Raw genomic sequence first — 253,705 nt, 5'->3', positions numbered from 1 at the left:
CTTGTTGGTTCTAATACGGGATTCTTGTGCAATCATTTCCCCTATAATTACCGCCTTGTGTGCTTCCCACACTGCTTGGTTAGATACCTCACCAGGTGTATTTATTTTGAAATATAATGCCAATTTATGAGATAGAGACTCCAAGATGGATTTGTTCAATCGCCATGTCCACTACATACTACCAACAGTGATCAAACAAAAAATCAAAACTATTGACGCATGATCAGATATGGTAATTGATCCAATTGCAAAAGATTGAACATAATGCAAATAGAACTTGTCCACCATAAATAAATAAATCTGTGAATATGTATTATGAATTTTAGAATAATAACTATAATCTCTTTCCCGATTATGTAACACCTGCCAGCTGTCCACCAAGTGAAGAGATCGTAAACCTTGTTTAACCCTCCTGGCGGTATTCCTGAGTCTGACTCGGGGTGAGAATTTCATACCAAAAGCGGTAACCCCGAGTCAGACTCGGGCTTGCCTCGCTGCAGCAGCAGACAAAGTTACTTACCTTGTCCCTGGATCCAGCGATGCCACCGCACTATGTGAGCGAGCGGGACCTCGCTCGATTCACACAGTGTCCTCCTGTGCTGCCGATCTCCGTTCCCTGCGACGTTTCGATGCACGGGAGCGGAGAACAGCGCCAAATTCAAAAACGTAAACAAACACATTACATACAGTATACTGTAATCTTATAGATTACAGTACTGTATGTAAAAATACACCCCCCCCCCCTTGTCCCTAGTGGTCTGCCCAGTGTCCTACGTGTTCTTTTATATAATAAAAACTGTTCTTTCTGCCTGCAAACTGTAGATTGTCCATAGCAACCAAAAGTGTCCCTTTATGTCAAAAAGTAATGACAGCGACAATTCTGCAACTGAGCAAATTTCAGTGATTTTGAGTTGATTACATTATTGAATAATGTTTATTATAATTATATTATTACTTGTTATAATTATTTATAATTATTTATTATATTATAATTTATAATTTTTTTTTTTTTTTAAATGTCATACCCAGGATGCCTACTAGACTCTTGTTTGGTCAGATTGAGTTATTCCTAAAAATTACAGACCTACAGTATAAAATGCCAAATTTCCTTGCAAATAATGGTACCGCTTTCAGCACCTTTTTTCTGAAATAATCATACCGCCAGGGAGGTTAATATGCCTTTGGGCTCTAAACAGCAACAGTGTTTTACCCGATGAGATGTCCAAACCAGGGTCAAGCGTAAGATTGAAATCTCCAGCTAATACCAAGAAACCCTCCCTAAACCTCCCCAACATTTTCAGGGTGCTGGTAAGGAAGTTAGCGGTACAATTATTAGGGGCATAGATTGAGGCAAATGTATACCACTGACCGTGTATTCTACCCTTCACGAAGAGAAAGCGGCCTTCAGGGTCCGCATTCACTTATATGGGTGCGAAAGGGCATGATCTATGAAAATCTATTGTAACTCCCTTGGCTCTTGGAATGGGAGATATTGCATGAAACCACTGACTGAATAGAAAAAGGGGAATGCGAGGGGTCGACCCTGCTGTGAAGTGCGTCTCCTGTAGAAACACAATCTCTGCTCCCAGGATGTGCAGTTCACACCAGTGACGGCCCCTCTTGCAAATTAACTTAACCCCCTTACATTGTATGACACAGTCTTTATATCCACCATTTTCTGTTTCTACTAGGTATATATGATTTATTAAGCATATTACTGCACCACTCCATCTTATCGCTATCTATCCTCTCATCTTGAATTGTACATGTATCCGGTGTGTCTCCCATGGATGCATGTGGCAAAAAAGAAAAATAGAAAAAGAAAAAAAAAAACAACAACAAAACCAAACAACAAACATAAAATAAACAAAATACCATTAAAACTCAAACATATAACAAAATACCCACGATATGTGATATTTCCACTAAGAGGAAGACTAATCCGTGAAAGGGTATACCACCCGTCCTCTAAGTTGTCTTCCATTCTGCCAATACTCAGAATACAAATAGCTAGATTCATAAAAAATTACGCCGGCGTATCAGTAGATACGCCGTCGTAACTCTGAATCTACGCCGTCGTAAATTTAAGCGTATTCTGGAAATAGATACGCTTAAATTAGGCTAAGATACGAGCGGCGTAAGTCTCCTACGCCGTCGTATCTTAGGGTGCATATTTATGCTGGCCGCTAGGTGGCGCTTCCGTCGATTTCAGCGTAGAATATGCAAATGAGCAAGATACGCCGATTCACGAAAGTACGTGCGCCCATCGCAATTAGTTACGCCGTTTACGTAAGAGATACGCCGGCGTAAAGATAAAGCTGCTCCCTAGGTAGCGCAGCCCATGCAAGGTATGGACCTCGGAACAGGCCTATCTTTTTACGTCGTTTGCGTAAGTCGTACGCGAATAGGGCTGTGCGTAAGTTACATCACGTCGTAGGCAGTGTTCGACGTATCTTAGGCATTCTATCCGACGCATGCGCACAGGGATTCTTTCACGAACAGCGCATGCGCCGTTCGTAAAAAACGTCAATCACGTCGGGTCACCAGTCTTTAACATAAAACACGCCCCCCTGTTCCACATTTGAATTAGGCGCTCCTAGGCCGGCCCATTTACGCTGCCGTAACTTAGGAGGCAAGTGCTTTGTGAATGCAGCACTTGCCTCTCTGACTTACGGCGGCGTATCGTATATGCGATACGCTACGCCGCCACAACATTAAGCCGGTCTATATGAATCTGGCTATAAGTCCGTCTTCTTGGGACCGACCTATTGGGGAAAAGATGATTAGTGGCATGAATAGAGTACCTATAACTCCCCGGGCATCCCAAAACAAAAACAAAAAAAAAACAGTGACTTCACATCTTCATCTTATAAAAACGATTTTTAGATAAATCCTTTCCAGGGGAAGATAGGTGGGAGAAAAAAGGAAAATAATAAATTAAATTAATTAAACCAAAAATTGAGCTAAAGAGCAAAAATCTAAAAAAATAAAAAAATAAAAACCCTTTCTAAATATATATGTGCTCATTCTCATCTAATGACCTCCCACCCCCCTATCGCCTTCTCTGCAACAGATTCTCTTTCTATTAGACCTAAATCAATATTCAGATAGGCATATCAACAATTGGACTTTGTCCACGTTTATTTGCATTGATCTTCTCTCGATCTCTAACTGGGACTTGGTTCCATTGCTACAGACGTTGTAAAAGAGGTTTGGTGTTGCTCAGTCTCCAATCTGGAAAGTCAACTAAGGGAAGGTCCAATATTTCAGATTTTTTTTTTTAATTGTCCTTAGATTTAAGAACCACCGTTTTTCCATTCCGAGTGGCTATTATGCGAAAGGGGAAACCCCAACGATATTTCACATTGATGGTCCGCATGGCTTCTAATAAAGGTCGAATAGTCTGGCATTGCATAAGTGTGCGGTATGTTAAGTCCGGAAATAAAGATATCTAAACTCCATCGAATTCTATCGTAGGTCTATTGCGGGCTGCGTTCATAATGGCTTCTTGAGTATCTATGAAATTTGCATATAACATCTCTCGGTTTGTCTGCATTCTGGGGGACATAAGATAAGTGCACTCTATCTATTTTGATCGTATCTGGTGTAAATGTCCCCAAAATTTGGCAAAATAAACCATTCACGGTTGGAAGTAGTTTGGGGGCCCGTTTTGCTTCAGGCAACCCCCGTATGCGAATGTTCTGCCGGCGGTTTCTGTTTTCATGATCGTCCATTTGATCCATTAGGGGGTTTAAAACTTCTTCATGATATTTGGCCATTTCTTGAGTATCAGCCACGGCTTGCTTAATGTCATCTCGACCTGTCTCTGCTTCCTCTACTCTATGCCCCAAGGCCACTATGTCCCCCCTAAACCCTTCCACCATCTGCTTACATGATAATTCAACAGAGGCAATAAGTGATTGGATATCTGTTTTGGTAGGAAGGGCTCTCAGGTGTTCTCTAAGATCTCTGTCCATATCCATCATTAAAACTTCAGTTTCAGATATCACCTGGTCAATGAGAGGAACCTGGGTCAAGGGAATAGAATGCTGTGTCTGCGTTACAGGTATTGTTCCTATGGCACCAACTTTATATGAGGGAGATACTTTGCTGGCAGATGACAAATCACCACTAGGCATTTTAGTGCCACAATCGTCTTCCCATGGGCTCCCACCAGGGAGCTCTTTGGGCTCCAGTGGCCCCCCTTCTATCACAGAAAAGTTCTGATCTGGATCGAGCCCCTGTGGATTTATATCAGGCTCGCAGCCAGAAGGTTGAAGGTCCTTTCCAGCAATTGGGGGGCTGCTGCCAGGTGTTAAGGTAATCATTGATATGGGATTCTCTAGAAGTCTCATTTCAAAAAATACACAAAACTTTCTCAAAGTTCAACACCCGATTATCCCTACCTTTTTTATGCCCTACCTAAAACCCACAAATCTGTATCTCAACCACCTGGCAGACCTATCATCTGGGGATCGATAGGCTGTCTTAATCAACAAGCCAGCTCTTTGATAGACGACTATTTACGTCCTCATGTGGAAAGATTACCTACATATTTAAAAGACACCATCCACGTCCTCACGGTCTTGGATGGTCTATCTGTCCCCATTGATACCATCTTAGCCTCTATAGATGTAGAACCTTTATATTCTAGCATTCCCCATAATAAAGGAGTTGCAACAACTTCAATCTTTCTGAATGAAAGGGACCTTGATGCTATTCCTTACAATGAATTTATCACTGAAATGTTGCATTTCATTCTGACTCACAACGCTTTCACCTTCGATGGCTCCCACTACCTCCAGGTGCAGGGAGTAGCGATGGGAATCAAGTGTGTTTTCATCGGATGACTCCCCGATATACCTGAGCCACACTTTGTTGTGGTGCAGGTATATCGATGACATCTTAATTCTGTGGACAGGTACACCCAAACTCCTCAGTCCCAACCAAATTCAATCCCCTAATAAAGAAACAAAAAAGAAGCAAGAGACTTTTCATTGACTAAAGGAGTGTGTCTAATGGATGTCTGGCAGCAGGGTTAAATGTGTGGATGTTGTAACTAGTAGCAACCAACCTCTACACACTTTTTTTTGCCACACTGGAATCGGATCACATGGGTGTTCATATCCATGCGATCTGATTCTAGCAAACGCACTGCATTTTGCAACCTGCTTTTGTCAGTAACTTTTAATTGACAACTGCAGCAGATTGCAAGAACATTGTGAGATTGTGAGAGTGCTATGCGGTCCGATGCGGGAAACACAGCCATTCCTGTGCATTTCCCACATCGCATCAGTGTGAACTGAGCCTCAGCCACAGTGTTACAGAGGGTGTGGCATTGCTGGGAAGATCGTTGACATCTGGAGTCAGGGGACCCGAACATCAGTTGCTACTTCGGGAGGAAGGCTGTTTTTACACAAATCCACTTTTTTCTTCCGCTTTTAAGTTAAGAAAAGTAAAAGAGAAACATGTGACCATGTAATCATATGGAACTCTTCACACTGATCTGTTGTGGGTCTGCTGCGTTTTGTAAAATCCTGCTTGCTCATCAAAGATGCACCAGCAGTTGCATTTTTGATGCAGTTTTTGAGTCACTTGTCCTGTAAAAAATGCATCGCAGATGCGTTTTTGCTGCAGATCAGTGTCTAAGCATGTAAGATCTCTATAGCATTTGAAAAGCTGGTTTGGAAGATCAAGAAGCTGCAATTTCTTTTAACAACCACCGGAGGGAAGCCATACAGAAAAGCTTATACCCGTATATGCTAGTATAGAAGATAGAAGCAGTCCAAAATCAGAACTGTATGAACTTCCAAAGGGTCAAATCTCCCAGACTCCAAACCAACCAAATCTCTAGGCTGCAGATGTCACTGTGGGGCTCCTGGGTGAACGCATGGCGGATGAAAAGTAATCTGATTTTGGACTGCTTTTATCTTCTATGCTGTGAACAGTTATATGCTTTTCTTTTTGGCTGCATCCGGTGGTTGTTAAAAGTAATTGCAGCTTCTTGATCTTCCAAACCAGCTTTTTACATGCTATAGATCCATATATGGGCACTTTGGTTCTCCTATGACACACTGATATCCTCAATAACTGGCAGTCCGGTGGCCCTGGTGTGTTCGCATGCTGACTTTAAATTAGTTTTGGGTGAATACGCTGTACACAGACAATTACGAATCTCCTGAAGAAGCCATATATTCTAGCGAAACGTGTCGAGAATTACGTTTTTGTACGGTAGTTATGTTTAATTTTTTAATGTATTGGCCTGATCATGCAATTTTAAGTAGAGGATTGTTATCTGTTGTATTCTACCTTTTCATGTGACAACACTGAAGAAATTACACTTTGCTACAATGTAAAGTAGTGAGTGTACAGCTTATATAACAGTGTAAATTTGCTGCCCCCTCAAAATAACACACAACCATTAATGTCTAATTAGAAGAGGCTTCCTTGGTGGGACGACAGCCATGCAGACCAATTTTATGCAGTGTGTGGCGTATGGTCTGGACACTGACAGGCTGACCCTCCACCCCTTCAACCTCTGCAGCAATGCTGGCAGCACTCATATGTCTATTTTCCAAAGACAACCTCTGGATATGATGCTGAGCATGTGCCCTCAACTTCTTTGGTCGATCATGGTGGGGGGCCTATTCTGAGTGGAACCTGTCCTGTTAAGCCACTGTATGTTGTTAGACACTGTGTTGCAGCTCAGTTTCAGGGTCTTGGCAATCTTCTTATAGCCTAGGCCATCTTTATGTAGAGCAACAATTTTTTTTTTCAGATCTTTAGAGAGTTCTTTGCCATGAGGCGCCATGTTGAACTTCCAGTGACCAGTATGAGAGAGTGAGAGAGTGATAACACAAAAGTTAACACACCTGCTCCCCATTCACACCTGAGACCTTGTAACACTACTAAGTCACATGACACCAGGGAGGGAAAATGGCTAATTGGGCCCAATTTGGACATTTTCAATTAGTGGCCTAGATTCAAGAAGCAATTGCGTCTGCGTAACCATAGTTACGCAGCGCAATTGCTTACTTGCACCGGCATTACGAATGCTCCTGATTCAGGAACCTCGTTACGCCGACGGCAGCCTAAGATATGACTAGCATAAGGCTCTTATGCCAGTCATATCGTAGGCTGCATTCTTACGTTGGCCGCTAGGGGGCGTTCCCGTTGTGGTCAGCGTATAGTATGCAAATTGCATACTAACGCCGATTCACAACCCTACGCGAGCCCTGCGTACGCAGTTTACGTCGTTTGCGTACATCGGGTTTCGCGTAAGGCTGCTCCTGCTAATAGCAGGGGCAGCCAATGCTACGTATACCCGTCGTTCCCGCGTCGCGAAATTTGAAATTTACGTTGTTTGCGTACGTGAATCGTGAATGGCGCTGGACGCCATTCATGTTCACTTTGAAGCAAATGACGTCCTTGCGACGTCATTTGCCGCAATGCACGTCTGGAAAGTTTCCCGACGGAGCATGCGCGCTACGCTCGGCGCGGGAACGCGCCTAATTTAAATGATTCCCGCCCCCTACGGTATCATTTACATTAGGTGCCCTTACGCCGGGCATTTTTGAGGAGCGCCCACGCAAATTACGTGGCTACTGCTTCGTGAATGAAGCGTAGCGCAGTTAATTTGCGGGGGCGCAGGGCAAAAACGGGACGCTGCGCCTCCGTAAGGAGTGCGCAGCGGTACCTGAATCTACCCCAGTGTGTACTCAGTGGTTTAGACATTAATGGCTGTGTGTTGAGTTATTTTGAGGGGACAGCAAATTTACACTGTTATACAAGCTGTACATCCACTACTTTACATTGTAGCAAAGTGTCATTTCTTCAGTGTTTTCACATGAAAAGATATAATAAAATATTTACAAAAATGTGAGGGGTCACTTTTGTGAGATACTGTATATGTTACAGTATGTGAGTACAACAATATTTATTTCTCTTTGAATGATTTCATTAAAATTCTATACTATGCCAGTGCACTCTTTGTTCTTCGTTAGGTCTTACTGGCTTTGTATTGTTCTTGATGATGTGCACCATGTGCAACCACCGGTTGTGGCATCTTATAGAAGAGGCTTCAAGTTTTTTTGGCCATACTTGTAAGTCACAGGAGTGTCGTTACTTGATCTCTCCTGTGACCCAAAATCAGTTGACAGTGGGCTAAAGCCTGCTGTCAGGTGACATCACAGAGCCTCTCTAGGCTCTGGTAGGATCCTGACCATATTGTCGGGATCCACCCAGCTGCCTGATTGACAGCAGGCTCCAGCTATCAGCACTCAAAACTCCCTGACAGACAGGGTTTTTATTACAGAAGAGACGCTAGAGATCTCTTCTGTCATAAACCTCCCCCTGCCTGTCAGCGAGTAATGTAATCTGAGCCGCACATGCACAGCTCTGACCACATTTACGGCCTGCTCTGTGTGCTGCAGTACATACTAGTATATTATGGTTTAAAACTGCTGGGGGACCCATTTTTAATAAAAGAGTATAGACTTTACTACCGCTTTAAAGGTAGGTTTGCCTGGAGAGAGTCCACTCCTCCTTAAAGGCACAGGGACGCATTGGGTGCCCATCAACAGCACAATGGCAGCTGAATGCATTCAATGTGTCTTCATGCACAATTCAGCCGACAAGCTGTGCAGATAAATGGAAAATACCCCAATCTTTACCTTTACAGTAAGGTGTACAAGAATTATATGGCGCCAACAGTTATACAGTATTAGGTAAGCCACAGTGCCCTGTCAAGGCTCTTCTGTATACTGTGGTCCTAACACTATTGTTTTTAGAGTCTCCAAGTTGGAACATACACTGGGCCAGATTCACGTACGATCGCGTATCTTTGTGGGGCGTAACGTATCTGATTTACGTTACGCCTCCGCAACTTAGACGGGCAAGTGCTGTATTCTCAAAGCACTTGCTCCGTAAGTTGCGGCGGTGTAGCGTAAATCGGCCGGCGTAAGCCCGCCTAATTCAAATTTGGAACAGGGGGGCGTGTTTTATGTAAATGTTGTGTGACCCGACGTGATTGATGTTTTTCACGAACGGCGAATGCGCCGTCCGTGGAAATCTCCCAGTGTGCATTGCTCCTAATACGCCGCAAGGACGTATTGGTTTTGACGTGAACGTAAATTACGTCCAGCCCCATTCACGGACGAGTTACGCAAACAATGTAAAATTTTCAAATTTTGTCGCGGGAACGTCGGCCATACTTAACATTGGTACGCCGCACTTACGCCACCATATAGCAGGGGTAACTATACGCCGGGAAAAGCCTAACATAAACGGCGTAAATGTACTGCGTCGGCCGGGCGTACGTTCGAGAATTTGCGTATCTAGCTAATTTGCATACTCAACGTGGAATTCGACGGAAGTGCCACCTAGCGGCCAGCGTAAATATGCATTTACGATACGACGGTGTAACACAGTTACGCCAGTCGGATCTACGTAAAATCTATGCGTAACTGATTCAAAGAATCAGGCGCATAGATACGACCACGCAACTCAGAGATACGACGGCATATCTGGAAATACGCCGTCGTATCTCGTTTAAGAATCTGGCCCACTGTATACAACAGTGGATAAATTAAGGGCAGGTTTGCCTGGAGGGAGCCCACTCCACCTTAAAGGTACAGGGACACATTGGACGCCCAATAAAAGCACAATGGCAGCTGAAGGCATCCAAGGTGTCCCCACACACAAGAATTTTTAAAATGATTTCAAACTTCTCCTTTAAGAGGATCAGTCACACAGACGGAGGGAGCCTGCTGGAGCGAGGAATAATAAAGAAAACATACCAGCTTATTCCTCTACCCCTAGATTTAATAAGCAATTCACCCTTGCAGTGCTGGGGGAAGGGGGGCACTGCAAGGGTCATTTTTTTAGTAAAGCGCAGAGTCAGGGCCAGATTCCTGACAAGGCCACCGAGGCCAGGCCTCGGGGCGGCAGTGGGTGCAGGGGCGGCGCCGCGGCAACAAGGGGGTGGAAGAATCCTGTCATTCTGGTGACCGGTCGGTGTCCTGCTGAAAAAGATCCCCGGTGGATAATGACCCCCTGTACTGCGCAGGCAGCGCTTGCACAGTACGAACCACAACGGAGCCTTCAAAGTTAGCCGAAGATGAATAACTGTGACCACCTCCTGCACATATACGTCGGCAGAATAGAACCGCTGGGCACAAGCACGTACAGGTACGTCCTATTTAAGTGCCCAGCCGTGGGTGGCAGGCGCGCGCCCTGCGGGGCGCTCCCGCAACCCGGTCCGAAGCTCCGTGACCGCGGGACCCGCGGACCCGATCGCCGCTGGAGTCCCGTGAACGGTCCCCGGAGCTGAAGAACGGGGAGAGCTGTGTGTAAACACAGCTTCCCCAATCTTCACTGTGGCGCTGTCATTGATCGTGTGTTCCCTTATATAGGGAACCACAATCAATGATGTCACACCTACAGCCACACCCCCCTACAGTTAGAAACACAGATGAGGTCATACATAACCCCATTCAGCGCCTCCTTGTGGTTAACTCCCAAATTGCAATTGTCATTTTCACAGCAAAAAAAATGCATTTTTTGCTGTGAAAATGACAATGGTCCCAAAAATGTGTCAAAATTGTCCGAAGTGTCCGCCATAATGTCGCAGTCACGAAAAAAATCGCTGATCGCCGCCATTAGTAGTTAAAATTTTTTTTTTTTATAAAAATGCAATAAAACTATCCCCTATTTTGTAAACGCTATAAATTTTGCGCAAACCAACCGATAAACGCGTATTGCGATTTTTTTTACCAAAAATAGGTAGAAGAATACGTATCGGCCTAAACTGAGGAAAAAAAATATTTTTTTATATATTTTTGAGGGATATTTATTATAGCAAAAAGTAGAAAATATAGATTTTTTTTCAAAATTGTTGCTCTATTTTTGTTTATAGCGCAAAAAATAAAACCGCAGAGGTGATCAAATACCGCCAAAAGAAAGCTCTATTTGTGGGGGAAAAAAAGGACGCCAATTTTGTTTGGGAGCCACGTTGCACGACCGCGCAATTGTCTGTTATAGCGACGCAGCACCGAATCGCAAAAACTGGCCGGGTCCTTTAGCTTCCTAAAGGTCCGGGTCTTAAGTGGTTAAGGGGACAATTTGTCCTACCAACATATAACTTTGAACGGGCACCACCTGGCTTGGAGTAGGTAAAAAAATAAAATTGTATTATTTTTATTTAATTTTTCAGGTAAGAACACGGCAACATTTTGAAATACCTTGGATGGAGCATAATGAGGTAGAATTGTGGGTGCTGCCTATTGCAATCAGTCATATTCCTTGTATTTCATTAACCACTTCCGCTCCGGAAGGTTTTACCCCCTTCATGACCAAACAATTTTTTTGCAATATGGCACTGCGTTACTTTTACTGACAAATGCGAGGTTGTGCAACACTGTACCAAAATACAATTTTTGTCCTTTTTTTCCCACAAATAAATCTTTCTTCTGATTGTATTTGATCGCCTCTGCAGTTTTTATTTTTTGCGCTATAAACAAAAAAACATAGACAATTTAAAAATATATATATATATTTCTTACTTTCTGCTATAAAACATACCCAATAAAAATAAAAAATAAAAATCAAATTTCTTTATCAATTTAGGCCAATATGTATTCTGCTACATATTTTTGATAAAAAACCCAATAAGTGTATATTGATTGGTTTGGGCAAAAGTTACAGGGCCGGATTCAGGTAGATCCGTGCATTGTTACGGCGGCGCAGCGTATCGTATTTACGCTACGCCGCCGTAAGTCAGAGAGGCAAGTGCTGTATTCACAAAGCACTTGCCTCCTAAGTTACGGCGGCGTAGCATAAATGGGGCCGGCGTAAGCGCGCCTAATTCAAATGAGGATGAGGGGGCGTGTTTTATGTTAATTATTGGTGACCCGACGTGATTGCCTTTTTTACCGAACGGCGCATGCGCCGTCCGTGGAATTTCTCAGTGTGCATTGCTCCGAAGTACGCTGCAAGGACGTCATTGGTTTCGACGTGAACGTAAATTACGTCCAGCCCCGTAACGGACGAGTTACGCAAACGACGTAAAATGTTTAAATTTCGACGCGGGAACGACGGCCATACTTAACATTGGCTACGCCACCTAGGGGGCAGGTTTATCTTTACGCGGCGTATCTCTTACGGAAACTGCGTATCTTTACTGCGACGGGCAAGCGTACGTTCGTGAATCGGCGTATGTAATCATTTACATATTCTACGCCGAAAACAACGGAATCGCCACCTAGCGGCCAGCGGAAAAATTACACCCTAAGATACGACGGCGCAGGCCGTCGTATCTTAGCTAGGTTTAAGTGTATCTCAGTTTGAGCATACACTTAAACTTACGACGGGCTTAGATTCCGAGTTACGTCGGCGTATCTACTGATACGCCGACGTAACTCTTTATGAATCCGGCCCATAGTGTCTACAAACTATGGTATTTTTTTTGATTATTATTATTTATTTTTTTACTAGTAATCAGCGATTTGTAGCGGGACTGTGATATTGCGGTGGACAAATCGGACCTCTACCTGACACTTTTAGGGGACCAATGACACCAATACGGTGATCAGTGCTAAAAAAAATGCACTGTCACTGTGGGCTGTATAAGGTATTTACTGGCATAAAAACATTTTTTACTATCCAAAGTTAAAACAACAAGGGCAGAAGATTTAATAGATGGAAAGTTGAAAAAATTGCTGAAGTTCCGCGACCCACGGCTGGGCACTTAAAGAGGACGTACAGGTACGTGCTTGTGCCCAGCCGTGCCATTCTGTCGACGTACTGTACATGTGCAGGAGGCGGTCATTAAGTGGTTAAACATCCCTTTCAATGGAAGGTCTCCCCTTCCCTAAGTTTAATGGAATATATTCAAAATGAACCAGAGTCTTTTAAAATTGGTACTATTGTGGCCACCATTGGGGGGTGGGGACTGGGCCAACAATTATGGCAATCTGTAGGTTCAGCTGAAGAACAGTGCCTGCTCAATACCAGTTTTATTTTATAACCTAACGAAAACCTTTTTTTATAAAAAAAATTATTTCGATGTAGTGAGGGTGTAAGAGAACCATGTCAGGCTTTTATTGCTGTGCCCATATTAGGGAGATTCACTCTGTCTTGTTGTCCAGATTGCCAATTTTACAAAAGGTTTAGCACTGGAAAACACGTTTTGATAGATAAAAAGTGCATTTTATATACATCTACAGTATATAGATCAGAACAAAGGGCCAGATTCATAGAGAACTGCGGCGGCGTAACGTATCGTCTTTAAGTTACACCGCCGCAAGTTTTCAGCGCAAATGCCTGATTCACCAAGCACTTGCGTGTAAACTTACGGCGGTGTAATGTAAAGCCGTCCGGCGCAAGCCCGCCTAATTCAAATGGGGCGTGTACCATTTAAATTAGGCGTGCTCCCGCGCCGAACGTTCTGCGCATGCTCCGTTCGGAATTTTCCCGCCGTACTTTGCGCGAAATTACGGCGCCCCAACGTGTTTTTTGAACGGTGACGTGTGTAACGTAATTTCGTATTCCCAGACGTCTTACGCAAAAAAAAAAAAAAATTTAAATTCGACGCGGGAACGACAGCCATACTTTAACATGTAGGAGTAATTTTACCCCATGTAAATAGCACTCTCAACTTTACAACGCGAAAAACCGACGTAAGAGAATGCGACGAACGCGCGTACCTTCGTGGATCTCCGTAATCAGCTAATTTGCATACCCGACGCTGGAAAACGACGCAAACTCCACCCAGCGGCCGCCGGAGAATTACACCTAAGATCCGAAGGGGTACGAAGCCGTACGCCTGTCGGATCTTAGCCAAAAGCCGTTGTATCTTTGTTTGTGAATGACAAATAAAGATACGACGCGGCAAATTTGAAAGTACGCCGGAGTATCAGCAGATACTCCGGCGTACTTTTTCTGTGAATCTGGCCCAAAATGAGGGACAAATGAGGAGGAATGAGGGACAGAGGGACATTGCTCAAAATCAGGGACAGTCCCTCAAAATCAGGGACAGTCCCTCAAAATCAGGGACAGTTGTCCGCTATGCAGTTGTCACTGAATCAAATTAGATTGTACAATCAGATTGCAATGTGTACAGTTAAGCCCTGTACACACGGGCCGAATGTTAAGAGGCAATGGCCGGTTAAAAAAAAAAAACGGCCGACATTCAGCCTGTGTGTATGTCGGTCTGTCCATCAGAAGCTGACCATTTGACCGGCTTCTGTCAAACTTTCATGCTGAAAAACCAGCAGCCTACCAACTCTCAATCAGCGCTCTAAGCCAATGGTAGAGAGCGCTGACCGTAGTGTTCTGGCGTGAGGCCGTCCCCTGTCAGAAGACAGCAGCTCAGCAGGGGGAAATTGCTGAACTAACCTTGAATGGTTAGTACACTGGCTCCAACCGGAGCTGTCAGTCAAAAAAAAAAACTGTGTACCCGGCTTTAGGCAGGCCATAGACGGTGTCGTCTATGGCCTGCCTTAGCTTAGATTACAGTGGAACCTTGGTTAACGAGTAACGCGGTTAACGAGCATTTGGAAAGACAAGCAACTTTTTTTTTTTAAGTTCTGACTCGATTCGCGAGTGATGTCTCGCAAAATAAGCAGGATTCAAGCCAATGGGGTGTGCAGTACCGCATTTGGCCAGAGGTGCAGGGGCGCCGGTGACACTCGGAACAGTTCAGAGCCATTTGGAATTACTCGGAATCACTCAAAAATACTCCGTTCCTGAGTGTTTTCAAGTCTTTCCGAGGGTTTCCGAGTTCAGCCGAACTGTCCCCGAGTATTACCGAGGCTCTCTGACAGCCCCCCACCTCTGGCCATACGCGGTATTGCATGCCATAGAAGTCAATGCAGAACAAATTATCTTTGTTTCCATTGACTTCTATGGGGAAACTCGCTTTGATATGTGAGTGCTTTGGATTACAAGCACTCCCCTGGAAGGGATTATGCTTGTAATCCAAGATTCCACTGTATTTAGCTTACAACTGGACTTATTTAATCAGTGCCGGTGTTGGGGGACGAGAAAGGTTGAATAATGCCCGGCCTGTACGGAGCATAACGGAGCCGTCGAAAGTTTCGGAACACGAACAGCTGTTGATCAGCTGTACACGGCGCCAGCGCAATGAAGACGACATTGTGCCACACGCTCCCGATGCTTGTGTAAGTCCGCAAGGGGCGAGTGTATTATTCATTGAACTCCGCAAGGGGCGGATGCCTACAAAAGAGGCCGTATTGTATCATGATGGGCAGAGCTCATTCGATGGGGGTGGATTTCTCAAAGGGGCGGATATATTATTGAGAAGCCTGTGTAGTTTATTGAGAAATCCACCCCCAATTTATCAGCTCAATCCATCATTATTAACCACTTAACGACCGCCGCATGTACATATACGTCCACAGAATGGCACGTACAGGCAGATGGGCGTACCCGTTTGTCCCTGCCTAGACGTGGGTCGGGGGTCCAATCGGGACCCCCCCCCCCCCCGGTACATGCGGCGGTCGGAAATGACCTGGGATGAGCCACCCCCTCGCGATCGCTCCCCGGAGCTGAAGAACAGGGAGAGCCGTATGTAAACACGGCTTCCCCGTGCTTCACTGTGGCGGGGCATCGATCGAGTGATCCCTTTTATAGGGAGACACAATCGATGACATCAGACGTACAGCCACACCCCCCTACTGTTGTAAACACACACTAGGTGAAACATAACTCCTTCAGCGCCCCCATGTGGTTAACTCCCAAACTGCAACTGTCATTTTCACAATAAACAATGCAATTTAAATGCATTTTTTGCTGTGAAAATGACAATGGTCCCAAAAATGTGACAAAATTGTTCGAAGTGTCCGCAATAATGTCACAGTCACGAAAAAATTAGTTACGCCATTAGTAGTAAAAAAAAAATAATTAATAAAAATGCAATAAAACTATCCCCTATTTTGTAAACGCTATAAATTTTGCGCAAACCAACCGATAAACGCTTATTGCGATTTTTTTTACCAAAAATATGTAGAAGAATACGTATCGGCCTAAACTGAGGAAAAAAAATGTTTTTTTATATATTTTTGGGGGATATTTATTATAGAAAAAAGTAAAAAATATTGCATTTTTTTCACAACTGTCGCTCTATTTTTGTTTATAGTGCAAAAAATAAAAACCGCAGAGGTGATCAAATACCACCAAAAGAAAGCTCTATTTGTGGGAAAAAAAGGACGTCAATTTTGTTTGGGAGCCACGTCGCAAGACCGCGCAATTGTCTGTTAAAGCGACGCAGTACCGAATCGCAAAACCTGGCCTGGGCCTTTAGCTGCATTTTGGTCCGGGGCTTAAGTGGTTAAATATGGCCTATTCTGTAGGCATCAGCCCCTCACACGCTTTAATCAACATTATATCCGCCCCTTGCAGAGTTGCAAGAGCATCGTGAGCGTGCGGGAGAGATTGGCACAAAGTCGTCTGCTACAGCTGTTCATGTTCGGAGGCTTTCGGCGGCTCCGTACTGTGCAAGCGCTGCGCCTGCGCAGTACACAGCGGGCATTTTTCGACAGGGGACCTTTCTCGTCAGAACGCCGGCATGAATCATGTTCAAAGTTTAATAATTCTTTACAGTCACCCATATTTTATTTTTTGAAGTCCAGTCAGTGATCACTGTTGGTTTCTCCACCTTGTAACATCATAAGTTGTTGTTTGCACAGCTTAGCTGGGTCAGCCCATTACCGCCTACCTGTATGATCAAGCTCTTAAGTTGTGTAAAAATGGGTTTATCACTCAACACAATTTCTCTGTTAAGATTATAGATATCTTGGTTTAATACAAAATTAAATAATGTAAACATGGTAAGTCAAACATCAGTGAAACATTAACAGCAAGGACAACAGCAGCAACACATCCTACACGGGTTTTTCTTTTTGTATTTAACAGCCAATTTGAACTTCTCGGTGGTCTTTTGGACATAGTCTTCTGTATTTTTTGTGGCTATTTCAATATTGTTCAAGAGTTCCCCTTGTTCCTCCACTAAGATATAAATTTGGAGAAAGAGATCCCTTAGGTCCTTCATTTGATGTTCTAGGCTAACCAGCTCTTTGTGTCTTTGCTCAATTTCATTTAATTGTCCTTTCGTGATGTTTGCTTCGGTGAGAAGGTTCTCGTTGAAGACGTCCCATTTGCCTTGCTCCACCATTTTGTTTACTTCCTCCTCGCTCACTTCCCTCCCTGCTACCTCCAGTTGTCTTATGATAAAAGTTTTACATTTTCCTTGCTTTTTAGCAATTGTGTCGTTGTAGTGAAACATTGCTGTTTGAAAACTTCTAAACAGTGCAGCATGGTGGGTCTTCAGAATCCTGGCAGCACTGGAGGACTGGCCAAAGTCCGCTTCTGCTTTTTTCACCTGTAGTAATAAAGTGTCCAGGCGCTTCTTAATGTGTTCCGCTTGGACTTTGATGTCCTTTGTAATATTGCTCTCTTTCTTCAGAACACTGAATCTTCTCATGGAGGAGACCAGGACCTGCTGCTGCTTCTCAAATTTGACCACATTCTGGGAAAGCTCATTAATGTCATTTTGGAGTTTTTTAATGTCATGTAAGTAGCCCTCGATGACAGGCTCCCGTTCAAAGATGACAGCTTGCTGATGTAGGTCTGTAGGTTCTTCTCTGGAATTCTCGGTTTCCTGGGACGCCTTAAGGTCTTTTGCCCTTTGCATTAGCTCCTGAAGGCGATCCTTCATTTTGAATTTGATGTGGCGAAGCAATTGTATGTCTAGATAGCCTCCAAAGCCTAGAAATTAAAAAAGAAAAAAAAAGGTTTAAAAATGTGCCTGCAAGAGGAGATACTCATGTAATTTGAATCCCTGCTAGTTACAGAATAGTAGAATATTTAAGAGGAAGCAGTGTTGCCAACCTACCAGATTGAAATTTACTGACAGCACACACAAAATCTACTGGCACAGCCAAGTTTTTACTGACATTTCCAAAAGTTACAAAATTATAGTTTTAAGTACACATTTCAGTACAGTAAAACCCAGGGGAGGGCTGGGCCAGGGGGCAGGGTGGCAATTGCCTCCCAGGCCACTCTAACTTATGTTCAAAATGGCCGGCAGCCGCTGCCCGCTACCATTTTTGTTTTTTATTCTGCACTTGGAAGTAGGGCCGGGGGCACGGCCACAGTGGTGGACCACTAGCTGTTGCATTCCAGGAGTTGTAGAGGAAACTACAACTCCCTGGGACCGGATTCTTGGAAGCAGGCAGAGGCAGCGAGGGAGTCGGGACGCAGGGCTGCGGGGCTGCGGGGCTGGGCGCTGGCTGCAACTTGACTCCAGGACCAGGAGCATTACTCCCCCAGGAGGCTGCGGCGTGCAAGGATCTGCTGAGCTGAGAGACCCTGACACGCCTAGCTGACCCCCCCATACACCCCATGTAACCTACCCCAGTGATCAGGGTGCATTGATGGGCGCTGGAGTTGGCTGCACTGATGGGCACTGGTGAGGCTGCATTAAAAAAACAGATGGGCCATGGATGGTGAGCTCATTTGGCAGTTCAATGGGCCACTTGACTGGACTTGCCCCCCAGGCCTAAGGCTGCCAGCCCCCCCCCCCCCCGGTTAAACCTTGGCTTGAGAGCATAATTCGTGCCAGAAACATGCTTGTAGTCCAAAGCACTTGTATATCAAAGCATTTTTTTACAGGGTATAAAAGAGAAGAGAGGCACCTCTAAGTGTAGCAATAAGTTGCTAAATGTTGTACCTTCATTAAATGTAACCATATTGCTACACTTAGAGGCTCTTCTCTTCTTTTTTATACTCAGTTGTGACATGATGCTACTCTTATATCAAGACATCGCTTGTATATCAAGACAAAATTTATTAAAACATTTTTCTTGTCTTGCAAAACGCTCTCAAACCAAGTTACTCTCAAACCAAGGTTTTACTGTATTTAGTACAATTTGCAATTAGCAATGTGATTTAAAGGGGTTGTAAAGGTAATTATTTTTTTTCCTAAATAGCTTCCTTTACCTTAGTGCAGTCCTCCTTCACTTACCTCATCCTTCCATTTTGTTTTAAATGTCCTTATTTCTTCTATGAAATCCTCACTTCCTGTTCTTCTGTCTGTAACTCCACACGGTAATGCAAGGCTTTCTCCCTGGTGTGGAGAAAGCCTCTTGAGGGGGGAGGGGGCGAGCAGGCAGGTCAGGACACTCTCTACTTTGCAGATAGAGAAAGGAGCTGTGTGTTAGTGGGCATCCTGACACTCCTGCTCGCCCCCTCCCGCCTCAAGAGGCTTTCTCCACACCAGGGAGAAAGTGTTGCATTACTGTGTGGAGTTACAGACAGAAGAACAGGAAGTGAGGATTTCTCGGAAGAAATAAGGACGTTTAAAAGCAAAATGGAAGGATGAGGTAAGTGAAGGAGGACTGCACTAAGGTAAAGGAAGCTATTTAGGGAAAAAATGTTTTGCCTTTACGCATAGGATTCTGAGTACTTCAGATTTAGTGAATCTCCCCCTCTGTATTTAAGGAACTCCCTTCCACCCCTGATCTATTGATATTCACCTTTTTCAGTGATTATCACAGCCATCAACAAAAGACATGGTGTTGGCTGATGCCGGATTCTAGAGAAACCAGTCCTTTCACCCCTCTGTCATGTGACATTTATCAGACTAACGCTTCGCTTCTAGACCTGAGAACTAGATAGGAGAATAAGGTCACATGCCCTCAATACCACTCCCTCAAAATATTTTCCTAGGGAGTGGGATAAAAAATGGCAGTGTAAAATAGTAATGGAAAACTTGCTCACATGTTTATAAAATCTTCATTTTTTTTTTTTCATTTTGTGAATAGTACAATATCAAGAAAGATCCACAACTCATATTTCAATTGCTCTTGCAATTTTCAGCACAAATACATAATTAACAAATATATCTAGACACATAATTATATGTGCTTACAACAAAACAAACGGAAAAAAACCTAGGGCCAGATTCACAAAAGAGATACGACGGCGTATCTCCTGATACGCCGTCGTATCTCTGAGATACGATTGTCGTATCTATGCGCCTGATTCATAGAATCAGTTACGCATAGATCTCCCTAAGATCCAACAGGTGTAAGTGACTTACGCCGTCGGATCTTAGGCTGCAATTCTAGGCCGGCCGCTAGGTGGCGATTCCATTGCGGTCGGCGTAGAATATGCAAATGACTAGTTACGCCGATTCACGAACGTCCGCTTTGCCCGTCGCTCTAAATTTACGTTTCCGTAGAGATACGTCGCGTAAAACTAAGCATGCCCTCTAGGTGGCCTAACCAATGTCACGTATGGCCGTCGTTCCCGCGTAGAATTTTTAAATTTCACGTCGTTTGCATAAGTCGTCCGTGAATGGCGCTGGATGCCATTTACGTTAACGTCGAAACCAATGACGTCCAATCATCGATCCGATGCTGCATCTGTCCCCTGCTAGCTCTGCAATGAGAACTGAGTGATCAAACATTGATGATCGCTCAGGTCTCTCCCTCCACTCTGAGCAGAGATCCGTGACTGTGAGTCACCGACTCTCTGCTCTCCCCTCCAGCACTCACTGGAGCGCTGGGCTGTGAAGGGGCGGGGGGGCTGGCTCAGGTTCTCAGCAACTTGCTGAGAGGCTGAGTCAGGTGCTGATCCAGGCTTCTGAGCAGATATTGTTGAAAAAATTCCAATTTCGTAGCCTGGACCTACTGCTTGAACTGTCAAACAGTATATGTTCATGTAATAAATTATCTCAACCAATCACCACATAGGCATTGCATATATGGTGCAGTCCATGTGACCAAACTATGCATAAACCAAAGGAGGATAGTCTACCAAGAAAGTCACTTCAGTGGCACACCACAGTTGAATAAAAATATTTTATTATAGAAAAATACACCATTAATATGTTTGTTTTTTTTTTTTGCTGTTTTGTGATATTGATTTTGCGTTTTTCTATAATAAAATATTTTTATTGAACCGTTATGTGCCACTGAAGTGACCTTCTTGGTAAGCTATTCTCCTTTTGTTTCTGAGCAGATACTGACCATATGGTCGGGATCTTTTCAGAGCCTTGACTGGCTCTGTGACTCAGCCCACTGTCATCTAAAAATGGATCACAGGAGTGCTGAATGAACTGCACTCCTACAGTATAGGAGAAATATGGCCAAAAACCTAAAGACTGACCCTAAAGCCTCATACACACGATCGGACTTCCAACTGACTTTTCCGTGGATTTTGCTCCGAAGGGCGTTGTCCGTGAACTTGGTATGCATACACACGGTAGGTTTGTTGTCAAAACGTCTGATCGTGTGTACGGGCCTTATAGACCCATACAAACAATCAGGCTTTTTAAAAACAAACCTCCAACGGACCTGTTTTTGCAGACAATCCAACCGTGTGTGCGCTCCATGGGACAAACTTTTTCACTTTTTCATCGGACAAATGTTCACTGTGAGAACAGACAAACTTTCCGGCAACAAATGTCCTACGACGGCTATTTCGATCGTGTTTACTGTGCTGTTCTCCTTATAGTTATTTGTACATTACATTATTAATCTTTATTTCTACATGTTTGTTTTCATGCATTTCTTTCACTGCTGCCATCTGCTGGCCAGAATTTGCATGCCACACGTCCCTGTTCTTGTTAGTAAAGTTTTTTCTAAATTGGAGGCGTGGACTCTTGCTGGGCAGGTCTCTTCACTGGGAGCAGCCATTTTCAGTATCTCCTCATGGCTGTGTGACTAGACACTCCACATTTTTGGGCTCGTGAGAAGGCATCAGTTTTTGACCACGCAGAAGTCAGCAGAAGTCAGCTGTAGTTAGCAGCAGCTCAGCAGCAGCTCTGCAGCCACAGCAGCTAGCCTCAGGACATATTCTAACAAGTCAGCATTGATACCACTACTACAGAACAGTATTGTATCACCGTTTGTTGTCTTATCTGGATTGAATAAACCCACGCTGATTTCATCTTCATGTCTGAGTCTGGATCCATCTAACCTGAACATCTGCAGGTCCTGTCTGCCCCACTGCTTGGATACGAAGGTAAGAAGTCACACAGCTATTATCAGTTATACCTTCATTCGCCTTCATGTGGGAACAGAACAGTCAAAAACTGCCTTAATGTCCACACCCCAGTCACAGATTCCCTCAGAGTTACCACACTAAGGAATCGCCCTGCAACAGGCCTATCTGCAGCGAATCTGCCCGGCTACACCGCATGTCCACAGTATCTTTACTATTGCCTGAAAGCCCTCCACAACTCATCAAGCCGTTTCCTATATCCCATATCAACCTTTGCTCGCATAGCAGAACTGTTAACGCACACGGGGTCCCTCTCTAACCTAAACCCCCGCAAATCACTTAAAACACCTGAGGAACCTTGCCAGAGTGCCCCAGCGCAGCCACACTGCAATTTTCAGCCCCCAATTCAAAAGTTTATTTTCTTAAAGAGACAGCGCACCTTAAATCAAAATGGACAAAAAGGACCTTGCACAGTTCCCCAGTGATGAAACAGAGCTAATGCAGCCTGATACTGATCACCAAGAAGTACAGGAAGCAGAACCCACACTTCCAGCAGACCAAGTCGTGCGACCAAGACGCTCCCTCAAACCAACAATAAAGGTCAGGGAAAACTATCAAACCACAAAAGATGAGTTATGCGATAACCTGGAAGAGCTATGGGAGCGAGTTTCCTCCCTCATGTCAGGACTTAAATCCTCTGGTGATACCTCAAGCTTACAAGTTGGCATCAGGCGGCTGAACACAGCTCATGAAGGATACAAGAGACTGTTCACAAGGTATATAACCTTTCTAAAAAACGTTAATAATGATGAAGCCCTTTCAGAACTGAGCAAGGCAGAATCTATAGACATTCAAAGAGACACCATGGTGCTGCTTGCTAAAGATAAAGCGGAACTCCGCATCTCCCATTTGCAAGAAACTAGATCACACAGATCAAATTCATCCAAACATTCCTCTCGGTCATACAGATCATCGTGCTCAAGAAGCTCAACCCTAAGCGACAGACTACTAGAGGCCCGCATAAACGCAGAGCAATCCAAAGCCAGACGTTCCTTCACTGAAAAAGAAGCTCTGGCAAAAGCAGAAGCAGAGGCCAAGAGGGCAGACGCAGAAGCAGAGGCCAAGAGGGCAGACGCAGAGGCAGAGGCCAAGAGGGCAGAAGCAGAGGCCAAGAGGGCAGACGCAGAAGCAGAGGCCAAGAGGGCAGAAGCAGAAGCAGAGGCTCGAATAAAGATTCTTGAATCAGAGATGGAAGAGGAAGTTGCATTAGCTAAAGTAAGACTACTTGAGCAAGCATTAAGCCAAGGTCTTGATCCAGTCTGCTCGCTACCACAGGAGGTAGAAGATTCAGCTTACCGCACCAGCGACTATGTGCTGAAACAATTATCTGCATTACCCCCAGTATGCAGTACCATCCAAGCTGACAAGGCCGAAACCTCAAAGTCATGTCCACCTACAGTGCCAGTGTCACTTACAGCACCCGAGAAATCTGATGGTGTTCACCCAGATGTGCCTTCTCAAGGACAGTTATTACGAAACTACAAAAAGGGCCATCAGGCGTTTCCTGGCCTACCTCAACAGCTCAAGCAGCAGTCCTCACGATCTACAGAGACTAGATCACAGCTCAATCCTGCAGCAGCATCATTCTACCTGGATGCATCTCACCCTTTCACGCCGCAAAGCCTACACGCCCCGGCGGCACCACAGGTTGTCGTGGCAACAAGCAGTGAGAAATCAGATATGTCTGAGTTGGCCAGGATTATGGCGAGCAGAGAGCTAATTAACACAAGTCTCTCAAAATTTGATGACCGTGCAGAGAGCTATAGAGCTTGGAAGGCAACTTTCAAGGCCACCATTGCCAACCTCAAACTAGACGCAGAGAAGGAGCTCAACCTCATGATCTCATGGCTGGGTCCAAGCTCCACAAATCGCATCAAGAGCCTCAGAACTGTCTATGTGGGACAAGCAGAAGCAGGTCTCGCTGCCGCCTGGCAGAGACTCGAACGTACCTTTGGCAGTGCAGAAGCTATAGAGAAGGCCCTATTTAAGAGATTGCAGAACATTCCAAAGATCAATCTTAAGGACGTCCATAAGCTTCAGGATTTGAGTGACCTGCTCATGGAACTAGAGCTTGCCAAAAGAGACCCTCGTCTGATCGGGCTATGCTACCTGGATACAGCCCATGGAGTGAACCCAATTGTCGTGAAATTACCATACAGTCTGCAAGAAAAGTGGGCGGCATCAGTCTCAAGGTACAAAAGGGTGCATGACATCACCTTTCCATTTATTCATTTCTGCAGATTCATTGAAGAACAGTCCCAGATGAGGAATGACCCCAGCCTCGATTTCCTGGAGTTCAACACTACAGCTCCAGCGACACCATCACCAAGGTATGAGAGTGCCATGCATAAACACAGAGACTTCAAGAGCAGCGTGAGTGTTAGAAAGACTAACCTACCATCTTATGCAGCACCCATGGGTAAACAGTACAATACCTCATCAGGAGACAAGTCCTTCAATCGTGAATGTCCCATTCATAAAAAACCACACTCACTGAACAAATGCAGAGGGTTTAGATCCAAACCCATACAGGAGCGCAAGAAGTTCCTCAGCGAGCTTGGGGTATGTTTCAGATGCTGCGCTTCATTGGAGCACATGGCTAAGGACTGTAAATCCATCATCAAGTGTGAGGAGTGTCATAGTGAAAGACATGCCTCGGCTATGCACCCAGTTCCACTGCACAGAGACTCACCAGCTGCCGTCGCCACCAGTCCCGCTCCAAGTCATGGCGGGGAGCCCCAGAACCACGCTAACGCAGCCGCCGATGTTTCCTGCTCATGTTTGGAAGTATGTGGCGAGGGCCAGGGTGAGAAATGTTGTGCCCGAATATGCCTAATCAAGGTCTATCCAGAGGGACTACCAGAAAAGGCAGTAAAAATGTATGCCATCATCGATGACCAAAGCAACCGGTCCCTAGCAGGACCTAAATTCTTTGAAGCCTTCGGGATAAAGGGACCATCAGAACCCTACATCTTAAACACCTGCTCAGGCCGCATTGAGACTAGCGGCAGGAGGGCGCAAGGATTCATTGCTTCCCCCATCCGTGGGAATACTGAAATACCCCTACCAACACTGATTGAATGCGATCAAATACCCAACCATAGGGATGAGATTCCTACCCCAGAAGCTGCGTTTCACCAACCGCACCTAAGGCACCTAGCCAACGTTATCCCACCTATGGACGACGATGCTGAGATTCTACTCCTGCTTGGCAGAGACAATCTAAGGGTGCACAAGGTGCGCCAACAGTGTAATGGTCCTGACTACGCGCCATTTGCCCAGAGGCTGGACCTGGGATGGGTAGTCATAGGAAACGTATGTCTGGATCAACCAGAAATCGACTCCTTCAAAACGTACGTGCATGGAGATGGACGCACAACTTGCATTAAGCCGTGTCCTCATCACTATGAAGTGAAAGAGAAGTCTCCAGACCTCGTACAACCACCTGACATCATTTCTCCCCTCTTTGCTGACGACTTGGGGAGATCAGTCTTTCGCACAACCAAGGATGATGATAAGGTAGCCTTATCAATAGAAGACAGAGAGTTCATTAAGATAATGGACAGCGAGTTCTTTAAAGATGAAACCAATCACTGGGTTTCTCAATTACCCTTCCGAACCTCCAGGGTAAGACTCCCAGACAATCAGGAGCAAGCGCTATCCAGATCTAACTATCTTCAGCGTACCATGAACAGCAAGCCTGAGACGAGAGAACACATCGTTGTACCATTCGAACTTAATCCAGCGGACCACGCAACCAGGCCTACGTCTGTGGGTACCTTTGCTAAATCTACTTGGCTTACAGGCCCAGAGTTTCTGCTAGGACGGGCAGACAAATGTGAACAGGAAGTTTACAGCATCCAGGATCCGGATAATGATCCAGAAATCCGCGCCGAAGTTAGCGCACTAGTCACTGAAACAAAGCAGACCTCCAGGCTTGACTGTCATCGTTTTGAACATTTCTCCAGTTGGATGAGACTCGTCAGAACCATTGCAAGGTCAGTGCACATCGCCAGATGTTATCACAACACTCAAGAAGATAAAGATTGTCACGGTTGGCACATCTGTCATAAACCATTCTCTGCTGAGGACATTTCTCATAGCGAGTCTCTCATAATACGTCATGTCCAGCAGCAGGAATTTAACGTAGAATGGAAGTGCTTGAACAACAGACAGCAGATTCCTATAAAAAGACCTCTTGCTAACTTAAATCCAATTATGGACACTTTTGGCCTGCTCAGAGTTGGTGGTCGTTTGAATCAAGCCCACCTAGGAGTTGCGGAGCAAAATCCTGTCATTATTCCCAGCAAACATCATATCACCACGTTGCTGATCCGACATTACCACAAAAAGACTGAACACCAGGGCAGACAAATCACTGAGGGCAAGTTAAGGTCTGCGGGTCTTTGGATTATAGGTATGAAGAAACGTGTAGCCCAACTACTGCATGACTGTGTGCACTGTCGTAAAGCCAGAGGAAAACAGCTACACCAACAAATGGCCGACTTGCCCGCGGATAGACTATGCACAGAGCCGCCCTTCACCTACACTGGCCTAGACGTCTTTGGACCATGGATGGTGTCCGCACGTAGAACCCGTGGTGGTCACGCAAACAGTAAACGTTGGGCCGTGCTATTTACTTGCATGAGTGTGCGAGCCGTTCATATAGAGGTGATAGAATCTATGGACACATCCAGCCTCATTAATGCCTTAAGACAGTTCTTCGCCATCAGAGGACCAGTGAAACAGTTGAGGTCAGACCAGGGAAGTAACTTCATCGGCGCCTGTAGAGAACTGAACATCGACACTAAGCCTATCCAAGATCAGTTGGCGGAGAAAGGTTGCACCTGGATTTTTAATCCTCCTCATAGTTCCCACATGGGGGGTTCCTGGGAGAGAATGATCGGGATCTCACGCAACATCTTAAATTCTATGTTGATGGATGTAAACTCTTCAAGACTTACGCACGAGACTCTCGTCACTCTTCTCGCTGAAGTTTCAGCTATCATCAATTCAAGACCCCTTGTGCCAGTATCTATGGATCCTGAAACACCAGCCATACTGTCTCCGGCTATTCTACTTACCCAAAAAACGGACAATATGCTCACGCCTAGTGGAGAATTTACCCATGGGAATATCTACCAAAAACACTGGAAACGTGTACAACACCTGGCAGATTACTTCTGGAACAGATGGCGTAAAGAGTATCTCAATATTCTTCAAGGAAGGAGGAAATGGCAACATCAAAGGACCGAAAGGATCACCTGGCCTATGGGACTAATTACAAAGGTTCTTCCTAGCAAGGATGGCAAGGTCCGAAAGGTGGAGCTGAAGATCTTCAGGAAGGGTGAGCTTAAAACTTTTGCAAGGCCGATTAACGAACTCATTCTAATATTACCCATCGAGAACGTTCCTGAAGGATGAAAAAGGACTGAACTCGAACTTCACAGTTTTACCCGCTATGGGTCAGCCAACCCACTATGTCATGTTTATTGCATTTCACATGTTCTTTGTTACAGGTTGTATTATATTTTATGGACATTCATCCTAGTGAAATCTCCTTACGTAAATTTCAGACGGGGAGTGTGCTGTTCTCCTTATAGTTATTTGTACATTACATTATTAATCTTTATTTCTACATGTTTGTTTTCATGCATTTCTTTCACTGCTGCCATCTGCTGGCCAGAATTTGCATGCCACACGTCCCTGTTCTTGTTAGTAAAGTTTTTTCTAAATTGGAGGCGTGGACTCTTGCTGGGCAGGTCTCTTCACTGGGAGCAGCCATTTTCAGTATCTCCTCATGGCTGTGTGACTAGACACTCCACATTTTTGGGCTCGTGAGAAGGCATCAGTTTTTGACCACGCAGAAGTCAGCAGAAGTCAGCAGTAGTTAGCAGCAGCTCAGCAGCAGCTCTGCAGCCACAGCAGCTAGCCTCAGGACATATTCTAACAAGTCAGCATTGATACCACTACTACAGAACAGTATTGTATCACCGTTTGTTGTCTTATCTGGATTGAATAAACCCACGCTGATTTCATCTTCATGTCTGAGTCTGGATCCATCTAACCTGAACATCTGCAGGTCCTGTCTGCCCCACTGCTTGGATACGAAGGTAAGAAGTCACACAGCTATTATCAGTTATACCTTCATTCGCCTTCATGTGGGAACAGAACATTTACACAGTCCAAAATACAAACACGCATGCTCAGAACCAATGCTAAAGATCAGACAACAATAGCAGATGTTGCCCAAAGAGTGGCGGTAAAGAGCAGAACAAACACGTAGTACGTCTATTACGTCACTACGTTCATGTTTGTTGGCTGAAACAAACGTGAACGTGTATGCATACCAAGTTCACGGACAACGCCCTTCGGAGCAAAATCCACGGAAAAGTCTGTTGGAAGTCCGATCGTGTGTATGAGGCGTTAGAGAGACCTTAGAAGTCGCCATTGCTAACTTGTTTTTGAAGATAAAGGCTCAAGAACTGTCATCCTGATTTTGGTAAACTTCCTAAATGACTCACTAAGACCCCTTTCACACTGAGGAGTTTTTCAGGCGGTACAGCGCTAAAAATAGCGCTGCTATAGCGCCTGAAAAACTCCTGCACTGCATACTCAATGTGAAAGCCCGAGGGCTTTCACACTGAGGTGATGCGCTGGCAGGAGAGAAAAAAATCTCCTGCCAGCAGCATCTTTGGAGCGGTGAGAGGAGCGGCGTGTATACCGCTCCTTCACCGCTCCTTCCCATTTAAAACAATGGGAAACCGCGGCAATACCGCCAGAAATGCGCCTCTGCAGAGGCGCATTGCGGGTGGTATTAACCCTTTATCGGCCGCTAGCAGGGGTTAATACCGCACTGCTAGCCACCGAATCCCACGGCAAATCCGACGGTATCGCGGCGCTATTTTTTGCGGCGCTATACCGCCACCGCGCCTCCCGCCCCAGTGTGAAAGGAGCCTAACTTGGACCAAGCATTTAGCCAGTACATTCTGAGCCGGATTCAGCAAGAATTTACGCCGGCGCATCTATAGATACGCCGCGTAAATTCAAAGCTGCGCCGGCGTATCTTCTTTCTGTATTCAGAAAGCAAGATACGCCGAAATTAGGCTAAGATCCGACTGGCGTAAGTCTCTTACGCCGTCGTATCTTAGGGTGCATATTTACGCTGGCCACTAGGTGGCGCTTTCGTCGTTTTCGGCGTAGACTATGCAAATTACCTAGATACACCGATTCACAAACGTACGTGTGCCCAGCAGAATTTTTTTACGTTCTTTGTGTAAGGCTTTTCCGGCGTAACGTTGCTCCTGCTTCTATGAGGCGTACGCAATGTTAAGTATGGACGTTGTTCCCGCGTCAAATTTTTAATTGTTTACGTTGTTTGCGTAAGTCGTTCGCGAATAGGGCTGGACGTAATTTACATTCACGTCGAAAGCAATGACGATTTGCCGACGTCATTTGGAGCATGCGCACTGGGATACGTCCACGGACGGCGCATGCGCCGTTCGTTAAAAACGTCAAAAACGTGGGGTCACTACTATTTTACATAGTACACGCCCCCAACTAGCCTATTTTGAATTAGGCGGGCTTACGCCGGCCCAGTTACACTGCGCCGCCGTAAGTTTCAGCGCAAGTTCTATGTGAATACACAACTTGCTGCTCAAACTTACGGTGGCGTAGTGTATCTGGGATACGCTACGCCCGCCTAAAAATAGGCGATTCTCTCTGAATCTACCCCTCTGTGTTTAGCTCTGAACTGTCTGTGAGCATTGACACTTGTGTTCACCAGGCTGCAGGAAAAGCTTGTGAACACACAATTGGGTTCAACCCTTCCCATTCCACTCAAATTCATAAAATAACAGCAACACAATTACTTATCCTGCCACTAAGTTTGTAATTTCCCTGAAAAGTTCTTTAAAAGGTCATGTGAATGTGAACTTCAGATAATGCTATGAAATGTCTGGGAGAAGCTCATTTCATGACATTAAAGATTGAACTCATTCTTTTTCGGGTTTTTTTTTTTTTTTAGTTACGGCTCACTCACACGGGTGTAGTGGTCTGTATGGTTCACAACCAGGGTTCCTCTAGAAGTCGTTAGGGGTTCCTTGAGCTGTGGCATATTGATCTCTTACCTACACCCATGACAAATATTATGGGCAGAGTTTTCCACTTACATATTACTTGTACAGTGACCACCAATGCAAGGGTCTACTACACTGTGACCACTAATGTAACGGGCTACTTATCCACCAACTGCAAATTTAAGGGGTACATCTACACTGACTAGGCCGAAGTATAGTAGATATTATAGTAGATACTGGCCACCATTCAGCCCATGTGTACGGGGCCTTGTTTGACAGAAGACATTCTCACAGAAGGCTTTTGTAGTGCTCACCCCCGAAGGAGCCGCTGGTTATAGATTGGGTGGCATGTTACCTCTGTGATCTCTGCCACAGACCCTCCCTAGAACTTAGATCATGGAGACAATATGCCGTGGTAGAATTTAAGCTAGAATCGCCTTCAGGTAGTATTTTCAATCAGGTTACCGACTGACAGGTTGCTGGCATCCAACCTTTCAGTGTCCGGTTACCTTGATCCCGATGGATTGTCTAGGCCCTGTTGGATCGCCAGCCTCTCTTGGCTCTCCTCAGGCGGACTCCCCACCGAACAGCTATCTTGCTTGGGATCTTCTTAGAACTGGGGACCCAGTCGAATACTGGGGCCCCGCCACAGCTTTAAATATTCCGTGCCAACATGGTCCCGGAACCAGGAACACCGCGTGGCACGCGCACCCCGGCCCGGTAGGCCATCTCGCCGGGGGGGCCGTGATGTGTGGTCACCCTAAAGGTGGGTGCCACATCAGGAAAAGACCCCGCCTCAATGGCGTCTGCTCCAGAAGTACCCTCTCCCAGCATGCCCCGCGACAGAAACTCCCTCCTGATTGGCTGCTGGCAAGAGGCACCCCAGCCTGGACTCCACTGGCGCCACCCGTCGCCCCGGGGTGGTATAACACCCCGGCAACAACAGAATGAGCCCACAGCACAGCCCAGCTGAAACAGAGACCCTTTGTAGAATTGAAATCAGAATCAAAGTCTGTATACTCTGATTACCCCCTAAATTTTGTCAGCACCGGTACTTAGAAGTAACCCGGCGCTACACTTTTGTCAAACAAGCTTGCTGGAAAACCAGCAGCCAATCAGCATCCGATCAGTGCTCTCAGCCAATAGCTGCGAGTGCTAACTAATGTGTTCTAGCTCAGGGCGGGGTCCCCTGTCAGAACACAATAGCCCTGTAGGGAGATCGCTGTACTAACATTGCATCGTTAGTATAATGACCTCTTATGGAGCTCCACTGATTTGTAACTGCTTTGAGACCTACCGTGTGTACCAGGCTTTAGGGGCTCATCTACTGCTGGCCTCCAATGGCAAAGGTGAGTTCCCTATTGAGCACCACTGTAAGGGGACATTTTTCTACTGATCTCCAATGTAAGGGGACATTTCTCTATATTATATACAGTACATACACCATATTCTATTCCCTCTAAACCTTACCGATCACACTAAAATACCTTACCTGCAAATACACTATTTTTAGCAGGGGTTCCCTAGGCCCAAAGGTTATTTCAAGGGTTCCTCAATGTTATTTTTTATAAATACTGTCATAGGCTAACAGCCAAATTTCATGTCACAGACCCTGGACTGATGGTCACAGCATGGCCCCTTTCACACCAGCGGATTGATTGGGTCCGCCTGTCCGTTTTTCAGGTAGACCCAATCGGACCACACATTGTTCTTAATGGGTCTGCTGTCACCCTGCCGGCATCTGATCCAATCCAGGCCACTAAAAAGCAGACAGATGGGGATACGTTCGCCTATACGTTCGACATCCGTCCGGCAGTCCTTTTCCATCCGACCACCCCATAGAGAACAGCAGGCTGTGTCCTTGTTTGCTCTGCATAGCGGAGTGCACACGGACCTGTCATCTGCCTGCTCAACGGGGATCAGTGGAGAGATCCCCCGCTCAGCAGGCAGATCCACTTGAACGGATTCCACCCTGTGTAAAAGGGGCCTTACACACACATTTTTAAAACAGAATTTAAGGCAGGCCATACACAGTTTAAATCTCAAGCCATATATGGTTAGGCTGAATGTACCATCTTGATTGATCAACTAGGGCACAACCAGCCTGACGGATTTTACATGTGATTGTGGCTAGAGGCTGCTATAGCCATACCTCTCAACTTTCCAGATTTCCACCACGGGACATTCTTCCTGCAAACAAAGTTGTTGAGCGGGACGCAGATTTTTTTTTTAAACTTCCTGCAGTTGTTGTTGAGCGGGGGGGGGGGGGGGTCGGGTGGTATTACAAGGAGAGGTGCCGTCTGGCCAGCGTACGCCCGACATTCTTCCTTTGCAGGAATATAACTGCTGTCGTGGGAATGCGGGAATCGGGTGTCTATGCAGGAGAGTCCTGCAGAATCTGTGCATGTTGGTAGGTATGCTATAGCTGCTAGCAATAATCACTGACTTCTCCTGGCGGGGATGGCTAGAATACAATGGCTCAGCAGGAGGGATTCCCACATCAACACAGTCTGTTTTGTTTGTAGGAAAGACATTTGTACCCTGTATGGCCTGCCTAACTCTCTCAATCAACATCAACTATTTTTAATCCTTTTGCTTCTAGCCTTAGTCATAAAAAAAAAAACGGGCCCTTTAAGACTTTAAAAATGTCGTTCTGCAGCGCCGCCCCCTCTGGCTCTTGCAAATAACATACATTCATGGATTGCATGAATGTATGTTATTGTGGCCAGCTGCCACTGGTCTATTCAGATGGCCGGACATAGGGCGCTGGCTATCTGAATAACAGCAGCTGGTTGGCTGTGCGGAAGTGCCTATCAGAGCCAGCGGCTCTGATATCCTTTCCGAGTACAGCCCTCGGCTCCCAAATGTCTTATCCTCGGAACATACGTGGGCTGCGTCCCTTGGATAAGACTGACGGCCGTCTCAGCCAATTAGGTTCACAGATTCTGGTTATCGGTAACCTGATTGGCTGAAGCGTCATCGAGGGTGGGAGAGGACATCGAGGGACGTGGAAGCAGAAAGGTAAGTGCATTTTACAGGGCACAGCGGCGACAATGGCCACAGAGGCGACAAAGGGCACAGTGGCATCAATTGGTACAGTGGTGACAAAGGGCATAGTGGCGACAAAGGGCACAGTGGCATCAATTAAAGGGCACAGTGACATGCACAGTGGCAACAATGGGCACAGTGGTGACAATTAAAGGGCACAGTGACATGCACAGTGGCGACAATTAAAGGGCACAGTGGTGAAAATTGGCACAGTGGCGACAATTGAGGGGCACAGTGGCTGCGTTTGATGGCATGGCACAGTGGTGACAATTGATGGCACGGTGGCTGTGTTTGATGGCATGGCACAGTGACTGCGTTTGATGGCATGGCACAGTGGCTGCGTTTAATGGCATGGCACAGTGACTGCGTTTGATGGCATGGCACAGTGACTGCGTTTGATGGCATAGTGACTGCATTTGATGGCATGGCACAGTGGTGACAATTGATGGCACAGTGGCTGCATTTGATGGCATGGCACAGTGGTGACAATTGATGGCACAGTGGCTGCGTTTGATGGCATGGCACAGTGGTGACAATTGATGGCACAGTGGCTGCGTTTGATGGCATGGCACAGTGGCTTCGTGTGATGGCATGGCACAGTGGTGACAATTGATGGCACAGTGGCTGCGTTTGATGGCATGGCACAGTGGTGACAATTGATGGCACAGTGGCTGCGTTTGATGGCATGGCACAGTGGTGACAATTGATGGCACAGTGGCTGCGTTTGATGGCATGGCACAGTGGTGATAATTGATGGCACAGTGGCTGCGTTTGATGGCATGGCACATGACAATTGATGTCACAGTGGCTGCGTTTGATGGCATGGCACAGTGGCTGCGTTTGATGGCATGGCACAGTGGTGACAATTGATAGCCTACGATGTGCGCATGCACCATGGTTACATCAGTTCAGCTGATCGGCAACTCAGCTGGAGCGTGGCTCCTTCCTGTGCATGCGCGGGCACTAATCGATGGGGGGCACTTCTCGACAGAACACCGGATCTTCAGAGTGCATGTGCCAGTGATGTCACTGGCTGCATTTAGAGTAAATATCTCCTAAGCGGCGCACGTTTAGGAGATATTCAGTCTACCTACAGGTAAACCTTATTAGAGGCTTTTTGGCAGCTCAGGTAGACTAAAAATGATTTCAATGTAGTAAAAAATATAGTATTTATTCACATATATCCTACCAACTACTTTTCCGAACTTACCAACCTTAGGGCCCATATCCTTTGGAACCTCCATTTAATTATATATATCCCCCATGTATGTATACACATACAAAGCCTCAGAATTGTAATACACATTATTCTGTTGCAGGTCATTTTTTCCCTTTCTCCGCTGTGTTTTTCTTCCCCCCCCCCCCCCCCCCCCGTCGATCCATTCCACACTGGTTCCTTTTCTAGGGGGTGACCCCCTGTTGTGTCAAATGGGGTTCCCCGGTGCGGACGCCTGTGTATGATATCCAGGGATCGGACTAGCTCTGGAGGGACCATCGGACACCCCTATCCAACATTGAGCTACTACATCGAGACCGTTTTACATTTCTACCAATGGTAAATAATAAAATTAAAACACTCCCTCATACTGTATGGTTATATTATCATGTACCCTTTGTTCCCCTTTTTCCACCCCTCTCTCCCTTTTATTTAAAGTTTTTTTCCATATGAATGTAATGATGGGCGGTTTTTTAAAGGGGTATTTACACTTTTTTAACCTAAAATTTTAATTAAAGACTATGAGATGTCTAACCTATATATGTTCCCTTCCAGTCACAACACTAAAAACCTCTGAAGAAGACCAGTAGGGTCGAAACGCGTTAGTAACAGTTTATACTGCAACATATTTTATCAGCCGTATAAATGTAATGTTGTGTACTGTTTAATACTATACATGTAAATCATGTCTCTTTGTTATGCCGCAACTCATTTTCTATCATGCAACCCACTTTTTGCCCTACTTTTTTGATAAAGGAATTTTTATATATGTGAATAAATACTATGGGCCATATTCTGAGTACAGTTACGATAGAGTATCTCAGGATACTCTATCGTATCACTCTTTTTTGGCCCGCGTATCTATGCGAGTGATTCTTAGAATCATTTTCGCATAGATACGCTTAAGATCCGACATGTGTAAGTCACTTACACTGTCGGATCTTAAATGTAATTACCCAGCCGGCCGCTAGGTGGCGTTTACGTTCAGGTCTCATTTGTTTATGCAAATGAGCCTGATACGCCGATTCCCGAACGAATTTGCGTCGCGTAACCGTCGCTAACGTCGTTTGCGTAAGCGTAAGGTTACCCCTGCTATATGAGGGGTAACCTTACGCCAGTCCCACGTACGCCATGTTAAGTATGGCGTCGGGTCCGCAACGTCTTTTTCCGTCGGGTACGTCGTTTCCCTAAGTCGTTCTTGAATACGACTTTACGTCAATGACGCACACGTCGGCGTCATTGACGTTTTCCGCCGAGAACTGGAGCATGTGCACTGGGCTATTTTAAGCCCGGCGCATGCGCAGTTCATTCGAATCGGGGGCGCGCTTAATTTAAATACAAGCCGCCCCCTTGGAGTTACGCGGAGATACGCCGGGCCAATTACACTACGCCGCCCCAAACTACGGAGCAAGTGTTTAGGGAATACAGCACTTGCTCCTGTAGGTTGGGGCGGCGGAGTGTAAATGGCTTACGCGACGCCCGCCCAAAATCTACAGGAATATGGCCCTATATTTTTTACTACATTGAAATAATTTTTCGTCTACCTGAGCTGCCAAAAAACCCCAACTGGGAAAATTTCTCTATTGCATTTATCGGGGTGAGCAGCAATTTTCTCTCCACTCCATGTGTTCTGTCCCTTCTACCTTATTATAGGCTTACCTGTCTGGAAAAATGACCAGGCGGGGTTTAATAAAGAAATGCATTCTGGATTATAATAGCATTTTCTCCACTCCCTACTGTCAGCCGTCTCCTGATTTAGAAAAATTCTTTATTTTTGGATAGGATGGATAAAGAACGATCGTCTGTTTCATTCGCATTCATAATGGGTTAATTGTTATACAAGGAAGCACAAAGGTGGAGCTGCTCCCTATAGACATAAAGTGCAGATTAGCATACATACACAAAACACTGAGAGGGACAAAGGAGGAAGAGATAAGGACAAGGCTGTGGTTTCAGCTATGTGAAAGTCACACGAGCCAGGTTTCTATGCAAACACCTGATTATCACAGATGCTTATTTCTGTACATGACGTAGAGTCTACTATCGCTTCTACAAGTGGAGCAATCTACATACTGTATTATATAATATATGTCACACGGAGAGTCATCATGCTATGACACACCCGGTAGCTGGGAGTGAAAACAGCGACAGCCAACAACCTCACTCTAATCAGTTCATATATTGCAAGAGGCAGTTAATATCATTTTCTGGCTTATAAGGGTCTTGCAAGTATTCCAGTGCCGTCCCACCGCAAGTGCTGGTTCATACCACCAAAGTGCGGCGCAGTGCAACACAATCCACCGCCCTGCACCACGCTGCAGCCAATTAAACCTAACAAGATGTTACCGCCGCAATCAGCACATCGCACTGCTTTCATCCTACCACTGCTGGTGTGAACTGGTCCTAAGACTTCTATTATTATTATATTATGTTTGTTGTTAGGTTACTTTACATGATATTATGATGTTCTATTAGATCATATATAAACATATAACACTCTGTGATCTGGAGGCTCCATTATTAAGAAATAAAACATTTTACGCAATGTTTATCTGGTTGTTTGGAATGCAATCATTATAAAAAAATAAAGACTATGGGCCAGATTCAGGTAGCTCGGCGCATCTTTGTGCCGGCGTAGCGCATCTCATATGCGATACGCCGACGTAACTCTGAGAGGCAAGAGCAGTATTCACAAAGCACTCGCTCCCTACGTTGCGTCAGCGTAACGTAAATTGACCGGCGCAAGCCCGCCTAATTCAAAGTAGGAAGGTAGTGGGCGTGTTACATTTAAATTAACCGTGACCCCATGTAAATGAAGGGCCGAACGAACGGCGCATACGTGCGCATGCTCAGAATCAAGTCGCATATACTCCCTAAGATACGACAGCTCATTGCCTACGACGTGAACGTAACCTACGCCCAGCCCCATTCACGTACGACTTACGTAAACGACGTAAAAGACGACAGCTGTTCCGTCGTCCATACCTTTGCATGGGATGCGCCTCCTATAGGTGGAATAACTTTACGCCGGAAATACGCCTTATGTAAATGGCGTAGATTACAGCGACGGGTGCAAGTACGTTCGTGAAGCGGCGTATCTCGATCATTTGCATATTTGACACGTAAATCAATGGAAGCGCCCCTTGCGGCCAGCGTAAATATGCGCCCAAGATACGACGGTGTAGGAGACTTACGTTGGTTGGATGGAGCCAAAATGCAGGCGTATCTTATTTCAAGCATCAGGCGCATAGATACGACGGCGCATCAGTGCACTTACGCGGCGTATCAGAAGATACGTCGGCGTAAGTGCTTTCTGAATCCGGCTATATGAGTGTATAATTATATGTAGTACCCTCTACTTTAGGTAGGTGCTAGATGTAGGTTTTTTTTGTGAGCACAGGTAAATCATTCAAGTCTAGCTGTGAGCTAGGCCTGTTTGTTTTGATCTGTGGGGCTGGGAGTGGCCTAGAATAGCAGCAGGTGACTCACATGCAGCATCACTTCTCTGTCACCTCCCTCTGGCTTCTAGAGGTTTCTTGAAGGGAGGCGGGGAAGAGGAGTGGGGTGGCATGAGGAGCCCTGACCAATCCCCAACTAGGATTGGCAGGGGACAGGCCTCCTTGATATACCCAGGGTAAGCCTTGCTGGGGAGGAGTGGTTCAGGTGGAAGAACTGAGAGATGGAGTGTTAGGCTGTCGGGGCCTTGGGGGGAGCCCCCAAGTCTGGGGAGGGGGGTGACCTTGGGCCAGGGGCTTGGAGCTGTGAAGGAACCCCACACAACCCAAATGGTATCCTGAACAGGAGCAAGAGAGGACAGCGGGGAACACTGGCAGGCAAGTCTTCAGGAGGGATCCACCAGGTGTCGGTGAGTGGCAGGCACAGTCGGGAGAGCTGGGAGAGGCATGCCAGGAGTGGATGTAGAGCCAGTGGGAGAGACTGTGATATTACTGGCATTGAAGTCGGTTGGATGCAGCCAGGAGGGCTCTCAGGGTCTGCACAGGACTGACTGGACTCAGCAGTATAACTCAATACAGATGGCACTTAAATACTTTCTTTCACCATTGGTTGCTACACCAGAGGGGCCCGTGGTCCCTGCCAGCAAATGGCTTTTTCTCGGGTCTGGCTGGATTAGAGTTGGGCCCGCCATGTGCTAACTTTGCCAGGAACCAAAAATTGTACAGGAGAGAGAGAGTGAAACAGTCTACAAATTAGCGTTGTGCTGGAGGAGACTGGAGCTATAGAAGATGTAAATAGAGGTTCCAATTGTTCATTATATTGATTTCTTCTATTAATTCTGGGCATCTCATAACTCCCCTACCTCATCCAAGTTTAACCCCTCAATAAAATAACAAAAAACAAAAAAAACAAAGGTGATGGACTGTTGATTGTCTTGGAGTGTCCGGAAGTGAATGCCAGCTTGGACAGGGTGACAGGTGGAATTACTACTTTCTGCAGCCCCTACGGAGGTACCGCTACATGTATAGATGGACATTTATATCATCAAATGAACAGTGTACATGACGCTTTTTTTTTACTCTACAAGGACATGGGTTGCATTTTTGGATAGTTGCCTGCTAAACTTCAACAGGCATCAAGCATCAGCAGGCTTTATTTAGTAATGGGCCAGTGTGCGTTACTAAAAACATTCCATCTTGGGGCACTTCTCTGGGGTCCCGAGTTCCACAGATGTGAGAACATTTCACCTTGGTTCACACTAACAGAGGGATAGAAATCATGCAAGTTCAGATGAACTCGCACGACTTCATATGTCAGTCCGGCTTCGGGATCGATTTCAGAGACATCTGTACATGTTTCTGCATAGATGTCTATACAAAGCGCACCCCAAAGTCACCAAAAGTAGTACAGAAACTAGTTTTGGAAAAGGAGCAGCACCGCAAAGTCGGCGTCGCACCGATTCGGACGGTGCCATTGCCGACAATAGCTGCCGATTTGGCATGCGATTAGACATCGTATCAATGTGAACCTAAGCTTCAACTTCTAATCTTAAAGCAATCCTGTACTTTTTTTTAGCTTGTGGCGGATTAGGTAAGAAGCAGAACTTTGGTTTTTATTGCTGTCTGTCCTCATTGGGGGGATCCCCCCCTTATTTTCTGTTTTGGTGACACCAGAACAAGAAATGAGACAGTGAGGTAAAAGTGGACTCTCCAAGGCAAATTAAAATTTACCTTGTCCTCTGATGCTTCCTGGAGGCATGATTACCTGCCCATTGCTAAAATGCATTCTTGTGGAACTTTGAGCATCCAGCTCTACCATGCCTCCTGGATACCTCATAAGCTGGGGAGAATTTTTGGTGAGGGGTAACAGTTTGCTTACAAACGCCCCCCCTCCTCTGTTCGCGAGGTGCAAGCTTAGGGGATCCTACGCTCAACAGACATCAGCTTGTCAAAATTACTTCTGCTATCACTATTCCTGTCAGTCTTGTAAGGCCTCGTACACACGACCGAGTTTCTCGGCAAAAACCAGCAAGAAACTTGCTGTTTTTTTTTTTTGCTGAGGAAACCGGTCGTGTGTACACTTTTCGACGAGGAAACTGTCGAGGATCTCGTCGAGCCAAAAAGAGAGCATGTCTTCTTTTTCCTCGACGGGAATGGAGAAATTTGGCTCGCCGAGATCCTCGACAGCCTAACAAGGAACTCGACGAGCAAAACGATGTGTTTCGCCCGTCGAGTTTCTCGGTCGTGTGTACGAGGCTTAACGGAAGGAAGGTACCCTTATCCCTACACTAAACCATTGCGCCCAGGGCAGCCACCTCTCATGCCAACCCCTTGTCCCGGCCCTGATCACAAATGGCTTTTTACAGTGGTTTGTGTTGGGGGCAGGAGGCTGTAAAAATAGCAGACCTTCTGTTTGCCATGGAGGGTGCGCTTTAACAGGACATGAAGACAGACAGAGCAAAACCTGACCAATGTTATACAGTATAATTTTACTAGCCATCAAATTAGGTCCTATGCACACTGGGCTTTTGACCCTAGGGCACAGGGCCACAACACTTAGGGCAGGTGCACCATCTATTGCCATTGGCCAGTCAAACTCTATGAGAGCCTGACAGCTGCTAAGGCTGAGCGGTGCACCTAGCAGTGCTTCCTTTTAGGGCAGTGGGTGCCCAGGGACAAATACCTGGAAATTTGCCCTGAGCCTATAGTGTCTACACATAAGTACCACTTAGTGTATAACATTTGCTTACAATGCCCCATCAGGAAGATATTCCATCGCTTCCTATTCTGTCTGACTCTCCAGTAGTCCAAGGAAGGGGGCGAGCACGACACTCCACACCAGGGAGGAAGCCTTGCATTACTGTGTGTAGTTACAGACAGAAGAACAGGAAGTGAGGATTTCTCAGGAGAAATAAGGACATTTAAAAGCAAAATGGAAGGATGAGGTAAGTGAAGGAGGACTGCACTAAGGTAAAGGAAGCTATTTAGGAGAAACAAATTGTACCTTTACAACCCCTTTAAAGTGGATGTAAACCCTTACAACACACTTTATGCTACAGGTAAGCCTATATTAACGCTGTAGCTACCCTAGATTTCTCTTATGCATATGTTTAGGCTACGGCGGTGACCTCCATATTGGAGGAGTTACTACCTATATGTTCATGGGAATAGTATCTAAATCTGTTAATAAGGAGGTGCTCACCTTTTTTTGTGGTATTTATATTTAGGAGATATCCCCCTGTGTCTGCATGTGCCAAAGTCATTGGCACATGCGCACTGAAGCAACGGCACGTTGTGCTGTCGCTTCAGTTGGACGTGCCATTACCGTGACGTCATTGTGGCTACGGGCCAATTACAGCGCCGTGATTGGCCCGGAAGTAAGCCCCGGGAAAGAAGTCACGGCTGGAGGGGGGGGTACGAGGACCGCTGCGGGGGCTTCGATCTGAGGTAAGTAATACTAGCTCATTATGCCTGTGTCTTGCAAGGTTTATATATTTTTTTAGGGTTTACAATCACTTTAACAGGAGGAGTTCGGTGTTGATGGGAGATGTGATTGCAGGAAAAAAAAATCCCATCATCTATGGCCTGCCTAAGTGAGAGTTTTCCCTCTAAAAATAGGCTCATTATTGAGCTTTTTCAAGCATTTTTTTAAGCATGTGTTTTGTTTTAGCCAATGGAAACCTAGTTACTGGGAAAAGTGACAAGACAATTGTACTAAAAATGCACATACATTTTAAGGCATTTTCAGGCTCTGCCTTTGAAGTTTTTAGGACCAAAAGTGCTGAACTCTGCCCAAAAGAAGCTCATGGTGCAAACCGGCACCATAGGGTATTGGGCATTGATGCCATTCTGGAAATAGCTCTCAGGTGTGAACCCAGGCTAACAGGGGAACATACATTGATAAAAAAAAACTTTGACAAAAACTAAACAAAATGTTGCGCTTTTAGATAACCTTTGAATTTCCCTAGCTCATACAAAGTGCAGATATGTCAAAAGAACATATTCAGCGGGGTATTTCCAACAAGACAATAGTGTAGAGTAAATCACACAGGCAGTGTACAAGATCCTAAGTGGTTAGCACTCTTACCTTGAAGCTCGGGGCTCCAGACTTCTTATGCATGGAATTTGTATGTTCTTCCTCTGTTTGTGTGGATATCCTCCGGAGGACTCTGGTTTCCCTAATCCAAACATACAAATAGCACGTATAAGTGTGGTGAAGACATTAGATTGTAAGGTCCTTTGGGGGAAAAGTTCTGTGCATTCTGTAAAGTTTTCAAACAAAAAATCGTCTACTCCCCACCGAGATCCAACTGAACTCCGCGAGGAGCAGGGATATCCTCTGCAAGCCTCATCTAGGTAGCTCGTTCATATTTGATGTTTATTTCACCTTTTTGTTACATATGCCATCCTTTTTGGTTGGACTTTGTTTCACTGGATACATATTTTACACCCATTGTATAATCGATTTTGCTTGGATTGTTAAATGTCAATTTCTTGTAGAGGATTGTTTCACCATTTACGTTTATATACTATTAGTGCCAGTTCACATAGAGGCAACCCAAATTTCCAAGCGATTTGGAGACGACTTCAGCGCCACTTCAGGATGGCTTTGAGCTACTTACAACGCAACTTAAAGTTGCCTGCAGGACAGGCGACTTTGGCTGTGGCCAATCACAGAATAATCAGCTCTGTGGGAGGGAGGGGTTTACCTGGGTAAACTACAGTGGAACCTCGGATTACGAGCATAATCCGTTCCAGGAGAATCCTGGTAATCCAATGTACTCGCATAGCAAAGCGAGTTTTCCCATTGAAGTCAATGGAAACGAAAATAATTTGTTCCGCATTGACTTCAGTGGCATGCAATACTGCATGTGGCCAGAGGTGGGGGAGGGGAACCGGAGAGCCTCGTAAACTTCTGGGAAGGCCCGAGGATACCTCGGCTGACCTCGGAAAGACTACGTTCCCAAGGTTTGCCTAGGTTAGCCGAGCTGTCCTCTGACCTTTCCGTGCATTTCCGGACGGCTGCGATCGGCACCGTTCGGCTCCGGCGCCCCCCACCTCAGGCCAAACGCGGTACTACACACTGCTTTGGCCTGAATCCTGATGGTTTTGCGAGACAACACTCATAAACCAAGTTTTTTTAAATACAGTGCTCGTATTGCGAAACACTCGTTAACCGTGTTATTCACAATCCGAGGTGCCACTGTATTTTCTTTTTCCTGTAAAGTCTCTTCAATATAGATGAAGATCTGACTTGAAGGCAACTTCCATTGAAATCTATGGGTACAAGTTGCCTAGGCGTCACCTTGAAGTAGTACAGGAACCTTTTCTGAAGTCGGAGCAACTTAGTAGTGTACATTATTCGTGTATATTTACTTCCAGGGCATTTCTTATGTCCAGCAACTTGGGGCAACTTGAGGACTTTTTACAAGTCGGATCCCAAGTTGCAGTATTGTGATCCGGCACTTAGGCACTAGGCTAGCGCTGTTTTGTTTGTAGGATTTTCCTAAGACAAGGTTTTCACCTTTGTCACCAGATTGAAACAGCTGCTGCATAGAGGTTTTGTTAGTTTACAGTTTATCCTAGGCGCAAATGTTTTTTTTATTTTTCATTGGGTCATTTTGAACCCTACAGATGTGAGTACACACTCTATAATATCTCAGATCATGCACACAAATGATTAGGGCCATACCTTATCCAGATCAGTGGATTTATGTGACTAGTAGAGGTAGGTGTTCTGGTCAGCGATGGACAGGAAGCCTGTACAAATCATTGGCAGGATGTCACTGTCTGGGACCGTTCGCATACAATGGAGCGATTATCTGCTATTAGGGAAAGCTGTGTGCCCCTGGACATGGGCTTTATACATCCAGGGGCGCACCTTATCCCTAACCACAGGTATTCACTTCATGTGCGTTTACAGTGTCATCCTGTCATTGATTAGTACAGGCTTTGTGATTTGTACCACTTTGTCAAAAACAGCAAGCCATACCCGGCACAGAAATACACTGATCCTGGAATTTTATCATCTTTTTGTTTTCTTTTCTCATTAACTTTTTGGAGCTCATTCAGTAAAGTTGTCTCTAAATAAATACGGGAAATAAGCAACAAATCAGATTTTGCATTTTTTAGGGCTAGCATAATCTTCCACTGCTTTCTTATATCCAGGGAGTCGCACCGCACATAAGGGGCTAGATTCAGATAGATTAGCGGATCTTTAGATCCGCGTAATCTATCTGATTTTTACGATCCGCCGGCGCAAATTTGAGAGGCTAGTGCAGTATTCAGAAAGCACTTACCTCCAAACTTGCGCCGGCGGATCGTAACTCCCCCGGCGGAATTCAAATTCCACGGCTAGGGGGAGTGTACAATTTAAATCAGGCGCGTCCCCGCGCCAATTTAACTGCGCATGCGCCGCCGGCGAAATTTCCCAGTGCGCATGCTCCAAATGATGTCGCTAGGAAACAAACAGTGAAACTGGGATCCTTCACATCTGAAAAACGCACGGTGACATGTGGGGTCCCCCAAGGATCCCCCTTGTCTCCAGTGCTGTTTAATATCTATCTTCGTCCTCTCTTTGATATAATCAGTAGCCATGAACTACTTTATCACTCTTATGCAGACGACACGCAGTTGTATTTTCGCATCTGCCACAAAAAGGATCATCATCTAAGATTAGAGAAATGTCTCTCTTCAATAGAAAACTGGATGTCTAAGAGTTATCTCAAACTCAATAATGCTAAAACAGAACTCTTTATCTTTGATGCCAGGCGGAAGAAACCACCGACAACAAACTGGACACCATCTCCCATTCTGGGACAAATCATCGCACCTAGCTCCAAAGTCAAAAGTCTGGGAGTCACGTTTGACACCTTCATGACAATGGACGCACAAATAGGGTCCGTAGTCAGCGGGGCGCACCATTTGATGCGCCTACTACGCAGACTGATTCCATTTATTCCTAAAGAAGACGTAGCAGTCGTGGTGGGAACAATCGTGAATTCCAGACTGGACTATGCAAATGCCCTTTACCTCGGACTCCCAAAGTACCAAATCGCTCGTCTCCAAGTCGTACAGAATACGGCCGCCAGACTGGTGACTGGGAAAAAATCTTGGGAATCAATCTCACCTTCACTGAGATCCCTTCACTGGCTGCCAGTGAAGGACAGAATTGCATTCAAAGCACTCTGCCTGACACATAAGTGCATCCATGGGAAGGCTCCTAGATATCTATGCGACAAGATCAAACTACACAATTGCAGTCGCATTTTGCGTTCCACCGACCAAAATCTGGTCAAGGTTCCTATAACCAAATACAAGTCCAAAGGAGAAAGAAGGTTTGCTTTCCAGGGCCCCAGGCTTTGGAATGCCTTACCAACCAGCATTCGGTTGGAGCAAAACCACCTGTCTTTCAGAAGGCAGATCAAAACCCTGCTTTTTTGAAAGGCATGAGACTTAATCAACAAGCGCCCAGAGACGATTCAGTTCGCATGTGCCGCGCTATATAAATTTTTCATTCATTCATTCATTCATTCATTCATTCATTCATTCATTCATTGGTTTCGGCGTGAACGTAAATCACGTCTATTCCGTATTCGCGACCGACTTACGCAAACGACGTAAAAATTCAAAACTCGCCGCGGGAACGACGGCCATACTTAACATTGGATACGCCGCATATAGCAGGGGTAAGTATACGCCGGAAAAAGCCGAATGCAAACGACGTAAAAAAAAAGCGACGGGCGGGCGTTCGTTTCTGAATCGGCGGAAATCGGAATTTGCATATTCGTCGCGTAAAAAACCAAAGCGCCACCTAGCGTCCGGCGGGAGATTGCAGCCTAAGATCCGACGGTGTAAGTCACTTACACCTGTCGGATCTAAGGGAGATCTATGCGTAACCTGATTCTATGAATCAGTCGCATAGATCCGACCGTCGGATCTCAGAGAGATACACCGTCGTATCTCTTTCTGAATCTCCCCCAAAGTGTACAGCCTACCATACAATTTAATGGTTGTACGCGGCCAAAGTCTTGTAAACAGAGGTTTAATTATTTTATTGGCGTTTACCTACGCATGCACTTTTAGGCTCTGTTCGCACCCAATACTGATACGACTCCCAGTTGTCCTGTGCATCTTGGTTCACTGTTTCAGGTCAGTTTTGCCAACTGTCAGTATTTTTACTGGCAGCCAGTAAAAAATGGGCACTTTTCTCCTGCCAGTAAAGCCCTGTACACACGGCAGGTCGTTTTTCCCGACGAGATTCCTGGCAAGAATTGCTGGCCGAGTATACACACACACCATTCAAAAGAACCGCGGTGACGTCATTGACTACAACGAGCATGCGCTCGTCACATTCGATGCCGTCGCCGCCATCTTGCTTCACCCTACCTATGCCTTGGAAGCTACGGCGCATGCGTCAAAGTCATTTTGAGAATGCGCAGGTTTCCATGAAGAGGTAAATATACACACTCTCGGGTTTCTCGGCAGGAAAACACTGCTGACAAACACAACGAGAAAATAAAGAACACGTTCTCTATTTTTCTCGTCGAGATTCTGGGAAGTTTTCTTGACGAGAAACCTGAAAGCCTCGTACACACGCACGGTTTACTCGGCAAGAAAGCTCTGCCAGCAGTTTTGTTGCTGGTTCTTGCCGAGAAAACCGTGCGTGTCGAATAGTGACAGCATCTAATCAGATGCTGTCACTACAAAAAAATAAAAACCACAAATACCTGCACTAAAATAGTGAATAATATCAGTAATGACAAAGCAGCTGCCACAAATCTGGTAAAAAGATAATCCAAATAACATACAACACAAATGCAGCGCCAAAAACCGATAGAAAGTCCCAATAACAATAGATGAAAATTATCCATATGAGTGTAATAGTTCACACACAGGAAGTGCTGATAAGGATCCGTCACCAAAAAGGAAAGGTTCACAATGGGGATGATTTACTAAAGGCAAACAGACTGTGCACCTTGCAAAGTGCAGTTGCTCCAGAGCTTAGTAAATGAGGCAAAGCGGTTGTATACCCGCAATTTTTTTTTTTTCCTACACCTGTGAGGCCTCGTACACACGACCGAACATGTCTGCTGAAACATGTCTGCTCGGCCGAAAGCCCTCGCATGCGTCAAAGTGATTCGATGCATGCGTGGAAGCATTGACCTTTCAGGGTCGCGCTCGTCGCCACGTCATCGTCGCGGCGACGGCGCGGCCACGTCACCGCGTATCCTGTACGCGGGGATTTTGGTTTGATGGTGTGTACAACCATCAGACCAAAATCCGGCAGCGGACATGTCCGATGAAAACGGTCCGGCGGACCGTTTTCATCGGACAGTCCGTCCGTGTGTACGAGACCTAAGGCAAAAGCCATAATGAGCTAGTATGCACTGCATACTAGCTCATTATGAAATACTTACCTTAAAACGAGGTGTAGAGAACTTACCTGGTCCACGCCGAGCGAGATGTCATCTTGCCTCGGCGTGTCTTCCGGGTATCGCCGCTCCAGCGCTGTGATTGGCTTGAGCGGTGATGTTGTCACTCCCGCGAATGCGCGCGGAAGATTTCATTCCGGCAAGGTCCGGCGGCTGCCGGCCCTTTAGCCGAGGATCCCCGCTGTGCATGCGCCGCTACAATCAGCGGCGCATTGCGAGGGGAATATCTCCTAAACCGTACAGGTTTAGGAGATATTCTTTATACCTACAGGTAAGCCTTATTATAGGCTTACCTGTAGGTAAAAGTGGTAGTAAAGACTTTACTACCACTTTAACTTTGCAAAGAATACCCAATCACACGCAAGGAAATTTTTATTTTATTTTGCTTGCACCTGATTGGATGATGGAAGTCAGCAGAGCTCTCCCTCATTTACTAAGCTCTGGAGCAACTGCACTTACAAAGTGCCCAGTCTATTCGCCTTTAGTAAATCAACCCCACTGACTCTTACCCCAACAAAGGGACTTAGCCCAACAAAAGCAGTCCAACAGGAATCATCCCCTGGGATATCTCCACACATGAATGGATAAGCTGTATGACCATCAATAGGATCCTCCCGGACAGACTGGACTAAATAACTTCATTACGCAGGATCTCTGTGTGTAAACACAGATCCACGTCCTGTCAGGGCGAGGAGACCGATGGTGTGTCCCTTGTACATAGGGACACCCATCGGTCATCTCCCCCTGTCAGTCCCCTCCCCCCACAGTAAGAATCACCTAGCAGGACACACATTTAACCCCTTGACCGCCCCTAGTGTTTACCCCTTTCCTGCCAGTTACATGTATACAGTAATCAGTGCATTTTTATAGCACTGTTTGCTGTATAAATGTGAATGGTCCCAAAAATGTGTCAAAAGTGTCCGATGTGTCCGCCATAATATCACAGTCCTGACAAAAATCACAGATAACCGCCATTACTAGTAAAAAAAAAAATATAAAAAAATTTCATAATTCTATCCCCTATTTTGTAGGCGCTTAACTTTTTCAATATACGCTTATTGTGATATTTTTTTTTACCAAAAATATGTAGAAGAATACAGATCGGCCTAAACTGAGAAAAAAAAATGTTTAAAAAAAAAAAAAGGGGGGTATTATAGCAAAAGGTAAAAAAAAAAATAGTTTTTTTTCAAAAGTTTCTGTCTTTTGTTTATAGCGCAAAAAATAAAAAATGCAGAGATGATCATATACCACCAAAAGAAAGCTCTATTTGTGGGGAAAAAAATGATAAAAATATCATTTGGGTACAGCGTTGTATGACGGCGCAGTTGTCATTCAAAGTGCTTCAGCGCTGAAAGCTGAAAATTGGTCTGGGCAGGAAGGGGGTTTAAGTGCCCAGTAAGGAAGTGGTTAAAGGGGTTGTAAAGGTAATTTTTTTTCCTAAATAGCTTCCTTTATCTTAGTGCAGTCCTCCTTCACTTACCTCATCCTTCCATTTTGCTTTTAAATGTCCTTATTTCTTCTGAGAAATCCTCACTTCCTGTTCTTCTGTCTGTAACTCCACACAGAAATGCGAGGCTTTCTCCCTGTCGTGCTCGCCCCCTCCCTTGGACTACGGGAGTGTCAGGACGCTCTCTACGTTGCAGATAGAGAAAGGAGCTGTGTGTCCTGACTCTCCTGTATTCCAAGGGAGGGGCGAGCACGACACTCCACACCAGGGAGAAAGCCTTGCATTACTGTGTGGAGTTACAGACAGAAGAACAGGAAGTGAGGATTTCTCAGAAGAAATAAGGACATTTAAAAGCAAAATGGAAGGATGAGGTAAGTGAAGGAGGACTGCACTAAGGTAAAGGAAGCTATTTAGGAAAAAAAATGTACCTTTACAACACCTTTAAATGTAACCATATTGCTACACTTAGAGGCGCCTCTCTTCTCTTTTATACTCAATTGTGACATGACGTTACTTGTATATCAAGACATCGCTTGTATATCAAGTCAAAATGTCTTTAAACCAAGTTACTCTCAAACCAAGGTTTTACTGTATTACATTTTGGGTTTAATACGAATTTAGGCTCCATTCACACCTAGGCATGTCAACGCCTGAAGCCCGACGCTATTGCAGCCTAAGATACGCTGGAGGGGTGATTTAACATTGTTCCCTATGGAGATGGTTCACATCTCCACGCCGAACGCCGGAACGCTGTACGCCTGAAGCTCAAAACAAGTCCCTGACCCTTTTTTTCTGGCGGCTTCGGCGTTCGGCATAGCCGACAATGTGTAATCACCCCTCCAGCGAAAACAGGGGTTAAAAAACGACGCGTTTTGTCGCGGCAAATCGTGGTACAAAACGCCACAATTTTTCGCGGCAAATCGCGGTACAAAACGCCGCGGTTAGGTGTGAATGCAGCCTTAAAGCGGTGGTTCCCCTAAAAATAAAATTTTGACATCGCATTTAGCAAATAAATTACAATTAGAATCGGCTTGATTTATTTAAAAAATACCTCCGTACGTATCGTTTCCTATATTCGGTCCCACCGCCACTTCCGGGTACGATGCAGGCGGTGGGCGTTCCTAATTGATGGACAGGCATCCGAACGACGCATCCATCGCGTCACGAGATGCCGAAAAAAGCCGAACGTCGGTGCGGCTCTATACGGCGCATGCGCACCGACGTTCGGCTTTTTTCAGGCATCTCGTGACGCGATGGATGCGTCGTTCGGATGCCTGTCCATCAATTAGGAACGCCCACCGCCTGCATCGTACCCGGAAGTGGCGGTGGGACCGAATATAGGAAACGATACGTACGGAGGTATTTTTTAAATAAAACAAGCCGATTCTAATTGTAATTTATTTGCTAAATGCGATGTCAACATTTTATTTTTAGGGGAACCACCGCTTTAAAGTTCCAAGGCTGGCGATCCCCATCCAAAACTGACTTATTGGGTTGGGATGACCCTTTAATGGCCAACAAATCCAACTCAGATCCTTGCGCCCTACATCTGAGCGCAAAGCAGACGTCAAACGCCGAGCACTCACATACACAATAGATGATGATCCTGGCTGTAAGTATTTTCCATTGCTTTATCACATAATGTAGTATTATGAAAAGCTCACCTGAGCAAGTTCCTAAATGCGATCCGCTTACCTTGTGGGTGTCAGTGATTATGTCCTCGGTTATGGTGGAGCCCTTTATACACTGAGCCCAGGAACACTCTCAGCCTTTGTAGTCCATTAGGAGTCATTAGAAGAAGAGAATTCCCAGGGAACACTGTAGAGAGTATGACTGAGCAGTGCTGTGTGTTAGTGTCACTGCGAGGAATCTAGTTCTGCCAGTTACAAGCGCCTGCTTTATGTTTGGAAATAGGGCAGGCTTAGCACCAGCCAATCAGAGAAGAGCTCAGCAATCTATTCTTCCTGAATCGCACGCTTGGTATTAAATAGGAATGTTGTGACTCTGCTTTCAGGCAAAACTGAGAGATCACCATGTGTGTGCAATTCATTTAGTATCAATTTCCCTACCTGGGATTCCATTGTTACAATAATAATTAACACTTGTACTTGAGAAGGTTTATGTGATTTTGAGCCTTTTTTTTTTTATCAAGTTTGAGAAACTACATTTTCTTATTCCAATGCCCCCCCACATTACAATCCGATTAAGGCTCTTATTATTTTTTTCATGCTGTACATATTCACCCGTGCATCCGGGTTGCGAGTCCCGCGGGAGTGGGCGTTCCTCACATGTGTGTGATTGACATTTTGCCCAAAAACGAGCTCCCCCCGTCGCGTAAGCCGCGTCACGATTGGCGAAAGGTGCCGAACGGCGATGCGCATTCGCTGTATAGCGCCGACTCGCCGTTCGGCTCCTTTCGCCAACCGTGACGCGGTTTACACGACGGGGGGAGCTCGTTTTTGGGCAAAATGTCAATCACACACATGTGAGGAACGCCCACTCCCGCGGGACTCGCAACCCGGATGCACGGGTGAATATGCTGTACTAAGGTATGTACAGCATGAAAAAAATAATAAGAGCCTTAATCGGATTGTAATGTGGGGGGGCAGTGGAATAAGAAAATGTAGTTTTTAGGGTGAACCACCCCTTTAAGCTAGTTGATCTGAGCAGGGCGGGGACAAGGGGTGGGCAGGAAGAGCGGCTGCCCTGGGCACTGTGGTATCATGTCAGATGGGTGGGGGGCACCACAAGGAGGTTGGGGGAGGGGATTTGTGCTCTGGGGGTTGGCAGGGGATAAGAATTGGTCTAGCACACCCCTCCTAGGAGATTTGTTTTGGGAGGGGGAATGGTGAAAGATGATTTGTGCTAGGAGTGGAAATTTTTGGGGGGTTTGTGCTAGAAAAGGTGGATGAGAGGGGATTTATGTTAGGAGGGAATTATTTTTGGGGAGGGGGAGGATTTGTGCTAGCAGGGATGATTGGAGGTATGTCTACTAAGAGGGGGATTTTTTTCAGGGGCTGGGGGGATTTTTTCTGGGGGCATATGGGGAATCAGAGGATTTGAGCGGGGGGGGGGGGGGGGAAGATTTGTGCTGGGAAGGGGATTTCAGCAGGGATGGATTTCTATGGGGGGAGGGGGTTATGCTTAGGGGGTAAGCATGCAGATTGGTGCACAATTTCTTTTTTAGGGGGAGGGGACTTTTTGGGGGGGGCACCATTTGGCATGTTCGCCCTGTGCTCTAGATGACCTTGTCCCAGCACTGGATCTGAGGCTTTATGTGCGTTTTTTCCTGCCTTTTTATGCGCAGCTTTATGCTCCTTTAAGGGCCAGTTCACACCCCATGCAGACCAGTGCGTTTTTTATTTTTTATGCATCATATATGGTTTTTAATGGCATTGTTCACACCAGTGCTTGCAGTTCCAGTGCATTCCAGAAAAAAGAAGTAAAACATGCTGCATTTTTCCTGCACTGGACTGTACTGGAAAGCTGTAAAAGCATCAAAAATGCAATGGAACGCACCAAAAACGCACTGGAACACACATGTCCTTATTTAAGGTTAAGAAAAAAGAGGTGGAAAAAAATGCACTGGACTGCACCAAAAACGGGTCAAAAATGCGCATGCAGAAAAGCATCTGGAACGCATCCAAGACTGCGTTTCTAAGGTGTGAACTGGCACTAAGGCAGGATCCTGCATTCATGGCCTAAAAAACTTGCGTAACGTGCGGTTGTACGCGTTTTTTTTTTCTTTTTCGTGTGCTATCATTGAAATCCGTGCCCCAGTCCTCAGTTCTGTTTCAAAAGTATTTATTGTGCCAATTTAAGTTTCAGCATTGAACTACAGGGGTCTAATCCCTCGTTCACATTGGCGCAATTTGGCAGGTCAAATCAGAGCCCATTGTCAGCAATAGGAGCGTCCCAATCGGTACGACACTGACTTTGCGGCGCCGTACTGATTTCCAAACATATTTCCTGCACTAATTTTGGCGACTTTGGGGGCGATTTCAATAGACATCTGTGCATGAACCCACACAGTCCAAATGAAAACTGTAAAATCTGTAATTATAGAAACCTTTCCTTCACTGGATATGCAAACAACAACGAGGTGTGTTACCTGGATGTTTACTTAACTGGAGGTGATAGGAGGGTGTCTTCAACACTATATAGAAAATCCCTCATATTTGCCCAATCAGGTCACCCGAGGCACACCATCAGGGGTATCCCCGTTGCAGTGGCGGCTGGTGAAGTTTTAGGATGGGGGGCACTAGACCCTGCCCTTCCTTTTTGACCCCTCCCACTTCTCATAAGCCCCACCCCTTATATAATCCACCCACTCTGTCCCCTGTATTCTACTTGCTTCCACCCATAGTGTCAGGAGTATACAGCTCAGCATCACAGCACAGAGTATATACATCAGCCTCACAGATCAGGGTATATAGCATAGCCTCACAGATCAGGGTATATAGCTCAGCCTCACAGATCAAGGTATATAGCTCAGCCTCACAGATCAAAGTATATAGCTCAGCATTACAGATCAGGGTATATAGCTCAGCATCACAGATTAGGGTATATAGCTCAGCATCACAGATCAGGGTATATAGCTCAGCATCACAGATCAGTGTATATAGCTCAGCCTCACAGATCAAGGTATATAGCTCAGCCTCACAGATCAAAGTATATAGCTCAGCATTACAGATCAGGGTATATAGCTCAGCATCACAGATTAGGGTATATAGCTCAGCTTCACAGATCAGGGTATATAGGTCAGCATCACAGATCAGGGTATATAGCACAGCCTCACAGATCAGGGTATATAGCTCAGCCTCACAGATCAAGGTATATAGCTCAGCCTCACAGATCAAAGTATATAGCTCTGCATTACAGATCAGGGTATATAGCTCAGCATCACAGATTAGGGTATATAGCTCAGCATCACAGATCAGGGTATATAGCTCAGCATAACAGATTAGGGTATATAGCTTAGAATTACAGATCAGGGTAATTTAGCCCCCCCCCCCCTTCATCAGTACAGACCCCCCCAGGACAAACCACCCCCCATAAGTACAGACCCCCAGGACAAACCACCCCTCCACCATCAGCATAAACCCCCCAGGACAAACCACCCCCCTTCATCAGCACAGAACCCCCAGAACAGACCCCCCCACCATCAGCACAGACCCCAGGACAAACCCCCCCCCCCACTATCAGCACAGACCCCCCAGAACAAACCACCCCTCCACCCCTATTCAGCACAGACCTCCCCAAGACACATGTCATGGGGGGAGGCTTTACAGGTTCAGATTATTGATAAGATTAGGGTCCCCAAGAGTGGAGGGGATGCTTTTCAGTTGTTGTGTCAGAGGGAAGTGTTCTGGATTTTCCATCTCCAGACTCGTATTCTCCTGGGACTCAATTTTGAGTGGGATGTGAGTAATTTCTGTGAATGAGTCTGAACAACACTTCCCTCCTTCACCTGAAGAGCTCTGACTGGCTGTTCTTCTTTTTTGCTCCTTTTTTCTGCTGTGGTCTTTGCATTTTTATATCCATTGTTGGCTCTTGGTGCCCTGGGTCAGTATTTGTTTGCAACCACATCTCTCCTACCTTGGTCCTACATCCATGTCCTGCATGTGACGGGTGGGTACAGGTACTTTCACCATTTCATAGGGTTGTTGGGATTTTAGCATACTTTACCCAACTTTTACCATCCATCGGTGGATGTGATATTTTTTGGCCATATGTGGCTTTATACACGCCCAGGGTAGGTACAGGGTGGGTACAGGTAACTGAAATATTTACCACCCTATAGGGTTGATGGGACTCTATTATATTTTATACATAATTTTATACATGTCCAGGGTTGCCATGTGGCTTAACCACTTCAGCCCCGGAAGGATTTGCCCCCTTATTGACCAGACCATTTTTTCGCGATACAGCACTGCGTCTCTTTAACTAACAAATGCGCAGTCGTGCGACGTTGTACCCAAACAAAATTTATGTTCTTGTGCTTTCTTTTGGTGGTATTTGATCACCTCTGCGGTTTTTATTTTTTGCGCTATAAACAAAAAATAAAAAAAAAACAAATGTATTCATCAGTTTAGGCCGATATATATTCTTCTACATATTTTTGGTAAAAAAAAAAAAATCGCAATAGGCATATATTTATTGGTTTGTGCAAAGGTTATCGCATCTACAAACTATGGGATAGATTTGGGGACTTTTATTACTTTTTTTTATTGTTTTTGCTAGTATTGGTGGCGATCTGCGATTTTTAGCAGGGCTGTGACATTGTGGCAGACAAAATCTGACCCCGAATGACACTTTTTGGGGACCAGTGACATTATTACATTGATCAGTGCTATAAAAATGCACTGATCAATGAAAACATGTAGTTCACACCTGTGCATTTTATGGAAAGGGCCAGGGTTTGTTTTTCTGGTTTTTGGTTCCATAGACTTCAATGGTTTAAAGATGTGTATTGAAAAATGCACCTGCAATATGCAAACTGTAACCTGCAGGTTGCGTTTGCATATTGCAGGTGCATTTTTCAAAACACATTTTTGATCTATTGAAGTCTATGGAACCAAAAACCAGAAAAAAAAACCTGTTCCTTTCCATAAATTGCACAGGTGTGAACTACATCCATAGGAAACCATGTTAAATGGATTGGATTGGATTGGATTATGCAAAACTGAAAACGCACTAAAAAATGCATAGGTGTGAACCAGGTCTTAGACCCCATTCACACCTTCGCGTTTTGTCGCATGTAGCGCGACGCGAACAAACGCCAGAGGGACAAAATACAATGTTAGTCAATGGGGACGGTTCACATCTGCACGCTGATGCGCCTAACGCGCATCGCCTGTAGTCAAAAGAAGTTCCGGACCCTTTTTTGTCGCGCAATTCGCGCGATTTGCGCGTATTAGCGCGTTTTTTGTTTTCCATTGAAAGCAATGTAAAACGCCGGATACGCGCGTATTGCGCGACAACAAGCGTATGTACACGCGTTTTTGCGCCTTTGCTGCTCATATTTGAATACTGAAAATGAAAAAGAAAGTACATAATCTCAAACAGGAAGTCCCAAAATCACCATTTTGCCTATCAGTATCCCAGCAGCAAGCATGGCATCAGACCTCGGTGATACACTTTCTGTCCTGGAGACAGAGAAATTTATTAGCATGGTGAAGGAGCACACCTGCCTGTATGACATCAAGGATCCATCCTACAGTTTGAGAACAGTGCGGAGGAGGGCATGGGACAAAATTGCCTCTCAGATATATCCTAACTGGACCGAAATGGAAAATAAAGACAAAAAAGGTAAACTCCGGCGAAAAGTAAAATGAACATAAGTAGATATTATATTTGTTTTTTTTGGAAATTCAATGTTTGTATAGTCATACTAGGGGGGTGAGGAAGGGAATGTGTCCTCAATATAGTGTTCTAACCGTGTGGGAAGAGGGTAGACTGGTGGAGGTGACAGACCTGTGTCACTATCTGCAAGAGACAAAATGTGCCCGTATAATATTTGTGCTGACTGCCGTCTTGAAGTGGTTAAATAAAATATCTAGTGACACCACCTTTTGTAAGAACCTATGCTGCTGCACGAGTGTCAGGCCGGGTACACACGAACAAACATGTACGGTGAAAGCGGTCCGTCAGACCGTTTTCACCGTACATGTCTGCCAGAGGGCTTCTGTACGATGGTTGTACACACCATCGTACAGAAGTCCGCGCGTAAACAATACGCGGGGCGTGTCCGCGTCGTCGCCGCGACGATGACGCGGCGTTGACGCGGAGACGTGGGCGGGCCTGCCATTTAAAGGCTTCCACGCATGCGTCAAAGTCATTCGACGCATGCGAGGGACAGCGGGCGCCTGGACATGTACGGTAGGTCTGTACTGACGACCGTACATGTGCGAGCGGGCAGGATTCCAGCAGACGGTTTTAAAACACGTCCAGGAATATTTGCCCGCTGGGAAAAGGCCCGGCGGGCAAATGTTTGCTGGAATTCGGCCCGCTCGCGCCCACACACGACCGAACATGTATGCTGAAACTGGCCCGCGGACCAGTTTCAGCATACATGTTTGGTCGTGTGTACGGGGCCTCAGATTTGGCCGTTTGCTAGCCTTCCAATGTCCTGACGCACTATGCCCCCCATTGACACAAACAATGGGGCACTGCACTGTATTATTCAATGATAACAATGATGGTATACTATTCCACCTAGGAGGATTAGTATACCATCATTGTTATCAGTGCATCAGTACATCAGTTATGTATACAGTACAGTGCCCCCATTGGGGGGATACTCCCCTTCCTAGTAACCAACAACCCTATGTTACCACTGAGGCAGGACCTGTGAGTTATTGTTCCCATCCTGACACCATGACACCGATTTAAAAAAAACCTCAAAATAAAACAAACATGAGACTTCTTAATACATTAATAACATATTTTTATTTTATTTTATTACAACAGCATATGATGTATTCTTCAAAAAAGTACGTCAAGCATTGACAGTCTCACAAAAAAAGAATAATATTAATAATTAAATGGAATCCAGCTGCCATGGCACCTGTCCTTCAGGAGACATAAAATATGCGGCATACTGATCCCGTACATGGGAGCCCTGCCTGTTCCCACGGACACCAGTCCACTGAGCTCTTTCCAGAGTCTCAGTAACCGGTTCTTCGAAATCGAAGCCATCGCGCTGCCTCACAAAATTGTGCAAGGCGCACGCAGCTTTGACAGCCGTGACGGCATTCTGCATGTTTAACACTATGGGAGTGTGCAGAAGCCGCCACTTATTGGCAAGTATTCCAAAAGTGCATTCAACTACTCGCCGTGCCCGGGTTAGGCGGTAGTTGAATACCCTTCTCTCCTCTGTCAAACTATGCCCCGAATAAGGCCGCAGGAGGTTTGTCCCCAAAGAAAAGGCCTCATCACCCACAAAAACACTTGGTAGTGGAGGGCCATTTGTGCCTGGGAGAGGACGGCATTGTGGTAGGTCAAGATCATCTGATCGCAGCATTTGACCAAAGTTCGAGTTTCCAAAGATGGTTGAGTCCGCGCTGCTCCCATATGACCCAATGTCTATGTAAGTAAAACAGTAGTTTGCATCTGCTACAGCCATCAATACAAAAGAGAAATATTTCTTGTAATTGAAGAATTCACTTCCACTTCTCATGGGCTTCACAATCCTAATGTGCTTCCCATCTATTGCTCCGACACAATTAGGAAAGTTGCAGCGTTGCCAGAATACCTCCGCAATCTGTGCCCATTCCTGTGCAGTAGGTTTCTTGAACACTACCTCCTGGAGAACCTCCCATATAGCAGAGCAGGTGTCACGTATAATATAACTCGCTGTCGACTTGCCTATACGGAAGGCATAATGTAGACTTCCAAGAGACTGTCCAGTTGATAAATATCTACAAAGAAAATAATATATATTATTTTATTTTGTTTTTGACAGTGAAACAGATAAAAGACAAATGGAAGAGCTTTCGTGACGCCTATGCAAGATACATGAGACTGGTAACAAGTAACAGGAGTGGATCGGCGGCATGTCACATCAAAGAATACATTCATGCTAAGGAATTGGAATTCTTGAGACCTTCATTGAGTTTGGCGAGGTAAACTATTATCTGTACTAAGGACAGTGAGCGCAATTGGTATACAAAAGTTATAATAATTCATTTATATTTTCAGGACTGAAAACAGCTGGGAGGAAGCTGCTCCGACCGCCCCTGTCGCGATGGATAACAGCAGCCGAAATTCGTGTGATGAGACACTGGAGGGTCTGGAGCCGGAAAGCCAGTTGGCCAGTTCATCTCAATCTACGCCGGCAACACCTCTGGGAGAGCTGCAGACAACGCCAAGGCCGGTGCCGCGTGTAGCTGCGAGGGGGACCAAAAGAAAAGCTCCGGAATCAGACCCCAATGTGACAATGATGCTACAGATCATGTCAGAAATGAAGGACAGAATGGGTACTAATACTAATACCCCTTCATACGGAAACAAGTCGGCCCAATGTTTGGCGGAGTTAATGGACAGGGTTCCCAAAAGCCTACAAGCCGATATGCTGGCAGGTACCATACGGTACATCAACACATTTATTCCACCTGAAGAACCCTACCTATCCCCAGAACCACCACCACCGTATGGCCCCTATGCTAACCAACACCCGCAACATCTGTCAGCACCAACACTTCGTCACTTCACAGCACCACCTTTTCACAGCCACCTACCTCAACACGCACCACCTTACCCGACTCAGACGCCCACACTTTCTACCCACCCTCAACTACCAACACCACCTTCTGCATACACTTCCTCAACACTCCCTGATCCGCCTTACCTGCATACGCACACTTCGACAATGTCACCTTACAGACGCCCACAGACGACACCTTCTGCCTACCATCCCACGACTTCACAAACATTTCATCTACCTCCACAACCTCCTACTTACCCTTCTCGCACGACATACCCTTCCGATTACACACACCTGCCTACACTCCCACCTTACAATCCTCAACCTACACCAACACCACCACCACCACAACCACCAGCAACACCACCATCACGTTGGCCGCATGGTACAACATCTAGATCTGATTGGTCTAGTTTTGGCAAAGCCATAGACGCTGGCATATCGGTGGATGACCCAGGGGAATCCCCAAGTTTCCAAAAACTGTAATGTTGTGTTATCAGACTCTAGTTCAACTGCAGTCAAATTATTTGTTTTCTATGAGCTACGTTAGCTTAAAGTTTGTTTTTTGACCAAAAAATAAAAAAAATTAAAAATAGGATGAATATAGTTTATAATATACTTCCTAAAAAAATAAAAAAAATTGGACCTTGTAAAACGTGTGTTTTTTAATATTAGATGCATATACAAATATAATATTATTGGGTAATGTATGCAATAGTGTTTGTAGTGTTTGCTTTCTGCCTATCACGGAGGCCCTCTCGTCCGAGGACGAGAGGGCCCCCGTGATGGACGAACACTGAACACAGTGCCTCATAGGACGCTGAATGTTCCGCCTGTCACGGAACAGAAGATGTAGATGGCACGTCTTTTTGAAGACACATACGGGCAAGATTCGCAAAGGTAAGGGCACGGTCTGAATGGGTCAGGTCAGGACATGTAATGGGGCACAGTCTGTCATGTAATGGGGCACAGTCTGAATGGGTCAGGTCAGGACATGTAATGGGGCACAGTCTGTCATGTAATGGGGCACATTCTGTTATGTAATGGGGCACAGTCTGTCATGTAATGGGGCACAGTCTGAATGGGTCAGGTCAGGACATGTAATGGGGCACAGTCTGTCATGTAATGGGGCACAGTCTGTCATGTAATGGGGCACAGTCTGAATGGGTCAGGTCAGGACATGTAATGGGGCACAGTCTGTCATGTAATGGAGCACATTCTGTTATGTAATGGAGCACAGTCTGTCATGTAATGGGGCACATTCTGTCATGTAATGGGGCACAGTCTGAATGGGTCAGGTCAGGACATGTAATGGGGCACAGTCTGTCATGTAATGGGGCACAGTCTGTCATGTAATGGGGCACAGTCTGAATGGGTCAGGTCAGGACATGTAATGGGGCACAGTCTGTCATGTAATGGGGCACATTCTGTCATGTAATGGGGCACAGTCTGTCATGTAATGGGGCACAGTCTGTCATGTAATGGTGGCACCGTGATGCGAGTCATGAATAGTAGGAAGGGGGTAGGTAGTTATACGGTGAGTATAGAATTTTGTTATGGGCACTAGAGCATCATTTTGGAACTTTTTACCTCAGTGTGATGATAAGTCGCTCCACAGGGGGTATGGAATTGCGGAAATAGGTGTCCATCCTCTGTAATCTACCGCTGAGCAGTTCTAGCAACTCATCAAAACTGTTAATAAAAATAAAAACGTTTTTTAGTGGACATGGAAAGGTACAATGTCAAAAACAATGAATACAGATAATTTTTACAAACCTTTTCATAGACATTCTGGTGTAGTCCAGGAATTTCTCCTCGTGCTCTCGGAGATCTTTATAAAGGACCCAAAACTGTCCTGTTTCTTCCCGACCGGCAATAACAGGGTGGATCCAATATCTCCGTGCCCTCTTCCTTCTCCTCTGTCCCTGGTATAGCATATACGAGGTGGCAGTGACTGCTGCCATCATACATGCCATCTCATCGTCGTTCATTTTGGAATGGGAAGCACAATGATGACCCGGAAGAGGTATATTCACACAGGAAGAGGAAAATAAAAATCCTAGGATAGCAACAAGTGATGTCAGGGATTATCATTTTTCCTATTGGATTATAAGAAAAAATACGAGGAACAAAAACGTCGGTAAACGCTGTATGCAAACGCGCGCATACGCGCGCATACGCGCATATTCGCGCGACAAAACGCCGAAAAAAAACGCTGAAAAAAACGCCTGAAAACGCCGCTATTGCCTACGCCTAGGTGTGAATGCAGCCTTAATGTGTATCTGTAGTCACATATTATGAACTTTTTATCCTAGTTTGTCAGTGTTTACCCATTGAATACTTGATATTTATCATTTTGCATGTATTCATTTAGAGCCCATTCACACCTAGGCGTTTTGTCGCCTGTAGCGCGACGCTCACAAACGCCAGAGGGACCAAAATACATTAAAGTCTATGGGGATGGTTCACATCTGAACGCTGATGCGCCTGACGCCCATCGCCTGTAGCCAAAAAAAGTTCCGGACCCTTTTTTGTCGCGCGTATCGGGCGGTTTGGGCGTATTTGAGCGTTTCCATTTCCCATAGAAAGTAATGGAAACGCTCGATTCAAGCGACTTGCGCGACAACGGGCGTTTGCTACGGGCGTTTTGTCGCTTTAATCAATAGAACTTGTCGCCCATGCAGAAGATCAAAAAAATCTACCAACATAGCAACAAGCGATGAAAAGATGATAGTTTTTCCTATTGGCTAAAATAAAAAACGTCGGACAACGCTGTATGCAAACGCGCAAATAAGCATGAATACGCGCGACAAAACGCCGGAAAAAAACGCCGAAAAAAACGCAGAACGACCGACGCTCAGGTGTGAATGCAGCCTAACTATGATTTGTTTCTTTTCTTCTATTGATGCTTTTATTATGTTTTACATGTGTTTTTATGTGTTTATACTTGTATGTTTTGTCATTGATCAAGGTTGTCACCTGCCTCTGATATAGCATATATAACACGTATCAGTTAGGCTGGGTTCACACTACGATTTTCCCGTCCGTCAGCCGCATACGATTTATATGAAAAAACGTATGCGGCTGAAACGGACGTAAACGTATGGAACCGCACATATGTGCGTTTTCCATTGACTTTAATGTTAAAAAAAAACGTATGCGTTTGCCATACGGTTTCAAAAACGGCCGCAAAACCGTGGTTGAACACGGTTTTGCGTACTGTTAAAAAACGTTTTGCCAGCAAATCGTACGCACCCGGATGCATCTGAGTGCATACGATTTGCAATGCATTGTCTATGTATGCGTTTTCCCGTACGGGCCCGTACGTTTTCAATACTGAAATCGTATGCGGCTGACGGACGGGAAAATCATAGTGTGAACCCAGCCTTAGGCATCTCTTTGTAATGATTAAAGCAGAGTTTCACCCAAAAATGGAACTTCCACTTAAAGGGGTTGTAAAGGGGCACCCTGGACGCTGGTTTCCCTCCACATCTGCATTCCTCTACTGGCTTCAGCATGTAACTAACTCAGTCTCAGGCAGCTGCTCCGTTCGACCGCTAGTGTAATTAGAGGCACAGCGCAGCACTGGAGAGCCAATGCTTCCTGTATAGTGCCGCCTTCTGTCACATGGGCAGGGCAAAGGGGGTGGAGTCAGGGATGGAGCCAATGGGGGCAGAAAAATTAGGTTTCACCTAGGGTGTCAAAAATCCTTGAGCCCATTTGAGGTTATTATTTTGACATGAACCCGCACAGATGTCTTTACAAGCCCCCGAAGTCGGATTGAAATGCGGCTTTGAAAGCATGTGAGTTCAGATGTACAGATGTCGCGTGAAGCTTGTCGCCCAAAATAAATTCAGGAGCTACTTTTGGGTGACATGCTTCATGCGATGCAGGTTTCCGCGATTGCAGCGCAATTTATCGCGTGACAATCGTGGCAGAACCACACCGCAATTTTAGGTGCTATTTAAATGAATGGCAACTCAAATGTGCGTTCTGCGATTTGATGTTCACACCTCGGCACTTTGAAATCGCGGGCAGAATCGCGGCAAATCTGCCCGCATTTTAAAACGTTGAGGTGTGAATGCAGTCTCAGAGCCAAAAAATGTGCAATCATTCATCAAAGAAGCTGTTGTATTTTTTCGGAGCGTTCAGCAAGAGCACATTGCTCATGTTAAGCATATGAGGTGGATTAAGTTTTTTTTTTTTTTCTTTTTCCCCTTCCTGCATTGTTCACAGACGTCTATCAAAAGTAGTAGGATGTACATCAAGCCAATGTGTTTGGGGAAAAGGACTCCCCCTTCTTCAGGGCTGTTGCTGTGTATTTTCGGATGAGAATGGTTCCCAGAAATCAGAATGGCAGGGTCCTGGCTATAGCTATTGCAGAGGTAGCTTCCTTCATATCCAAGTCTATATGCTGAAATTACCATAAGGCCATACATGGAACCCAAACCCCAAGAGAGTCCATCATCCCCATCCACCATTGGGCACAACCCACTGGAAGAAACTTCTTCCTATCTGCCCACACAAACACCCACCCGCGACCAGTGACTAATCCAGTCAATCCAACTCGGTGAATTAAGTTTTGATTACTTTGTAATATATCTTCTTTGTTGCAGAATTTGTCTGCATTGTACTTTGTGCAATCTATCGTCCTTAAACAGCCATTATCAGTCATGAAGAAGCAGGTGGTCCAGTGAAACGTGTAGACCCAGAGAAAAACAGCAATTTATACTGTAACCTAGACTGTGTTAATTTTAGGATCATATTGATGGATCTTTGTAAAGGATATTTTGTAATAAAATTGTGTTTTTATATAAAGTAGTACCTTGGATTACGAGCATTATCCGTTCCAGAAGCATGCTTGTAATCCAAAGCATTTGTATATCAAAGTGAGTTTCCCCATAGAAATCAACAGAAACTCAGATAATTGGTTCCACAGTCACTGCTGTGATGTGCAGTACCGCATTTGGCCAGAGCTGTGGGGGCGCCTGGAGACGCTCAGGGACACTGGGAGTGTTTCCGAGTGTCTCTGTGTGTCTCCAAGCGCCCCCACAGCTCTGGCCAAATGCGGTACTGCACACCCCAGCGGCTTTTATCCCCGATGGGAAAACCAGTCTTGTGTACGGGGCATTTGGGTGTGAGGAAGACAGTGCTGGACTTTTCTACCTGTTGCTGCTGACATTTAGTTTTTAATAGTGAGATGAATTTCCTCTTTACACTTAAGAGGAAGATTTATAAGACCGGTTTGGTCGGTTCATTTATTGACTATTTTAGATTGAATTGAGAACAGAGGAATCATTTGTGTCCTGTGTTGGCCAAAAAGCCAGCTGTCACCGGTGTGGAAATTTACAATAACCATGAATTGTGTCAATTCTGGGAATGAAAACAAGAATGTTCTAAAAGGAATAATGTCTGAGTGATCCAAAATATTGCTTAAAGTATTTCTAAACCCTCCGATCAAATGGCCTTATGTACTATCGCTGAGCAGGACCACTATTTGTTCCCCATGTGCTCTTCCTACATTTTTAGGGCTTATTCACACCAGCCTGCATGCTGTCACAAAATGACACCTCATTAAACGGTATGCACCACAGCTTGGTAACGTGTGGGGTAGTGAGTTGCACCGCATAAAAATGCACACATGCTGCATATACAGTATCTCACAAAAGTACACCCCTCACATTTTTTGCAAAAAAATGTTTTATATCTGTTCATGTGAAAATGTCTAAATTGGGCCCAAAGTGTTATTTTTTTGTGTGGCTACCATTATTTTCCAGCACTGCCTTAACCCTCTTGGGTATGGAGTTCACCAGAGCTTCACAGGTTGCCACTGGAGTCCTCTTCCACTCCTCCATGATGACATCACAGAGCTGGTGGATGTTAGAGACCTTGCTCTCCTCCACCTTCCATTTGAGGATGCCCACAGACGCTCAGTAGGGTTTAGATCTAGAGACATGCTTGGCCAGTCCATCACCTTCACCCTCAGCTTCTTTAGCCAGGCAGTGATTGTCTTGGAGGTGTGTTTGGGGTCATTATGTTGGAATACTGCCCTGCGGCCCAGTCTCCGAAAGGGAGGGGATCGTGCTCTGCTTCAGTATATCACAGTACATGTTGGCATTCATGGTTCCCCCAATGAATTGTAGCTCCCCAGTGCCAACAGCACTCATGCAGCCCCAGACCATGACTCTCCCACCACCATGTCTGACTGTAGGCAAGACACACTTGTCTTTGTACTTCTCACCTGGTTGCCGTCACACACGCTTGACACCATCTGAACCAAATAAGTTTATCTTATCTATCTCAGACCACAGTACATGGTTCCAGTCTGCTTGTCTTCAGCAAATTGTTTGCCCCCATCACACACATTTATGTTCCCTTCAGAGCCCCCTCCCCCTTATTTATCTTCCCCTCAGAACCCCCCTAGCACATTTGCCTCCCCATCAGAATTCTGGTGGTCCTAGCAACCAAAAGCACAGTACGGCGTCAGGAGGGGCAGGCTTTGTCAGGTTGCAGGACTTGCTCTGTACAGTGCACAGGGGGGAGTGGTGTATGCAGCGAAAGTCCCGCAACCCGACTAAGTTTAAAGAGACCAGTCCCTGCAGTGAGTGCAAGAACTCAAGCTGTGGGCCGGAAAAGACGTCCCGCGGGCCGTAGTTTGGGGACCCCTGTCCTAGGCCATCTTTATGTAGAGCAAAAAAACTTTTTTTCAGATCCTCAGAGAGTTATTTGCCATGAGGTGCCATGTTGAACTTCCAGTGACCAGAGTGAGAGCGATAACACCAAATTTAACACACCTGCTCACCATTGAAACAGGAGATCTTGTAACACTAACAAGTCACATGACACCGGGGAGGGAAAATGGCTAATTGGGCCCAATTAGGACATTTTAACTTAGGGGTGTACTCACTTTTGTTGCCAGCAATTTGGACATTAGTGTGTTGAGTTATTTTGAGGGGACAGAAAATTGAGACTGTTATACAAGCTGTACACTCACTACTTTACATTGTAGCAAAGTGTCATTTCTTCAGTGTTGTCACATGAAATGATATAATAAAAAAGTAAAAAAAATGTGAGGGGTGTACTTACTTCTGTGAGATACTGTATAATGTGAACAGGCACATAGAAAGCCATGGATGCAGATTTCTTTTTTCTTTTCTAGCTTAACACAGCTTCACATTACAGAGCTTTGAACAACTGTTTGCAGAGGTCCATGTAATAAAATACTTCTGCGTTCAGATCAGGGGCGGAATGACCATTCGGGCTCTCGGGCACTGGCCGAGGGCCCCATGCCATCAGGGTTGCCAGCCTCAGTAAAACCAGGGATAGTATGTAAAAATCTGTATTTTTTTTTAAATCCCAAGATTATAGCTTCCCCGCCTCTCCAGTACCTTTTCAGTGTGTGTATTTTGTGTATATGTATACTGTGTGTATATTGTGTGTCTGTGTGTGTATACTGTGTGGCCCCATAATCTATTGCCTGGAGACCCTATAATCTCCTATTGCCTGGGGGCCCCATGAGTTGTCAGTCCGCTCCTGGTTCAGATCCTTAATAATTATGCATCTGAACACAGATTAATGAATGTCCATGTACATGAGCCCTTAGAGAGGGAGGAGGTAAATGGGCATTTTAGAAAGGCTAAGTTTACATTTGCCACACCCCTGAAAAGCGATCCGTGGTAGAGAGCTTTGAAAAGGTGTTTGACAGGCAGTGAGGAGGTGATATTAAAGCGGGGTTCCACCCGCAATTTATTCATTTTTTTAAGTCACCAGCTACAAACACTGTAGCTGCTAACTTTTAATTAGGACACTTCCTGTCCTAGACGCCCACGTTGTCGGCCCCCTGAGGCCGATCACTCGATCGATCAATGCAGGTTTCGGCACCGCCATCCTCACTAAGGGAAACAGGCAGTGGAGCCTTGCGGCCTCACTGCCCGTTTCCTACTACACATGCGAGAGTCTCGCGGCACTGTATGAATGGGCGGCTGCTCTCTGGGATACACACAGTTCCCAGAAGGCATCGCGCCCCATTCCCCAGAAGACAATGTGAGGATAAAGACCAGCTGCGGACTAGGAAGGGGCAGATTAGGACAATCCGCCTAGCAACTGCAATTTCTGGTAAGTAAAACATTTTTTTTAAATTTTTTTGTAGAATTGTGGTGTAATTTTTCTTAGGGTGGACCTCCACTTTAATATACAGGATTTATGTGTCACCTCCTCATTACCTGTTTTAATCCAATAAAACACCATGCTGCCACGGTGTGCATTGCATACAAATGCAGGGCATTTGCTGCACGGCCCCATTTAATTATTTACTTAAAGGGGTTTTCCACCCATTTTGTAAGTTTATTAAAAGTCAGCAGCTACAAAAAGTGTAGCTGCTGGCTTTTAATAAACCGACACTTACCTGCTCCACGGCTCCAGCGACGTGCTGGCCGGGGCTCCGCTCCTCGCCCCCCTCTCGCCGGCCGGCGTCTTCATGCTCAGTGTGGGCACCCGGCCGTGACAGCTTTCGGCTTCACGGCCGGGCACCCACTGCGCATGCGCGAGCGGCACTGCGCATGCGCGAGCGGCGCGGCCCGGCGAGGCGCCGTCTGATTGGACAGGCGATTGCCGAGGACCTGTCACGTGTCCTGGGCGATCGCCTACAGCAACTCCTTCCTGTAGGTGATTAAGCTTAATCGCCTAGGCGATTAGGCTTAATCGTCTACCCGGAAGGAGGAAGTGGGACAGGAAGTCCCACTCCTCCTAAAGCCCCCACTCCCCCCCAAAAAAAATTACATGCCAAATGTGGCATGTAAGGGGGTGAGGAGTGGGATAAGCGGAAGTTCCAAATTTGGGTGGAACTCCGCTTTAAATGTGTCAGCAGGATCATTTTTGCAATGGTCTCAAAGCAAAGCATTGCTTTGTCTGTTCGTTGTAATGTGGTGGATGCACTACTTCTGGGCCAGGTATGTCACTGAAGAAGTGTGCTCCACCCTGAACAAGTACTGCAAGGAATTGGAAGCCTGTCCGGAGGTCCTTGGTAAGGCAGCTCATAGATGAAGGCGCAGAGCCTTCCTGAAAGGCAGAATACAATGATTACTTCTAGCGGCTATAGCCGTCGGCAGTAATCGCATGTAGAAATATCCAACAGGCTGGTTGTACCCATGCTGATCGATGGATCGAATCTCGGCTTGTCCCTGCTGATCCGGCCGAACTTCAGTCCATGTATGGTTGGCTTTATACTGCGTTGTTTCTAGTACGTCAATATTTTAGGCCTTTTCCATATATATTGTCTAGATTAAGTGGAATCATGTTTTTCCTGATGTCTTCCCTTTCCAGACAAGGTTCCTGACTTCAAAGCTAACGTTGTTTTCAAACATTCTTCAAGTCTCCATTACCAGATATTATCTGGATAGGAAAGAGCAAATATTTGGAAATGCACATTGTAATCTGATTAGGAAACCTCTGTCAAATCATCACTTTATCTCTGGGATGGTGATTTCACATGATCCTACAGTCACTACCAACACCAGCGATTTCAGCTTCTGAAGGTACATATAAACAACAGATGATTGTAGCCAGTTGGGGATGGTCGGGTTGCAGTGGCGGCGGGTGCTCAAAATCTTTGGGGGGGCGCAAACAAATTGAAAAATTAAAAAAAAAACATCAATTGTAGCCTCACTGTGCCATCAAACGCAGCCACTGTGCCATCAAATACCATCACTGTGCCATCAAATGCAGCCACTGTGCCATCAAATACCACCACTGTGCCATCAAATGCAGCCACTGTGCCATCAAATGCTCCCAATGCTGCCACTGTGCCATCAAATGCTCCCACTGTGCCATCCAATGCTGCCACTGTGCCATTTAATGCTGCCACTGTGCCATCAAATGCTCCCAAAGCTGCCACTGTGCCGTCAAATGCTCTTACTGTGCCATCCAATGCTGCCACTGTACCATCAAATTCTCCAAATGCTGCCACTGTGCCATCCAATGCTGCCACTGTGATCCCCCCCGCCTGATCGCCATCTGCCCAGCACTTACCCTGTCTCAGTGGAGCAGCGGGAGACAGCAAGCGGTGTCTTCTACCCTCAATGCATCTTCTCCCATCCTCCTCTTCTATGATTGGACGCCTGATAGGTGTCCAATCACAGTGCCTGATGTTTCAGCCAATCAGGCGTCCGAGAGGCGGGTCAATGTTAGCAAAGCAAATTCCTTTGGCTTTGCTAACATTGAGCTGAGTGAGAAGAAACGCACAGCGTTGCAATTGCTTCTCACTTTTATGGACGCCTATTAAAGCAAAAGGAATCAGGTGCTTCAAAAAAACACCCCCACTGCTGTAATTCAGGTGCCCGGTGACCGAAAAGGGGCCGGACACCTGAAAAACTCACGGTTCGGATCGTTCCTCGGATCAGAGTCACGGTTCGGATCATTTTTCGGCAAAAAAAAAAATTCTCCCCCACTGTAGTATCCACATCTCCATCCCCCACTGTAATATCCACATCTCCCCCCCCCCACTGTAATATCCACATCTCCCCCACTGCAGTGGCGTCACTAGGGTTGGCGTCACCCGGTGCAAAAAAAAATGGAACTATATAGTCCCCCCTCAGTAAAGACCCCCCTCCCTTGGTGCAGACACCTCCATCGGTACAGACACCCCCACCTCAGTGCAGACCCTCTTCAGCAGTACACCCCCCCCCCCAGTACAGACACCCCCCCTCTCAGTACAGACACCCCCCCCTCTCAGTGCAGAAACCCCCCAGTAGTACAGACGTAACCCCCCTCAGTGCTACAGACAGTAACCCCCCCTCAGTGCACTGCAGACACCCCCCCTCAGTGCAGACACCTCCCCAGTAGTAAAGACAGCAACCCCCCCCCTCAGTGCAGGATGGCCGCAATCCGCGGATCACATAGTGTGCCGATCCGAAAGGGGGTGACCCGTTCGGATCACGGGTCAACGGTGATCTGTTGCACCACTAAATCTATCTATGGTAATTAGAGAGTGACAGGAGAGGGGGGGGGGCGCTCCTGTGTGCTTAAGGACGCACCGCCACTGTCGGGTTGGGTGAAGATGACTGTCCATCACAGCCCAGACCAATTGGGAATTGGCAGTCAGCTAGTTTGGAATGTTTTGACTGATAACTCTTTTCTCTCACATAAATTGGGAACTGAAGTTGTCTGCCGCCTTCATTCTTGGGTACTCACATGTATCACAATAACAACCACACTTGGTCAAAATCAAAGGTACCCATAGGCATCAAACACAGGCGTATAGACCCAGTCCAAAGTCTTTTCCAGGTAGCATTTTGCATGAACATGAACACTTGCCAACTAACAAATCCAGTATACATACCGCTCCTCTCACCGCTCCAAAGATGCTGCTGACAGGAGATTTTTTTCTCTCCTGCCAGCGCATCGCCTCAGTGTGAAAGGCCTCTGGCTTTTACATTGAGGTTGCTGGGCAGGAGTTTTTCAGGCGGTATAGTAGCGCTATTTTTAGCGCTGTACCGCCTGAAAAACTCCTCAGTGTGAAAGGGGTCTTAGACACAAGTCTAAACCTACATTTAGTGAGTCACCACTGCAGTGCAGCATACGGCATATCCGGTTTGCACATATAAAAGGATGACCTGCATCATAAGGTTATCCATAAAGAGATCTCTCCTCTAATCTTGAATTGCATTGTACAAGGACATACTGTTTTATGCTGGACCTTGGTTATGAGTGCACACGCTCTACAAGGACACTTCCCTTTTCTAAGCAGAAAGGCAATATTTGCTGAGCTGCCAAAGAAGGTCTTTACGTGCTAGAAAATTGCTATCAGTGCCAATGAGCGCAGACAACCGTGGGCTTCAGAAGACAGATTACATATTTTAGAAAGTCAAGGACTACAAATTAGGGTTGATTTACTAAAGGAAAATACACTGTATACTTTGCAAGTGCAGTTGCAGTTTGAAAGGGCATTTACCCCAGAGCTTAGTAAATAAGGAGAAGCTCTGCTGACTTCCGTCATCCAATCGTGTGAAAGCAAAAATGCTGTTTTTTTTATATTCCTTTCATACAGAATAAATGGGTATTCTTTGCAAAGTGAAGGGGTTGTAAAGGGACATTTTTTTTTTACTTTACCTTAGTGCAGTCCTCCTTCACTTACCTCATCCTTCCATTTTGCTTTTAACTGGTTAATGCAAGCCGCATGTACATGTGCGTCCACAGAATGGCACGTATAGGCATATGGGCGTACATATGCCTATATGTACGCCCATATGTACAGGTCCCAGGATGTACCGGTAAAAACCATGGGGGGGGGGGGCACAATTTTTTTTTTTTTTAAAGTTATCTTTTTTTAGGAAGGGGGGGGGGGTGTCCCTGAATGGCAGTTTGTAAATGTGGTCACCCTAGTCATATGACGCGAACAGGATAACAGAGACGGCGAGGGGCGCGGAGTGTGGCGAACGGAGGTGCGGTGTGTTACTCCAATCGTGGTATGGAGCCTCTGACTGAGGCTTCTTACCACATGATCAGCTGTAACCAATCACAGCTGATCATCGCGTGAACCAGGAAGTGCCATTTACCGGCTTTCCTCCGTTTACGCTGACAGGGAGAGCTGATCTGCGGCTCTCCCTTTTAGGGGGGGTGGGGTCTGTGTTGATAATCAGGACATTGATTTTCAGCACAGCAGGCCTAGGGTGACCACGTGTCCCGGATTGCCCGGGACAGTCCCGCATTCTGCAGGTCTGTCCCGGGCACCTTCACTCTGGGACAATACAGTGTCCCGGAATGAAACTGACACAGGTCCCAGCATCAACCCCTCAGAGCTTAAGATGTAACACCCCCCCAAACTAGTGAAGAACTACAGGTCCCAGCATAGATCTGTGAAATCTATGGGGTCACACCCTTAGATCTCATGGGTTCATGCTGGGAGATTCAAAATTGGGGGGGATGGGGGTCACATCTTTAGATATCATCGGTTCATGCTGGGATTTGTAGTCATGCTGGGATTTAGGGGGGTGTGACCTCCCCAAAGTTAAGGACTACAGGTCCTAGCATGACCCCCCCCCCCCCCCCCAGAGCTGAAGATGTGAGACCCCCTGCCCCCCAAAGAGTGAAGAACTACAGGTCCCAGCATACACCTGTGAAATCTATGAGATTACACCCTTAGATCTCAGGGGTTTCATGCTGGGTGTTGTAGTCCTTCAAATTGGGGGGGGGGGGTCACATCTTTGTATTTTAGGAGTTCATGCTGGGACTCGTAGTCCTTCACTTTTGGGGAGAATGTGACCCCCAAAAGTGAAGGACTACAGGTCCCACCATGAACCCCTCAGAGCTGAAGATGCGACCCCCCCCCCCAACTAGTGAAGAACTACAGGTCCCAGGATGAACCGGTAAAAACCATGGGGGGGGGGGGGTCACAATGTTTTTTTATAAAAAGTTATCTTTTTTTAGAAAGGGGGGGGGGTGTCCCTGTATGGCAGTTTGGAAATGTGGTCACCCTAACTATAAGTCATGGATACAAACATGTGGAAAAGGCCTCTGAAAAACCCATCTACGCTTGCACCGACACCAGACCTTGCTGGCCCTCTGAAAAGTGATCGCTCTTCAGAGGGCAGGTGACAGGTAGATAGGAGACAAAGAAAGGCGATTGCAGAAAAATTACCCTGTGGTCCATGGAGTATGCCCCCCCCCCCCTTTTTTTTTTTTTGTCGACATGTCACCACCTCTTTTAGGCACTTTCCTACCCGCCCATTGTCATATGACGTCCACAGATGGGATCTCCCTGGGCTTCCCGGCCGCCTGGGGGGTGGGCGCGGCATCGCTCGGGACCCGGTGTCCGGCGGCCGCGATGTCCGCCGGGCACCCACCTGCCATTGCCCACAATCACGGCAGGACCATGGATCTGTGTGTGTAAACATATACATCCACAGTCCTGTGAGGTGAGGAGACACCGATATGTGTTCCCAGTACTACAGAGGAACACACATCGGTCTCCTCCCCTTGTGAGTCCCCTCCCCCTACAGATAAAATCACTCACTAGGCAACATATTTAACCCCCTGCTGTTAACCCCTTCCCTGCCAGTCACATTTACACAGTAATCAGTGCAGTTTTATAGCACTAATCGCTGTATAAATGTGAATGGTCCCAAAAATGTCACGGTCACAATAAAAACCGCAGATGGCCGCCATTACTAGTAAAAAAAAAAAAACAATTCAATAAATCTATCCCCTATTTTGTAGACGCTATTACTTTTGCGCAGACCAATCAATGTACGCTTATTGCGATTTTTTTTTTTTTTACTAAAAGTATGTAGCAGAATACCTATCGGCCTAAACTGTGTAAAACAAAAATGTTTCTAGATTTTTTGGGGGGGATATTTGTTGTAGGAAAAAGCAAAGAATAAAATGATTGATATTTTTTTCAAAATGGTGGCTCTATCTTTTTTTATAGCGCAAAAAAATCATCCAATCGCACTAAAAGAAAGGTGTATTTGGGTGTAAAAAAAGGAGGTGAATTTTGTTTGGGAGCCACGTGGCACGAGCGTTGGAATTGTTGTTGTGCGTATTTTTGTTGTGAAAAGGTGTGATTTATTAGTATTTTGTGTAAGTATTGTGAATTTGGGCAAAAAAACAAAAAAAAGGGTATATTTGAGGATTTAAAATGGGGGAGAGATGGCCACGTCAAGTGACGCTGGGCCCCATGGACCGTCCGGGGACTTGAACCCAGAGTGTGGCGCATGGAGGGCAGGCACCATACCGCAGAACCATAACCTCTCCAAGGTGCTCCGGGTAATTATGACATGTTATTGTACCGCGAGTCTGTTTTCTCTATATATAGTAGGGTGAGCAGACATCCCCAGTTTCAGGGGACAGTCCCCTGATTGAGGACACTGTCCCCGGACCAAGTCTGTCCCTGGTTTTGTCCCCAGATTGGATTTAATAGGGGGCAGGGGTAATTTCAAAGACAATCAGTGCAGAATTAAAATAAAAACTAGTGAAGAACTACAGGTCCCAGGATGTACCGGTAAAAACCATGGGGGGGAGGGGGGGGCACAATTTTTTTTTATAAAAAGTTATCTTTTTTTAGGAAGGGGGGGGGGTGTCCCTGAATGGCAGTTTGTAAATGTGGTCACCCTAGTCATATGACGCGAACAGGATAACAGAGACGGCGAGGGGCGCGCAGTGTGGCGAACGGAGGTGCGGTGTGTTGCTCCAATCGTGGTATGGAGCCTCTGACAGAGGCTTCTTACCACATGATCAGCTGTGACCAATCACAGCTGATCATCGCGTGAACCAGGAAGTGCCATTTACCGGCTTTCCTCCGTTTACGCTGACAGGGAGAGCTGATCTGCGGCTCTACCTTTTAGGGGGGGGGGGGGGTCTGTGTTGATAATCAGGACATTGATTATCAGCACAGCAGGCCTAGGGTGACCACGTGTCCCGGATTGCCCGGGACAGTCCCGCATTCTGCAGGTCTGTCCCGGGCACCTTCACTCTGGGACAATACAGTGTCCCGGAATGAAACTGACACAGGTCCCAGCATCAACCCCTCAGAGCTTAAGATGTAACACCCCCCCAAACTAGTGAAGAACTACAGGTCCCAGCATAGATCTGTGAAATCTATGGGGTCACACCCTTAGATCTCATGGGTTCATGCTGGGAGATTCAAAATTGGGGGGAATGGGGGTCACATCTTTAGATATCATCGGTTCATGCTGGGATTTGTAGTCCTTTACTTTAGGGGGGTGTGACCTCCCCAAAGTTAAGGACTACAGGTCCCAGCATGACCCCCCCCCCCCCAGAGCTGAAGATGTGAGACCCCCTGCCCCCCAAAGAGTGAAGAACTACAGGTCCCAGCATACACCTGTGAAATCTATGAGATTACACCCTTAGATCTCAGGGGTTTCATGCTGGGTGTTGTAGTCCTTCAAATTGGGGGGGGTCACATCTTTGTATTTTAGGAGTTAATGCTGGGACTCGTAGTCCTTCACTTTTGGGGGGAATGTGACCCCCAAAAGTGAAGGACTACAGGTCCCACCATGAACCCCTCAGAGCTGAAGATGCGACCCCCCCCCCCCCCCAACTAGTGAAGAACTACAGGTCCCAGGATGAACCGGTAAAAACCATGGGGGGGGGGGGTCACAATGTTTTTTTATAAAAAGTTATCTTTTTTTAGAAAAGGGGGGGGGGTGTCCCTGTATGGCAGTTTGGAAATGTGGTCACCCTATCCTACAGCCACACCCCCCATCAGTTGTAAACACACACTAGGTGAACCCTAACACCTACAGCGCCCCCTGTCGTTAACTCCCAAACTGCAACTGTCATTTTCACAATAAGCAATGCAATTTAAATGCATTTTTTGCTGTGAAAATGACAATGGTCCCAAAAATGTGTCAAAATTGTCCGAAGTGTCCGCCATAATGTCGCAGTCACGAAAAAAATCGCTGATCGCCGCCATTAGTAGTAAAAAAAAATAAAAAAAAATAAAAATGCAATAAAACTATCCCCTATTTTGTAAACGCTATACATTTTGTGCAAACCAATCGATAAACGCTTATTGCGATTTTTTTTACCAAAAATAGGTAGAAGAATACGTATCGTCCTAAACTGAGGTAAAAAAAAAATGTATATATGTTTTTGGGGGATATTTATTATAGCAAAAAGTAAAAAATATTGCATTTTTTTCAAAATTGTCGCTCTATTTTTGTTTATAGTGCAAAAAAAAAAAACGCAGAGGTGATCAAATACCACCAAAAGAAAGCTCTATTTGTGGGGAAAAAAGGACGCCAATTTTGTTTGGGAGTCACGTCGCACGACCGCGCAATTGTTTGTTAAAGCAACGCAGTGCCGAATCGCAAAACCTGGCCTGGGCATTTAGCAACAAAATGGTCCGGGGCTTAAGTGGTTAAATGTCCTTATTTCTTCTGAGAAATCCTCACTTCATGTTCTTCTGTCTGTAACTACACACAGTAATGCAGAGCGTCCTGACTCTCCTGTAGTCCAAGGGAGGGGGCGAGCACGACACTCCACACCAGGGAGAAAGCCTTGCATTACTGTGTAAAGTTACAGACAGAAGAACAGGAAGTCATGCCACGTAAACATGATCATTTTTCGGCATGAAAAAAAACGACGTTTTAAAAAAATGTCATTTAAAATGATCGTGTGTGGGCTTCACATAATTTTTCAGGTTCTGAAAAACGACAAAAAAAAATATTCAAACATGCTGCATTTTTTAACGACGTTTTAAACAATGTTGTTTTTCGGGTTGTAAAAAATGATTGTGTGTGGGCTTAAACGACGTGAAAAACCCGCGCATGCTCAGAAGCAAGTTATGAGACGGGAGCGCTCGTTCTGGTAAAACTACCGTTCGTAATGGTGTAAGCACATTCATCACGCTGTAACAGACAGAAAAGCGTGAATCGTCTTTTACTAACACGGAATCAGCTAAAGCAGCCCAAAGGGTGGAACTTCCCCTTTATAGTGCCGTCGTACGTGTTGTACGTCACCGCGCTTTGCTACAGCATTTTTTTTAACGATCGTGTGTAGGCAATTTTTGTTTTAATGATGAAGTTGGAAAAATCGTTTTTAACAAACAAAAAAATGATCGTGTGTACGCGGCATGAGGATTTCTCAGAAGAAATAAGGACATTTAAAAGCAAAATGGAAGGATGAGGTAAGGGAAGGAGGACTGCACTAAGGTAAAGGAAGCGATTTAGGAAAAACATTTTTTACCTTTACAACCCCTTTAAGCTCGGGAGCAAACTCCCTTGTAGAGTAAAACTGCAATTGCAAAGTGCAGAGTCTATTTGCCTTTGGAAAGTCAATCCCCATTGCATATGCCGGGGTTTAGGAGTGCCTGGATTGTAGAAATGTATGTGTAGAAATAATAAGCATGGATGTGCTCACAAGCTCACTTTAATCCACATCAGACTCCACATATAGTTAAAAAAAACTTTCCCTATGCAGGTCCTGCAAAACCGGAGTTTGACTTTTAGTTGGTAAGGAGCACCACCCATTATCCATATTTTGGCAACCTGGGAGATGACATTTAATTGATTGGGATTTGTGAATACAACATAAGCAGCTGTGAGTTTCATGTACAGACAATGCCGTCTACACTGGTGTGTCTTCTGGCTGGGTACATTTGAATACAACAATGTTGGTTTCGCCTTCTTTTTATATTCAAACTAAGGAGTGAAATCCTCTGTCAGCGATTGTAGAAGTAACGCCCAGGGTGCTGCCTTCTATCATGGCACAAACACCATCCTTTTGTTAGTTGTAATGACTGGGCTGGAAATCAATCACATTTTCATTATACAGATCACATGCAGGAAACCCAGAGTCTCCTTCCCAAATGCATTATCACTATGTTGTACAAGAAGATTCACCCATTGACAGTGCTTCAGGGGAATGTATACCGTAGTATTTTCAATGTTTACACTGTACATATATATGTATATAGATGTAGCGCTACCCCCGCAGGACCTGCTGGTTAGATTTTGGGATGTCGTGTTACCTCTATTGCCGCGTACACACCATCACTTTATGTGATGAAAAAAAATGACGTTTTTAAAAACGTCACTTTAATTGACTGTGTGTGGGGGAAAACGTCGTTTTATGTCTTGTAAAAAACGACCAAAAAAAATTTGAAGCATGCTTCAATTTTATGTGTCGTTTTTCAAAAGTGCACTTTTTACTTCACAGAAATTGACCGCGTGTAGCAAAAAACGTCGTTTTCTAAGACGTTTTTTCATCCACGCATGCCCAGAAGCTACTTATGAAGCAAGCTTCAATGGTAAAACGTGGTGGAACGTAACCTCACTTTGCAAGATCATTGTGAGAAAACGATGGTGTGTAGGCAACTTCGTCTTTGAAAATTGAAGTTTCAAAAACGTCATTTTTTACTTCACAGAAAGTGTCGTTTTTTTTCATCACATAAAGTGATGGTGTGTACGCGGCATATGACTCTGACGTCTAGGGTAGTTGATGAGCGTAGCAATGACGGAATGTCCAAACAGCAGGTGTCTTTCTTGTGCTTTTATTACTGCCCAACACGGCAAACAGTAAACTTGAGGTAGATAGATCAAAGATGGGTGAGGAGAAATGGCAGATTCAGGCCTAACAGAAAAGAAGCAGTCCTGCTTCAAACGACACTTTACTCTTGTCACCACTCCAGCTGGAGTGGGTATAGTGTACCTGGACAGGCCTCTCACAAAAAAAACAAGTCTCTGCCACAGACCTGGTGCAAATGAATATCAAGGAAGAACCTCTGCCACAGGCCCTTCCCTAGAACGTAGATTATGAAGTGAATCTTCCTCAGTGAATTTAGTGCCTGAATCTCCCTCAGGTAGCCCTTACTTGGTCACCCACCGACAGGTTGCTGACATCCAACATCCCAGTGTCCGGTCACCTCGATCCCCGATGGAATGTCTAGTAAGGTGACCAGATTTTTTAAATGAAATCCGGGGACATGGCAACAATCAGCGACTCTCTGCCCGCCTCACAGCCTCTCAAGTCTTTCTCTTCGGGCCCTGGCTACTACTGGATGGGGAGCGGAGGAAGATCACTCCGCCACAGAAGGCAAGGAGATAGGCCGGTGGCTGGCCAGGATTTGAGCCAAGGCAGAAGAACATACGAGCGGAGCTAAATGGACATGCACCCGAAACTGAAGAAATATTCCCTTCGCTCCGACCAGCACATGATCATCAGAAAGGGGCACAGATAATGGGAAAAATACAACCCCCCTATGCTAGTAGGCACGGCGGAGCGGGGTGTGTAATTCTATTTTTTTTTATTTTAATTCTGCACTGATTGTCTTTGAAATTGCCCCTGCCCCTTATTAAATCCAATCTGGGGACAAAACCAGGGACAGACTTGGTCCGGGCACAGTGTCCTCAATCAGGGGACTGTCCCCTGAAACCGGGGATGTCTGGTCACCCTAATGTCTAGGCCCTGTTGGAGCGCCTGGCTCTCCTCAGACTGACTCCCCACCGAACAGCACAACTCGCTTGGGATCTCTTCTCAGATTTTTGGGGACCCAGTCAATCACTGGGGCCCCACCATAGATTCAGTTGCTCCGGGCCATCAGGGTCCCGGAACTAAGAACACCGCGTAGCACGTGCGCCCCGGCCTGGTAGGCTATATCGCCGTGGCCCGTGATGTGTGGTCACCCTAAAGGTGGGTGCCGCACCCGGAACAAGAATCCCGCCTAATGGCGGCTGCTTCTAAAGTATCCTCCCCAGCATGCCCCGCAAGGGAAAACCCCTCCTAATTGGCTGCTGGCAAGAGGCACTCCCACCTAGACTCCACTGGCGCCACCTGTCGCCTAGGGTGACCACGTGTCCCGGATTGCCCGGGACAGTCCCGCATTCTGCAGGTCTGTCCCGGGCACCTTCACTCTGGGACAATACAGTGTCCCGGAATGAAACTGACACAGGTCCCAGCATCAACCCCTCAGAGCTTAAGATGTAACACCCCCCCAAACTAGTGAAGAACTACAGGTCCCAGCATAGATCTGTGAAATCTATGGGGTCACACCCTTAGATCTCATGGGTTCATGCTGGGAGATTCAAAATTGGGGGGGATGGGGGTCACATCTTTAGATATCATCGGTTCATGCTGGGATTTGTAGTCCTTTACTTTAGGGGGGTGTGACCTCCCCAAAGTTAAGGACTACAGGTCCTAGCATGACCGCCCCCCCCCCCCAGAGCTGAAGATGTGAGACCCCCTGCCCCCCAAAGAGTGAAGAACTACAGGTCCCAGCATACACCTGTGAAATCTATGAGATAACACCCTTAGATCTCAGGGGTTTCATGCTGGGTGTTGTAGTCCTTCAAATTGGGGGGGGGGGGTCACATCTTTGTATTTTAGGAGTTCATGCTGGGACTCGTAGTCCTTCACTTTTGGGGGGAATGTGACCCCCAAAAGTGAAGGACTACAGGTCCCACCATGAACCCCTCAGAGCTGAAGATGCGACTCCCCCCCCCCCAACTAGTGAAGAACTACAGGTCCCAGGATGAACCGGTAAAAACCATGGGGGGGGGGGGTCACAATGTTTTTTTATAAAAAGTTATCTTTTTTTAGAAGGGGGGGGGTGTCCCTGTACGGCAGTTTGGAAATGTGGTCACCCTAACTATAAGTCATGGATACAAACATGTGGAAAAGGCCTCTGAAAAACCCATCTACGCTTGCACCGACACCAGACCTTGCTGGCCCTCTGAAAAGTGATCGCTCTTCAGAGGGCAGGTGACAGGTAGATAGGAGACAAAGAAAGGCGATTGCAGAAAAATTACCCTGTGGTCCATGGAGTATGCCCCCCCCCCCCTTTTTTTTTTTTTTGTCGACATGTCACCACCTCTTTTAGGCACTTTCCTACCCGCCCATTGTCATATGACGTCCACAGATGGGATCTCCCTGGGCTTCCCGGCCGCCTGGGGGGTGGGCGCGGCATCGCTCGGGACCCGATGTCCGCCGGGCACCCACCTGCCATTGCCCACAATCACGGCAGGACCATGGATCTGTGTGTGTAAACATATACATCCCCAGTCCTGTGAGGTGAGGAGACACCGATATGTGTTCCCAGTACAGAGGAACACACATCGGTCTCCTCCCCTTGTGAGTCCCCTCCCCCTACAGATAAAATCACTCACTAGGCAACATATTTAACCCCCTGCTGTTAACCCCTTCCCTGCCAGTCACATTTACACAGTAATCAGTGCAGTTTTATAGCATCTTTTTTTTATAGCGCAAAAAAATCATCCAATAGCACTAAAAGAAAGGTGTATTTGGGTGTAAAAAAAGGAGGTGAATTTTGTTTGGGAGCCACGTGGCACGAGCGGGCGAATTGTTGTTGTGCGTATTTTTGTTGTGAAAAGGTGTGATTTAGTAGTATTTTGTGTAAGTATTGTGAATTTGGGCAAAAAACAAAAAAAAGGGTAGATTTGAGGTTTAAAATGGGGGAGAGATGGCCACGTCAAGTGACGCTGGGCCCCATGGACCGTCCGGGGCTTGAACCCAGAGTGTGGCGCATGGAGGGCAGGCACCATACCGCAGAACCATAACCTCTCCAAGAATATGACAGTGCTCCGGGTAATTATGACATGTTATTGTACCGCGAGTCTGTTTTATCTATATATAGTAGGGTGACCAGACATCCCCAGTTTCAGGGGACAGTCCCCTGATTGAGGACACTGTCCCCGGACCAAGTCTGTCCCTGGTTTTGTCCCCAGATTGGATTTAATAGGGGGCAGGGGTAATTTTAAAGACAATCAGTGCAGAATTAAAATAAAAACTAGTGAAGAACTACAGGTCCCAGGATGTACCGGTAAAAACCATGGGGGGGGGGGGGCACAATTTTTTTTTATAAAAAGTTATCTTTTTTTAGGAAGGGGGGGGGTGTCCCTGAATGGCAGTTTGTAAATGTGGTCACCCTAGTCATATGACGCGAACAGGATAACAGAGACGGCGAGGGGCGCACAGTGTGGCGAACGGAGGTGCGGTGTGTTGCTCCAATCGTGGTATGGAGCCTCTGACAGAGGCTTCTTACCACATGATCAGCTGTGACCAATCACAGCTGATCATCGCGTGAACCAGGAAGTGCCATTTACCGGCTTTCCTCCGTTTACGCTGACAGGGAGAGCTGATCTGGGGCTCTCCCTTTTAGGGGGGGGGGGGTCTGTGTTGATAATCAGGACATTGATTATCAGCACAGCAGGCCTAGGGTGACCACGTGTCCCGGATTGCCCGGGACAGTCCCGCATTCTGCAGGTCTGTCCCGGGCACCTTCACTCTGGGACAATACAGTGTCCCGGAATGAAACTGACACAGGTCCCAGCATCAACCCCTCAGAGCTTAAGATGTAACACCCCCCCAAACTAGTGAAGAACTACAGGTCCCAGCATAGATCTGTGAAATCTATGGGGTCACACCCTTAGATCTCATGGGTTCATGCTGGGAGATTCAAAATTGGGGGGGGGATGGGGGTCACATCTTTAGATATCATCGGTTCATGCTGGGATTTGTAGTCCTTTACTTTAGGGGGGTGTGACCTCCCCAAAGTTAAGGACTACAGGTCCTAGCATGACCCCCCCCCCCGAGCTGAAGATGTGAGACCCCCTGCCCCCCAAAGAGTGAAGAACTACAGGTCCCAGCATACACCTGTGAAATCTATGAGATCACACCCTTAGATCTCAGGGGTTTCATGCTGGGTGTTGTAGTCCTTCAAATTGGGGGGGGGGGGTCACATCTTTGTATTTTAGGAGTTCATGCTGGGACTCGTAGTCCTTCACTTTTGGGGGGAATGTGACCCCCAAAAGTGAAGGACTACAGGTCCCACCATGAACCCCTCAGAGCTGAAGATGCGACCCCCCCCCCAACTAGTGAAGAACTACAGGTCCCAGGATGAACCGGTAAAAACCATGGGGGGGGGGGTCACAATGTTTTTTTATAAAAAGTTATCTTTTTTTAGAAAGGGGGGGGGAGGGGTGTCCCTGTATGGCAGTTTGGAAATGTGGTCACCCTAACTATAAGTCATGGATACAAACATGTGGAAAAGGCCTCTGAAAAACCCATCTACGCTTGCACCGACACCAGACCTTGCTGGCCCTCTGAAAAGTGATCGCTCTTCAGAGGGCAGGTGACAGGTAGATAGGAGACAAAGAAAGGCGATTGCAGAAAAATTACCCTGTGGTCCATGGAGTATGCCCCCCCCCCCTTTTTTTTTTTTTGTCGACATGTCACCACCTCTTTAAGGCCCTTTCCTACCCGCCCATTGTCATATGACGTCCACAGATGGGATCTCCCTGGGCTTCCCGGCCGCCTGGGGGGTGGGCGCGGCATCGCTCGGGACCCGGTGTCCGGCGGCCGCGATGTCCGCCGGGCACCCACCTGCCATTGCCCACAATCACGGCAGGACCATGGATCTGTGTGTGTAAACATATACATCCCCAGTCCTGTGAGGTGAGGAGACACCGATATGTGTTCCCAGTACAGAGGAACACACATCGGTCTCCTCCCCTTGTGAGTCCCCTCCCCCTACAGATAAAATCACTCACTAGGCAACATATTTAACCCCCTGCTGTTAACCCCTTCCCTGCCAGTCACATTTACACAGTAATCAGTGCAGTTTTATAGCATCTTTTTTTATAGCGCAAAAAAATCATCCAATAGCACTAAAAGAAAGGTGTATTTGGGTGTAATAAAAAAGGAGGTGAATTTTGTTTGGGAGCCACGTGGCACGAGCGGGCGATTTGCTGTTGTGCGTATTTTTGTTGTGAAAAGGTGTGATTTATTAGTATTTTGTGTAAGTATTGTGAATTTGGGCAAAAAAACAAAAAAAAGGGTAGATTTGAGGTTTAAAATGGGGGAGAGATGGCCACGTCAAGTGACACTGGGCCCCATGGACCGTCCGGGGCTTGAACCCAGAGTGTGGCGCATGGAGGGCAGGCACCATACCGCAGAACCATAACCTCTCCAAGAGTATGATAGTGCTCCGGGTAATTATGACATGTTATTCTACGGCGAGTCTGTTTTATTTATATATAGTAGGGTGACCAGACATCCCCAGTTTCAGGGGACAGTCCCCTGATTGAGGACACTGTCCCCGGACCAAGTCTGTCCCTGGTTTTGTCCCCAGATTGGATTTACTAGGGGGCATGGGTAATTTCAAAGACAATCAGTGCAGAATTAAAATAAAAACTAGTGAAGAACTACAGGTCCCAGGATGTACCGGTAAAAACCATGGGGGGGTGGGGGGGGCACAATTTTTTTTTTATAAAAAGTTATCTTTTTTTAGGAAGGGGGGGGGGGGTGTCCCTGAATGGCAGTTTGTAAATGTGGTCACCCTAGTCATATGACGCGAACAGGATAACAGAGACGGCGAGGGGCGCACAGTGTGGCGAACGGAGGTGCGGTGTGTTACTCCAATCGTGGTATGGAGCCTCTGACAGAGGCTTCTTACCTAGGGTGACCACATTTCCAAACTGCCATTCAGGGACACCCCCCCCCCCATTTTTTTTGCAGATTTTGGGGGCAGGGGCGTATGAAATCAGCGGCCCATGCGCAAGATCAAAAGTGGGCCCTAGGCATCAAGAAGAACAACTGAGTGGTCAGGGGGGGGGGGACAGAGTAGTCAGAGGGGCAGTGCGATGGACAGGGGGACCGTGGGATGGACAGGGGGACCGTGGGATGGATAGAGGCATACCTCCCAACTTTCTGAGATGGGAATGAGGGACACCTATTAGCAAAAATATGTAGGAGAATTATAAACAAAAATAAAAATGGTTAAACCCACAGGTGCTTTTTTACCACTACTATTCTTTTATATTGGCTCCTTGAGGGACAAACAAAGAGGAAAGAGGGACAGAGGGACAATGCCCTAAATGAGGGACAGTTCCTTCAAATCAGGAACAGTACAGGAGGGGGGGACTGAAGAACAGCACAGGTGGGACCAGAGGACAGCACAGGAGGGGGGGGGCTGAAGAACAGCACAGGTGGGACCAGAGGACAGCACAGGAGGGGGGGGGCTGAAGAACAGCACAGGTGGGACCAGAGGACAGCACAGGAGGGGGGGGGGGACTGAAGAACAGCACAGGTGGGACCAGAGCACAGCAGGGGGTTGGTGAATGGGGGGTGAGGTGGGAGAGAGCAGAGAAGTTACTGGGGAAGATCAGCCAGGAGAGTGTTGAGGGACCTGTGGGCAGCAGAAGGAAACTGGATAAGAGGGGTGGCATATAGAGAAACTGATGCCCCCATGTTCTTCTTGCAGCCACTGAATGCCCGCTTTTCCTCCTTTACCTCCTGCAGGCATTCAGTGGCTGCAAGAAGAACATGGGGGGCATCGGTTCCTCTATATGCCACCCCTCCTATCCAGGTTTAGAGGGAAGCTGCATGGACCATCCTGGAGTATGAGGCTGGGTTGCAATGGCGCCCCCTGTAGTTACACCGCTGCAGTGGAGTAACTAAAACATTTCTGGCAGTTTGAAGGAGCAATGAATGGAATGCTGGCAGGATTCTGAGGTTGTGATAGTCGCTGATGAGCCACTCCTGAGAGGATTGCTTGGTATACAGAGGGGGTAACAAGACTAGAAGGTGAAAAGGTGGCAGAACATGAAAGGCTGAGAGTGAAGGAGGAGGGGGGGGGCAGTGAGAGGCAAACAAGTAGTGGGAGAGAAGAGACATGGAGCAGATGGACAGGACTGGGTGTGAGGAGTTATCATGTGTGCAGGAAACATCTTCAGCTCTGAGGAGTTCATGCTGGGACCTGTAGTTCTTCACTTTTGGGGGGGGGGGGGGGGAGTCACATCCCCAAAAGTGAAGGATTACAAGTCCCAGCATGAACCCTGCCCTGATATCTAAGGAAGTTTCCTCCTTCCATCCAGGGTGTCAGTGTCAGTGTCTCTCCTGCCGACCCTTATCTGGAGCAAGCCTCTGAGTGTACTGTGCAGAGTGCAGACACACACTCCAGTGTCTTACTGAACTCTGACTGCTGAGGGACAGCCGACAGGATTATAACACGGATGGATCTGCTGGTCAGTGCTTTGCAATGTTACTTGCCTTAGTTTCTACCATCTCTCATCTGTACCCTGCAGTCTGTCTCACAGTCCGATGTTTCTTCTGGCTGCCTGGCTGGACTCCAGAACATACACGAGGAGGTGGGTGGAGCTGAACAGAAGGCGCGGAGGAGGAAGTTAAACTCTCCTCCGCTGTGATAGGTCTCTCCCTCTCTCCTGCTCTGACGTCACTGGTTGCTACACGCCAAGCGGGAGGCAGGAGGTAGCAACCAGTTTGGGCACTGAGCCAGCGGTGGAAATAAAGTAAAAAGGGGTCTCACTCTCTGTCAGCTAGGGGTCCACCACAGGCTGAGACAGAGAGGATGTATGCAAAGGCTATTTTAGGGGGCATTAGATCGGCCCAGGCCAATTCCGGGACTCTGTATTGTCCCGTAATGAGGGTGTCCGGGACACGGGACACAAGTATTAATTAAGGGACAGTCCCGGGCAAACCGGGACACGTGGTCACCCTATTCTTACCACATGATCAGCTGTGACCAATCACAGCTGATCATCGCGTGAACCAGGAAGTGCCATTTACCGGCTTTCCTCCGTTTACGCTGACAGGGAGAGCTGATCTGCGGCTCTACCTTTTAGGGGGGGGGGGTCTGTGTTGATAATCAGGACATTGATTATCAGCACAGCAGGCCTAGGGTGACCACGTGTCCCGGATTGCCCGGGACAGTCCCGCATTCTGCAGGTCTGTCCCGGGCACCTTCACTCTGGGACAATACAGTGTCCCGGAATGAAACTGACACAGGTCCCAGCATCAACCCCTCAGAGCTTAAGATGTAACACCCCCCCAAACTAGTGAAGAACTACAGGTCCCAGCATAGATCTGTGAAATCTATGGGGTCACACCCTTAGATCTCATGGGTTCATGCTGGGAGATTCAAAATTGGGGGGGATGGGGGTCACATCTTTAGATATCATCGGTTCATGCTGGGATTTGTAGTCCTTTACTTTAGGGGGGTGTGACCTCCCCAAAGTTAAGGACTACAGGTCCCAGCATGACCCCCCCCCCCCCAGAGCTGAAGATGTGAGACCCCCTGCCCCCCAAAGAGTGAAGAACTACAGGTCCCAGCATACACCTGTGAAATCTATGAGATAACACCCTTAGATCTCAGGGGTTTCATGCTGGGTGTTGTAGTCCTTCAAATTGGGGGGGGGGGGTCACATCTTTGTATTTTAGGAGTTCATGCTGGGACTCGTCCTTCACTTTTGGGGGGAATGTGACCCCCAAAAGTGAAGGACTACAGGTCCCACCATGAACCCCTCAGAGCTGAAGATGCGACCCACCCCCCAACTAGTGAAGAACTACAGGTCCCAGGATGAACCGGTAAAAACCATGGGGGTGGGGGTCACAATGTTTTTTTATAAAAAGTTATCTTTTTTTAGAAAGGGGGGGGGGTGTCCCTGTATGGCAGTTTGGAAATGTGGTCACCCTAACTATAAGTCATGGATACAAACATGTGGAAAAGGCCTCTGAAAAACCCATCTACGCTTGCACCGACACCAGACCTTGCTGGCCCTCTGAAAAGTGATCGCTCTTCAGAGGGCAGGTGACAGGTAGATAGGAGACAAAGAAAGGCGATTGCAGAAAAATTACCCTGTGGTCCATGGAGTATGCCCCCCCCCCTTTTTTTTTTTTTCGACATGTCACCACCTCTTTTAGGCACTTTCCTACCCGCCCATTGTCATATGACGTCCACAGATGGGATCTCCCTGGGCTTCCCGGCCGCCTGGGGGGTGGGCGCGGCATCGCTCGGGACCCGATGTCCGCCGGGCACCCACCTGCCATTGCCCACAATCACGGCAGGACCATGGATCTGTGTGTGTAAACATATACATCCCCAGTCCTGTGAGGTGAGGAGACACCGATATGTGTTCCCAGTACTACAGAGGAACACACATCGGTCTCCTCCCCTTGTGAGTCCCCTCCCCCTACAGATAAAATCACTCACTAGGCAACATATTTAACCCCCTGCTGTTAACCCCTTCCCTGCCAGTCACATTTACACAGTAATCAGTGCAGTTTTATAGCACTAATCGCTGTATAAATGTGAATGGTCCCAAAAATGTCACGGTCACAATAAAAACCGCAGATGGCCGCCATTACTAGTAAAAAAAACAAAAAACAATTCAATAAATCTATCCCCTATTTTGTAGACGCTATTACTTTTGCGCAGACCAATCAATGTACGCTTATTGCGATTTTTTCTTTTTTACTAAAAATATGTAGCAGAATACCTATCGGCCTAAACTGTGTAAAACAAAAATGTTTCTAGATTTTTTGGGGGGGATATTTGTTGTAGGAAAAAGCAAAGAATAAAATGATTGATATTTTTTTCAAAATGGTGGCTCTATCTTTTTTTATAGCGCAATAAAAGTCATCCAATAGCACTAAAAGAAAGGTGTATTTGGGTGTAAAAAAAGGAAGTGAATTTTGTTTGGGAGCCACGTGGCACGAGCGGGCGAATTGTTGTTGTGCGTATTTTTGTTGTGAAAAGGTGTGATTTAGTAGTATTTTGTGTAAGTATTGTGAATTTGGGCAAAAAACAAAAAAAAGGGTAGATTTGAGGTTTAAAATGGGGGAGAGATGGCCACGTCAAGTGACGCTGGGCCCCCCATGGACCGTCCGGGGACTTGAACCCAGAGTGTGGCGCATGGAGGGCAGGCACCATACCGCAGAACCATAACCTCTCCAAAAATATGATAGTGCTCCGGGTAATTATGACATGTTATTGTACCGCGAGTCTGTTTTATCTATATATAGTAGGGTGACCAGACATCCCTGGTTTTGTCCCCAGATTGGATTTAATAGGGGGCAGGGGTAATTTCAAAGACAATCAGTGCAGAATTAAAATAAAAACTAGTGAAGAACTACAGGTCCCAGGATGTACCGGTAAAAACCATGGGGGGGTTGGGGGCACAATTTTTTTTATAAAAAGTTATCTTTTTTTAGGAAGGGGGGGGGGGGTGTCCCTGAATGGCAGTTTGGAAATGTGGTCACCCTACTGTCGCCCCGGGGTGGAAAGGTACCTCAGGAACACAGAATGAACACCCAATAGAGCCCAGCTGAAACATAGGCCCAATTTGTACGAATCACCTGGATGAGAGCTAACTAATTCTCTCATCCCCTGTAAATTTAGGATAGCAGCTGTACTGAAAGTACACAGGCGCTACACAGATATACACACTATATCACCAAGAGTATTGTGACGCCTGCCTTTACAGGCACATAAACTTTAATGGCATCCCATTAACACAGAGATCCACGTCCTGTCAGGGAGAGGAGACCGATGGTGTGTCCCTTGTACATAGGGACACCGATCGGCATAGGTGTGCGCAGCCTATTGCATTAGGGTGTGCCCCTGAAAGCCCATACACACACTACCAATCACTCACGATGTTCATTCAGAAAGGGAAGGGGCCGGTAAATATCATATTTACTGGCCCCTTCCCCACTCCTAAAACATCCCAGGAGCAACAGCTGATAGGAGGGAAGCTGGCAGCACTGGGGGGGGGGGGGGGGGAGAGAGGGGAATCTGTGCTGTATACAGTGATTTGGGTGTGCCTGGGCACACCTGGCACACCCTGAGCGCACGCCTATGCGGATCGGTCATCTCCCCCTGCCAGTCACATTTACACAGTAATCAGTGCATATTTATAGCACTGTTCGCTGTATAAATGTGAATGGTCCCAAAATAGTGTCAAAAGTGTCCGATGTGTCCGCCACAATATTGCAGTCATGATAAAAATCGCAGATCGCCGCCATTACTAGTAAAAAAAAAAAAATGCTATAAATCTATCCCCTATTTTGTAGCCTCAATATATATTGTAATCAATATACGCCTATTGCGATTTTTTTCTACCAAAAATATGTAGAAAAACACATATCGGCCAAAACTGAGGAAATTTTTTATATATAATTATCAAATATATCAAAATTGTCGCTCTTCTCTTGTTTATAGCGCCAAAAATAAAAAACGCAGAGTTGATCAAATACCTCTAAAAGAAAGCTCTTTGTGTGGGGAAAAAATTATTAAAATTTCATTTGGGTACAGTGTTACATGACCGCGCAATTGTCATTCAAAGTGTGACAGCGCTGAAAGCTGAAAAATGGCCTGGGCAGGAAGGAGGTGAAAGTGCCCCGTATTGAGGTGGTTAATGTTCAGATTTGCTTTAACAATTTTTTGTACAGTTGAAAATATTTCAGAGACCAACTGAAAATGATGAATGGTACAGCAGGATTTATGACCCGGTGCAGGATAATGATAAGAGGGAACACCTGGTTAGTCAGTTACCTGGAATAGAAAGGAAACTAAACATATGAGGCCTGCGACTGAGATAAAGGACAGCTGGACAGGAACAAACATTACACACCTTCCTGGCTACCCTTCAGCTCTCAGTACTTCTGTACACTGCGCTGCTTCAAATGATCCTTTCTTGTAGCTCTAAAAAGTGGCAAACTGGGACCAGCAATCTTCTTCAGGCAAAGGTTGCACAAACTAAGGGCCGGATTCACAAAGAATTACGCCGGCGTATCAGTAGATACGCTGACGTAACTCGGAATCTAAGCCCGACGTAAGTTTAAGTGTATTCTCAAACTGAGATACACTTAAACCGAGCTGAGATACGACGGCCTGCGCCGTCGTATCTTAGGGTGCAATTTTTCCGCTGGCCACTAGGTGGCGTTTCCATTGATTTCTGCGTAAAATATGTAAATTACTAGATGAATGAATGAACGACTTGTATAGCGCAACGCACGCGAACTGAATCGCCTCTGGGCACTTTTTCCAGCCAGTATCTGCTTGGCTGGTGCGGTCATTTTTACCCCGTAGGATCATGACACGCTAGGGACACACAGTCATACATACATATATACTGGGCCAATTTGGATGAGATCCAATTTACCTACCAGCATGTCTTTGGAGTGTAGGAGGAAACCGGAGTACCCGGAGGAAACCCACGCAGACACAGGGAGAACATGCAAACTCCAGGCAGATGGTGTCGTGGTTGGGATTCGAACCAGCGAACCTTTTTGCTGCTAGGCGAAAGTGCTATACACTGCACCACTGTGCTGCCCTCGATACGCAGATTCATGAACGTACGCTTGCCCGTCGCAGTAAATATACGCCGTTTCCGTAAGAGATACGCCGCGTAAAGATAAACATGCCCCCTAGGTGGCGTAGCCAATGTTAAGTATGGCCGTCGTTCCCGCATCGAAATTTGAAAATGTTATGTCGTTTGCATAACTCGTCCGTGAATGGGGCTGGACGTAATTTACGTTCACGTCGAAACCAAAGGACGTCCTTGCGGCGTACTTTGGAGCAATGCACACTGGGAAATTCCACGGACGGCGCATGCGGCGTTCGGGAAAAACGTCAATCACGTCGGGTCACCAAAAATTAACATAAAAGACGCCCCCTCATCCTCATTTGAATTAAGCGCGCTTACGCCGGCCCCATTTACGCTACGCCGCCGTAACTTAGGAGGCAAGTGCTTTGTGAATACAGCACTTTCCTCTCTGACTTACGGCGGCGTAGCGTAAATACGATACGCTGCACCGCCGTAACAATGCGCGCCCCTACCTGAATCCGGCCCTAAGTTTAGAAGTTTCTACCACTGCCTCCTGAATGTTTTTTTTTTTTTGCAATATTTTTGGGGGGGAACGGTCATTTTCAATGGGCTTAGTCACAGCCGCGAGTCGCGCATTAGACATATGGTGGCGGTGTGATGATCAAAGCCCACCAATATAAGGCCTTATGCTGCGTACACACGACCGTTTTTCATGATGAGAAAAATGCCATTTTTTTAATTGGTTGTGAAAAACTGTCATGTGTAGGCTCCAGAGCATTTTTCTAGACGGCAAAAATGGGCATTAAAAATTTAGAACATGCTCTATTTTTTATTGTTGTGAAAAACGGTCGTGTGTGCTGGAGATGCCAGAAGGAAGAGGGCACTATGATACACATATTCTGGGACTGTCGTGTGATAAGAGAATTCTGGGAGATGGTATCGGAGACGGTGCTGGAAATCACCGGGATTGACCTGGGACATAGACCCGCGGCATTCTTGTTACTCGACATTCCCATAGCAATGGAAAAATATAAACAATCCCTAATACGCCATCTGATAACCGCTGCGAAGGCCTGTATACCAATCTTATGGAAAAACACCTCGTCCCCAACCAAATCGCAATGGCTATGTAGAATAAACGAGATACAGATGATGGAGAACCTCACAATGGGAATACAGGAACGAGAGGAGACCTACTGGAGGGTATGGACTCCATATAGGGAATACAGGGAGCGGAGCGGCTAGGGGGGGAAGAGGGGAGAGACTACGGCCGACTGTAAATTTTTTTTTTTTTTTTTTTTTTCTCTTCATTTGATTTTATTTTATTTTTGGTGGGAAGGGGGGGGAGGATGATTAATAATCTCGGAGGCTCAGGACTCCTCTCTGAAGATGGTATAAGAAGACCGAGGTTATATACAAGAGAGGAGACCGGGGCTGTAGAAGGGGGATCAGAAGGGGTACAGGAGGTCGCAATATAAAAGCATAAGAAATGTTAAGATAAGGAGTGCAATGTATGTTGTAAAGATGAAGCTGTACCTAGTCTGATTTATATGTAGAAAATAGATATAAAATAAAGAATTATAAAAAAAAAAAACGGTCGTGTGTACGCTTTAACGATGGGGAAAAAAAACGCACATGCTCAGAAGCAAGTTATGAGATGGGAAAATAGCATAATCAGCCCAAAGGGTGGCGCCATTCGAATGGAACTTCCCCTTTATAGTGCCGTTGTACATCACCACGCTTTGCTTCGAGCATTTTTTATCACGATCGTGTGTATGCAAGGCAGGCTTGAGAGGAATCACGTCGAGAAAAACGTTGTTTTTTTCCATGACATGAAAAATGGTCGTGTGTACGCGGCATTAGGGTGCCAAGATAGGGGCGGTGGAAAAAACGTATCCCTGAGCCAATTGCTGGGGATTCAGAAATGTAAACCCCTTCTCCTGCCTGTACACATATAGATGGTCCATTGAAGTGGGTCTTCTTCCGTGAGGCTGCATATATGCATACCGGTGTTTGTGCTGGGAGCATATTACAGTAGAACGACTACGTGTCCCGGATTGCCAGGGACAGTCCTGCATTTTGCGGGTCCAGGGCACCTTCATTTTAGGACAATAGTGTGTCCTGGAATTAACCTCCTGAGACCCGCGCTATAGTCAAATGACGGCTACAGCGCGGATCTCAAAATCCAACTAGACGTCAATTGACGTCCGCCCCTTTGGGCGTTCCCCCCGCGCGCTCCAGAGCGTGCAGCGGGGAACTTCTGTGTTGGCCGTGTCCCTTGAACACAGCCAATTACAGATCGCCGCGAACGGCCAATCAGAGTGGCCGTTTGCGATGCGATCTGTGCGGCCAATGAGAGATGATCTCATATGTAAACATATGAGATCATCTGCCATTGCCGGCTCACACAGAGACAGCGTCCTGTCTCTGGAAAGGAGACCGATCTGTGTCTCTTGTACATAGGGGCACAGATCGGTCACCCTCCCCCAGTCACCCCCCACCTACAGTTAGAACACTATATAGGGAACATATTTAACCCCTCACCCCCTAGTGTTAACCCCTTCAATGCCAGTCACATTTATACAGTAATTAGTGAATATTTATAGCACTGCTCGCAGTATAAATGTGAATGGCGCCAAAAATGTGTCAAAAGTGTCCGATGTGTCCGCCATAACGTCGCAATCCCAATAAAAATCGCAGATCGCCGCCATTTCTAGTAAAAAAAAAATAATAAAAAATAATAATTCTGTCCCCTATTTTGTAGGCGCTATAACTTTTGCGCTTATTGCGATTTTTTTTTTTTTTTACCAAAAATATGTAGAAGAATACGTATCGGCCTAAACTGAGAAAAAAATGTTTTTTTTTTTTTTTTAATTGGGCTATTTATTATAGCAACAAGTAAAAAATATTGTATTTTTTTTCAAAATTGTCGCACTTTTTGGTTTATAGCGCAAAAAATAAAAACCGCACAGGCGATCAAATACCACCAAAAGAAAGCTCTACTTGTGGGGAAAAAAGGACGGCAATTTTGTTTGGGAGCCACGTTGCACGACCGCGCAATTGTCAGTTAAAACGACGCAGTGCCGGAAGCTGAAATTTTACCTGGGCAGGAGGGGGGTATATGTGCCCAGCAAGCAAGTGGTTAAACTTACGCAGCCACCCCCCCGAGCCCATCTGATGCCCCCAATCAAAGGCTATCACAGAGATCAGGTATTCGGGTACCATGGGTAGGGTGACCACATTTCCAAACTGCCCTTCCCAAAATCAGCTTGTGCTGTAATGAATCCCAGCCTCTTGCTTGTGATTGGAGAAATCCTAAATCCCTCCTCTTTGTGTCAGGTCCTCGGCCGGCTAGTACAAGTATCAGCGAGTAAAGTTGCGATGTGGCAGCCTTTTTTGGGGGTGTGATCAGTGCTTCTGGGTAGAGCAGGCACCCACTGCCCTGGCTGTGCTGTGATTTGTTACAGCACAAGCTGATTTTTGGGAAGGGCAGTTTGGAAATGTGGTCACCCTACCCATGGTTCCTGAGCACCTGATCTCTGTGATAGCCTTTGATTGGCTATCACAGTGATCAGTCACTGTGCAGCCCGCCCCTGCATTTTTTTCTCCTCTAAGACCCCTTCCACAGGGGGCAGATCCGTTTAGTGGAGTCCACCAGCTCAGTGGGAGATCGCTCTGTTGATCTCCGCTGAGCCAGCTGATGACAGGTCTGTCTCTGCTCACTAATCAGTGAAGGGAGAAAAATATAAACAAACAAAAGTGTGTCAAAAAAATATTAACCACTTGCCAACAATATAACTTAGATATACGGGGGCAAAGTGGCACGATTGAACCGGATCATGCACCTAGTACGTAATGCGACACGTCCGGGTTTCTCACTGGCCCGCTCCCACTCTGATTATACACAGCTAATGGGCGGGTACCATGGACCAGATGTCTGCCGACACCCGCCAATCCTTTAGTACAGAGAGAGAACGGTGGTCTGCCTATGTAAACAAGGCAGATTGGTGGTCTGTCAGTATTGAAGACATGGATCCTGTGTTCCTGTAAAGCACGGACACCGATCCATGCATTCCCCTAGTACAATCACCTCCCCCACAGTAAGAAAACACCAGCTAGGCACACAGTTAACCCTTTGATCACCCCTGTATAAGGGTCACACATGTCCCCAAAAAGTGTCAAAAGTGTCATTTAGTGTCCAATTTGGCCCCACTATAAGTCACTGATCGCCACTATTACTAGTAAAAATAAATAAATAAATACAAATATCCCATGGTTTGTAGATGCTAGTATTTTTGCACAAACCAATCAACATAACCTTATTGGGATTTTTTGTTTTACCAAAAATATGTAGCAGAATACATATTGGCCTAAATTCGATTTTTTTTAGATGTGTTTTACAGCAGAAAATAATATATATATATATATATATATATATATATATATATATATATATATATATATATATATATTTAAATCGTCTGCCTTTTTTTTGTTTATAGAGCAAGAAAATAAAAACCACAGAGGTGATCGAATACCACCGAAAGAAATCTTTATTTGTGGGATTAAAGGACATACATTTTATGTCGGTTCAACGTCACACGGCCGCACTATTGTCAGTTAAAGTAATGCAGTGCCATATCGCAAAATATGAACTGGCCATGAAGAGGGGTAAATATTCCAGAGGGCAAGTGGTTAATAATAAAATTGTAAGAAAAAAAATAGCTAGATCAAGACTTGATCTAGGTCAGTGTCAGGGTCAAAGGTCAGAGCAAGAGAATGACACCAAGGATCTCCAGAATGGGTCCAAAGCTTTATTCAGTGATCACTTACAATACTCAGGTACTCACAATACGCAGGTGCTCACAATACACACAATACTCAGGTGCTCACAATACAGTACACACAATACGCAGGTACTTACAATACGCAGGTGCTCACAATACACACAATACTCAGGTACTCACAATACTCAGGTGCTCACAATACACACAATACTCAGGTACTCACAATACTCAGGTGCTCACAATACACACAATACTCAGGTGCACACAATACGCAGGTGCTCACAATACACACAATACTCAGGTGCTCACAATACGCAGGTGCTCACAATACACACAATACTCAGGTGCACACAATACGCAGGTGCTCACAATACACACAATACTCAGGTACTCACAATACTCAGGTGCTCACAATACACACAATACTCAGGTGCACACAATACGCAGGTGCTCACAATACACACAATACTCAGGTACTCACAATACTCAGGTGCTCACAATACACACAATACTCAGGTGCTCACAATACGCAGGTGCTCACAATACACACAATACTCAGGTAATCACAATACTCAGGTGCTCACAATACACACAATACTCAGGTGCACACAATACTCAGGTACTCAAAATACACACAATACTCAGGTACTCACAATACACACAATACTCAGGTGCTGACAATACACACAATACGCAGGTACTTACAATACGCAGGTGCTCACAATACACACAATACTCAGGTGCACACAATACTCAGGTACTCACAATACACACAATACTCGGGTACTCACAATACACACAATACTCAGGTGCTGACAATACACACAATACGCAGGTACTTACAATACGCAGGTGCTCACAATACACACAATACTCAGGTACTCACAATACTCAGGTGCTCACAATACACACAATACTCAGGTGCACACAATACGCAGGTGCTCACAATACACACAATACTCAGGTACTCACAATACTCAGGTGCTCACAATACACACAATACGCAGGTGCTCACAATACTCAGGTGCTCACAATACACACAATACTCAGGTGCTCACAATACACACAATACTCAGGTACTCACAATACTCAGGTGCTCACAATACACACAATACTCAGGTGCACACAATACGCAGGTGCTCACAATACACACAATACTCAGGTGCTCACAATACACACAATACTCAGGTACTCACAATACTCAGGTGCTCACAATACACACAATACTCAGGTGCACACAATACTCAGGTACTCACAATACACACAATACTCGGGTACTCACAATACACACAATACTCAGGTGCTCACAATACACACAATACACAGGTACTTACAATACGCAGGTGCTCACAATACACACAATACTCAGGTAATCACAATACTCAGGTGCTCACAATACACACAATACTCAGGTGCACACAATACTCAGGTACTCACAATACTCAGGTCCTCACAATACACACAATACTCAGGTACTCAGAATACTCAAGTGCCTCACAATACTCAGGTACTCACAATACTCAGGTACTCACAATTAAGGATGAGCTCGCACAGTCCACATGCAGAGCCCGCCAAGAAGTCGGCACCTCGCTGCGCTAATCACAGGCAGTGAGACATTTCCTGATCTCTGCAGCTGAACATCGGGAAATGTCTCCCTGCCTGTGATTAGCGCAGCGCGGTGCCGACTTCTTGGCGGACTCTGCATGTGGACTGTGCGAACACTTCGGAGCTCATCCTTGCTCAAAATACTCAGGTGCCTCACAATACACACAATACTCAGGTACTCACAATACACACAATTAGAGCTGCAACTAATCGATTAGTTGGCCGATTATTGTTTCGATTAATCGGATAATAGCCTTAAAAAAAAAAAAAAATTGCATTTTTTATTTATTTTTGGCCAATTTGTTGTTGGGCAGATTACAAAACACAAATTGCTGCAAAAACACATTACATGCTTTTCTTCAGCTTCTTCATTGAAGTATATTGAACCAAAAAAAACTAAATAGCACCGTTTTTCCCTTTCAAAATATGCAGCAGCTGAAAATCATGGATGTGAACGTGTCCCATAGGAAACCATGTAAATAAACTGTAGTGTGTTTCTGCAAAAAGCACCAAAAAACAGAGGTGTGAACCCAGGCCTGAGATGTTTAGTAACATAATGGGGATAAAAAAACAAAAAAAAGTACAAAAAGAGCAAATTATCACTAGTGTAAGGGGTTATTTTTTTTACTTTTTTTATATTTACAGTAGCGATTTGCTTTTTTGTACTATAAAGGGCTAATTTTAGTTTTTTTAACCCCATTATGTTACTGGCCGATTAATCGATTATGAAAATTGTAATTGATTAATTTCATAATCGATTAGTTGTTTCGGCCCTACACACAATGCTCAGATACTCAAACTGATTATACAATCTCTTTCGTTTCTAGTAAAACAAAGTAATAGGAGGACACACCTAAACAATTTCGGAAATAACTCTGAGAGAGATGTAGCCAGCCGCAGCAGTGTACAGGGACCGCTGTGGGGGCTTCATAATAAACTAGTATGCTATGCATGCATACTAACTCATTATGCCTTTGTCTTGCAGGTTTTTATTTCTTTTTTTTTTAATGTGGGTTTACAACCATTTTAAGTTCTGGGCACTCTCTATAGGTTCACTCTGCAAATCCCGGCTGTTCTCACACAGTGACCTCTGTACACTCAGGTCTATTCGTTCACATAAACTGAACTTATTCTGATAACTCTGGTAAATCTTCCCTCATTAAAGATGGCGGCTAGAGCATCACAAGCCTCATCACCTCCCTGCATCGACCTCAGCACAACACCGTAATCAGACTACACTTCCCAGAATGCCTCGCTGCAGGAAGATTAGCCCGACCAGTGTGGAGCTGTCACGTGATGACTGCGGGTCACATGGTGGCGCTGGTTGACCCTTTCCTGTCCGGACACCCATGGTGACCAGTGAGGACTCACGTGGTGTGTGACATTAGAAGGTGAGAAGGACTTCTATGAATCAGAAGATGAGCTGGGAGTGTCATAGAGGGAGGTGTGACGTGTCTGATGGGGAATGCTGGGACTTGTAGTTTGGAAGCTGACCTGTAAGGGTTACACTGCAGTGTGTTATGTTTCTGCATGTTCTAGTTCTCATGGTGCTGTGTGATGATGGAGAGGACACTGACACCCTGCAGGCAATGCTTTCTGACTGTACATGCTGCCATTGCTGAGTGATCAGCTGTGGAAACTCTGTGATATCACACATTGACACTTTTATATCAAACTGCATGAGCTCTCTACCCTGATATCAGACACAGGATCCATTGGGGGAGATCTCACGTCACTTCCTGTCCCAGTGACACAACAGGAAGTTAGAGGAAATCTTTACAAAATAAGAAATATAGTGTTTTAGGACTCCTTTACATTTGTGGCTGTCATTGCTGTGTGATAGGCGGGTCAGAGGTGATATGTTGCCTCCCAGTCCCTTTGTAACTGCCCTGTGGTGTCATTTCTTGCTGCGGCACCCCCTCTGGACTGGCCACAATGTTTTGTTAAGGGGGCAGTAAGACTGCAAAGCACCCCTCCCCCCACGCCGCAAGTGTCAATCATACCTCCCAACATTTTGAGATGGGAATGAGGGACACCTACCAGCAAACGTATGTAGGCATATGATACACCCCCTGCCACACCCCTTTAAAGGAGAATTAACCCCCAAAAATGGATTAAATCCACAAGGGCTTTTTTTTTTTTTTTTTTACCACTACTATTCCTTTATATTGGCTTTTACAATTTACAGATGCAGCAATTTGGAATTTGGATGAAAAGTTTAGCACCAGGAAACACTTTTTGAAAGATAAAAAGTGAATTTTATATACAACTATATAGATCAGACTAAAATCAGGGACTAATGAGGGACAGAGGGACATTGCAAATCAGGGACAGTCCCTCCAAACCACCCATGTGAGCGAGCCCTTACCCCTTCCCAACACCGCCACCTCCCTTAACCCCTTCCCAACACCGCCACCGCCCTTAACCCCTTCCCAACACCGCCACCTCCCTTAACCCCTTCCCAACACCGCCACCTCCCTTAACCCCTTCCCAACACCGCCACCTCCCTTAACCCCTTCCCAACACCGCCACCTCCCTTAACCCCTTCCCAACACCGCCACCTCCCTTAACCCCTTCCCACTTTAAGAGCTTCTTATTGCAGGTGACTGTGCTGTGAGCGCACTCTCTTGGCACAGAAAAGCGTTTACTTGGGGTATGTGTATATATAAGCAGCCTCCCAGTATTAACCCCTTGCCTACTGGGCACTTTCATCCTTTCCTGCTCAGGCTGGTTTCCAGCGCTCTCACACTTTGAATAACAATTGAGCGGTCATGCAGCACTGTACCCAAATGACATGTTTTTCACACAAATAGAGCTTTCTTTTCATGGCTTTTAATCACCACTGTTTTTTTTTTGCTAAACAAACGTTTGTTATAAAATTTTGCAATCAGGTAATTTTTCTCCTTCACTGGTGTGAGCTGATAGGCTTCACTGATACATGGCACTGATAGGCTTCACTAATGCATGGCACTGGTGGGCACTGATAGGCTTCACTGATACATGGCACTGTTGGGCACTGATAGGCTTCACTAATGCGTGGCACTGGTAGGCTTCACTAATGCATGGCACTGGTGGGCACTGATACATGGCACTGGTGGGCACTGATAGGCTTCACTAATGCGTGGCACTGGTAGGCTTCACTAATGCATGGCACTGGTGGGCACTGATACATGGCACTGGTGGGCACTGATACATGGCACTGGTGGGCACTGATAGGCTTCACTAATGCGTGGCACTGGTGGGCACTGATAGGCTTCACTAATGCATGGCACTGGTGGGCACTGATACATGGCACTGGTGGGCACTGATAGGCTTCACTAATGCGTGGCACTGATAAGCTTCACTGATACGTTACACTGGTGGGCACTGATAGGCTTCACTGAGCCTTGCCTCTCCATGGACTCCCACTCCTGATTGGCTTTTTGCAGCAGGGGGAGCCATTGGCTCCCGCCCCTGTTAATCACTGCCAGTGAGTCAATCCGGAGACCGAGGGGACAGGCCCGAGCCATGTCTGTAAATGGACAAACCGAGCCGCAGCTCGGGAGCATGCCTGCTTGGGTGCCCCCACAGCAAGCTACTTGCTGTGGGGGCACCTGGCACAAGAGAGGGGCCAGGAGTGGAGGAGGATCATGGCTGCTCTGTGCAAAACCACTACACAGAGGAGGTAAGTATAACATGGTTGTTATTTTTATGTAAAAAACGAGGGTTTAGTAACACTTTAAAGCCCACCCCCTGAGAAGCAGCATATGCGCATACAATGGGCGGGAAGAGGTTAATAATATGTACACCCAGGATTTCATGTACCTAATTTGTGCCTGCTGTACAATGTACAGAAAGTATCCTGTTCTCTTTGTATTGCTTCCTTTGTGTGAAATCCCTGGTGTTCCTCTGCTTCCCTATGGAAAACTGACCACACTAGGAATGAGAGCACAGTGTGATTAATTCTCTAGCTATGCAGGGAACTCAGGCTGCTCTCCTCCAATGATCAGACTTGTCCTGACCCCTTGTACAGTCATTCCTTGAGAAGACCAGTGTGCTGCTGTTCCTCCCCCCTCACTTCTCTAAGTCCCTTATGCTGTAGATGAGGAATCAGTTAATTGTTTTCCCATCAGCCTGCTGATTGATCAGAAACAGAAATGATCGATCTATGGCCGGCCTTAGACAGGTGTAACAGGAACACGTCCTGATTGGATGATGTGCCCAAAGTTTGATGTGTAAAGTTTTGGGTTTCCCATCACAAATAAAAAGGTTTTGTCCGTACATAAGAGAATGTATTCTGTGTGTGGGGGAGGGGGGGGGGATCTTCACATCTGCACTGCCATACATGTACAACCTCCACAGACAGAGCAGTGTGCCCTCTGTACATCGCTGAGTCTCAGGAGGCATGGCGGGTATTATTCCTGAGCCAACGCTGCCATGGCACCCAATACACAGCAGAGGGTGACGGGAGACTCCCATAGGTGTGATGTCTTTGTGATGTTTCCCTGTGTCTTGGCAGCATTACATCAGGGGCTCCTCATAGGGGAGGCGAGAAAGTTCACCTTTACACAAGCTTGTCACTACAATGTCCCCAATATGTCCCCAGACTAATGTCCCCCTCCTCATCTTCTCACACCATTGTCCTCCCCAATCCAGTCTGTGGGACGCACCCAGCGCCGGATGTGCAGCTCTGGAAATCTATGAACAAGTACTTACCGTCTTCCCTTCCCAGCCCGCTGATCCTCGCAGCTCAGTGATCATGTGAGAGTAAAGAGCGGACTATGGATGTGTGTGGGGAGGGGCCAGGAGCGCGTGTTCATTACTCCTGACCCCTGCTCCCTGCATTACTTACTCCTGACCCCTGCTCCCTGCATTACTTACTCCTGACCCCTTCTCCCTGCATTACATACTCCTGACCCCTGCTCCCTGCATTACTTACTCCTGACCCCTGCTCCCTGCATTACTTACTCCTGACCCCTTCTCCCTGCATTACATACTCCTGACCCCTGCTCCCTGCATTACTTACTCCTGACCTCTGCTCCCTGCATTACTTACTCCTGACCCCTGCTCCCTGCATTACTTACTCCTGACCCCTGCTCCCTGCTTTACTTACTCCTGACCCTTGCTCCCTGCATTACTTACTCCTGACCCCTGCTCCCTGCATTACTTACTCCTGACCCCTGCTCCCTGCTTTACTTACTCCTGACCCCTGCTCCCTGCATTACTTACTCCTGACCCCTGCTCCCTGCATTACTTACTCCTGACCCCTGCTCCCTAAATTACTTACTCCTGACCCCTGCTCCCTGCATTACATACATCTATCTCCTGCACTCTGTGCAATACTTACTCCTCCTGACCCCTGCACTCTGTGTGAGACTTACTCCTGACCCCTGCTCCCTGCATTACTTACTCCCGACCCCTGCTCCCTGCATTACTTACTCCTGACCCCTGCTCCCTGCTTTACTTACTCCTGACCCCTGCTCCCTGCATTACTTACTCCTGACCCCTGCTCCCTGCTTTACTTACTCCTGACCCCTGCTCCCTGCATTACTTACTCCTGACCCCTTCTCCCTGCATTACATACTCCTGACCCCTGCTCCCTGCATTACTTACTCCTGACCTCTGCTCCCTGCATTACTTACTCCTGACCCCTGCTCCCTGCATTACTTACTCCTGACCCCTGCTCCCTGCTTTACTTACTCCTGACCCTTGCTCCCTGCATTACTTACTCCTGACCCCTGCTCCCTGCATTACTTACTCCTGACCCCTGCTCCCTGCTTTACTTACTCCTGACCCCTGCTCCCTGCATTACTTACTCCTGACCCCTGCTCCCTGCATTACTTACTCCTGACCCCTGCTCCCTAAATTACTTACTCCTGACCCCTGCTCCCTGCATTACATACATCTATCTCCTGCACTCTGTGCAATACTTACTCCTCCTGACCCCTGCACTCTGTGTGAGACTTACTCCTGACCCCTGCTCCCTGCATTACTTACTCCCGACCCCTGCTCCCTGCATTACTTACTCCTGACCCCTGCTCCCTGCTTTACTTACTCCTGACCCCTGCTCCCTGCATTACTTACTCCTGACCCCTGCTCCCTGCTTTACTTACTCCTGACCCCTGCTCCCTGCATTACTTACTCCTGACCCCTGCTCCCTGCATTACTTACTCCTGACCCCTGCTCCCTGCATTACTTACTCCTGACCCCTGCTCCCTGCATTACTTACTCCCGACCCCTGCTCCCTGCATTACTTACTCCTGACCCCTGCTCCCTGCTTTACTTACTCCTGACCCCTGCTCCCTGCATTACTTACTCCTGACCCCTGCTCCCTGCATTACTTACTCCTGACCCCTTCTCCCTGCATTACATACTCCTGACCCCTTCTCCCTGCATTACATACTCCTGACCCCTGCTCCCTGCATTACTTACTCCCGACCCCTGCTCCCTGCATTACTTACTCCTGACCTCTGCTCCCTGCATTACTTACTCTTGACCCCTGCTCCCTGCATTACTTACTCCCGACCCCTGCTCCCTGCATTACTTACTCCTGACCCCTGCTCCCTGCTTTACTTACTCCTGACCCCTGCTCCCTGCATTACTTACTCCTGACCCCTGCTCCCTGCATTACTTACTCCTGACCCCTGCTCCCTGCTTTACTTACTCCTGACCCCTGCTCCCTGCATTACTTACTCCTGACCCCTGCTCCCTGCATTACTTACTCCTGACCCCTGCTCCCTAAATTACTTACTCCTGACCCCTGCTCCCTGCATTACTTACTCCTGACCCCTGCTCCCTAAATTACTTACTCCTGACCCCTGCTCCCTGCATTACATACATCTATCTCCTGCACTCTGTGCAATACTTACTCCTCCTGACCCCTGCACTCTGTGTGAGACTTACTCCTGACCCCTGCTCCCTGCATTACTTACTCCCGACCCCTGCTCCCTGCATTACTTACTCCTGACCCCTGCTCCCTGCTTTACTTACTCCTGACCCCTGCTCCCTGCATTACTTACTCCTGACCCCTGCTCCCTGCTTTACTTACTCCTGACCCCTGCTCCCTGCATTACTTACTCCTGACCCCTGCTCCCTGCATTACTTACTCCTGACCCCTGCTCCCTGCATTACTTACTCCTGACCCCTGCTCCCTGCATTACTTACTCCCGACCCCTGCTCCCTGCATTACTTACTCCTGACCCCTGCTCCCTGCTTTACTTACTCCTGACCCCTGCTCCCTGCATTACTTACTCCTGACCCCTGCTCCCTGCATTACTTACTCCTGACCCCTGCTCCCTGCATTACTTACTCCTGACCCCTGCTCCCTAAATTACTTACTCCTGACCCCTGCTCCCTGCATTACTTACTCCTGACCCCTGCTCCCTAAATTACTTACTCCTGACCCCTGCTCCCTGCATTACATACATCTATCTCCTGCACTCTGTGCAATACTTACTCCTCCTGACCCCTGCACTCTGTGTGAGACTTACTCCTGACCCCTGCTCCCTGCATTACTTACTCCCGACCCCTGCTCCCTGCATTACTTACTCCCGACCCCTGCTCCCTGCATTACTTACTCCTGACCCCTGCTCCCTGCATTACTTACTCCTGACCTCTGCTCCCTACATTACATACATCTATCTCCTGCAATCTGTACAATACTTACTTCTAACTTTTGCATCCTGTGGACTTGTTTGATACTTACTCCTCCTGACCCCTGCAATCTGTGTTATACTTACTCCCCCTGACCCCTACACTCTGTGTTATACTTACTCCCCCTGACCCCTGCAATCTGTGTTATACTTACTCCCCCTGACCCCTACACTCTGTGTTATACTTACTCCCCCTGACCCCTGCACTCTGTGTTATACTTACTCCTCCTGACCCCTGCACTCTGTGTTATACTTACTCCTCCTGACCCCTGCACTCTGTGTTATACTTACTCCTCCTGACCCCTGCACTCTGTGTAATACTCCCCCTGACCCCTGCACTCTGTTCGATACTACCCCTGACCACTACACTGTGCGATACTTACTCCTCCTGACCCCTGCACTCTGTGCAATACTTACTCCTCCTGACCCCTGCACTCTGTGTTATACTTACTCCTCCTGACCCCTGAACTCTGTGCGATACAAACTCCTCCTGACCCTTGTACTCTGTGTGATACTCCCCCTGACCCTGCACTCTGTTCGATACTACCCCTGACCACTACACTGTGCGATATTACTCCCCCTGACCCCTGCACTCTGTGTTATACTTACTCCTCCTGACCCCTGCACTCTGTGTTATACTTACTCCCCCTGACCCCTGCACTCTGTGTTATACTTACTCCTCCTGACCCCTGCACTCTGTGTTATACTTACTCCTCCTGACCCCTGCACTCTGTGTTATACTTACTCCTCCTGACCCCTGCACTCTGTGTTATACTTACTCCTCCTGACCCCTGAACTCTGTGCGATACAAACTCCTCCTGACCCTTGTACTCTGTGTGATACTCCCCCTGACCCCTGCACTCTGTTCGATACTACCCCTGACCACTACACTGTGCGATACTTACTCCTCCTGACCCCTGCACTCTGTGCAATACTTACTCCTCCTGACCCCTGCACTCTGTGTTATACTTACTCCTCCTGACCCCTGCACTCTGTGTTATACTTACTCCTCCTGACCCCTGAACTCTGTGCGATAAAAACTCCTCCTGACCCTTGTACTCTGTGTGATACTCCCCCTGACCCTGCACTCTGTTCGATACTACCCCTGACCACTACACTGTGCGATATTACTCCTCCTGACCCCTGCACTCTGTGCAATACTTACTCCTCCTGACCCCTGCAGACTTACTCCTGACCCCTACACTCTGTGCAATTGTTACTCCTGACCCCTGCACTCTGTGCAATTTTTACTCCTGACCCGTGCACCCTGTCCATTGCCTACTCCTGGCCTCTGTACTTTGTCAATTGTTCACTCCTGACCCCTGCACTCTGAGCAGTACTTATTTCTGACCCCTGCACCTTGTGCGGTACTTACTCCTGTGCCTCTGCAATCTGTTAGTTACTTACTCCTGACCCCTACACTCTGCACGTTACTCACTCCTGATCCCCTGCAATCTGTGAGATACTTACTCCTGAACCCTGCACTCTGTGCAGTACTTATTTTTGACCCCTGCAGTCTGTGAGTTACTTGCTCCTGACCCCTGCACTTTGTGTGTTACTTACTCCTGACTCCTGTACTGACCAATTGTTTCAGGACAGTTTAAATATGTTATTTTGTGGGTGTGGTTATAAAAGGGGTTGCGGTTAGTAGAGTGTTAATGGATTTCATTTTTTAAATCTGGTAACTTCTTCTTTACCAGCCAGTCACAGGCTGGGCTTAGAGAAAGAGTTGGATGATACTGGATATCTTACTGAGGCCACCTAGTGGCAGCAAAGAAGAACTGCGGGGGAAATCTCATCTGGCATGAAAGTGAATATTGCAACAAACGCATTTTTTTTTCTTTTATTGGGCTATTCATTTTTCTCCAGTTATACATGTTGTAATTGATTAGTGGGGTGCAAAGGCAGTAGACCCCTAATGTCTTCTTAAAGGGGACCTGTCTTATACGATATGCTATTACATACGGGGGCCATTAGCTACCTATGTGATAGAAGTACAAATTACAAAATAAATTATAGTAACACACTGTAAAAAAAAATAAAAAAAAAATGTAAACCACCCCATACTCCCACTAGTGTAAGGAGACATCAGTGGGGTAGATTCAGTAAGCAATTGCGTCTGCGTATCCATAGATACGCAGCACAATTAATTAGTTGCGCCGGCGTATCGACTTTTCTGTATTCAGAAAGCTCAATACGCCGACTGCAGCCTAAGATATGACTGGCATAAGGCTCTTATGCCGTCGTATCGCAGGCTGCATTCTTACGATGGCCGCTAGGTGGCGTTCCCGTAGTGGTCAGCGTAGAGTATGCAAATTGCATACTCACGCCGATTCACAACCGTACGCGCGCCCTGCGTTCGCATTTTACGTCGTTTGCGTTCGTCGGTTTCTGCGTAAGGCTGCCCATGCTATTAGCAGGGGCAGCCAATGCTAAGTATACCCGTCGTTCCCACGTCGCGATTTTTAATAATTACGTCGTTTGCGTAAGTGAGTCGTGAATGGTGCTGGACGCCATTTACGGTCACGTTGAAGCAAATGACGTCCTTGCGACGTCATTTACCGCAATGCACGTCGGGAAAGTTTCCCGACGGAGCATGCGCACTACGTTCGGCGTGGGAACGCGCCTAATTTAAATGATCCACGCCCCCTACGGGATCATTTAAATTACGCACGCTTACGCTGGGCAGTTTTACGGAGCGCACACGCAAATTACGGAGCTACTGCTTTGTGAATGAAGCGTAGCGCGCGTAATTTACGGAGGCGTATCGTAAAAACGGTACGCTGCGCCTCCGTAAGAGGGCGCAAATGTACCTGGATCTAGGCCAGTGTTTACAAGAGCAAGGCAATGCACAGCCATTCGCTTTCTATGGCGGCTTTTACACGGCAAATGCATCTCCCTGGAATCAGGAAAGTGTCAGGAAATTACGGCAGGCATTTAAAATCTAAATACTGTAATTATATTGTTATGTATTACAGAGATAAAAGAGCCATGTATTCAAAACCTCAACATCCCAGCATGCCGTAGGATATGGCAAAGCAGCAAAGTCTTTCCTGCTCTGCTTTGTGTTGGAAGAACATTGTGTGCAGATACAGACACCTGCTGATTACTGTGTATCCAAACCAGATCAAGTGCATATAAAGAAGTGTTATAATATAGTTGGTGCCAAGGTAGAATTACTGTGACCAATGAGATTACAATGTGTATGTGCTGTAAATAAGACCACAAAAATAAAAGGCTACAAAGGTGCTAATAGTGAAAAAGTTACATAAAAGATAAATTATAATATAAGCATTGTGAAAAAAAATCAGCTTTTCATTAAATTTAATACAATGTGATATGTTGTTTCCACATAGGGATCCACCGATTATCGGCGGTCGATATTCACCTTTTTTTGAAGCGTCGGTATCGGTCACAAACTACTGATGTTACCAATATTGCTTCAAGGGGTTGTACCGGGGGTGATACTTGCAGCTGCCGGTACCATTTTTTAGCGTGGGCAGTCAGCTTTCTTGTAATACCAACCGAAGCGACTCAGCAGCCACTCAACTGTTATTACAAGCAGCGGGAGGGGACATTTCCCCCCCCTCCCATCGCCTTCTGCCGCTCCGCCTGGGCCTACCATCTCCCTGGGAGACTCGAGCAACCAGCCGGCTGGCCAAAGACCTGAAAAAAAGACAGATCAGCAGGGGTTGACAAATTTTCTTGGAATCTTGGAGCCAGCTAAAAAAGTTAGGAGCCAGAAAACGCGCCCTGTCCCGACGAGCTTGCGCGCAGAAGCGAACACATACGTGAGCAGCGCCCGCATATGTAAACTGTGTTCAAACCAAACATGTGATGTATCGCCGCGATTGGTATAACGAGAGCAATAATTCTAGCCCTAGCCCTCCTCTGTAACTCAAAACATGCAACCTGTAGAATTTTTTAAACGTCGCCTATGCAGATTTTAAAGGGTAAAAGTTTGTCGCCATTCCACGAGCGGACGTAATTTTGAAGCGTGACATGTTGGGTATCAATTTACTCGGCGTAACATTATCTTTCATAATATTAAAAAAAATGGGGATAACTTTACTGTTGTCTTATTTTTTTAATTAAAATAAAGTGTAATTTTTTCCCCAAAAAGTGCGCTTGTAAGACCGCTGCGCAAATACGGCGTGACAGAAAGTATTGCAACGATCGCCATTTTATTCTCTAGGGTGTTAGGATAAAAATATATATATAATGTTTGGGGGTTCTAATTACCTAATTACTAATTTAACTTGTAATACCAACGGCCACCACCAGATGGCGCCAGCTTACACATCTGGTGGTAATAACTTGTAATACCAACGGCTCACCACCAGATGGCACCAGCTCACAAAAAAAAAAGTTTTTTTTTGCCCCCCCTTCCAAGCCAAGTCGCCAGGACCCTATTTCTAGTCGCCATGGCGACCTGGCGACCAGGATTTGTCGAGCCCTGGATCAGCATTGTTCGAGTCTCGGATCTAGTAACTCGGAAGCAATATCATGACATCACTTCTGGATTACAGGCAGCCTAATAACGCCAGTTTTAAAAAATAGAAAGCATTCAAAAACACAGATCTTGAAGTTTTGAATACTTTCAAGTGCAGAGGAGGGGTTTGGGGTCCCAGATCCCTCCATAAATAGTACCTGTAACTGCCTATTACTGTCACAAGGGATGTTTACATTCCACCTGACAGCAATAAAAGTGATACCAAAATAAATAAATTAAAGCACAGCGTAAATTTTTTTTTTAAATCTACATAATATCGGCTCCTGATATCGGCTGTCGGCCTGAAAGGCAGCTGAAAAATCAATATCTGCCCTGAAAAAACGATATCAGTCGCCCCCTAGTTCCACATTTTCAAGCTGTGCTCTTCTAAGGCCACCACCATACCCAATCCTGTGTACTCTCACCTATACTGACGGCCCTCAGCAAGCAATAGGAGGTCACAAAAAGGACTCCTGCTTGATATTAATGTTCAAAGATCCACTTCAAAAACCACCGGTATCTTCAGCTTTACCAGATCAATTGCCATATAAGCTCATAAAAAATATAAATGGCACATAGTGCTCACTGGAGATTTTTTAAAGCTTAAAAAAGAGAATTGCACTTATAATTGCACAAAAAAAACCACAAGCGCTCCAAATAAGAGCCGAGTCTGTTGCAGTCCCTACTGTTCACCGGTCAGTCTGCTGTGATGTCAGAGGCCTCTGGACTTTCTCAAAGGTGGGCTAGATTGACGGCCCACCGCATTAAGAACACTGAGCTGCCACCCATTAGCAAAACACAGTGCATGCCAAATCCAGTTCTGAAAAAAAAGGCACCTTCACCTTTTGTGTGGGTGCAGTGCGATTAACAGTGTCATTTTGAGCTATACAAAGAAGAATCACATGTGACTTGATCAGGAATGCAAAGCGATTTCTGTCCGCTATACCGTCGTATTTACCACGATATTCGGGCGCTAGCGGTGAGGTTTTAACCCCCGCTAGTGGCCGAAAAAGGGTTAATACCGCCCGCAATTACCGCGGTTTCCCATTGATTTCAATGGGAAGGCGCGGTATAGGAGCAGTAAACACACCGCTCCTATACCGCTCCAAAGATGCGGAGCAGGACTTTTGGAGCGGTCCTGCTACCGCACCGCTTCAGTGTGAAAGCCTTCGGGGTTTCACATTGAAGCCTGCAGGGCATGATTTTTTCATGCGGTATAGCAGCGCTATTTTTAGCGCTGTACCGCATGAAAAACGCCTCAATGTGAAAGGGGCCTTAAAGTTGCTGATCCCTTGGCTTTGCTTCCGTCCCACTGGACCAAAAGGGTGCTGGCTATGCGCAGGTGCATTGGATAGAAAAAAGTCCTGGACTGCCGCACTCCTAAAATGATGTCTTTATTGCAAATGAAATCCAAAAAACAACCAAAACAATGCAGTCAAAATAAAGTGAACAAAAGGAAAAAGGTGGCTGACATGTTTCACATCATATGATGCTTACTCGTATTAAGTTGTAATTGTACTGTCTGTCCTCATGTTGCAAAGCGCTGACAAACTGTGGGCACTATATAAATCCTGTATAATAATAATAATAATACAACAAATAATAATAATAAATATTGATTAAAAACGTTTTTAAAATTTAGAAATTAAAAATAATTCATTAAAAAAATGTATTAAAATAAGATTTAAATAAACTTCTAAACCTTTTACAGGAGACAAGTATAAATAAATGAAATCCTGGCTATATCATCAATCTCTGATAAAAAAAAAAGGGACATGGGTGTAAATACATAACATCATTGTTGTATCATAAATCACTGATAAAACAGTTTTAAAGTCAAATTTTATATTTAAACCTGTTGGAGATAAAACTTTTATGTTATAAATCCACCAGGATTCCCCTCTGCTTAGCTGGCTAATAAAATGTAACCCCCACCTTTACTATACCCCAAAATTGCAATTCTTTTGGGTCCTTGTAAAGCCTTTTTCACACTAGCGGACCGTTCGTCTGCTTATTACAAGTCCGTTTACGGACTTGTAATGGTTCCCTATGGGATCGCGTCCGTTAGCGGATGGAGCATCCGCTAACGTCCGCAACCATCCGCGTCCGTCAGGATCCGCTTTTGAGGACGGAAGAAAACCCTAACGGATCGGATGAAGACGGACAGACGGTCCGTCTTCATCCGATTCCCCATAGGGGAGAGCGGAAGAGAGACAGGGCAGTCTCCGCACTGTGTGCGGGGACCGCCCTATCCGCCGACAGTTCAGCGGGGATTACGGATGATCCCCGCTGAGCTTTTGCGGACACACGGAGCGGACACAAAAACGGTCCGCTCCATGTGAAAGAGGCCTTAGGGTGTCACCAGAATTAATGTCACCATTGAAAGATTTTCCCTCCTATTATTGTTCAACCCAAAATTTGGGAGTTTCTTTTACTTCCAATGATGATGGTTAGGTAAACTGGGCAGATAGAGAGGACACATTTCACTAATGTGGGCATACACAGCAATAAAAACTCAACAATAGTACTAATGCCTCTCCACTTTATACAAAACGAAAAAAATAAATTGCCTTTAATGACACTTTAGGGACATACTGAGGTAGGTTGGTGTGATGTGTACAGGAAGCTATTTACAGTGCATCCTGAAAGTATTCACAGCGCTTCAATTTTTCCACATTTTGTTAGGTTACAGCCTTATTCCACATTTTGTTAGGTTACAGCCTTATTCCAAAATGGATTCAATTCATTATTTTCTTAAATTTTACAAACCATACCAAATAATGACAACATGAAAGAACGTGAAAACCCCCCATATACATGAATACTTATTCACAGCCTTTGCTAAATACTCCGTTAAAGCACCTTCGGCTCCAATTACAGCCTCAAGTCTTTTTGAGTATAATGCTACAAGCTTGGCACACCGATTTTTTGGGCTGTTTCTCCCATTCTTCTTTGCAGGACTTCTCAAGCTCCATCAAGTTGGATGGGGAGCGTCGGTGCACAGCCATTTTCAGATCTCTCCAGAGATTAAATCGGGTTTTAATCTGGGCTCTGGCTGGGCCACTCAAGGACATTCACAGAGTTGTCCCGTAGCCACTCCTTTGTTATCTTGGCTGTGTGCTTAGGGCCATTGTACTGTTGGAAGATGAACCTTCACCACAGTCTGAGGTCCAGAGCGCTCTGGAGCAGGCTTTCATCAAGGAAGTCTCTGTTTATTGCTGCATTCATCTTTCCCTTGATCCTGACTAGTCTCCCAGTTCCTGCCACTGAAAAACATCCCCACAGCATGATGCTGCCACCACCATGCTTCACTGTAGGGATGGTATTGGCCAGGCGATGAGCGGTGCCGAATTTCCTCCAGACATGATACTTGCCATTCAGGCCCAAGAGTTCAATTTTTGTTTCATCAGACCAGAGAATTTTGTTCCTCATGGTCTGAGAGTCCTTCAGGTGCCTTTTGGCAAACTCCAGGCAGGCTGTCATGTGCCTTTTACTAAGGAGAGGCTTCCATCTGGCCACTCTACTATACAGGCCTGATTGGTGGAGTGCTGCAGAGATGGTTGTTCTTCTGGAAGTTTCTACTCTCTCCACAGAGAAACGCTGGAGCTCTGTCAGAGTGACCATCAGGTTTTTGGTCACTTCCCTGAATAAGGCCCTTCTCCCTCGATCGCTCTGTTTGGCCGGGCAGCTCGCTCTAGGAAGAGTCCTGGTGGTTCCAAACCTCTTCCATTTACGAATGATGGAGGCCACTGTGCTCATTGGACCTTCAATGCTACAGACATTTTTATGTACCCTTCCCCAGATCCTGGAGGTCTACAGACAATTCCTTGGGCTTCATGGCTTGGTTTGTGCTCTGACATGCACGGTTAACTGGGGGACCTTATATATAGACAGGTGTGTGCCGTTCCAAATCATGTCCAAACATCTGAATTTACCTTAGGTGGACTCCCATTAAGTTGTAAAAACATCTCAGCCTAGGTTCACATTGGAGCGAGTTGCCATGCGATTTGAGATCAAATGGCATGACAAGTCGCAGCCTATTGGAGGCAATGGCACTGTTCCATTCGGTGCGACACCAATTTTGCGGCACCGCACTGATTTGCAAAAGTAGTTCCTGCACTACTTTTGTCAATTTTCAGTTGTGACTTTAATAGACATCTATGCATGAAGCCACACCGATGTCTATCAAGTAGCACCTGAAATCGCATGGCCCTTGCTACTTTGAAATTGCGCTAGCTCAATTGAAGAAACGCAATTTCAAAGTAGCATCAATGTGAACCAGGGCTCAAGGACGATCAGTGGAAACAGGATGCACTTGAGCTCAATTTTGAGTGTCATGGCAAAGGCTGTGAATACTTCTGTACATGGGATTGTTTTTTTTTTTTTTTTTTTATAAACTTGAAAAGATTTCAAACAAACGTCTTTCACGTTTTCATTATGTGGTATTGTTTGTAGAATTTTTATGAAAATAAAAAATTTAATCAATTTTGGACTCAATTTTGAAAGAATTTTCTTTTGAAAATCGTATCAAAATTTTTTCGTACGAATTTTGCACCGTTAGTGGGCTGCAGCAACAGCCGATTTTCGTGCTGCAATCAAATTTGAGGAATCCGACATGTTGGAAATTTTTTGAAAACTAATGATTTTCTGATCAATGATGGGAGAATCGTGCGAGAAATGTAATAGAAAAAAAAAAAAAAACAACGCATGTGCGAGAAAAGAATATGGTGGCATCATTGGATCACAAAAAAAAAAAACTTTTGATTTTGAAAAGAAAATATATTCGAAATTCGACCGTGTATGGCCGGCTTTAGGCTGTAACATAAACAAAATGTGGAAAAAGCGAAGCGATGTAAGTACTTCCCGGATTCACCGTACAGCAACCTACCAGCCCCTCCCACTAGCCACGAGTGGCCTGCATTGCGTAGAGAAGGACAGAGACCCAGTGAAGACATTACTCGGTCTAAAGTAAGGTATGTAACGAAAAAAAAAAAAAAAAACTTCCGCTTTTTGGAACCCACCCCCCCTCCGGTGTCACATTTGACACCTTTCAGGGGGTAGGGGGGTGCAGATACCTGTCTAATACAGGTATTTGCACCCACGTCCGGGAATACACTCTGCAGCAGTCACGCCCCTACCCGCATGCCCCGCTGTCTCCTGGGAAACACACTGGGCCAGATTCACAGACTAAGTACGCCGGAGTATCTGCTGATACTCCGGCGTACTTTCAAATTTGCCGCGTCGTATCTTAGTTTGTAATTCACAAACAAGATACGACGGCATTTGGCTAAGATCCGACAGGTGTACGGCTTCGTATGCCTTCGGATCTTAGGATGCAATACTTCGGCCGCCGCTGGGTGGAGTTTGCTTCGTTTTCCAGCGTCGGGTATGCAAATTAGCTTTTACAGCGATCCACGAAGGTACGCGCGTTCGTCGCATTCTCTTACGTCGGTTTTTCCCGTCGTAAAGTTAAGCGTGCTATTTAGATTGTGTAAAATTACACCATCCATGTTAAAGTAAAGTATTACATTTTTTATTTTTTTTTGGCGTAAGACGTCGGGAAATACGAAAGTACGTTACGCACGTCGCCGTTCAAAAAACACGTCGGGGCGCCGTAATTTCGCGCAAAGCGCGGCGGGAAATTTCCAAACGGAGCATGCGCAGAACGTTCGGCGCGGGAACGCGCCTAATTTAAACGGTACACGCCCCATTTGAATTAGGCGGGCTTGCACCGGACGGCTTTATGTTACACCGCCGTAAGTTTACATCCAAGTGCTTGGTGAATCAGGCACTTGCGCTGAAAACTTGCGGCGGTGTAACGTAAAGACGATACGTTACGCCGCCGCAGATCTCTGTGAATCTGGCCCACTGTTCCCAGGAGAGAGCGGGGACCAGTGACGGCGCGCCGCGCTACTTGTGCAAGCGCAGTAGGGAACCAGGCAGTGAAGCCGCAACGCTTTTCTTCCTGATTCCCTCACTGAGGATGGCGGCGGGTGCAGCCAAAGGAATGAGCGATTGCTCGGCCTTCGGCTGCCAACATTGCGGGTACCCTGGACAGGTAAGTGTCCATATTTTAAAAGTCAGCAGCTGCAGTATTTGTAGCTACTGGCTTTTAAAAAATACATTTCAGCGGAACCTCCGCTTTAACATGTTGAGGGAGGGAGAGAAAGGAACCAGGAAAGGAAAAATATTAGCAAATCAAAGTTCACCATTCTGCTCAGAGATAAGAAATTAGATCAGGAGACATCCAGGAAATATATGAGATCTTTAGGGGCTAATCTAATAATAAATGATAAGAGAACTCTATTGGAAGGGTAATCGGATGCTTTAATATCCCTATTCCCATCCTCTTCCCTTCTCTTAGTGCAAATGACAGAAGGATAATAAACCGAGCTGAAGTATAAGTACATTTATATATCTGTCGTACTTATTTTTTGCGTTATAAACAAAAGCTACATTTTAATGGTTTGGGCTTGATGTGAGCCGCACATCCTATTTATATTGGTAAATTGGATCATTTCCCTCTGACCTTCAAGACTAATAATAATCATTTTTATTTTTCCAGGCAGTTCCAAGATTTACACAGCTCTGCTGAACATGACAGCGAAGTTTGTTTCTGGAGTGATGGCTGGTGAGGCTTCGGTGATTGGGATCTCCGGTGGAAAGCAGATTTTGTCCGGCATGTCTCGGTGACCATCATATGTCTGTTCGGATTTTTTTTTTTCTCTAGAATCAGATGGGACGATTTAGGAAACAGATCTGCAGATTTGTGCTAGATTACTTTGATCAAGCGTATTCAAAAGAACTTGGAGACCACTGGCATGCTGTCAGGTAAGTAAAGTGCACGCAAAGCAGAACTACACTACATATGAGCACCACAAACCAAAAACACAATTTAACCACTTCAATACCGGACATTTTCACCCCCTTCCTGCCCAGGCCAATTTTCAGTTTTCAGCGCTGTAACATTTTGAATGACAATTGCGCGGTCATGCAACACTGTACCCAAATTTTATCTTTTTTTTCCCCACAAATAGAGCTTTCTTTTGGTGGTATTTGATCACCTCTGCGTTTTTTATTTTTTGCGCTATAAACAAAAGAGCGTCAAGTTTGAAAAAAACACAATATTTTTTACTTTTGTAATAAATATTCATTTTTTTTTTTTTTTTTAAACAAACTTTTTTTCCTCAGTTTAGGCCGATATGCATTTTTCTACATATTTTTGGTAAAAAATCGCAATAAGCGTATTTTGATTGGTTAGCCCAAAAAAGTTATAGGGGCAGATCCACAAAGCGCGTACTTTGAAATTTACCGCGTTGTATCTTTGTTTTGAATCCTCAAAACAAGATACGACGGCATCTGGGTTAGATCCGACAGGCGTACGCCTTCGGATCTAAGATGCAATTCTTCGGTGTCTGCTGGGTGGCGTTCCCGTCGTTTTCCGCGTCGAGTATGCAAATTAGCTATTTCCGACGATCCACGAGCGTACGAGCGGCCGTCGCATTCTTTTACGTCGTCTCTAGTCGTTTTTTTCGGCGTATAGTTAAAACTGCTGTTTGGTGGCGTACTCAATGTTAAGTATGGTCGTCGTTCCCGCGTATAATTAAAAAAAAAAATTTTGTTTGCGTAAGTCATCCGTGAATCGGGCTGGGCGTAATTTACGTCCACGTCAAAACAATGACGTCCTTGCAACGTCATTTAGCGCAATGCATGGCGGGAAATTTAGGGATGGCACATGCGCAGTTCGTTAAATGAAACACGCCCCCCCTACTCGCCGATTTGAATTAGGCGCCGTTACGCTGCGAGAGATACACTAAGCCGCCGTAACTTACGCCGCAAATTCTTTCAGGATTCAAACCAAAAAAAGTAAGTTACGGCGGCGTAGCGTATCTCAGATACGCTGCGCCGGGGCAGATCTTTGTGGATCTGCCCCAAAGCGTCTACAAAATAGGGAATAGATTTATGGCATTATTATTATTATTATTATTTATTTTTACTAGTAATGGCGGCAATCTGTGATTTTTTTATCGTGACTGTGACATTGGCGGTGGACACATCGGACACTTTTGACTCTATTTTGGGACCATTCACATTTATACAGCAATCAGTGTTATAAAAATGCACTGATTACTGTGTAAATGACACTGGCAGGGGAAGGGTTAACCACTAGGGGGCGAGGGAGGGTGTGTCCTAGGGAGTGATTCTAACTGTGAGGGGGCTGGACTACGAGTGACACGACCGTGATCATTGCTCCCGATGACAGGCAGCAGTAGATCACTGTCCTGTCACTAGGCAGAACAGGGAAATGCCTTGTTTACATAGGGGCCCACAGGCACGGTCACGGGAAGTACGGCAGCAATTTTTTTTACCAAAAAAATTTGAACTGAGAATTATTATTTATTTTTAAATTGGGATATATATCATAGCAAAAAGTAAAAGATATTGGGGCTGATTTACTATGCTCTGTGCGCTGCGCTGGTTCATGCCTTAATTAGTGCGCCGGGTGAAGCCTTAATTAGGCGCATTAACCAGCGTAGCAGCCGGCGCATTGAAAGTAATATGTAAAGCCGCGCCGATCTCCCTATAGAAGTCTATGGGAGAATTCAAAAGTGTTATTATTAAAGGCTAATCTGCAAGTTTTGTCCTAAAAAGTGTTTGGGGACCTCAGTCCTGCCCCAGGGGACATGTATCGATGTTTTTTTTTTTTTTAAAAACGGCCGTTTTTTCGGGAGCAGTGAAATGAATAATTCTTAAAGTGAAACAATAAAAGTGAAATATTCCTTTAAATTTCGTACCTAGGGGGGGTGTAATGTCAGCATGTGAAATAGCGCACTTTTCCCGCACTTATAACTGCCCCTGCACAAAGTGACATTCAGAAGGAAAAAAAGCCATTTAAAATTCACACGCGGCTATAATGAATTGTCGGCTCTGACAATTCTGACAGGATTAATTCATAAAACAAACTAAAAAATGTGTAGGGGTTCCCCCAAATTAAATTACCAGGCCCTTCAGGTCTGGAATGGATATTAAGGGGAACCCCGCCGTAAAAAAAAAAAAAAAAAAGACGTGCGGTTCCCGACAAATATCCATTCCAGGCCCTTCAGGTCTGGTGTGGATTTTAAGGGGAACTCCACCCCAAATTTAAAAAAAAAATGGCGTGGAGTCCCCCTAAAAATCCACACCAGACCCTTATCCGAGCACGTTAACCTGGCCGGCCGCAGAAAAGAGGGGGGGACAGAGTGCGGCCCCCCCCCTCTCCTGAACCGCACCAGGCCACATGCCCTCAACATGGGGAGGATGTCCCCATGTTGATGGGGACAAGGGCCTCATCCCCACAACCCTTGCCCGGTGGTTGTGGGGGTCTGCGGGCGGGGGGCTTATTAGAATGTGGAAGACCCCTTTAACAAAGGGGTCCCCCAGATCCCGGCCCCCCCATGTGTGAAATGGTAATGGGGTACATTGTACCTCTACCATTTCACCCCAAAAAAATGTCAGTGTTAAAAATGACAGTAGCCGGTTTTTGACAAATCTTTTAATAAAATCTTCTTTTCTTCTTCCATTCGGGTTTCTTCCGCTGCTTCTTTCTTGGGTCTTCTCGTCCACATCTTGCCCGACGTGTTCTTCTATCTTCTCCGTCCGTCCTTCAGCCTCCTCGTCTGCCCGGTGTCTTCTCCTGTCTTCTCCGTCCTTCAGCCTTGTCGTCTGCCCGGTGTCTTCTCCTATCTTCTTCTCCTTCCGTCGTCCTCCTCCTCCGCATCTTGTGTGTTCTCCTGTCTTCTTCTCGGTCCGCCAGCGCTTGAATTTGAATTGGCCGCCGTGTTCCTATCCTGGGACCCGCCCCCCTCTGACGCCACAAGTAAACTCCTTAGAAGGTCATGTGCGTCAGAGGGGGGCGGGGTCACAGAGCGTCACACGGCGGGGGAATTCGATTTGAAGCGCGACGTCCGGAGAAGAAAAACCCGCCGCAGCTTCCAATTGAAGTTCCCGCCGTGTCACACTCATGTGACCCGCCCCCCTCTGACGCACATATGCCACACGCGGACTTTCAGATGAGTTAACCTGTGGCGTCAGAGGGGGGCGGGTCCCAGGAGCGGGAACACGGCGGGATCTTCAATTTCAAGCGCAGCACCCAGAAGATCAAGAAGATGTGGACGAGAAGGTCGACGGACAGAGAAGAAGATGGGAGAAGACGGCAAGACGGCAAGATGTGGACGAGAAGACCCAAGAAAGAAGCAGAGGAAGAAACCCGAATGAAAGAAGAAGGAACCGCGGAAAGAAGATTTTATTAAAGGAATTGTCAAAAACCGGCTACTGTCATTTTTCACACTTTTGTCACTTTTTTTTTGTAAAATGGTAGGGGTACCCCATTACCATTTCACACAGGGGGGGGGGGCGGGATCTGGGGGTCCCCTTTGTTAAAGGGGTCTTCCAGATTCTGATAAGCCCCCCGCCCGCAGACCCCCACAACCACCGGGCAAGGGTTGTGGGGATGAGGCCCTTGTCCCCATCAACATGGGGACATCCTCCCCATGTTGAGGGCATGTGGCCTGGTGCGGTTCAGGAGGGGGGGGGCCCGCACTCTGTCCCCCCCTCTTTTCTGCAGCCGGCCAAGTTAACGTGCTCGGATAAGGGTCTGGTGTGGATTTTTAGGGGGACTCCACGCCATTTTTTTTTTAATTTGGGGTGGAGTTCCCCTTAAAATCCACACCAGACCTGAAGGGCCTGGAATGGATATTTGGGGGGACCCCACGCCATTTTTTTGGGTTTTTTTTACGGCGGGGTTCCCCTTAATATCCATTCCAGACCTGAAGGGCCTGGTAATTTAATTTGGGGGGACCCCCATACATTTTTTTTTTTTTTAATGAGCAATGACTGTATTCTTTATAGCCATGAGTACTTTAAACTTACTTTTTTTTCACTTCAGAAATGACATCTTGTACAGGGACAGTTCTAAGCACGGGAAACATGCGTGTAAACCCCCTCCCCCCTGTATGAAATTTAAAGGAATATTTCACTTTTATTATTTCACTTTAACCACTTGTAAACATCCCTTGTAATATGACTAGTGTGTGACAGGTCCTCTTTATGGAGAGAGGCGGGGTCAATAAGGCTGGAAAGCATGGTATTGGAGAAAAAAAAAGATCTCATGCTTTCAGCTGCAATCATGTTCGTTCAGCACAGTGGTGTAGTGTATAGCACTTTGACCTAGCAGCAAAAGGGTCGCTGGTTCGAATCCCGCCCGTGACACCATCTGCATGGAGTTTGCATGTTCTCCCTGTGCCTGCGTGGGTTTCCTCCCACACTATAAAAACATGCTGTAAATCGGATCCGGTCTAAATAAGCCCTAATATGCAGTAGTATATTTAGGTTTTGTGCTGCCCTAGGCCTGACTACATTTTTGCACCTCCTAATAGAAAAATGACCCACCCCTTCCTGTCAAATCCACACCCTGTTTTTGTATCACCCGCCCAGGAATTTTCAGGGCACACACACACACTAGTTCTGGGGGGGGGGAGGGGGTTACTGGGGGGGGAGGGGGTTACTGGGGGGGGGGGGAGGGGGTTACTGCCCCGCCTCTGCACTGCCTCCTGGCGTGGTGGCCATCTGTAAGCCAGAGGGGGCCCATGAGTTGTCAGTCCGCCCCTGGTTCTAGTTTAAGCACAAATTTCATAGAGTTTTATTGAGAGGCCTAAGAAAATATAACCATGCCAATAGGCCAGGATACAGCGTGGCTAATATGTATGAATGTGTGTGTTAGAGCACCCCACAAACACCACCCAATGTTAACTAAAAAATTATTAATTTGCAAATAAGTATTATCTGCTCTTTTTTTGGGGATGTCTGCACCCCTGATAGTGACAACATTTGTGAGGTGTCTTCACCCTTTCTAATTCATTCACTTCCTGTCACATAGCCAAACAGGAAGTGAGGGTAAAACCTTACTAATATCTTTTCTTGGGGACACAGAGATCAATCTAAATAGTTTCCCATTATGTAAATTGCACTCTAGCATTTTGCTGTGTACACCCCAAATTATTAGGGATCTTGGACTTTGGGGTCCATTTACTAAAGGCAAATCCACTTTGCACTACAAGTGCAACGCAAGGAAGAAAGAAAACAAAACAACTTTGCTTCTACAGGATTGGATGTTAAAACCATCAGTGCTTCCTCTCTGATTTTCAGCAACTATGCTTGTACTGCAGAGTGGCTTTGCCTTTACTAAACCCCAAACTAAATAATCATTTGGGGCAGGGATCCTCAAACTACGGCCCTCCAGCTGTTGTAGAACTACACATCCCATGAGGCCTTGTAATGCACTGACATTCACAGACATGACTAGGCATGATGGGAATTGTAGTTCCTGAACAACTGGAGGGCCGTAGTTTGAAGACCCATGATTTGGGGTGTACACAGCAGTGCTGGAGTGCAATTTGCTTAATGGGGACACTAGTTAGATTGACCTGTGTCCCCAAGAAATGACACTGGTAGGGTTTTAACCTCACTTCCTGTTCAGCTGTGTGACAGGAAGTGAAGCCAATTTTAAGAAAAGGGACACAAAGCTCAACCCAAAAAAAAAAAAAAACACAAAGCAGGGGTTCTAACACTCACTTGGCTTCCCTCAAACACCCTCAATTTGAATAGGATTGCCTTGCGCTAGATTTAAGCACAGTGCTGTAAATCAGCACATCAAGCCTGTCCACCAATACCCCCCCCCCCCCACAGGCCATGTTTGCAGGTTTTCCTTCATCATGCACAAGTGCTTTAAAAGACAGTCTGGACAGCAATTCTTGATAAGAGAAATCCACAAAACATGTCCTGTCGGGGGTACTTGAGGGCTGAGGACCACTACAGTTAAAAGAAAATACTTACCAGTTGTCTTTAAAGTCATGGAGAATAAACATGGCAAACATTTCATGATTACACACCAGGAAAGAAGCTTAGACAAAAATCACACATCATTTGTTAGGCCCAAACCGATTTCAGCTGCAGCTGTCAACATATGTAGCATGAAAAAGTAACAAAAGACAAACTTAAAAATTTTAAAGTAATTTTTATTGGTCAACCAAACAAGGAAAGCAAAAAAAGACAAACAAACAAACACAAACAAAAATACATTTCAAAAATCTAAATAACCATAGCTTTAACATCTTCACACATTTTTCATAAAATAAGGCCACATAGACAAATACATCAAAGTGAACATCATTTAAAAATAAACCAAAACCATTGGCAAAATAAAACAAAAAACATGCAACAAACCACATTTGTGTTTAGCAACAGCATTTCTGCCAGCCTGCCCCTTCTGAGGGCAGCTGAGGAATGATCGATCCCTGCTTTTTATAACAGTGCTAGAAATGAAGCAATTGAAATCACATGAACAAATTGCAGTCTCTAGTTTGGGTGAGCTTGTAATTGCGCACACCTGGTATTAACCCAAACCACGCTCTATGAGCATCCAAGTGTTTTTCACCTTTTAAAAAGAAAGGATCATTTTTTTCTAAGTGTTTGAGCATGCTCAGTTCATCACACATGTAGGAACCAAGCTGCAATGGCATGAGAGCTTTTTTTTTTTTTTTTTTCCCTGATCTGATGCTTTCCAGCCTGAAGGGGAGGTGTTAAAGACAGAAGTAAACACGCACATTTAATAATCTATTTGTGGGAAAAAAAAGGTTGCCAATTTTTTTTGGGAGCCACGTCGCACGACTGCGCAATTGTCAGTTAAAGCGACGCCATGCCGAATCACAAAAACTGGCCCGGTCATTGACCAGCAATATGGTCCGGGGCTCAAGTGGTTAAAAATTCACAAAACACTAAAGTTAGCCCAATTTTTGTTGATAATGTGAAAGATGATGTTACACCGAGTAAATAGATACCTTACATGTCACGCTTTACTATTGCAAACACGCCTGGAATGGGGCCAAAATTCAGTACTTGAAATTCCCCATAGGCGACCTTTTTTTTTTTCAGGTTACCAGTTTATAGTTACAAAGAAGGTCTAGTGCTAAGTCTTGCTCTCGTTCTAACGCACGCGTCAATACCTCACATGTGTGGTTTGAACGATGTTTATATATGTGGGCGGGACTTGCGTAAGGGCACCCCACCCCCGTCTTCAGCGCCGTAATTCACCGGGCTTCAACAACGGTTTCTGCGGGGGGGGGGGGGGTGCACTGGCACAACTCCCCCGTCTTCAGCGCCGTAATTCACCGGGACCCCCTTCACCAGTGAGGCTCCTGCCTTTGGGGGAGGGTCCCGGGCTTCTACGGTGTTTTCCGCCGGGGGGCGACACCCGCGGGCTTCTGCGATGCCTTCCGCTTCTGCCTGTCTCCTCCGCGGAGCACAGGGCTTGTCTCCGCTGTCTTCTCCCTTCTCTTCCATTCGATGTTGACACGACGAGGTCCGGCGCTGGAATGCCGTCTGAGCAGCGGGCATGGACTTATATAGGGCAATGCCACCATGTGACCTCAACCCATGTGACATCACATTCCCTGGGCATGATGGGAATGTGATGTCACATGGGTTGAGGTCACATGGTGGCATTACCCTATATAAGTCCATGCCCGCCGCTGACACGGCATGTCAGCGCGGAACCTCGTCGTGTCAACATCCAATGGAAGAGAAGGAAGAAGACAGCGGAGACAAGCCCTGTGCTCCCGGAGGAGACAGGCAGAAGAAGGAAGAGAGAAGAAAGAAGACAGAAGAAAGCCCTGGCTCCGCGGGGGAGCCAGGCAGAAGAGGGAGCAGAGAAAAGACCGGGGAGTTGGCGCACCCCCGGCAGAAGACCAGGAAGACCGGAACCCTGGCGGAAGGCACCGGAAAGACCGGGGGATAGGCGCCATCCCCCGGCAGAAGTCTCCGAAGTCCGGATGCCCCCCCCCTAATGTAAAAGAGCTTAAATGGGGTGGGGGCATCCGGCGGAAGGCTCCGGAGAGGACCGAGGGATGGCGCCCTCCCCCGGCAGAAATCACCGAAGCCCAGGGTCCCGGCAGAAGATCGGGAGAGAAGAAACCCCCCCTTGTAAGAGAGCTAAAGAAGAAAGGGGGGGGCTCCGGAGCAGATTAATAAAATATTTTATTGTGTGGTGTTTTATTTTACTTTACACTTTCCCCCATGTGAATGGGTAGAGGTACGATGTACCCCATACTCATTCACATAGGGTGGGGGGCCGGTATCTGGGGGCCCCCTTATTAAAGGGAGCTCGCAGTTTCCGATTAGCCCCGCCCGCATACCCCGACAACCAATGCCAAGGGTTGTCGGGAAGAGGCTCTTGTCCCTATCGACATGGGGGCAAGAGTGCTGTGGGGTGGGGGGGCAGTGCCCCCCTCCCCCACAGCACACACTCCCCCATGTTGAGGGCATGTGGTCTGGTACGGCTCAGGAGGGGGGGGTGCTCGCTCGTCCCCACCCCCATTCCTGTCCGTGCCAGACTGCGTGCTTGGGATGAGGGCTTGGTTTGAATCTGGGGGGGGGGAACCCCGCGCCGAATCGGCGCGGGTTTAACCCCTCACGTTCCGGACCAAGCCTAAGAGCCTAATGTAGCCCTGAAGGGGGACCCGCGCCGATTTCAAGTTTGAAATTTGGCGCGGAGTTCCCCTTCATGGCTGAAAACAGCTCGGAGATTCCCGTGCGCCGCGTCACGCAGCGCATTCACGGGTACGCCGCTTGGTATTTACCAAGATTTTCACGGCGTACTGACAAGGCGCACGGGAAGCGCCGAAATTTCTCTCTGCGCATGCCCAGTATGCAAATGAACCTCCCGAGGTTCAGGCGCACTGTGCAAGCGTACGGGGATCTGTTTTCAAAAAACACTTTCCCTTTCAATTCGGCCCGCCAAACACATTCAAACACATGTCACTTCACTTCCCCTGCATCCCCCCACCTCCCCCCCTAATAAACTCCCGCCCAAACCCCCGATATTTACATTTCAATGTGCCGTGCGCCAGGTCTGTACTGGTGCACAATGCACCCTCTCCTGGGCGCACGGAGCACATTAGTAACTAGGGAAATACACTGCACTAGCAGCGTATTTCTTTAGTAAATGTCAAAACGGCTGCTACTCCTGCTTTTACTCCATGAGTCATGGAGTAAAGGCTTGGTAAATCAGCCCCATTGTGTGTTTTTTTATTTTTTCTGAATTTCTCTATTTGTGGGAAAAAAATTACGCACATTTTGTTTAGGTACAGCATCGCACGACCGCGCAATTGTCAGTTAAAGCGACGCAGTGCCAAATTGTAAAAAGTGCTCTGGTCAGGAAGGGGATAAAATCTTCTGGGGATGAAGCAGTTAATGTTGATTTAGAGAGTTTAGTTCCACTTTAATCATTCAGTTATGCATTAACCACTTGAAATCCGCGCTATAGACGAAAGACGTCCACAGCGCGGCTCTCAAGTGCTGAGTGGACGTCCTGTTGTTGACATTCCCCATGCGCGCCGCTGGGGGCGCGCAGCGGGGAAACAACGTGCCCGGCGCATCACTCGGGAGCCGATGCGTGTGCCTGGCGGCCGCGATGTCCGCCAGGTGCCCGCGATCGGCGGTGACAGCAGGGATGTGGATCTCTGTGTGTAAACACAGAGCTCCACGTCCTGTCAGGGAGAGTGGAGACGGATCTGTGTCTCTTGTACATAGGGACGCAGCATCGGTCACCTCCCCCAGTCAGTCCCCTCCCCCCACACAGTTAGAACACACCCAGGATACACATTTAACCCCTTCCTCACCCCCTAGTGTTAACCCCTTCACTGCCAGTCACATTTATACAGTAATTAGTGCATTTTTATAGCACTGATCGCTGTATAAATGTGAATGGTCCCAAAATTGTGTCAAAAGTGTCCGATACGTCCGCCGCAATATCACAGGCCTGACAAAAAAATCGCTGATCGCCGCAATTACTAGTAAAAAAAATAAAAAATCATAAATATATCCCCTATTTTGTAGGCGCTATAACTTTTGCGAAAACCAATCAATATACGCTTATTGCGTATATTATTGCGTATACTTATTTAACAAAAATATGTAGAAGAATACATATCGGCCTAAACCGAGGGAAATTTTTATTTTTAAAAAAAAATATTGGGATATTATTATAACAAAAAGTAAAAAATCTTTTTTTGTTTATAGCGCAAAAAATTTAAATCGCAGAGATGATCAAATACCACCAAAAGAAAGCTCTATTTGTGGGAAAAAAATGATAAAAATATAATTTGGGTACAGTGTATGACCGCGCAATTGTCATTCAAAATGCGTCAGCGCTGAAAGCTGAAAATTGGTCTGGGCACGAAGGGGGTTTAAGTGCCCAGTAATGAAGTGGTTAAGGAAGCAGAGTGTTGATCTGAAAGGCTGAACTAACAGATAGGAAAAGAAGGCTCTACAGCAGTGGTTCTCAACCTGGGACGTGTAGGGGTACTCTAAACAATTGAATAATAGTTGAAAAAGGCAGTGGCATAAAATGAGTGTTGCTTTGTCACAAAGTGATATTAGGTGGTGGCAGTGCAGGTTTTGGTGGGCAGCATACATGGAAACTTACCAGGAATCAACTGGTAATAACGACTTTTTGATTCATCTATTGGCTCTCCAGTAGAGCTTCACAATTAATCGTTAAAAAATCGTGATCTCGATTCAACCCTCCTGACGATCTCCAATGCAGAATTTGCAGATTCTTTATCAGCTCACTCAGCTGTCAAAAGAAAATATCTGGGCACTCTGCCAAGGTTTTAACAGGAAACATTGTAACTAATGCTTCCTTCTTCGATCAAAGGGATAAACCTCTGTGTGTGTAAAAAAAATAATCTGGGCAGTCTGCCAAGTTTGTAACAACATTATAACTAACTTCCTTCTTAGAGCAAACTTCTGTGTGTAAATGCAGGAAGTTTAACCACTTAAATGGTCACTAAAGGATTTTTTTTTTTTTTGTAAAATAACAAACATGTTATACTTACCTCCACTGTGCAGCTTCTTTTGCACAGAGTGTCCCCGAACCCGGTCTTCTGGGGTCCCTCGGCGGCTGTCTCGGCTCCTCCTCGAAAGAGCTTTCCACCTTCATGCAAGCTCGCATGGTGGAAAGCTTTTACGGGCGTTCTCCCGTGATACAGCGGCGGGCATAGTATCACTTGGTCCCGCCCCCCGACACGCTGCATCATCGGATGTGATTGACAGTAGTGCCAGCCAATGGCTGCGCTGCTATCAATACGTCCAACCTAGCCAATCAACGGCCAGGCTGGGAACCGAAGAGGATGACGAGGACGAGCGCAGGACTTTCGAGGGGTGAGGTAAGTAAAACGGGGGTTGGGGGGGGGGGGGGGCTGGTACCATTGGTTTATTTTTCACCTTAATGCATAGGATGCATTAAGGTGAAAAAACATTTACCTTTACAACCCCTTTAAAGTCCAAATCTTTTTCTGAAACTTGTTTCTTAAAGGGGTTGTAAAGATAAAAAATGTTTTCCCTAAATAGCTTCCTTTACCTTAGGGTCCTTTCACACTAGCGGACCGTTCGTCCGCTCATTACAAGTCCGTTAATGGACTTGTAATGAATCCCTATGGGAACGCGTCCGTTAGCGGATGGAGCATCCGCTAGCGTCCGCGTCAGTCGGGTTCCGCTTTTCCGAACGGAAGAAACCCTATTTTTCTTCCGTTCGGCGGAACGGACCGGATGCAGACGGACAGACGGACCGTCTGCATCCGGTCCCCCATAGGGGACAGCAGAGCAGAGACAGGGCGGTCCCTGCACTGTGTGCGGGGACCGCCCTATCCGCCGACAGCTCAGCGGGGATACCCGCTGAGCTTCGGCGGACACACGGAGCGGACCCAGAAACGGTCCGCTCCGTGTGAAAGAGCCCTTAGTGCAGTCCTAGTTCACTTACCTCATCCTTCCATTTTGCTTTTAAATGTCCTTATTTCTTCTGACAAATCCTCACTTTCTGTTCTTCTGTCTGTAACTCCACACAGTAATGCAAGGCTTTCTCCCTGGTGTGAAGTGTCATGCTTGCCCCCTCCCTTGGACTACAGGAGAGTCAGGTCGCCCACTAACACACAGCTCCTTTCTCTATCTGCAACGTAGAGAGCGTCCTGACTCTCCTGTAGTCCAAGGGAGGGGGCGAGCATGACACTTCACACCAGGGAGAAAGCCTCGCATTACTGTGTGGAGTTACAGACTGAAGAACAGGAAGTGAGGATTTCTCAGAAGAAATAAGGACATTTAAAAGCAAAATGGAAGGATGAGGTAAGTGAAGGAGGACTGCACTAAGGTAAAGGAAGATATTTAGGGGGAAAAAAATTGTACCTTTACAACCCCTTTAAGTTAAAATCAATATTTTTTGCTAGAAAATTACTTGCAACCCCCAAACATTATATATACCGTATTTATTGGCGTATACCGCGCACTTTTTTGCCCTGAAAATCAGGGCAAAATCGTGGGTGCGCGGTATACGCCGATACCCGCTTTCCCGCGCCGAGTTTGAATACTGCGCCGACATATACCGAGCGCAGTACACTCGGGTATAGTCGGGCAGTCTCGGGTCCTCTCGCGCTGACGTCTTGGACGTACAGGACGTCAGCGCGAGAGTTGCCGAGCCTGCCCGACAATACACGAGTGTACTGCGCTCTGTATATGTCAGCGCAGTATTCGGCGCGGGAAACGAGCGGGGAGGACGCGAGGACGCCGCAGAAGGATGCCGGACCCGACGAAGAGGACACCCGAAGCCGCAGACGGACGCCGGACCCGACGAGGCCGCCGATGGACACCGCACAAGACACCAAAACTGTAAGTACAAAAAAACTTTTTTCCACAGGAATCCGCTGCAACTTTAGGGGTGTGCGCTATACGCGGGAGCGCGCTATACCCCAATAAATTCGGTGTATATATTTTTGCAGAGACCCTAGGGAATACAATGGCAATTGCTACAATATTTTATGTCACAATGTATCTGCCCAGTGGTCTTTCTCAAATGCAATTTTTTTGGAAAAAATACACTTCAATGAATAAAAAACAAAAAAAATAAAAAACAAACAGTAAAGTTAGCCCAATTTTTTTGTTTTAATGTGAAAGATGATGTTGCGCCACGAGAATCGTGATCTATCTTCTAAGCAAAAAAATTGTGATTCTCATTTTAGCCAGAATCGTGAAATTTCTGGCACCTGCAATGTCTGTAAACAGTGAACTTGCTCATGTAATTCACGCTGTCGGCACCAGCAATGTCAAAAGAGTAGAGCGCTGATGGTGGGAAGGAGGAAAGAGCAGGGAGAAGGTGTAGGCTGTGCTCTCTTCTCTTCCTGTCCTAGCACTTAGGCCTCCATCATGTTCGACGGGGAGGGCCTCACCTCTTTCTGTTACTGTGGCAGCTAAACACACACAGGACCCAGGAGGTCCTGACTCCTGCACTCTGTGCATTACTAACTGCTGACTCCTGCACTCTGTGCACTACTTACTCCTGCACTCTGTGCATTACTAACTGCTGACTCCTGCACTCTGTGCACTACTTACTCCTGCACTCTGTGCATTACTAACTGCTGACTCCTGCACTCTGTGCATTACTTACTCTGGAGCCTTGCACTCTGTGCAGTACGAACTCCTAAATTACATCTACCATTTGGTGTGGTGCAGTACTTACTGTTTTTGGGTACAATTTATGGAAATAGGCTGTCAAGGCATACACATGTGAAAAAAGGTTGGAAAGCACTACTGTACAGCATTCTGGTCCCAGATAACATGAGAAACTGTGGCCTTGACATCAGCTTACTTTTAAAGTGGACCTATCACCAGGGGCGGACTGACAACTCATGGGGCCCCCGGGCAATAGAAGATTATGGGGCCCCCGGGCTTACAGATGGCCACCACGCCAGGAGGCAGTACAGAGGCGGGGCAGCTAAAATCTCGGGATTTTCACATCAAAAGCATGTCGGTTTTGGACATATCAGGGACAGATGTAAAAAAAAACACAGATTATTATATACTGTCCCTGGTTTTACTGAGGCTGGCAACCCTGATGGGACCCCCTAGTGGCATGGGGCCCTCGGGCAGTGCCCGAGTGCCTCAATGGTCAGTCCGCCCCTGCCTATCACATGAATGTGGCCAAAATCCTACAGGTCACAGGAGCACTGTAGGTATTTCAAGTCAATGGGAATCACAGAGTTCCTATTGTTTTGTGAGGGGTTGGGAGACGCAATGCAAATGTGAATATTTTTGGAGCAATTTTTCATAGCACTGGTCATTAGGGTGCTGGATCTTGCATGCATAAAACAAGCAGTGGAAAATCAGATTCTCCCAAACTCTGCAGATGGGGCCCTTGTGGGTCTTGAATCTAGAGTCGGCCAGCAGTGATGTGAAGGTACTTCACCACTTATTTGCAGTCCACCCAATGTACAGTATATTTATTTATTATATAGCCCTAGTAATGTCTGCAATACTATGGGATATGGAAGGCTTGTCAGATTTGAATGCTGGCCTTGCCCCTGTTGGGGAAATTTGGACTAACTACCTGTCCCCGCTGCCACACAGGAAATTTGAAGAATCTCTAAATGGCGACACTGACAGCAGTATAAAGTTGCCTGAGGTCCTTTCCCGCAGGATACGTTCCCCATGGGTACAGACAATAGTAAAATCCTGATATTTGTTCAAACCTTTCCCAGCTCTATCCCCCCCCAAAAAATCAAGTTCCACAATAAATGACCTTTTTGCTTTTTCTTGTTTGCAGGGAGGTGCTCACAGATCCTGGGCTCTGGCAGTATGCGGTGCTGCTAAATAATTACCAGAACACTGTGGAGACGGAGAATCATTTGCTTATGCTGGGATACCATAGACTGTCTAGTGACAACTTTTCTAACAACCAAAAACTGATGAAGTGCTATATTAGTAAGAAACCTGGAAAGTTTCCTTCTCAGCGACATCAGAGTGGAAAGATCAAAGACTACTATATACTCAATGCCTCATCACTTCTTCCCGTTCTAGCGCTAGATATCAAGGATGGTGAGATGGTCTTGGATATGTGCGCTGCTCCTGGTGGAAAGTCTGTAACACTTCTGCAGTGTGCATCACCAGGTAAATGTCATTGACTAATTCTGTACTTATTTTTGTATTTTTCTCCTTGTTTAGAGACTTAAAGTGGTTGTAAAGGTTCGCATTTTTTTTAATAACAAACATGTCATACTTGCCTCCACTGTGCAGCTCGTTTTGCACAGAGTGGCCCCGAACGGCGTTTTCTTGGGTCCCTCAGCAGCTCTCTCGGCTCCTCCCCGCATCAGATATCCCCCTTTGGGAAGCGCTCTCCCAAGGGGTGTACCTTACGAGCGCGCTCCCTAATCCTGTATTCGGCGTCCATAGCCGCTGAGTACAGGACTGGGCCCCGCCCCCCGCATCAATGGCTGCGCTGCTATCAATCTATCCAATGAAGAGATGATGGACAGCCGCACTCCAATAAAGTGTAAAAAATGGTGCCTTTTATTCCAGTAAAACGAAAACTACAACAACAAAAAAAACGCACGCAGTGGGGTAACAGAGCTGACGCGTTTCACATCGATAACCGATGCTTACTTAGCTATGAGTAAGCATCGGTTATCGATGTGAAACGCGTCAGCTCTGTTACCCCACTGCTTGCGTTTTTTTTGCTGTTGCATTTTCGTTTTACTGGAATAAAGGCACCATTTTTTACACTTTATTGGAGTGCGGCTGTCCATCATCTCCTCCCTCTTATTTATGCTTTGTGCATTGCCTGCACCCATCGGGTTTTGAACCATACTCACCGCTGAAGTGCATTTGTCTGGAGCGGCGGTTTTCTTTCTCTATCCAATGAAGACCCGAGAAGCCCGGGCAAAGGAAGAGCACGTTCACGACACAGGACTTTCCAGGGCTCAGGTAAGTAAAACAGGGGGCTGGGGGGCCAGTAATCGTAATATGTTTTTTCACCTTAATGAATAGGATGCATTAAGGTGAAAAAACATGAACCTTTACAACCCCTTTAAGACGTGTCACAGAAGATTATCAGAGGCTGAGCATATACTAGGAAAATGCCCCAGGATACGGTCAGAGACTAGGGACAAACTGCAAGAGTTGGTCAGAGAAGAGACTGGGGGCATGCCACAGGAGAAGGCCACTGACTGGGGATGTTCTACAAGAGACAGTTGTAGACTTGGGACATGCCACAATAGATGGCCAAAGACTGGGAACACGCTACAGGGGATGGTCAGACGACGGACATGCAGCAGGAGACAATCAGAGACAATCGGAGACAGTGAACAAATAGCAAGAGACTGGGAGACAGTCAGAAATTGTAGGCATTCATGCTGCAAGAGACAGCCAGATACTGGTGGGTTGGCTCCTTGTTTTTAGTGCAAGGTCTGTCTGCTCAAAAGAGAACTCCGGGCAAAAACTTTTTTCTATGTCCTTGTTGTTGATCTCCTACCTTCACCAACTATGGCATCCATCTTCTTCTGAGCTCTGTAGTTTGTCTGTAATAGCCTGATGATGACAATCATTTGTGCGATATTCTCGTGGTGTGCACAAGGCTTGATTCTGGGACAACTGGGCAGATATGGTAAAATTACATTTGTATTATGTATATGTAGCACTACCCCCATAGGAGCTGCTGGTTTAAATTTGGGCCTTGCACATTACCTCGCTCTTCGTTGTCTTGGGGATGAGATGAGAGTCTAAGAAACTTCAATATCCACACAGGTTGTAAATCCCTTTTCTCTCAGGTTTTATTTCACACAAACTTGTATAGTTCAAAAGTCACACTCACCACTTTCCTCAGAGTGGGTATTGCTCACCCGGATTGGTCTCTCTCACTGGCCTAGAAGCCGGGATGATGCACGGACAAAAAAAAATTCAGTCTCTGCCACAGACCTTTCTTTGAAAGTAGAAAAAAACTGTTCCAGAATCCTCTGCCACAGGATTTAGTACCCGGATTTCCAGCTGTACAGTTTAGAGCCTTTAAGCCGACCCAGCAACACTGTAAGGCATCATAGAATACGGAACATCCTCCATTAAAGTTACCAGGCCTCTCCCGGGATACCAGCCTTCCGCTTGGCCCGAGGCCGCATTTCCGCCAGGTCCTCCCCTGGTTTTCTTCATTGAGTGGCTTCCTCCCGCAGAACAGACAGAACTGGATCACCTTTAAAGTGCAGGCCCCACTCAAGACAACTGGGCCTACCTGGCAGAAATGCAGCCTCGGGCCAACTTGGTCCCGGGGCTGAAAATGGACCATCACATACCTCGAGCCAGGAGGACCACGAGGCAAAGAGCCCAGAGAAAATGGTGTCTGCCCCTTAAGTATCCTTCCCCAGCATGCCCAGCGGGGAGACCACTCCCACTGGGCTGTTCCTGGGGAAAAATACCCAATACAGTCTGGCCTGCCTGTGTTCCAACATTGGCCTGTGGTGGTAACGCCACCTACAGGAAAACAATGGGAAAACCCTCCAAGCACTGCCATAGCCAAAACAGAGGCTGATTTAGCCTTAATCATCAGAATCTGAGCTAACTACCAGCTCAGAAACCCACTGAATTTAAACATAGCGCCTGGTCATCAGGAGCAGGGCGCTACATATACATTGGAATATTTGTAATATGTACCGTATTTATCGGCGTATACCGCGCACTTTTTTGCCCTGAAAATCAGGGAAAAATCGTGGGTGCGCGATATACGCTGATACCTGCTTTCCCGCGCCGAGTTTGAATACTGCGCCGGCATATCCTGTGCGCAGTACACTCGTGTATTGTCGGGCAGTCTCGTCTCCTCTCGCGCTGACGTCCTGGACGTACAGGACGTCAGCGCGAGAGTAGCCGAGCCTGCCCGAGTGTGCTGCGCTCGGTATATGCCGGCGCAGTATTCAAACTCGGCGCTGGAAATGAGCGGGGAGGACGCCGCAGAAGGACGCCGGACCCGACGAAGAGGACACCCGAAGTCGCAGACGGACGCCGGACCCGACGAGGCCGCCGATGGACGCCGCGCAAAACACCAAACTGTAAGTACAAAAATCTTTTTTTCCACAGGAATTGGGGGCAACTTTAGGGGTGCGCGCTATACGCGGGAGCGCGCTATACCCCAATAAATACGGTAATTGTTTGGGCAGCAGTGCCAATTAATTAGGATCTTTTATCTTGATTGCAGCTGACATGTGGCTTGTTGTCAGATTTATGCAATGTATATAAATGTATATTTCCTCAGTCATTCTTATTTTCTTCTTTTTTTTTCCTTTTCTGTTTGTCATTCTTATTTTCTTTGTATGTCTGTAATAACGGCCAGACTTTATCCGCTGTCTCTCTGTAGGTTATATAGACGTATCAAGATCTTAGAAATGACATTTTTTTGAGAGCGATAGTGGAGTCAGTCAGGCGCATGGGAGACAATAGTGCTTATCTAGCTGCCAGAATCAAGTCACTTGTCAGAATCATTGCTCTCTGCTCACCCAGACTTCTGATAACTGCGTCCGAAGTGCATCTTCCCAGCCGTGATTGATGTTACATAATGTCAGGCCAGAACTGCTTAGTAGGATGTTATGGGGGAACTGAGCTGAAGGAGACATGACCACTTCCACCACCTGCGTCAGCACACTCTGTTCTCCTCCGTGTAATGGAGAAACTTAACAGACGTTTTACCTGGGCTTAATTGTTTTATTTGTTGGCCCCTTAGTGTATAATTCCTTAAACCACACAGTCATCGCTTTTTTTTTTTTATTGCGATAAAAGGGGAGATTTAAAGGATAAGTCCACGCTAAGTGACAGTTCAGTTACAGGTGGAGTTTGCTGAGTTACTCCATGACTTGTTATTTCTCCAGAGGAATCCATCAGTAAAATCTTCTGGCCATTCCGGATTCTCCCATCACTCCGGAGTTGTGAGGCCCCGTACACACGACAGAGTTTCTCGGCAGAATTCACCGAGAAACTCGGTCAAAACCCGGATTCTGCCGAGAAACTCTGTCGTCTGTACAGTTTTGGCTCGATGGAGCCGCCGAGGAGCTCGACGAGAAAATAGAGAACATGTTCTCTTTTTTCTCGTTGTTCTATGGGAGAAGGCGGCCCGCCGAGCTCCTCGGCGGCTTCATCCCAGAACTCGACGAGGAACTCGACGTGCTTGGCACGTCGAGTTCCTCGGCCGTGTGTACGGGGCCTAAGAGTTCATGCCCAGCTTGTGATGATCCCATTGCTCCTGCTTCATTTGTATACTATAAAAAAAATATGTGGAAAAGATGAACTTTCAAGGTATTCACCATATAATCATTACAATTACAAAATGTATTTATAAAGTTAGAGATTATCATAAAATCAAAGTGGTTGCAAACCTCTGAAATTAAAAATGAACAAAGCATATTCCTTTATAGTGTGTACTTGCGTCAATCCAAGTTTCCCTATGAAATCTCTGGATCACCTGAGGCCAGTCACTTCACTTGGTATATGTAAGGGTTTCCAACCACTTTAGAGCAAACTCTTCATCCATATATGAACCATCCACCACTTACAACTTATAGACAGCTCATGTGGCACTGTTGGTCCCTGACATGGTGGTCCCTGATAAGCGGCACTGGTGAACACGGACATGTTGCACTGGTTTGCATTTATATTAAATGCATTCAATTTATATTATATTAATATGCATTTATATTAAAATGCTTTGCATTTATAAGGCTGTAACCTATCATACCGTGTGTTATGTATGGCTTGCTGACTGCAGAATGAGGGGAGTGATTTATGTTGAAGTCGGCGATTTCACATTTACATGTACAAGCCTAGTGTTCCTCCCACATTCACTCCAATCCCAAAGATTCATGGGAAATGTAGTCTGATTACAGTTAGAGAGCGAGAAGAGGAAATGATGCAATCATTGTTCTAAGAGATCCTTCCTGCCAGAAAAGATGGTGCATTTTTTGAATCACAGAGCTGACGGTAAGACATTTAACAAATATTATAACTATTTAGTGTTTTGTGTGGGGGGTGTACTAATGGGGGATTTTTGGAAAATCCCAGAGTTCTGCTTTAAATGCGACAACACAATTAAAGCTCATGGATATCTCAAGGCATTGGCAGAAATAATGTCTTAAAGACTACCAAGGCAATCCATTTCATAGTTGGCTGTGGATTATGTCAAGATGGTGAGACCCTTCTGATGTTCATCTATTTAAATGCATACTCTTGTGTGTTTCTTTTCTTTTTTTTTTTAAACAGCCCCCCTCCATTACCTGTTAAGATGACCATAGATTAATCAAAATTCAGCAGGGATTGGGTGCATTTAGATCCATCTATGGTTGTTTCTACTCAACAGAAGTCTATCTAATGTTTAACTCCTCTTGAAGGGGAATGTTGGAAAACTTTCATTTGTTCAGCACCTGCCACCCATTGGCTGCAGTGGTGATCCCCATTGTCAAACTACAATAGGGCAGCAGGGAGGATTCCTCCCTCCACCTTGCTTGTGTGGATAGGGGAATCCATTCCTGATACTTCTATCAGCCCGCCAGCTGATCAAATAAACAAAATGATCCATGTATGGCCAGCCTAAAGCCCCTTACACACGGGCCAAATATCAGCCGAAATCAGCCGGTCCAGTAGACATTTAGTCTGTGTGTACATGTCCTTGTCACAATGGCGGATCCAGGGGGGGCAACAGGGCAATTGCCCCCCCCCCCCCGAGACAATCATTTTTTTTTAAAACTGCTTTGCGGTGCCAAGTCTCTCACTCTCTCTCTCTCTCTCATCACCAGGGCCGGACTGGCCCAGCCCGGTAGGCTGCCTGTCCTGAGGCTGCTTTGAGCTGTAGCTGACTGCAGCGCTCCCCCTTTCTCCTGCGTGTATGACACCGGGCACCTCTCGCTGTGTGTGAGAGCTGGGTCTTTATTCGGCTGTGCTGCCTGTGCTAAACCTGCTTGTGTGATAGTAGATGGAGATGGAACACTGATTGAATCAGTGTTTTGTCTATCACACAAGCCCGTCTAGGGGGGGACCTTGCTAGAGCACACTGCCCTGCCGAACACAGACCCACAGCTCCTGTTTGTTCAATGACACACGTCGGGAGAGATACCTGCTGTGTGTGATCGAGGCAATGCCATGGTAAATGCCATGCACAGTGGGGCTTCATTCATATACAAAAGTGGGGCTGCATTCATATACAAAGTGGGGCTGCATTCATATACAAAGTGGGGCTGCATTCATATACAAAGTGGGGCTGCATTCATATACAAAGTGGGGCTGCATTCATATACAAAGTGGGGCTGCATTCATATACAAAGTGGGGCTGCATTCATATACAGAAGTGGGACTGCATTCATAGACAAAGTGGGACTGCATTCATAGACAAAAGTGGGACTGCATTAATATACAAAAGTGGGGCTGCATTCATATACAAAAGTGGGACTGCATTCATAGACAAAAGTGGGACTGCATTCATAGACAAAAGTGGGACTGCATTCATAGACAAAAGTGGGACTGCATTTATATACAAAAGTGGGACTGCATTTATATACAAAAGTGGGGCTGCATTCATAGACAAAAGTGGGGCTGCATTTATATACAAAAGTGGGACTGCATTAATATACAAAAGTGGGGCTGCATGTATATACAAAAGTGGGACTGCATTCATATACACAAGTAGGGCTGCATTCATATACAAAAGTGGGGCTGCATTTATATATACATCAGGGCTGCATTCATATACAAAAGTGGGACTGCATTAATAGACAAAAGTGGGACTGAATTTATATACAAAAGTGGGACTGCATTCATATACAAAAGTGGGACTGCATTCATATACAAAAGTGGGGCTGTATTTATATGTACAGTGGGGCTGCATTTATATACAAAAGTGGGACTGCATTTATATACAAAAGTGGGACTGAATTTTTTATACAAAAGTGGGACTGCATTTATATACAAAAGTGGGGCTGCATTAATATACAAAGTGGGACTGCATTTATATACAAAAGTGGGACTGCATTTATATACACACGTGGGGCTGTATTTATATACAAAAGTGGGACTGAATTTATTTACAAAAGTGGGACTGCATTTATATACAAAAGTGGGACTGAATTTATATATACAGTGGGACTGAATTTATATACAAAAGTTGGACTGCATTTATATACAAAAGTGGGACTGAATTTATATACAAAAGTGGGACTGAATTTATATACAAAAGTGGGACTGAATTTATATACAAAAGTGGGACTGAATTTATATACAAAAGTGGGACTGCATTTATATACAAAAGTGGGGCTGCATTCATATACAAAAGTGGGACTGCATTTATATACAAAAGTGGGGCTGCGTTCTTATATACAGTGGGGCTACGTTCATATATACAGTGAGGCTGCAATGATGGGCACTGATGAGGCTGCATTGATCTCTTGTACCATGTCTCCAGTCTCTGACCATCCCTTGTACCATGACCATCCCTTGTACAACGTCTGCAGTCTCTGACCATCCCTTGTACCATGTCTGCAGTCTCTGACCATCTCTTGTACCATGTCTGCAGTCTCTGACCATCTCTTGTACCATGTCTGCAGTCTCTGACCATCTCTTGTACCACGTCTGCAGTCTCTGACCATCTCCTGTACCATGTCTGCAGTCTCTAACCATCTCCTGTACCATGTCTGCAGTCTCTGACCATCCCTTGTACCATGTCTGCAGTCTCTGACCATCTCCTGTACCATGTCTGCAGTCTCTGACCATCTCCTGTACCATGTCTGCAGTCCCTGACAATCGTCTGCAAACTATGGGATAGATTTATGACATTTATATTTAAATATTTTTTACTAGTAATGACGGCGATCATTTATTTTTTAGCAGTACTGCAACATTGTAGCGGACACACCGGACACCTAATTGAGTTCTGTAAGCAACACCTTATTTTCTGGCAGTGCCCCTCCCGAGACTAGACTCTGGATCCGCCCTTGCCTTGTCAATCAAACATGCTAGAAAACCAGCAAATGATCGTCATCCGATCAGTGCTTGCAGTCAATGGCTGCAAGCAGTGACTGGTGTGTTCAGGCGGGGGGGCAGTCACAACACAATATCTCAGCAGGGAAATCGCTGTACTAACATCGCATAGCCTGCTGTGTTGAATGAAAAAGAAAAGTGGGTGAACAGGTTGAAGGTCCACTTTAAATGAAGAAAAAAAAAAAAAATACCCATCCTAGATTTTTTTTTTTTGATAGCCTTGTGCTGTGCAGTGCCCATTGTATCTGAAAACAATGCTTTGTGTAGCACCCCTTTTAAAATAATTAATCCTAGCAGAAGATCTTTTAAGTATAAGAAGGAAATAACAGTAAAACTGCAAAACAAGATTGCTGCCAGCGATGTCAGTTTCTCGTGTTTGATGTACCTCTGAAATGGCTTTTCTCAGAACTTCTTCATTGTAACGAGCCGGATGTGCACAGATCCATGTGGCTGAGGAAGACACTGGAATCCTTTGTGCCGCTGTCCCACATGAACGTCCTCTCAACTACCCAATTAGATGGAAGGTTAATTGGGAAATTATACGCCAGCTCTTATGACAAGGTGGGTATTGTTTTATGTCATTAAAGGAACAGTGAACCTAAATACAAGTTATATTGCTCTAGAAGAGCCACTGAAAGACGAAATTTATAATGTCAACTTTGACCCGTCTCCTCAACACGTGGCTTCTGCTGTGAGTTTTTGTTTGGTGCTTAACCTGTTCCTGGTGGTCTTACACATATATGATAGGTGGTCCTTAATGCCCAGCTCCCACACATATGCGTCTAAGGCAGTTCTCAACCTTTCTTGTGCCGCGACCCCTTGATAAAATTTCCCAAGTGGTGGGGACCCCTAACTGTAAAATTATTTTCGTAGCGTGGTTGTCAGCACCCAAGGCAAGACAAGTAATTTGCGCCCCTAACCCATGGACATTTAGCGCGGCCTGAGTCCCTTCCACTCATAAAGTATTAAAACCTCTCTATCCTAATTTCTTGTTTTTTCCCCCTCAGCCCCTCCCTCCCTAGCCATCTTTCTTGTTCTTTCTCTCCCTTTTTATTTGTTACTCCACCTCTTTTCCTCTCCCTTCCATGTATTCTCTATTTTTACGAGGCTGGAATTTGAAATGGTCACTTTTGGGGCTTGCTCACGCTGGTGGTTGAGGGGTGGTAAAACCTCTGTTGAGCCTCTATTACCTCCCCCAAACATCCCCCCTTCAGCTGTAGAGGCAGCAGCTGGGACTCTACGCATTCCACCAGCACGATAGTTTTCTTCCTGGTCATGGCAGGAATTATATTCCTTGTCGCTTTCAACAGGTGTAGGGCTCTGCAAGCACGACCCATTAAATTAATTCTTCTTTAACCACTTTCACCGCTTAGGACAGGGGTGTCAAACTGGTGGCCCTCCAGCTGTTGCAAAACTACAAGTCCCATGAGGCATTGCAAGGCTAACAGTTACAAGCATGACTCTCACAGGCAGAGGCATGATGGGACTTGTAGTTTCGGAACAGCTGGAGGGCCGCCAGTTTGACACCCCTGGCTTAGGATGTACCTGTACATCATTGGGAGCAAGTGCTTATATTATAAACCAGGATCAGCTGTGATCCTAGCATTGATTTTTATGCCTGGCGATGGGCTTTCTGGTAAAAGTGATCCAAGCAGCTTTGATCATTTTACAGGCCCCGGAAGGGACTGCCCTCGGAACCCGGTGTTCTGTCAAATGAGCAAACCTGTCAGATCGGCTAACGGAAGTGACGTTTCGTCGGCTGACTTACCAAATGTTCTTACTGCGCATGCGTTCCACCGCTAGCAAGTTCGCTAATCTGACAGAACATCTGCAGTCAAAAGGTGGCAGCAGACTCATAGCAATAAAGTGGGCATACAGTAAAACCTTGGTTTGAGAGTAACTTGGTTTGAGAGTGTTTTGCAAGACAAGCAAAATGTTTTAATACATTTTGCCTTGATATACAAGTAATGTCTTGATATAAGAGTAGCGTCATGTCACAACTGAGTATAAAAAAGAATAGAGGAGCCTCTAAGTGCAGCAATATGGTTACATTTAATGAAGGTACAACATTTAGCAACTTGTTGCTACACTTAGGCCCCGTACACACGATAGAATCCATCCGCTGAAAAATCCCAGCAAATGGGTTTCAGCGGATAGATCCTATGGTGTGTACACGCCAGCGGATCTGTTTCCGCGGATATTTCCCCCTGGGATGGATTCCAGCAGATCGAATATTTGCTGACATGCCAAGCAAATCCATCTGCTGGAATCCATCCCAACGGATGGATCTGCTGGTCTGTATAGACTCACCGGATCTATCCGTCCGAAGGGATCCCCCGCATGCGTCGTAATGGTTCGACGCATGCGTGGAATTCCTTATATGACAGCGTCGCGCACATCGCCGCGTCATCATCGCGGCGACGGCGCGACACGTCATCGCCAGAGGATTTCGGCGCGGATTTCAATGCGATGGTGAGTACACTCCATCGCATTAAAATCTGCTGAAATCCTCGAGAGGATTTATCCGCGGAAACGGTCCGCTGGACCGTATCCGCGGATAAATCCTCCCGTGTGTATGGGGCCTTAGAGGTGCCTCTCTTCTCTTTTATACCCTGTAAAAAAATGCTTTTATATACAAGTGCTTTGAATTACAAGCATGTTTCTGGAACGAATTATGCTTGCAATCCAAGGTTTTACTGTATATGCTTATATACAGTATTTATAAACCTGTGAGACAGTAAGAAGACTGTAAGAAGGTGGCAATGGCCATCTTGGTACATCCCACACAGCTCAGTGCCAAACTTATAGTCATAAGGCACCAATGGACATTTTTGGACATCCTCACTTGGTCGCGGTGTTCTATCAGATTAGCAAACCTATCAGACCAGCTAACGGAAGTGATGTTTCGCCAGCTGACTTACCAAATGTACTTACTGCGCATGCGTTCCACCCCTAGCAGGTTTGCTAATCTGACAGAACATCTGCAGTCAGAAGGTGGCAGCGGACATCTTGTTACACCCATCCAAGTCTCATTATAGCAATAAAGTGAGTATATATGCTTATATACAGTATTTAGAAACCCATAAGACTGTTTTGATGTTTAATTTAGATAGCCTGCCGTCAGATGGTGGTGACGGCCATCTTGGTACATCCCGCACCGCGCAGTGCCAAACTTATAGTCATAAGGCACCTATGGACATTTTTGGACACCCTCACGGTCTTCTATCAGATTAGCAAACCTGTCAGTTCACTTTATTGCTATAATGAGTCTGAAATTCAAGAGTTGGCTAGGTGTAATGAAATGTCCTCTACCACCTTCAAACTGCAGGTGTTCTGTCAGATTAGCAAACCTGCTAGCGGTGGAAAGCATGATCACTAAGTATTTTTGGTAAGTTAGCTGAAGGAACATCGCTTCAGTTAGCTGATCTGACAGGTTTGCTAATCTGACAGAACACCGGGACCACTACACACTGTTGGGGCTCCTGCAGGCAGAGGACAGGGAGATACATCCACGTTTCCCCTTCTCTTTGTCAAATGAAGTTGGAAGTAATGTGGATTATGTCACTACCGGTTTCGATTCTAGTTATCGGCCATTAACAGCCAATCAAACTGATTGTAAATGGTGATTTCACTACACGTGAGGTATTACCGCGAATGTCAGAGTGAGAGCAGTAATTCTTGCATCAGAGCTTACATTTAACTCTAAACTGGTAACCTGTAAAGCCTTTTATAAAGCTAAGTACCGTAGTTTGTTGCCATTGTAATATAATGGGCCAGATTCATCAAGAGATACGACAGCGTATCTCCTGATCCGCCGTCGTATCTCTGAGATCCGACGGTCGGATCTATGCGACTGATTCATAAGAATCAGTTCCGCATAGATCTCCCTTAGATCCGACTGGTGTAAGTGAGTAAGTGCAATCTCCCGCCGGCCGCTAGGTGTTGCCTCTTTTTTTTACGCGTCGGATATGCTAATGAGGAGAACCGCCGATTCAGTAACGAACGCCCGCCCGTCGCTTTTTTTTCACCTCGTTTGCGTTCGGCTATTTCCATAGGATAGTTACCCCTGCGGCGTTTCCTATGTTTAGTATGGCCGTCATTCCCGCGCCGAGTTTTACATTTTAACGTCGTTTGCGTACGTCGATTCAGAATTCGGCCCGACGCAGGTTACGCTCATGCCGAAACCACTGACGTCCTAGCGACGTCAGTGTGAGCAATGCACGCCGTGAAATTTAGCTGGCGGCGCATGCGCATTTAAATCGGCGGGAGGACGCGCCTGATTTAAATACTACACTCCCCCTAGCCGCGGAATTTGAATTCCGCCGGGGGAGTTACGATCCGCCGGTGCAAGTTTCGAGCTAAGTGCCTTGTGAATACTGCACTAGCCTCTTAAAATTGCGCCGGCGGATCGTAAATCAGATATATTACGCAAATCTAAAGATCCGCTAATCTATCTGAATCTGGCCCACTGTGTTTATGTGCACTAAAATTCATTTAAAGCCCAGTACACACAGACCGAATGGCTACATCCGACGGTTCAATAAAAACTGGCTAACATTCGACCCATGTGTACGGCACCCGGTCTGACAGAAGCCCGTTTTTCGGCCGGCTTCTGTCGGATGTCATGACTAAGCGCTGAATTGCAGCGTGAAACGCGTCGGCCAATCTGTATCCGTTGTTTGCAGTGCCTGTATGTACTTTTTACATTAAAAGACCAACTTTATTTTAAGTCATTTTGGAGTGCGGCTGTCCAGAGTTCTTTTCGTTTTTGCTTCTGTCGGATGTGCATGCTGGAAAGCCAGCAGCCGACTGACTCCCAATCACTGGAGTGTTCTGATGGGGGAGCCGTCCCCCAGTTAGAACACAACAACTCAGCAGGGGAGATCGCGGTACTAACATTGGATGGTTAGTACAGCGGCTCTGACCGAAGCTGACAGTTTTTATTTTCAGTTGAACAGAAAAAAAATAAACTCATGGTGTGTACTAGGCTTAAAGAGGAACTGCAGTCTGATTATATAATTTGTAATAAAAACATTATTTTATATATACTGTGATTCTGTACTTGCCAAATATGCTGCAGAAATCTCCCTCCAGTCTGGCTGCAACCATTTTAACTGTGGGCAGCTGAAGCTGCTGCCTGTTCACTTCCTCTGCAGCTTTCATTGGCCATCTTATGACTCACCCCCCCCCCCCCTCCCTTCCTGGAAAACTCTCAGGAGAGTCATAAGCCCATTCTTTTTACCAGACAATAAAGAGGAATATAAGGTATTTACTAGCAGCAATTTTTTTTTTACTATCCAAAGTTAAAACAACAAGGGCAGAAGATTCGATATATGAAAAAATGACTGAAGATCTCCTTTAAGTGTATTTTTTTCTGACAAATTTGCGTTTTGATAAACGGTCATGCAAATATTGTGTGATATAAAATTGAAACAGACACCATTTTATTCTCCAGAACCTTTGCTTTAATCAAATAAATAATGTTTGGGGGTTCTAAGTAATTTTCTAGCAAAAAAGATGCAGATTTTACCATGAGTGTGAATAATTTCTAAGTTTCCCTGGACAGCTGGGGATCGAAAGTTTGGGCACCCCAGGTAAAAATTTGTATTAACCACTTAAGACCCAGACCAAAATGCAGGTAAAAGACCACATTAATATTTTTACCTGGGGTGCCCAAACTTTCGATCCCCACTGTATATTAAATGACAGCAGAATCAGAAGACAAGTACATGCAGAAAAACTCAAAGAATTAAAATGACAGTATGGAATGACTATTGTATCTCTATATAATTTTTGGGCTGTATAGGCTTTTCACTTATTTTTTTCTCCCTATTACGTCTCGTGCTACAGGTGTTGGTCGATGCCCCTTGTTCTAATGACAGGAGTTGGCTATTCTCTTCTGATACTGAAAGAGCCAAATCTCGAATATCGGAGAGGAAGATTCTTCCTGTAATACAGACAGAATTACTCAGGTATACAGCAAGACATAAAGTTCATTACTGGGATAAGCACTGAGGGCCAGATTCAGAGACATCCGCGGCGGCGTAACGAATCACATTTACGTTACACCGCCGCAAGTTTTACGGGCAAGTGCTTGATTCACAAAGCACTTGATGTAAAGTTGCGGCGGCGTAGCGTAAATCCCTCCGGCGCAAGCCCGCCTAATTCAAATGATCCAGGTAGGGGGCGTGGATCATTTAAATTAGGCGCGTTCCCGCGCCGAACGTACTGCGCATGCTCCGTTTTGAAAATTCCCGCCCTGCTTTGCGCGAAATTACGTCGCACTGACGTGATTTTTTGAACGTCGACGTGAGTTACGTCCTTTCCTATTCACGGACAACTTACGCAAAAAAATAAATAAATAAATTTGACGCGGGAACGACGGCCATACTTTGACATGGCACGTCTATCTATACGCCACAAAATACCAGCTTTAACTATACGCCGGGAAAAGCCGACTAGCGACGACGTAAGAGAATGTGACGGCCGCGCGTACCTTCGTGAATCGCCGGAAAAAGCTAATTAGCATACCCAACGCGGAAAACGACACAAACTCCACCCAGCGGGCGCCGAAGTATTACACCTACGATCCGAAGGCGTACGAAGCCGTACGACTGTTGGATCGAAACCAGAAGCCGTCGTATCTTGGTTTGAGGATTCAAACTAAAGATACGACGCAGCAAATTTGAAAGTACGCCGGAGTATCAGTAGATACGCCGGCGTACTTCTTCTGTGAATCTGGCCCTGAATTCTTATATGAATAGAGGCATCCAGGTTCATATGAAATGTATCCATTCCTTATCTCTTTGTTCCTCTGTAAGAGGCAGTTGAAGGAAAAATATTTTGAAAATAGATTTTTCGTTTTCTTTTTCCACTTTATAAAATATATTTATATAACTTTTTATATATATATATATATATAATATATATACTGTGTGTATATATATATATATCTGTCTATCTATATAGATATATATAATCTCTATCTATCTATCTATCTATCTATCTATCTATCTATCTATCTATCTATCTATCTATCTATCTATCTATCTACTTTTTCCAGATTATAAAATATATTTTTGATTAAATTTAATAGTGGAGCAGCATTACTTCCAGTCCAAGCAATTTCAATGAGTATCCCTATCTTCTCATTGATATCAAGCTCAAAGTTGTTTCAATGACTGAAAGCTGGTGCTCAAACTTGCCCACCAGACCTGTGCAGGTTGTGTGGAGGTGGTTGGAACACCAGTGATTAGTACAAAGTGGGTACGGCATCTCTGCATTACCAGAACCACTCCTCCGGCAGGGACCTGAAAGAGCTATGTGCCCAAGTGTTCTGGACCCAGGTAAAGACATTGAATTATATGTACATTGAGGAACTAAACTAATATTAGTGTAGTTTTAAAGCCCCCTTGAAGAGAGAAGTGTGTGTGTGTGTGTGGGGGGGGGGGGGGGGGGGAGTCACACGTGGAAACAGTGGTGGGGTGTGGTAAGAAGGGAAGATTAGCTGATCACTAGTTGAATCCCCAAAGGCACTCTGAGGGCTCATATACTGTATACCAGGGATCTTCAAACTACAGCCCTCCAGCTGTTGCAGAACTACAAATCCCATTAGGCATAGTAAAACTCTGACATTCACAGACATGACTAGGCATGATGGGAATTGTAGTTCCTGAACAACTGGAGGGCCGTAGTTTGAAGACCCCTGCTGTATACTATGAAGGGTGGAATATCTGCCCCTGACAGGAGTAAAATATAATATAAATAAATATAATGTGATCAAAAGACAAACATCAGATATACCCACATAATGCAAGTATAGAAGGTATAGACTAACCAAGGAAAAAAGGAATCTACACTGATTAGGTATTTACTGTAATAAAATAAAGATGAGTTTGCCCAACAAAATATATCTATAAGCTGCAAGCCCACAAGAGTAAAAAATTGGAATATATTCAATTTATCTTATGCTGCACTATCCTAACATGTTTGTTCCATAAATAAACTGTAGCCTTCAATAAAGCCCATAAATGCATAAACTGTGAGTCCTTGTGATGAGTACTTGTCCATATGTGCTCAAACACCCAAAAAGCAAAGTCCAAACTCCAGTGGATGAGGTCTAATCCCAAACTGTGACAGGGGCTAGTGAAGCTTGAACTACACCAATGGATCGATAATGGCCGCTGTAGGCAAAAATCCCATGAACATACAAACACTCTTCAACGGGTGATCAGTGTGTTCAACCTCCAAAATCTGGTCTCCAACCAACAGCCCAGTTCAAAAAGAGAAGAACTTCATACTGTTCACCATTTTAAACACTTTTTTATATATACCGTATTTATCGACGTATAACGCGCACCCCAATTTCAGAGGGAAGTTTCAGGGAAAAAAAGTCTTTTTTTAATTTGCCTATGTGCCCATCTCCAGGCTATATGCAGTCTATGTGCCCATCTCTAGTCTATGTGCCCATCTCCAGTAATCTCGTTGTTTTAATAAAAAAGGCAATTCATATAAAAGTGTCACTCACTGTTGGTCCAGATGGTGGTGGACTGGGGTCGCTGTTGTCCCTGCCTCTGTCAGCGGCGGTAGGAGATCGTATTCCTCTGGTGCTGTGGAGAGGGGGACAGCGTTCCGTGAAGCACAGTGGTCACTTCCGGGTACGGATTGCGGGAGAATACACAGTCCCGCCTCCGCCATCGGCATTGGACCAGCTCTTGTGATTGATAGAACACTGGTCCAATGCCGATTGCGGAAGCGGGACTGTGTGTGTGACGTTAGAGCCGAGTAAACAGGAGAGACGGCTCGTGAATTCCGGCGGCACTCGGCAGCGCTCGTCCCCCTCCTTTCCCTCTGAGCCCAAGGTACACTATCGGCGTATAACGTGCACCCGTGATTTCCCCCCTATTTTCAGGGGATAAACGTGTGCGGTATACGCCGATAAATACGGTATATAAAAAAAAAAAACCCGTATGCACTTACATTATAAAATATAGCAGTGGGCAGATAAATCAATGAATGAAAGTATCAAGCCCCCACCTCCCCTCACAACTCGGCATTAGTATGTAGCCAAGCCATGCTGTTCTGAGACCTGCAGAAACTGACAGCCGGCTGTGTAATATACTTTAACTTCAATTTTAAATTGCTTTTTGAGCCGGGCTGTTGGTTGGAGACCAAGTTTTGAGATTGAACACACTGATAACCCATTGAAGAGTGTTTGCATGCCTATGGGAATTTTGCCTACAGCAGACATTAGAGATCCATTGGTATGGTTAAGGCTTCAACAGCCCCTGTTACAAGGGCCTATTGGATCTACAAGGTGAGCACATACCCTACAGGGTGTTTGGTGGAGGCCTCTACGCATTCTACGGTTTGGGATTGGAATTCATCACTTGCACTGGAACCTGGACTTTGCTTTTTGGACATTGAGGGCCAGATTCACATAGAATTGCGGCTGTGTAACGTATCGCATTTACGTTACACCGCCGCAAGTTTTACGGGCAAGTGCTTGATTCACAAAGCACTTGCCTGTAAACTTGCGGCGGCGTAGTGTCAATCCGTCCGGCGCAAGCCCGCCTAATTCAAATGGGGCGTGTATCATTTAAATTAGGCGCGTTCCCGCGCCGAACGTACTGCGCATGCTCCGTTTTGAAATTTCCCGCCGTGCTTTGCGTGAAATGACGTCGCACCGACATAATTTTTTGAATGGTGATGTGCGCTACGTCCTTTCCTATTCACGGACGACTTACGCAAAAAAAAAAATAATTTAATTCAACGCGGGAACGACGGCCATACTTTAACATGGCAAGTCTAAATTTAAGCCAAGAAAAGCAGCTGTAACTTTACGCCAGGAAAAGCCGACTAGCGACGACGTAAGAGAATGCGACGACCGCGCGTAACTTTGTGGATCGCCGTAGACAGCTAATTAGCATACCCGACGCGGAAAACTACGCGAACTCCACCCAGCGGGCGCCGAAGTATTACACCTACGATCCGAAGGCGTACGAAGCCGTACGCCTGTCGGATCGAAGCCAGAAGCCGTCGTATCTTGGTTTGAGAATTCAAACTAAAGATACGACGCAGCAAATTTGAAAGTACGCCGGAGTATCAGCAGATACTCCGGCGTACTTCTTCTGAGAATCTGGCCCTGAAGGTTGACATTTCTTTCACTGATTTTTGAACAGATATTTTCAAGCAGCAGATGAATTTAATCATCACAAGGACTCACAAATGATGCGCTTTATTGACTGGCATATTTATTTATGGAATAAGCATTTTAGGATAACACAGCAGTATACAAATTGAGGTATTTACTATACTCTTTCCAGGTTATAGATTACATTTAGGGCCATAATAAAGGTTTAAAACTCAAGTTAACCTACTTTCTGTTTTTTTTTTTTGTAAACATTTGTTATTCACATCGTCATCGTTGAGCTTATTAAACAATTATTTTGCCTGTAGTTACAGTTGGAGTTCTATAAAACAACAGCAAAAAGTTAGGATGTTGGAGGATTAAAGCTGGCCACAGATGGAGCATTTTTTTAAATAATAATAATAATAATAATAATAAAAAAAAAGGAATTTTTCCATTACACAAGCGAGGTGGATGATGGAATTTTGTCGCCAAGACATAGGGCCAAATCCTCAAAAGGGATACGCAGGCGGAACTGCTGTTCAGCCAGCGTATCTCTGTGCCTATCTTTGGAACTGATCCTCAGAAGCAGTTTTCCAAAGATAGGCAGAATATCTGACATCTGTAAGACACTTACACTGTCAGGGCCAAATTCTCAAAAAAGCTGCCTAACTTAACTTTCAGCAGTTAAGTTACACTGACTTAAAATCTCTACCTAAGTGCCCGATCGTCAAAGCACTTAGTTAGAAATTTCAGGCCGTGTAACTTAAGTGCCGCCGTCGTAAGGCGGTCCTCCTCTCCTGGGGGCGTTTAAAATTTAAATGAGGCGCGCTCCCGCGCCGGCCGTACTGCGCATGCGTGTGACGTCATTTTCCCGACGTGCAGCGCGCGAACGTAATTAACGCCGGGCGGCTTTGAGAATTTCGACGGGACACTAAAGTTGCGACGGGTGAAAAAAAAAAGACGCGCCGGGAAAACAAATAATTTTTAAAAAAAATGACAGCGTCGCTCAGCATGCATTCCTGAGAGGGAGAACTCCATGCCAATTTTCAAAGAAAAAACCGGCATGGGTTCCCCCCCCCAGGAGCATACCAGGCCCTTAGGTCTGGTATGGGTTGTAAGGAGACCCCCCCACGCCGAAAAATTCGACGTAGGGGGTCCCCCTACAATCCATACCAGACCCGTATCCAAAGCACGCTACCCGGCCGGTCAGGAAGGGAGTGGGGACGAGCGAGCGCCCCCCCCCTCCTGAGCCGTGCCAGGCCGCATGCCCTCAACATGGGGGGGTTGGGTGCTCTGGGGCAGGGGGGCGCACTGCGGGCCCCCCCACCCCAGAGCACCCTGTCCCCATGTTGATGAGGACAGGACCTCTTCCCGACAACCCTTGCCGTTGGTTGTCGGGGTCTGCGGGCGGGGGCTTATCGGAATCTGGGAGTCCCCTTTAATAAGGGGGCCCCCAGATACCGGCCCCCCACCCTAAGTGAATGGATATGGCGTACATCGTACCCCTATCCATTCACCTGGAGGCAAAAAGTAAAAGTTAGGAAACACACAACACAAGGGTTTTTAAAATAATTTATTATTCTGCTCCGGATGCCCCCCCTGTCTTCTTTATTAGCTCTATTACCAGGGGGGGCTTCTTCTTCCATTCTCCGGGGGTCTTCTTCCACTCTCCGGGGGGGGGGGTTCTTCTTCCGCTCTCCGGGGGGCTTCTCCGCTCTCCGGGGGTCTTCTTCCATCTTCTCCCCTCTTCCGCTCTTGACTCGGCGAACCCCGGTTCTTCTGCAGATGTCCGGTGCCTTCTTCTTCAGCGCTGGCTGCCTGCTATGTTTGTGTGTTAGCTCAATTACGAGCAGGCAGCCGGCGCGGTCTTCTGTGACGTCAGGGTCTTCTGTTCTTCTCCCCTCTTCCGATGTTGCCTCGTCGCCTGTTGTCGCTGTAATGATGGAAGCGCGCCTTGCATCCCATTTATATAGGCATCACCGTCCCATCATGCTCCGGCAGGTACCCACGTGGTGGGTGCCTACCCACGTGCACCCACCACGTGGGTACCTACCGGAGCATGATGGGACGGTGATGCCTATATAAATGGGATGCAAGGCGCGCTTCCATCATTACAGCGACAACAGGCGACGAGGCAACATCGGAAGAGGGGAGAAGAACAGAAGACCCTGACGTCACAGAAGACCGCGCCGGCTGCCTGCTCGTAATTGAGCTAACACACAAACATAGCAGGCAGCCAGCGCTGAAGAAGAAGGCACCGGACATCTGCAGAAGAACCGGGGTTCGCCGAGTCAAGAGCGGAAGAGGGGAGAAGATGGAAGAAGACCCCCGGAGAGCGGAGAAGCCCCCCGGAGAGCGGAAGAAGAACCCCCCCCCCGGAGAGTGGAAGAAGACCCCCGGAGAGTGGAAGAAGAAGCCCCCCCTGGTAATAGAGCTAATAAAGAAGACAGGGGGGGCATCCGGAGCAGAATAATAAATTATTTTAAAAACCCTTGTGTTGTGTGTTTCCTTAACTTTTACTTTTTGCCTCCAGGTGAATGGATAGGGGTACGATGTACCCCATATCCATTCACTTAGGGTGGGGGGCCGGTATCTGGGGGCCCCCTTATTAAAGGGGACTCCCAGATTCCGATAAGCCCCCGCCCGCAGACCCCGACAACCAACGGCAAGGGTTGTCGGGAAGAGGTCCTGTCCTCATCAACATGGGGACAGGGTGCTCTGGGGTGGGGGGGGGCGGGGTGCGCCCCCCTGCTCCCCAGAGCACCCAACCCCCCCATGTTGAGGGCATGCGGCCTGGCACGGCTCAGGAGGGGGGGGGCGCTCGCTCGTCCCCACTCCCTTCCTGACCGGCCGGGTAGCGTGCTTTGGATACGGGTCTGGTATGGATTGTAGGGGGACCCCCTACATCGATTTTTCGGCGTAGGGGGGGTCTCCTTACAACCCATACCAGACCTGAGGGCCTGGTATGCTCCTGGGGGGGGAACCCATGCCGGTTTTGAATTTAAAAATTGCCGTGGAGTTCTCCCCCGGGAATGCATACCAAATGCCGTCGCTTGAATGGGCCTTTACAATGTGTGACTAACTTTCCACATTATAAAACCAGCCCTAGTTTTGCGCAGGCAAATTCGGAACTTACGCAGAAATCACAGTGATGAAATGCTTTGAAAATCTGCTTAAGTCCTCATTTGCATACGCAAAGCTGCATTTCAATGAGAAATGCCCCCAGTGGCGGATGCGGTACTGCATCCTAAAATCTGACCGTGTAAGTGTCTTACACATGTCAGATTTTCTGCCTAACTTTGGAAAAAGCCTTTTGAGAATCGTTTCCAAAGTTAGGCACAGGGATACGCAGGCTGAACAGCAGTTAAGTCTGCGTATCTCTTTTGAGAATCAGGCCCTCAGATCTTAGGATGCAGTACCGCATCCGCCGCTGGGGGCATTTCGCATTGAAATGCCGCTTTGCGTATGCAAATGAGGACTTACGGAGGTCCACAAAGCTTTTCAGCTTTGTTTTTTCTGCGTAAGTTTACGTTTGCATACGTAAAATTAGGGCTGCTTTTACAAGGTGTAAACTGTTTACACCTTGTAAAAACAGACCTTTTTTTCGATCGCCGCGATTTTTTTTAAATTTAGATTTTTTTTTTTCGGCGCGTAACTTTTTTTTTACCCGACGCAACTTTATTGTCCCGTCGCAATCCACAAAGCCCGGCGTAACGTAATTTTGCGCGCTGCTCGTCGGGAAAATGACGTCACGAGCATGCGCAGTACGGCCGGCGCGGGAGCGCGCCTCATTTAAATTGTCATCGCCCCCTGGATAACAGGACCGCCTTGCGCCGGGAGAATTTAGGTTACACTGAGTGAAATTTCTAGGTAAGTGCTTTGTGGATCGGGCACTTAGGTAGAAATTTCCCGCCAGTGTAACTTAAATGGGAAAAATTAAGTTAGGCTAGGATTTTGAGGATTTGGCCCATTGTATTCTGACGGGGAATCTCTGCTGTCAGAATACACTGATCAGCAGCTGCAGCCACTGGTTGGCAAAAGTTTTCCAACACTCCCATTTGACAGACGTTGATCTAACGATTGACTTCAGTTGAACAGGGACACAATTCAACTTGTCCCTGCCGAACTGGCCATGTTTTGATCAATCTATGACAAGTTTCAGTGTATTACCGGCATCTATTATTTTTAGATGAAAGTGTAAAATATCTTGGTTTTAGCAGATATTTCTTACTCCGGTGTGTTTCTGTAGTTTGTGTTCCCTTCGCTTCACCTTCCTCAGAATATCAGTGCTACTCTCACACAAGCTTACTTGCTAGCTGTACTATGGTAACATGAATATACAACAGAGGATATATGTTCAAATATTTTGGTGTTAAAGGAGCTCTATATTCACAGCATACACTTGTATTTTATAACATCAGCATTGTAATAACAAAACAAACAATAGTTACATTTGACAGTCCAGTATAAGCCTAACTGAAATACCTTCTTTCACAATGTGAGTTCTCCCTGTCTCCTGGCCTGGCCACCTTTTTTCCAAAACTTTCTGGATTACCAGCATGCTTTGCACCTTCCCCTCTGCTGTTTACTTTCAGTTTCTAAGGACTACATATCCCATGGTATCTTGCTACCTGCAATTAGTGATTCTTGTACTACCTCCACCTCATGAAACTCCTCCTCTTGGCATCTATGTAGTTCAGTAGGTAAGCTCTGTGACATGTGTGACACAGCAGTGCATATGTCAGGGAATCTAGTGGACCAGACTGTGTGACTGCAAAGAGGAGACCCAAAACATATATAGGTAAAAATATAACAAAACAAAAAAAAAAAACAACATGCAAGACCAAGGCATTTGAAAGCAAGCCACCAATGGTACTTCCCATATTTCTGTCCTCACAGGTTCACTTTAGGGGCCTTTCACACGGGCTCTCCGATCAGGTCCACCTGTCAGTTTTTCAGGCGTACATGATTGGATGCTCCATTCACTCCTATGGAGCGGCGGATGTCAGCAGTGACATGTCCGCTGACACCCGCTGCTATTCGATCCTGTCCGTGAAATCCAGATGGATGGAGACCCTATTTTCCATCCATCTGGCGGATCGGATGAAAACAGACAGGTGGTCTGTTTTCATCCAATCTTTTCATAGAGGAGAGCGGGGCTCTGAAAGGTCCGTCCCTGCACAGTGAGCAGGGACGAACCAGTCATCTGCCTGCTCAGCGTGGATCGATCCCCCGTTGAGCAAATCAGAGTCTGCTGGGTGCACAAGCCCATGTGAAAGGGCCCAAATTGGCAAAGCCTAATACACTTGATCCTTCATTCTTTTACGGAGTTGCAGCCACCGCTGGATTCTTCATCTGGCAAGTAGCCACTGGAGGGTGGAAGCACAAGCAGGGAGATGCAGAAATTTAACACACTCAGAATTGATGGATGCTGAGGATTCCAGAGGTGTCTGTAGCTCAGCAATGAGTAAAAATTGGCGACACTGGTGCATTACTTTTTCTGGTAGTATTACATATACTTTAACAGGCTTTCTTTGTCTGCCTTTTTTTTTTGTGACCATATCACTTTAAATACTAATTGAGTTGCATTCAGCCTGTTATTCCTAAATATATGGTATTTTTTTTTATGTCAGTAGTTCTGTATTTTGTTACTTCTGGCCTCCTGCCCCTATGTGACCGTACATTTGCCAGTTTGGCAGCCACCAGCTTGGGAGCACGACCTCTTGTTCCAGCATTTGTCTTCTTTGATATATGCTTTCCTACTGGACTGTGCTAAATCCAATAATGCTCCGGAAATTACCATCCCATCAGCTTCTCTATTTTTCTTATTCTGCCAGCAAATCTAAATAGTGGAGCGGACTGAGATATCTCAGTAGACAGTCTGGAGTGAAATATTTTCAGATTATCCATGGATTCTTAGAGCTAAATGAAGAATTTAAGATTTAAAGCTGCTCTGCAGGCAATCCCTTCTCCCACCCCCTCTAATTAATTGCTGGCACAGATGATAAAAACAAAACTACGAAAAACTACCTAAAGCCCATTTTACTCGTCTAAATCCATGGTCACATGATGTTCCGGTCCTGAGTCTACTCTTTTTCTGTGTACTCAAGGCAGGGTCCTTTGGGTGTCCAAAGTACATTAAGACATATTTGCATAATTTCTAACAGAGGCGCATTGCCGGCGGTATTAGCCCTTTTCCGGCCGCTAGCATGGGTTAAAACCGCACCACTAGTGGCCGAATATCCCGGTAAATACAAAAAATTGCGCCGCTATACTGCCACCGCACCTCTGCTACCCCGTGTAAAAAGGGGCCTTACACTGACCCTCTTTGCAACCCTCATACAGAACCTTTCTGTAACCTTATCACTCACACTGACCCTCACAATAACCCTCTTTGTAACCCTCATACCAACCCTTTATGTAACCCTAACCCTCAAACTGACCCTCTCTGTAACCCTAACCCTCACACCAATCCTCTCTGGTACCCTAACCATCACACCGCCCTCACACTTACCCTCTCTGTAACCCTAACCCCCACACTAACCCTCTGTGTAACCCCAAACCTCACACTAACCCTCTCTGTAGCCCTCTCACCAACGTTCTCTGTACTCAAACCGTCACACTGAACTTCTCTTTAACCCTAACACTGATTCTGTCTGTAACCCTAACACTCACACCAATTTTCCCTGCAACCTTAACCATCACACCACCCTCTTTGTAATCCTAACCGTCACATTGACCCTGTCTGTTATGCCAATCCTCAAACTGACCCTCTCTGTAACCCTAACCCTTAAACTTACCCTCTCTGTAACCCTAACCCTCAAACTGACCCACTCAGTAACCCTCACACTGACCCACTCTGTAACCCTAACCCTCACATCAGACATCTGTAAACCTAAACTCATACTGACCTTCTGTTACACTAAACCACACACCAATCCACTCCGGAATCCTAATCCTTTGACCCTCTCTATAATCTTAACCCTCACAGTAATCCTCTATAACCCTAACCGATCCACTCTGTAACTTCATCACTTACACCAACCCTCTTTGGAAACCTAACCCTCACACCGATCCACTCTGTAACCTTAACCCTCACACCAACTCTCTCTGTAACCCTAACCATCAAACCACATCTCTATGTAACTTTACTCATCACACTCTCCTTCTCTGTTACCCTAACCTTCACACCACCCCTTTTTGTTGCACTAACGCTCAAATTGACATTCTCTGTAAATCTAAACCCCACACAACGACCCTCTCTCTAACCCTTACACTGACATTCTCTGTAATTCCCACATGTACCCTCTCTGTAACCCTAACCCTGGCCCTCTCTGTTATGCTAACTTTCACCCTCTCTATAATCTTCATACCAATCTGTCACCCTCGCACTGGCCTTCTTTGTAACGCTAACCCTCATATTGATCTTCTCTGTAAGCCTGACCCTCACACTGACCCTCTACTAAATCCTATCCTTCACACTTACTGACTTCTGTAACCCCCCCCGTACCAAAAAATATTAGTTCTGTCAAAAATATATTGATTTGGTTTGCAGGTACCCTTTCATATCTATGGCAGGAATTGGTTCTACAGATTAATGTTTTATTTGATGACATGCTATTTTTTGATTTACTGATTTTTCCATGTACAGTATGTCATAGCCAGTCTAATTCTACAGTTAACAGATCACAAGCCTTTTCCACATTATAGGATTTGTGTGGAATTTATTAAAGCTGCCACTTCCTGCTCGGATTCTGTGCCTTTGTTTTACCGCAACTCTCAGAATATCTGATGCCAAGTGATTTAGACACTGAAAATATTTCTGAATATATAGATCTCTGAATAAAATAGCATCAAGCCACTGAGGATCTTGAACAATGGTTATTTTTTACCATGGTAAAATGAAAAATGCTGAGTTCAAAAACCATTCTGATTGATCACAGAAATACTTGCGTGTCTTATTGGGCTAATGCATCATGTCATTTATTTCTTATGGAGGAATCCATCAAAAGCCTCAACCCTCCTTTATAATTTTCTCACTCTAGACTTGACATGAAAAATAAAATTTGTGAAGCTGGAGTAAAGGCGAGGCATACATCATTGTTACCTGGAGTGTACCGTGCTGGTGTCATTGTGAATGCTTTGCCATGTCTGTAGAATAAGACAAGCCTGTGCAGTTATTGTAAATATGCTACAGATCTTATCTCTGATAAACAGGGCTGTCCAAAACTGTCTTAATGTGTAAGTCACTCTACTTCCAGATCCTCCCGTGTTAATCAACCCCCATACACTCGCACTCTGTGAATATCTTCCTTGGCAATGGCCCTACCAGGGAGGGTGATTGTATCGTGTGGTTACTTCTCGTAACCCATTAGCCCCATTTCTTAACCACTTGCTTACTGGGCACATATACCCCCCTCCTGCCCAGGTGAAATTTCAGCTTTCGGCACTGCATCGCTTTAACTAACAATTGCGCGGTCGTGCGACGTGGCTCCCAAACAAAATTGACGTCCTTTTTTCCCCACAAGTAGAGCTTTCTTTTGGTGGTTTTCGATCGCCTGTGCGGTTTTTATTTTTTGCGCTATAAACAAAAAAGTGAGACAATTTTGAAAAAAATACAATATGTTTTACTTCTTGCTATAATAAATATCCCAATTTAAAAAAAAAAAAACATTTTTTTTTCTCAGTTTAGGCCGATACGTAGTATTCTTCTACATATTTTTGGTAAAAAAAAAAAAAAAAAATCGCAATAAGCGACTGGTTTGCGCAAAAGTTATAGCGCTTACAAAATAGGGGACAGAATTATTATTTTTTAATTATTTTTTTTTACTAGAAATGGCGGCGATTTTTAATGGGACTGCGGCGTTATGGCGGACACATCGGACACATTTTTGGCGCCAATCACATTTATACTGCGATCAGTGCTATAAATATGCACTAATTACAGTATAAATGTGACTGGCATTGAAGGGGTTAACACTAGTGGGTGAGGAAGGGGTTAAATGTGTGTCCTATATAGTGTTCTAACTGTAGGTGGAGGGGGGGTGACTGGGGGGGGTGACCGATCTGTGTCTCTATGTACAAGAGACACAGATCCGTCTCCTCTCCAGAGACAGCACCGCTGTCTCTGTGTAAAACGGCAATGAGAGATGATCTCATATGTTTACATATGAGATCATCTCTCATTGGCCGCACAGATCGCATCGCGAACGGCCACTCTGATTGGCCGTTCGCGGCGATCTGTAATTGGCTGTGTCCGAGGGACACGGCCAACACAGATTTTCCCCGCAGCGCGCTCTGGAGCGCGCGCGGGGACCGCCCTAAGGGGCGGACGTCAATTGACGGCAGTTTGGAGATTGGGATCCGCACTGTAGCCGTCAATTGACGGCAGGCGGATCCCAAGTGGTTAAAGGAGTTGTAAAGGAAAAAAAAAATTTGCCTAAAATTAATGTCTGCAAGGTAGACAGACAGAATAGTGTAATGATTCTGTTAAAAAACGAGTAAATACTCCGGCGTTCTAGTTTCTGTTCTCTCATTCACTTCCTGGTTTTCGGCGCTCGTTCATGTAAGAACTACATTTCCCAGTATGAATTGCGGTACGCCCAGTAATTCACACCTCCTTGAAGTCTCTAACATGTAGAGAGCGTCCTGCCGCACAGATGTAGTTCCCAGGAGGGGGCGAGTACGTCACTGACCACCACAGTAAAGCCTCCCTTCACGGTGGTGAGTTACAAGCAGACAAGCAGGAAGTGAACAGAACAGAGAAGAAATAGAGCAACTTCTGAACAAAAACGAACAATGAGGAAGTGAAAAGAGGAATGTCTGCAGGTAAAGGATGCTTATAATGAAAAAAAAAAATCCTTTACAACCCCTTTAACTGTTAGTAAACTCAAGATCTGTTTTTCAGTTTGTTTGGATCATGCCCCATGGTATAAGCAAGTACTTTTTTTTGTGAATTTGTTGCAAAATGTCTTATCTGGAAATCCTACCAGTAACAGCACTTCTTTTTGAACGATTACAATACTAAGCCATTGCCTTATTATTGGCATTGGTGTTATCAGCCTGTCATGTGTGCTCCTTCTATTGGCTGTTGGGCTGCCTATCAGGTCTATCAGATAGGCAGACCAATAGCCAGCTAAAGGACTTTACATAGCATACTGTCAACACTGCTGCTAATATTGAGGCAGTGACTTACTGTATTTGCTGGAGTATAAGACTACCTTTTACACTTAAAAAAAATGTCCAAAAAGCAGGGGTCATCTTATACGCCGGGTCAGCTACTCGGATACCTGCTGGATGTGCGGTAATACTGTATGTAGCTTCGGCTACATACAGTATATACCACTTAGCCAATCCCGGTGAGCGATGTATTCAAATGAATACAGAGCCTGCTTGGATTTGAGTAACATCCTCTGCCAATCCGAGCAGACTACATACAGTAGCCTACTCGGATTGGCTTTGAGAGTCGGAGAGGCGTGGGCTGATGATGTTACAGCCTCTGCCAATCCAAGCAGGCTTTGTATTAATTAATATAATACATCGCTTGCCGTGATTGGCTCCAGCTCCAACAAGAAGGGAGAAGAATATGGCTCCAGAAGGAAGTAATATGAAGCGTCGAAAGCCTCGGAAAGGGGGCCGTCTTATACGGTGAGTATAGGCAAAAAATCCAAAAAAAATGTAAAATTAGGGGGTTGTCTTATACGCCTGGTCGCCTTATACACCGGCAAATACGGTAGTATTGTCAGCCTGTAGCAGCAAGTGTTGTTACTGGCAGGATCTCCAAAAAAAAAAAAAAAGATTCACAAAAAACTGTGAGACATGATGGAAAACATTCCAAAAATAATTTATTTTGGTTTTAATACAGGTTAACCACTAGCCGAACAGCCGCCACAGTTGCACTGCGGCAGGTTGGCATGACCGTGCAAATCGCCATAGCTATACGTCGCTCTTTAAAGACGTGATAGCAGGCACGCACCCCCTGCGTGTCCCCGGAGCCGATGTGCGTGCTTGGCAGGCGCAATGCCGCCAGGCACCCACAATCGCTCGTGACAAAACGAGAACGGAGATGCGTGAGTAAAAACACACAAATACCGGCTCTCTCAGGGGAGAGGAGACAGATTGTGTGTTCATACTAAGTAGGAACACCGATCGGTCTCCTCCCCTAGTCAGTCCCATCCCCCTCTACAGTTAGAACACACCTAGGGAACACAGTCAACCCCTTGATTCCCCCCTAGTGTTAACCCCTTCTTTGCCAGTGGCATTTATACAGTAATCAGTGGCTATTTTTAGCTCTGATCGCTGTATAAATTTTAATGGTCCCAAAATCGTGTCAAGTGTCCGATCTTTCCGCCGCAATGTCACAGTCCTGAAAAAAAATCGCAGATCGCCGCCATTACTAGTAAAAAAAATAATAAGTAAAAAATTACATTAATCTATCCCCTATTTTGTAGACGCTATAACTTTTGCGCAAACCAATCAATAAATGCTTATTGCGTTTTTTTTATAGCAAGAAGTACAAAATATATATTTTTTTTTTTGCAAAATCTTATAGTGCAAAAATAAAAGCCGCATGGTTGATCAAATATCACCAAAAGAAAGCGCTATTTAGTTTGGGTACAACGTCGCACTACTGCATCGCAAAAAATGTCCTGGTCAGGAAGGGGGAAAATCGTTCCAGGGCAGAAGTGGTTAAGGGGAAAAAAATGCATCACAGAGAATCTCCAATAGTGTAACTAATGTATTTAAAATAATAAAAAATTGCATAAATTAGCGCTTTAACATCAAAGCTTTAAAACAATACACATTTCCTAAAACACAATTCCATGTGTTTCATTGTTATAGATTTTCTATGCAAATATACGAAATGAAGCAGAAGGGCCCATTGCATGCAGTGCAGTGCCATTGAATTAGAAGAGCACCCCAAAGCACAGCTGCACCCATGCCGATGCACATCAAAAAGAACATGTCATGTGTTGTGGTACACTGCAGAAGATCCTGAATAAAAGTTATGTGTCCAGCCTAGAGGCACAACTTTTAATCAGGATATCATATTTACTACTATCAATGTGCCTTTTTATAGCCCTGATGTAGGGGGACATTTTTAACCCCCCAAATATGTCAGCTTTTTATTAAATGTGACTTTTAATGCAACCTACTGCTGCATTTTACAAAATGTGTGCACTAAGGGATTTGAGATATCTGCCGGTTCAATGCGGCACACAATAACACACATAGGGTTCTTGGCTAGGGTTAGTGACCTTACTTAATGTGCTTCTTCTTGAGCCACTCCTTTGTTGCCCTGACGGTATGTTTTGGGTCATTGTCTTGCTGTTATACCCTGTTATGCTGTTGGAACAAAGGGTAGTTAGCTGTGGGGGATGATCATATGGACTCCAATGAAAATACAGTTGTTAGGTGTGGGTAGGGTAGGCTTCTCTGAAGAGGAGGGTTTTTAGGGATCCTTTTAAAGCTAATAGAGAAGGAGATAGGTGGAGAGATTGGGGTAAGGAGTTCCATAGGCTTGGAGAGGCTCTGGAAAAGTCCTGGAGACGAGCATGGGAGCAGGTGATGAGAGAGTAGGAGGTCTTGAGACGAACGATTAGGTTGGTATTTATAGACTAGGTCATTGATGTAACTGGGGGCAGAGCTGTGGATGGCTTTGTAGGTAATTATTAGTAGTTTGAATTTAATTTATTGGGTGAGCGGAAGCCAGTGGAGGGATTGACAGAGAGGAGTAGCAGAGACAGTGCGGTTGGACTGATGGACTGAAGGGTGGTTAGAGTTTGCAGAGGTAAGCCAATGAGGAGGGAGTTGCAGAGGCGAGAGATGACTAGGGAGTGAATTAAGAGTTTTGTGGTGTCATTGGTTAGAAAGGGGTGTATTTTGGAGATGTTTCGAAGGTTGAGGCGGCAAAATTTGGACAGAGATTGAACGTGAGGCTTAAAGGAGAGTTCAGAGTCCAGGACTACACCTTGGCATGTGGGGATGAGATGATAGTTGTGCCATCAATTTTGACAGAGAGATCAGGGGAAGAGGCGAGTGGGGGAGGGAAAATGATAAGTTCCGTTTTGGATAGATTGAGTTTGAGGAAGTGGTGTGACATCCAAACTGATATATCTTATAGTAAATTAGTGATGCGTGAGGAGAATGAAGGAGTGAGTTGAGGGGTAGAGAAATAGATTTGAGTGTCATCAGCGTAAAGGTGGTATTGGAAGCAGTGGGAGGCTATCAGCTGTCCCAGAAGAAGATGTAGATTGAAAATAGTAGAGGTCCAAGAACAGAACCTTGGGGGACCCCAACAGAGAATGGAAGAGGAGAGGAGGAAGTAGAGTTGTAAGTAACGCTGAAGGTGCGGTTGGATAAGTAAGTAGAGAACCAGCGAAGAGTACAGTCACGGAGACCAAAGGTGTGGAGTTTTTCGAGGAGGAGGGGGTGGTCAACCATATCGAAGGCAGCAGAGAGGTCCAGGAGTAGGAGTACAGAATAGTGTCCCATCGTTTTGGCTGTTAGCATATCGTTTGTAAGTTTTAGGAGAGCAGTTTCTGTGGAATCTTATATATAGATATAACAGTAATATACCCGCCCCTTGCAGAGCCATCCGCCCTGTACATCATATAACGGTAATAAACTCGCCCCTTGCAGGAGATAACAGAAATACACCCGCCCCTTGCTCTGCACAAGCATTGGGAGTGTGAAGCTGTATCATGGTCATTGCGCAAGCGCCCTGTAACAGGTGACTCACTATTATTCATCTTCGGCTAACTGCGAAGGCTCTGTTGCGGTTCGTACTGCGCAAGCGCTGCCTGCCCAGTACAGGGGGGTTAATACCTGCAGGGGGATCTTTTACGGCAGGACACCGACCGGGACGACAGGATTTTTTCACCCCCCTGTTGCTGCAACGCCGCCCCTGCACCCACTGCCGCCCGAGGCCTGGCCTTGTCAGGAATCCAGCCCTGTCCACGACCCATCTTCAGTGTTCTGGCTGAGGGAAGAAGGTTCTCATCCAAGATTTTACAATACATGGCCTCGTCCATTGGCCCTAATAAGTCAAAGTCAGCCTGTACCTTTAGCAGAGAAACACCCCCAAAGCATAATGGTACCACCGCCGTGCTTGACTGTAGGGATGATGTTCTTAGGGTCATAGTCTGCATTTTTCTTCCTCCAAACACAGCGAGTTAAGTTAATGCCAAAGAGCTCAATTTTGGTCTCATCTGACCACAGCACTTTCTCCCAATCCTTCTCTGAAACATTTAGATGTTCATTAGCAAACTTCCGATGGGCCTGTACATGTGCCTTCTTGAGAAGGGGGACCTTGCAGATGATGCAGGATTTCAATCCATGGCAGCATATTGTGTTGACCAATGGTTTGTTTGATGACTGTGGTCCCAACTGCCTTGAGATCATTCACAAGTTTCTTCCATGTAGTTCTGGGCTAAGCTGTCACTTTTCTCATGATCATCCTTACCACATGAGGTGAAATCTTGCATGGAGCTCCGGATGAGGGCGACTGAGGGTTATTTTGTATTTCTTCCATTTGCGAATAAGCTCTCTAGCAGTTGGCTCCTTCTCACCAAGATTTTTGCTAATTAATGGTCTTGTAGCCCATTCAAGCCTTGGGCAGGTCTACAATCTTGTCCCTGATGCCCTTTGACAGTTTTTTGGTCTCGCCTGTAATGGTGAGGTTTGAATGGAAGAAAGAGATTCTGTGGACTGGTGTGGTTTTTTTTATTTTTTTTTATATATTGGTAGGAGCACCTTCTTAACCACTTGCGGACTGCTGCACGCCTATTTATGTCGACAGAATGGCACGGGCGGGCAGATTGGCATACAGGTACGTCCATTTGAATCTGCCGCCCAGTGGGCGCGCCTCGCCTGTGCGGCCGCGGGTCCTGGGAACTTGATGTTCCCGGGAGTCCCTCAATTGTGGTCGGCAACAGCAGAACAGGGGACTCCCCTATTCGTACACACAACCGCTTTCCTCTGCAAAAACCATCAAGAAAACTGCTGGCAGAGCTTTTTTGCCGAGAAAAACGGTTGTGTGTATGTTTTTCGTCGCGAAAATTGTCGTGGATCTCGACGAGAAAAAAAGAGAACATGTTCTCTTTTTTTTTTCTCGTCGGGAGTCTCAATTTTCTTGCCGTGGTTCTCGTCGGGCTGGTTTTACGACGAGAAACACGTTTGTGTGTATGCTTAGAAACCCACGGATGCTCAGAATAAAGTATGAGATGGGAGCGCACCTTCAGTAAAAGTAGCGTTCGTAATAGAGATAGCACATTCGCCACGCTGTAACAGACTGAAAAGCGCAAATCGTCTTTCACCAAACTTTTACTTAACACGCAGTAACATGAGATTAGCAAAAGCAGCCCCAAGGGTGGCGCCATTGGAATCAAACTTCCACTTTATAGTGCCGTTGTACGTGTTGTACGTCACCGCGTTTGAGAACGATAAGATTTTGTCTCGACAGTGTGTATGCAAAGAAAGCTTGACAAGAATCTCGTCGAGGAAAACAACGTTTCTTTTACGACAAGATTCTCGGTCGTGTGTACGAGGCATTACTGCCATTTACTGGCAGGACAAAAGTGCCCATTTTTTACTAGTAAAAATACTGACGGTTGGCAACGCTGGTCCTCTTGGTGGTGTCAGTGGGAGGACTAGTACCTCAAATCAGTGGGAGCAATAGTGTCCCAAGGTCCGGATAAAGGTAAGCAAAGGGCCGCAATTTGGAGACCACTGGTTTACATCATTTAGGTATGTCTGCTGCCTTCTATTGGGGATCCCATAAAGTGTAGCTAAGGGTGCACACCAACGTAGGTGGCTCCATTACTCGGTGCGACTACCATGCTTCCAGAGATTTCAGCACATATTTTTAATTGACAGTCGTCCATCAGCAGTTTTACTGTTGCATTCAGATGTATATAGTTTATTAAATCTCCTTGTTCATGGCTTCATCTTACAGGTTTGTTACCTTGTTATGTATTGACATAAATTCTTGTTATATTTATTTTTCCACCAGCTGGAACTTTATGTAGCGTTCCTTGTAATGTTCTCTCATTAGCAGGATATGAACATGTCTACCATCCTATCAGGGGTAATGAATGTGAGTGAATCCTTCACTCCTCTTGATTTTACTGTCCCTCTGACAACAATACCCAGAAGTTATGCTTTCTATTTGCAGTTACTTTATACTTTATGAACATATTCTGTAGATTTTTCAGAACAGCTTGTAAAGTTTTTGGGTTGGTATAATAAAAGGAAGGTAATTGAAAGGAATGTACCTTCCTGGTAAGCAAACAGAATAAACCTGCTAAAATGTGTATTAACCAAATAATTGGAAGTAAGTAGTGAATTGCTACAAATATCAGCTTGTGTGTAATGTGTAGTATTTTGCCCGGGTTTATGAAGTGTATCTAAGAGATACTATGGAGTTTGTGCTGGTTGTAATGGGAGTCGATGCACAGAATAGAACACGAGGTGGCACTGTTGACACATACAGATGTTCTACTTAATGCAAGTTTAAGATTTAGCTGAAGTGACTTGTTTCAGCTTGCTTTTAACATTGAATATGGTTAAATTATGGTATCATTAAATCTGACCCTTTTCTCGGCATACAGAATATCTATTCATTCGTTAGCGTACACTGTATATTTAAGGCTCTAAAATTTTAAGGACGGAAAAATCAGTTTTTTATAAAATGACAATTTATTTTCTCTATTCACATGAGATGCATTGAAAACAGTTCGGTTTTACTTGTGTCCTTACGTACTGAGAAGTTGATAGTGGATGACATTGCAGTATATGTCTTAATTCCCATCATTGTTTACTGTATATGTATTCAATAGCTGAACAACAGTCTGATGTCAGGGTGGAGTGGGACCCTCTAACCCCCCTTTCCCTTTATCCAGGGTTGTATCTACCATAATGCCACTCATGGGTCAGTGCCAAGGACAGCAGGGTTATAAGGGAGAATGGCCCAGTTTATAAAAGTAAAACTTGCTGTGCTCATTTTCATGCTATTATTCTTAACCACTTAAGGACCTGCGCACGACTATATACGTCCTATTTTTGAAGAGGGATATCGCCTAGAGAGATATCCATCTCTTTAGGCGGTCCTTTAAACGATAATGGTGGTCTGTATGGCGAATCACCGTTATCGGCGGCGGGAGAGGGGGCCCCCCTCCCGCCGCTCTCCTGTGCCCTCCGCCGCTTACCGGCGGAAGGCGATCGAGGGCCTGTCTCCTGCTTGGTTGGGATACGAGTGAGGGCAAGATGGCCCCCACCCATCTCCATAGCAGGGCGGAAGCGACATCAAAACGTCACTTCTGCCCATGCTTCTTAAAGGCACCTTTTCCTGTTGTCCTTTTTATTTTTTTATTTCATTTTAGTCTAAATATGAGATCTGAGATCTTTTTGACCCCAGATCTCATATTTAAGAGGACCTGTCATGCTTTTTTTCTATTACAAGGGATGTAATAGAAGCGAACGCATACGTGAGTAGCGCCCGCATATGAAAACGGTGTTCAAACCGCACAAGTGAGGTATCACCGCGATCGTTGGAGCGAGAGCAATAATTCTAGCCCTAGACCTCCTCTGTAACTCAAAAGATACAACCTATAGAATTTTTAAACGCTGCCTATGGAGATTTTTAAGGGTAAAAGTTTGACACCATTCCACGAGCGGGAGCAATTTTGAAGCGTGACATGTTGGGTATCATTTTACTCGGCGTAACTTTCTTTCACAATATACAAAAATAATTGGGCTAACTTTACTATTGTCTTATTTTTTAATTCAAAAAAGTGTTTTTTTTCCCCAAATAAGTGCGCTTGTAAGACCGCTGCGCAAATACGGTGTGACAAAAAGTATTGCAATGACCGCCATTTTATTCTCTATGGTGTTAGAAAAAAATATATATAATGTTTGAGGGTTCTAAGTTATTTTCTAGCAAAAATAAATGTTTTATTCTTGTAAACACTGAGTCTGAAAAACAGGCATGGTCCTTAAGTGGTTAATAAACCTAACTCAACACTCCTCGGCTGCTACATTTAATTCTCAAGTATAATCTGATTCACAACTAAATGAATAAACACCATGTAGTGCTTACAGTTCTACTATGTGAAATAATCCTAAATCATCACCCTCCCACGTGTGATATGAAACAAACCTATTAGACGGTTTTAGCAGTTATATAATTAGTAATAAAATCTGTTTAAATAAGTTCCTATATAACCAAATGCACAGTAAGGGAATCTAAGTTATTTATTAGAAGCTATCACTGTGTTTCTTCTCCAACCATATCCATTGGTACACACACGTTTCCTCCACCTCGAATGGAAACAACACTCACCCTTATCACTGTCTATAGCAATGTTTCTCAACCTTTAAAAGGCACCCTTTAAAAATGATGGACAATCTCAAGGCACCCCATTCTAAAATGTAAAAAACAATTCTAGTAGTTTTACATAATACAGCAACATCCACACGTAGGACATCCTAGGTGACCTAATCTTCCAAAGCAAATACACTTTTGAAAACTAGTACTGACTAGTATTCCAATGTTTCTCTATATGACCCCCAACATTGATGGAGAGGGGCAGGGGAGGATCAAACAAGGATACTATGCAGGCAATAGACATTCTCCATATCAACTGATGATGCCATTGGTCATTAGGATGGCAGCAGTTAGAAGGTTGTAATGTGCACAATAAAAACATGTGCTTTTGTGTAACTAAAAGATAGGCTTCATCCACACTCTGCCTTGTATACAATATTTTGGGCAATTTTTTGGCATTTTGCCAAGGCACCCCTGAAGAAACCTCAAGGTACCCAAAGGTTACTGGGCACCCTGGTTGAAAAAGGCTGTTCTATAGCACTAAAGTAAATAATATTATTATTATTATTATTATACATGATTTATATAGTAGCGCCAACAGTTTGCGCAGCACTTTACAACATGAGGGCAGACAATACAGTTACATTACAAATCAATTCAGATTGGGGTAAGGCATTCCATAGGATTGGAGAGGCCCTGGAAAAGTCCTGGAGGCGAGCATGGGAGGAGGAGACGAGGGAGCTAGAGAGCAGGAGGTCTTAAGAGGAACGAAGAGAACGAGTAGGTTGGTATTTGGAGACTAGGCTAGTAGCTAAATTGTGGATGGCTTTGTAAGTAGTCATATCCAGGTTTACAATGTGAAGACAGGTAAGCATATAAACATGTATAGCCAGATTCACGTAGAGATACGACGGCGTATCAGTAGATACGCCGTCGTAACTCCGAATCTGCGCCGTTGTATATTTAAGTGTATTCTCAAATTGAGATACGCTTAAATGTAGTTAAGATACGACCGCCGGCGCCGTCGTATCTTAGCTGTCTGTTTACGCTGGCTGCTAGGGGGCGTGTACGTTGATTTACGCCTAGAATGCATAAATCAGCGAGATACGCCTATTCACGAACGTACGCTTGCCCGTCGCAGTAAAGATACGCCGTTTACGTAAGGTGTTTTCAGGCGTAAATATTCCACCAAAAAGATGGCGCAGCCAATGTTAAGTATGGATGTCGGAAGCGCGTCAAATTTTTTTTTTTTTACATCGTTTGCGTAAGTATGGGGCTGGCCGTAATTTCCGTACATGTCGAAAGCAATGAGTCTTTGCGGCGTAATTTGGAGCATGCGCACTGGGTTACGTCCACGGACGGCGCATGCACCGTTCGTTAAAAACTTCATTTACGTGGGGTCATGCTTTATTTACATAAAACACACCCACCTCTTCACAATTTGAATTAGGCGCGCTTACGCCAGCACATTTACGCTACGCCGCAGTAACTTAGAACGCAAGTGCTTTGTGAATACAGCACTTGCCTCTCTAACTTACGACGGCGTAGCGTATATGAGATACGCTACGCCTGCCTAACGTTAGGCACGTGTACCTGAATCCAGCTAGTAGTTTTAAAGAGGAAGTAAACCCACTTGTATATATAAAAAAAAAAAACACCACCGTCAAGACAAAGGCATAATGAGCTAGTATGCATATATGTAATAATACTCATCTCTGATTGAAGCCCCCGCAGCCGTCCTTGTTCACCAGTCGGGCGGCCGACATCTCTTCCGGGTGTTACTTCTGGGTATCGAGGTAGTTGTTAGTATTTTGAATTCAATTTGTTGGGTGAGCGGAAGCCAGTGGAGGGATTGACAGAGAGGAGCAGCAGACAGAGAGATTGGTAAGGTGGATGAGTCTGGCAGCAGCATTCATGATGTATTGAAGGGGTGATAGACATAGAGGTAAGCCAATGAGGAGGGAGTTGCAGTAGTCGAGGCGAGACATGACCAGCGAGTGAATTAAGAGCTGTGTTGTGTCATTGATTAGAAATGGGCGTATTTTGGAGATGTTGCAGAGGTTGAGGCGGCAAGCTTTGGACAGTGATTGGACGTGGGGCTTAAAGGAGAGTTCAGACTCCAGGACTACACTCAGACTTGGCATGCAGAGATGGGCTTATAGTTGTGCCATTGATTTTGACAGAGAGATCACGGGGAGGAAGAATTATAAGTTTGGTTCTGGATAGATTTGAGTTTGAGGAAGTGGTGTGATATCCAGACTAATATATCTAATAGTTTAAAAAATCTAAAATAAACACCTTTAAATTTTTTTTTATATATCTAATAGTAAATTTGTGATACGTGAGGAGAGAGAGGGAGTGAGCTAAGGGGTAGAGAAATATATTTGGGTGTCGTCAGCGTAGAGGTGGTATTGGAAGCCATGGGAGGCTATCAGCTGACCCAGGGAGGAGGTGTAGATTGAAAATAGGAGAGACCCAAGAACAGAACCTTGGGGGACCCCAGCAGAGAAAGGAAGAGTGAGTAGAGTTGTAATAAACTCCAATGCCCCGTACACGCGATCGGAAATCCCGACCGTGTGTATGCTCTATCTGACTTTTGCTGTCGGAAATTTCCGCCAGCAAAAGATTAAGAGCTGGTTCTCAAATTTAAGTGATATTAAAAAAAAAATTTTAATAAATAAAAATGTTATCCCTTTCTGCTCTGTGCAATGGTTTTGCACAGAGCAGCTCAGATCCTCCTCTTCTTGGGTCCCTCGCCAGCTCCCCTGGCCCATCCCTCCTGCTGAGTGCCTCCACAGCAAGCATCTTGCTATAGGGGCACCCAAGCTGGGCCACTGAGACATGAAGCAGTGGCTCGGCCCTGCCCCCTCTCTCTCCTCATTGGCTCACTGACTTTGACAGCAGAGGGAGCCAATGGTGCCCCCTACTGTCTCTCAGCCGAACAGGAGGGAGAGTCCCGCACAGCAGAGGCTCTCGTGCAACATCGCTGGATGGACAGGGGCTTAGGTAGGTATTAGGGGGGCTGCTGCACACAGAAGTTTTTTTTATCTTAATACACAAAATGCATTGAGATTAAAAAAAACAAACAAAAAAAAACTTCTCCCTTTAGAACCACTTTAATATCTCATCAGCATATTTTTGCTATGTGTAAAAAACAAACAAAAAATAACCTAATAGTGCAAAACTATACATTTATTTATATATATATATATATAAATAAATATATCCACTTACATGGTCCTAATGCATATCAATAACAGCATAATATTCCACAAGCTTTCCAATAAATCAGCTGCTAATCTTCATAGTATAGAGTTCCATCTGCATCATCTTTGCATACGTGATATTATTACTTGTTATGTAAATGGTATAACACTATAATATGTTTGTATCATTACACATGTGGGAGGTTGTTGATTTAAGATAGCTTTAACATAATAAAACTATGAGTGCTAAATGGGATTTCTATAGGGATCGTTTAAATGTGCAGCCCTGTCTGCGAAACACAACCTGTGGTGTAGATTTTTCTGCACCGTCACTGCAGCAGGGTGTACTAACATGGCCCCTGGCTACGTTCACTTGCTAATCGGCAGTTGGGGTCATAGTCAAACTGCAGTTTCAACTACCTGTTTTTGCTGTTCCTTTCCCACACGTCTAAATGAGGCCTTATTCAGTTTAAAGTCTCATGCACACAGGACGTTTTTATTAACTCTTCTAGAAGCTAGCAGTGTTTTTTTCCCGAAAAAAATGCCTGACGCTTATAAAAGTGTCTAAAGCTTTTAGGAGCTTTTACAGGCGTCAGACTCTTGGGTGTTTAATTCTTTCATTGGCCAGAATAAATCCTTTATTTTGCCCATTGAAATGTATTAATGCTCAAGTACTAGTGTTTAGGCGTGTTTAGCAGATACTAGCAGCTTTTTAGTAGTAGTATTTTTTCTGTCCAAACTCTGCTGCTCCTGAACGCACTGGCAGTGTTTTTTTTTTCCTGCCTCTAAAAGCTCCTGCCACAAAATGCTGCTAAAAGCCTACAGTGGGGATCGAAAGTTTGGGCACCCCAGGTAAAAATTTGTATTAATGTGCATAACGAAGCCAAGGAAAGATGGAAAAATCTCCAAAAGGCATCAAATTACAGATTAGACATTCTTATAATATGTCAAGAAAAGTTAGATTTTTTTTCCATCATTTACACTTTCAAAATGACAGAAAACAAAAAAATGGTGTCTGCAAAAGTTTAGGCACCCTGCTGAATTTATGGCATGCATGGCCCCCTTTGCAAAGCTGAGACCTGCCAGTGTCATGGATTGTTCTCAATCATCGTCTGGGAAGACCGGGTGATGTCAATCTCAAAGGTTTTAAATGCCCAGACTCATCTGACCTTGCCCCAACAATCAGCACCATGGGTTCTTCTAAGCAGTTGTTTAGAAAACTGAAACTGAAAATAGTTGACGCTCACAAAGCTGGAGAAGGCTATAAGAAGATAGCAAAACGTTTTCAGATGTCAATATCCTCTGTTCGAAATGTAAATTAAGAAATGGCAGTCATCAAGAACAGTTAAAGTTAAAGCAAGATCTGGAAGACCAAGAAAAATATCAGACAGAACAGCTCGCAGGATTGTGAGAAAAGCAATTCAAAACCCATGTTTGATCTGGCAGACACTGGAGTTGTGGTACACTATTTCACTATAAAGAGATACTTGTACAAATATGGTCTTCATGGAAGAGTCATCAGAAGAAAACCTCTTCTACATCCTCACCACAAAAATCAGCGTTTGAACTTTGCAAATGAACATATAGACAAGCCTGATGCATTTTGGAAACAAGTTGTGTGGACCGATGAGGTTAAAATAGAACTTTTTGTCCGGAATGAGCAAAGGTACGTTTCGAGAAGAAAGGGCACAGAATTGAATGAAAAGAACCTCTGTCCAACTGTTAAGCATGGGGGTGGATCAATCATGCTTTGGGGTTGAATTGCAGCCAGTGGCACAGGGAACATTTCACAAGTAGAAGGAAAAATGGATTTAATAAAATTTCAGCAAATTTTGGATGGTAACTTGATGCCATCTGTGAAAAAGCTGAAGTTAAAGAGAGGATGGCTTCTACAAATGGATAATGATCCTAAACACACCTCAAAATCCACGGGGGATTACATCAAGAGGTGTAAACTGAAGGTTTTGCCATGGCCCTCACAATCTCCTGACCTCAACATAATTGAAAATCTATGGATAGACCTTAAAAGAGCAGTGCGTGACAGACAGCCCAGAAATCTCAAAGAACTGGAAGACTTTTGTAAGGAAGAATGGGCAAAGATACCTCAAACAGTGTCATCTTAAGAGCATTATAGGCCCCCGGGCAATACAGTGCACTGGGGCCCTGTCTACACAATCACGCACGAGAATTTACTGACAAAAATCATAAAATTTACTGGCAGAACCACATTTTTTACTGCCACTGCAAAAAAAGTACCTAAAATTACAGTTTTCAGTGCCCAACAATGCAAATGTCAGTATTTAAACTATAAACATATAGCTAGTGCTATTAGAAATTTGTTTAAGTTAAACAAAAGTAAAAAAAAAAAAATGTCTTCATTGACATGAAGGTCAGGTTACTATAACCCAGCCAGCACAGAGTTTCCTCCTACATCAGAGTCTGCAGGATTCCCCCTTACAGTGAAAGGGAACTCTTATGTAAAGGGGAACGCTGCAGATCATGATCTAAGGGGGGAACTCTGATGTGGAGGGGGGCTATGGTGACCAGAGACAACCTTATATCAGAGTCCACTGCTTTCTGTTTCCCACTTACATCAGGGTCCGCAGACTGAGTTCCCCCTTGCATTGTAAGGGGGAATCCTGCAGACTCTGATGTGGGGGGTACTCTGGTGACCAGAGACCACCTTCCTTAGATTAAATACACTAAGGTAAGGGGGGTCACTAATATAGGAGGGGGAACCTTTATATCAGTGCCCCCTTACATTTTTGCATTCACTCCCCCCTTACATCAGCAACCCCCCGCACTCGTGGAGGACCGGATCTTCTCTGTGATTTCCGCGAACTGGGCATGGGCAGTTCTAACCCGTCACTCTCCATAATTTTTTACTGGGGTTGCTGGGCAGCCGATGGGGCCCCCCAGGCAAGCAGGGCCCCCGGGCAACTGCCCAGCGTGCCCAATGGAAAAGATGGCCCTGACCTCAAACAAGAATTGAAAGACTCTTGGCTGGCTACAAAAAGCGTTTACAAGCTGTGATACTTGCCAAAGGGGGCAGTACAAGATATTAACTCTGCAGGGTGCCCAAACTTTTGCAGACGCCATTTTTTTGTTTTCTGTAATTTTGAAAGTGTAAATGATGGATTTTTTTGACATATTATAAGAATGTCTAATCTGTAATTTGATGCCTTTTGGAGATTTTTCCATCTTTCCTTGGCTTTGTTATGCACATCTAATACAAATTTTTACCTGGGGTGCCCAAACTTTCGATCCCCACTTTATGTGTGCATGGACTATCATGCAGGGGAGTTTAGAAGCAGGGAAAAAAATGCCAGATGCTCCTAGAAGCAGCTATAAAAACATCCATTGTGCCGCTTGTGGATATTTTTGGTCAAATTGTAAAAGAAGGAAGGGGGGTGCAGGGCATATTAAAGTGGCTCTGAAGGCAGAAAGTTTTTTCCTTCAAGAATTCTATCCATGAAGGTAAAAAACTTACTGCATGCAGCCCCCCCCCCCCCCAATACTCACCTGAGCCCAATCTTAAATCAGCAATGTGCACAAGCACAGAGGCTCTCTCAGCTCTCTCTCTCTCCCCATTGGCTCAGACACAGCAGCGGGAGCCATTGGTTCCCACTGCAGTCAATCACAGTGAGGAGGAAGCGGGGGGGCAGGGCTGAGCCCCACTCAGTGTCTTGTGTACACAGAGCAGGGCTTGGATGTGAGCTTGCATGAGTGCCCTCATAGCAAGTATCTTGCTGTGGGGCCACTCAGCAGGGGAAGTAGCCAAAAGCACTAACGGGACTCGAGAAGAGGAGGGTTGGGGCTGCTCTGTGCTAGAGTGAGCCTGTCCCAAGTCTGTCCTTATTAACATAGGCCAGCCTCTACACCTTTAGCTCTTTGTTAGGGCAGATAGTGTTCAAATATAGTTACAATTGATAATGGAGATCTGCCTGCACAGTACAGACAGGGCTAAATGTGCCAAACATAGCTGCCCAGCCCCCTCATAAACTAAGAAAACTACAGTGCCTTCAAAAAGTGTTTATACAAATTTGCCACATTTTGTCATGTTACAACCAAAAACGTAAATGTATTTTATCTGGATTTTATGTGATAGACCAACACAAAGTGGCACATAAATGTGAAGTGGAAGGAAAATGATAAATGGTTTTCAAAATGTTTTACAAATATGTGAAAAGTGTGGTGTACGTTTTGTATTCAGCTCCCCGAGTCAATACTTTGTAGAATCGCCTTTCGCTGCAATTACAGCTGCAAGTCTTTTTGTGGATGTGTCTACCAACTTTGCACATCTAGAGAGTGACATTTTTGCTTTTTCTTTTTTGCAAAATAGCTCAAGCTCTGTCAGATTGGATGGAGAGCGTCTGTGAACATGCTTTGATCTAAACCATTCCATTGTAGCTCTGGTTGGATGTTAAGGGTCGTTGTCCTGCTGGAAGGTGAACCTCTGCCCCAGTCTCAAGTCTTTTGCAGACTCTAAGGCCCCGTACACACGACCGGTTTTCTCGGCAGAATTCAGCAAGAAACTCGATGGGAGACGTATTCTGCCAAGAAAACCGGTCGTGTGTACACTTTTCGCCGAGGAAACCGACGAGGATCTCGTCGGGTCAAAAAGAGAACATGTTCTCTATTTCCTCGTTGGGCAATGGGAAAATTTGGCTCGCCGAGATCCTCGGCGGCTTCACAAGGAACTCGACGAGCAAAACGATGTGTTTTGCCTGTCGAGTTTCTCGGACGAGTGTACGGGGCCTCACAGGTTTTCTTCTAAGATTGCTCTGTATTTGGCTCCATCCATCTTCCCATAAACTCTGACCAGCTTCTCTGTCCTTGCTGAAGAAAAGCATCCCCACAACATGATGCTGACACCACCATGTTTCACGGTGGGGATGGTGTGTTCAGGGTGATGTGCAGTGTTAGTTTTCTACCACACATAGAGTTTAGCTATTAGGCCAAAATAGCTTCTTGCAAACTGCAAACTGGACTTCTTATGGCTTTCTTTATGCCACTCTTCCATAAAGGCCAGATTTGTGGAGTGCACGACTAATGGTAATAGAACTTTTTCTGTCATTAAAGTAAAACTTTAGGCAAAATATTTTTTCATTTTGGATAGAGTAAGGTTTATGTTTGCAATCTTTGTCCCATTGGGGAGATTTAGCTTATTGTCCCATAGCCAAAACAGGAAGTTAGAGGAAATCCCTGTAAATTAAAGGTGTCCCCATTGGAAGATTTTCCCTCTATTGCTGTTCTGGGGACAAAACCAAAATTTGGCATTTTCTTTTACTTTCAATAATAATGGTAAACAGGAAAGTAGCGAGGGGGACTCTCCCTAACCACTTGCTTACTGGGCACTTAAACCCCCCTCCTGCCCAGACAATTGCACGGTCATACAACACTGTACCCAGATTAAATTTTTATATATATTTTTTTCCACAAATAGCTTTCTTTTGGTGGTATTTAATCACCTCTGTGGTTTTTATTTTTTGTTAAAAAAAAGACATAATTAAAAAAGTAATAATACAAAAATTTTGTAAATCGGGTAATTTTTCTCCTTCATTGATGTACGCTGATGAGGCTACACTGATGGGCACCGATAAGGTGGCACTGGTGGGCACTGAGAGGTGACACTGAAGGGCAATGATAGGTGGCACTGGTGGGCATTGAGACGTGGCACTAATAGGTGAAAGTGATGGGCACTGATGGGTGGCAATGATGAGCACTGATCGGCACTGGTAGGTGACACTGATAGGCAGCACTGCTAGGTGGCACTGATGGGCATTGATAGGTGGCACGCATTGTCATTAATAGGTTGCACTGTTATGCACTGGTGAGCACTGATTTGTGGCACTGTGGGCACTGGCAGGCATTACTGGTGGGCACAGATGAGGTGCCTGTGTCTCTTCCTCTTCGGGACCGATGTCCCTTGCACAGAAGTCGCTGATCACGTGGTAAGGAATTGGGATCAGCCCCTTACTCCGATCTGTGATCACCCAAGTCTCATTAACTCGGTGATCACAGCGTGCACCCTGCAGGGGGCGAGCGGGGAGCGTGCAAAGAGGAGGATGTCTATTGACGGCCTCCCGGTAAAGTAGGTCTGCACTGTATCCATCATTCGGCTATAGCGCAGATCTAAAGGAGCTAATGGTGGCACAGACGGCAATAAATCTAATCCCTATCCAAACAAAAAAAAAAAAGGTTCTGCCTTTAGTTATACCTTGAGTTTTTTTTTTTTTGATCAGAACAGATTCGGATGTCACACATGTGACATCTCTTTTCCTTTCTGATCCAACTTAGCTGAAGATCAGTCTATGGATCCTCTACAGCAGGGGTCCTCAAACTACGGCCCGCGGGGGACATTTAACCGGCCCACCCCACCCTGACATGCACGGCAGGTTGTAACACAGCCGTCCCACTGTGTCACGGAGCTCACAGTGTTAACAGTTCGGTCACACTGGCACGCTGTTCAGGCGCGCTGTGATAAATGTCCCGCCCTCCTCCTGACCTAGACTAGCTTGTGTGATAGAGCTAGTGTTCTGTCTATCACACGAGCTGGTCTAGGAGGAGGAGGGCAGGACATTTATCACAGCGCGCCCGAACTGTTAACACTGTGAGCTCTGTGACACAGCGGGACCGTGACACAGCAGCAGTTTGGCACAGTAAGGAGTAAGGCTGTGAGGGGCTTACGATGGTGAGGTGAGGGGGGGGGTTTGCGATGGTGAGGGGGGTTGCAATGAGGGGCTGATAAAGATGTAATGATGGTGGGGGGGCTTGCAATGAGGGGCTTGCGATGGTGAGGGGGGTTGCAATGAGGGGCTGATGATGGTGAGGGGGGGGGCTTGCAATGAGGGGCTTGCGATGGTGAGGGGGGTTGCAATGAGGGGCTGATAAAGATGAAATGATGATGGTGGGGGGGGGGGGGCTTGCGATGGTGAGGGGGGTTGCAATGAGGGGCTGATGATGGTGAGGGAGGGGGGGGGTTTGCAATGAGGGGCTTGCGATGGTGAGGGGGGTTGCAATGAGGGGCTGATGATGGTGAGGGAGGGGGGGGGGGTTTGCAATGAGGGGCTTGCGATGGTGAGGGGGGTTGCAATGAGGGGCTGATAAAGATGTAATGATGATGGTGGGGGGGGGCTTGCAATAAGGGGCTTGCGATGGTGAGGGGGGTTGCAATGAGGGGCTGACGATGATGTAATGATAATGGGTGGGGGCTTGCAATGATCTTGATCGGCTTGCAATTAATGATTGTGAGGGGGGGGGGTTGCAATGAGGGGTTTACAATGATGATGGCGAGGGGGGGCTTTCAATGAGAAGCTGATGATGATGATGATGGTGAGGTGGGGGGGGGGGACTTGCAATGATCATGATCGGTTTGCAAATAATGATTGTGAGGGGGGGCTTGCAATGAGGGGCTTACAATGATGATGGTGAAGGGGGGGTTGCAATGATCGTGAGCATAGGAATTTGTTCATAGTTTTTTTTTTATAGTCCGGCCCTCTAACGGTCTGAGGGACAGTGAACCGGCCCCCTGTTTAAAAAGTTTGAGGACCCCTGCTCTACAGGGATGGAAAGGGGATGCCCATGAGAAAGGGGCCTAACTATTTTAGGGTTTATTGACCTTTCTCGCATTACAAAGGCGTAAATGACCAGTGAAATCAAAATGGACTATACATTAAGGAGCATGGAAGATGACCACATAGTAAACAAAGAAACAGCCCAAGAAAATGTACAATTAATATGCGGAATATGAATGCAGTCATATCCAGGTTTACAATGTAAAGACAGGTAAGCATATAAACATGTAGTTTTAAATGCATAAGAAGCTCCAAGTAATGGGAGCAAATCAACTGGGAACTGCCTATCTGGAAAAAAATACAGATTCATTGAGTCAAAGGGCTTAACAATTTTTTATCTGCTAAACTGACAAGTGGTAATTGTGTGCTCCACCATTTTATTGCTCCCTGTGCATTACTTATTGATATAGTTGGTAGGAGTTCTAAATCTGGTCTCACTGCATAGTATGTTTTTCTTTCATATCTCTCACGTAAGAGGTAAGTAGTGGTGATGTTGATTGTGTACTTTTGAATTGTGCCTGCGCATATTACTCCTAGGGAGAGGAGCCCTTTAAATGTAATATTGTTTCCAGGTATAGCTAAAAAGTAAACTTTACTAAGCTTTTCCTGGCACCTGGTTGATTGCTAGAAGGTTTAATAAATGCCTGTTGTAGTTCTGGAGAAAACTCAAATAAGCAGAGCTCTTTCATATAATGTTTCTGTATAACCTTGAACACCGAGGTTCAGCTAAATCCCAGCTATGTCAAGTTTCTTATTGTTTTTAAGTCTCCTTCCAATTATTCCAGTTCCACTGTAATAACAGTAGCCATCCTGGTATATGCAGTTCACATGCTGCTTTGTAGAAAGCACAGAAAGAATATAATGGGCAATAAAATCCATAGGGCAAAATGTATCCGAGAGGAAATAAGACTTATAAATGTGGAGCTTGATCATTCTTAAAGGCGTAGATCAAACGACTTCCAACAGATTCCTGAAAGCCTTTTAAATACCCTTTAGCTCTAGTGTTGAAGTGTTGGACAAGGGTTTGAATGTGTCCTGTTTCTTTAAGAACTGTTGATAGACTTTTGTCAGGGTGGATGTGTAAAGTCATGGTGGCATGCTTTAAAGTGGTTCTAAGGTCTAATTCTGGCCAAACATTAAAGTGATATTAAAGGTTAATTTTTTATTAATTTTTTTAATAACAAGCATCTTATGCTCACCTGCTCTGTGCAGTGGTTTTGCACAGAGCAGCCCCATCCTCCTCTTCTCCGGTCCCCTGCTGGCGCTCCTGGCTCCTCCTATTCTCCAAGTACCTCCATAGCAAACAGCTTGCTATGGGGGCACTCGTGCATGCTCGTTCCCGAGCCTTCTCTGTTTGCCCGTAAGCCCCGCCCCACTCCTTTCTCACTGACTGTGATTGATAGCAGCCAATGTTTCCTGCTGCTGTCACTCAGCAAATGAGGAGGCAGAGATACAGGAGAACAGCCGTTCTCGTGCACATCGCTGGATTGTGATTGGGCTTGGGTAAGTATTAGGGGGGCCATGGAGCGAGCTGCATGCTGAAGGTTTTTCACCTTAATGCATAGACTGCATGAAAGTAAGAAACTGTCAACCTTTAGAACCACTTTAAAGGAAAAGTTCACCTTTCATAACATGTTACAATCAGAGAAGGGTCTATATGGTGTGTAATAATGCAAGGTCATCAGTTGCTAAAGGGAACACCAAACCATTATATTTTAAAGTGTAAATGTCTTGAAACCAGACACGAAAAGTATCCCAACTAAATGAAGTTGGTAACTTTGTAAACAGAGTAATCTTTCCTTCAAATAAAGCTTTGTTATTTCTTTGCTCTTGTTTCTAATTGTGCGCAGGTCTGCAATCAATGCCCTTAGACCCGGAGGAACGCTGGTGTATTCTACATGCACTCTCTCCAAAGCAGAAAACAGCGATGTCATTTCTGATGTCTTGAACTCCTGCAGTGATGTTACCTCCCTGGACCTGAGTCACCTGGCCAAAACATTATCTAATGAATTTAGGTTTGCTGAACAGGTCCCCCATGGACTTCTAGTTTTGCCTGATAAAGGAAAATCCTGGGGCCCCATGTTTGTATCTAAATTAATAAAAATATAGTTCTAGCCATATTTATCTGTTATGTTACTGATTACTATTTCTCAAGAGATGGTTCTTATTATGTTTGGCTGATTAGTTGATATATTTTACAGAAGCCTGGGATGGATAATTAAGATAGGATTCAGGAGTCACTTATTCCAATCTAGGATTCAATAGGGAATGATAATACATATGTGAGTGTAGAATCATTTCTGGGGGACAAGTGTGTGCAATGGATCTTCTTAAAGTGGTTCAAAAGGCAGAAGGTTTAAAACGTAATACTTTCTCTGCATTAAGGTAAAAAATCTTCAGCATGCAGCCCCCTTACCCCCAGCCCGCTCTTATACTTTAAAAACATCTGCGCTAGTGATTTAAACATGTGATAGCTGGAAGACAGCATGGAAAAAATGGCAGAAACTAATACAGGTTCTTCCTCCAGTAACCAGAATGGCCGATGTTCGGCCGTGCATGTGCAGTAGCGTGTGTACTCGGCTCTGCCCTATGCGTTTCATCAAAGATGACATCATCAGGGGCACATACACATGCCTTAGTCATGCCAATATATTCAGAGCCTGAGTGAAGAGGATCTGCTATAATTAGACAATTGTCAGCACATAAAAAGCTGCAGTATAATTTACACAATGACTCAGTATAGAGACGGCGGCAGTCAACCGCTACCATCATGTGGATAATACTAAAATTACTCTCAGGCAATCACATTAAATAGGAAAGGTGAGGAATATTGCGCAAACAAAAAATGATAATAATGATATGTGAAAACACAATCATAAATGGTATAATAAGTGACTAAAGCTGCTACATAAGAATGAGACAAAAATTCTAAATGGAAAATGGTGAAAATTTAGCGCTAAACCATGTGAAAATAAAGGTGCACAAACAAAGTAAAAATATGTGTGGGTATACAAAATGCAATGTAAAGTCCAACAAATACAATTGTCTAAAGGAGAATATATATATATAAATATAGTCCATTAAAGCGGGATTCCACCCGCAATTTAATTTTTTTTTTAAAGTCAGCAGCTACTAACAGTGTAGCTGCTGACTTTTAATAAGGACACTTACCTTGTCCTACTTGCCCGCAATGATGGCCCCCCCGATGACGATCCCACGACTGATGCAGGTCCCGCGCCGCCATTCACACTAGGGGAAACAGGCAGTGAAGCCTTACGGCTTCACTGTCCATTTCCTACTGCGCCTTTGTGAGTCTCGTGCCGGCTTGTGACACACACAGTTCCCAGAAAGCAGCGCGCCCCATTCACTAAGAGAAGGAGAAGAAGAAAACATGCCGCGGTGCCGAAGAGGCAGATTACGGACTTCCGCATAGCAACAGGTATTTCGGGTGAGTATAAATATATATTTTTTTTTTTTTCACTTTTTTTTTATTTTATTTTTTTAGGACTTTTGGCCAAATGTTGTTTTCCTGGGTGGAACTCCGCTTTAAATATAGTCCATTAAAGGAAAATATGGAAAACAGGTAAATCCACAACCATGCAGGGGTGCTTTTCAGACACCTGGAAGACTGGTGGATAGGGCATCAATTGTAGAAATGAATCATCATTATGTAGACAAAATGAATACCCTTACCGCAACAGATGGACCCACATGTCGGCAACAGTGGATCATATAAGCATGAATAGCCAAATGGTGCTTGGTCCCAAGTAGTGGAAGGAACCCAGGGTCTCCAGTTGGAACTTTTTCAGGGACGCCTTAAGGTTCTCCAGCAGATGGATGAACCACTAAAAGGAGTCGCCACCCTAGCCTTAATCCGAAAAAATATGTGAAAAGAAGAGGGGGGCTCCAATAGTGTAGGTCAAAATGTAGATTTATTAAAACCAACATACTAGTATTAGAAGTGATCACGTAAAAAGCAATGTGGGAAGTGGTGGGGTTGACCTGGCTTGGCTTCCGAGCGAGCATGCACAAGTGTCCACAACCAAAAGACAAAAGGGCACGTTATCCCACGCACTTTATTAAAAAGTAGCGGTTACAAATTATTCACTTCCAGACCAAGCCTTTTCTGGCACTTTTAAAGAAGAGGTCCTGGACAATAAAATGTCAATCGTTGCAATTTTTTATGCCACACGGTATTTGTACAGTGTTTTTTTAAACGCAATTTGTTGGGGAAAAATACACTTTTTTAATTTTAATGCAAAAAAAACCCACAATCCGTAACTCATTTTTTTTTTTTGTAAAATATAAAAGACCAAAGATGTCACGCTTTAAAATTGCACATGCCTGTGCAACAGTGACAAACGACATACATTTTACTTTCCATAGGCAACGCTTTAAAGGATCACTAAAGGATTTTTTTTTTTAGCTAAATAGCTTCCTTTACCTTACTGCAGTACTGGTTTCATGTCCTTATTGTTCGTTTTTGCTTTGAAGTTGCTGTAATTCTGCTGTGATCTCCACACTTCCTGGTTGCCTGTTTCCTTATAACCACAGTACTGGGAGCTTTTCACGGTGGTCTAAGCTGTCATTACTGTGTGTCTAAAACTTAACAGAACCAATCAGATTCATTTTAAAAACAAAACACTGCCCTGGATTTGTTTGTTTTTGTTCTGTGTGTCTCTCTAGTTCACAGGAACATGAAACCAGTTTAAAAGTGAAACTAACCTGCAGGCACATTATAGGATTGATTTGTATCTGTCTGTAATCATTTTTAAAAGGAATCAGTTAACTTTTATGTCTCTATACCCTGTAAACAGTCATTTCAGCAAAACATTTTTTTTCCTTTAGTGACCATTTAACCACTTGCCGTCGCCGCACCGTCATAATACGTCCACAAGGTGGCTCTCCTAGGCGAGATCACGTATTATGACGTCCTGCCTTTTAGCCGCCACTAGGGGCGCACGCGCGCCGCCGGAGGCGTGCGCGCGCGCCCCCCGCTTGCCCCCGACTCCCGTGCGTGTGCCCGGCGGGCGCGATCGCCGCCGGGCACACGCGATCGCTCGGTACAGAGCGGGGAATGGGAGCTGTGTGTGTAAACACACAGCTCTCGTTCCTGTCAGCAGGGGAAATGCTGATCTTCGGTTCATACAATGTATGAACCGAGGATCAGTGTTTCCCCTAGTGAGGCCACCCCCCCCCCACAGTAAGAACACACCCAGGCATACTTAACCCCTTCCCCGCCCCCTAGTGTTAACCCCTTCACTGCCAGTGGCATTTTTATAGTAATCTAATGCATTTTTATAGCACTGATCGCTATAAAAATGCCAATGGTCCCAAAAATGTGTCAAAAATGTCCGAAGTGTCCGCCATATTGTCGCAATACCGAAAAAAAAATCGCTGATCGCCGCCATTACTAGTAAAAAAAATATTAATAAAAATGCCATAAAAATACCCCCTATTTTGTAAACGCTATAACTTTTGCGCAAACCAATCAATAAACGCTTATTGCGATTTTTTTTTACGAAAAATATGTAGAAGAATACGTATCGGCCTAAACTGAGGAAAAAAAATGTTTTTTTAGATATTTTTGGGGGATATTTATTACAGCAAAAAGTAAAAAATATTCATTTTTTTCAAAATTGTCGTTCTATTTTTGTTTATAGCGCAAAAAATAAAAAACGCAGAGGTGATCAAATACCACCAAAAGAAAGCTCTATTTGTGGGAAAAAAAGGACGCCAATTTTGTTTGGGAGCCACGTCGCACGACCGCGCAATTGTCTGTTAAAGCGACGCAGTCCCGAATCGCAAAAAGTACTCTGGTCTTTGGGCAGCAATATGGTCCGGGGGGTAAGTGGTTAAAAGCCTTTACAGGTTACCACTTTAGATGATTAGGGGAGGTCTAGTGCTAGAATTACTGCCCATGACCTCCTGATGTTCGTGGTAATACTTCACGTGTGGGAGGATCGCTGTTTGCGAGCATGTGGAACCAACACATGCTTCACCTTTGCTCGTGAGCACGGGGGAGCGGTGACACTTTAAATTTTCTTTTTAATTATTGTTTTTTTTTTTTCATTTTTAAACTGTTTCTTTAATTTTTATTCAATCACTTTTATTGCTGTCACAAGGAATGTAAATATCCTTGTGACAGCAATAGGCATGTGGCAGGTACTCTTTATGAAGAGATCTGCAAATCGCTGTTCTGCCCTTAAAAGCTTTCAAAACACCAAGATCTGTGGTTTTGAATGCTTTCGATTTTTAAAAAATTAGTGATGTCAACCATAGACTTGCTATGGAGCTTCCGTTTTTAGCTACCTCTCCTGCACATGCCTACACTCTGAAGCCACCGCTGACAGCTCAGCATGGGACCGGAACGGCTGCAGAAAAGGTATGACCATGTATATAACGTTTTGCTTTACAGGGTTAGATAGATTAGGCTTAGAATGTGCCTGCCAGCAGATTTAGAGTTAGTCGGTTCTAGGCTGAACTTCTACTTTAATTGATGAAGTAGTGAAATGGGGGAAATATTTACTGATAATGGAGTTTTGTCAAAGGTGTGTGAATCACAGTACAGTCTTAACAGAATATAAGTAATTTTAAAGGTAGAACAGTTCACGTGTATGCATTAAATATATATCTGACCTGCTGCTGTTCCTGACCTCTGGGAGTCCAGGACCAGATTGGGCTCCCTCCTGTATGTGCTTCTCAATGTCCCAATTTTAGTGTCCACACAGATTTGCACAAATGGCAGCAGGTTCTCCAGTGCTGCCTTCTATTTATTTTATTTATATTCTTTACCAGAATAAATGGTCTTTTTTTTTTACAGTTCATACTTGCCTATGTGTTTTTTTAACCACTTCCCTACCGGCCCATAGTAAAATGACGTCCACAAAGAACCTCTGCCGTTCAGAGTGGACGTCATATGAAGTCCTGGGCTTTGTGGGGGGGATATCTGAATGATGCCTGCAGCTAGAGGCATCATTCAGATATCCTTCTCTTGTGCCGGCGATTCTGCACAACGTAAGAACGATCATAGCGGCGGTTCCGCCGCTAGATCGTTCTTACAGGCGGCGGGAGGGGACATCCCCCCCTCCCGCCGCCATCCGGTGCTTCTCCGGGCTCTCCCGTGCCATCGGGGGCCCGGAGAACGAATCGTCCGGCGCTCGCAGGAAGCATAGAGATGACTGGTGACCAGATGGTCACCAGTCATCTCTATGACCGTCGGAGGACCCGGGCGCGATGTGATGATGTCACGCCCGGGTCCCGTAAGTAATTATTGCGCAAATATCGTGCAAGATAAAAGGTTTCAATGACCGTCGTTTTATTCCCTAGGGTGTCTGCTAAAAAAACATATATAATGTTTGGGGGTTCTGCGTAATTTTCTAGCAAAAAAATTATGATTTGTACATGTAGGAGAGAAGTGCCAGAATAGGCCTGGTATGGAAGTGTGTATAACTGCCCTGTATGGAAGAGGTTAATCAACCCAAAAATGTAGCTTGTGTGTAGACAGGTTAACTTTAAACAAAGTACAAAAGGTCTAATTATAAAGGGACAGAGCAGATAACACCAAACAATAATGTTAAAATTGTGGTAACTTGACAAAACAAAATTAAAAAATAAATCATGGAGATGACTAGAAATTAAATAATAATTAAAAATGCAGATATGTACTTAAAACAAAAATATCTTGCTTTGTAAATTAATCAAAAATTAAAATTTTTACAAAAAGTTAGTCAGAACTCTGTGTGAATATCAGCAGCAAAATAAGTTAATTATTGTTCATTTTTGTACCATTCTAAACATGCATTTAAATGCGCAGCATTTAAACGATGCAATCATTTTTACAGTGTGATGAATGTGCTATCTTCATTCCGAACGCTACTTTTACCAAAGGTGCGCTCCCATCTTATACTTTATTCTGACCATGTGCAGGTTTCTAAGCATGCACACGAATGTGTTTCTCGTCGTAAACCAGCGCGACGAGAAACACGACGAGGAAATTGAGACTCCCGACGAGAAAAAAGAGAGCATGTTCTCTTTTTTTCTCGTCGAGATCCACAACAGTTTTCTCGACGAAAAACATACACACATTTCTCGGCAAAAATGTTCTGCCAGCATTTTTCTTAATGGATTTTGCCAAGGAAAATGGTCATGTGTACGAGGCCTAAAAGTTATTTTTGATTTCCACCTACATTTTTATTATTTCAGTTGCTGCACTTTCAAAGTTTGTAGGTAAAAATTGATTAAACGTTACTAAACTGAAATCGAACATCAAGAAAACTAAGATCATGGCAACTGGACCCACCACTAATTGGCAACTTGAAGGAGAAAAAATGGAAACAGTGACAGATTTTATCTTCCTAGGCTCCAAGGTCATGGCAGGTGACTATAGCCATGAAATTAAGAGACACTTGCTTCTTGGGAGGAAAGCAATGGCAAACCTAGACAACACACATCACGCTACCGTCAAAGTTCCGTATAGTCAAAGCTATGGTATTACCAGTAGTAACCTATGTCTGTGAAGGTTGGACCATAAGGAATGCTGAACGTCGAAGAATTTATGCTTTTGAACTATGGTGTTCGAGAAGACTCTTGAAAGTCCTTTGGATGGCAAGAAGATCCTGAAGGAAATCAACCCTGAATTTTCACTGGAAGAACAGATCTTGAAGCTGAAACTCGAATACTTTGGCCACCTTATGCAAAGAGAAGACTCATTGGAAAAGACCCTGATGCTGGGAAGCATGGAAGAAGAAGAGGACTACAGGAAAACAAGATGGATAGATAGCATCATCAAAACAATGAACATGAATTTAAGTAAGTTCCCGGGAAGCAGTGGAGGACAGAAAAGCCTGGCGCGCTATGGCCCATGAGGTCATGAAGAGTCGGAAACAACTGAACAACAACAACTAAACTGCACAACTTAAAAAGCTAAGCCATATACATGATTGATAATCTGACCATCTGTAACTGAAATATCAGGCCTTCTGAAAAATTCTAAGTTTTTTAAACAATCACTACTATTCAGTGCATAGTGTTGTGGAATCTCGCCAAAACTGCCTATGAGAAGGAAATTGTAACCATTTATATTGCATTTGAAAAATATAAATAGATTCCGCAGTCAATTTATTCATCTTAAACTAGCCAATCATCTCTACTGTTGAGCCTGTACTCTGCTACTTCCAAATATTTATCGATTAACATTAAGTATGGAAACTTTAGTATAACTCATGCATAAACATTAGGAAATGCTTTCATTTTAAATGCATAAAGATTTGTATTTTAAAGTGATGATTTATATTCAGCGGCTGTCATCGGAAAGCCTAAAAAGCCTTATTTGCTAAGTTGTTTACTGGTAGCGAGAGACTTGCGTTTACTGCAAAGGTCAGAGATTCTATTGACATTGCCTTTCATCTCTCCCAGATTAACTAAATAGAAATTGAAAGGTTAAAGTATGTCGAAAAAACAGCTTGAAGTTCCATCCTCTCGCCTTAAGTAGTCCATTCGCACCAGCATGTAAATTGAATTACGGAAGATGATTAGTAACAATAATTGTTTTGTGTTCTTTGTGTTTTGCATATAAAACCTTCCAAGCGTGGGAAAAGCTTTGATAGTTACTATCATTTTACTTTGTAATTATCATGCACAGAACTTTTCTTTATAGCAAATACCCTTCTTTTATGTACATTGTACTTTAATGGTAAAAATGATTAATGGTGTAAATCTAAGACTGGAATTCAGCTGGGACTGGTCTGTGCAGAAGTAGAAATAATTAAACTGAATTTATAAATGCTACTTGGAAGCAGTTCAGCTCTCACACCTGTATACCCTCTATGGACCAAAACAATGTATACATTTCTACTTTGGGCCTGTTTATTTGGCAGTAAACTTGTCGTTATTTAAGATAACAAAGTAATAAAAACATTTTTTTTACAATAAACAATGCTTTCTTTTGGTGATACTGTCTATGCCTGTGTTTTTCTACCAAGGTGCCTAGGCACCCTAGGGTGCTTTCTGTTTTTCTTAGAGGTGTCTTGGCAAAATGCCTAAAACAATTCTAAAATTGTCCAAAAATGTAGTACAAGTCAGCGGGTGGATCAAGCCTGCTTTTTTGTTACACAAAGCCACATGTTTTTATTGTTCAACATTACAACCTTGGGCACTGTGCAGGCCAGCCACCAGCTTTCTAACAATTGCTGACATCCTTGGTTGATAAGGACATCGGGAAACTGCACAGCATCCTTGTTTGACCCTCGTCTGCCCCTTTCTGTCAGTGATAGAGTCACGTTAACTGCACAGGGGAGAGAAAATGAGGATGAAGAAATGTTGGAATCCTAGTCTGTACTAGTATGCAAAAGTGTATTTGCTTTGGAAGAATAAATCACCTCTACTATTGGGTGTCTTACATATATGGATGTTGCTTAACCACTTCCATACCAGGCACTTACGCACCCTCCCGCCCAAGCCAATTTTCAGCTTTCAGCACTGTCGCACTTTGAATGGCAATTGCGCGGTCATGCTACACTGTACCCAAACAAAATTGGCGTCCTTTTTTCCCCACAAATAGAGCTTTCTTTTGGTGGTATTTGATCACCTCTGCGATTTTTTTTTTTTGCGCAACAACTAAAAAAAGACTGAAAATGTTGAAAAAAAAATACATTTTTATTTTTTTCTGTTAATTTTTTGTAAATAAGTAAGTTTTCTCTTTCAATTACGGGCACTGATATGGCGGCACTGATGGGCACCGATGAGATGGCACTGATGGACACTGGCACTGATGAGGTAGTACTGACGAGCACAGATGAGGTGGCACTGATTGGCGGCGCTGGTATGCGGCACTGATGGGCACTCATAGGCGGTACTGATGGGCACACATAGGCGGCACTGATGGGCACACATAGGCGGCACTGATGGGCACACATAGGCGGCACTGATGGGCACTCATGGGCGGCACTGGGCACTCATCGGCGGCACAGATGGGCACTCATGGGTGGCACTTATGGGTGGCACTGATGGATAATTATGGGTGGCACAGATGGGCACTGATAGGTGGGCACTGGGCATGGATGGACACTGTGGGGTGGCACTGATGGACACTGTGGGGTGGCACTGATGGACACTGGGGTGGCACTGATGGACACTGTGGGGCAGCACTGATTCCCATGTTGCCAGTCAGTGCCCATTGGTGGGCACTGATTAGCATCTTTTTTTTTTAATGCTTTTTTTATTTATTTTTTCAGACTTTTTTTACTTTTTTTCAGGCTTTTTTTTTTGTTTTGCCCTTCCCTGGTGGTCCAGGGTGGGCTTCCCTGGTGGTCCAGTGTGGCGATCCGAGGGGGGGGCTGCGCTGATAAACAATCAGCGCGAACCCCCCCTGTCAGGAGAGCCGCCGATCGGCTCTCCTATACTCGCGTCTGTCAGACGCGAGTGAGGAAGAGCCATCAACGGCTCTTCCTGTTTACATCGTGATCAGCCGTGATTGGACACGGCTGATCACATGGTAAAGAGCCTCCGCCGGAGGCTCTTTACCGAGATCGGAGATGCAGGGTGTCAGACTGACACCCCGCATCACCGATCGCCGCGGTTTGCGCCCCCACGGGCGCGCACAGCATGAAATCCTGCAGGACGACCATGGACGTCCTGTCAAGATTTCAGAACCACTTCCCGGACGTAAATCGGCCATAGGCCGGGCGGGAAGTGGTTAACCACTTCAATACCAGGCACTTACACCCCCTTCCTGCCCAAGCCAATTTTCAGCTTTCAGCGCTGTCACTTTTTAAATGACAATTGCGCGGTCATGCTACACTGTACCCAAACAAATTTTTTTTATCATTTTGTTCCCACAGATATAGCTTTCTTTTGGTGGTTTTTTGATCACCTCTGTGGTTTTTATTTTTTGCCAAACGAATAAAAAAAGACAGAAAATTTTGAAAAAAATAAGTTTTTCTTTGTTTCTGTTATTAAATTAGGTAAATTAGTATGTTTCCTCCTTCACTGATAAGGTGGCACCAATGATATGGCGCTGATGAGGTGGTGCTAATAGGCGACACTGATATGCAGCACTGATGGGCATTGATAGGCAGCACTGATGGGCACTCATAGGTGGCACTGTTGGGCACTGTTAGGCGACACTGATGGGCACTGAAAGGCTGCACTGATATGTGCTTATGGGTGGCACTGATAGACGGCACTGATGGCTGGCACTGATAGACTGCACTGATAGGCATCACTGGTGGCACTGTGATGCATTTTTATTTGCCACTGATTGGCACCTGGGCACTGATTGGCATATCCCTGGTGGTCTAGGGTAACATACCTGGTAGTCCAGTGTGGTGGCCTTCCCTGGTGGTCCATTGCAGCATCCTGGTGGTCCTGGGCGGCTATCCGAGGGGGGGCAGTGCTGATAACAAATCAGCGCAGACCCCCCCTGTCAGGAGAGCAGCTGGTCGGCTCTCCTCTACTCGTGTTTGCGAGACGCGAGTAAAGAAAAGCCGATCAACGGCTCTTCCTGTTTACATCGTGATCAGATCACGTTGTAAAGAGCCTCTGTCCTGCACATGTGTGGGCACTGTTCGATGAGGGGCACTTCTCGACAGAACACCGGCAGACATCTAGTGCCCGGCACCCACAGATCGGCTTCTGCTGTGAGGGATTATAGTTGAAGCCTCTGTTAACTGACCATTGGGTGTGGTTGATCTATGTGGTGTGCGCCCCCTAATTTCACTTTATTTTCCTATACTGTACCTTTTGGGATCCCTCAAGAAGCTAGAAACAACTGTAGTAGACACCGATAATCCAGTGATCTTCACCTGCTTCTGGGTACCATGCTGACTGCTGCATTGTAAACAAAAGAGGGCGGCTGCTCAGCACAGCCATCACTCAGAGATTGCGTTGCATTCTCTCAATGAATTAGAAGCGGGAGGATGTGTTGCCCCTTTTCCGTTTATCGCCCTCCAGTTGTTCAGGAACTGCATTTCCATTCATGGCTAGTCATGTCTGTGAATGCTTCATGAAACGTGTAGTTCCGCAACACCTGGAGGGCCATAGTTTGAAGATCCCTGTTGTGGACTATTGGTTTCTGGTTAAACTGCCCTTGTTTTGTGTGTAGACAGTATGGCCCGGATTCACAAAGCACTTGTGCCGACGTATCTCCAGATACGCCGCGTAAGTGCAAATATGCGCCGTCGTATCTGTGTGCCGTACCCACAAACTAAGATACGCCTAAAAACAGGCTTTATCCCACCGACGTAACCTGCCTACGCCGGCGTAGGGTGGGCGCACATTTACGCTGGCCGCATGGTAGCGCTGCCATTGATTAGCCATTCAAATATGCAAATGAGGAAAATACGGCGATTCACAAACCTGCGCGCGCCCGACGCATGCTACGAGAGGTGCGCGTAAGTTGTACGTCCGGCGCACAGGGATGCGTCCACGACACGACGCATGCGCAGTTCATTCAACGTACTTGTCTGGCTCTCAAACCATCATTTGCATGGGGTCACGCCTCATTTGCATGGCTCCCGCCCACTTCCACCTACACCGACTTACGCCTTCGAAACCCAGCACAGTTTAGGCAGCATTGGCTTTGTGAATTCCATGCTTGCGCTGCGTCGGCGTAGCGTACAGAACATACGCTACGGCGGCATTAAATGTGCGCCGCTGTCTGTGAATCCGGGCCTATGTGCGGGCCAGCGATAAATATGATAAACATGATCACCTGCTACTCAAACATGTATTGATAGCAGAGAGTCACTGTGGTGCATACAACAAATATACAATATAAATCAAATATTGTCATTCAATAAAATATATAGTGAACAGTGACACATTTACATATGATGAAAAGTGCTAGTGCATAGCTTTTATATAGTCCATAAAGTGTTTCCAGTGGATGAAGTAACTCTCCAAGGTAAGTAATAATAAAACAGTTGTCTGTAGGTATTCCACCATGATAAAAAAGGGAGGCTTACCAGATTTGTTGAACCCAACTAGGCATATGCCCAATGAGTCAACAGAGCTTGTGGTGTAGCACACCCAGGGGAGGAAAGTATATCATCATAAACAGCTTCCAATGTAGACATATGAGGCAGAAGACCATCACAATATTGTTACCAGTAGGGTTCAACCAAGGGTGCAGTGACACAAACTCAAAGGCAATTCATCCAAATAATAAATCAGTAGAAGGAGAGAAAATGGGCCACATAATGTAATACCATTTTAACGAGAAACATTTATTGTATAAGTAAAAAATGGACACTCACATTTGAGAAGGTTTCATCCTCTGTTATAATGGGTTGTAAATCTTTCATTATGTTTTTGATCCCTTCTAGTGTTGGGTTGTATGTGGTGACCAGAGGTACTTGGTTATTTGTTTTTTTCTCTGTGTAATGAAGGAGATTTTCTCTACGGGTTTTCAAGGCTGTGTTTATGCTGTTGTTGATGGTTTTGTCTTTGTAACATTTCTTATTGTTCACTTCACTATTTGTAGAAAAAAAAGGACATCAATTCTGTTTGGGTACCACGTCGCACGACTGCACACTTGTCAGTTAAAGCGACGCAGTGCCGTATGGTGCCGCAAACAATGGTCTGGTCATTAAGCAACCAAATCTTCCAGGACTAAAGTGGTTAAACAGACACGCTCAATTATACCAACACAATGTGAGTGTTCATTGTTACTTTGTTGTTTTTAAATTACATCCATTAAACAGTGTTGCGCTAGGGTTTTATCTTTATCATTAAAGTTCATGTGTGTGTAAAGGCAGGAGTCCAATTCTTTTGGCAAACTAGTGTATCTGCAGAATCGCATTCCTGCAGAACACAGGGATTCTGTAAATACTCCTGACACAGATTCCTTGCCTGCCTTTAAGGCCTTGTACACACCACCGGATCTATCCGCTGGGATTTATCCGCAGATCAGTTCCAGCGGATAGATCCGGTGGTGTGTACGTCCGAGCGGATATTTTTCCGCGGATATATTTCCGGCCGATGGATTTCCAGCGGATAAAAATTTCTTAGCATGCTAAGAAATCTATCCGCTGGAATCCTGTCCAGCGGATTGATCCGGTGGTCTGTACAGACTCACCGGATCAATCCGTCTGCTCCTCTCCCTCGCATGCGTCGTAATGATTCGACGCATGCGTGGAAGTCTTTATCTTACAGCGTCGCGCACGTCGCTGCGTCATCATCGCGGCGACGGCGCGACACGTCACCGCGGATGGATTCTGCGCGGATTTCGATCTGATGGTTAGTACAACCATCAGATCAAAATCCGCCAGAGGATTTATCCGCGGGAACGGTTCGGAGGACCGTTTCAAGCGGATAATCCTCTCGTGTGTACGGGGCCTAACTTGCTGAGTACAGAGGGGGTAAAAGGGTCTCTTTAGGCTGCAGTATCTACAGGTCCTATGGCTGGATATACAGGAACACCAGGAGAAGAAGAGGTGAGGGGCTGCATAATACGGACGATGGATGGTACACATTCCAGATGTATTTGGTAATAATAGGCTGCAAGTGAAGACAGGGAGACAAAATGAGAGATAGATTCTTCAGTCTGAACAGTTTTGTATATTAATATCTTTATTATGTTTTTCTCACAACCTGCTAATCGTTCACTGCTGGTCTTTCATTAGGCAGATTGTCTCTGGAATAAGATTGAGCTTTTACCATAAAACAACAGGTTATGTCCCTGTTAAATCACTGTGTCCATTCTGTGATGCAGCCTGTATATCATCATCAAGCATAATATCTTAGCCATTAGCAAAGCTGTTTACTAATTCCCAGACTAGGAGATGAGTCACACAGTACTCAGCAAGCGGCCTGACTTGGCTCTCGATAGCTTCGGTTTAATAGTTTTTACATAAAAATCAGCTAGAATAATTGTAGGAGAAGAGACATTGTTTTATCAGTTTAGTTTTATTATTAAGCAGTGCGTAAGGCAAACCATCCAACCACGTTGGCACTGTGCTGGGTATGTTTTATTCCCGCTCAGCATGGGCTTAGCATGGGTGTGATTTATAGAACACCTTGCATTTGTCAACTTATGCAAAGCGCTCTCTGATTGGACAAGGTGGAGGGGTGCGCTGGATACATAACCATCAATGTTCAATCAGAAAATACAAGGCATTTCCCGAATGTCATCCCTTGTGGTTATTTTGCAACAGGAAAGCCACTTTGCATTGGATGGGCCAGGTAGGGTATATGCAGAATCACATTGGCCCAAGCTGGACTAATATTACTAGGCAAAAAAAAAAACATGCTTGGAATTCCACTATTATTAATGGACTGTCCATGCACCACAACAGATGAAAAAAATGTACCCATCCCAGTATGTGTATTGGAGTGTGTAGCTGTGCATTAGGCTCCACTATACAATGCATTGGGGTGCCATTTAAAATGGTTCTAAACCTCAGACATGAAATTTGAACAAAGCATATGCTTCTATAGTGTGTACTTGTCTCAATTAAGAGCACTAATGCCCTGTATACACGATCAGATATCTGATGGAATCTAATCCGATGGATTTTTTCGTCGGATATCCGATAAAGCTGACTTTCATCAGTCTTGCCTACACACCATCGGTTAAAAATCCGATCGTGTCCAACGCATTGACGTAAAACACAACGACGTGCAGAGAAAAATTAAGTCCAATGCTTCCGAGCATGCGTCGACTTGATTCTGAGAATGCATGGATTTTTGACCGATGGATTTCCCCACAGACGATCGTTTTTTTCTATCGGATTTTTAACCATAAGAAAAATTTAAAACATATTATATTTTTTTTCACCGCGTGTGGGGCCCACACACGATCAGTTCGTCCGATGAAAATGGTCCATCGGTCCGTTTTCATCAGACGAACCAATCGTGTGTACAGGGCTTTAGTGTAATTTCTGTCTGCTGCTTAATTTCTCTACTATCTGCATAAATCACTTTTGACTAGTTGTCCTGACACCAAGAAAAAAAAGGTGACGGGGGGGGGGACCTCCAGCTGGTTGACAGTCTCAGTTCCCATGTGCTATGTGAAGGAGCATGTGTCCCTTACCTCTAATCAGTTGTCAGAGCTCTCCTCACTGAGCTCTGCAGAATGCAATTTCAGGTCTCCGCCCCCTTCTTCTGGCAGCTCAGGCAAGCTTTATAAATTCTGGACTTTGAATGGATGTAGAGAAGAAAAGACTGCAGATAAACAGGTACAACTTATGTAGGGGGATTTGTTTCATCCCTGTGTATCACCTAAGGCCAGTCACTTCACTGGGCATATGTAAGGGTTTACAACCAATTTAAGCCCCCCTTAAAGTATGCCCCCTCCCTCTTCTCTTAAACTTCACATATTTACAATCCTTTTGCCTCAACTGCTCTGCAGATTGGAGCAAGATGAGAAACTGGCAATTCCCATTGCACCAAAATGGCCCAAAATCATCTGGTACACTGACAAACTCAAACTTCTAGGAGCATTATCAGTCGGAATCTCAGATCAGTTAATTAACCCCTGTGCCTGTCAGCTCCCTCACTGCTTTTACCAGCTTGAGCTACAACATTTAGACCAGCAGATCAACAGATGACATTTCTTTACGTTATCTAGGCCCTTTGATAACGTCATGTATGACGAAACATGTCAGGGCGGAGCCACGCACTGACGTCACCGCGTTAACGTGACCCTGGAAGCAGGGGCGTACGTTTTTGTTTTTTATGTTAGTTTCTGCCGTCAATTTTAAACGCTGAGTGTATATTATTACACGTTTTTAATAAAACCCAGTTTTTATGGTACTTCACTACCTTGAGCCCTCGTTTGTTTTTTTCCTGGTGATTCCCTTTGGGATACAGAGTTTTAGAGCGGAGTACTTTTGAGGAGATAGCCACCTGCATGAATCCGGTGAGGACCAGCTGGAAGTTGAGGAGTCCATACCTCCTGTGATCTCCCATCATCGAATCGGGTGGATTTACATGCCTTTTTTACCCCATCTAACAGGGGGTCCTACGTGTCTGGTAAGAGCATATACTTACCTTTCCCTTGGTGTGATCCTGAGGAATCCTTTTTTCAATCAGCCCCAATCTGAATCGGTGGTGGACTTTTCTCTCATCCTTTTCATCTTTTCACTGTTTGGATGATCTTGGAATTGGACAAAAATGTTTCCATTTATGTGTGAATTTCAACTTATTGTCCATCCATCAGTTGTATCTTTTAAAGGGACTGTTTATTAACTTTTTTCACTTTATTCACTTAATATATTTAATAATTTGTCCATTTATATCATTTAAAATAGAGACTGTTTAAATATTTTTCATGCTATTTATTTAATATTTCTAATATCTATATTTATTTAGGCATTTATTTATACAATTTAAACACACATTAGTCAGGTTGTGACGTTTTTTTCTAGCGCAAACCATTTTTCTTTGTTTTTTTATTTCTTTACTGTTGCCTCTAATGATCGTGAGTGTGCACACTATTTCATGATCAGTTGTACCTATTAGTCCTAGTGACAGGTGTTTGTTTTCTATATATTTATGTACTTACGGAGATTCCCAGTCCCATGTTGTTCAGGTAAGGCTGCTGATTTAATCAAACATTTTTTTTTTTGCTATACACTAAAGGGCTTATGCACATTGCAGCTCAAAAAAACTCCCATTCATGTTAGCCAATGTGTATATGCACACTAAAGGTGTTTTCAGTAGTTTACAGGCATATGAGCTTATAGGCAGAATAAACTTTCACAACAGTCCCAGTTTCTAATATTGCCCATTGGGAAAATTAATTGCCCACCTCTTCTTTAGGCAAAATATAAAGTGACTGTAAATGCTATGTTATACTTAATTCCTATGCAATGGTTTTGCACAGAGTGGCCCCCATCCCCCTCTTCTGGGGTCCCCCACCCCCACTCCCGACTCCTCGTCTTGGTGTGCCACCACAGGAAGCTGCTTCCTATGGTAGCACACCTGCATGCTTGATCCTGAGCCCCGCTGTCTGCATTCATTGACACAATGCAGCTCAGCCTGGCCCCCCACTCCCTTGTCACAGGATTTGATTGTTACCCCTCTGCCCTGTGAGGAGAGATCAGAGAGAGCTGCTTCTCTCAAGCACACCACTGGATCCAGAATAGGCTCAGGCAAGTATAAGATGGGACTAGGGGAAGCTGCAAACAGCTACCTCTACCTTAATAACCACTTAAAAAAAAAGATTTTTCTCTTTAATGAAGTGTTTTTCTTCTTTTCCCTTCTCCTATGTTTTCTCCTATTTCCTGTATAAATTAGCCCAAAGCTAATTTATGCAGTGGCAGCAACAGTGTTGAATAATTAGGTTTTAATCACAGTTTAACAAGTTTCATAAGCCTGGGAGTTGCGAATGACGACTGGAGTACTATTGTGCTATGCTCAGCAAGCAAGATGTATGAGACTTTCAAAATAAACCAGAACTGCAGTCAAAACATTTTTAGTATTGAATACAGTGCAGAAAGGTTAGTAACTCTATCAGATTTTAGACTTTCCTGCACAGGAACGCTAAGGTCATTATACTCAACTGCTCCTATAGAATTGGTTTCTTCCTGGTCAAACCAGGTGTCACCCTGTTCCAACCCTCCTGTTGGCAAGCAAGATTCTTCAGCGTTAAAGCCAGAAAAGAAGCAATACTGAATGGAATACTTGAGTGATCTCTTCAGCAAGTTTGTTGCTATACATTTGATTTGCAATCGGGATCAGGATCTGGATACTGGAACAGTTCCTCTTACTTATTGTTCTGTGTCTAGGACACGAAGGGTGAAGAAAATCTCCTACAAAAAACCCAAACTTTAAAAAAAAACGTCTTGGGAGTGTCTGCTTTTTTTTATTGCTGTTGGCGTTCCGCTTGGTGAAATATGCTTACTTGTATCACTAGGAAAGGAATTGAATAAAACAAATATATGGAAAAATTGACTTTATAGGCACATGAAAAAGTAACAACATTTTTAATGTTTCACAGAATGATACATAACATACATAAGATGCATCTAATAAATAGAAATAATAAAAAAAAGAGGACCATGTGATTTAACACTGGAAATACTCAATAATGATATGATACGCTCGCTGCGGGGACGTAATCAATAGAAATGCCCACGCTGGGTAGAAAATATCTCCTTGGTGTGTATCCACGAGGTTCTTAAAAAGATTAAAAGATAGCTCTACATGTTTCGCGATCTAACAAATCTCTTCCTCGGGAGCTTCAATGAATTGAGTGTTTACCCAGTTGCCCTCACCAAACAATGCAGAGGCTGAAAACAGACCCCACCCCAAAGGATGTTGGGGTGGTGGATATCCCGTCCCCGTCGCCAAATTAGAGGCCCCAATGGACAGCATATAAAGAGGAAATATGGGGATGCACCGGATAAAATGGTAATGGTAATATTATGACAACTATAGGGACACCTAAGTTTGATGCAATTGTGGAGTGGAGTGGCCCAGTATATCTTGCATACCTGGCAACCATTCAGAGGATGCAGGTTCAGAAGCTTTTGTCTGTAGAGGGTAGATCCATCTTTATTGCTGGCCTTTTAAATACGCTTAGTATTGGTTGCAGCTTATATTGAGATTCATAAATGCCTGTTAGCAAATTCAAACTTAATTCAAGTGATGTCCGTGGTGACTCTGGTTCCATTGAGAGTCTTATGAGACTCTAGGTTTTTTCAGTACAGGATTAAAAGCCAATCTTTAGGAAGCAAAAATTTAAATTAAGATACAATTCTATTTTATCCAGGACTTTTGCATCCAATCTTAGGTGTCCCTATAGTTGTCATAATATTACCATTACCATTTAATCCGGTGCATCCCCATATTTCCTCTTTATACGCTGTTCATTGGGGCCTCTAATTTGGCAACGGGGACGGGATATCCACCACCCAAACATCCTTTGGGGTGTGGTCTGTTTTCAGCCTCTGCAATGTTTGGTGAGGGCGACTGGGTAAACACTCTTAATTAGCACCAGTTCATTGAAGCTCCTGAGGAAGCGATTTGTTAGATCGCAAAACATGTAGAGCTATCTTTTAATTTTTTTTAAGAACCTCGTGGATACACCTCAAGGAGATACATTCTACCCAGCGTGGGCATTTCTATTGATTACATCCCTGCAGCGAGCGTATAATATCATTATTGAGTATTTCCAGTGTTAAATCACGTGGTGCTCTTTTTTTAATTATTTCTATTGTTGTATTCTACGCCTTCAGTGTCAATTTAGAGTCTAGGATGATTCTCAAGTCCCGAACCTGGGTGGCCTCAATGGACAAAAAAGAAAATGATTCTTGAACTTACTGTACAATCCTTTCAATGTAGTCCATTGAGGGAAACAATTCCCATCCTGATGTGTTTTTGATCTTGTTCTTGGTACTGCTTTGCTATAAAACTGAGGCTTACAAAAAAAGAAAAAGAAAAAATAGGGCTAGCAGAAATAGGTTGTCTTTTACACAGCTGAGAAGAAGCAAAGGACATTCATTCTTCTAGGACACTAGCAACAAAAAAAAAAAGAGGCATGCTGGTAATATGAGGGGTTATCCTGGGATGGCCTACAGATACTTTGTTAGCCAGTGTCCAATCTTCCTGTAGGCAGCATTATAACATGAAGGCTTACCGTGTCCCTCAATGGACTCCAAGAAATGATTTTTTTGGTAAGCAGAAAGATCTTTAAAGTAGAGTAGTAGACCTTTTGCCATGTACAAGTACTTATATAATACATTTCTGCAGCCACTGAAGTGAAAAGGTTAAAAAGTTCATTTTATTTTTAGACAGCAATTTCAGATATCTCAGTGGTTTGCAAAAATCTCTTTGCTTTATAATATCCGTTGTGCAGACTTTCGGGCCCGTGACACTCCGCTAAAATACACAATCTCAAAGCCTTGCTGTGATTTTCTGCACACAAAATCCTAATCTTCTGACTGCTTGCTGGGATTCCCTTTTTGTGTACTGGGCAGAGACATCATTTCTGAAAGCTACACATTGGCGTGAGTCCCAGAAAATGATTGTTAATGTCCAACTGAGACAGAATGGCACCTCCAGCTATGAAGGTTTTGTATCTCTCTTATTCCTGCCAAATTGTCTACAGCTAGATCCTAAACAAATCTATAAAAGTGAAAATGTTATAAATGCTTTTTACAGTAGAGGAATATGCTAATGAAATAAAATAGTGTTGTTTTTGCGCAGAGAGTGCCTGCTCCAGAGCTTCCCTTGAAATTCATTGGATGCGACTGACAAGAGGCAGTTTTTAATATAATGCAGCAAAGGAGGAAATACAAACTGCTCACCGTCTAAGATCATTGAGATTCTCCTGCGTAACCAGATGCAAGCAGATACACTGATCAGTGCATAGGGAGATAAACCAGAATGGGTCAGTACACTAAAGCCCCTTACACACGATCGGAATTTCCGATGGAAAAAGTCCAATGGACTTTTTCCATAGGAAATTCCGACCGTGTGTATGCCTCATCAGACTTTTTTCAGAGGAATTCCATCTGAGTTTAGATAGAGAATATGTTCTCTTCTACTCCGATGGAATTCTGTCGGAATTCCGATGTTAGTTTGGCCGGGCAAAAGCCTGATCGTGTATACGGGGCATAAGAGGAAATTTGTATTGGCATTTTTTAGGTAGCTTCACAGAAGGACCAAATTATGGTGATGCCTCATTATTGCAGGAGAAAACAACTCTTGCTCGACTTTTAACACCTCCCCAAAAAAAGCTAGAATTATGGGGCCAGATCCTCAAAAGAGATACTCCGACTTAAGTGCTGTTCAGTCTGTGTGTAACTTTGGAAACGATCCTCAAAAGGCTTTTTCCAAAGTTACACAGAAGATCCGGCATGTGTAATTGAATTACACTGCCTAATTTTAGGATGCAGTACCGCATCCGCCGCTGGGGGCATTTCGAGTCGAAATGCCGTTGCTAGTATGCAAATTAGCACTTAAGGCGATCCACAAAGCTTTCTAGCTTCTTTTTTGCGCCGTAAGTGTTATTTTGCAAGTGTAAAATTAGGGCTCGTTTTACAAAGTGTAAAGTTAGTCACACCTTGTAAAGGCCCATTGCAGCGACGGCATTTGGTATGCTTTCCCGAGGGAGAACTCCACGTCAATTTGTAAAAAACAAAACCGGCATGGGTTCCCCCCCAGGAGCATACCAGGCCCTTAGGTCTGGTATGGGTTGTAAGGGGACCCCCCCTACGCCGAAAAATTGACGTAGGGGGTCCCCCTACAATCCATACCAGACCCGTATCCAAAGCACGGTACCCGGCCGGCCAGGAAGGGAGTGGGGACGAGCGAGCGCCCCCCCCCTCCTGAGCCGTGCCAGGCCGCGTGCCCTCAACATGGGGGGGTTGGGTGCTCTGGGGCAGGGGGGCGCACTGCGGGCCCCCCCACCCCAGAGCACCCTGTCCCCATGTTGATGAGGACAGGACCTCTTCCCGACAACCCTTGCCATTGGTTGTCGGGGTCTGCGGGCGGAGGCTTATCGGAATCTGGGAGTCCCCTTTAATAAGGGGGCCCCCAGATACCGGCCCCCCACCCTAAGTGAATGGATATGGGGTACATCGTACCCCTATCCATTCACCTGGAGGCAAAAAGTAAAAGTTAATAAACACACAACACAAGGCTTTTTAAAATATTTTATTATTCTGCTCCGGACGCCCCCCCTGTCTTCGTTATTAGCTCAATTACCAGGGGGGGCTTCTTCTTCCACTCTCCGGGGGTCTTCTTCCACTCTCCGGGGGTCTTCCGCTCTCCGGGGGGGCTTCTCCGGACTCCGGGGGGGCTTCTCCGGACTCCGGGGGGGCTTCTCCGGACTCCGGGGGGCTTCTTCCATCTTCTCCCCTCTTCCGCTCTTGACTCGGCGAACCCCGGTTCTTCTGCAGCTCTCCGGTGCCTTCTTCTTCAGCGCTGGCTGCCTGCTATGTTTGTGTGTTAGCTCGATTTCAAACAGGCAGCCGGCGCGGTCTTCTGTGACGCCAGGGTCTTCTGGTCTTCTGTTCTTCCGATGTTGCCTCGTCGCCTGTTGTCGCTGTAATGATGGAAGCGCGCCTTGCATCACATTTATATAGGCATCACCGTCCCATCATGCTCCGGTAGGTACCCACGTGGTGGGTGCACGTGGGTAGGCACCCACCACGTGGGTACCTACCGGAGCATGATGGGACGGTGATGCCTATATAAATGTGATGCAAGGCGCGCTTCCATCATTACAGCGACAACAGGCGACGAGACAACATCGGAAGAACAGAAGACCAGAAGACCCTGACGCCACAGAAGACCGCGCTGGCTGCCTGTTTGAAATCGAGCTAACACACAAACATAGCAGGCAGCCAGCGCTGAAGAAGAAGGCACCGGAGAGCTGCAGAAGAACCGGGGTTCGCCGAGTCAAGAGCGGAAGAGGGGAGAAGATGGAAGAAGCCCCCCGGAGTCCGGAGAAGCCCCCCCGGAGAGCGGAAGACCCCCGGAGAGTGGAAGAAGACCCCCGGAGAGCGGAAGAAGAAGCCCCCCCTGGTAATTGAGCTAAGAACGAAGACAGGGGGGGCGTCCGGAGCAGAATAATAAAATATTTTAAAAAGCCTTGTGTTGTGTGTTTATTAACTTTTACTTTTTGCCTCCAGGTGAATGGATAGGGGTACGATGTACCCCATATCCATTCACTTAGGGTGGGGGGCCGGTATCTGGGGGCCCCCTTATTAAAGGGGACTCCCAGATTCCGATAAGCCTCCGCCCGCAGACCCCGACAACCAATGGCAAGGGTTGTTGGGAAGAGGTCCTGTCCTCATCAACATGGGGACAGGGTGCTCTGGGGTGGGGGGGCCCGCAGTGCGCCCCCCTGCCCCAGAGCACCCAACCCCCCCATGTTGAGGGCACGCGGCCTGGCACGGCTCAGGAGGGGGGGGGCGCTCGCTCGTCCCCACTCCCTTCCTGGCCGGCCGGGTACCGTGCTTTGGATACGGGTCTGGTATGGATTGTAGGGGGACCCCCTACGTCAATTTTTCGGCGTGGGGGGGTCTCCTTACAACCCATGCCAGACCTAAGGACCTGGTATGCTCCTGGGGGGGGAACCCATGCCGGTTTTTTCTTTGAAAATTGGCATGGAGTTCTCCCTCAGGAATGCATGCCGCTGTCATTTTTTTTTTCCCCGACGCAACTTTAAGCCGTCGCGATCCTCAAAACTCGGCGTAACGTAACTTCGCGCATGCGCAGTACGGCCGACGCGCATGCGCAGTACGGCCGGCGCGGGAGCGCGCCTCATTTAAATGGGACTCGCCCCATTTGAATAGGAACGCCTTGCGCCGGCGGAATTTTAGTTACACAGCCTGAAATTTCTAGATAAGTGCTTTGTGGATCAGGCACTTAGGTAGAAACTTTAAGCCAGTGTAACTTAAATTGGATTTTTTAAGTTACGTCAGGTTTTTGTGGATCTGGCCCACGGAGTATTAGTTAGCATTTTTGCAAAAATTGCTATTTTCAATAAAAAAATAAAACAAACCTTCTCTCTGTCTTAATTTTTCTTTAAACCAGCCCCTGACCTTTTGTCCATCTTTATTGTGTTATTCCATGCTTCTTCCTATATGGCTGTACAAAGGCAACATAAACCAGAGTGTGCATTTGTTGATAGGCTGCCATGATAGTTATGACATCATCATGTAGTATTTTTATATGTACTGCTAGGACAACATATATAAAAGAAAACTGGAAGGCCATTGTACATTTGTCTCCTGCAATCTTCATTTTGGGCAACTTTTAGTGTATTACCATTTTGTCCCGCTGCTCTCTTACTTTCACTGAGCTCTCCCTTTCCTGCTCCTTTTATATCTGAGCACTCCATCTCTTTCTTCTATATTCTCTGCTCAGTCTCCTTCTTGTGTCTCTCCAAACCAAGGGTCTTCAAACTACGGCCCGCTGGCAGGATGTGGCCCTTTGCTTACCTTTATCCGGCCCTTGGCTCTAAAACTTTCACTGATATGACCCTGTTTCTTCTACTGACACCAACAATTGGGTACTATTCCTTCCACTAACACCAGAGATGGAGAACTAATTCTCCAACTGACACCAGTTATGGGGCACTATTTCTCCTACAATAATTTCATTTTTTTACTCTTATTGACCACCAAGCCTATGACATTGTCTGCTTCCACTGATGCTGGGGGTTTTTCTACTCCCACTGGCAACAGTCCAGCCCCCTAAGGTTTGAAAGGCAGTGAATTGAAGGTTTGGAGACCCTTGCTCTAAACCATTCCACTCTGCTCCAACATGTCACTCCCGGGATGTCCCGACATACACCGCACTCACTGATCTATTACCAAAGTTTTTTCTCCATCACTGGATAGCATAGTAAAGAGGTAAAATTTCAGTCAGTTTATTTCCATCTGTGATCATATACCCGTACCTGCACCACACCACCTCAGGTACAGTTGCATAAACTGACCACAATGCACGTCCCGGTCCATCAAATACCAGGTTACTGCAAGCTGACCGCACAGAACAGAGGACTCCATACCCAAGATGAATTCCTAAACATTTGTTATAACCACCAAATTAACTGCCTTAAAACACCCAGAAACCCAGTGGAAAGTCAAATTTTTTTCGATAAAAATAGCAAATATGTCATACTTACCTGCTCTGTGCCGTGGATTTGCACAGAGCAGCCTGGATCCTTCCTCTTCTCAGGTCCCTCTTCTGCTCTCCTGGCCTCTCCCTCCTTTTGAGTGCCCCCACAACAAGCAGCTTGCTATAGGGGCACTTGAGCCGAGTCACAGCACCCTGTGTCCATTCAGACATGGAGCTGCGGCCCGGCCACACCCCCTCTCTCTCCCGATTGGCTGACTAACTTTGACAGCATCGGGAGCCAATGGCGCCGCTGCTGTGTCTCAGCCAATCAGGAGGGAGAGAGTCAGACGGCCAAGACACTCATGGACAACGCTGAACAGAGATGGGGCTCAGGTAAGTATTAGGAGGGCTGAGGTTGGCTGCTGCACACAAAAGGCTATGTATCTTAATGCATAAAGATAAAAAACCTTCTGACTTTACAACCCCTTTAATCACTTCCATACCAGGCACTTATACACCCTCCCGCCCAGACCAATTTTCAGCTTTCAGCGCTGTTGCACTTTGAATGACAATTGCGCGGTCATGCTCCACTGTACCCAAACAAATTTTTTTATCATTTTGTTCCCCCTATTTTGATGGTATTCGATCACCTCTGTGATTTTTATTTTCTGCCAAAAAAAATAAAAAAATTACAGAAAAATTTAAAAAAAAGAATGTTTTTTTTTTGTTTCAGTTACAAAACATTGTAAATAAGTAAGTTTTCTCCTTCACTGATTAGCACTGATGATACTGCACTGACGGGCACTGATAAGGCGGAATTAATGGGCACCGATGAGGTGGCACCAATGAGGTGACACTGATGAGGTGGCACTGATGATGGGCACTAATATGCGGCACTGATGGGCACTGATAGGTGGCATAGATATGCAGCACGGATGGGCACTGATAGGCAGCACAGATGGGCACTGATAGGTGGTAAGGATAGGCACTGATGGGCACGTATAGGCGGCATGGATGGGCACTGATAGGTGGCACGGATGGGCACTGATAGGTGGCACGGATGGGCACTGATGTACTGTAATGTGTTGTACTAATGGATGCCAATCAGTGCCAAACAATAATGCCTGCCAATCAGTGATGCCCATTGTGGGCACTGATTGGCATCCATTGTGGGCACTGATTGGCATCCATTAGGCATCCATTATACATTTCTGATTGGCATCCCTGGTGGTCTAGGGTGGCATACCTGTGGTGGGCATCTCTGGTGGTCTGGTGGCATCCCTGGTGGTCCAGTGTGAATGAATGAATGAAGAATTTATATAGCGCGACGCATGCAAACTAAATCGCCTCTGGGCGCTGGTTGTTCCTGTCTCCTTTGATATCAAATAAGATGAGTTTTGATCTTTCTCCTGAAGGCTAGGTGGTTCTCCTCCAACCGAATGTTGGTTGGTAAAGCGTTCCATAGTCTGGGACCTTGGACCGCAAATCTTCTTTCTCCTTTGGACTTGTAATTGGCTTTCGGTATTTGGAGTAGGTTTTGATTGGTGGATCGCAGAATGCGATTGGAGTTGTGAGCTTTTGTTTTGTCGCATAGATAATGGGGAGCATTCCCATGGATACATCTATGCGTTAGACAGAGTGCTTTAAAGACAATTCTGTCTTTTATTGGCAACCAGTGTAGAGTTCTCAGTGAAGGTGAGATTGATTCCCATGGTTTTTTCCCAGTCACAAGTCTGGCGGCCGTATTTTGAACGACTTGCAGACGAGCGATTTGGTACTTTGGGAGTCCGAGGTAGAGGGCGTTTGCATAATCCAATCTGGAGTTTACAATAGCTCCCACCACGGCCGCTATGTCTTCTTTGGGAATAAAAGGAGTGAGTTTGCGTAGTAGGCGCAGCAGATGGTGAGATCCGCTGACTACTGACCCTTTTTGTGCGTCCATTGTCATGTAGGAGTCAAAGATGACCCCAAGACTTTTGACTTTGGCGCTAGGGGTGATGATTTTGCCCAGAATGGGCGGGGGTATCCATGTTGTTGCAGGTTGATTCATGCGCTTGGCGTGAAACAGGAGAAGTTCTGTATTTGCTCCGTTGAGTTTAAGATAACTCTTTGTCATCCAGTCCTCTATCAAAGAGAGGCATGTCTCTAGATTGAGATGGTGATCTTTTTTGTTGCAAATACGGAAATACAGTTGCGTGTCGTCAGCATATGAGTGATAAAGCAGTTTTTGGCTGCTAATGATTTTAAAGAGGGGACGAAGATAGATGTTAAACAGCACCGGTGATAGAGGCGATCCTTGAGGGACTCCGTGCGATACCGTGCGTTTCTCAGAAGTGAAAGGTCCCAATTTCACTGTTTGTGATCGGTTTTCCAAAAAAGAGGAAAACCAAAATAAATCACCTTCTGCGACTTTGGCTACGTCCGTTAGCCGAGTTAGTAATAGTTTGTGGTCTACCGTGTCTAAAGCCGCGCTTAGGTCCAGCAGAACCAGGAGACAAGATTCTCCTTTGTCTGCGGCCTCGAGAGCGTCGTCCCATATTTTGAGCAATGCTGTTTCCATACCGTGTCCGGGACGGAAGCCAGATTGAAATGGATCAAGTAGGTTGTGGGTATCTAGATGCTGTTGCAGCTGTTGTACCACTACTTTCTCCATGACCTTGGAAAGGACGTTTAGACCTGTTATGGGACGGCGATGAAGTGGGTCCTTGGGGTCTAAGGTGGGTTTCTTTAAGATGGGTTGGATTATGCCCTCTTTCAGCTGGGAGGGCACCATGCCCTCCTTGAACGAGTGGTTTATAAGCTGCGTGATAGGAGGTGCCAAGATGTCGGCGCATTCCTTCAGCAGTTTAGTGGGGATGATATCATTTGGCGCGGTGCTGTTTCACAGAGTACCGATGATATTTTTAGTGGCATCGATGGAGATGGGTTCTAGAGTGAACTTTCCTAATTGTGGTGAATTTCTGTGGGTGTTGTGTGAGTAATTGTGGGGGGGGGTTCAGGGGGGTATTGTTTTGCTGAATGCTTTCCCGGATTCCCTCGATTTTATTAATGAAGTAATCCGACAATTCATTGCAAAATTCTTGGGTGTCAGAATTGGGGGCTTCAAGACAGACAGGATTCATGGTCTGAGTGACCAGCTTGAAGAGTTCGCGGGGGCGATTTAGGGCGCTGTTGATAGCCTTGGAAAAATAATTTTTCTTGGCTTTGAAGATTTCTTTATGATATTTTCTTGTTGTGGTCTTGTAGGTGATGAGGTTTTCTTCTGAGGAGCTTCTTTTCCAGGCGGCTTCCGCCCTTCTCTTGCTTCAGTAACGACAGCTAGTTGTTAAACCAGCTTGAGGTATTTTTTCGGATGCAGGTTTTCCGTTTTGGCGCTATTAAGTCGGCTGACTGTAATAGGGCTGTGTTTATGGCATCCAGTGTTTCTAAGGTCGTTTGATGAGATTGAATTGTTTTTACTTTTTCCCTTAATGTGGTTTTGAAGAGTTCCAAATGGAGCTTCTTCTGACATCTAGTCCAGTGTGTTGTCACTGGTTTTGATGTCTTTGTTAAGGGGGGGATTTTGGAAATTCTGAACTTAATTGCATGGTGATCTGTCCATGGCAATGGTTCATTTTCCAAAATGTTTATTTCCAGATTTTGCCTGAAAATAAGATCGAGCGTGTGACCTGAAGTATGTGTGGGCCCACATACTAGTTGCTCCAGCCCTAAACCTTCCAGGTGGTTGATACAGGCGTCGGCCACGGGGTCTTGTGAGGAATTGGCCCACAGGTTGAAATCCCCGAGCAGCAAAAGGTGTTTGCTGTTAAGGGTATAAGTGGAGATATACCCTTGGGCATCCTCAGGGGGGCTGCACTGATAATCGATCAGCACAAACCCCCCCTGTCAGAGTAGCAGCTGATCGGCTCTCCTCTACTCGCGTCTGACACTCGGGAGTGAGGAAAAGCCGATTACCGGCTTTTCCTGTTTACATAGTGATCAGCTGTGATTGGACACGGCTAATCACGTGGTAAAGAGTCTCCGTGAGAAACTCTTTACCTAGATCGGTGTTGCGGGGTGTCAGACTGACACCGCGCAACGACGATCGCCGCTATGCGCGCCCCCGGGGGCGCCCCCGGCGTGCAGCGGCTCAATATCCTGAAGACGTCATATGACGTTGAGTCAGGATATTGAAACCACTTTGCCGCTGTCATTTTGCTATATATCGGGCGGCAAGTGGTTAAAAACGGCCGCAACTTCAAAACAGGTAATACTATTTCTAAAAAAACATATGGCACTTGGGTATGAAGTTCTCCCAACACCTGCATAGATCCTACTGATCAATGTCTTGTTACATAGTCATATAAATCATGATCCAATTTGCTCCAGCAGGGGGAAGAAATCCTTCCTGATCCCCCGAGAGGCATTCCCATATTCACTGGATCAACTTTTCCTATAAATAATAGTATATATCAATTTATGTTATGTGTATCTAGGGAAGAATCCAGGCCTTGCTTAAATCAATCTACTGAGCTGGCCAGTAGACCACCTCTTGAGGGAGTCTATTGCACATTTTCACAGCTCTTACTGTGAAGAAACCTTTCCATCATAATGATGTCATAAGAAAACAGACCATTTCTGTATGGCAAAAAATAAATAAAAAGACCACAATACAGATCTGCCCATTGCCTCACTGATCAAAATATTATATTTTCACTTTAATGAAGATGCCCAAATCGTATGAAATATGCCAACAATTTAAAATATTCTCCAGGTATATCTAGCTTCTAATCTGACATAACTAAATGTAATATCAGTCTTTATGAACTGGAATTGTGTCTAAAAAAACAGGGGTGGTTGTCAGGCATTTGTTAAAAGCTTTTCTTTTAAAAAAAGAGCAACTAGTGTGGTCAGAAAGCATTAGCAATACTCCGGCAGATCAGTTGGGGTTAAACTGCTACAGCAGCGATATTCAGACAAATGGGATTGTGGAGGCAGTGGAGCGAAATCTTCAGCTTTAGAAATAGTATAGATTAGCGTTTACACACACACAGTCCTCGCTTATTGGCAATAATTGAGCATATGTTACCAAAATCTTTAAATCAGTGCAAATAAAGCCAGTTTTTCTCGGAGTGCAACTAAAGGTACAGCAGAGTACGGCTGAAAACAATTGTTACCTCTACATTGATGAGTGACCTACGTTTTTCTAGTTGCAAACCTATAGAAAACAGAGTAATGGCATGTAATAAAGGATAAGTATAATGCCACATACACATGATCGGTTCGTCTGATGAAAACGAACCGAAAGATTTTTTCATCAGATATCCGATGAAGCTGACTTTTATCAGTCTTGCCTACACACCGTCAGTTAAAAAAACGATCGTGTCAGAACGCGGTGACGTAAAACACAACAACGTGCAGAGAAAAATAAAGTCTAATGCCGCGTACACACCATCACTTTATGTGATGAAAAAAAATGACGTTTTTAAAAACGTCACTTTAATTGACTGTGTGTGGGGGAAAACGTCGTTTTATGTCTTGTAAAAAAACGACCAAAAAAAATTGAAGCATGCTTCAATTTTATGTGTCGTTTTTCAAAAGTGCACTTTTTACTTCACAGAAATTGACCGTGTGTAGCAAAAACCGTCGTTTTCTAAGACGTTTTTTCATCCACGCATGCCCAGAAGCTACTTATGAAGCAAGCTTCAATGGTAAAACGTGGTGGAACGTAACCTCACTTTGCAAGATCATTGTGAGAAAACGATGGTGTGTAGGCAACTTCGTCTTTGAAAATTGAAGTTTCAAAAACGTCATTTTTTACTTCACAGAAAGTGTCGTTTTTTTTCATCACATAAAGTGATGGTGTGTACGCGGCATAATGCTTCTGAGCATGCGTCGACTTGATTCTGAGCATGCGTGGATTTTTGACCGATGGATTTCCCCATAGACGATCGTTTTCTTCTATCGTTTTTTTAACCATACGAAGATTTTAAAACAGGTTCTTTTTTTTCACTGATGGGAAAAAAACGATGGGGCCCACACACGATCGGTCCGTCCGATGAAAACGGTCCATCGGTCCGTTTTCATCAGACAAATCGATCGTGTGTACAGGGCATAAGTTTGTTCTGCATCATTGATTGACCAATACTGCAAAATGATAAACCACAACGTAATTAAGATTTAAGATCTTGGTGACCATAGCAAAGCCAGCATATTACATGGTTCCTAAAATATGAAGCCACTAAGAGGGGAGCAGGAAGTACATTTAACATTGATGGGAACTATCAATCCAAGGTATTTATAAGTTCTTCTGCTGCCATTGAGGTCCCTTCCAGAATCTAGCACACTTGGCCCTTTGATAAAGCTTGACTGAGCCTAAAATCTAATTTGTCCATGTTAAACATAACAACATTTGGGCTGGGGTGGTCTTTAATTTAAAACACTCTAGCCCATAGATGACCTAATAAGTACAACAATGCTGTTTAAAAAAAAAAAACAAGTGTATTTAAACCTGAAAACAAAGCATTAATATACTGTAATGTCGCTTACCAATCCTTAGAAGTGGTAGCTACGTTTGTTTTCTTTTTTCAGACTAAGGATGTTTTCAGCAAGCACAGAAAGTACCTGTTGATCTTGCCAGAAGTGCAGTGTCTATGTCACTTTCTATGAGCTGAAAACACAAGGATTTGATCTTTGTTGGGTAAGCTACAAGTTTTATTAGGCTTCATTCACAAAGGCCGTAAAAAAGCAAATATACAAGTATTTTTTTAACCGCTTCCTGACCGTACTTACCTAGTACGTAATCCAAGTACCCAGGTGGAGGGTGCATGGCCTGGTATTGCTGTGGTTTGTTACAGCACAAGCCATTCAGCAGGTCCCAGCCAATGATTGACCATTGGAACCTGCTGATTGGCTCAGTTTTTCATGGAACAGAGATCTGTGATGGTAAACAATACAGAGCTCTGTTCATTGACAGGGGAGCTTGCTGTTTTTATTCCCTCCTAAGCAGAGAAAATTAAGAATGAAGAACGTCCTGACAAGAATGATGGGGATCTTAATTATAGAACAAAATATATCCTCATCAATTGGCCACTGATATGATTGGTCTATTCGGTCATTGGGAACCTTTAACCTCCAATACGTTAGATGTCATGGTTATCTGAGTTAACAGGATCAGGTTATCAGGTATATCCATCCTCTAAATAGTCAGGTTGGCCTGTGAATAAACAGAAGAAAAGAAAACACTAGAAAGCACTAAACACTAGATGAGACCTCGTGCTTTAAGGGATATGATTTTAAGGAGGTGTTTGTTCTTACTTGTGACAATAGATGCCATAACGAGGATAGAATTGTCCAATTTTTGGGAATTTAAATATGACAATGTGCTATCCTTGCTGCACAGGTGAAGAGAGAGGATGGAGGAAGGGGGGTTGTATTAGGGAAGAGGGATAGGGAAGAGAAAGGAGATAAAGTCAGAGAAGGAGAGAGGAAAAAAAAGGGGGTTAGAATAGTATAAGATTATTTGTATAAGAGTATTCGGCGACTTTTTTTTTTTTTTTTTATTGGATGTGTTTTATAGCAGAAAGTAAAGCATATTGTTCTTTTTTTTTTAAATGTTTGGTCTTTTTTCAGTTATATAATAAAAAATACAAACCCCAGTGGTGATCAAATACCCCCAAAAGAAACCTCTACTTGTGTGAAAAAAATTATGAAAATGTACTTTGGGTAGTGTTGTATGACCTCACAATTGCCAGTTAAAATAGCACAGTGCAGAATAGCAAAAAATGGCCTGGTCATAAAGTGGATAATCATGGATCTTAACACAGCTGCATTGTTTTCAATGGAGCCATTCGCACAGGTTGTGTAAACATGTACTCCATTCAGATCCATAACACAGAATCCAAAAATCTGCCTCTAAGATGTACTTTATGCCATTATACATATTAATACATGTACAATATATACATTTGTAAAGCGTAAATGAAATCTAAACAAAGGGGAAAAATAAATTATCATTATGTATGCATATACGCCTTTATTCATTTACACACATCTATATGCAAGTATGTTACTGATTATTACGCAGACACTTTTCTCCTAGAAAGGTTATGTTTGAAAACATCAGTAAAGTGTTGATGGCCGTGTAAATGAAGCCTTAATTTGTCACGTAATGCAGATGAGCAAAGGCAGACACAGTTGGAATCTAGCCTGTATGGCAGCCATGGTTCTCTCCATAGATACAATGGAGAAATGAGCGTAGACACTAAAGGATAAAAAAGTGTTATTTTGCAGGATTGCCAGATGAAAATAAAGGGATAATAGCTTGAAAAAAAACAGCTATCAGCCAACACATCTAAGAACTGGTGAGCTGCAATATATTACATTTTTGGTTTTAAATTTGCATTGTCTGAAGCTATCGGAGGGATTACAGGCACCTTGACAATTGGAGGAACGTAATAATACATTTTTCCAGCACATTGGAATTTTTTTTCTATGCGTGGAACCTTAAATGAACATTTTGACACTTATTAGCATAGTGGTGCTGCTCCAAACAGAGATGCTCTGTCCTGTTGGTGCTCAGGAGTAGGGGTGTCAGCGCAGGATATCACGTATCCAGTAGTGTAAGCTGATCAGAGCAGAAAAACCGCTGCATGCCCAGCCCGATCCTGGTAGTTACATGTATGTGGCAGCCTCAGCCAGGGCTGCTCCACAGACCAAGCCCTCTGATACGTTTCGCCCTGCCCATCGAGGCTTAGTCATAGAGGTGGAAACTACCTGGATCAGGCCGGTTTTTCTGCTCTGACCATTTTGTTGGCGACATATGTCCATGAATGCCACCCATAATTAATTGAATTTACCTATACATATAGGAAAACTTTAAAATACTTAATTTCCCATTAAGTTCCAGCATATCCCTTTCTAAGTTTAGCATATCCCATGATACATTTAGAAAAGATTTCTCTGCTTATACACACGCATGGCTCCATAACACTGAATAATAAGTCAGGACTTGCAGCAGATGTCAGGAGCCTTGAAATGGGTCTATTCTCTCAGTGCTAGCAGATGTCACAGTGTGCTGGAAATTTATAGAAAACTATAGGGATTCTTTTGCAGATTCAAATTAGCAGCCATGAAAGATGTCAACAAAAGAAAAAATGTTACCTAAATACCTCGAGTCAACATTCTAAAGCAGACATACGCTTATTTGTATCCATTTCTGGCTTTTTTTTCCTTTTGCATAATAAGGAGTTTAAACTCAGCTAAAAGCGCCATTCATCTCACTGTGAATGTGAAGAGAATCATAACCGAATGTAAAATCGAGAGATACATTCCATCTTCCTGTCTCCCTTGATCACAGTGAGGATTGCACTTCTCATTAAACAAGGCTGAGACTCTTTTCGCTAGGAAACCTGTTAACAGGCTGGGACGTTTGTGTCGAGTTAGAAAGGCTCACTTGTTTGAGTGGTTGTCAGGATTTATGTAGTTAATATACGATAGAGAAATGGCAGCCATGATGCATTTCATGTCAGTCAAGACAAAAAAGGTAAAGCCCAATTCTAGCTCAAACTTTTTTAATTGTTGTTTTGTCCCTGTTACAGAGTTTTCTCCTCTCTTTTTTTTTCAAATATTTTTTTTATTAGTCAAAGTCAAAGAAAGGGCCATGCCCCAGTGTTACATCATGAACATTCTAACAGAGGAGGTCACAGCCTTGTTTCTACATAATACCATGCTTGTGAGAGAAATAGCAGAATGAGGGGTCACAGCAATAAGCTGGACTGGCATGGGCTGCCTCAAAAGGGGATACGGCTGTTTGTTTTCCCCTCTGTTCTCTGTTGCAGGTTGCGGGAGCTGCCGCATCATCCCTGGGCAGCAACAGCCACGGGATTGGTACGTTGCGGCAAGCAGCGGATTGGCCGGTTTGCACGGATAGCAGCCCGCGCTAGTAGGAGCTTACTTAAGGGACCAGGTGAGGTGGCTGCTCAGACCGTCCCTGTCGAGCAGCGACACACCTCTCCCTCTCCTCAGCATGAAGCGCGGTTTGCCCAGCAGCCGTGAGGCGCTCCTATGCAGGCTTCTAGAAAGGGCAGAGGAGGGGAGGAGAGACTGAGGCAGTGTCTGTCAGAGGAGGGTGGCTCGGCTTCGCCTGCATCTGTCGCAGCGGCAACAACAGTCGGGGGCGGTACCAGACAGCAGCCTGGACGGAAGAAGAAGAAACAAAAGACAGATGCTTCTCCATGGCTGTTAAGCCAGGAGGGAGCCATAATACAGTGTTCATAGAGCCTGCAAGGGAGCAGCGCTACTCCTCCTCCAGCTGAGGGCACGAGTGAGCAGACAGCAGTTCCTGAGGGTGAGAGAGATACTAATGCTCATATGTCAAAGTTTTCAGTATTGATTGATTCTCTGGCTGACATTATACAGCAGTTTAAAGGGGGACATGGTAATGGTGCAGATAATGTTAATGTCACACAAGGGGCACGGATGTTCGGTGCTGGAGGTAATGTACCTATGAGCATGGGTGATTTATCAGGTGCACAGCTGATTGGTGCGGATCAGAACATTCAATTGCAAGGTTGCACAAAGGTGTAGGTCAGAGGGCACAGATGTCTGGTGCTGGGCATATGGCTTATAATGTCACTGATGCAGTGTATGCTAATGTGCAAGATATGGATGATATTAGTGCTATTTAGCACGAGGCCGGTGACCCCACGATGCAGGTCAAGGATACGGGTTTGTCCCGGTCCAGGTTTTTTTATCCTGCTGGTAACAATGTTTTGCCACTTAGACCCTCAGCCATAACGGTTGGTGAATCCTCTTTTAAGGAACCCCTTCCATGCGTTTTGTCCCCGCTGGGTTTTCACCTGCCTAAGGCAGTAAAGGAGAAAATATGGAGGGGTGAATTCCTGGACATTTTATCATTATTACCGGCTTCTAAAGAATTCCTGGCTAAGTCAGATAGGCAAACCAGTGATAGAGTGGAGGAAGATAGGAGGAGGGCGATCCCTAAAACCTTCCAGAATTGGTTGTAAGCCTTCTGCATATACGCAGCTGTCATGGGAGAGCGTTTCCCTGGGAAATGTTCAGGCTTATTCCAGCACCTGGACATCATTGCGGAAGCCTTTCGCCACTTTGGTGGCTCGGCATGGTTCACATATGATGAAAACTTTTGTCAGAAACTAGCAGTCCATCCCTTCTTACACTGGGGGTCGAAGGACGTAGGTTTATGGCTTAACCTTATGTTACCGGCAAGGCCACAGTTTATTCCTCGACCCCAGCCCAATGCTCAAAGCACAGTTCGGAAGGGGTTTTGTTTTGCATTTAACGAAGGACAATGCAAATTTTTGACGAATTGCAGATACAAACACGAATGCTCATACTGCAATGGCACCCACGCGGCGAGCAGGTGTTTTCATAAATCTGCCACCAATGTTTTTCAGGCAGGACCTAGGGACACCCATGGAAAAGGCCCTGACACCGGTGAGCCTAGTAAGAATGCGCCCATGGTTAGAGCGCTATTCCAACCACAGGATGGCGGCTCTGTTAACTGAAGGGTTTACTAATGGTTTTCTGGTACCCTCTTTCAAGGGCCCAGGGTGTACAATGGTACATCATTTATTATCTGCATTTATGCATGCTGGTATAGTACAGGATAAAATATCCAAGGAACTGTTGGAGGGCAGAATTGCCGGCCCCTTTTCTGGTCCTCCGTTTACGGATTTTCATTTATCCCCATTGGAAATTGTGCCTAAAAAAGAGGAGGGCTGCTTCCGGATGATTCATCATCTCTCCTATCCTCCATCCTCATCCTTGAATGACGAGGTTGCAAATGTTGAAGCACCAGTATGTTATGCTTCATTTGATGAAGCTCAAGGCCTGCTAAGACGGGCAGGCCAAGGGTCGATGCTAGCTAAGGCTGACATTAAATCGGCCTTTCGCTTTCTCCCCGTACACCCGCAAGGTTTCAATTCCTTAGGTTTTCAGTTTATGGGCCAGTTTTACTTTGTCAAATGTATGCCCATGGGGTTTTCATTGTCATGTTTTTATTTTGAAGACTTTTCTTCCTTTCTGCATTGGGTCATTTCAGAAATCATACCTCATGGCTTCGTCCTCCATTATCTGGACGATTTTTTGTTTATAGGTCCAGCAGGGTCATCGGTATGCATGGAAGCCTTACAGGTTTTCTTTGACATCTGTAAGGACTTCGGTGTGCCTCTAGCACACGAGAAAACAGTTTTTCCCTCTGCTTCCATTGAGTTTTTGGGAATTACCATTGACTCGGAGCAAATGGAATTCAGGTTGCCGAAACAGAAAATACAGAAGATGAAACTACTGATTGCAGTCCTTCTATCCAAAAAGAAGGTTTTGCTGAAAGAAGCCCAGTCTTTGCTGGGGCTTTTTGCATTTGCGGCTAGAATCATCCCTATGGCTAGGGTTTTCTCACGCAGGTTTTCTCTAGCCATCAGGGGCATTAAGAACCCATATGCTCATGTGCGTATCTCAAGAAACACCAAGGAAAATTAAAAAATGTGGGATTCGTTTCTGAGTAATTTTAATGGTTCATCAGTTTGGCAGCAGGAGTTCGTGGATAGCAATCAGATGGAATTCTTTACAGACGCAGCTGGTTACTCAGGCTTCGGAGCCAGTGGTGTGCCAGTGAGTGGCATCCGGAATGGCTTGAGAAGGAGGTACTGCAGAACCTGGTCCTTCTGGAGCTATTCCCTGTCATTGTTGCTGTGGTAATTTGGAAAGACACCTTTATGAATCGGTTCACACGGATAATAAGGGTGTCTTTTTTGCCATCAATACATTGTCCTCTAAATCTGATCCCGTGATAAAATTGTTACGTTTCCTTGTGTTGCAATGTATGAATTTTAACATATGGCTGAAAGCCGAGCACATAGCAGGTACAGAGAATAACATAGCTGACGCTTTTGTCTCGTTCGCAGTTCAAGAAATTCCTGGATTTGGTTTCATCAGCGGATCAACATGGCACCCCTTGCCCAGATTTCCTCTGGGGCTTAATTTGGGACTGATATTCAATAACCTCAAGGCCTCAGTGTCGGAGAAGACATGGCTGGATTATAGGCTTTCATGGCACAAGTGGTGCTCCTTCTGTCAAGTTTTGGGTTTGGATCCTTTGTGCGTCACTTCTTACGTTGCCCTATCTTTCTTGTCCTCCCTTATTTAGGCTCACCTTAGCCCGGCTTCCATAAGTAAAATTTTAGCAGGTGTCTAATTTTTTCTAAAGTTTGCTGGTTTCCCGGCCCTGACTTCATTTTTTCAGGTTACCAAAGTTCTCAAAGGTCTCAGGAGATCCAGGCCTTCGATTGACAACAGGCGTCCGATATCGGTCTCTCTGTTGGTCAACCCTCTCGGAACTTTACAGGAGGTTTGTTCATCTAAATTCGAGTCTCTTCTTTTCAAGGCCGCCTTCTCAGCTGCCTTTTTTGGAGCCCTTTGGATAGGTAAATTTACAGCAGCAAATAGTAGATCATTTATTTTCTCAGTTTTTCTCATGTCCAGTTAAACGGGGAGTCACTTCGTCTTTTTCTTTGCAAGACTAAGACCTCCCAGGATGGGGTAGGTCGTTGGTTTTCCTTGTCGAGCTCGCCAAATAAGGCTATATGTCCTGTACTTCATGTTTCAGAATATGTTTCAGTTAGGCCTTTGTCTGGTGATTCATTTTTTATTCATGAAGATTTATCCTGTTTAACAAGGTATCAATTCTCAGCTGTGTTGGCCGCCTGTTTAAAGTGTCTGAACCTGTCGGGTTTTCGTTTTTCCACTCATTCTTTTAGAATTGGGGCAGCCACCACAGCTGACTCCCTTGGTTTTTCAGATAATAAGTTAAAGAATGTAGGTCGTTGGGGTAGTGACAGATATAAGATTTATGTCCGTCCTAGTCTTCTAACCCTTTAAACTTTCTTTTTCAGATCTTACCAGGACAGTCGTTTGGATAGTAGGTCACTTCTACGTCTTTTGGGCTGCCAGGCATTCTGGATCCAGATCCTACTCTTCCAATTTAGGTCTGGATACCGATTTTTTTAAGATTTTATGGTCAGGAGTCAGGGGAATGCGTTGGCGCAATGTTAAAGAGCACCTAGCTTATTTATCCACCATCTGGCTTCCCCCCCAAGTTTTAGTTATTCATGCTGGGGCAAATGACCTGGGGAAAATGAGCACATGGGATTTATTATGCGAGATGAAAAGAGATCCTCACTCCATAGCTCTGATGTTTCCAGGTGCCATATTATCATATTCCGAGATGGTTCCCAGGCTGTTGTGGTCTCCTCATGGTAGCCTTTTCTATGTAGATGGGATCCGCAGGCGTCTTAATAGGACGATCCATAGCTTTATGTCTTCCATTGGTGGTTCTTCATTTCACTATTTTGAATTAGAAGGGTTTTTGCCAGGTCTATTTTGTGAAGACAAAGTTCATTTGTCATTTATAGGCCTGGACATTTTCAATATGGGCCTCCAGAGCATGATCGAATCAGCCGCGGTGGTGGGGGGGCCTCAGCCAGTAGCTTTGCTTCTGGCCACGGCCGGTGGGGAGTAGTCGTCCAGCTTTGGCTGGATGACACCAATTAATTTTATATTAAAGATAGTTTAGCCAAGATGGCTTATTTATTTTATTTATCTGAATTGTGTAACCCCCCCCCCTTTTATGGATGACACAGTGTCCAATTTATATCCAAATTTAATAAAAATGTGTTGTATTTTATTGGTGTGTTGTCTCTTTATTCTGTATACCTTTGAGCTAGCCTATGAGGGGTCACAGCAATAAGCTGATAAAGGAAATAACTGGGGGCGAGTTGATTGGACTTTTTAGGCACAATTGGTTGGTCGAAATATAGTCAATACAGAGAACAATTTTCTCTAAAAAGTTTTTGGTTTATTAAGACATAGAAAGAAAATTATAATACATATTAAAATGAGATTGCCATTCGCAGCAAGACTATCTGGTGAACCAACTTGAAAACTTAGCAAGCCTCTCTAGACAAAGTCACAGGAATAGTCAGAGAATAACAGATAACAGTATATCCAAATTGTGGTTGTAGACTTTCGAAACACGAAAGGCAACCTATGGGTACAAATAATAATAATGGTCCTGTGTAGTTGTGGAGGTGCAGGCAGAAATGTCTGCGATGGTATGACTTGCACGGTTAGTTGACTTGACCGGTTTCGCACTAACTTACAGCGCTTCCTCGCGGAGTCTAGGTATGGTTGGAGATAGTATTTGGAGCAGTCTCTCGGGAGAATTGCGGAGGAATTTGCCGCCATCACCAATACCCAGGCTCACCTTTGCCACAACAGCCCTTGTAGGCTGATATCCAGGCATGTGCACCAGGTGTATTCGATACCCTATTTACTAGGGATCTTAATAATAAATTGCTGAGACTCGGTGGGATTCTCTATTATCCCTCCCTCCCCCCAGGCATTATCATCCTCCTCTGAAGACCTATTACCCTCATCCAGGGTTTTTACTAGTTGCTTAAACGTCCAGCAGCCTGGACATAGCTAACCCTTTCGTGCTGGGAAATTTCTTCTCTATGCCCAGTATCTACATTATTTGGATTATCACCCTTGCTCCAAATACTATCTCCAACCATACCTAGACTCCGCGAGGAAGCGCTGTAAGTTAGCGCGAAACCGGTCGAGTCAACTAACCGTGCAAGTCATACCATCGCAGACATTTTCTGCCTGCACCTCCACAACTACACAGGACCATTATTATTATTATTTGTACCTATAGGTTGCCTTTCGTGTTTCGAAAGTCTACAACCACAATTTGGATATACTGTTATCTGTTATTCTCTGACTATTCCTGTGACTTTGTCTAGAGAGGCTTGCTAAGTTTTCAAGTTGGTTCACCAGATAGTATTGCTGCGAATGGCAATCTCATTTTAATATGTATTATAATTTTCTTTCTATGTCTTAATAAACCAAAAACTTTTTAGAGAAAATTGTTCTCTGTATTGACTATATTTCGACCAACCAATTGTGCCTAAAAAGTCCAATCAACTCGCCCCCAGTTATTTCCTTTATCATTTACATTAGGACGTGGCACACTCTTACATCTAAATATCCACATGTACACTACATGTGAGGATATTTTCTATCCCTTTTTTCTGACAGCAATAAGCTGGACCGGCATGGGCTGGCTCAAAGGTGGAGATGGCTGTTTGTTTTCCCTTCTGTTCTCTGTTGCAGGTCGCGGGAGCTTCCGCATCATCCCTGGGCAGCAACAGCCGCGGGATTGGTCCGTCGCGGCAGGTAGCGGATTGGCCGGTTTGCGTGGCTAGCATTTATTATCTGAATTTTCTAACCCCCCCTTTATGGATGACACCGTGGCCAATTTATATCCAAATTTAATAAAAATGTGTTGTATTATATTGGTGTGTTGTCTCTTTATTCTGTATACCTTTGTGCTAGCCCATGATCATCAATACTTGTGTGAGAAATTTCTTCACCGTGATACTCAGGCTTCTTGTAAGTCTACTTCATTCTATAAGGACTTACATTGCTGCGGTACCTATATAAGTAGGGCTACCCTTTCTTATTTTCTGCTTTCCTTATACAACAATTACTTAGTAACATAAAAATATAGTTAACTTAGATATAGCTAGAAAGAGAGAAAGAGATGAAAATGAGAAAAAAGGGGGGGGGGTGAAAATAGGGGGGGATATGGAATGATGCAAAGGAATGGGGAGGGAAGTCACAGCTGTAGGTTAGGGCCGCAACATTATTTCAATGTGTGGCGCCATCTAGCGGCTCACGTCTCAAAAGGGGCTTTCCCCTCGTCTCCATGTTTTCGTATAAGTCTTGTGTCTGTCGTGTGCTGTCAGAATCAGGTCTTTCATCTTTTTTATATCCTCTACCTTCCTTATACAAGTCGCAGTGGTCAGTGGGTACTAGTGTTTCCATAGTAAGGGTATGCAGAACTTAGCTGCTTTTTTTTATAGATTCTAGCAGGGATGGTTGATACATGCAGTAAAAAGAATGCAGGGTCATTAGGAATCGTAAAGTCCGTACATTTTTGGGATATAGTGCAGACTGTTCTCTCTCTTTTTGCCCCAGTGACACCTTTTCACACAAGGCATTATATTAGCTAGGAACTCTCTGGCTTTCACCCAAAAACTACGGCTAATGATGCCTTGTGTGACAGGGTGTCACTGAGTCTCTTCCTGCCCTAATGACACCCTGTCACACAAGGCATTATATTAACTAGGAATTTTCTGGCTTTTACCTGGAGACCACAGCTAATCAGTCTGATCACCTGGTCTCCAGGCTACTAGGAATTCCTCATAGACATGCTGCATGTATGACAGATGTAGTAACAGTAGTTTATTAGTAATAGTAGTCGTGTCAACCAACAGCCAGAATGGTCGAGCTGGTGCTGTAGAGGAAAATAAATCTGGGAAGAGGTGTCAACTGTGCTCGCTCCTCCTATGAGCTATGGCCACTAAATACTATTGTATTATCGTATCGTTCCAGTTGCCCATTTCATGCTCATCTTCTGCAACAGTTGCCTGTTTGTAGCCCACATATTGCAACAATTCAATGTTTGTTGCCCATGTATTGTCATGATCGCCTATGTATTTGTTTGAAGGAACATGTTTCTAATATAGAAATTCCCCCTGAAGGCCTGTCACTCTCAAATCACTTATTTTATCCATGTTTCTCTGCTGAACACTGCATGTGTCATTATTAATTTAGTTACTACACACACCACACTGCTATCCCCCACATTTACTGAGTCATACTGCACACATCAATTAGCCCTTCTCCTTGGCCCCAACCCAAGTTTCAGGTACAATGACTTCTAAATGTTCACAGGTTCCAAATAAAAAATGAGGAACAGCCTCCCCAGCATATAAACTAATGGTGGTAAACACTTGAAGTGTGAAGGTTTAACCCTTTTCCACTCTTCTAAATAAAAATGTTTTTTTATAGCTGTTCATGTTTTTTATTGGGGAGATTTGCCCTTCGTTCTTGGTTGGGTGACAGAGGAACAGGAAGTGTGGAAAAGAGGAACAGGAAGTATTGGGAAATTTCCCTGAAAAGGACAAATACATACATTTTTAGCTAAAGTGGGCTATACTGTATATCTAGTTAACCTGTATAGTCTTTGATTCTGATTTTAATCAGAAATCAGAACAGGCACTTGAAGGAAGTATGGTGTTTCTAAAATCAAAGTCTGTCAACATTTTCTGTGAAAGAGATTGTTCCTGAGTGTTTTGTTTCAGGTTTCCAGTGCGACAATATTCGACAATAACAGGGCCTGTTTACATTTGAGTAATATGCTGTTTCTTGTCAGACCAAAGAAGTACAGATGTTTCTTTGGGGGGCAAGATTACACATTTATAGCCATATAGACTGAAAAATGTGTGAATCAAAGTTTTTCATGCATTTCACTCCTAACACCTAGTCTCCTCCTCCTTATAACATTCCTTCTAAAAATGCTTACACCTGAAAGTGCGAGTGTATATAGTTGTTAAAGTAGATACATTTGGCTTGGCTGGCAACCAAGCCTGGGTGGGTTGAATCCAAGTCTGGGCTGAGTGATTTAGGAAGGCCTTTAAGAGTCAGCAGACAGCATCTCTGGTAACTCCCCCTGCTCTCTGAAACCTTGGAGATGCTTCCAGAAGTAAAGAGTGAAGTTTAGGAGGAGCTACCTGGAGTATTAATGAGGGCCCCAGCCAATCCCCAGTAATTGGGCTGGCAGGGGGCAGATATCTCATGAATACTCATTGGTTAGGACAGCAGGGGCAGTCAGGTGGAAGATGGAGAAGGAGTGCTGACAAGGCTGTCGGTGACCCTTGAGGGTGCTCCCTAGTTACCTCAGGCCTGGGGCATGGGCACTGGAGGGACCCTTTACAACACACAGAGAATGTCCTTCCTGGATGCATGGGAGAAAGTTTGAGGCTAGTGGGAGAGAGCCAGAATGTCCAGGAGTTCTCCAGGAGAAATCAGCCGAGTGGGCTGGTGAGTGTGCAGTCTTGCAGAACTGTGGTGTCAGTCTGGCAGGATTCAGGAGAATTAGCCAGGAGGGCTTGTGAAAAGGGGCAGCTGCAGACAGGTGGGTTGCCAGTGCCTAAAGAGGTGATGCTGGGATCAGTAGCCACAGGGATTTAAGCTGGACACTGGACTTTGCTACACAACTAAAGAGTCCCAGAGTCCCTGCCTGTAAGGGGCCTGTAAGGGGCTCTTGCTTTGATCTGAATGACAATTGTGCGGTCATGTAACACTGTACCCAAACTAAATTTCTATCATTTTCTTCCCACAAATAGAGCTTTCTTTTGGTGGTATTTTATTTTTTGCTAAACAAACTAAAAAAGACCAACACTTTGGAAAAAAAAGTTTTTCTTTGTTTCCGTTATAAAATTTTGTTTTCTCCTTCACTGACGGGCCCTGATGAGGGGGCGCTGACGACGGCACCGATGGGCGATGATGAGTTGGCACTGAAAATGTGGCACTGATGGGCACTGATGAGGAGGCACTGATATGTAGAATTGATGTGCACTGATATGCAGCACTGATGGGCACCGGTAGGTGGCACTGATATGCAGCACTGGTGGGCACTGACAGGCAGCATTGATGGGCACTGACAAGCATCACTGATGTTCACTGACTGACGGCACTGATGGTCACTGACCGGTGGCACTGATGGGCACTGATAGGCGGCACTAATTGGCACTGACAGGTGGCATTGATGGACACTAATAGATGGCACTGATGGGCAGCACTGATTGGGCAGGTACTGACAGGTGGTTAATGCTGGGCACTGATTGGCACTGTGATTGACACTGATTGGCACTATGGTGGGCACTGATTTGCACTGTGGTGGGCACTGATTGGCACTTTATTGAGCACTAACAGGAGGTTATGATGGGGCACTGATTGGCAGCTACTGGCCACCGATTGGCAGCTGGTGGGTACATTTGATGGGGGCGGTGCTGATAATCAATGTACTGATTATCAGCAAAGACCTCCCCTCTGACAGGGAGAGCCACCGATCGGCCCTCCCTGTCAGCACGAACCGAGGAATGCAGTTTACCGGTAACTTCCTGGTTCCCATGATGATCAGCTGTGATTGGTCACAGCTGATCTTATAGTAAGAAGCCTCAGTTAGAGGCTTCTTACCACGACCGGAGATGCGACGTGTCAGAGTGACATGCTGCACTCGCGATCAAAAACACCTAACGAATCTGGAATTCAAACGTGAACCAGAATTAATATTTTTGTAGATAATGAATAGTTAAAATGAAAATACATGTACCATCGTCATATGAACAGACCTCTATTCTAGGAGAGATCCTTGAAGCACAGCTGGTGCATGGCACAGGCCTCAGAGACAGGAAGGTGAACTGCTATGGACCTATATAGAATGGTAAGTAAAAGTGGTCTACAAAAATACAGTACACAGTTTTAATAACATGAATAAATATTCTGCATTGCTCAGGCACAAGTTTTTTTACTACTTTCCTTTTTCTGATTCTGCTCTTGGCATTAGGAAAAATGCTTACTTACAATAATTCATTTTATCTCTCCAGTGCTGCCCAGAGATGGGGCACATAACTGACACATAACCAGGCAAGGAGTATGGCCTTTTTTTTTTAAACGCCTTAAAGACGTAAAAAAATAAAAAATAAAAAAATAAGGTGTATCAGGTCTAGCAGTTCCGGTGATATTTGTGGATATCCACTGGCTAGCAAAGAATCTTGCACTCAGATCAATTTGCTGGCATGCAGTACTTTCTAGTCTATTATGCATTGTTTATACCACTAATATGTGAGATTACTCCTGCAATTCCTAGTGTCTAGTTATGGAATACTTGTCAATTGGCTCACCACATCATTCACATGGATCCAGGTGTGACCGAATGTAAGCAATGTAAGTCAGATTGCGATCTGTGCTATTCAATGTGCTCATTATTTTTATGCTCGTGGGATACCCGCGAGACAAGATCAGGTGTAAACTTGTGGCTGATTGTATTAATTTTAATTCCGTAATTACAGACCAGTCCAGGCAGTGACATGCAGCCTGACCCCACTGATAAAGCTAATTGCGAAAAGAGATGAAGAAACTACAGTGCCGGTGAGCCGAAATGGGGAGTTAATAAGCCCTGCCACATCCTATTTCCCGCTAATCAAATTACCTTGCAGTTGGAGGATTGGACTTGAATGGGAGCAGGTAATGAAGGAGCTGAGTACCAAATGAATGGGTGCAGTTGGCATTTCCATTAATGCACTCAGGCCATTATTAGTTTCATCACTATAACCGCGAAGATTAACTCAGGCATGCGCCAGTATTGACAGATGGTGCAAGTTAAATTAAAGTGTTTCATATCTGCTTTTTTCAAACGTACTTTGGCAGATCACAGTGTGCTGCCCAAAAATGTGTATTTTTATTGGAGCCATCAAGATCTCATTACATTAGGCAAACAATGTGCAATGAGAGTAATATAACATGTAAGTGAGCCTAATATTATTCATGATTTCAGTCTTCAGCACAAAATAGGAGGCATGATACAAATCTACTCTTACAGATGACCTTGTCCAGAAATTTGATTTTATTTTCTTTAGTCTAAGAAATTCATAGCCGACTTTTCTACTGAGTGCATGGTGGTCACAAAATCAGCTAAAAACAGAAGCCTATTGTAGATATTTAATCGTTTTGTTAAAAAAACAAAGTTTCTGAGGTTCAGCTTAAAGCTGACCATACAGCTAAAGCCTCGTACACACGGTCGGACTTCCATCTGACTTTTCCGTGGATTTTTGTCCGAAGGGCGTTGTCCGTAAACTTGTTCTGCATACAGATGGCAGAACTTTTTCAGCCAACATTCATGAAACTACGTGATTTTTCTGCTCTTTAGCGCCACCCTTCTGATGGTTGGCATTGGTTCTGAGAATGCGTGTTTGTACTTTGGATTTTAGTCATCGGATAATCCGATGGAACACACTTGTTGTCGGACAATTTGAGAGCATGAACACCCAACATTTGTTTTTGGAAATTCCGACAACAATTGTCTGATGGAGCATACAGACGGTTGGATTATCCGAAAAAACACGTCCGTCGGACAGTTGTTGTCGGAATGTCCGATCGTGTGTACGGGTCTTTACAGTTACAAATTCCTCCATCCACACAAACTAGGTGGATGGAGGAATCCCTCCAGCTGGGACATTGTATTCTGACAGTGGGACCCAGCTACAACTAATTGTATTTTCCAACATGTCCTTTTAAGAGAAGTTGATCAAATGAATTACTTCTGTTGAGCTATGATGGCTACACACTGACCAAATTTAAGCTGGTCCCTCCTGAACTGGACACATTTCAATCAGTATATGGCCAGCCTAAGTTAAAGAAATCCATTCTTAGAAAGATAGTCAAATTAACCACTTCCATACTGGGCACTTATACACCTTCCCGCCCAGACCAATTTTTAGCTTTCAGTGCTGTTGCACTTTGAATGACAATTGCGCGGTCGTGCTACACTGTACCCAAACTAAATTTTTATCATTTTGTACCCACAAATAGAGCTTTCTTTTGGTGGTATTTGATCACCTCTGGGATTTTTATTTTCTGCAAAAAATAAATAAAAAAATGACGAAATTTTTTGAAAAAAAAACGTTTTTTTTGTTTCTGTTATAAAACATTGTAAATAAGTAAGTTTTCTCCTTCACTGATGGGCACTGATAAGGTGGCACTGATGGGCACCGATGAGGTGGCACTGATGTGGTGGCATTGATGGGCACTAATATGCGGCACTGATGGGCGGCACGGATGGGCACTGATAGGTGGCATGGATGGGCATGGATGGGCACGGATAGGCGGCATGGATGGGCACGGATAGGCGGCACGGATGGGCACAGATAGGCGGCACGGATGGGCACTGATAGGCAGCATGGATGGGCAATGATAGGTGGCACAGATGGGCATAGATGGGCACTGATAGGTGGCACTATTGTATGTGTTGTACTAATGGATGCCAATCAGTGCCAAACAATGCCTGCCAATCAGTGATGCCCATTGTGGGCACAGATTGTTATCCATTGCGGGCACTGATTGGCATCCATTATTTGTGTCATTGTCATCCCTGGTGGTCTAGGGTGGCATACCTGTGTTTTGGTTTTGCATCCCTGGTGGTCTAGTGGCATTCCTGGTGGTCCAGTGGGCATCCTCGGGGGGGGGCTGTGCTGATAATCGATCAGCACAAACCCCCCCTGTCAGAGGAGCAGCCGATCGGCTCTCCTCTACTCGCGTCTGACAGACGCGAGTGAGGAAAAGCCGATTACCAGCTTTTCCTATTTACATCGTGATCAGCCGTGATTGGACACGGCTGATCATGTGGTAAAGAGTCTCCGTGAGAGACTCTTTACCTAGATCGGTGTTGCGGGGTGTCAGACTGACACCCTGCAACAACGATCGCTGCGGTGCGCGCCCCCGGGGGCGCGCAGTGGCTCAATATCCTGAGGACGTCATATGAGGTCCACTCAGGATATTGAAACCACTTTGCCAACGTCAATCTATTATTGGCGGGCGGCAAGTGGTTAAATAAACTTTTAATACATTGTATTATATTGTATGATTGTATAATTGTATTAAATCTAAAATTTCTAATTTTATAAAGAAGGAACCCCTAGCAACCTCTGGAGGAAACATAGTTGAGAATGGCTGCATTAGAAAGATGAAAAAAAAGGTAGAGGTACATTCTACTAATATTTAAACATGCTGCATTTATTTTATTTATAGCGGCGTGGTAGTTCATTGAAAACTACAAGCTTGCAGTTTTCCATTTACAGCTAGCAGGGGGAGAAGATCCCCTTTAGCTGTCACAGTGGGGGAGGGGGGCAGATCTATCATAAACATGTTATATACACCCTGAATATGGGTGAAACATGTAACATGTTATGAAAGATGAGGTACGAGCAAGAAGATACACAGACAGGCCTGCAGGAGTCCTGCATGGCATCAGGAACCTGATGATCGCTAGTGCAACTACAGGCTCCTGCAACAAAAATAATCAATGCGCATTTTTTTTAACTGCAAAAAAATGTGCATTTATTATTTTTTGTCAAAAAATTTACTTATCCTCTTAACAAATATTTTTTTGGGGGGGTTTCACTTACAATTACTTCCATATTGTGTTACCACTTTCTGGTTGTGATACTGGGGATACAACCAGTGACTCTCAGAAAAGTTTTGTCACCAATGCCTTCCTCTCAGATGATGTTCACTGTCAAGAAACAGACGCACAGTTCTAGGATGGATTTGTCTGCCATTAGTATAAATGACCACATGTGAAGAAAGTGAATAAAAATAAAAATATGGTATGCAAGGAATAACAAGTCTGAAATTCTCTATAAGTACAGTGTATATGTAGATTGCCATTACGAAAGGTTTCTAATGGTGCCTCTCTTGATGCTACTAAATAACATTTTAGTTTGTAACTCTGGGTGACATGATTGGCTTTGCATTTACATTCTGGGACATATTTTTGGATTTTTATAAATTTTATAAATTAAAATATATTTTTAATACTGTAGGGTATGCCAATCCAGGCTACGTGCTTTGTTAAGGGTTTGGCATGGATTTTGAAGGGATCCTATGGCATTTTTTTATTTTATTTTGCATGTTAAATAAAATTATCCATAACAATTAAATAAACAATTAAAAATCTATAACGGACCCCTGTCTGGGATATCATATTTATAGCAACAAAGTGATAGTATAAAGGGACCTGGATGTGTTAAATGGTTTGACTTATTAAAGATTTTTTTTCTTACTGAAATATATTGTATAGATGCTGTGTATATAAGATCATAAAAACACCATTTGTGGCGAACAATATATATATATTTTTTTTCATTTTTTTATCCTTGCCTTTTTTTTTATTTGCGCAAAAAAATTGTGGAATCCTTATTTTCATGTATTTATTTATTTATTTGCATAACTGTTTAACCCCTGCAGACTTATATTTTCATGAATCCTTATTTTATCTCCCCCTGAAATGGCTCATTTCCTGCTGTATTTAAAAGGAAACCCTCATAGAACTGAAAGGGAATGGAATGAAGATGTGGAATATTTTACTCTTTTGTGAACAGTTTGATCTTCTTATCTTGCTGTGCATTAAAAACTATAGACTCTGGGGAGCAGCTGTTTTGTAATCATACCAAGAAACAAATATTTTTTATTCAAACTAATGATGTTTATTGGTAATTCTAGAATGTACCCTACTGATTCATGAGAAGTGTGCATTTCAATGCTAAGTGTGGTTTAAACAGAAGTATTCTGCTTCTATCATTCTGTAATTGTGCTGGAACTGGGAGTTGGGACTTTAAATTGTGGTGAAATCTGGTATTGCAGTGCCATCAGTCATGTATAGTTACATGGCTCATGTTTAATTAAACAGAGAAAACTGACTTTGTAGGCACCACAATTAGAGGTTGTTTAAAAATTTGTTTAGCTGTATTTAACAAACTGTAAAAAGACAATATTTAAAATACATGTGTGTAATAAACAACATACACAAAAGCTGGTGTAATTCCTAACCCAAGATGGAGTCTGGGCAAACTGGCTATCCCTATAGGTAGAAAATTGGAGTATAGCCTCAGTTAAAGCTAATAAATAATATCAAAATGCCATCATCCAGAATACTTAAATCGAAAAAAATGGGACCAAGTGAGTATAGGGTGAAAGGCTGCTTGAGGCCTACCAACCCATCAATAGTCACAGGTCAAGGGGTTTGACTAGGATTTTATAGGCACTGATAACACAACCATATGATAATATATAAAAAAAAATATTTATTAACATAAAAAAAATACATTGTTAAAAACATTTGGGACAGGCCCCACAATACAGAACAGCAATGTTGGTAACAAAAAGTCATATATGTGTTGGGGTGGAGCAAGTCACAACCTCGACCGGGGTTTTGCGGTAGTACCGCTTCTTCAGGAGGGTCTATAGAATACATAAAATTATATACAAAGAAGACAATATTATTATAATATTATACACAACATATAATAGAAATAGAACAGCAATATTTTATTCATGCAAGGCAGTCAAATGTCAGGGAAAGTTGTAAATTGCTCACCTAAACTGGTTCATGGATCGAGCAAAGGCTCAGATACCCCTCGTGGCACACGAGGGGGAATAATGTGACAGGCTCTAATAGAATAAATAAGATTCTTTAGTGATATTATAAAAATTTAATAAATGGGGGGGAAGGGACCACCACGTGTGAATATGAAGTGCTAAGGTGAAGGAAAAATTACAGATGATGAAGAGGGAAGGGAAAGGGGAGGAAAGGTAAAGGAGAGAACAAAGGGGAAAAGGAAGAAGAAGGGATGTGGGGAAAAAGAAGAAAGGTGACATGTGAATGTGGAAGGGTGAAGAAGAGTGGAGGGGAAGGGGCGACCGGGAAGGAAAAGGTGCTCGAACCATGAACCAGTTTAGGTGAGCAATTTACAACTATCCCTATAGGTAAACGTGCACTACTATGCCTCAAGGTAAATAATAGTTCTGGCAGGCCACAGTCTGGGATGGGTAGGTTCGGCTCTAGATCCAGCTCAACATGTTTCACGACTAGCATGCTTCTTCAGGAGCTTTATTAAAAGCATCTAAGTTAGTGAAAACAAAAATGAAAGCCAATATTACTGATCATTAAGTAAGGGGACACCTCTCCACTAACCACCAATATAAATGGGACTTTATCACTTACACCCAAAGAAAGGGGATACCTCCCAACTGAACAAAAGGTGGCACTTCTTCACTGACCACCCATGCAAGGTGGCCCTTCTTCACTGTCCACCCATGTAAGGTGGCACTTCTTCACTGAACAGTCCACTAACAAGCCACCCTATATAAAGTACCTTCACTATACCTTTAATCACTCCTGAAGAAGTCACGAGAAGTGACGAATATGCGTAAGAGTGTAACAAAGAGTCCACCAAGAGGTACTGGAGGTGACGTTGGCGAACACACTTTCCTTTTTACATGCCTGTTTTTATCACAGCTATGTGAGTACCCTTATGTAGTATTTCTGTTAAATAAATCTTTTTAAACGATACTGCACTATTGGTACTTTATCTCTCTGAGTGCGAGTCATTGTCACTCCTTGGACGTGACTACCGAGAGGGACCTGTCTCTTTAATTGAAGTCCATCTGGATAACATCCTATGCGGATACGATCAAAAAGTGCATTTGGGTTTATACGCTGTTACCTTACAGCAGTAAGGTAAGGGGACATCCTCACTTACTCTGAAGAGAACACGGGAAAAACTCATCTTTTCTTCACGTTGTATTTTGGCATCTACACCAGCACTATCATTACTTTTTGGACTCCTGTTTATCTACCTTTTTTGTTATGTTCATAGGCTTCTGCTGCATGGACTTTAATTTTAGCCTATCTCAGCCACCTGTGTGTTGTGTTATGCACGTTGTACACCTTATTTTGCATTAGTACATTATTTTATTATTGTACTCCACTTTACTATGAAGATATATTTAATAGCACTGGTGTTTCGAATTGATACACCCTTGTCAGCTAGCTTAGCTGTACTGCATTATGTTTACTTTTGATGTTACCACCAACATAAAGGTTCACTAATCTGATTACTCTTTACTTTACATACTTTACATACTAAAAACTGTGCTGTAAATTACGTACTCCTGAACACTTTTCTGTACATCATAAAGTTCTGAATGCTACATTTGTAAGCTGTTCTTTACATTTTTTTTATTATTAATTATTATTCATTAAAGCTATTTATATAGCACCGAGGATATTCACAGTGCTTTACATATTGAACATTTACATCAGTCCCTGGCCTCAAGTAGATTGCAATCTATGGTCCTTAGCTCACATATCCTACTACCAATATCGAAAGGAGCAAATTGGCCTAGCTTGTCTCCTAGGACAAAGAGTTGGAGATGCTGGTGATATAATTGACCTAATATGGTCACATGATCAAATCTAAACAAATACATTGTCCAGAAATGGCCATGTGGCCATATTAAGTCATCGATGTCACCAGCATCCCACACCTCTGTTATGTGTGACTGCGGAGGGGTTATGGCTGAGCTGTCTTAGGCTTGAAACTTAGTTTATCACATTATCAGTCTTCAGATATTTGAATGCAGTTCTTAGATATAGTGTAATGGAAATGCTTGCATGTAGATTTTCTCTTCCCGTAAGGTGAAATTGTTGTCAAAATGAATGGTTTTCCCTAATGCAAAACCCATTAATGTGTGACACAATCTGCTTTAAGGTATGTGCATTAATGTCAATGCACAAGAGCAACAAAGTGTGACAGGGCACTAAAAAGTTTAGGATAGTGGAGCTGATCTTAAAGCATATCAATGGTCAAAATGTAAAATCATATATTCATTTCAACATTGAATTTCGAATATTTTGAAGCCTGCTCTTATTAATCTGAAGGATCTTGAAGTTTGTAAACATACTTTGTGAAAATCCCCACGCATTTACTTCCTTGAATTCTTTGACACATTCAGTATGCCCTGTGAGTAGGCACTGCTTTGTCACACATTTAACAGAGTCTGCCATATAAACTACAGTGGTGCAGAGAGGAGGAGTTTCAGGAGTAACTACAGATAGCACTAACTGCAGTCAGCAAGGTACCATGGGATATGTAGTCTTGGGAAATAGTTTCGTAAACAGCAAGGGAGAAGCTGCAAAGCATGCCGGGAATCCAAAGAGTTGTGAAAAGAGATGGCCAGAAAAAAAAGGCAGAACTCACAACATGAAAGGAAATATAACTATTGTTTGTATTGTTATTACATGCTGATATGATAAAATTAAAGTGTATATTGTGACCATATATTTCCTTTAAGACAATACAGAAAAAGACCTTAAAGGCTACAGAACGTTAACCTTTTGAAACATGTCACATGTTCCATCTGTATTTAGGGTGGGACATGTAACATGTTTCAGTTCCTGCAGCCTCCTCCCTCCCATCTCCCAGCCTCAGTGTGGCAGCAGGTAAGGGATCTTCTCCCCCACACACACTGTCACAACTCAAAGACAGTTTGGTCGTGTGGGACTCCATCCACACAATTGCATTATTCATTGACAGTTTATTGTGAATGAATAGACCACAACTACTGTCATACACCATGGCTTGTAGCTCTGAACGGACTGGGAGGACTCTGATGAGCGCTCTCGTAGGTCATTCACAAGCCCTGCAGATTGTAAACAGTCAGCCCATTTCAGAGGTATGTGCTGAAAGCTGCAGGGCTTGTCTGCAGTCGCCCGGCATTGCACCCCTGATCCACTGATTAGGGGTGCAATATTTTGCAGGCTCCTGCAGGAAAAAAAGAATAAATTCAAATATATATGTACGGTATGTATTCTTTTTTCTTAAAAGGTGAACTTATCCCTTAAACTAGAGATAGAAAAACAATTGTAACTTGACATTTCTTTTAAATAAATGGTCAAAATGAAAAACAAAAACGCCCCATGTTTGTGAAACTTTTAAATCAAGTTAAAATATGTTCCATAAAGATATACAGCTCTATATCACTGCAGATTTCTAAAGCTATAAATTATAACAGATGTAATAGCACTTTATCATTTCTCCGAATGCTTAACTTTATTCAGTTGTAAGGAGCTATAATAATTAGCATTAAAAATGGTAAAATCTTCAGTAATTGGATTTGGATAATGGGTCAGTGAGCTGGAACATTTTTTTCATTGTATTAATTACATTCTCATTCTGCAAGTTCCTAATTTGCAAGTCAGCAATTAGTATGCTTGTTTCCATTTTGTCAAGGGAAGATCTTCAGCTGTGGTCCAACCTAAGTGAACTTTTTACCAATGTGCCTTTAATGTGAATCTCTTGTTGATGAAGAGATTTGCCGTCGTTAAAGGTTCTAACAGGAAGTGAGGGAAAATCTCGCCAATAGGGACAGAGAAAGCAATAAAAATCCAATAGAGCAGGGGCCAAACTTTTTAAACGAAAGGCCAGTTTACTATCCCTCAGACTGTGGCCAGTGGGAGTTGAAAATATCCTGGCGTTGTTAACAATGCCTCATTATTGGTGTCAGTAAGAAGAACAGTGCCCCGTTATTAGTGTCAGTGGGAAGAATATTGCCCTTCATTGGTGTCAGTGAAAGGAATAGTGCCTCATCCTTGGTGTCAGTAAGAGGAATAGTGCCCTATTATTGGTGTCAGTAAGAGGAATAGTGCCCTATCATTGGTGTCAGTAAGATGTATAGTGCCCTATCATTGGTGTCAGTGATAGGAATAGCGCCCCATTGTTAATGTCAGTGGGAGGTATAGTGCCCCAAGGGCTGGATAAAGGCAAGCAAAGGACTGCATGGTGTTTGTACTGCTGTTACCATATTATATATGTTGCATTTTACATGTTTTCATTATTTGAATAATAGTCTCATGATACTGTATATAGAGAGTCTTCTGACTTCCCTCAGCAGAGTTTGCAGCCCTTCCCCTTCAGTTTCGCTGCTGGCTTTTTAAACAAGTGATTATTTCTAAGCACAAAAGACTGTATGCCTTTTTTTGGTTTATTCAAGTGGAACTTAAAGTGGTTGTAAAGGCCTTTTACCTTAAAAAAAACCCTAAAAACTTTCAGTATGCTGCTCCCATCCCCCCAGCCCCCCCAATGCTTACCATAGCCCGATCATGATCAAGTGATGTGCATGAGAGCAGCTGCTCTCCTGAATCTCTGCCTCCTCTTTGGCTCAAAGAGAGCAGAGGGAGCCATTGGCTCCTGCTGCTGTCAATCACAGCCACTAAGAAGGGAGCGGGGGGCGGGGCAGAGCCTTGCTCTGTTTGTCACTTTATGTCACTTTAAATTATTATTTCTCCCAGTGACAATGATGAGTCACTTTTCCTCCCACTGATACCATTTAAGGGGCACTCTTCCTCCCACACACACCAATGATGGGGCACTATTTCTCCCACTGATACCAATGATGGTTCAGTATTCCTACCACTGACACCAATGATGAGACACAATTTCTTCCACTGACACCAATGATGGGTCACTATTCCTCCCAGTGACAATGATAGATCACTTTTTCTACCACTGATACCAATGAAGGGACACTCTTCCTCCCACTGAAACCAATGAAGGGGCACCTTTCCTCCCACTATTACCAAGGATGGGACATTATTCCTCCCACTGATACCAATGAAGGGGCACTATTCCTCCCACTTACACCAATGATGGGTCACTATTCTTTCCACTGATACCAATGATGGGTCTCTATTCACCCCACTGATACCAATGAATGGGTACTTTTCCTCCCACTGATACCAATGAAGGGGCACTCTTCCGCTCACTGATACCAATGATGGGGCTCTATTCCTCACACTATTACCAAGGATGGGGCATTATTCCTCCCACTGACACCAAAAATTGGACCAATGATTCATTGTTTATTCCCACCTATACTAGGAAAATGTCTAGTCCCAATGCCCACAGTTTGGCCCCCTTAAAGTCTAAAGGACAGTAAACTGGCCATTTGTTTAGAAAATCTGCTTCCTCTGGCCTCCAGCGCAGGTTTTCTCAACTGCACTGTACTATTGTTGGTTGCTGGGAACACCAATGTCCTAGCAACTTTTCACACACTTGCTCCAGCATTCACAGGAAGATGGCACATTCACTGTCCAGACCTGATCTTTCTCTGTCTGCTTCTACAGCCATGCTCCTGGGCTCCTACGTTTCTGAGGTAAGGGTGGACTCTGATCGGTCACAGAAAACAAATTCTCCTGCGCACGAGTGGATTGTCAAATAATCAATGATCCATGGAAAAAATACCAACAACGGTGCCACCGGCCTTGCTGCCCTTCATGGATGGGGATATCCTAATGGCAAACAAAAAGAAGAAAAGAAAAAGGCGCACCAGCCTAGTGTGTTACCATTATACCAAATTTTATAAATAAAATATATAAAAACCTACTCACAATGGTGGTAGAAAGAATCACAGTATAGGCTTAATCGACATAAGCTGTAGTAGATTACCCTCGAACCACACTCCACTGCTGGGCTCTGATGAAGAGGCTTTGAGCTCCAAAACGCGTCAGCCGGCGGTGACCTCTTTTCATTTCCTCCATGACCTGTTGGAGTGTGGTTCAAGGGTAATCTACTACAGTTATGTTGATTAGGCCTATACTGTGATTCTTTCTACCACCATTGTGAGTAGGCCTTTTATATATTTTATTTATTAAATTTGGTTTAACGGTAACACACTAGGCTGGTGCGCCTTTTTCTTTTCTTCTTTTTGTTGGACTCTGATCGGGACTCTCGTGTAAGGAGGTACTCAGATGGGGACACTAATATAAGGGAGGATTCTATCATGTAGTGCAAAGTGATTTGCCTTTAGTAAATAACCCTCAATGTTTCATAAAGTATCAATAATCATATATGGCCAGATTCACGTAGCGCCGTGTATCTTTAGTTCGGCGTAGCGCATCCCATTTGCACTACGCCGACGTAACATAGTGAGGCAAGGCCAGTATTCACAAAGCACTTGCTCCCTAAGTTACGTCGGCGTAGCGCAAATGGCCTGGCGTAACCCCGCCTAATTCAAATTAGGCAGGTAGTGGGCGTGCTACATGTAAAGTAACCGTAACCCCATGTAAATGAGGGCCGTTGGTACGGCGCATGCGCGCGCATGCTCAGAATCACGTCGCAAATACTCAATGCTTTAGACGTGAACGTAACCTACCCCCAGCCCCATTCACATACGATTACGCAAGCAACGTAAAATACGACGGCTGTTCCGTCGTCCATACCTTGCATGGGCTGCGCCATCTTTTTGGTGGTTTATCTTTACGCCGGCATATGTCTTATGTAAACGGCGTAGCTTACTGTGACGGGCGTACGTACGTTCGTGAATCGGCGTATCTTGCTCATTTACATATTCAACGCGTAAATCCACGTACACGCCCCTAGCGGCCAGCGTAAATATGCACATAAGATACGATGGCGTAGGAGACTTACGTCGGTCGTATCTTAGCAACAGTGAGGCGTATCTCATTTTAAGAATGCGCGCAAAGATACGACGGCGCTCATTCGGACTTACGACGGCGTATCTACTGATACGCCGTCGCAAGTCTACTTGAATCTGGCTAATAATGTCTTAGCAAATTGCGTCTCAATTTTAACCACTTCCCGACCGCCGCATGTATATGTACGTCCACAGAATGGCACGTACAGGCAAATGGGCGTACAGGTACGTCCTTGCCTTTCCGTGGGTCGGGGGTCCGATCGGGACCCCCCCGCTACATGCGGCTGTTGGGTTCCCTCGGGGAGCGATCCGGGACGACGGCGCGGCTATTCGTTAATAGCCGCTACGTCGCGATCGCTCCCCGGAGCTGAAGAACGGGGAGAGCCGTATGTAAACACGGCTTCCCCGTGCTTCACTATGGCGCTGCATCGATCGAGTGATCCCTTATATAAAGGAGACTCGATCGATGACGTCATTCCTACAGCCACACCCCCCTACAGTTGTAAACACACACTAGGTGTACACTAACTCCTACAGCGCCACCTGTGGTTAACTCCCAAACTGCAACTGTCATTTTCACAATAAACAGTGGCCCAGATTCAGGTAGATCCGCGCAATATTTGCGTGGGCAAAGGGCAACGATTTTTCCTCTGCGCCCACGCAAATATTTCGATTTGCCCGCGATTCACGGAGCTACTGTGTCCGAAGTGTCCGCCATAATGTCGCAGTCACGACATTATGGCGCCATTAGTAGTAAAAAATGCAATAAAACTATCCCCTATTTTGTAAACGCTATAAATTTTGCGCAAACCAATCGATAAACGCTTATTGCGATTTTTTTTACCAAAAATAGGTAGAAGAATACGTATCGCCCTAAACTGAGGAAAAAAAATGTTTTATATATGTTTTTGGGGGATATTTATTATAGCAAAAAGTAAAAAATATTGATTTTTTTTCAAAATTGTCGCTCTATTTTTGTTTATAGCGCAAAAAATAAAAACCGCAGAGGTGATCAAATACCACCAAAAAAAAGCTCTATTTGTGGGGAAAAAAGGACGCCAATTTTGTTTGGGAGCCACGTTGCACGACCGCGCAATTGTCTGTTAAAGCGAAGCAGTGCCGAATCGCAAAACCCGGAGGATTTTAACAAGAGATTTTGTTTCTCAATACAAAATTATGTTTTACATACATTTAAAGATAAATGGAAATACGAAACAATACAATTTAAAAATAATAATATAAAAATGAAAAGTACAATTATGTAGACTTGTAAAATGACAGCCTTTGTTGTCATGAGAGTAAGCCTTTGGGCATGCAGATATCCTTGCTGGCGTAACAAGGGTCACCCTCAGTCCTTGTGAAAAGCATTCTTGAGCTCGGTGTCAGGGATGATTTGGCAATTAGTTGAAAAGGCACTCAATTCAGTTTCAGTGTGCTGAACCCAATCTAGAGGATTGACAGTGCTCTGCTAATAGCTTAGTCTACAAAATAATTACTTCAGCATAACACAAACCCAAAATGAATTAACATTTGCACTTAAGTATGAATATTCAGTGCTGTGCCAGATTCTGGGCTGTTTTCTGTGACTACTGATGCTGCTCATTAGAGACTTGCAATGTTTTTTCAACATTAAGTGGTTCCAATTAAGAATGTAAACTGTATACACTTCCAGAGGTCTCCAAGAAAACATTTATAGGTAGAGCTTTATTTTCCAGGCTAAAGCTTTTGACCTGCTGAAAGAAAAGTACATACTGTGCCAAATTGACCATTTGCACTTGAAGGTGAAGCCCCATACACACTATCAGTTTTCCTGATGGTTTTCTCCTCAGGTTTACCAAAACCATGTAGTACAAGGACCTGCCTGATTGCATTCAAATTGAAACGCTTAAGGTTTGACCTCATATTAGATGGTTTTGGTAAACCTGAAGAGAAAACCATCAGGAAAACTGATAGTGTGTATGGGGCTTTAGAGATCCTTATTCCAAACACACCACCTATCAGGGCCTTGATTTGAACCCTGAATCTCTGCTGTGTCAGGAATTGTCTCTTCTAAGGCTGGATTCACACCTATGCAGTTTTAGTGCTTTTTGCATGTTGCAGATTTGCTCTTTAGACTATTTAACATGGTTTCCTATGGAACACGTTCTGTAGTACAAATCTGCAAAATGCAAAAAGCATTAAAAATGCATAGGTGTGAATCCAGCCTTAGGCCTTATTCACACCTATGCACTTTTATTGCTTTTTGCATTTTTGCACTTTTTGCATTTTGCATATTCGCAAACCATGTTAAATGGACTGTAGTGCAAATCTGCAAAATGCAAAAAGCAAAAAAAATGCCTAGGTGTGAATCAGACCTTATGAGCCACCTGGAATGCTGGACAGCTTCCTGGACACTTTTTGAATGATCCAATCTTGAACCAATGGTGCAGCAGGATTTATTCAACAGTGTATGTTGAAATACAATAAAATTTCACTTGAAAAAGTTGCTTAAAACAGGCATTTAACAAGTTCAATGTGGAGCCGTCAGGCAGATGAAGAGAAAAAAATGAAACCGCGATACGGAAAATAATTTAAAAAATATATGCTGCAAGAAAGGATGGTAAGTATATATGCTGCAAGAAAAAAACCTCTAGTACAATGGTGTACAGAAAGGAAGAATAGCTAAAGTGGCTGCCCCTACATGTGTATTCCACCAAAGTGGAATATGAAATGAAAGGACACACTTCCGCGGGTTCATATACATTGCTTGTTTTGACATTGTTAAATGTGAGTACCCAGAGTTTTAATCAATAAAACACTTTATTTGTTACGGTATCACACTATTTGGGCATATTTCTTCTCTTCAAGCCTAAGGCCCCGTACACACGATAGAATCCATCCGCGGATAAATCCCAGCAAATGGGTTTCAGCGGATAGATCCTATGGTGTGTACACTCCAGCGGATCTTTTTCGGCAGATATTTCTCCCCTGGGATGGATTCCAGCAGATCGAATATTTGCTGACATGCTAAACAAATCTATCTGCTGGAATCCATCCCAACGGATGGATCCGCTGGTCTGTATAGACTCACCGGATCCATCCGTCCGAAGGGATCCCCCGAATGCGTCGTAATGATTCGACGCATGCGTGGAATTCCTTATAAGACAGCGTCGCGCACGTCGCCGCGTCATAATCGCGGCGACGGCGCGACACGTCATCGCCAGAGGATTTCGGCGCGGATTTCAATGCAATGGTGAGTACACTCCATCGCATAGAAATCCGCTGAAATCCTCGAGAGGATTTATCCGCGGAAACGGTCCGCTGGACCGTATTCGCGGATAAATCCTCTCGTGTGTATGGGGCCTAACACTGGAAAGAACCATACAGGGGGACAGAGTTTTGCCAGAGTGCAGCACAGGGCATACACTGTGGATGCTTTCTACCCCAGGAGGGGGTCTTGATCTGGTGAGTGCGGGCTACATCAGAGCACGGAGGAAGGGGGGCACAGAGTGGATCACAACAATAAGATTAATAAGAGTGGCACGCAGCACTTTGCATGGAACATACAGCACCTTTTTGGATTGCAGCATGAAGCATTTAAAGCCATAATCCAGCACTTTAAAGTTATATGGACTAATTATTCATATTTCTATATATTTTTATTGTCCATTTTTGCATTTTATTTATTTATGCACTTGTGAACTTTACATGTACACCTGCAAGCACTACACGTGCACTTATATAAGGGAGGACACATACTTATTATTATTATTATTATTTTCAAGGCATCTATTTCAATATTCATGTTATAATATCGCATACATATGCGTCATATATATTTTCTATTTCTATATGTATTTTTGATTTCATATAGGTAGGCGCCAATACCTACTAATTTTTTCCTTTCATCAGGCAGATGAAGGAGGCATAATTTGGTCTCCGAAACGCATTAATGATTGGCAACAGAGTATGTGGCATCTGACAGCTCCTTTGGCAGCTCCTTTCTCGAGTCTCCCTTTGCAGTTCTCTGGTGGTTTTTCCACATCCCTGGCTTCCACAGTGCTTCTGTCATCTCTGACAGGACTGGACTCTGCACTGGTGGCTCCACATTGAGCTTGCTATATGCCTGTTTGAAGCAACATTTGTGAGTGCAGTTTTATTGTATTTTAATATACACTGTTGAATAAATCCTGCTACACCATTTACGGCTTGGCGCTTCTTTCTCCCTTTCTCCTGTTGCAGCTTTCAGGTTCCCAACCCGTCCAAAGAGAAAGCCTAACTCCAGGCAGCTGTGTCAGCAAGAGACTATCCACTAATTGATTATAGCCCAGACCTTCAGGCAAATCATTGCATTCTGTTTTTATGTAGATTATACACAACATCTCAACTTTGGAATTGGGGCTGTACTTGAAGAATAAGTTCATCTTTAAAAAAAATCAAAAATAAATTGTTTGTAGGAGCCTGGAAAGCATTGCACCCACTATCGGCAGATCACAGGTGCAAAGCAGGGCTCTTGCAGACTGTCACTATAAGCTGTTTGCTCGTACCTCATACAGGCAGGCAGTTATACAATATCAGGAAAATGAATGAACTACCTAGAGCTCTCAACAGTGACCTGGTAGTTCATTGAGAACTATAAGGCCCCGTACACACGAGAGGATCTATCCGCTGGAATTGATCTGCGGATCAGTTCCAGCGGATAGATCCGCTGGTGTGTACAACCCAGCGGATCTGTTTCCGCGGATTTTTATCCCCTGGGATGGATTTCAAGCGGATAAAAATTTGAAGACATGCTTTCAAATCTATCCGCTTGAATCCATCCCAACGGATTGATCCGCTGGTCTGTACAGACTCACCGGATCAATCCGTCCGAATGGATCCCCCGCATGCGTCGTAATGATTCGACGCATGCGTGGAATTCCTTATATGACCGTGTCGCGCACGTCACCGCGTCATCATCGCGGCGACGGCGCGACACGTCATCGCGATGGGATTTCGATCCTATGGTGAGTACACTCCATCGGATCCAAATCCACGGAAATCCTCGAGAGGATTTATCCGCGGAAACGGTCCGTTGGACCGTATCCGCGGATAAATCCTCTTGTGTGTACTAGGCCTCAGCCGACAGCCGCAAACAAAACTCTGTAAATGAATGACACGGCTGCATGCTTTTCAAATAGTGACAGCAGGCACTGGGAGAAGATCCCCGGCATGCTGTCACAGGAAGGGGGGGGGGAATAGGAGAGCTGTTGCAGGATCGGAACATGTTACATATTTCACCCTAAAAACAGATGGAACATGTAATATGTTTCCAAATGTGAACTTATGCTTTAATTGATACAGATTTCCAATCTATAGTAAGAAAATGATATAATAGTTTATACAATTAAAGTTATACAACTTTAAACTTTTTTTTTAGCCAAACCATTAAAAACTTACCCAAAACCATTAAAATGCATGGTACCTCTATCTATCTATCTATCTATCTATCTATCTATCTATCTATCTATCTATCTATCTATCTATCTATCTATCTATCTATCTATCTATCTATCTATCTATCTATCTATCTATCTATCTATCTATCCTCATAGAAGAGTTTGAGAGCTTGTGTATACAATAACCAGCCTTTATGATCTTGAAATATCTTTATTTAAAAGTTAGGAGATGCATCTCATATTCCAATTATAAGACCGAAACATTAGCTTATTGAAGCTTGAAGGCTGAAATGATAAAAGAATACAATTACAGCAGAATGCCATTATGGTTTGTACTAAGTTATTTATAATGTGATTTGTTTTTAAATCGTATTCTTAAAAAACAATAATACATCTTTTAGCGTCTATAAGGGGAGAGCAATGCTAGCGCACTAGCAGACTTATTCGTCAAGGCAGTACAAAGAGCAATGATGATGAGGAAAGTGGGTCCCTTGGCGTGAATAACATTTCCATTGTAGTCAGATCAGGTAAGAAATGTCTGATTGTTGGCTGTTACGCGGTTTTCCAAGTTAAAGTAAAATGTTCCACCTGTTTCTTATGACTTAATGTAGTGGCTGTCTTCTATCACTTACAGCATCTGTCCATTCTTGGTTTAGTGATCTGAAAGTCAGATTGAGCCCCAACTCAAACTATTTTCTTTCTGAGTTTCCCTTTTATATGCCTACATGGCTGCTGTGTCTGGAAATGGTTCTCTGCAGGTAGGAATCCATCCTGAACTACGGTATTTATGGCAGAATGCTCTTGTGAAGGGTAAAGAGAGAGGAAATGGGTGCAGCAGAAGCAAGTATGAGACAAGATGATTACCTTTCCTTGGCTGGTTCCCATTACGAGATAAATAATGAGTATGGGAATTTACCAATGAAGTGTGTTTATGGGAGCTGCTGTAACAGTCAAACTATGTTATGACATATGCCCATGATGCACTGCATATGCAGAAAGCAGCATTACTAATCACAACCCGAATCTTCACATCTTCCAGTGTCACCTTCCCATCTTGCTACATTTTTTTATAAATTCTTTATTTGTTTCAAGATTTACGTTACAGATTGTTACATTCCACTTAAATTAAACTATTCCAAAGAGTAGATAGAATGATGAAGAGGGATCTTCCCGTCTCCCCCCCCCTCTTTTCTGGTTTCGCAAAACTTCTAATTTTCCTCTCTTTCTATACTTTGTTACCCTCCCTCTTCCTCTCCCCCCCCCAAAAAAAACAATAAATAAATCAAAAAATTTACAAGTCGGCCATCTCTACCCCCCCCCTCCTCTTCACCCCTCCCTAAACTTCACATAAGGAGCCCATATCGACCGATATCTCTCATCCTGATCTTTCATTGCCATTGTTACGTTCTCCATCTGTTGTATCTCTGCAACTCTTGCGAGCCATTGTCCTCTAGATGGAGGAGTCTCCTGTTTCCACATGGCAGGGATGCATGCCCTCGCGGCTATGATAAGATGTCTTATCAGCGAATTTTTGTATTTTTCCATTGACATGGATATCTAGTATTAAAACCGCCGATGGTCTGTTTTCTAAATTGATTCCTGTGATTTTATTGATTGTCTCCATTACCATTTTCCAGAATCCCTGTATTTGTTTGCATTAATGACCCTTCCGCTTCATGACATCTCCAACAGATCTTGCTACATTTTGATTCAGCCAATACACAACTATGCTACAAGTGCGTGTGTATATAAATATTTAAATATTTTGTGCTTACCGAATCAGTGAATGATTGATAAATTATTACTAAATTTATATTCCTTAGTGAACAAATATGTGTAGGTGCCGCAACTTCAAAATAATCGAAAATACTAAAATGTATATATATATATATATATATTTATATATATATATATATATATATATATATATGTATGTATAATTGCATAGTCCTAGAGACATATGAAAATCACAAATCAGTGAAGAAAAAAAAAAAAAAAACACGGTGAAAAAAATAAAATAGTGATGAAAATTCAGATTTTTTTAAACATAAATTAAATGAAATATAGTGAGTGTCCATGTATAACTCCAGTGCAAAGCATGGATATCCACAATATTCAGCGGTGTGTTATTTTATATCACAAGGAAAAAGAAAGACAAATTGGCCCCTTACCAGATCGGATGGACCCAAAATTATAGGGATCAAATGCACTTGATTATCAAGGTAACCACCTGCGATGTTCCACTATGTAGGCTCCAATGTTAAACTTTCCTCCCACTGAGAGTATTAACCACTTACCCCCCGGACCATATTGCTGCCCAAAGACCAGAGTACTTTTTGCGATTCGGGACTGCGTCGCTTTAACAGACAATTGCGCGGTCGTGCGACGTGGCTCCCAAACAAAATTGGCGTCCTTTTTTTCCCACAAATAGAGCTTTCTTTTGGTGGTATTTGATCACCTCTGCGTTTTTTTTTTTTTGCGCTATAAACAAAAATAGAACGACAATTTTGAAAAAAATGAATATTTTTTACTTTTTGCTGTAATAAATATCCCCCAAAAATATATAAAAAAACATTTTTTTTCCTCAGTTTAGGCCGATACGTATTCTTCTACATATTTTTCGTAAAAAAAATCGCAATAAGCGTTTATTGATTGGTTTGCGCAAAAGTTATAGCGTTTACAAAATAGGGGGTATTTTTATGGCATTTTTATTAATATTTTTTTTACTAGTAATGGCGGCGATCGGCGATTTTTTTTTCGGTATTGCGACATTATGGCGGACACTTCGGACATTTTTGACACATTTTTGGGACCATTGGCATTTTTATAGCGATCAGTGCTATAAAAATGCATTAGATTACTATAAAAATGCCACTGGCAGTGAAGGGGTTAACACTAGGGGGCGGGGAAGGGGTTAAGTATGCCTGGGTGTGTTCTTACTGTGGGGGGGGGGGTGGCCTCACTTGGGGAAACACTGATTTTCTGTTCATACATTGTATGAACAGAAAATCAGCATTTCCCCTGCTGACAGGAACGAGAGCTGTGTGTTTACACACACAGCTCCCGTTCCCCGCTCTGTACCGAGCGATCGCGTGTGCCCGGCGGCGATCGCGCCCGCCGGGCACACGCACGGGAGTCGGGGGCGAGCGGGGGGCGCGCGCGCGCGCCTCTGGCGGCGCGCGTGCGCCCCTAGTGGCGGCTAAAGGGTAGGACGTCCATTTACGTGGTCTCGCCTAGGAGAGCCACCTTGTGGACGTAAAATGACGGTGCGGCGACGGCAAGTAGTTAATCCACCAGAGATCAAGCAATGATATTCAAGTGATTCCAAATCATCCAATAGATCTGCTTAATGGCTCTTTCACATATGTGAAATTCAAAGAAGAAGAAACTTCATGGTGCAGTAAAAAATATTTGTTTTATTTCCAAAATATTCCACAGTCATGAACAAACAAAGGAATCCATATAGACACAGCCATGGAATTCACACTGCAGGCTGGTGCGTGGTGACCTGACAGACAATCACTCCACCCAACGCGTTTCCCTGTAATTAACATCGACTGGGAACAGTCTAATTCATCACAAAGATGCTCTATCAGGTTGAGGTCAGGACACTGTGCAGGCCAGTCAAGTTCCTCCACCCCAAACTCGTTCATCCATGTCGTTCATCCAATCATTTGGTGGAGGGGGGATTATGGTGTGGGGTTGTTTTTCAGGGGTTGGGCTTGGCTCATTAGTTCCAGTGAAGGGAACTCTTAAGGCATAGGCATACCAAGACATTTTGGACAATTTCATGCTCCCAACTTTGTAGAAACAGTTTGGGGATGGCCCCTTTCTGTTTCAACTCGACTGTGCACCAGATATGAAGCAGAATAGATTGTTTTTAAAAGCCTGCTTTTTAAAGTTTCTATTAAAAATTATTTTGCAAATAGTAATTTTTGTTCATAAATTTGGGCCACAATTTATACTGCTACATATCTTTGGTAAAAATAACCCAAATAAGTAATAAGTGTATATTTGGTCTGTGTGAAAGTTATAGAGTCTACAAGCTATGGTGCAAATCATTAAAAACTGATCACACCTGATGTACTGACAGCCTATCTAACTTCTTGAGGCCCTGAAATGTCAGGACAGTACAAATATCCCCCAACTGACCCCTTTTTGGAAAGTAGACAGTAAGACTAAGACGCATGGTGAGTTATTTGAAGTTGTAATTTTTTCCCACAATTCTTGGGAAAATTAAGATTTTAATTTATTATTGTTATAGTAACAAAATACAGTCTGCTACTTCTTCTGAGTACAGCGATACCACATGTGTGAGGCTTTTTCACAGCCTGGCCACATACAGAGGCCCAACATGCAGGGAGCGCCATCAGGTGTTCTTGGAGTATAATTTACACATCTAATTTCCTGATGACCTATGACACCTTTGAAGGCCATGGAGCAACGGGACATGAGAATTACCCACAAAATGACCCAATTTTGGAAAGCTAACACCCCAACGTATATTCTATGAGGCATAATGAGTCTTTTGAACATGTAATTTTTTCCACAAATTTTGGGAAAATGTGGAAAGAAAATGAAAACCTATTTTGTCTTCCACAAAGATTTGGACTCTGATGGGCTGGTGACAGGTACTTGGGTACTCAGATGGACTGGAGACAGGTTCCCTGGGGCTGGTGACAGGTACTCTGGGAATGGTATACAAAAGGAAGGACCCACCAAAAAGGTGGAACACTACGGTTGAAATAAAATTGGCTTGTAAAACAGAGCACCATACATAATACAAAATGTAATGAATTGAAAAACATGTTGTCTATAAAAGAAGAGACTCGCAGCTGTGCATGCACCCATACACTCAACCTCTAACACTTCAATGGAATTTCCAGAATCTTATGTCTATATGGCTGATTGCAAGGTGGAACTCCTTAACTATTAATAGCCAACTTTAAACACAGTCATATTGGATCAAGCAAAGGTAAGGTAGGTAATTTAACAAGATGTTAGGGGCTGACTAGCAGATGTTAGTTCATAAAGCAGCCCTGCATGATAGTGCAATCACTGACAGTCCATCGACAGTGTGCCTACCATAAGGAGGCAAGGGCTATAGCTCTTTTTGGTGAGGTAAATATCTGACACTGGCCAAAAGATGTCTTGTGCCGATCAGGGGGAGTCACGCCAGTCTGCAAGGTTGTATTTGTCATTGGTAGGCTGGAAGGGAAGGTGAGAGAGGAGATGGTACCTCAAGTGCAGTGTTACTTGCTCCCACTGGAGTGCTGTACATATGAGGCAGTGTCTCTGGGAGATCTCACCACTTACGCTGATTTTCCTGGTGACAGGTACTCTGATGCTGGTGACAGGTACTCTGATGCAGGTGACTCTGATGGGCTGATAAAAGGTCATCTGATGGGCTGGTGATAGGTCCTTTTTATTTGGGGGGCAATCGGGGCACATCACTGTACATTTTTCTTCCAGATGTCCTCCTCATACACTGAGGAGGAGGACCCAGAAGCAGCACTACAGCCAATTGTTGACATTTGTGACCAGCTGTGATTGGACACAGCCGGTCACATGGTAAAGAGCCAGGTGATGGGTTGTATCCCAAGTGACACGCCTCTTCCTCAACCGCCGTGCTGTACCCCCCGAAGGGAGGATATGTTTCTATGGCCCGATACGGGATAGGTTAATAACCCAGGACAGTACAGGTGACACATGGCTGCTTTGGCAGGACTGGATGAGCTCCAAACTTAGAACCTATTCTACTCTACAGCGCTGTATTTACCTTCCATTTGCTTCCCCGTGGGTTTTTCCCGGTTCCACCCCTACAGCTCCATGGCCAGACGTACCTGGCTGCCACCTAAAGGGAATACTGCTATGGCATTCTGGCTCAGCCAATTTGTAAGTAAGGGGTCCCTTACTGTGTACCCTATTGTTTGAAATATATTATTTACTATCATGAGCTATACTCTTAAACTGTGGTTTTACTTTATAGACATGTTTATATGCATCACTTTACTGAGGAAGTAAGAGGTAGCTCATGAAACGCGTCGAGTTCTAAAGATGCCCTTTTAATTATTTATTGACATCTCAATTTTTCAAGCATGTATCCTACATCATTGCTACTTTTAATATGCATGGCATTGTATTGTAATTCATGTATTATGGTGACAACTGTATCTACCTCAATAAATTATTTTATCATGTTTACTTCTGATTTAGTGGCCACCTCATTTAAAGTCCCAGAACTATGGTTCGTTTTTTTAAACGTACGATTTTTAGGGATGGAGGTGTATGGTGCATGGAAACTTAGGCTGAAAGTATGAAAGCCATTACGAGGAATGCATGGATACTCAAACTGCCAAATTAGATAGTGAGACCTAACAAAGTATGAGATATTTAAAATGAATGCAGTATGAGTTGAAGTTGTGTATCAGTCATTGGATTTTAGCCACATACTGTTTGATATGATACACATTTGCAGGCTTTGCTGCAGACAATTGTAGCCCTCTTTTGGTGGTCAGAGGGTTATTAGAAATGCTTATTGCACTAAACCTAGATGATTAAGAGAACCAGAGCCTTCTCTAAGGCCCCATACACACGATAGAATCCATCCGCAGATAAATCCCAGCAAATGGGTTTCTGCGGATAGATCCTATGGTGTATACACGCCAGCGGATCTGTTTCCGCGGAGAAATCTCCTCTGGGATGGATTCCAGCAGATCGGATATTTGCTGACATGCACAACAAATCCATCTGCTGGAATCCATTCCAACGGATGGATCCGCTCGTCTGTACAGACTTACCGGATCCATCCGTCCAAAGGGATTCCCCGCACGCGTCGTAATGATTTGACGCATGCGTGGAATTCCTTATATGACAGCGTCGCGCCCGTCGCCGCGTCATAATAGCGGCGACGGCGCGACACGTCATCGCCAGAGGATTTCATCGCGGATTTCAATGCGATGGTGTGTACACGCCATCGCATAGAAATCTTCTGAAATCCTCGAGAGGATTTATCCGCGGATACGGTCCGCTGGACCGTATCTGCGGATAAATCCTCTCGTGTGTATGGGGCCTAAGTGGAAAAGTGGGTTTGATAATAAAGCTGGCAGTGCCTCTACCCAGGACAGGACCCCTGTGAACAGAGGAGATGCCATTCCTGGGAAATTAATCAGTAATCTAAACAAAGTAAATCGTCACAGAAGAACTACTGCAACCAGCATATAACATAATACAACCATAAGCATATAAATGCATGTCAGTATAGACAAGCTTTATATAAGAAGAGATTAATAACAGTACATACATTCAATATAGAAACAGGTATTATCATCGACGGGCCTGGTAGGAGTCCTGGTGGAATTGTACACCCATACCCGGGTATATATAGTTATTTATAAAGATAGCTCCAGATGAATGTTGCAGCAAAGTACAATTGCAGGGTCCCCTGAGGAAGATGTGGCAGCAGTCATGGTGGGATCCTCCAAGTATTGTCTATATGAAAGAGTTCAACTCTGGTGGGGATTTGGAAAAATTGCCCACATCCCTAGTACGGCATAGAAATAGCAAAACAGAGACACTCTAGCGGGACTTTGAAAGGCATTGAGTCAAAATATTGTGTGTGTAGACAATAATTGTTTAAAAAATATAGATTTAATAGTACAAATTCTATAAAGCATGAATACATGCAAAAGTTTTAGCACAAGTTTACAGGTTGAAGGAAGTGTATCCACATGAAATCATAACACAACACTTAATTTATATCACTCTAATACAATGTATAAAGTGAAAACTTGACGTGTTTCAAAGATTTATACGTCATTCCGCTTCATCAGGAGCAAGTGATATATTGGTTAATTATATCTATAATTCAAAAAATATAGTAAGCACAAAATATATGTATAGTGTTTAACAAAACATTTTCTTAATGTACAAATCAGGCACTATATTGCAGTATATACACCATATTTACTAGCCCAAAAAGTTGAAGCATCCACATTTTTATTTTTTTGTGTTGTAAAAACAACAAATAAGGAAGAAAATTGGCTGCGTTGACCCCAGGCAAAAACTCAGAAAGGCGGAGACGGAGGACGGCCAGAGGACAATGTAGATCAAGAGGGGGAGCCAAATAGAGGGGAGGAGCCTGTCCCACAGCCAGGTATTCCGTGGCAGAAAGTGCCCGTGACCCAAATCTGGATCAATAAAAAACAAACATATAACTAGAAATAACGAACTGCCCTTGTTCTTACAAGGAAGAACATGCACAGTAAGCACAACAGGACATATGTATTTAATCAAAGAAAAAACAACATATAGGGAAGGGAGGAGGAATCTTTTGTAGTCCAACCTACCTTACTGTAGTTTTTTTTTAATCTGCTAGCCAGGAGGGGTGCAGGATAGAAAGGAAAGAGGAGGCTCAAATGAAGAACCCCCAGGTCCAATTGACAATATGGCGACAGAATTTGTAATCTATAATATACAATTTTATATGATAATAATAATAAAATATAGAATATAATTCCACTATTATTAAAGCACTCTAAGTATACAAAAGAGGTATTTGAATGAAAAGCTTACTGCACATCAATGGCCTTCAATATGGTAAACACCACTCAGGGCAGCCACCCAGAGAAAGGAGGGCGCAGGGGAATCCACAAATCAACTTTTTGAAAAAGTAAAAGAAAGAAAATGGAGCCTGAAGTCAAAGGCATAAACAGACCTAAGAACAATAATCATAATGGGTGCCACAGATAGATATCAAATGGCTGTAGGCAATGAATAAGCACATCCAATAGCCTCCACAAATGTATAAAAGTGTAGACTTACCAGGTCTTTTTTACTTTAAAAAGAAAGTGACTGGGATCGATGTATAGGACCTGTTGTGCCACAGCCTAGGCAGACATCACACTGAATGCCCAAGTATTGTCCAACCAGCCTGGAACAGAGTTTCTCTCTGGCAGGAACTGATGTGTGGCACTCTAACTAAACGTATATACTCTGCACATTGATCCCTCCCTAGTAGTTTCCTAAAAAGTCTCTTTTGGTCCAGGACATAGCAGCATGGATAGGACATGTGGCTATAACTTTCTCTCTCTCTCCACAGAGGGCAGCAGGAAAGTTATAAAACTAAGTTTAGAAAGTACTGTTTATCTGAAAAAGCAGGGGATTCTTGCAACAACAGTCTTACAGCAACGGTACTGAATTAGTTAAAGCAGAGGTTGACACAAAACGTGAACCTCCGCTTTTTGGATCCCTCCCCCCCTCCAGTGTCACATTTGGCACCTTTCAGGGGGAGGGGGGTGCAGATACCAGGCTAACACAGGTATTTGCACCACTTCTGGGTTCTGACTCCCGCGGGAGTCTAGCCCCTTCACGTTACCCTCCCACTGTCTTCTGGAAAACACTGTTCCCAGGAGAGAGCGGGGACCAGTGATCCTCGACCACGATCCTCGCGCATGCGCAGTAGGGAATCGGGCAGTGAAGCCGCAAGGACAGGTAAGTGTCCATTTTTTGAAAGTCGGCAGCTACAGTATTTGTAGCTGCTGGCTTTTTTAAAAAAAAAAAACGGGTGGACCTCCGTTTTAACAGTAGGTAACATTTTACACATGCTTGGGACAAACATAGATCTATATTTAGACAAAAAATAAATAAATAAAACAAAACAAACAAACAAAAAAAATAAAAAATAAAAGGACAGACTTGATGGACCCCTTGGTCTCTTTTTGTCGTCTATGTTTTTATGTTTTCTTTCCCATTGACGTTTAAGGAAAATGTCCTTTTAAAGTGTCTAAAGTGAATGAGTGTTAAGCCTCGTATACACGGCCGAGGAACTCGACGGACGAAACACATCGTTTTGCTCAGCGAGTTCCTTGTTAGGATGTCGAGGATCTCGGCGAGCCAAATTTCTCCATTGCCGTCGAGGAAAAATAAGACATGCTCTCTTTTTGGCTCGACGAGATCCTCGACAGTTTCCTCGTCGAAAAGTGTACACACGACCGGTTTCCTCGGCAAAAAAAACCCAGCAAGTTTCTTGCTGGTTTTTGCCGAGAAACTCCTTAGAAATAAATGTTCGGCATTATGGATAAGCAGAGTGATTTCAGCTGCACTGATTTTACCGCAAAATGACTGGTTTGGTCTGCAATATTTCACTGAAGCGAAAACAATAAATTTTGCTCACTGAGCTGCTAAGGTGCAATGTGCTTGAAAAAATAAATCAAATTTTTTTTTTGCTGTATTTTGGTGGGGGAGTATGGAGTGTATTTATGGCACGTTTATTTATTCTATCAACTGTTTTTTTGTATTTGTGCATTTTCACTTGTTTTTTATTAGAATACTTGAGTTCTATAACTTTAATAATTTTACATTTTGTTCTAATCTCTGAAAAAAAAAAAAAACTCAAACCCCCCCCCCCCCAAAAAAAAAACGTAAACAATAGGGTAAATGCAAAACTGTTCATAAAAAAAACAAAAAAACAGGTCCATGAAAGTTGAAAGGAAACTTCGATAACATTCAGGGGGTTTTTGCAATTCATTGCATCCTTAAAGTGGAGGTTCCA

General features: G+C 44.8%; 4 protein-coding genes across 4 annotated transcripts; 2 read left to right on the top strand and 2 right to left on the bottom strand.

Annotated features, from left to right (window-relative positions):
- Positions 1 to 16,788: 16,788 nt before the first annotated feature.
- Positions 16,789 to 50,648, bottom strand: STX19 (syntaxin 19). The gene is made up of 3 exons (XM_040338727.1): positions 50,460 to 50,648; positions 41,971 to 42,061; positions 16,789 to 17,784 (listed from the first exon to the last, which is right to left on the bottom strand). Exon 3 carries the CDS (start codon positions 17,732 to 17,734, stop codon positions 16,871 to 16,873), a length of 864 nt encoding a protein of 287 aa, XP_040194661.1. The 5' UTR covers positions 17,735 to 17,784; positions 41,971 to 42,061; positions 50,460 to 50,648; the 3' UTR covers positions 16,789 to 16,870.
- Positions 50,649 to 57,196: 6,548 nt separating this feature from the next.
- Positions 57,197 to 61,146, bottom strand: LOC120927806 (protein ALP1-like). Its single transcript, XM_040338725.1, has 3 exons — positions 60,748 to 61,146; positions 60,562 to 60,663; positions 57,197 to 58,186 (listed from the first exon to the last, which is right to left on the bottom strand). Exons 1-3 carry the CDS (start codon positions 60,960 to 60,962, stop codon positions 57,307 to 57,309), a joined length of 1,197 nt encoding a protein of 398 aa, XP_040194659.1. The 5' UTR covers positions 60,963 to 61,146; the 3' UTR covers positions 57,197 to 57,306.
- On the top strand, positions 58,178 to 59,584 carry LOC120927807 (pollen-specific leucine-rich repeat extensin-like protein 1). The gene is made up of 2 exons (XM_040338726.1): positions 58,178 to 58,390; positions 58,467 to 59,584. The coding sequence occupies exons 1-2, from the start codon at positions 58,284 to 58,286 to the stop codon at positions 59,455 to 59,457; spliced, it is 1,098 nt and encodes a 365-aa protein (XP_040194660.1). The 5' UTR covers positions 58,178 to 58,283; the 3' UTR covers positions 59,458 to 59,584.
- A 37,023-nt stretch (positions 61,147 to 98,169) lies between the features above and the next one.
- Positions 98,170 to 180,357, top strand: NSUN3 (NOP2/Sun RNA methyltransferase 3). The gene is made up of 6 exons (XM_040338724.1): positions 98,170 to 98,355; positions 115,653 to 115,918; positions 130,770 to 131,113; positions 139,404 to 139,558; positions 144,848 to 144,969; positions 180,088 to 180,357. The coding sequence occupies exons 2-6, from the start codon at positions 115,824 to 115,826 to the stop codon at positions 180,344 to 180,346; spliced, it is 975 nt and encodes a 324-aa protein (XP_040194658.1). The 5' UTR covers positions 98,170 to 98,355; positions 115,653 to 115,823; the 3' UTR covers positions 180,347 to 180,357.
- The last annotated feature ends 73,348 nt before the right edge of the window (positions 180,358 to 253,705 follow it).

The sequence above is a fragment of the Rana temporaria genome, chromosome 2 (genome assembly GCF_905171775.1).
Source record: "Rana temporaria chromosome 2, aRanTem1.1, whole genome shotgun sequence".
In the NCBI taxonomy this organism is placed as follows: Eukaryota; Metazoa; Chordata; class Amphibia; order Anura; family Ranidae; genus Rana; species Rana temporaria.
This window is presented reverse-complemented; position numbering and strand designations above follow the sequence as displayed.

Bases quoted from the DNA above. Each gene is read 5' to 3' on its own strand.
- STX19 (XM_040338727.1), bottom strand. From the start codon at position 17,734: ATGAAGGATCGCCTTCAGGAGCTAATGCAAAGGGCAAAAGACCTTAAG.
- LOC120927807 (XM_040338726.1), top strand. From the start codon at position 58,284: ATGAGACTGGTAACAAGTAACAGGAGTGGATCGGCGGCATGTCACATC. The intron at 58,391-58,466 runs GTAAACTATTAT...TTATATTTTCAG, and splicing joins CCTTCATTGAGTTTGGCGAG to GACTGAAAACAGCTGGGAGG.
- LOC120927806 (XM_040338725.1), bottom strand. From the start codon at position 60,962: ATGAACGACGATGAGATGGCATGTATGATGGCAGCAGTCACTGCCACC. The intron at 60,664-60,747 runs GTTTGTAAAAAT...TTTTATTAACAG, and splicing joins ACCAGAATGTCTATGAAAAG to TTTTGATGAGTTGCTAGAAC. The intron at 58,187-60,561 runs GTAAAAAGTTCC...TTTTCTTTGTAG, and splicing joins CGACTTATCATCACACTGAG to ATATTTATCAACTGGACAGT.
- NSUN3 (XM_040338724.1), top strand. From the start codon at position 115,824: ATGGGACGATTTAGGAAACAGATCTGCAGATTTGTGCTAGATTACTTT. The intron at 131,114-139,403 runs GTAAATGTCATT...GGCTTTTCTCAG, and splicing joins TCTGCAGTGTGCATCACCAG to AACTTCTTCATTGTAACGAG. The intron at 139,559-144,847 runs GTGGGTATTGTT...CTCGTGCTACAG, and splicing joins ACGCCAGCTCTTATGACAAG to GTGTTGGTCGATGCCCCTTG.